This window comes from Pelobates fuscus, chromosome 1 (assembly GCF_036172605.1).
Source record: "Pelobates fuscus isolate aPelFus1 chromosome 1, aPelFus1.pri, whole genome shotgun sequence".
In the NCBI taxonomy this organism is placed as follows: Eukaryota; Metazoa; Chordata; class Amphibia; order Anura; family Pelobatidae; genus Pelobates; species Pelobates fuscus.
Window position 1 is genome coordinate 417,316,728 of NC_086317.1, and position 275,004 is coordinate 417,591,731.

Consider the following 275,004-nt stretch of genomic DNA (forward strand, 5'->3'; position numbering starts at 1 on the left):
TAAGCTGTCATATTAGGAATTATAGCAGAATTTGCAGACGCATAGTCTGGATAAGTCCGAAGAAATCCTCTTGATCTGACAGATAAAATAAGTTATTGACTACATAAAGATAACGTAAATGACGTCAAAAATAGCCACCAGGAAAAGTTAACTCTTTCCTGGATAGGTATGTTTAGTGGGACAATACTGCCCTCTAGAGCTCAAATACGAAAATGATTACCTAGAAGGCAACCACACCCCACATTTGTGATTGGCTATCACTTAGAGGAATTTCCCCTTTAAAAAGTTAAGACAAGGGAAGAGAGGGAAGTCGAAAATTCAAAGATTGAAGAGAGACATTACAACACTCTCGGGAGATTCAGGGAGATTCAGAGAGATCCAGGCAGAATCGGACACTCAGAAAATCAAGACACTCCATGCAGAGAAAGAGACCCATGACACTTAGCTACCTGAGGATATCTGATGAGAAAATATCTACTTAACTGGTAAATATACAGGCATTTAATTAATTAATTTAAATTAATTAAAATTAATAGCATGATATATGACTGGATAAATCATGTTTGATTTCATATTTAGAAATCTTAATTATTAAAGAATATATATATGGTTATAGCATCCCATCTGCAGCTGGGATTAATATAGCCATTAATGTATTTGTGTGATTAGTATCTCGTTAGCATATCATGACCATTTATCCAGCTGTATTGATTGGCTCTAAAATAAGATAAAATATCTGTTTAGACAAATTAATAAAATATCAGCTAATATAACATAGTAGATTTCTCTCATTGGATAAAATCAAGGAAATGGTTGATGACTGGTTAAATGTTATTTATTAAAATTACATAGGAGTAGATCTTAACTACTTAGGAGGTCTAGCCAGCATTGAAAGGGTTACTCCTGCCAGCTGAAAGTTTATTTTACGAATCTCATGCTGCACGCTGAAACATTCCCTCTGTGAAGCCCATCGTAAATCTTATCTTGACAGCTTGTAGATTCAATGCTGTAGAGGCGTTTGTATTAACCAGGAAGTAAACTGCCACTTTGTATTGCATATTGTTTTTATACTGCATATTAATTATTATTGCCATATTGTATTACATATTCATGTTATACTGAATATTCCATTGATTATTATCATGCATGTTACTCATCATTATTATTTAAATTGTTAAGAAATAAATATCTATTTTTATAACAATTTGTGATTTTTAATTACCGGTATATGGTTTTACATTTCATTTAACACGATAACGATTAGGGATCTGAGAATTGAAATGGTGGGCAATTTCTCATCTGTTTACATTATTATCCCATAAATATCCCCACAATACACACTGCACTCATATATACACACTGCACTCATACACACACACACTGCACTCATACACACACATTGCACTCATATACACACACTGCATTCACACTGCACTGCATTCATTATATACGCACTGCACTCACACACTGCATTCATTATATACACACTGCATACACACTGCACTCATACACACACTGCACTGCATTCATTATACACACACTGCATTCATATACACACACTGCACTCCATTCATACACACACTGCATACACACACAGCATTCATATACACACTGCATTCATACACACACACACACACTGCATTCATTATATACACACACTGTAAATAAATATTCAGTTAATATAACTTTTTTAGGATCTAATTTTATTTAGAAATTTACCAGTAGCTGCTGCATTTTCCACCCTAGTCTTATACTCGAGTCAATAAGTTTTCCCAGTTTTTTGGGGTAAAATTAGGGGCCTCGGCTTATATTCGGGTCGGCTTATACTCGAGTATATACGGTATATATATTCTGCAGTGTCCATTTATTGAAATCCCATCCTCGTCGCCAGTTTAGTGTATTAGCATGTTATATATTCACAAATGGCTCTCAGACATTGTAGTAAAATAGACATTAGGTTAGATTTTCACATCTCTCCCTTCTACACACAGCATAGACCCTATGCACCCTTCACACACAAACACTACACCCATCACACACACCTATCCCTCACACAGACTGCCCCCCTCACAAACACGCGCTGCCCCAACTCACACACGCACACTGACCACCCTTCACACACACATAGAGCACCCTTCACACACACACAGAGAGCACCCTTCACACAGCACTTCACAGACACACATAGAAAAAAAAGAGTAGAATAGAAAATAGAAAAAAAGAGGGAAAAATTTAAGTACATATTTTTGAAAAAAAACCTCCTTTCTAAAAAACACATTAAAAAATGCACTTTTGCTATAAAATTAGTTACTGCGGCACTGGAAATTTTACCATAAAAAAAATACAAAAGTGGGCGGTAGGTATTAAAAGGTTAACTACCCCTGGTCTACGGGGCCAGACTGAGATTGCTTTTAAATTAGGCGATTTAGGCGGTTGCCTAAGGTCTTGCACGGACTGGGGCATCACGGCCGCCTAAATCACCTTAGGGCAGCCCAGTACCACCCCCTGCCCTGTCACAGCTCCTCCACCACCCTTTGACCTGTCATATCCCCCCTACCATCCCCTGCCCTGTCACAGCCACTCTACCACCCCCTGCCCTGCCACAGCTCCCCTACAGACTACCCCTTCACAGCTCCCCCTGCCCTGTCACAGCTCCCCCACCATCTCCTGACCTGTCAAAGCCCCCCACCACCTCCTACCCTGTCACAGCCCCCCACCACTCCTGCCCTATCACAGCCTACCTACCACCCCTTGCCATGTCACAGCTCCCCCACCACCCCCTGCCCTGTCCAGCCCACAACCACCTCCTACCCTGACACAGCTCCCCCACCACCATGCCCTACACATACACTATCACCATTCCCAAACACTTTCAGTCCCCACACACTGTCACCCCCTTCACACAGCGAAACCCACATTAACCCCTCCTAATCCTGTACCTCTCCCCCACTCCAACCACACCAAACTCACCTGCCCATGCTTTGTCAGATTCACCTTCTCTTGCACTGTCACACTCAACCCCCAACCCTGTCACACCCATCCTCTATCAGTCTTTCCCACTCTCCTACCACAGTCCTCCAACTGTGCCACACTCACAGGTAGACAATGCCAGATAAACTCAGAAATACACACACTGGCATACACAAATGCAAGGCTATGAAACCACACCCCGCAGTTGTTTATAAACCATTTGCTAATTAAATGTGTTTATTGCAAATTAATTTAGTTTGCAAATTATGCCATAACTGATACCGGAGAAACTGACGGAAGCCAAGCACAGAGAGATGGACACAGGTTTCTTCAGGAAGGAAGAGATTCTTTATTGGATCACCGATCGGGACTCAGAGGGACTAACGTCACCAAAATACAGCAAGTTCTGAGCCCCGGACAATAGTGCAGGCTCCTTATATAGGCACATAACTCCTCCCATATTAAGCTCCACCCGCACATTCTCTTAACCAATCAACACAAATAAGAATTAACTTCCTGTTTGACCGCATGGCTTGTCCAGCACAATGGAGGAGGGGGAATACTATATCCTGTATTCTTGCACATGCTCCGTACACTACTGATCGTATCTTGGCTCGTGCAACCAACTGATCGATACGTCAGCATATGCACGTACACATGCCACGTGGTAATCTCGGCCTACTAAATTTATTTTTACCGAGATTCCACCACATTCCCCCCTTTGATGCCTCTTGATATTTTACAATTACTTGAGGCATCACTTAACCTTGGTTTGCATACACCGCAAGTTACCTTGAACCAGACCAGACTTATCTTATGACGTGACTCTTCAACACTCATCTTCCTGCATTGGTTCTCCCTGATCTAAAGCCTTATACTTATAAATCGCCATTATCTGTGCAGCAGCCTTCCTCTCTGCTATATTTCCTATCAGGCTTTGCACAGACCTAACTACTAAAGGTATAAGACACGGCAGGAGTAGACACAACATTAAAATCAGTAGGACTCCACCTACCACTGCCTTAAGCCCTCCAAACCACTCATACCAGCTACCAAACCAACTACTTGGATTGTACCCTTTCCATACCTGAGTAGGCACATGCGCTAGTTTAACCATATGGCTAGTAAGCTCAGCTATTGCTTGCCCTTCGTCATCTATTTGAAGACAGCAATTGCTCAGGTTAAACTTCCCACATACACCTCCCTCTACTGCCAAAAGGTAATCCAAGGCTAATCTATTTTGGTAGACTGCTGTCCTCATCCTGGTGTTATGCTTCGCTAGAAGATTGAGCGCTTGTGATGTTTCATTAGTGATAATCTCAACCACCGCCTGTAATCTTATAATACGGTTGAGCATATAAATAGGGGTTCTGTAACCAAAGGTACCATCCTCAGCCCACGTGGCTGGCCCATAATAATCTATGATACGCTGGGGAGGCCATTCATTATCTTCCCAGGTGCCTATCTCTATGGGTCCCCTTTTCTTCCTATGATTCACATCATACACTTTAACACCTAAAGTCTCACCTGTTTCAATCGGTAACAAGAAGAAGGATGGTTTAAGCATACCCAACACACATGCCCCTTCCCAGTCCTGTGGCAACTCCGAATAGGCTTTCTTACCACAGATCCAGTACAAATTTGCTGGGGCTCTCCAGGTAGATGTGATGGATAAATCAAACCACACATCCTTTAAATTGGCGTATCTAGCAAACGGGTTAGATGGTTCTGAGACATTTGAAGCCGACCACCAAGTTGTATTCTTTGTATCATCATCATAAGCTTTTTGCCCTAGACAAGTTAATTCTCCTACAGAAGTATTATACATTATTCCTTTCCTTGCTATGCAAACATAACCTATGATGGAGGTCTTTAATCTCCACTCAGATTTACCTCTAACACTCATATGATAATCGGCGTGTGTAGATATTAGTTGGTCAACTGCCTCAGAACCGGACATTACCTCTTTTGCTTCCCAAGGCCATTGGTCTCCCATGTTAGTACCTCCACACACACATAGCAGTTGGTAACATTAAGACTACCGGCAATACTTTCGGCTAAATCGATGAACAGGTTTTTAGCATTATGGGGGATCTTATTATCTATGCTCATCTCTTCATAAAAGGAATGGTATACTTGATGAGTTTGGGAGGATACCGTATCAGTCTCTATCCCTATAAACAATAATGTCCCAGGATCTAAACCCGTCCCGTATATCTGAAACCCAAATAAATTGCCATATTTGTCTAAGAACTTATCGGGGTTATTTATAAGTATATGGATGGGATTACATTCCATAGACTTACAATATGGGCTAGTCGGCAACTTAGTCACTATCATGTCTTTGTCTACTGTCTGTCCCCAAGTCGCCCACCCCACACAAGACCAATATGGGCAAAAGTTATAGTCTTTATTTGGGCATCTAGGACTTACATATTTATTTTTACTACTGGGACAAATATATTTATCATTAGACCCATACGTCCTCTCCCATCTAAGATCCCCACATACATTCCACGGCTTTCTACCACTCGATATCGCTTTACACGCATCAAATAGCAGAACACCCGAAGAATGTACGGATTCTAACACCGTCTTATTAATTAGGGTCCCCTGAGGATCTCCATTCCTGAGAGTCAACCAAATTGTACGAGGTTGATACTCCGGACTGAAGCACTTAGGTTCTCCTACTCCTAAATGGCACACACTATAGTCTATATTTAAGTATCTACATCTCGATACATCTCCTTTACACTCGTATTGTGAATGCCAAATTAGGGTTTGGGAAATATGGTTACCTGTTCTCGTAGTCTTAATGCATACCTCACAGCTAGGAGTGTCGGTACCTCTACCTTCCTGAATATAAAAACACATATAAATAAACACTATCAAAAGCACATCTTTCGCCGTCATCCTCAGTCTTCGTCCGTGCGAAGGCGCCTCAGCTTCCAGGATGTGAGGGCTGCAGGGAATGGAGTTCTGCTCGTCTTCACAGGTGTCCCTTCGAGACTTTCCTGGCTTATATACTATGTGTTGGTAAGCGGACAGGCTTTATTATGGCCTTCTCACTCACGCACCAAATCCCCAAAATAATAAAATTTGTAATCCACAATAGTTCCTCGTTACTCCGACTGAGTAGTGCGTTTTAACCGGATCTTGCAGGGATTCTCTGGATCTGCTGTAACTTGCCAAGAATCGACTGCTGCTGGCTTAACCCTGGAGTGATGTATCCACGGAGTCACTTCGGCTACTTTTATCGCTGTAGGGGTAGACAAAAGAACAACATAAGGACCTCTCCACTTGGGCCCTAACGGTACATTATTCCACTCTTTAATCCACACTTGATCTCCTGGATGATAACTATGAACAGGGGGATAAATATTCACAGGTAATCTATCTTGTACCCATTTCTGTACCTCCTCCATAGTCTTACCCAACTCTACAACCTGCTGCCGGGTAATTCCTTCTCCCAACTGACTCAAATCCCCCCTTAAGTTACCAAGTACGGGAGGTGGTCGCCCATACATAATTTCAAAAGGAGAGAGGCCCATCCTTCTGGTAGGGGTACTGCGGACTCGCAATAGAGCTATGGGTAAGAGAACGTTCCACTTAAGTTGGGTTTCCTGACACATTTTAGCCAACTGATTCTTTATAGTTCTATTCATTCTCTCTACCTTACCAGAACTCTGGGGTCTATATGCAGTATGAAGCCTCCACTTTATACCAAGCATATGAGTCAGTTGTTGTAGGCACTGATGAACAAAAGCTGGACCATTGTCCGATCCTATAGAACAGGGTAGTCCATATCGGGGTATTATTTCTCGTAGCAGGAATCTTACAACTTCTCCTGCTTTCTCTGTACGAGTAGGACATGCTTCTACCCAGCCTGAATAGGTGCACACAATTACCAGCAGGTAACGATGTCCACCCGATTTAGGCATCACTGTAAAGTCTATTTGTAGATCGGACATGGGGAGTCCCCCCATAAACTGGACTCCTGGTGGCTTTACTGGTCCTTGTCTTGCATTATTTTTAGCACACGTTACACATCTGCGTACAATGGCCTGAGTCAAGTTGGACAATCTTGGTATGTAGAAATGTTTCCTGAGAGATTCTTCAGTACTGTCTCTCCCAGAATGTGTCCCGTTATGATAATTTTGGACAATTTCTACCGCTAGTGATGCTGGTATGACTATTCTTCCATCTTCTAGCTGATACCACTTGTTCTCCAAATACTTTCCCGGTTCAGTCTTTAACCACTCCTCTTCTTGAGCTGTATAAACTGGAGTCCATTGGGACAGTGGAGTTGGTATAAGAGCAGCTATATGCCCCACATACTCCTGTCTTCCTGATTCAGCAGCACGCTTAGCTGCCCTATCTGCCATCCGATTTCCCTTGGTTACATCACCATCTCCTCTCAGATGCGCTCGACAATGTATGATACCGACTTCTTTCGGCTCCCACACTGCTTCCAATAGTTGTAGGATTTCAGCTGCGTATTTAATTTCTTTTCCTTCTGAATTCAGTAGTCCTCTTTCTTTATACAAAGCTCCGTGGGCATGAGTGGTTAAAAACGCATACTTAGAGTCCGTATAGATATTCACTCTTAAACCTTCAGCCAATTGTAACGCTCGTGTTAGTGCTATTAATTCTGCCTTTTGTGCTGATGTTCCTTTCGCCAGTGGCCGAGCTTCTATCACCTTGTCTATTGTTGTTACTGCATATCCTGCATAGCGGATCCCTTCTTTCACATAACTACTGCCGTCGGTATAATATTGAACATCGGGGTTCTGGATGGGAAAATCACGAAGATCTGGTCTACTTGAGAATACTTCATCCATTACTTCCAAACAATCATGTTGACTTTCAGTAGGTTGTGGCAAAAGGGTAGCTGGATTTAAGGTGTTTACAGTCTCTAAATGCACTCTTGGGTTTTCACACAACATTGCTTGATACTTGGTCATACGGCTGTTACTAAACCAATGATTTCCTTTGTAATCCAACAACGTCTGTACTGCATGTGGGACTCGTACATAAAGTTCTTGACCCAGAGTGAGTTTATCGGCTTCAGCTACTAGCAGGGCGGCTGCAGCTACGGTTCTTAGACAAGGTGGAAGTCCGCTGGCCACTGCATCCAATTGCTTAGACATGTAGGCAACAGGTCTTTGCCATGATCCCAAGTACTGTGTCAATACTCCCACAGCCATTCTTCTTTGCTCGTGTACATACAAGTAGAATGGTCGTGTGTGATCAGGTAGACCTAATGCTGGGGCACTCATCAAAGCCTTCTTCACATCTTCAAATGCCGTTTGCTGTTCTTGGGTCCATAAGAAGGGGTCGTGCTCTGTACCTTTGATAGCTGCGTACAGAGGTTTTGCCAGTATCGCATAGCTGGGAATCCATATTCTACAGAAGCCTGCTGCCCCCAAGAATTCTCGCACTTGTCTTCTATTCTTGGGTATTGGTATTTGGCAGACAGCTTCTTTTCTCTCTGGCCCCATAATTCTTTGACCTTCAGAGATATGGAATCCCAGATATTTGACAGTAGGCAAACACAACTGAGCCTTCCTTCTAGACACCTTGTATCCTGCCTTCCAGAGAATGTGCAGTAGATCGTGCGTTGCTTGCTGACAGATTTCTTTTGTAACTGCTGCTATCAACAAGTCATCTACATATTGTAACAATACACACTCTCCTGGGATGGACTCGAAATCCAGTAGATCTTGACTTAGGGCTGAACCAAATAGGGTAGGTGAATTTTTAAACCCTTGGGGCAGTCTTGTCCAAGTCATTTGGCGTTTTGAGCCCGTTACAGCGTTCTCCCATTGGAAAGCGAAAATACATTGACTTTCTGCGGCAATCCGGAGGCAAAAGAAGGCATCTTTGAGATCTAAGACTGTGAAGTAAGTAGCCCCGCCCGGAATTAAAGCAAGCAGGTTATATGGATTGGGTACAACTGGATGTATACTAACAACCGCATCATTGACTGCTCTCAAGTCCTGCACAGGTCGATACTCATCTGTACCGGGCTTTTGAACAGGCAGCAATGGGGTGTTCCAGGGGGAAGTACAGAATTTTAGGATACCATACCGTATGAACTTATCCAGATAGGATTGGATGTTCTTCTTAGCCTTCTGCTGGATGTGGTATTGTCTTAGGCTCACTGGATAAACCCCAAGTTTTAGTTCAATTTTTATAGGTGGAATATTGCGGGCCAGTCCTGGTGGGTTGTTCTCTGCCCAAACTCCTGGTATATTAAATAATGTCTCATCACTCCTAGGGTTTTGGCTAGTCAACGCTGTATAAAGTCGCCACTCTTCTTCCTTTGGTACGGATAATGTCATAATACCTGAAGGTCCATTAAACTTTAAAGATGTTGTTCCATTTGGTAGGAACGTAATCTGCGCTTGTAATTTTGATAGCATATCACGTCCCAGCAATTGGACTGGACATTCAGGCATATAAAGGAATTGATGTTTTACTACGTGGCCTCCCAATGTACAGAGTCGACTTTTAAGAACCGGTTTTTCAGCACTTCTTCCAGTTGCTCCTATCACAGTAATAGTCCTTCCAGATGGAGGAGCAACTAGATTAGTCACCACTGAATGTTCAGCACCAGTGTCGATCATGAACGCACTCCTTTTCCCCCCTATTGATACATCGACCATAGGCTCCGCTCGACCAAGGGGGATGGAGCCCGGTCGGTATCAATAGTCCTCCATGACCGTGTCAGCCAATCCTACGAAGTCCCTACCTTCTCTATCGCGGGACCTTTGCGCTGCTGGAATATACCTGTCTTCCCTAACACTTCCTCTGTTCCCATTACTCCCTCTATAACCATTACTCCCTCCGGGGCCTCCTCTACCTCTCGCTCTGCCTCTAAAGTTTCCGTAACCTGTCCTAGGTCTGTCTCTCTCACACTGTTCTCTTCGAGGACACTCATTTCTCCAATGCCCTTCTTCCCTACAGTATGCGCACTGATTTCTACTTAGAGGTTCCTCATTCCATCTACTATCGCCTCTATCTGGGCCCCGTCTATCTACGCCTGCGATCGCTACCGCTAGCATATCAGCCTTTTTACGCATCTTGCGCTCCTCCTCTTTCTTACTTTCTGTTTCCCTATTCATATAAACCTTATTCGCTACCTCCATTAGTTGGGTGATTGACATACCTGCAAACCCTTCTAACTTTTGTAGCTTGCGCTTAATATCTCCGTAAGCTTGGCTGACAAAGGCGGAGTTCACCATTCGGGAATTATCTGTGTCTTCCGGATTAAAGGGGGTATACAAGCGGTATGCCTCCAATAATCGGTCATAAAAGACACTGGGCGCTTCATCGCTTTTCTGAATCACCTCAACTGTCTTCGACATGTTAATGGCTTTCTTTCCTCCGGCTTTCATGCCAGCAATTATAGCGTCTCTATAGGCTCTGAGTTGAGCCATATCAGCACCATTTACGTTCCAATCGGGATCGGTGTTGGGATAATGTGTTGCGGCCCATGCTGATGGATTGGCTTGGTTTAAAGTACGGGCTTTATCCTCTAGTGCTTTAATGGCTGCTTGATTTATTCTTGTCCTTTCCTCATTGTTAAACAAAGTCATTAATAACTGCTGGCAATCAGCCCATGTCGGGTTATGTGTCTGTACTATTGAGGTGAACAGATCAGTCATAGCTTGTGGTTTCTCAGTATACGAGGAATTGTGGGTCTTCCAATTTAAAAGATCGGTTGTCGTGAATGGGACGTATACAAAGACTGGGTCAGCATGTGCCATTTGGCCTGCGGCATCGATATAGGCTGACCCAGGATTCAGACGAAGAGGCATCTGATAGTGTTTTAATTGTTGGGCACCGGTCAACTGTCGGGTCTGTATGGGGCTACGTGGAGGGGCGTCAGTCATAGGTTCCAGTCGGGGAGAAATAGGGTATGGGGATGTGGGAGCTTGGTTTTGGGAAAAGGTGGTAAATAAAACACTTCGAGTCGAGCTAGATGAAGCTTGACCGGAAGTCTGAAGTGGCGCCAAATCAGGATATTCGTTTTTAATGGGGGTTGGTTCTGATTCCGGAAGGGGAGATTTAGTACGAGGGGGGGTGGATCCTGTACTAGAGGAGGAAGCGGACGTGGATGGGGGTAATGAGGCAAGGGCTGCAGGACTTCCTGCGTTTGCGTCACTTCCTCTTAATGGAAAGTAAGGGGGCGGCAAAGGGATCTCGGACTCAGGGGGCGTGTCCAAAATGGGCCTAACACCAGTCCTAGTGGACGAACAAGTCCTAGCTACCATGAGGCGACATTGCTCCTCGTGGCATGTCCGGAGCCATTTTGGCGAGTCATTTACGGCCTGTCTCCAACAATCAATATAAGGAAACTGGCCGTAAAGTTCAGGCCTACCTGATACAGCCACGTGTAAGCGCTGTACCAGAGTTGGATCCAAACTGCCACGTGGCGGCCATGCCGCAACCAAAGTAGGCCACTCCCTAGTACACAAAGTGACCAAACGTACAGGAGACATTTTAACCCCAAAATCACAAGTTTTGAATCCCTTTTTAAAATTCTTCACCATACAACCTAAGGGATCCAGAATCGTTGACTGCGACGCACCCATACTTGACAATGGAACGTCGTCGACAACGAATACTATACACGCGTACTATTCAACAGTCACACCCGTTTCCTCTGGCAACAGCACCACGTGGTACGGTTACCAAGTGAAACGTACACAATAACAATAAACACTCAGGGAATTCCCGTACACACACAGCTGTTACACCAGTCACTATATAATCAATATTATGCCCTTTGGCGTAACTATACAGTCACCCACGCTATAATTCTCTATATACGAATTACCCGTCTATAACACACCCCAGTAACATCGTCTTTTACAAATAGCGGTTACAGTACGGTTAGCATAGGTCAAAGCACAAGTTAAGGTCACAATACAATTATTAGTGGTTATGGTGTTAAACATGCAATGGACGACAATGATTAGTACTTATATACAGTGTCAGTAAATATACAGGGTTATGGTACCGTGCACTATAATACAGCAACACACTATTAACACTCTCGCTAGACGGCTGAGCTCGCGCTATCTAACAAGATATACACTTTACTAAACAATCGTTAACACATTTACAATTCCCAACTAAACTATTGGCCAGTACCTTGAATGGACTACCTAAAAACAATCTACATAAGTTTTGGTTAGCCACACTGCCCAATCACCACATATATAGCGAGCTAGAGGACCGAATTTACACAGACGCCTCTTAGTCGCACTATCAAAAGTCTAGTGGGTTCCAAATTTACACGCCTTCCCACTTAGCCCAGATAGGATGAGAACTAGCGAACCGAATTTACACAGACGCCGCTTAGTCTCCCGGTCCCTCCGACCTAGCGAACAAAATATACACCCTAGAACGCTAGTCTAGACAAGACACCGGTGTCCGGCTAGGGCTATTTACACCAGAGCCCCGCCTGACTAACAAAATCAAACGGTCTGACTAAAGAGCGTTCGATCGAGCGGTGCGCCTTCGCTCCTTCCCTCCGACAGAGGGGGCAGATACACAGATTCAAAACCCCTTTGGGCCTACCGCACAATCGGTATACCCCTAGTGGGTCCTGCCGTCTAAAACAGCAGTTGTCTTACCTCCTCGTTCCTGAACCTGAGTTCACACTCATCGACGGGGACACCCCAGCACTTCTCACGTAGAGGCCGATGATCTCCTGGACAACAGACCAGTGGCGCCGAGACGAAGGGAGGTCCACGCAGAAGTTCAGGGGTGCAGCCGTAGAGAACGTGGGCAAAGATAGACCGTCTCACGCCTCTGCCTCTCAGCTACCGTTGAACGATGAGCTTCCCGGCCAATGCACCAAATGATACCGGAGAAACTGACGGAAGCCAAGCACAGAGAGATGGACACAGGTTTCTTCAGGAAGGAAGAGATTCTTTATTGGATCACCGATCGGGACTCAGAGGGACTAACGTCACCAAAATACAGCAAGTTCTGAGCCCCGGACAATAGTGCAGGCTCCTTATATAGGCACATAACTCCTCCCATATTAAGCTCCACCCGCACATTCTCTTAACCAATCAACACAAATAAGAATTAACTTCCTGTTTGACCGCATGGCTTGTCCAGCACAATGGAGGAGGGGGAATACTATATCCTGTATTCTTGCACATGCTCCGTACACTACTGATCGTATCTTGCCTCGTGCAACCAACTGATCGATACGTCAGCATATGCACGTACACATGCCACGTGGTAATCTCGGCCTACTAAATTTATTTTTACAGAGATTCCACCACATAACTACAGTCAGAGAGCTCACAACGCAGCGGCACAGGGAGCTGCGACACTGCAAGTGTCTTAACAATGAATACAGAGACTAGCTCTCTGTATCCAGTGCTGCAAACTTGTCCTTCAATACAACTACAGCACCTTATACACACAATGCAACTCCTATTTATTTATTTTTACTTTGGGTGTTAGTGGAGGCCTCATGTTTGAGTTTCGCCTAAGGCCTCTTAAAGACTAGAGCCGCCACTGATTTTGGCCCAGGCATTTTCTATGCAGAGTTCCAGTAACAATTACCAATTAAAACCACGTCCCCCCCCCAGAGTAAGTATGCTAATTCAGTGCTCTTCCAGAGCAGCCCATGTGCAGAGCCCTGCTAAACAGTTCTTACATGGGGAAAAGGCCCTTTGTAATGCACAGCACAGTGTTTGCTTGTGACTTGTCTCTGGTGTCTCCATAAATGAGATATTAGAGGACAAAAGGGCAGGAGAGAGTATTGTGTATGCGTTTGATGGCTGCTCGTGGTATTGCGTATGCTTATGAGTGAGCTACACACAGTGTTTTTTGTAAAGAGATTGGTTTTAGTTATATTTTGTTTGTGATGTGTAGCTAGGGGCTGTAGTGTGTAATGTGTGTGTGTGTGTATGGAGCATGTAGTAAGTGTATAGGGAGGGAATATAATTTTTGTGTCAGGAATGTTGTGTGTGTGTGTGTAGGTGATGGAGTGTGTATCTATAGGAGATCTACTGAGACCATAACGCTCTTAGAGCCTTAATGCTGGCAAAGCATCAAGTGATATGTATCCACGTAGAATATCAGTTGCCACAGCTCTGACCATTTTTCTACTTTACCTAAATCATTTACCATGTGGCTTATCCCTCCTGGAACATAAACCCTGTTGCAAATCTTTGTATCATCAGCAAAAAGACATACCTTACCATCAAGACCTTCTGCAAGCTCAGCCAATGAAATGCACACTGTGCAAAAAACTTTGCACAGAATTGACATTAACCAGCGTAGAACTCTAGTTTTGGGCAGACTGAGGTCACCCCATGATACTGCCAGAGGTGGAGTTACAGCTGTCTGCCAAGGAGCTAAATTCTGCATGTGCATTTCACAGTGGAATGCTGCATATACAGACTCCAGGCATCATGACCACTTCAAAATACTTTCCCCGTGATGGACAAACTTGCGCCAGCGCTCTCACCATACCATTGCCGTCCATAATCAGGGTAAGGGGGTTTGTGCCATAAAGACCCTTTGCACCATAACCTTTACAATGAGCAGCAGTGGTTATGGTGCTTGAGAGAGAATGCCCCTTTACATGTTGGAGTGCCTAATTACTATATGCTTTCTAATGGGAAGAAATTAGACTTTGGATACAATTAAATAGCACTTGCATAATTTTAATTAATGAAAATATTTTTTATACTTTAACGCTCAAGACTATTGCCAACATCATCATTTTCCGCAACATCATCAGAGAACAAGTCACACCAAGTATTATAATCTCTAGAGTCATAACACAGGCTTTCAGGCTTAGCTTCACTGCAGTTGCCATTTTGGTATAGCCACCTGCCTAAATCTCAATTAATGTACTGTCTCCGACAAAATGGTGTCGCACCTCTTAATATGCGATCCAAAGTGACTCCACATACTGCTTACGGTTGGACGCGCTCTCTAGTGTATAGAACCCTATGAGTAACTGTACCGTGAACCGCATCACGACCGCCTTCCCAACTTATGTTGTCCCTATGCTGTGCGGCGTCTACTTTCCTTTCAGAACAAATGGCTCTGATTGGCTGCTATGCACCAATCCTTCTGAAAGCCGGGCTGCGATTGGCTGTGTTGCGGAGAGGAAGGAGGAGGAAGTGGCTGATGTTGTCCATGGCGGAAGGTAAGAGGGTTGGAACTCGGGCATATGGTGTGAAGTCTTGTGATGAAACATGAACAGGTTGGGAAATATGGCCTGGAGCCTGACACCCTCTCGGTAAGAGGCATAGCCGGGCATCTCTATGGTCCAACCACCTGTTCAGTAATGATCAGAGAGCCCTATGTAGGGAGCCCAGATTCTCTATATAGAGGGCACTAGTGAAATACCAATACCCAGATTCTCTATATAAAGGGCACTAATTAAATACCCAGATTCCCTATATAGAGGGCACTAATTAAATACCCAGATTCCCTATATAGAGGGCACTAATTAAATACCCAGATTCCCTATATAGAGGGCACTAATTAAATACCCAGATTCCCTATATAGAGGGCACTAATTAAATACCCAGATTCTCTATATAGAGGGCACTAATTAAATACCCAGATTCCCTATATAGAGGGCACTAATTAAATACCCAGATTCCCTATATAGAGGGCACTAATTAAATACCCAGATTCCCTATATAGAGGGCACTAATTAAATACCCAGATTCCCTATATAGAGGGCACTAATTAAATACCCAGATTCTCTATATAGAGGGCACTAATTAAATACCCAGATTCCCTATATAGAGGGCACTAATTAAATACCCAGATTCCCTATATAGAGGGCACTAATTAAATACCCAGATTCTCTATATAGAGGGCACTAATTAAATCCCCAGATTCCCTATATAGAGGGCACTAGTAAATGTAAATACCCAGATTCCCTATATAGAGGGCACTAATTAAATACCCAGATTCTCTATATAGAGGGCACTAATTAAATACCCAGATTCTCTATATAGAGGGCACTAATTAAATACCCAGATTCTCTATATAGAGGGCACTAATTAAATCCCCAGATTCCCTATATAGAGGGCCCTAGTAAATGTAAATTCCCAGATTCCCTATTTGGAGGGCACTAATTAAATACCCAGATTCCCTATATAGAGGGCACTAACTAAATACCCAGATTCCCCATATAGAGGGCACTAGTAAATGTAAATACCCAGATTCCCTATTTGGAGGTAACTAGTTAAATACTCAGATTCTCTATATAGAGGGCACTAGTTAAATACGCAGATTCTCTATATAGAGGGCACTAGGTAAATACCCAGATTCTCTATATGGAGGGCACTAGTTAAATACCCAGATTCTCTATATAGAGGGCACTAGTTAAATACCCAGATTCTCTATATGGAGGGCACTAGTTAAATACCCAGATTCTCTATATAGAGGGCACTAGTTAAATACCCAGATTCTCTATATAGAGGGCACTAGTTAAATACCCAGATTCCCTATATAGAGGGCACTAGTTAAATACCCAGATTCCCTATATAGAGGGCACTAGTAAATGTAAATACCCAGATTCCCTATTTGGAGGTAACTACTTAAATACCCAGATTCTCTGTATGGAGGGCACTCGTTAAATACCCAGATTCTCTGTATGGAGGGCACTCGTTAAATACCCAGATTCTCTGTATGGAGGGCACTCGTTAAATACCCAGATTCTCTGTATGGAGGGCACTCGTTAAATACCCAGATTCTCTGTATGGAGGGCACTCGTTAAATACCCAGATTCTCTGTATGGAGGGCACTCGTTAAATACCCAGATTCTGTATATGGAGGGCACTAGTTAAATACCCAGATTCTGTATATAGAGGGCACTAGTTAAATACCCAGATTCTCTGTATGGAGGGCACTCGTTAAATACCCAGATTCTGTATATAGAGGGCACTAGTTAAATACCCAGATTCTGTATATAGAGGGCACTAGTTAAATACCCAGATTCTGTATATAGAGGGCACTAGTTAAATACCCAGATTCTGTATATTGTGGGGATATTTATGGGATAATAATGTAAACAGATGAGAAATTGCCCACGATTTTCAATTCTCAGATCCCTAAGAACGTTTATCGTTATATGTGAAATGTAAAACCATATACCGGTAATTAAAATCACCAATTGTTATAAAAATAGATAATTTTTATTTCTTAACAATTTAAATAATAATGATGAGTAACATGCATGATAATAATCAATGGAATTTCAGTATAACATTAATATGCAATACAATATGGTAATTAAAAACATCTCCTAATGACTAAGATGTAGTTTAGAATCTACACATTAGGTCGTCAGGACAGATTTATGACCCTTTCTTTACAGAGAAGGAAAGTTTCACGGGGAGAAGAGAAGAGAATTCCTTCCAGCGTAAAGCCATAAAAACTTCCAGCTGGCAGTTTAGAAATAACCCTTGCAATGCTGGCTAGACCTCCTCTAGGGATTTAAGATCTACTCTTGTATAATTTTAAATAAAAATAATATTTAAAAAGTCAGTAACCATTTCCTTGATTCCATCAAATTAAGAGAAAATCTTACTATGTTACATAAGCTGATATTTTAATTAATTTGTCTAAATAGATATTTTATCTTATTTTAGAGCCAATCAATACAGCTGGATAAATGGTCATGATATGCTAACGAGATACTAATCACACAAATACATTAATGGCTATATTAATCCCAGCTGCAGATGGGATGCTATAACCATATATATATTCTTTAATAATTAAGATTTCTAAATATGAAATCAAACATGATTTATCCAGTCATATATCATGCTATTAATTTTAATTAATTTAATTAATTAATTAAATGCCTGTATATTTACCAGTTTAAGTAGATATTTTCTCATCAGATGTTCTCAGGTAGCTAAGTGTCATGGGTCTCTTTCTCTGCATGGAGTGTAAGAGTTTCTTGGTTACTATGATCACCCGAGAGTGTTGTAATGTCTCTCTCTTCAATCTTTGAATCTCCGAATCTCCCCTTGTCTTAACTTTTTAAAGGGGAAATTCCTCTAAGTGATAGCCAATCACAAATGTGGGGTGTGGTTGCCTTCTAGGTAACCATTTTAGTATTTGAGCTCTAGAGGGCAGTATTGTCCCACTAAACATACCTATCCAGGAAAGAGTTAACTTTTCCTGGTGGCTATTTTTGACGTCATTTACGTTATCTATATGGTGGCTATAACTTTATATTTTCTGTCAGATCAAGAGGATTTCTTCAGACTATGCGTCTCCATTTTCTGTAGTAATTCCTAATATGACAGCTTATCACACTATAGATCAACTCAAAAATACAATGAGAATCTGTTGGTATAGAAAGTAAAATTTAATTATTTAATCTTCTCTGTCACCTATGTCTGGGTTTAGAATTTAGACAGTCTGTCCATCCCCCGTTCTCAATGTCTTATCTCTTTGGTTTGTTTATTACACATTCCATTCAGCTTGGGCAAAGCAGTCAGTTTTAGAGAAAGGATAGAAATTTTGTGTCTCTTTGTTAACTTGAGAATAACAAAATGGAGTCTGGTCTGTTCATTTTGACTTCAGAACAAACACTTTGTATTTCTATCATAGCACAAAATGTCTGCCGATATAAATACCCTGACAATATAGAGGGCACTAGTTAAATACAGAGATTCTTTCTGTAGAGGAAACTAGTTAAATAACCAGATTCTCTACGTAAAGGGCACTAAATACCCTGATTCTCTATATATTGAGGGCACTAGTTGAATACCCTGATTCTCTATATATTGAGGGCACTAGTTAAATACCCAGTCTCTCTATGTAGAGGGCACTAGTTAAATACCCAGTCTTTCTATGTAGAGGGCACTAGTTAAATACCCAGTCTCTCTATGTAGAGGGCACTAGTTAAATACCCAGTCTCTCTATGTAGAGGGCACTAGTTAAATACCCAGTCTCTCTATGTAGAGGGCACTAGTTAAATACCCAGTCTCTCTATGTAGAGGGCACTAGTTAAATACCCAGTCTCTCTATGTAGAGGGCACTAGTTAAATACCCAGTCTCTCTATGTAGAGGGCACTAGTTAAATACCCAGTCTCTCTATGTAGAGGGCACTAGTTAAATACCCAGTCTCTCTATGTAGAGGGCACTGGTTAAATACCCAGTCTCTCTATGTAGAGGGCACTGGTTAAATACCCAGTCTCTCTATGTAGAGGGCACTGGTTAATTAAGCAGATTCTTTATGTAGAGCGATCTAGTTAAATACCTAGATCCACAGGCTCATTCTGTATGAAAACTAGTTCACTGATCATTTTTATTTTAAAGGCAAGGCACTGTAACATATATAATCTAATACAATTTACCATATTTATATACTTTATATATGATTCATATTATAATATAATATATCTCTATCTGTCTCTCCCCTTTGTGCATTTATTTTGAATACAAGAGAAACAAGAATGTGTTTCATTTGCTTTTAGATTGCACTACCTTGTTACAGAGCATCTGCACTCCTCATATATGCCCTATTTTGGGTTCATTCGTTTGTGCAATTGTTTTTGGGAGTTTTTCCTTTTAAACTGGAAGGTTAAACTCTAAACGCCATTTTATCTTAATGTCGCTGCGATCTGGCAATTTAACACAGAAAAACTGTTGTGTTAATATTTTATAATCAACAGATTGACAGCAACTGGAGCAGCAGTAGGCAACATTTAGCACTCCTGATGTTGTGGACTATATCTCCCATAATATGCATAACCCACAACATTTAAGGTGCTGAAGGATACCTAGCCCTGCTCTAGAGGCTCTTCCTATTTCAGATTTTTACATTTGGCATCATCATTGTATTTAGTTACTCAAGGGGAAGCATTCAATTGGTTGAACACAGCAAATGACTTGCATGCTCTATTGGCACCCAATGTCTCTATATAAGAAACATTGTATTGGATCATCTGTCAGGATAATCTGAGAAGTCAAAATGGTTTGTCAGATTCTGTCCCGGCATGGGATTACAAATCTAAACAAAAAAAGAAAATATATGCTTTACGTTTGAGAAGCTTGTTGTTCCAAAACTCTGTTAGTCCAATAAAAAGTTGCAAGCTATTCATTTTATCGGTTAATAAATACTGTGTGTGTGTGTGTATATGTATGTGTGTATATGTATGTGTATATATATATATTAGAATAGACCGACTTTCAGAAGGTTTTGACGTTTATTAGGGTTGATATTCCGCATTTTATGATAATCCGTATCAGTCTTGTAATTTACCAATAATAAGATAACCCACCTCTTCCAATCACCACACACCACTTTGTGACCTCATGTCTTGTGCAGCTTATCTGAAAGCAGCGAGATATGGCAGTGAATTATCTACCGTTAAAAACTGGGCTGAAAGTGATAGTAGTCTGATCGCTGTGAGCACACTACTCTGGACATGCTAGGATCTCCGTGATCCCAGCAAGATGCGTGATAGTGATATAGGTGTGTTTGCTGCCAGCATGTTCAGTTAATGCCAGATTTATGTAGAAATTGTGTAGCTTTTTCAAAACTTTAAATGTAAAGCATATCAGCACTGGTTATTGAAGCACAAGGCTTATTACTGTGTTCTTGTTTGAATAGCTGACCATTCCCACAGTATTAAATAACCCTGTATGGTGTTAAATGGCGTGGAAGCATGTCCTAGATGGTTTTTCCTCTTATCTGGAAACGTGGAATACGAAACATAGTTAAGGTGGAGCACCCATGTTTAAAGAGTAAGATGTGACTTTTTTTTCCCCTATATGTAGATTAAGTCATGGAAGAGTTGAACATGGATGACTTGAATCTTCATTACCGATTTTTAAATTGGAGAAGGCGTATTCGTGAGATCCGTGAGGTGCGAGCAGTACGATATCAGGAGAGAGCCAAACACATTGTCGTAGACGGGGATACTCTAAGGTGGGGAGAAGCCATGTTCCGTTAATACTGCTGTCATCTAAATTGTATTACACTTTTGTTGGTTATCTGCTGCTAAAAACAGAGTTCAAGGGAGTAGGTAGTAAAGTACCACAGATTAATTGGCTATTCTTATGTGGAGATTGGATTGGCCTTCCAAATATCCTAATTTAGAAAGGCTTCACTTCATATCTTTCATTATTACTAAGCTCTTGGCAACAACACTTGGGAAGTGTATGACATATTTTGTTCTTGTCTGTGTTTGTGTTCCATATTCCCTTTTTCTTTACTGAATGTTTATTTAGTAATGAGTAACACTGTAACATATGTAGAACATGCATAGGTAAACCATGTGCTGTCCTTCACCAAGTACGTATGTGACTAATTTTTCAAACAATTATGTTTCGATGTAGTGATGACTGTATTTGTATTTTACACAGTCTCAAAGTAAACCAGGAGTTAGTCATCATGAGCAATAAAGTAGGTTAGGCAAATAAATCAAAATACAGCTTCTGAGAAAGCATTGTGGATAGCTCATGTGTTTTTTCTTTTTATTGCCACTGAATTATTAAAATACAAAAAACAACAAATTCCCCCAACATCTTATATTTTAATGCCTTTTTGTGTTGAAGCTGTTGCATATCTTGATTAGGAATCACAATTAATTTTCCTAGCACTTGGCCTAAAGTTCTGTAACAAACGAACAATATTGAACTTGGTAGAATTCCCAGAAATCTTTGTAGCAACTGCATTCTTTGTTAAATTCATTTCCCTACAGTCGAGGGGGTATAACACAGCGTGTGTGATTTCATATTACATTATAAAATGTATACTTTATGTGGCTATATGTTAGTACAATCTATTCTTCCATGATCATAATCTGAGCTTTGTGGGTTATATTTTCTTCTTATTTGGTTTTAACCCCTTAAGGACCGAGGACGGTTCAGGACCGTCCTAACGGTCGTATGTACTTACCCGATCGCCGTCGTTCCCCCGGCGGCGATCGGCGGTGCTCCCGTTGTGGGGAGACTGCCTGCAGCCCAGACAGTCTCCCCATGGCAGATTAGGACCCCTGTGGCCATGTGATCGCTCAACAGGGCGACCACATGGTCACAATAGGTGTCCATGTGTCTGCGGCAGTCTCCCTGCAACTGTAAAATCATAAAAAAAAAAATTAAAGTTAAAGTTAATAAAAAAAAAATAAAAAATGATATATGATATAGAGACGTATATAATATACGTCTATATATTATATATATATATATATAATGTCATACTAAGTGTATTTTTATATTAACCCCTTAAAGCGGCACTGTCATGCCGAATTCCGTTTTTTTTTTAACCCCCCTCCCGCCTCAACTACATCCAATCGACCCCCTAGTCACCCCCAAATGCCCCTATGCCCCCCACATTACCTATTTTTTATTCTTTATTTTCTGCCCCGATCTATATTCAGGGCGCCGCCATCTTTGTGTGGGTAGGTGAAGTCCCTGTGGGACACGTCATCTACCCACACTAGATAGCCTTGAGATTCCCGCACATGCCCAGTGAAACATCTGGACATGCGAACGGGAATTTCACCTATTCATTCATTCATCAGACAGACGAATGAATGAATAGAAAAAATCAGACGAACAAACTAACACTGTGTATCAGTGTTCGTTTGTTTGTTCGGTTTATTACAAGGAGGGAGCTACCGGCGTGCAGCTCCCTCCTTGCAATATGTAAAGACAGAAGCGGCAGGGAGCAGTGCTCCCCACCACTTCATAAGCCCCCCAGGTCCCCTCCTCACTCTATGGGGGTCAATATGACCCCCATAATAGCACAAGGGAGATTAAAATCTCCCCAATGCCCCTACTCGCTATACCGCGAGTAGGGGCATGTCCACTAAACAGTGAGCAGCCTGTGGCTGCTCACTGTAAAAAAAAAAAAAAGGGTAATAAGGGGGGGACGGGGGACCTACTGTCCTCCCCTCAGGCCCCCACCCCTTGGCGGCGGGTGGGGGCCATAATAGTAATAAGGGGGGGGGGACCTACTGTCCTCCACCCCCCAGCCCCCACCCCTGGGCGGCGGGTGGGGGCCATAATAGTAATAAGGGGGGGGGGGGACCTACTGTCCTCCAGCCCCCGGCCCCCACCCCTGGGCGGCGGGTGGGGGCCCTAATAGTAATAAGGAGGGGGGGGGACCTACTGTCCTCCAGCCCCCGGCCCCCACCCCTGGGCGGCGGTGGGGGCCCTAATAGTAATAAGGGGGGGGGGGACCTACTGTCCTCCAGCCCCCGGCCCCCACCCCTGGGCGGCGGGTGGGGGCCATAATAGTAATAGGGGGGGACCTACTGTCCTCCCCCCCCGGCCCCCACCCCTGGGCGGCGGGTGGGGGCCATAATCGTAATAAGGGGGGGGGGGGACCTACTGTCCTCCAGCCCCCGGCCCCCACGCCTGGGCGGCGGGTGGGGGCCCTAATGGTAAAAGGGGGGGGACCTACTGTCCTCCCCCCCGGCCCCCACCCCTGGGCGGTGGGTGGGGGCCATAACGATAATGGGGGGGGACCTACTGTCCTCCCCCCACCCCTGGGCGGCGGGTGGGGGCACTAAGTAAATCCCCCCCCCCCCCCCTACTACTATTATGGCCCCAACCCGCCGCCCAGGGGTGGGGGCCGGGGGGGGAGGACAGTAGGTCCCCCTCTTATTACCATTATGGCCCCCACCCGCCGGCTAGGGGTGGGGGCCGGGGGGGAGGACACTAGGTCCCCCCCCCTACTACTATTATGGCCCCCACCCGCCGCCCAGGGTTGGGGGCCGGGGGGGGGGAGGACAGTAGGTCCCCCCCTCTTATTAAGTGTTCTTGCATAGCAAGACCACTTAATGTTATCTCACATATATATTATTATTATTATTCTTATTATAGCCAAATAAGGGGGGGACGGGGGACCTACTGTCCTCCCCTCAGGCCCCCACCCCTTGGCGGCGGGTGGGGGCCATAATAGTAATAAGGGGGGGGGGACCTACTGTCCTCCACCCCCCGGCCCCCACCCCTGGGCGGCGGGTGGGGGCCATAATAGTAATAAGGGGGGGGGGACCTACTGTCCTCCAGCCCCCGGCCCCCACCCCTGGGCGGCGGTGGGGGCCCTAATAGTAATAAGGGGGGGGGGGACCTACTGTCCTCCAGCCCCCGGCCCCCACCCCTGGGCGGCGGGTGGGGGCCATAATAGTAATAGGGGGGGACCTACTGTCCTCCCCCCCCGGCCCCCACCCCTGGGCGGCGGGTGGGGGCCATAATCGTAATAAGGGGGGGGGGACCTACTGTCCTCCAGCCCCCGGCCCCCACGCCTGGGCGGCGGGTGGGGGCCCTAATGGTAAAAGGGGGGGGACCTACTGTCCTCCAGCCCCCGGCCCCCACGCCTGGGCGGCGGGTGGGGGCCCTAATGGTAAAAGGGGGGGGACCTACTGTCCTCCCCCCCGGCCCCCACCCCTGGGCGGCGGGTGGGGGCCATAACGATAATGGGGGGGGACCTACTGTCCTCCCCCCACCCCTGGGCGGCGGGTGGGGGCACTAAGTAAATTCCCCCCCCCCCCTACTACTATTATGGCCCCAACCCGCCGCCCAGGGGTGGGGGCCGGGGGGGAGGACAGTAGGTCCCCCCCCCCCCTCTTATTACCATTATGGCCCCCACCCGCCGGCTAGGGGTGGGGGCCGGGGGGGAGGACACTAGGTCCCCCCCCCCTACTACTATTATGGCCCCCACCCGCCGCCCAGGGGTGGGGGCCGGGGGGGGGGAGGACAGTAGGTCCCCCCCCCTACTACTATTATGGCCCCCACCCGCCGCCCAGGGTTGGGGGCCGGGGGGGGGAGGACAGTAGGTCCCCCCCTCTTATTAAGTGTTCTTGCATAGCAAGACCACTTAATGTTATCTCACATATATATTATTATTATTATTATTATTATTATTATTATTATTATTATAGCCAAATTTGCCACCCTAACTCCTCCCACAGTTTTTACACTACATAGCCGAAAATTTACCAAAACGTGCAGATTGTTCCCGATCGGATTGCTATTACTTTGTAAAACATTTCGCCGAATGGTTCTCGGAATATCGTCGTTCTTGTGGCAAAATTTGTCCCATAGGAATGAATGGCAAAGCTAGAGTGGGAGCTGGCAAAAGCTGAAAAATCAGGACATGATTTCTAAACTGCCACCACTCCCTCATTTTCAGGCCCACCTACACAAATCTTATATCAAAACGTTCAGCTATCCCTGCTGCCACTAAAAATGTCCACAGCTAAGTCGTATTCCTTATAGTTTTCACAATATGACCATTTGTTTGCAACTCACGCAGTCCATTGACATTCATTGAAACTCCACTCTGCAAAGCTCACATTTGAAGGGCAATTTCTAAACTGCGACTGTGCCTTCATTGTTAATATCTCAGAGACATACTATACATCAAAATCTCTTCACTGTAGGATTTATAGTTTTTAAAATACGACCGTTTGAAAATGGGAACCGCAAAAATACTCTGACCTGTGCAAGGCTGCAGCAGCAAGTGATGTCATAGACAGGGCCTTTTGCACCTGCTAATGGTTTCTATAACTGTATGTTTTAATGTAACTGTGAAGCACTTTGGGCAACAACGTTGCAATTAAATGTGCTATATAAATAAATAATAACAGTTACTCCGCCCACTCCAGTTGTAGACTACTGGTGGAGGCAAGAACACTTCACACAATTTCCCCAGAAATTGTAGCTTTTCTAGTTACCATTATGGCCCTCACCCGCCGGCCAGGGGTGGGGGCCGGGGGGGAGGACAGTAGGTCCCCCCCCTTTATTACCATTATGGCCTCCACCCGCCGCCCAGGGGTGGGGGCCGGGGGGGAGGACAGTAGGTCCCCCCCCCCCTTATTACCATTATGGCCCCCACCCGCCGCCCAGGGGTGGGGGCCGGGGGGGAGGACAGTAGGTCCCCCCCCCCTCATTATCTTTATGGCCCCCACCCACCGCTCAGGGGTGGGGGCCGGGGGGGGGGGACAATAGGTCTCCCTCCCTTATTTTACTTTACAGCCCCCACCCGTCGTTTAGGAGTGGGGGGTAATATTTTTTTTAATTTTTTTTTTTACAGTTAGCAGCCACAGGCTGCTCACTGCTTACTAGACATGCCCCTACTCGCGGTATAGCGAGTAGGGGCATATTATTTACTAATACCAAGTCATTTTTACTTAGTGTTAGTAAATTTGGCTGAAAGACCAATTTAGGTCTTTCAGCCTTTTAGTAGATAGCTCCCTGATACCGTGGGAATTAGGGAGTTATCTACTAAGCGGCTGCAAGATGCAGCCACAGCAATGAATAGAATCGGAGTTTCATTCATTTGAATGAAATTCCGATCCGAACAAAGTACCGAATTGCATCCTAACACCAATGGAGAAACTCTTCTCATTCTGTTAGGATGCAATTCGGCAGTTTTGCCGGCGTTCTGTCTAAGTGACAGGACGTTCGGCAATACTGACAGGAAGCATTGTGGGAACTGGGAGGAAAGCTAGGGATCACTTTGCTCCTCCGCTGGTCAGAGCTGGTCAAGCGGAGGAATCCTCCGTAAGACAGAGTCCCTACTTTGTCTTATGATTTTAAAGAAAACTAAAGAAGACAGGAAGAAAAGAATAACAGATCCCGAGAGAGGGGGAGAAGAGGAAGAGATTGAGGAAAGGTAAGGACCGGACTTTTTTTGCGATGTTGTACATTTGCGACCAGGCATCTTTTTGACACTTTTGCGGTGTTTGTGTTTAGCTGTAATTTTCCGCTCTCTCATTTACTGTTCCCATACAAATTATATATTGTTTTTTTCAGGACAAAATGGGCTTTCTTTACATACTATTATTTATATAATCTCATGTAATTTTAATTTTAAAAAATGAAAAAATATGATGAAAAATTGTAAAAAAATTCTCGTTCTCTCGCGCTCTCGTTCTCTCGCGCTCTCGTTCTCTCGCGCTCTCGTTCTCTCGCGCTCTCGTTCTCTCGCGCTCTCGTTCTCTCGCGCTCTCGTGCTCTCGCTCTCTCGCGCTCTCGCTCTCTCGCGCTCTCGCTCTCTCGCGCTCTCGTTCTCTCGCGCTCTCGTTCTCTCGCGCTCTCGTTCTCTCGCGCTCTCGTTCTCTCGCGTTCTCGTTCTCTCGCTCTCGTTCTCTCGCGCTCTCGTTCTCTCGCGCTCTCGTTCTCTCGCGCTCTCGTTCTCTCGCGCTCTCGTTCTCTCGCGCTCTCGTTCTCTCGCGCTCTCGTTCTCTCGCGCTCTCGTTCTCTCGCGCTCTCGTTCTCTCGCGCTCTCGTTCTCTCGCGCTCTCGTTCTCTCGCGCTCTCGTTCTCTCGCGCTCTCGTTCTCTCGCGCTCTCGTTCTCTCGCGCTCTCGTTCTCTCGCGCTCTCGTTCTCTCGCGCTCTCGTTCTCTCGCGCTCTCGCTCTCTCGCGCTCTCGTTCTCTCGCGCTCTCGTTCTCTCGCTCTCGTTCTCTCTCGCTCTCTCTCGTTCTCTCTCGCTCTCTCTCGTTCTCTCTCGTTCTCTCTCGTTCTCTCTCGTTCTCTCTCGCTCTCGTTCTCTCTCGCTCTCGTTCTCTCTCGCTCTCGTTCTCTCTCGCTCTCGTTCTCTCTCGCTCTCGTTCTCTCTCGCTCTCGCTCTCGTTCTCTCTCGCTCTCGTTCTCTCTCGTTCTCTCGTTCGCTCTCGTTCGCTCTCGTTCTCTCGTTCGCTCTCGTTCTCTCGCGCTCTCGTTCTCTCGCGCTCTCGTTCTCTCGCGCTCTCGTTCTCTCGCGCTCTCGTTCTCTCGCGCTCTCGTTCTCTCGCGCTCTCGTTCTCTCGCGCTCTCGTTCTCTCGCGCTCTCGTTCTCTCGCGCTCTCGTTCTCTCGCGCTCTCGTTCTCTCGCGCTCTCGTTCTCTCGCGCTCTCGTTCTCTCGCGCTCTCGTTCGCTCGCGCTCTCGTTCGCTCGCGCTCTCGTTCTCTCGCTCGTTCGCTCGCGCTCGCTCGCGCTCGCTCGTTCTCTCTCGCTCGTTCTCGCTCGCTCTCGCTCGCTCGTTCTCGCTCGCTCGTTCTCGCTCGCTCGTTCTCGCTCGCTCGTTCTCGCTCGCTCGTTTGCTCGTTCTCTCTCGCTCTCGCTCTCGTTCTCTCTCGTTCTCGCTCTCGTTCTCGCTCTCGTTCTCTCTCGTTCTCTCTCGCTCTCGTTCTCTCTCGCTCTCGTTCTCTCTCGCTCTCGTTCTCTCTCGCTCTCGTTCTCTCTCGTTCTCTCTCGCTCTCGTTCTCTCTCGTTCTCGTTCTCTCTCGTTCTCTCTCGCTCTCGTTCTCTCTCGTTCTCGTTCTCTCTCGTTCTCTCTCGCTCTCGTTCTCTCTCGTTCTCTCTCGCTCTCGTTCTCTCTCGTTCTCTCTCGCTCTCGTTCTCTCTCGCTCGTTCTCGCTCGCTCGTTCTCGCTCGTTCTCGCTCGCTCGTTCTCGCTCGTTCTCGCTCGTTCTCGCTCGCTCGTTCTCGCTCGTTCTCGCTCGCTCGTTCTCGCTCGCTCGTTCTCGCTCGCTCGTTCTCGCTCGTTCTCGCTCGCTCGTTCTCGCTCGCTCGTTCTCGCTCGCTCGTTCTCGCTCGCTCGTTCTCGCTCGCTCGTTCTCGCTCGCTCGTTCTCGCTCGCTCGTTCTCGCTCGTTCTCGCTCGCTCGTTCTCGCTCGCTCGTTCGTTCTCGCTCGTTCTCGCTCGTTCTCGCTCGTTCTCGCTCGTTCTCGCTCGCTCGTGCTCGTTCTCGCTCGCTCGTTCTCGCTCGCTCGCTCGTTCTCGCTCGTGCTCGCTCGCTCGCTCGTTCTCGCTCGTTCTCGCTCGTTCTCGCTCGTTCTCGCTCGTTCTCGCTCGTTCTCGCTCGTTCTCGCTCGTTCTCGCTCGCTCGTTCTCGCTCGTTCTCTCTTGCGCGTTTGCTCGTTCTCTCTCGCGCGTTTGCTCGTTCTCTCTCGCGCGTTTGCTCGTTCTCTCTCGCGCGTTTGCTCGTTCTCTCTCGCGCGTTTGCTCGTTCTCTCTCGCGCGTTTGCTCGTTCTCTCTCGCGCGTTTGCTCGTTCTCTCTCGCTCTCGTTCTCTCTCGCTCTCGTTCTCTCTCGCTCTCGTTCTCTCTCGCTCTCGTTCTCTCTCGCTCTCGTTCTCTCTCGCTCTCGTTCTCTCTCGCTCTCGTTCTCTCTCGCTCTCGTTCTCTCTCGCTCTCGTTCTCTCTCGCTCTCGTTCTCTCTCGCTCTCGTTCTCTCTCGCTCTCGTTCTCTCTCGCTCTCGTTCTCTCTCGCTCTCGTTCTCTCTCGCTCTCGTTCTCTCTCGCTCTCGTTCTCTCTCGCTCTCGTTCTCTCTCGCTCTCGTTCTCTCTCGCTCTCGTTCTCTCTCGCTCTCGTTCTCTCTCGCTCTCGTTCTCTCTCGCTCTCTCTCGCTCTCGTTCTCTCTCGTTCTCTCTCGCTCTCGTTCTCTCTCGCTCTCGCTCTCGTTCGCTCTCGTTCGCTCTCTCTCGCTCTCGTTCGCTCTCGTTCGCTCTCGCTCTCGTTCGCTCTCGTTCGCTCTCGTTCGCTCTCGTTCGCTCTCGCTCTCGTTCGCTCTCGTTCGCTCTCGCTCTCGTTCGCTCTCGCTCTCGTTCGCTCTCGCTCTCGTTCTCTCTCGTTCTCTCTCGCTCTCGTTCTCTCTCGTTCTCTCTCGCTCTCGTTCTCTCTCGCTCTCGCTCTCGTTCGCTCTCGTTCGCTCTCTCTCGCTCTCGTTCGCTCTCGTTCGCTCTCGCTCTCGTTCGCTCTCGTTCGCTCTCGTTCGCTCTCGTTCGCTCTCGCTCTCGTTCGCTCTCGTTCGCTCTCGCTCTCGTTCGCTCTCGCTCTCGTTCGCTCTCGCTCTCGTTCGCTCTCGTTCGCTCTCGCTCTCGTTCGCTCTCGTTCGCTCTCGCTCTCGTTCGCTCTCGCTCTCGTTCGCTCTCGTTCGCTCTCGATCTCGTTCGCTCTCGATCTCGTTCTCTCGCGCTCTCGTTCTCTCGCGCTCTCGTTCTCTCGTTCTCTCTCGTTCTCTCTCGTTCTCTCGTTCTCTCTCGTTCTCTCGTTCTCTCTCGCTCTCGTTCTCTCTCGCTCTCGTTCTCTCTCGCTCTCGTTCTCTCTCGCTCTCGTTCTCTCTCGTGCTCTCGTTCGCTCTCGCTCTCGTTCGCTCTCGTTCTCTCTCGCTCTCGTTCTCTCGCGCTCTCGTTCTCTCGCGCTCTCGTTCTCTCGCGCTCTCGTTCTCTCGCGCTCTCGTTCTCTCGTTCTCTCTCGTTCTCTCGTTCTCTCTCGCTCTCGTTCTCTCTCGCTCTCGTTCTCTCTCGCTCTCGTTCTCTCTCGCTCTCGTTCTCTCTCGCTCTCGTTCTCTCTCGTTCTCTCTTTCTCGCTCGCTCGTTCTCGCTCGCTCGTTCTCGCTCGCTCGTTCTCGCTCGCGCGTTTGCTCGTTCTCTCTCGCTCTCGTTCTCTCTCGCTCTCGTTCTCTCTCGCTCTCGTTCTCTCTCGCTCTCGTTCTCTCTCGCTCTCGTTCTCTCTCGCTCTCGTTCTCTCTCGCTCTCGTTCTCTCTCGCTCTCGTTCTCTCTCGCTCTCGTTCTCTCTCGCTCTCGTTCTCTCTCGCTCTCGTTCTCTCTCGCTCTCGTTCTCTCTCGCTCTCGTTCTCTCTCGCTCTCGTTCTCTCTCGCTCTCGTTCTCTTTCGCTCTCGCTCTCGTTCGCTCTCGCTCTCGTTCTCTCTCGCTCTCGTTCTCTCTCGTTCTCTCTCGCTCTCGTTCTCTCTCGTTCGCTCTCGCTCTCGTTCTCTCTCGCTCTCGTTCTCTCTCGCTCTCGTTCTCTCTCGTTCTCTCTCGTTCTCTCGTTCTCGCTCGCTCGTTCTGTCTCGCTCGTGCTCGCTCGCTCGTTCGCTCGTTCTCTCTCGCTCGTTCTCTCTCGCTCGTTCTCTCTCGCTCGTTCTCGCTCGCTCGTTCTCGCTCGCTCGTTCTCGCTCGCTCGTTCTCGCTCGCTCGTTCTCGCTCGCTCGTGCTCGCTCGTTCTCGCTCGCTCGTTCTCGCTCGCTCGTTCTCGCTCGCTCGTTCTCGCTCGCTCGTTCTCGCTCGCTCGTTCTCGCTCGCGCGTTTGCTCGTTCTCTCTCGCTCTCGTTCTCTCTCGCTCTCGTTCTCTCTCGCTCTCGTTCTCTCTCGCTCTCGTTCTCTCTCGCTCTCGTTCTCTCTCGCTCTCGTTCTCTCTCGCTCTCGTTCTCTCTCGCTCTCGTTCTCTCTCGCTCTCGTTCTCTCTCGCTCTCGTTCTCTCTCGCTCTCGTTCTCTCTCGCTCTCGTTCTCTCTCGCTCTCGTTCTCTCTCGCTCTCGTTCTCTCTCGCTCTCGTTCTCTCTCGCTCTCGTTCTCTCTCGCTCTCGTTCTCTCTCGCTCTCGTTCGCTCTCGCTCTCGTTCGCTCTCGCTCTCGTTCTCTCTCGCTCTCGTTCTCTCTCGCTCTCGTTCTCTCTCGCTCTCGTTCTCTCTCGTTCGCTCTCGCTCTCGTTCTCTCTCGCTCTCGTTCTCTCTCGCTCTCGTTCTCTCTCGTTCTCTCTCGTTCTCTCGTTCTCGCTCGCTCGTTCTCGCTCGCTCGTTCTGTCTCGCTCGTGCTCGCTCGCTCGTTCGCTCGTTCTCTCTCGCTCGTTCTCTCTCGCTCGTTCTCTCTCGCTCGTTCTCTCTCGCTCGTTCTCGCTCGCTCGTTCTCGCTCGCTCGTTCTCGCTCGCTCGTTCTCGCTCGCTCGTTCTCGCTCGTTCTCGCTCGTTCTCGCTCGTTCTCGCTCGCTCGTTCTCGCTCGTTCTCGCTCGCTCGTGCTCGCTCGTTCTCGCTCGCTCGTTCTCGCTCGTTCTCGCTCGCTCGTGCTCGCTCGTTCTCGCTCGCTCGTTCTCGCTCGCTCGTTCTCGCTCGCTCGTTCTCGCTCGCGCGTTCGCTGGTTCTCTCTCGCGCGTTCGCTGGTTCTCTCTCGCGCGTTCGCTGGTTCTCTCTCGCGCGTTCGCTGGTTCTCTCTCGCGCGTTCGCTGGTTCTCTCTCGCGCGTTCGCTGGTTCTCTCTCGCGCGTTCGCTGGTTCTCTCTCGCGCGTTCGCTGGTTCTCTCTCGCGCGTTCGCTCGTTCTCTCTCGCGCGTTCGCTCGTTCTCTCTCGCGCGTTCGCTCGTTCTCTCTCGCTCGTTCTCTCTCGCTCGTTCTCTCGCGCTCGTTCTCTCGCGCTCGTTCTCTCGCGCTCGTTCTCTCGCGCTCGTTCTCTCTCGCGCTCGTTCTCTCTCGCGCTCGTTCTCTCTCGCGCTCGTTCTCTCTCGCGCTCGTTCTCTCTCGCGCTCGTTCTCTCTCGCGCTCGTTCTCTCTCGCGCTCGTTCTCTCTCGCGCTCGTTCTCTCTCGCGCTCGTTCTCTCTCGCGCTCGTTCTCTCTCGCGCTCGTTCTCTCTCGCGCTCGTTCTCTCTCGCGCTCGTTCTCTCTCGCGCTCGTTCTCTCTCGCGCTCGTTCTCTCTCGCGCTCGTTCTCTCTCGCTCTCGTTCTCTCTCGCTCTCGTTCTCTCTCGCTCTCGTTCTCTCTCGCTCTCGTTCTCTCTCGCTCTCGTTCTCTCTCGCTCTCGTTCTCTCTCGCTCTCGTTCTCTCTCGCTCTCGTTCTCTCTCGCTCTCGTTCTCTCTCGCTCTCGTTCTCTCTCGCTCTCGTTCTCTCTCGCTCTCGTTCTCTCTCGCTCTCGTTCGCTCTCGCTCTCGTTCTCTCTCGCTCTCGTTCGCGCGCGCTCTCGTTCGCGCGCGCTCTCGTTCGCGCGCGCTCTCGTTCGCGCGCGCTCTCGTTCGCGCGCGCTCTCGTTCGCGCGCGCTCTCGTTCGCGCGCGCTCTCGTTCGCGCGCGCTCTCGTTCGCGCGCGCTCTCGTTCGCGCGCGCTCTCGTTCGCGCGCGCTCTCGTTCGCGCGCGCTCTCGTTCGCGCGCGCTCTCGTTCTCGCTCGTTCTCTCTCGCTCGTTCTCTCTCGCTCGTTCTCTCTCGCTCGTTCTCTCTCGCTCGTTCTCTCTCGCTCGTTCTCGCTCGTTCTCTCTCGCTCGTTCTCTCTCGCTCGTTCTCTCTCGCTCGTTCTCTCTCGCTCGTTCTCTCTCGCTCGTTCTCTCTCGCTCGTTCTCGCTCGCTCGTTCTCGCTCGCTCGTTCTCGCTCGCTCGTTCTCGCTCGTTCTCGCTCGCTCGTTCTCGCTCGCTCGTTCTCGCTCGCTCGTTCTCGCTCGCTCGTTCTCGCTCGCTCGTTCTCGCTCGCTCGTTCTCGCTCGCTCGTTCTCGCTCGCTCGCTCGTTTTCGCTCGCTCGTTTTCGCTCGCTCGTTTTCGCTCGCTCGTTTTCGCTCGCTCGTTTTCGCTCGCTCGTGCTTGCTCGTTCTCGCTCGCTCGTTTTCGCTCGCTCGTGCTTGCTCGTTCTCACTCGTGCTCGCTCGTTCTCGCTCGTGCTCGTTTGCTGGTTCTCTCTCGCTCGTTTGCTCGTTCTCTCTTGCTCGTTTTCTCGTTTTCTCGTTGTTATTCGCTCGTTGTTATTCGCTCGTTGTTATTCGCTCGTTGTTATTCGCACATTTTCTCTCTCGCTCGTGTTCTCGCTCGCTCTCTCGCAACAGTAGAAAATGCACTTCTTTCATAGCTATGTATAAACCTCTTTTTTTTGTATTTTTTTTTCTTGTACAGTAATGTTAAACATACCCCCTGTGTAAGTATGTGTGTTTTTGTTTTGGGGGATGAAATGCCTGTTAAAAACATGGACTTGCTTTTCACTGCATTGTACATTAACCCCTTAAGGACGCTGGACGGAAATTTTCCATCATTGCAGCACTCCCCTTAAGGACGCTGGAAGGAAAATTTCCGTCCAAAATGAAAATTAACCCCTGATTGCCACAATCGCAGCAATCGTGGGGTTAATCTTCCTGTAGTGTGTCTCCATATCGGAGGCACACTACCATGGGCAGTTTCACTGATTCAGCCCATGTGATCGCTCTGACCGGGAGTCAGAACGATCACACATGCTGCAGTGAAACCCGATCTGTTTCCCTACAGCTCCATGTGAGCTGTGAACTGCAGACAGATTGATTGGTGCTGATCAGTCTCTGGCTGTAAAAAAAAAAAAAAAAAAAAAAAGTTACAAAATCCCACTCCCCTTCACCTCTTTCAAATAAAATTTAACCCCTTCCCTGCCCTTTGATCACTGCCTGCAGTGATCAAAATACAGATCACAGTATTTCACTGTGATCTGATTTTTTTTTTTTATCCCCTGAGGGTTAACTTTTTTTTTTTTTTACTCCTCAGGGGTTAAATGTATTTAATTCATTTAAATATTTTAAAATATTTATTTATTTAGCTAGGGTGGGTAGAAGTTAGTGGGGAAATTGGGGGATTTACTTGTTTTGTAATTTACCTTAAATAATTGTATCTCAATCTCTAAATTTAACTTTAATCACATACAGGAGGCTCTTGCAAGGTCTAGAAAGCTATTAACATAGCAGGGGATAATATCTTAATTAAACAGAACTTGCAATAAAAGCCTAAATAGGGCTCTCTTTACAGGAAGTGCAAGTCACATGCAGGGAGGTGTGACTAGGGTTCATAAACAAAGGGATTTAACTCCTAAATGGCAGAGGATTGAGCAGTGAGGCTGCAGGGGCATGTTCTATACACAGAAACTGCTTCATTAAGCTAAAGTTGTTCAGGTGACTATAGTGTCCCTTTAAGGGTATGTCCAGCTTCTGAAGCTGTGTCCTTAAGGGGTTAAAGGGACACTATAGTCACCAAAACATCTTTAGCTTAATGAAGCGGTTTTTGTTTATAGAACCTGCCCCTGCAGTCTCACTGCTCAATTTAGTGAGACTGAAAATTGTTTCATTTTCAATCAGAAAACGTACTTTTACGTTTTTTTTGTTTGTTTTTTAAACATATTTTTTATATTCTGCTCTGTATATTGAACTTTTAAAGGGACTCTCCAGTGCCAGAAAAACAAACTTTTGTCCTGGTACTGCAGTTCCTCTCTCCCTCCCACCCCCATCCCATGTTGCTGAAGGGGTTACAACCCCTTCAGTGACTTACCTTACCTGTTCAGGTGACTATAGTGTCCCTTTAATAAAGTTGTTTGTATTTAACGAGCTAAAGTTTTAGCCTATGCAAGCAGGGCGGATAATAAAATAAAATGAGTCAATCATATATTGTATTTCGAAGAAGACATACGGTAAGTAAGAGCCTAATTTCTCCTTGTTATTTATCAGTGCTTAACTTTTGAAGTCCCTAAAATGTTGCTCTCACTCTATAGCAGACTCACTACGGGTGAATTTCTACTTGGCATAGCTACATTTTCACTCACCAATGGCTAGTGGCAAGCGGAAATTTTGAGCCCTGCTATTTACTATATTTTATGAAGAAGGCACATCTAGACATCTTATAGAGCAAGCTGTTTGTCATATGAGCGGTTTTAATTGTTTGAACTATGGTAACATCCAGATAAACCAATGGGCGCAGCTACAAAAGATAATGAAGTGGTGTGTACTAACGTTTCATAACACATAAAATATAAATGATAATGAATTACACACACACACATATATATAGTGACTGGTTAATTGGCAGCATGCAGTTTAAATGTCGTTCAGATTATAAAAAATAATAGTTTGCACAGCTTGTGGGGAAACAAACCTACAAACAGAACAGCTCGTTCTGTTTCTACCCACATTCGGTTGCATTTTGAACTGTATGTAAAAATTCCACAATGGGTGTTCATTTCCCTCCTATGAAAAGAAGGCTTATTATTACTGGTCTTTACCTAATATTCAGACTTTGCCCTTCATTACTCAACATAAAGAGTAAATTGTGGCAAGGCCTTTATCGATATATTTAATCTTAAATTAGGTCTACACCAATTAAAGTATTGCGTACAATCTTACTATTCTGCTTATTGTATGGCTTGGGTGCTATGTAAGGGCAGAAGCATTTGTATTTGGTATCCTGTGCTATTTAAAGGCAACTCAATACCTCTTCAAAAACTCAAACAAAAACAATTACTGGAACGGTGTGTGTTTTTTTGTTTTTGTTTTGTTTTTTTTTAAAAAATTTTTATGAGAATTTTTTTTTTTTATTTCCTTTTTGAATGAAATTTTGCATCTGAGAGAAAATCCATCCTTCTGCCTTTTTGAAGTGACATGCTATCTCAGCTTGTCGAACAGGCTTCTAAGTAGTAGGCATGGATTGAGTTGCTCTTGGGTTAAGTGCTGATCTCTTGTGAGTTTGTTACATGGAAGCGTTAACAGCTTGCTAACACTTTAGAGACGGTTTTCTCATTGTCACTTTGAATAATTCCCAGTTTTTCAAAATTCTTATGCCTCGTTTCCACTGAGCGGATCAGTTCGGGTTGGTACAGTTTGGAAGGTTTAGAATGGACCAGCCCATTCTGGTGAGTGTTTCCACTGCAAGTCAGACCTTCATGGCCATGCAGGGTTTTAGAAAAAATGCTCTTCCTGTCCACCAATCAATGGATTGTATAGTAGTTCCGCAGTAACCGAACCGTTCCATTTTCTATGGCCCTACATCTGAAGCAGGACCCTGAATGGATCGGTACGGTTCGCTTGTATGGACCACTTTCATAATGGAAACACCCAAAATAGCGAACCTTACCGAACTGAACCGAACCGATCCGCTCAGTGGAAACGAGGCATTAGATTATGCTTTAGCTCCCCAGCTAACCATTTCAGATGCTGCCAAATGGCACCTATACAAATATAATGTAAATGCAACGGGTCCTGGTAGCTTTGTTTTGTTTGTGAGTTATTCTCCCTTAACCCCTTAAGGACAGAGCTTCAGAAGCTTGTCTTTCACTTAATGACAACGGCATTTTTTGCATTTTTTGCTATTTGCGTTCAACTGCAATTTGCATTTTACTAATTTATTGCACCGACACATATTATATACCGTTTTTTAAAGGACAGAAAGGGCTTTAATTTGATGTAACACATGTATATATAAATGCTTATTTATTATAAAAAAAATACAGAAATATGCAAAAAAATGAATTTTTGTGTGTTTTTTTTACAGTTTTTGCAATAATAATGTGTACATAATTAGTGCAGGTTAAGGAAAGTAATTAAAAATAAATTCATTTAGTTGTTCTGAATTACAGAATATATAATGTGTCTGGGATTTTCAGTTTTTTTTGGTAGTTACAGGTCACAAAGCACAAGGAGTAAAATAAACTTTTTATGTGGAGCGATTTTAGAATTTGGTATGTTTGTCTTGTAAGCCTAATAGCCATAAAAGAAAACAAAATTGCCACACAAAAGTATATATTTATATAAAGTAGACACCACAGGCTATTTACCTAAGGTTGTTTTGACACTTTCTACGTAGCCATTTTACCGCCAACCTCTGCTAAATATTGGAGTAAAATTGTGTTTTTTGGGGGTTTTCGCACACAAACTTATAACAAAGAACTTCTCATGTGTATTTTGTAAATTTGGTGTGTGCTATTCCTGTACAAAGTTTTATTATGTGTTCAGTTACTTCTGCTGAGTACAACGGTACCCCCATTGTATGTCTTTGGCACTATTTCGTGAAGCTACAGTGCCATATAGGAGACCTGTCCTTTTCAGTATTCACAGTAGAATTTTGAGAGACGGATTTAATGAGCCTATGCTTCCATTTGGGGTATTATAACAGTTTTACTGTTCAAAACACCCCACAAAGGCCTACCATTTGTAAAAGAAGACACTCCAGGGTATCTCATAAGGTGCATATTGTGCCTTAACATGCCCCCATTTTTTTACCCATTACATGCCAAAGTATGTGGTAAAAAATAATTTTGTGCATTTTTTACATACGGATTGCATTTTTGCTGGGCATTTTGTATATTTCATGTGTGCCACTAAGTTCAAACCCCCCAAATTATGCTCAGCTAAGTCTTCTGAGTAAAAGGACACCCCCATTGTATGTCTATGGCACTATTTTGTGAAGCTACAGTGCCATATAGGAGACCAAGCCATATCAGTTTTGACCGAACTTTGAATTTTGACGCCGGGCCTATGTGCAATTTCCAAGCATCTTTGCAGGTTTTAAATTCAAACTACCCCACAAAGGCCTACCATTTCTTAAAGTAGACACCCCAGGGTATTTCAAAAGGCATATTTTGAACCTTAGCGTGGGATCATTTTTCCGCTAGCTTGTACCAGGTGTAGTGGTAATAAGCGTTTTTTCTGCCTTTTTGACACACAAAGTGAGTTTGCACAGTATATTTTGCAAACCTTATGTGTACTACCACTGTATAATACTTCATATGTTGCTCAGCTATGTCTGCTGAGTACAAAAATACCCCCGTATGTACCTTTGCCAGGTATATGTGGACATCGGAGGGGCACATTTGGGACACAGCCATTCCATTTTTTTTCAAACTTTAAATTTTTACGCTGTGCCCATGTCCCATTTTAGAGTATTTTACCAGGCTATATAAACCAAATACCCCATAAAGCCATACCATTTCTTAAAGAAGACATCCCAGGGTATTTCAAAAGGCATATTTTGAACCTTAGCGTGGGATCATTTTTCCGCTAGCTTGTACCAGGTGTAGTGGTAATGAGCGTTATTAAATGTATTTTTTTACTTTTTAAAACTTTTTTTACTTTTTAAAACTATTTTTTAAACTTTTGTTTTGATTATTCATTTTTTTAAAGTTTCCTAAACTTTCGTAAAACTTTTTTTACAGATTTAACATTTTTCTAAGCTTTTTTTTTTACGTTAACCCCTAACTAGCAGTAAGCAGCACTAACAGTAAATTCCCCATTTTCCCATAACTCCCACCCACCCCAGCTAGCAAAATATTTAATTATACAATATTTAAATTAGTTAATTAAATAAATTTAACCCCTGAGGGTTAAAAAATAAATAAAAGTTAATCGTCAGGGGTTAAAAAAAAAATTAGAACAGTATAATACTGTGATCTGTATTTTGATCACTGTAGGCAGTGATCGACTGGCAGGGAAGGGGTTAATTTTTATTTGGACTGGGTAAAGGGTTTATTTTTTTAAATTTTTTACTTAAATGTTATTAAAACTTTTTTTTTAACTTAATTTTTTAACTTTTTAAAGCGTATTTTTAAACTTTTTTTAACGTTAACCCCTAGTTAGCGTAATACTAAATCCCCCAATTCCCCACTAACTTCCACCCTCCCCAGCTAGCTAAATTTATAATTTTAAAATATTTAAATTAATTAATAAAATAAATTGAACCCCTGAGGGTTAAAAAAAAAAAAAGAATTAACCCTCAGGGGTTAAAAAAAAAAATCAGATCTTAGTAAAATGTAATCCCTGCCAATTGATCACTGTAGTCAGTGATCAATTGGCAGGGAAGGGGTTAATTTTTTATTAAAATGGGTAAAGGGGGGGTAAAGGGGGGGGGGATTTTAATTTTACTATATTTTCTTTCCACCAGGGGGCAGGATCACTGAAGATCCGGCTCCCTGCACTTCACACAGAACCAGGAAGTGCAGGGAGGCGGAGGTGAGTATAGAGAGCACATGTGCCCGCTCTGGCATGCTGTCAGAGCGGGCACATGTACTCTGACAGCCCGATCCGGTGCTCCCGGTCTGCCTCTAATGCAGAGGCAGACCGGAGCACCATTAACCCCGCGATCGCCGCGATTGCGGCGATCTGGGGTTAATTTTAACGGGTGACGGACGAGGTCCGTCACTCGTCATTAACGCATTCCCCTGAGTGACGGACCTCGTCCGTCACTCGTCGTTAAGGGGTTAATATAACAATGATGTGTTTTTAGTTTTTTTTTTTTTTTTTTTTTTTTTTTTTTTTTTTAAATATCAAGTTCATGAATTTAAGAGCTGCTCTTGTTAGGAGTGTGATTATTTTAAACCTATGTTTTTAACTGCAGCTGTGATGAGCATTAGTGTGATTACGTATGTGTAAAAATGACTTTGAAAGTCCTAGGGGGCAGGAAAAGGGAAACCCTTAGCATTTATTAATTATTCTGAACCACGCTTTGAAACTGGTAAATGAAGTGTAGATACCCCACCCCTTCTAGCATGTAAGCTCATTGAGCAGGGTCCTCAACCCCTCTGTTCCTGTGCGTCCATTTGTCTGGTAACAATTACGTGTCTGTTAGTCCACCCATTGTACAGCACTACAGAATGCTGGTTCTATATAAATAATCATAATAGATGCATGAGTTGGAAAAATAGTTGCAGTTCTCCTAACTTGACCCACCCAATATACAAAACTCAGTGTTAACCTGATGTTAAAGATGTAGGTACACATCACTTGCATAATGTGAAATACGCTCATTTCTAAATAATCCGTTTCTATTTTACTCTGTCTCCTCAGCTACCACGGGAATTCCGGAGAAGTTGGTTGCTACGTTGCTCCGCGACCACTAAGCAAAGACAATAACTACTTTGAGGTGAGCCTTTCTATGGCACAACTTCTACTAATCGTAGTAATTATTTTATCATGGACGTGAATTTTCTAATAAGGGAACTTTTCTCTTGAGTTTGTTTTGTTTTTTCCCACCTACTTCACCCTGATTTCTTGGCAATTTGATTAATATTACTTCTCTAATAAATGTATTGTAATGCATGTGTAAGTATGGGAAGACATAGACCTATGTGGAAAATCGGCTTCATGGTTAATACAATTTGGAGATTCTTGTGCATGTAAACTTAATTTACCGTATATACTCGAGTATAAGCAGAGTTTTTCAGCACATTTTTTGTGCTGAAAAAACGGAACTCGGCTTATACTCGAGTCAATAGTCTGTATTATGGCAATTTACATTGCCATAATACAGACTGGGGGGAGAGGGGGCTGTCAGAGCTGTAACTTACCTGTCCTGCAGCTCCTGTCAGCTTCCTCCTCCTCCGCGCTGTCCGTTCAGCACCTCGTTCAGCTCCCAGTGTAAATCTCGCGAGAGCCGCGGCTCTCGCGAGACTTACAGTGTGAGCTGACGGAGGGAGCTGCACGGACGGCGCGGAGGAGGAGAGAGCTGACAGGAGCTGCAGGAAAGGTAAGTTACAGCTCTGACAGCCCCCTCTCCCCCCCACTGAACTGCCAATGCCACTAGACCACCAGGGAAGGAGCCCCCCTCCCTGGCCAGCTAGCAAGCAGGGAGGGGGGACGAAAATAATAATACAGATATTAATAATAATAATACAAATTTAATAAAAGTGTTAATAATAATAATAATAATGAAAACATATTAAAAAAAAATTATATAACAAAAAAATAATTAGTATTAAAATAATAAAAAAAATAATAAAAATGCCCACCCCCACCAAGGCTCTGCATCACACACTCAAACACTGCATTCATACACACTGCACTAATACACACACACACCCATACTGCATTCATACACACACACTGCACTCACACACACACTGAACTCTCACACACACACACTGCACTCACACACACACACACTGCACTCACTCACACACACACACACTGCACTCACACACACACACTGCACTCACACACACACACTGCACTCACACACACACACACTGCACTCACACACACACACTGCACTCACACACACACACTGCACTCACACACTGCATTCATACACACACTGCACTGCACTCATACACACAAACACACAATGCACTCATACACACAAACACACAATGCACTCATACACACAAACACACACTGCACTCATACACACAAACACACACTGCACTCATACACACAAACACACACTGCACTCACACACACACACACTGCACTCACACTGCATTCATACACACACTGCACTCATACACACAAACACACACTGCACTCATACACACAAACACACACTGCACTCACACACACAAACACACACTGCACTCATACACACAAACACACACTGCACTCATACACACACACACTGCACTCATACACACACACACTGCACTCATACACACACACACTGCACTCATACACACACACACTGCACTCATACACACACACACTGCACTCATACACACACACACACTGCACTCATACACACACACACACTGCACTCATACACACACACACACTGCACTCATACACACACACTGCACTCATACACACACACACACACTGCACTCATACACACACACACACACTGCACTCATACACACACACACACACTGCACTCATACACACACACACACACTGCATTCATTATACACACACTGCATTCATTATACACACACTGCATTCATTATACACACACTGCATTCATTATACACACACTGCAAATAAATATTCAATTAATATAATTTTTTTAGGATCTAATTTTATTTAGAGATTTACCAGTAGCTGCTGCATTTCCCACCCTAGTCTTATACTCGAGTCAATACGTTTTCCCAGTTTTTGGGGGTAAAATTAGGGGCCTCGGCTTATATTCGGGTCGGCTTATACTCGAGTATATACGGTATCTATTTCCAATGTGCACCACTTGACACGAACCTGGTGATACGGATATTGGCAGGTTTACAATCTGGAAAAGATTGCTAAACGTCAATAGCCTTTGGAAAAGTCATACATATCACAAAAAACATCATAAGTATAAGTAAATAAAGTACTAATAGGAATAATACGCTTATCCAGAGAGTTTGTAGTTATTAAAATATTCAAAGATAATAGGTCAACTAGTAAATTCACCATGTTACGCTGCTAACTGATATTCTTTTTACTCAAAGTTTACAGATGAAAATACAGTATTGCTATTGGTTCAATAGAAAAAAAATACAGAATGGCTATTGGTTCAATTGCTTGAACCCGTTAATTTTTTTTCTTCCCTGAATAATGCCCTATTGAGCATTATTCTGTAAGCTCCCACTCCAAACACAGCTGAAATATATATGTATGTAAGGCCTTGGCCTGTAGTTGTGTGAGGGGCTTGAATTCCCTTAAAAGGGCGGACAATCCTCTCCCACCTTACCGTGGACAGTCTGGCAAATCACTTCTGACTGGACTTCTGGTTCCCCCAGGGGTTGCAGCAGTTTCAGAGTGGCTGCAGCTCAGCATCTCCTCCTGACAGCTGGCGTTCCTCCTTTGTCTCACTTATAATGATTATGTTCCATATATATATTGTCTGTCATGTATCAAGTTCCTGTGGAACTGGTGGTTCTGGTTCGAGTTGGTTGTTACACGTTTTGTTCTCTTTATTCCCGGGCTCTTGCTAAATCTATGTGTTATTGGTTACACTTTTACAAGGCCATTTGGTTAAAATTTATCGGCAAAGGCTGATTCAGGGGTTCACGTGGGTTTTGTACATCTTGACACTGGGACACTAGAATGCAATTATTTGCAACCGCTTTAACAGGATGAGGGTTAGTGTGTACAGTTGAGGACGGAATAGTACGAGGGTTGTGAGGTTTTTTGGTTCTCCTCCTTTTTACAGAGAACCAACCCCATAGGGGGGACACGGGTAACACTTCGCTTAAACCCAGACCAATCCTAGACTTATCCATTATCCCCAGTCGTCATTCCCTCATACCCTCCGACGCACTTTCCTTGCTATATGCCGCTATGATCTATGCCATTTGGGCCATCTTGGTGACTGGTATAGTCATTGTCTATGTTTTAACTTGCTTCCCATTCACCCTTCACTATGGCATTTTCACTGCATTTAAGTGGCTGGGACTTAAATTTTTCACGCCTCACTTTTAGCTCCAAGAGCGGCCCCTGAATCTGTACTACTTGGCTGATAGTTTGTGTTGGTTATGGCTTAATATGTACTGATGTCCGTCTGTTTCTACCCGTACAATTCCCCATGGTTGAGAGCAAGGCACTCCCCCCTAGCGGTCTTACACCCATGATGGCTTTTGAGTCCCTGGCTATCCCAGTCTCCCCTCACAAGACCTTAGGTCTTGATAACGCCACACAATTTGGGGATCCTACTTATCTCAATCCACATGCTAGCTGGCCTTTCCCAGGACATGGATTGAACGCAACCTATCATGCATTTGAACACTACTGGCAACTAGGTCTGGCAACCACGTGGAGCTTCAATTACTGCGGGGGTCGCTCAATGTTGCCATGGGAATCATCTCACAGGGTAGATCCCTCTTTTCCCGGTTACTATTCTTTATTCCCACGACTCACCACAGACACATCACGTATCATGTTAGACACTCATGCAACCTCTGATTTACTTATGTGGCGCTTTCTGCAAATACTGGAAAGGGCGAGCCATGTTATTTTCCCTCTCTGACATTTCACCCTCCGTTTGGACAGATGCAGCGGCAAACTCTAGTTTTGCGGCCATCGAAGGGGATAAATGGCGTTGAGCGTCTTGGCCCATAGATGTTAAGTCCCGACCCGTCTCCTCCTCTACTTCGGCTTTGTTTGAATGATGTCCGATCATGACAGCTGCCGTTGCCTGGGGACCTATATGGTCCGGTCACTCAGTCGGATGTTATTCACTTACACCTAGCATTGTGCATATGGGCCGATCTTCGTCTCTGATCATCAGGAGACGGTTGAGGGAACTCACATGGGTAGCCTCTTGCAAATCTTATCACATGTATTCACGTACCGGTTTCGGTTAAGGCTTTTGGCCAAACACTGCCCACCTCTTCCAGGCTAGCTAACCTGCCCCGCCATTTCAAGACGTGCTCATGGATTAAAGGTATGGTTTACCCTTGCACGTTCTGTGTCTCACCTTGCACTTTCAGTCAACACTAGGTAATTATACGATTGGGTGTTCACATATTTTTCACTATGGCTATAGTGGGGTTTTAAGTTCTTGTCATGTTTGCTATGGAATCTATTTTGGGGTTCACTTCTTTTTGCCTCCTTTACTTAAATTATCATTTAACACAATTAAACAGTACCTTACAGATATATCCAACACCACATGCTCCAACAACACCCCAACAATACAGGATTCCTTTTCATCTTATCTGATAAAGAAAGGAATTCAAATTCAAGACACACGTGCCATCTCAAAGGATACCCATCCACACGGCATATTCATTCACTATCCAACTTAGTAGATTTAGCTCATGTTGAGCACATGACCATACGACAATCAAATGGCCATATAACTAGCATGCTATGGGTTCTTACGTCCCATGCATTTACCACTCAGTATATAACTACCACTGAATACCTGGGAACGACTGATCTCCAGACACCTTAGACCATTAGGTCCTATCTCTGCATCAGTCTATACCTATCCCTATAGCCATACGGTCACCTTACCCCTATTACCTACACTAAACAATGGTGCCCGGTAAAGTTCGGGATACTTATTGCACTACTTTACAGATACAACCACTATGACCATTATTAGAACGTCATGGCTCCATTCTTACAGCATCTTAAGTCATGCTTCATGTTCATTTACTGTGAACTAGGCTCGGCCAAATACAAACCTTTCATCAGGACACTCCTTCCGCATAGGGGCAGCATTCTCAGTTTCCTCCAACCACATTCCAGCTCATGTCATCGGGGCTATGGGACGCTGGAGGTTCTCTGCCTATACTCTTTACATGCCGAACCCAGTTAAAGAGGTAATACAAGCTTTTCATGACTTGTCCAAAAAAAAAGATGGTTGTTATAGGATTATTTTGTATGGTATTCTTCTCTTTTGCCCACTTTTATTACAGGCCTACTGCTCTGTCGGTCCGGCACACCACAACCGACTGGTGTCATTTTGAATAGGTCTATTGGTTATAATATGCTATGTTCCACTATTATTACGCCTTGATTACCCCGACTACAAATGTAAGCCTTGGCCTGTAGTTGTGGGAGGGGCTTGAATTCCCTTAAAAGAGCAGCCAATCCTCTCCCATCTTACCGTGGACAGTCTGGCGAATCACCCCTCCCACCGCTCCCTCTATTCATATCACCCTCTAAGGGGGGCCCACTTTTATTACAGACCTACTGCTCTGTCGGTTCCAGCACACCACAACCGACTGGTGTCATTTGACTATGTCTATTGGTTATAATATGGTATGTTACACTATTATTACTGCTTGCTTGCCCTGACTACAAATACCGTGAGATTAATGAAGGCTTGCATTTACGGTCTTTTCTCCATAAAAGAATCCTTTATTTCACTCCTTTTAAAATATGATCAACGTTTCAGCCATCGTCCGTGGCTTTCATCAGGATCAATACAGCACCTGTATTGATCTTGATGAAAGCTACGGATGATGGCTGAAACGTTGATCATATTTTAAAAGGAATAAAATAAAGGATTCTTTTGTGGAGAAAAGACCGTAAGTGCAAGCCTTCATTAACTGTATTGTAATTGTTGGCAATGGCTGGAATGCACCCGGCATTTTGAAGAGGATAAAATCTTTTGAGTGTGAGTGCAAGGAGCAAAAGGGAATAATATATATCTTATTTTGGTAGAGACAAGCCGCCCTTTGCCTGCTCTGCACCAGCCTGCATAGATTTTACATTAGGCAACCTGGAACACAGTTCACATTGCAACTAGCTCCCGGCACACAAGTTAAATAACTGTGGATGTGCAGCCTTTCAAGCTGAAACACTGCACATCCAGACTCCTTCCACCACTACGTCTTCTAAAAGCAGAAGTGGTCATAGTGGTTGGAGTTACCCTTTAAATTTCACCATTGTTCTGACAAGAAGTGTTTAAAGCAATTATTATTAAACTTTAGTGATATTTCAGAATGGATCCATTGTGATATACATTGTTCTGTGTTTGCTGAAGTATTTTGAAGTTATATAAGCAGGTGATACCTGCAATTGTTAATAGATTTAATTCTGTAGGCTTTTGTTGGAGAGGTGTGTAAATAAAAAAAAATTAAAAACATTTTTTATCTTTCACTATTGTTACAGGTGTCAATTGTGGACCGTGGTGTTCGTGGAACAATTGCTGTGGGCTTAGTGCCTCAGTATTACAGTCTGGATCATCAACCTGGATGGCTGCCAGACTCCGTGGCTTACCATGCGGATGACGGCAAGTAAGTATCAGATTGTATTGTTGCATCTCAGTGGTTGTGGTCTATCTGTGTAACAATTCTCTGCTCACGATTAATATGTGAATGCAAACAGATGAGACAAAGCATAATCAAGGCGTGTAGTGTCCGTATAATTAGTGTGTTCACACTGCATGATTAGTCCGGTATTAAAATAATTTTCGGGGCTGGACCGCCATGCTAAACAGATGCACAATTGAGTAGCTCCTGAGACACTCTCCAGTTTTGGCGATTAAAAGCTGCCTTCATACTCACCCGACGACTGGCAGCTGTGATCCAGTGCATGAAGCCACCCTGGTCCCGAGGTGAGGCTTGTTCAGAGGTTTTAGTCCCTCGGAGGGGCGATCCCTGCCCTCCACATGGGGGTCGCTCGGGTGGTGAGTGGGGTGGACGTCCGCTGCCCAGCTATCTTGCCCGCCAGTGGCAAGGCAGAAGCATGAGGCTAGGCGGACCTGGCCCTGTTCACCCCCTCTGCACCGGCGGGGTGATCCCGGTCCACACCCCGTGGCCCATCGGAGTGCGGCAACACCGGCACTCAAAGCACCAGCAGGACGGACACAGTGCACAGAGGCCACTTCCAAAATGGCGGAGACTGCATGCCAAGCCACCCTCGAGGGCTGAATGGCGCACCCACCTCTCCTGACTTCACACAGGCAAATTGCCGATGGGGGCTGAAAGGGAACAAGCAAGCACAAGCCATAACCCCACAAGCCAAGCTAGGGGGGGAGCTGCGCTAAATCGAGCAAACCCAAAGCCACAAACTACGGAGTGGGACACTGCCACAGCGCCCTGGCCTTACCTGCCATACCACCCAGATCACCACATGGGGGCAGAAACATAAGGATCTGCAACAAACAGCCGACACACTGCATCCAACGAACGGCGCGGCTACTGGGACTGGTCTCCCACCTAAGACAGGCACTAGACTAGATCACAGGTCAACCAAAAAAGGACTACTACCATACAACATTGACACTTAATGGGACTAGAATTAACATGACAGTCTCCTGACCCTTTGCCAAAACTAAAACTCCTTCACGTCCGAAGAAGGGTCTCTAAATATGCAACCGCAGAACGTCAAATCGCTGGCATGGAGTCCACTTGGGGTGGAAAAGCTACAGGGCAATCTTAAATGCTGATGTTCCCTCTGTTTTATCATCTTTGCCTTCCAGCTACTAAATATCTAGGTTAAGTTTAGCACAACATGTACTCACATATTCTATGCCTAGTCAGACAAGAAGTATGTATATCCACATCGCTAATTAATTTAACATGTACTTAATTACACAGCCATGGTCAGATAATGATTACACCGGTCATGTTTAACCACTTTGTCATTCCTCCAAATAATCTTGCCTAACATGACCATACGCTCTGCCAGCATGATTATTCTGATGTTATTCTAATGTTATACTGTAACCAGTGGTGTATCCTGGTTTTGTGCTGCCCTAGGACTCTATAAAAACAAAAAAAGGGTGCTGTACACCTGACATGCAACATATGCTGCTGGATAATCTTTTCTGATGCCAATTGCAATGTCTGTTAATCTGTAAGTTCTGCAAAGCACTACACAAATAAAGAATTAAAAATAAATAAATAATTCACAACTTGAATCCCTGTTTTTGGAGCATTTTTTCATTTCCAGTCTAAGGTGGCTCTGTCATCAGAAGTTGGATTTTGATGAACTTTATTAGATCTATATTATTGACATATTTACCTATCCAATCTATAGTAAATGTAACTTTAATATTTTTATATTGGCGTCCTATTGTACACGAGAATTCAGCTTGATAAATTTAGTTTAGAATGTTCTACAAACTGAAATATATTGCCAACAGACAATTGCACACTTAACACTGACACAAATAAAATAAATACATGCAGTGACTCATGCAACCCTATTAACTAAAAGTAAGTTGGGGAGGACTCCTCTCTCTTTTTCCACTTCAAGAGGGATTTCTTAAATTAAAGGATACCGAGGATTTTCAAAATGTCTTTCCTGCTTCTTCAAATACCCACAGTCTATTACTATATTCCGTGGTTGAAGATCTTGGCTTTGATCATCCTCAACAACCAAATAAATGGCGGCCAAAACAAAATCCAATACAAAAATAGGTTGTACAACAATCCAACCCAACACCTACACAAAATATGCTGGCAATTGTTGGTGTGTTAGGAGTGCATGATGGTGTTTGGATGTTCTGCAGATATATTTATTTTATTTTTTCCACTTAACAATTTCTATTGGGGTCGCATATGTAGATAGCATATGGATTGTGGGAATATTTTAGGAGATGCTCGTGGCTTTTAAAATCCTTGGTTGGGGAAGGACAGGAATGCACACGCTCTGTTCTCTGTGTTATGGAAGGGAGTATTGTATTAGCAGAGACACTGGAATGGGGTGTGTCTGAGTAAAAGCTTCTGATTGGCTGTTGGCAGTGCAGTATATAGGCAGCATTTTCTTTAGATTTATGATCAGTTATCTTAAAAAGCCTCACATTTTTATGGGTTTGCTGACTGCAAGTAACTTCAAGAGAAAGTGGCCTTTTTTTTTTTTTTTTTTTTTTGCTTCACTCGTTTAATGGGAGTGTTTAATGTGTAATCTGATTTCCTATTTTATTAGTGTTATTTTTGTAGCTTACTTTTCTTTACTGCTGGGATAAAGTCGGCTGAATATATGCGCGTGTTAATTATTATTATTTTTTGGTCCCACTCTACCTTCTCTTGGGGAGTGAATTGATGTCGAAATCTACTCCATATCCTCTGCCATAACATAGTTTATTATTATTATTATTATTATTGGTATTTATACAGCGCTAAAGAGAATTGTTTATTTTAATCCCTTTTTAATTTTAAGGAGAAATTATCCTGCTCAGATATCTATTCGATTGGGAAGTAGAATAGTGCTAATAACGTAAACACTTTTAGAATAGAAAAAAATGTTTTAGAGACAATTTCTACATACCGTGTATATATAATATATATCTATATATTTGGGTGTTTTGTTTTTTTTTTTGTGTTTTTTTTCATTTTCTAGGTGAGCAAGGAAAAAAGTAAATGAGGAGAGCAGACACAAAATACAATGATTATATTAATGAAAAATGTTAACTGCTGTTTAAAGGGGGTAACATACCCCAAGCTTTCTGTTTCTCTTTCTTTGGAAGTGGTTTGACAAAGTTAGGCACTGCACAGCATCTATCCATTGTCTTCACTCTAGCTGCATTGAACATTCAGTATTTACACTGCTGCAATATCAATATCCATTCTGTCAATCATGAAAGGCAGGATGTATGACCGGAATTTTTTCTCTTTCAGGCTGTACAATGGACGAGCAAAGGGACGACAGTTTGGAACCAAGTGTAACTCAGGAGACCGTATTGGTTGTGGCATTGAACCCAGCTCATTTCATGTACAGACTGCTCAGATTTTTTTCACCAAAAATGGAAAGCGGGTACAAAACACTTTAAAACATACTGGCTATTCTTACCCTTTCCAATTTACCCCTTCCCTTAAGTAACCATCACTCAGTCACACACCATTTTTAATGTAGTGCTTCCACATTGCAATGTGTACCTCTGTCTCTTATTGCAGGTTGGTAGCACTGTGATGCCATTGTCTCCTGATGGTCTTTTCCCAGCAGTTGGCATGCACTCACTTGGGGAAGAAGTGCGTCTTCATTTAAATGCTGAACTTGGCAGTGAGGACGATGACAGTATAATGATGGTGGACAGCTATGAGGATGAATGGGGAAGGCTACATGATGTCAGAGTTTGTGGCACGGTAAGGTGATGGAGGCCATATATGAAGTGGTAGACAAGTTATATGCTTGAAAAATAAATAAAAAGCCAATGGTCCTTTACAGATATTTTAATGAGTATGTTATGCTAGCTAACGAGACACACTATGCACCAAAACAACTTTAGCGTAAAAAAAAGAACCACACTGGGCACCATACCAGTTTGATCTCAATGAACATGTGATATAGTGCCTGGAGGTCCTGTCTTATATTAAGGGATTAAATCATTTATAAACCGTTTTAATCCCAAAGTTGTGAAGACCACACTTGTTTGCTTATCCTCATTATTATTATTATTATTAGCGTCATTTATATAGAGCCAGCAGATTCCGTAGCGCTTTACAATATTATTATAGGGGGGATTTAACTATAAATAGGACAGTTACAAGAAAACTTACCGGAACAATAGGTTAAAGAGGGCATTCAATGAGGAAGCCTCTAACTAGGCATAGCTGAGAGCATCAGTCACAAACTTGTAGACTAGAACTGATTTCTGTGACTTATAGATGACCTGCTGGTGTAAACGGCATACTGCCTCATGTCACCAGCACAGGCTTGAGTGGGGAGTATATTATAGATCCCCATTTAGCCCTTCAATCCTTCAATAAGAATTTGATCAAAACTGAAATACCACAGCATTTTTGGTGACCATATGCATCCATGAATGGCCACAGTCTACTACCATTTGTTTTTTCTAATTGATCGTTCCAGAATGGTAATACCTTCTTCTATAAAGCACATGTTGTTATTCTTCAGTGTCCTGCATAGTCCCCAGCCCCAGATTCCAGTCTTTGGTGTTAATTTGTGTTGTGTTAATTTGTGTTGTCCTTATGGATTGCACATTAGACTCTCCCTTGCTGTAGGCTTGTTGGGTGTAACCAGGTGTCCAAAACCTGGGAGGGTTTAGAAGAAGTGGCTCCTAGGTATATGCATAACACCCCTTGTACTTGTAGCTTACCATGCATTTATCATATTTTTATCACTATTCATGTATCTGATCTTTCTGTTTAGCTCCTGGAGTATGTTGGGAAGGGTAAAAGTATAATAGATGTTGGCCTAGCCCAGGCTCGTCGCTCTCTCAGTACACGCAGTCACTACTTTGAAGTAGAAATTGTGGATCCCGGGGAGAAATGTTATATTGCGTTGGGCCTTGCACGAAAGGTAAGATTCCTAATGGACGAGGACCACATTGGTTCATGTTTGCAGTGCCCATGTGATCATTGTTCGATTAAATGTTTGTTCGTACCACTAGTAGACAAAACCCAAAATAAATTCAGTATTTCATTTTAAGGTATTGGAAGAAATGTCTCTCAGGGAAATTATAAGCTATCTTATGTGAATTCCATATAAATCAACATTTCTGTTTTTTTTCATGTAGAGATAAAAAAAAAAAGACTAGTTTCGATAAATGATAGAAAGAGATGCACCATTGCTTAGTGATGTCATACAATGACTGGCTAAACGCCTACCCATTTTCTAACTTCTTTTAACTAATAATAAATGTGTATTTATCCATTGATGAAGGTTTGTGTGTGTGTGTGTGTGTATATATATATATATATGGAGGTTTAGATAGAAGTCTGGAAATAATGCAATAAGTGTAGCATGGTTATCAGAGCAGGTAATCTACCCATTTAATATGTGGGGGGGAATATGATGGCAGGCATTAGAGAAGCTATTATTTATGTTTGTATATTTATTTATAAAGCTTTAACAAATTCCACAGTGCTGTACAATAGGTTAGCTAACGAGTAGTTGCAAGGAGACATTTTCAACATACAGGAACAGAATGTGCTGAGGGCCCTGCTCAGATGAGTTTACATTCTAAGCAATTTAGCGATTCTGCCAATTTTCTCACCTTCTACCATTTATTTATTTTTCCAGCATTATCTGTATGTATGTCTTAACCATTCATTGCCTCCATAGCTGTGTAGACCTTACTAGCTGCAGTGGCAGAGTATTCTAAACTAACGAACCTTTTTGGACCAAAGATTTGTAAGTCTAGATCCGCTTTATTAAATTTAATACACACATAAATAACATAAACGTTTATTTTTAGGTTTAACCCCTTAAGGACAGAGCTTCAGAAGCTTGTCTTTCACTTAATGACAACGGCATTTTTTGCATTTTTTGCTATTTGCGTTCAACTGCAATTTGCATTTTACTAATTTATTGCACCGACACATATTATATACCGTTTTTTAAAGGACAGAAAGGGCTTTAATTTGATGTAACACATATATATATAAATGCTTATTTATTATAAAAAAAATACAGAAATATGCAAAAAAATGAATTTTTGTGTGTTTTTTTTACAGTTTTTGCAATAATAATGTGTACATAATTAGTGCAGGTTAAGGAAAGTAATTAAAAATAAATTCATTTAGTTGTTCTGAATTACAGAATATATAATGTGTCTGGGATTTTCAGTTTTTTTTGGTAGTTACAGGTCACAAAGCACAAGGAGTAAAATAAACTTTTTATGTGGAGCGATTTTAGAATTTGGTATGTTTGTCTTGTAAGCCTAATAGCCATAAAAGAAAACAAAATTGCCACACAAAAGTATATATTTATATAAAGTAGACACCACAGGCTATTTACCTAAGGTTGTTTTGACACTTTCTACGTAGCCATTTTACCGCCAATCTCTGCTAAATATTGGAGTAAAATTGTGTTTTTGGGGGGTTTTCGCACACAAACTTATAACAAAGAACTTCTCATGTGTATTTTGTAAAGTTGGTGTGTGCTATTCCTGTACAAAGTTTTATTATGTGTTCATTTACTTCTGCTGAGTACAACGGTACCCCCATTGTATGTCTTTGGCACTATTTCGTGAAGCTACAGTGCCATATAGGAGACCTGTCCTTTTCAGTATTCACAGTAGAATTTTGAGAGACGGATTTAATGAGCCTATGCTTCCATTTGGGGTATTATAGTAGTTTGTTCAAAAAAACCCCACAAAGGCCTACCATTTGTAAAAGTAGACACTCCAGGGTATCTCATAAGGTGCATATTGTGCCTTAGCATGCCCCCATTTTTTTACCATTACATGCCAAAGTATGTGGTAAAAAATAATTTTGTGCATATTTTACATACGGATTGCATTTTTGCTGGGCATTTTGTATATTTCATGTGTGCCACTAAGTTCAAACCCCCCAAATTATGCTCAGCTAAGTCTTCTTCTGAGTAAAAGGACACCCCCATTGTATGTCTATGGCACTATTTCGTGAAGCTACAGTGCCATACAGGAGACCTGTCCTTTTCAGTATTCACAGTAGAATTTTGAGAGACGGATTTAATGAGCCTATGCTTCCATTTGGGGTATTATAACAGTTTGACTGTTCAAAACACCCCACAAAGGCCTACCATTTGTAAAAGAAGACACTCCAGGGTATCTCATAAGGTGCATATTGTGCCTTAACATGCCCCCATTTTTTTACCATTACATGCCAAAGTATGTGGTAAAAAATAATTTTGTGCATTTTTTACATACGGATTGCATTTTTGCTGGGCATTTTGTATATTTCATGTGTGCCACTAAGTTCAAACCCCCCAAATTATGCTCAGCTAAGTCTTCTGAGTAAAAGGACACCCCCATTGTATGTCTATGGCACTATTTTGTGAAGCTACAGTGCCATATAGGAGACCAAGCCATATCAGTTTTGACCGAACTTTGAATTTTGACGCCGGGCCTATGTGCAATTTCCAAGCATCTTTGCAGGTTTTAAATTCAAACTACCCCACAAAGGCCTACCATTTCTTAAAGTAGACACCCCAGGGTATTTCAAAAGGCATATTTTGAACCTTAGCGTGGGATCATTTTTCCGCTAGCTTGTACCAGGTGTAGTGGTAATAAGCGTTTTTTCTGCCTTTTTGACACACAGTGAGTTTGCACAGTATATTTTGCAAACCTTATGTGTACTATCACTGTATAATACTTCATATGTTGCTCAGCTATGTCTGCTGAGTACAAAAATACCCCCATATGTACCTTTGTCAGGTATATGTGGACATCGGAGGGGCACATTTGGGACACAGCCATTCCATTTTTTTTCAAACTTTACATTTTTACGCTGTGCCCATGTCCCATTTTAGAGTATTTTACCAGGCTATATAAACCAAATACCCCATAAAGCCATACCATTTCTTAAAGAAGACATCCCAGGGTATTTCAAAAGGCATATTTTGAACCTTAGCGTGGGATCATTTTTCCGCTAGCTTGTACCAGGTGTAGTGGTAATGAGCGTTATTAAATGTATTTTTTTACTTTTTAAAACTTTTTTTTTACTTTTTAAAACTATTTTTTAAACTTTTGTTTTGATTATTCATTTTTTTAAAGTTTCCTAAACTTTCGTAAAACTTTTTTTACAGATTTAACATTTTTCTAAGCTTTTTTTTTTACGTTAACCCCTAACTAGCAGTAAGCAGCACTAACAGTAAATTTCCCATAACTCCCACCCACCCCAGCTAGCAAAATATTTAATTATACAATATTTAAATTAGTTAATTAAATAAATTTAACCCCTGAGGGTTAAAAAATAAATAAAAGTTAATCGTCAGGGGTTAAAAAAAAAAATTAGAACAGTATAATACTGTGATCTGTATTTTGATCACTGTAGGCAGTGATCGACTGGCAGGGAAGGGGTTAATTTTTATTTGGACTGGGTAAAGGTTTTATTTTTTTAAATTTTTTACTTAAATGTTATTAAAACTTTTTTTAACTTAATTTTTTTACTTTTTAAAGCTTATTTTTAAACTTTTTTTAACGTTAACCCCTAGTTAGCGTAATACTAAATCCCCCAATTCCCCACTAACTTCCACCCTCCCCAGCTAGCTAAATTTATAATTTTAAAATATTTAAATTAATTAATAAAATAAATTGAACCCCTGAGGGTTAAAAAAAAAAAGAATTAACCCTCAGGGGTTAAAAAAAAAATCAGATCTTAGTAAAATGTAATCCCTGCCAATTGATCACTGTAGTCAGTGATCAATTGGCAGGGAAGGGGTTAATTTTTTATTAAAATGGGTAAAGGGGGGTGGGATTTTAATTTTACTAATTTTTTTTTCCACCAGGGGGCAGGATCACTGAAGATCCGTCTCCCTGCACTTCACACAGAACCAGGAAGTGCAGGGAGGCGGAGGTGAGTATAGAGAGCACATGTGCCCGCTCTGGCATGCTGTCAGAGCGGGCACATGTACTGGGGCAGCCCGATCCGGTGCTCCCGGTCTGCCTCTAATGCAGAGGCAGACCGGAGCACCATTAACCCCACGATCGCCGCGATTGCGGCGATCTGGGGTTAATTTTAACGGGTGACGGACGAGGTCCGTCACTCGTCATTAACGCATTCCCCTGAGTGAAGGACCTCGTCCGTCACTCGTCGTTAAGGGGTTAAGTAATCCTTCTCCTTACATCACCAATTGCATATGTTCCTCTAAAGAGCTCTTCTTAACCCTCATTCTTAAAGTTTAATCAAGTTTGTGTGACAAACGCCACTTTCCACAGACGTTTGCCACGGATTCCTGGAGGAGTGTGGAAGCTGGCCTCCTGTCCACCGACTATGGGCCAGGTCAGCGACTGTAAAGACCCATATTTTAGTTCCCCTGGTTCGGCACTTTCCATTCGTGCGCATAGAACCGAACGCTCAGTCCCTGGCAGCCGATCTAATGGACCAAAACCGTGAATAGACTTCAGGGGGACTTGGCTGCAAATGCCTTGGAACGATTTTCGTCATGAAGACTTTGCGGTTCCCTGTCAGTCCCCAGCGGCACTTAACCGCGATTCTATGGAACTATTTTCGGATAGGGAACCGTGCAGTTACCGGTCAATTTGGTCCTGCGTTTTGGACCACTTTGAAAACGGCCAGGAGAGCCCTTTTCGGAGGGATGGTGCCTGAGACTAAGGGGAACAAACGCTGCTTGCGATCCAGGCGGAACACTCTGGAGCCCCGGCAAAAGCACCAAATGCTCTGGAATCGTTTTGGGTATAGGACCACGTGTGCGGCCGGTCAGAACTTTGAAGCGGCACGGTCATGCCGAACTTACCTTTCCCCAATCGATTCCTCTTCTCTCCCTCTGTCAGGATCTGTTCTTCATTTCTTCCTGTCTGCTCTAGAAAGGCCTATTTGTCTAATGGAGGTTTCCTACACCTGACTGGCAATGAGCAGCGGAGGAGCAAAGTTTGCTTAATTTCCAGTGGTCAGAGCAATTTTCCCACAATTCTCACTGTCCCGGTGAAGCCTCCTTTCAATTTTCCCGAACGTACTGTCATTTTAGACAGAACGTCGGCGAAACTACCGAATTGCGTCCTAACAGAATCAAAACAGTTTCTCTATTTGTTTTAGGACGCAATTCGGGACTTTGTTCGTATCGGAGTTTTAATTCGAATTAATGAAACTCCGATCCTAGTCGTGCCATGGCTGCATCTTGCAGCCGCTTAGTAGATGGCTCCCTAATTCCCACGCTATTAGGGAGCTATCTACCAAAAGGCTGAAAGACCTAAATTGGTCTTTCAGCCAAATTTACTAATACTAAGTAAAGATTACTTGGTATTGGTAAATTCTACCCCTACTCACTTTGCCCTGAGTAGGGGCCTGTCTACTAAACATGTCTACTCCCCCGGCCCCCACCCTTGAGCGATGGGTAGGGGCCCTAAATTACAATAAGGGGGCGGGGGGGCTATTGTCTAACCACCTAAGTTGTAGATCGCGTGTCTGCAGCATATACAAGCTGTGTGTTGTTGGTATTTTAAACCTGAGGTAGGCAACCTTTGGCACTCCAGGTTATGTGGACTACATATCCCTTAATGCTCTTGCAACCATAAAGATGGCAAAATATCAGGAGTGCAGAAGGTTGCCTACCTCTGTACAAAACCATAACACTGAAGTATGCCTTTTACGTTCCCTTGATGGGTCATTTTACATTCTTCTGGCTTTAGGTAATTAAGTGTTCTTGCATAGCAAGACCACTTAATGTTATCTCACATATATGTTATTAATAATAATAATAATAATAATATTATTATAGCCAAATTTACCACCCTAACTCCTCCCACAGTTTTTACACTACATAGACAAAAATATACCAAAACGTGCAGATTGTTCTCGATCGGATTGCTATTACTTTGTGGAACGTTTTGCCGAATGGTTCACAGAATATCGTTGTTCTTGTGGTGAAATTTGTCCCATAGGAATGAATGGCAAAATGTTAAAAACTAGAGTGGGAGCTGGCAAAAGCTGAAAAATCAGGACATGATTTCTAAACTGCCAAATCTTATATCAAAACGCTATCCCTGCTGCCACTAGAAATGTCTACGGCTAAGCCATAGTCCTGATAGTTTTCACAATATGACCATTTGACCATTTGTTTGCAACTCACGCCGTCCATTGACATTCATTGAAACTTCACTCTAGCCAGCTCAAACTTGAAGGGCAATTTCTAAACTGCGACTGTGCCTTCATTTTTAATACTTCAGAGACATACTATGCATCAAAATGTAGGTCTGGGTCTTGTGATTCTCACAATATAAAGCTCTTCGCTTTATAGGATGTCATAGGATGTCTTTGTAGGATTTATAGTTTTTAAAATACGACATTTTGAAGATGGCAACCGCCAAAATACTCTGACCTGTGCCAGGCTGGAGCAGCAAGTGATGTCATAGACAGGTTCTTTTGTACACCTGCTAATGGTTTTTATAAATGTATGTTTTAATGTAACTGTGAAGCACTTTAGGCAACAACGTTGCAATTAAATGTGCTATATAAATAATAACAGTTACTCCGCCCACTCCAGTTGTAGACTACTGGTGGAGGCAAGAACACTTCTCACAATTTCCCCAGAAATTGTAGCTTTTCTAGTTCTAATTGTGACTACATTCAGAGACGTTCTCTAAAATAGTTACTAATTTGACTCCTTTTATTTATTGTACTGAGTGATTGTATTTATCATACAAAGTCCCTGAATATTATAATGGACTACTGACTAGAAAGGATAAATCTACTCTGGTCTTTCAGCATAGAATGACATTACCACAAATCTAGTATTCCAGTATGGAAGCAATGAATATTGGCTGCACACCCAAAGCAGCATTACAAAGACTGCTCTGTTATGTGCTAATCCAGTCTAGCATTCCTGGGAGTGTGACTTTTATTAGTCATGTCACACCTATGATGCAATTATGTTGATGTCACTAGTGGCAGTGTATATATGGGGTGCAGCTTTGGGGAAGTGGGGAGGTTAATTCAGCCATGATCAAAGTAGAGTAAGTGTGGGCTGCCCAGATTCTGTCCTCAAAAGATGAAAACAAACCAGATTTTTACCATATTGCTTGGCAACATCCGCTTTATTTAATTTAAAAAAAATATATGACATTTTTATTTACTTGGGCAAAGTACAATCTATGAATAATTATATATAAAATCTCCTTTTCTGTTTAACATAACAATAACAAAAACTTCAGTTTGGCCAAACCTTACCTTGGGAAATATAAATAAACATTAATATTTCTGAGAATTATGTTTCCATAATGTATACAGCTTGGCTATTTTTGCCTAAAATTTGTATTTGACTGGGTGGCAATCATCTTGGTTTATTTTGAATAAAGCACCAGCAAAAATCAGCAGGAACAATAATGAGGAGTTGGCCACTTCCAGGAATTTGTGACAATTCTATTATTCAGGGAAAATTTATCAGTGTTTGACCCTGCAACTGTAATGATGTCATTACCTGTTGTAATGTTGATTTTATTTAATTTTATTTTTTTTATTTGTTTTCTTCTGCTTTCTTTCAGGATTATCCCAAAAACAGACACCCAGGCTGGAGTCGTGGATCAGTCGCATACCATGCAGGTAAGGGGAATTTCCGTGGTGGAAATCCTGAGCATTCCATAGTAGATCTTCGATATTTGTGTGTTCAGTGGTGCCTGCTGTAGAAACACGGGGACAGAGTTCTATTTCAGTATTTTGTTTTGGTTTGTTTAAAACCTACTTTAAATTTATGCTAATAATTGACATAACCATTGCTAGCAGTGAGTAATTAAAGGAACACAATGTCTTAGGAATACGAACATGTCTTCCTAATGCCTTAGTGTTACCCTACCTGCCAAGGTGTCACCTTTTAAACTTTAACTTCTTCTATGCGGTCACCCCACCTCTGTATTAGGATTGATGATAGGGAAGCATTGGGAAGCTAGAGCTTATATTCGCAAAATGCTGCACTGCGCCAATCAAATGCTCTCTATCAGCAGCATAAGTCTAACTCCCTTATTGAGCAGAAGTGCCTGTGAGATGAAGTGGGCACAGTGAGCCTTTAGTGATCCTTTTTAATGGGGCTCCATGAGTTGTAAAAATAAAACGTTAATGTTGAAACATATACAGGGAGTGCAGAATTATTAGGCAAATTAGTATTTTGACCACATCATCCTCTTTATGCATGTTGTCTTACTCCAAGCTATATAGGCTCGAAAGCCTACTACCAATTAAGCATATTAGGTGATGTGCATCTCTGTAATGAGAAGGGGTGTGGTCTAATGACATCAACACCCTATATCAGGTGTGCATAATTATTAGGCAACTTCCTTTCCTTTGGCAAAATGGGTCAAAAGAAGGACTTGACAGGCTCAGAAAAGTCAAAAATAGTGAGATATCTTGCAGAGGGATGCAGCACTCTTAAAATTGCAAAGCTTCTGAAGCGTGATCATCGAACAATCAAGCGTTTCATTCAAAATAGTCAACAGGATCGCAAGAAGCGTGTGGAGAAACCAAGGCGCAAAATAACTGCCCATGAACTGAGAAAAGTCAAGCGTGCAGCTGCCAAGATGCCACTTGCCACCAGTTTGGCCATATTTCAGAGCTGCAACATCACTGGAGTGCCCAAAAGCACAAGGTGTGCAATACTCAGAGACATGGCCAAGGTAAGAAAGGCTGAAAGACGACCACCACTGAACGAGACACACAAGCTGAAACGTCAAGACTGGGCCAAGAAATATCTCAAGACTGATTTTTCTAAGGTTTTATAGACTGATGAAATGAGAGTGAGTCTTGATGGGCCAGATGGATGGGCCCGTGGCTGGATTGGTAAAGGGCAGAGAGCTCCAGTCCGACTGAGACCCTAGCAAGGTGGAGGTGGAGTACTGGTTTGGGCTGGTATCATCAAAGATGAGCTTGTGGGGCCTTTTCGGGTTGAGGATGGAGTCAAGCTCAACTCCCAGTCCTACTGCCAGTTTCGGGAAGACACCTTCTTCAAGCAGTGGTACAGGAAGAAGTCTGCATCCTTCAAGAAAAACATGATTTTCATGCAGGACAATGCTCCATCACACGCGTCCAAGTACTCCACAGCGTGGCTGGCAAGAAAGGGTATAAAAGAAGAAAATCTAATGACATGGCCTCCTTGTTCACCTGATCTGGACCCCATTGAGAACCTGTTGTCCATCATCAAATGTGAGATTTACAAGGAGGGAAAACAGTACACCTCTCTGAACAGTGTCTGGGAGGCTGTGGTTGCTGCTGCACGCAATGTTGATGGTGAACAGATCAAAACACTGACAGAATCCATGGATGGCAGGCTTTTGAGTGTCCTTGCAAAGAAAGGTGGCTATATTGGTCACTGATTTGTTTTTGTTATGTTTTTGAATGTCAGAAATGTATATTTGTGAATGTTGAGATGTTATATTGGTTTCACTGGTAAAAAATAAATAATTGAAATGGGTATATATTTGTTTTTTGTTAAGTTGCCTAATAATTATGCACAGTAATAGTCACCTGCACACACAGATATCCCCCTAAAATAGCTATAACTAAAAACAAACTAAAAACTACTTCCAAAAATATTCAGCTTTGATATTAATGAGTTTTTTGGGTTCATTGAGAACATGGTTGTTGTTCAATAATAAAATTAATCCTCAAAAATACAACTTGCCTAATAATTCTGCACTCCCTGTATGGTATACTGATATCTCTAGCACATTCCCAAGTGAAACAATAAAAGTGCATACAGCGCTGCATATGTCAAGTCCTTCCAGCCAGCCCTACATGTCATCTGCCACTGCACTAATATGGCCTCTGGGAACAGACCAGGTAGGAACACGCACCGCCACGTTGACATCAAAATGACTTGTGCAGTATCTATTTTTAGTGAGTGGGCGCACACTAGGGTTGAAGGATACATCTTGTGGGCTTCATATTTTATTCTTTACTGGTATAGCTGTGGCACAATAGCAAAGGCTAAGGAAGTCCGAATAAATAAAAGAGAATAACTTTTCTGCTATACATTTACAAGCAATTTTGCTAGCTAGAAAAAGTGGTAACGGTGTAATTCATAGATTTAAAAGTTATTCGGTCAAGTTGGGTTTCACGCCATTATTCAGTTTGCTGTGACCAGTGTGGAAAGGGATGATCTGTTAACTTGTATGAGAAGTGTGCATACTGTATGTTGTTCAAATTGTTTCCTGGCAGGTGCCTGATTTGATCAAGGATGGAAGCTGACGGGCAGATTTGAAATCTCTGTAGAGCTTTACACTTACCGGGTTACTTTCTAAAATGAGAATTCAAGGTGAATTTCAAAATCAAGGTCAAAATAGTCAAACTGTAAAAATTCTCCAAGTTAGCTGTATTTTTAGTTCTGGACTTTAATTTGACATTCACTTTGAATTCTCACTTTTGTAAAAATCCCAGGTTAAACTGCCAGTGCCCTGCTGTGATATTTAGTGCCAGTACTGATCACCAGGGAAATCAGCTGTGCAGTCAGTGTTATAATAAGTGTTCAGACTGCACTGAGACTCCATGCAAGCAGTGGTTGATCCATGGCACACTTACCATTTGCTGTTGTGTTAGTGGATATTTTTGAGCCCTAACTACAATACTTGATTATCTTGGCTTTAAAATATAGTATACTTATCAGATCAGCACATATTTGTTTTATATGAAAGGAGTCAATGTGTTTGCCAAATATTAATATCATACAATATAAAACCAAAATGATCTGTACACTCCAAATAAAGTTTAAAAGAGTGCTCACCAACAACACTATAAGACGAAGTGAATAGAAACATAGAATGTGACAGCAGATAAGAACCATTCGGCCCATCTAGTCTGCCCAATTTTCTAAATACTTTCGTTAGTAGCTGGCCTTATCTTATAGTTAGGATAGCCTTATGCGTACCCCAAGCATGCTTAAACTCATTCACTGTGTGAACTTCTACCACTTCTGCTGGAAGGCTATTCCATGCATCCACTACCCTCTCAGTAAAGTAATACTTCCTGATATGTATTTTTTTTTTTTTAAAACCTTTGCCCCTCTAATTTAAGATTATGTCCTCTTGTAGTGGTAGTTTTTCTTCTTTTAAATTTAGTCTCATCCTTTACTGTGTTGATTCCCTTTATGTATTTAAATGTTTCCATCATATCCTCCCTGTCTCATCTTTCCTCCAAAGGTTCCTTTAACCTTTCCTTGTAAGTTTTATCCTGCAATCCATGAACCAGTTTAGTAGCCCTTCTCTGAACTCTCTCCAAAATATCAATATCCTTCTGGAGATAAAGTCTCCAGTTCTGCGTACAATACTCCCAAGTGAGGTCTCACCCTGCCTAATGATCTAGTAAAACTTGCAAATAGATTTAGTAAATGATGTAGATCAATCCCAAGGTCCTAAAAAAAAAAACCTTGTGTAATGATGGATAACCGTATAAAACTCAACCATGAACCTCAAATGGTTTATTATCATACTAAACACCAAATGTGTTCAAGTTTAAATAACGCACTTACAAGACAGCCAAATTTTAGAGCTTAGATCTGGTCCAGAGCTTCTTGGTTATATTTCTTTCTATATAATAGTATCGGTAAAACAAAAAGAGAGCCAGAAAACAGCACAATATATTTTAAAACCAACAAATATATTAATAACGATTGCACTTACGAGACAGATATAAAAACAAGCTCATCGCCACTGGTATGGTATGCACCCTTCTGTAGTAGGGTGGTAAATTCATCCACCAAGAATGTAGAAGTGGTATAAACTGAACCGAAAATAATGAAATCTGTAACAGCACAGTCCTAATGCTTTTCGTCTTATGGTGGACTTCATGATGTTTCCTCTGCGATAGTCCAATCCAATGCTTCTTATGAGAGATGCACCCATTTATAAAAGCTAATGATGGGAAAAAATGAAATGCAATTATTTCCATTGAGCTGCGTTCAATAACGTTCAATGTCCTCATGGGTGTCAAACATCACATTAACGAGTTTCACTCGGTTGTTGCACGGGCAGCACCTCTAGTGGCTGTCAGGAAAACAGCCACCAGAGATGCTATCTAGAAGCTGCAATGTTTTCATTGCAGGGTTAAATATTGCACTGTTTTACATTGCAGGGTTAAACCTACAGGGCTACTGCACCCAGACCACTCCATTGAGATTAAGTCATCTGGATGCATTTAGTGGTCCTTTAAAACTGTCAAAGGCATGCAAATTTTAAGTAAATATAATAAAATTTGAAACAGTCTCCTACTTTGGGGATTCCCTTATCAACTTTCCATGAATTCTGAATGTACTCCATTCTCCATGAAACCCAACTGTATTCGTTGGAAAGTCAAAGGGAATTTCTTGCCAAAATGTAAACATTCTCTAAGTCAGCTATGTTTTCAAGTCAGATATTTTGGCCTAAACTGTGAAATTTACTTTGAATTCCTCCCAGTTCACACCTTTGTGATTTACCCTGTTAGAGTAAATCGGCCCGGTATATTGTCGTAAAACTGAGAAATTAGGAATTTGTGCTTGTAAAACGCGGGTCTGTTCTTAAAATATCATAGCTAATAATTTCTTTTCTAACAGATGATGGAAAGATTTTCCACGGCAGTGGGGTTGGAGATCCATTCGGACCACGCTGTTATAAGGGAGACATTATGGGCTGTGGAATCATGTTTCCTCGGGATTATATTCTTGACAGTGAAGGTATAAAGTTCAATTGATTTTACAAGGACTTGCTGTTGTTTAGGGAATTTATCTCCTCGTCCATCTTAACATTAACTTAGAAAGAAACCAAACTGAAATAAAATGGTAACGAACACATTGTATGGCTTTAGGATATGACTCTTTCCTGATTCTTCCTTCTCTAGGAGAGAGCGACGACAGCTGTGACTTGAAGGAGCTGAGGTTGCAACCTCGCGGGGTTAGGAATGTAATGTACCTTAGGCGAGAGCTACACCAGGAAGAGGATGGAGAGGACGAGGAGGAGGAGGAAGAGGAGGAGGAGGATCTGGAGAGACAGCATGAAGGCAGGAAAGTTGTGGTAAGGTCAACAGTTCAACTTCATTAAGCTCTGAATTGTGTTGAACTGAAAACCAAATTGCAAAAATAACCGATTTTCTAAAAGTTACAGCATGGCTGTTTTTAGTATGAATTTTACAATTTTAGTTTTAAGTTCTTTCAGGTTTTTTCTGTGCAAGTGTGGATTTACTCTGCTCGTTAAACTCCCAATAATATATAAATGTAATCTCCCAGTTTTTCTAATTGGTAATGTAGGAGTGTAGAACATTTTATAAAGAAAATTGTTTGTATGGTGAAGTATGTAGCAGATGCCTTTTTAAGGGACATTCCAAACACCAAAAACCATCTCTGTTCGTTGCAATTTTTACTTATTCACCCTATATTATGCTTCTTATATTTGCAGGGATTTGCAGAAAAGAGTGAGCTTGAAGTCCCATGTTTATGGTGACATCACTGGGGAAATATTTCCCCCTCGTCGACTATACAAATTACTTTAAAACACATATTTTCCCTCTGTGCTCACTATGTACATATCCACATTTAGTTCTATAGGTTCTTTGAATTAACTGAGGTATTTGGCAAACTAATCTAAGCTGTCCTGTGGGGAAACTGCAAGTGAGTGGCGAACTACAGATCCAGTATTCTAGTTTTGGTTTATTTCCTTGTGTCCGTTTAATCAGACATGTGAGATTGTGCGTTGGTTAATAGAATCTGAGTGCTTCAGGCTTTAACTGATAGAATCCGAGGAGGAGATCCTCTGTGCAGATGTTCTAAACACGAACACATCTGACCAAATGGTCAGACCACACAGGTCTTGCTTAGATTCTCATCAGACTATGAAGAAACATAACTGTAGTCCAACAAGCCATGGTAGTAATAGTCTTTGGAAAATGAGGTGATGAGCAGAATTGTGAAGGTTCAGATCGAGCACTGTGCAGATCAACTAGGGACAGACTAAGGTGAAACAGGAGGCTTGGTTTGGAACATTGTAGTTGATACTAGCAGTAAAGACTAACAGGAAATCACTGGCAGTACTTGGAACTTACATTGGTCTTAGACATAATGGCGCACCAGATTGCAAAGGAGTGTCCTGTCACATCACCTCTTCTGGTGCTACTGTGTTATAAATTTAGCATCCTGTTTGGCACTGAGAATGTGTATTCTGGTGATTTAATTGCAATATACCGAAATTTACTTGCTCAAGCAATGGCCCAGGACTTTCACTTCTGGGTCACCAAATGTGGATAAAAGAATGTTCTTTACCACCAATTCTGTGAATAGAGTTTGGTTCTGCGATATCTAAAACTGCCAAGCTACAACTTTTGAAACCTAATGTGCCCCATGCCTCCCCAAGCTTTAATATTAGCTATCCGTGTTATCGCGGAATAAACTTCTTTCATGACCCTGGTGTTATTGAACAATCTGGTTTTCGGTACTCTGGCAGTAAGTTTTTGTTTTGGGAGTGTTGAGCATCTGATAAGGTTATTTTAAGAAGGGGCTGTCTGTTATACTCACAACCCTTAATTCAATATATAAGTAGAGAAAGTGGAAAAAATAGATTTATTTCTACTGTTTTCATCCTAATGTAAAATAAAAAGCATTCATAGAAGTAGCTAAAACAACAATCTGTCATTAGAAATATACACTATCTTCACATGCCAGCACTCAAAATAATAGTAAATGTTATAAGTACAGTGGTGCCTCGGTTAACATAATTTTCGGTTTACAAATGAAAATCCATTGAAAATAATGGCTCGGTTTACAATTTTTTTTATTTATTTGTTTGCAATACGAAGCACGTTTCCCCAGGATGCATTGCACCTGGCAGGTTTATAGCGCCGCCCCCGTGCATTCTGGAGTCTGTGGGTAGCATGTGGCGTCAAGTGTGGAGGTGTTGGAGCGTTTTTTGCATCGAGTTTTGGAGCCATTCTGGAAAACATTTCCAGCAGTTTTGGGACTTTTTGGAACTTTTTTGGTGCATTTTTCAAGCGGTGGAAAGATAGGGAGCTGAGCTTCATCGTTTGCATGCCTTTTACTGTGTGTTCTGCATTGTGGGTTGGTTTACATGCAAGCTCATTTTGACTTTTTTTGACGGATTAATTGGTTTTCAATGCATTCTTATGGGAAACCACGTTTCGGTTTACAAATTTTTCGCAATACGAAACGTTTAGGAGAACACAGTATATTGTATCCAGTGTATCTCAAATAGAAGCAAACCTACAGATGGAATCTCCAATAGTGAAGTACCACAACTAATTGTTAATATACAACCACACAAAAGATTGAGAGACCCCCTACATCAACATATTGTGAACTCTCATAAAGAGCTGTATGCGCATAAACACTACCCACAATGCATTGGTTTGTCGACAGGGTGAACAAAGGAGAGAGACAGGATTTATTGGCATTGGTTTATCGGCCGAGTAACAATGGATGTGTGATTGCCGCAAGTACAGTAACCCTTTCATCGCCTGTTATAAATGTAAAGCAATGTATGTGAGCTCTTCTAGTTAAAACACACAATATGATGTTATAGTATCTATTTTACTATTTTGCATGCTTTTATTACCAATAGATACTGGTTCCTGATAGATGGTTTATTCTGTGTCTATTTGAGGTTCACTGAAAATAATTTGTATAAAGGAGCTTTGAGAAAACTACAATTATTATGTGTAACCAAAGCAGTTCATTAGATGGAATCCGATTTTTACCGTGTGCAATACAGATTAACATTTGATGACTTTTCATATAGTTTAAGTACTGACACGTGAAGAGTCAAGATCCCTTCTTCCAGTTTCAACAGATCTGCACTTTACGAAATGATCTACAATAACCCACCGGGTGCTGCAATAAACTCAATTAAACTAAATATGACATTCTTGATGACTAACCACAGCTGGCAGAATGTCGTGGGAAATAATGTCCACATCTTTTGCAACCTCCGATAGCAGTCAATGTGCACGCGAGTGTGTATGTCTCACAACCCCAATTTTATCTAATGATGGGTTTAGATAGATAACCTATAGCCGTCTCATAATGCATAGGGTCCTTTCATCAGCTACTGAAAATAACATCTGGAACATTAAATGCTCTTTCAAATCCCCAGGTGGTTTTGATTTTTGCAAAATGCTTTGTGGCTGCAGCAAACACTGGCCTTTGTAAGAGCATTGTGTGCTGTGGTCAACTGATGTTGTTTAACAGAGAGTTGAGGAATGTTATCGGGCAAAGGAAGAATCTCAGGTATGCGTCTTGAGTGCTCCAATGCCGCTAACAAGCAAGATTGTATGTGTATCGCCAGCCAGACCATGTTGGGTGTAAGCTAGTAATTAACTTGTTTGCAAAGAAAACCAAAATGTTTCAGGATTCTAAGGACAAAGTTGTGTTCTACAGTGATTTGGGATTGGAGACAAAAAGCAATTTGAAAGAACACAAAATTAAATTTTCTTTTCAAATAGGAGACATTTCATGATATTAACGCTGCTCTGTAGCCTGTTTCGGCAGTAATAGCCTAAGCAAGTAATATTTTTATCTTACCTTTGGATGTAGTGTTAGCAGGTTCTACCATGCACAGGATTCTTGCAGTTGTGTTGCAAGGCTTGGTAGATTCACTTCTGTTTAGAGAAACTACTCCCATTCTGGCTCTAAAGGCAGAAGTTCCCCCCAGTTAAGGTTAACCCCTTAACGCTGTTATGGCGTTCTATGCCGTCCCGCATTTAAAGGGCTTAAAAGCCGTTGCGGCGGCATAGAACGCCGTAACTGCAGCCCCTAGGCAGGTGTAGGCAACCTTCGGCACTCCAGATGTTGTGGACTACATCCCCCATAATACTCTAAGACCGACAGTGCTGATAAAGCATCATGGGATGTGTAGTCCAAAACATCTGGAGTGCCGAAGGTTGCCTATGCCTCCAGCTACTTACCTCCGCCGCGATCCTCTTATCGAGGGCTGCCTGACAGCCCAGGCCGCCCTCCCCAGGCAAATGAGGCCCCCGGGGGCCATGTGATCGCTCTCAAAGAGCGATCACATGGCCCCCCTATAGCTGGCTGTGGATCTGCCAGAAGAGGGACTGTCTGAAATATCAGACAGTCCCCCTGCTGGTGAGTAGTGCTTTATTTTTGTTTTGGAAAGTTAGAGAGTCACATATAAGGCTTGCATTTCATTTTTTTTACATTGAAATTTGCCAGATTGGTTATGTTGCCTTTGAGAGCGTATGGTAGCCCAGGAATGAGAATTACCCCCATAATGGCATACCATTTGAAAAAGTAGACAAGCCAAGGTATTGAAAGTGGGGTATGTCTAGTCTTTCTTAGTAGCCAATAGTCACAAACCCTACCTAAATATTAGTTTTTTGCTTTTTTTTTTTTTACACAAAATCAAATATGAACGCTAACTTTGGCCAGTGTTTGTGACTAAGTGGCTACTAAAAAAGACTAAAAATACCCCACTTTCAATACCTTGGCTTGTCTACTTTTTCAAATGGTATGCCATTATGGGGGTAATTCTCATTCCTGGGCTACCACACCGTCTCAAAGGTAACATTACTAATCTGGCAAATTTCAATTTGAAAATGGAACGTTCTATATTTGACCCTGTAACTTTCCAAAGCACCATAAAACCTGTTAATGGAGGGTACTGTTGTACTCGTGAGAATCGCTGATTACAAATAAGTGCATTTTTTGCTGTAAAACCAGTATTAAAACAGTATTATGACATTAACAGCTAACATGTCAGTCGGAAATACAAATTGAAAAAAAAATCTTATTTTATCACATTTTTTTTTAATTTTATTCATAATTAATTATGTTCCATATATGAATAGTTAATGATAAATTAACGCCCTGTTTCTCCTAAAAATGATATATAATAAGTGTGGGTGCACTCAATGTGACAGCGGTGAATTACGGTTGAACAGACATATAGCGCAAATTCTAGTTTTTGTTTACGTTTTGTTTTGATCAGAACGTGTACTATTGACTCCGTCCTGAAGGGGTTAAATAAATAATATCAGTTGCATAAATTATACTGATTTGTGACTTTGTGGAGAAAAATCTCACTCCAGTTATTGTGCAAAATTGAACTAGGAACACCACATTTAAGGCTAAATTTAGCTGAAATTCTAAAAATTCTCCAGCTCTTCGATTTTTCTATTATAGTTATTTTAGAATATAATTTAAAATTTCCTTGTAAATTCTCAGGTTTTCATCATATTTTTCTACAATATGAACAGAAGGTGTGATGCCTGCATTGCTTTCTCCTCAGGTTTTCTTCACGCGAAATGGGAAGATCATTGGGAAGAAAGAGTCGGTGTTACCTCAAGGGGGCTTCTACCCAACCATAGGAATGCTGAGCACTGGGGAAAAAGTAAAGGTGGACCTGCATCCCTTGAGTGGATGAAAACCAACATAAAAGCAGATAACATCCAAGCAAAAGAATACACTGCATCATTTTGCCATCATCCTCCCTTACATCGACATCCTGGTCATGCACGATTTGCACGTGGGCTTGTGATAGTGCTTCTTCGTGTCTGGAAACGTGTTTCTGTGCCCCTGCCTGTGAGTTTGGGGTCGGTATTGCTTCATGCCTGTAAATGTTGGTAAAGCAGGAGACACAGCAGAATAGGAAACGAGACATCAGCTATAAAGACCATCTTATAGCAGTTAATGTAGTTACTGTGACAGGTATCATCAGGTAGATAATTATCCAGTTTGATCTCACAGTACGTATCGTATACTTAGACCCATGGTTAAACGTAACACAATGCAATTAGTGCAGTGATGGCTAACCTTGACACCATAAATTGTTTCTGGACTGCATTTCCCATGATGCTCAGCTAGCTTTTAGACTCTAAAAGCTAGCTGAGCATCATGGGAAATGTAGTCCAGAAACAATTTATGGTGTCAAGGTTAGCCATCACTGAATTAGTGTGAACCAAAGTCATTGCACGTTTTAATGGGACTTTGAATGATTGGTACACAGACCTTATAGTAAATGTGTAAAAGAGTACACTTTTTTTCGCTCTATTCAGGAACATACTTGCAGCTTAGTATTCAGATCAAAGTAATTCTTTGACATTTATTATGGTTATTTTTATACTGTTTACAAAAAAGTGCAACCTATCCTCTTCTTAGGTTTAAAACCAATTCAGATATGGTTACACATATATTTACGAAATGACAAATAGACCTTTAGGGATAGTTTAGCTATTTGAAATAGCAAATTTTAGGTATGCATCACCTTGGCCGGGAGGTTACTGCTTATAATAGAACACTGAAACTATACGTTAGTGAAATAGTTTAGCCAGGTGTAAAATATACACTACATTGCTTTATATCTGCCATTAATCACATAAATATACAGGTCTATGATTGGCAGTTTGAGTAGCTCTTGTTGAGCGGAAGAAGAATTGACCTGTTCTCTAGTGCTGCAGTGGGCTGTGTAACGTTAAAATTTGTCTAGCTGTCCTTCGATTTGAATTTATCAGCAGTAGTAACTATGAGAATTGGAGGTCAATTCATCAAGGACAGAGATTTGGATGTTTTAAGGCAGCTTGGTTGGAGTCATACCATACAATATGTTTGAGATGTACTTGACTGAGACTCACTTTCCTAATGTTTTGGAACAAAAAGTCTATCAATACATTTTGTACTGGGCTCAGGTAGCCCAAACTTTAGTTTAGCTACCAACATGCACGTATACTGTAATGATCAAATAGATTTGTCACATCAGGACAACTCTAATAGAGATCCCCTTAAACAGGGCTGTTTAATTTGGAACAAAGCATGTTCCCATAGGAAGCCTGAAATGAAAGTATAGGGTTAATGCTGCCAACCCTTTTATATAGAGGCTGTGAGTTGCCATACGAACTGAGATAAACTTTGTTTTGCTGTGTTTTACTTTTTTCTTTCCATATTTTAACAACCCAAATCTTGACAATGTGTCTAATCTGTTACTAGACACCATTTCAATCCTTATCTTCAGACCTGAAAACTGCACTAAAGCTTAGGTCTTACCACAAATCAATGGAAAGTGGCATTACTACCTCATTATGTCTGCTGCTAATGCAATCTAAACCCATGCTGGCTTCCTCTCACGGTCAACCTGTGCTTTGAAGCAGATCTTGTGTGGCCAACAGGACTATAATGGATCTTGTTTGCCACAACATTCCTTGACTTTGATTCTAATTTTTCTTGTACAACGTTCACTTTACAACCAAAACTACAAGCCAAAGATACATGGTCAGTAGAATTGTACTGTCTGAGTCAGTCTTTTTATAGTAGTAAATATTAAGGTGATGTTCGGGACCTCTGGAAGATTACACGTTTTAAATCCTCATTATTTTCCTGAACCATTTTAATTTTTAATTTGTTAATCATATTGAAAGGATCTATTTCTAATTGGGAAACATTAAATACAGTAAGAGCTATCGTCACCTGGGATATGCCCCTGCTCGACAGATCCAAAGTTAAGATTATCAGACTATATGTTTTTTTTTTTTTTTCTTTCTCCAAATCAAGACTTGTGGGGTATTAACAAGAGAATTTCAAGTTTTGGACAAAACAAAGCTGTTAACAGAAATTTTACTCGCTCTTTGTCGGTTTTATTTTTGGCCTGATGTTTGCCAAGTGTCTGCCATTTGTTGGTGTTAATAAACCTATTCCATTATATGGTGCGGGGATATATACTATATATTTTTGGGCCTGCTGTTACAGATTTTTTTTTTTTTTGGCTAGTATACATTCCATATTGGTTTTACAGAAGATTACTTAGCCTATTACTGACCAAAGTATTAGTTCAGTTTTGGTATAACAGTTATGACAATTATAATTTTTTTTTTATGGGAGTATGTTGAGAGCAGCATATGTTTTGTAACATTGTCATATATATTTGCACTTTAACATTTAAGTGTTTATTATTTTGTTAGATGTGTCACTATTGTTGGCAATATCAGTTTCACTTAATGTGTGTTGTCACACAAATCTATTCTAGCTAATTGACAGCAAAATCAAAAGTTTTGAGTATCGTACTTACATGATTATGTGGGAGAGGAGTTGTACTCCTATTAATCTTAATGAGCTGGACCCTCCCACTCATTTAGTAATATTATTTTAGTTGAAGTTTTACTGGAGCACTACAGAATAAAGGGTGCAATTTAAAGAATGTGTTTAAAAGCACATCTGACGGTTTAGTTTATTAATCCTATGTCGTTTTATTTTTAAAGTTATACATAAAGATGTCTGGTAGTTACCTGGCCCTGCTTTCAAAGGAAATTTGTGAATTTAGCCACTTCTACAATCAGTGGAATATCTTTACCAGTTTCTCCAAAGGCATATTGTTTTTAGACAATGTTTTAGTTCACCAACAAAGTGGCAAGTTAAACTTAAGCGAAGTGACCAAATGTAAGATCACTTTACTTTCATCCACATGAAGATATGTCAGAGAGGTTCTCCAGGTTCTTATTGGTGTCAGTCACCTGTATAGTCAGTCTTTTCTTGAAACCAGAAATGTGTTTTTTTTTTTTAATTTTATTTCAGTTAATATTGCCAGCACTTAGAGCTTAACTGAAAGAAAGCAAAGTAGGCCAAACTGCAATATATGAAGAATCAAATAGATGCGAGTTTTTATGAATGTAAAATCTTCTTTCCATTCTCTGTGTCTTCTCGCTGCCCATTCACTTCCATACTTCTCTGGCCATTTTTATTATGTAACGGTTCCACGGAATTGCACTAGAACATACCCTAATGTCTGTACATATTCAATATACATGTTTATACATATATTAAAGACACAGATCTCTATTTATATGGCGATGTGTTTTTGTGAGTTTTCTTGTGTTGCGTCATTATTTCTTAGTCCAAGTCTCCATCCTCCCAGATTCTGTTTTAAGCAATAAGTAAAGCCACTGCTGTATGATTTACTTAATTTAACAAAGTTATTCAAATATCACACGGCTCACAGTATTGGATAAAAGTATTTTTATTACAAGTTTATATATATTTTACATGATAAATATTTCCATAAAACATTTTTACCAAGCTTACATTAAGAAATGTGTGTAGTTTACTAAAACTATGAATGCTCTTGTATAAAAGCACAAATGCTTCTGACAAAAAGGTATTTATATAATCACAATGTATACGTATGTGTGTGTATATATTACATATAATATATTACATATGCTATGTATAGGAAATATAAATTTCTCTACAGGAAGTATTCCAACAAAAAAAATAACTTAATTTGCTTCAAATCACATAAGTTCTAGTATTCATTATTAACTGTTCCTATTCGTGGTACAGGTTATAATGTTTTTGGGTTTTTGTCTTTTCGAGATCACTTTGGTTATGATATAAATATATCCTCATAAATGAAAAGTTCTCCTGAAGTTCCAGTTAGATGGACAAACTATGTAACACAGTTGCTGTGGAGTATGATCCTTGATGGTAAAACTCAAAGCGTGCAACTAATTTTGCTTTTCACTATATCACTGTCACATTGTAATCTGTTCATGGGAAAATAACAAAACTTTAAAATAAAAATGAAATGAAATTACTGGGATGTCCAGAAATCAACTTCCACAGACCATGAGGTTTAACACACCTCTGAGTTTATGGCCCTGCAAGAGATCATTAGACCATGCCTATACGTTTTGGATTTAGAAGACCACAATGTGTTTCTGATCCTTAATTTACTGATCATTGTCAACGTGAACCCCCTCATGGTTTAACTTGCAGGTAAGATCTCCTCTATACATTGTGCTAACTGAACTGCTGGTTGAGGTTTTTATTTTACTTCCTTTTGCAATTACCATGAAAGTCTACAAAGCTGGCAATGTCAGGTATCTCCCAGGCATTTTAAACAAAAGGAATTTTGTGAACCGTTGATTCCTCCATTACAACAGCCAATAATACTCCGGTAAGGATATTTTAAAGAAACCGTTCAAGTTAATTTTATTAATCTCCTAACATGACAAAACAGAACTCTTGAGAGCTGAAATTTAAAAAACACAAAACAAAACTTTAGCCTATTTTAAAAGTTTCCAATGTGTTCTTTTGATGAGGACACTATTACAGCAGATTATCTCCAGACAGTTCCTATTTAACCTGATGAATATTTACTGCTTCTGCCTGCCACGAGATATACGGCATGCCTTCTCCCTTTTTTTGACAAGCCAATATAGCAGACTGATGTTACTCATTACCATTTATATTATGCTGTAATGGGTATGAGCCTACATAGTAGGAATGTAGGTGCAGTACTTAAAGAGGCTGTAGGGACACCATAACTTCATTAAAGTGTTGTTAAAAATTGCTATGGTGCCCCAAGATCCCTGGCACTTTACCAGTAGGGGGTATGCTCAGACTGTTTAACCCCAGCGCTGGATCTACCTATCCCAAGAAAAATCTGGCTTCTTCAATTGAGTTACAGGAAGCACGGAGTGCTGCTGGGTAGGGCCCCTGCACTAGGTTGTATGCCATAAGAACAGGTCAGCTCGAAGGGAGCGTGCCACTGACAGCACTGGTCTCTAAAGGGGCAACACCATTTTGGAAAAAGTGGGGTGTCAAGGCGTTTGACTTTGTGCCACCCAGTGCAGACTTCTACATTGTTATTTTATTATTTTTGTAATTTATATAACGTCATTTTATTCTGCAGCGCTTCTAGTGCCCTCAGCTCATTGGGATCAAGTTTAATTATGCATTCACATTAAGCTTGCTGGGGACAGTTTCCTTATGTCCCTGGATACAGAACACCAATCAGGAAAGGCGTCTGGGAGGGTCCCACTGTAGATGGGAAATATCTAGATACAAAACAAATCCTTACTTTGTGTCCAACAAATGACCTTTAACCCCTTAAGGACACATGACATGTGTGACATGTCATGATTCCTTTATATTCCAGAAGTTTGGTCGTTAAGGGGTTTACTTTTTTTTTTTTAAATCTACAGCGCATGGATTGAATTATTCACATGCGATTATTTTAGCTAGACACGTGAGACTTTTTTTTCTTGCATATATTTTCAGTTTACAAATTGCTTGACAACTTATTACTGGAGAACAAATTGTCTTGAGCCTGCTTGGGGAACTATTTATATCCCTAACAAACCTAATCAGAACTGGTGGGTGGAGGAGAAGAATGACTAACATCAAATTTTTAAATCCAAAGTTCATGTGCAATTTATCTCCATTTGTTTTCCTAACTTCACGTAGAAAAAAACCCCACTAAGTCAGTATTGACAAATACAGTTTAGAACACAGAAAAGCAGAACCTGAGTGAAAGGTACATGAAGATTAATATGAGAGGAAGCTGTTTTAAAGGAAAGGAGAACATAGAGAAATATTTAGCCAGGAAATATGAACGGTTTGGCTAATGGAATGTTTCTCCATCCTCCTCAATTCATGAATACTTTGAGCAGCCAATAAGAATTCTATAATAAGAAGTTTCTCTTCTACAGGGAAAGCCTTCAACTAATGGAACTTAACATTAATGCAGGATAGCCTTTCATTCAACCAATGCACTTTCTATAATGCAATTATTTTATAGAAAAGGAGAATGGGCAGGCAGAAGGGAGTTTATTCAATGACCAAGAAATGAAAGCTGAATAGCTAAAGTTTGGTACTAAGCACTGATCTGGAAAATCTCCATCTCAACTAGTCAGCGCTTGGATATTTTATTTTCAGTTTGCAATAATTCAGTGTTTAGAGCTTAAGCCCCATATTATTCAGCGCCAACACTAACGAGGGAATTGTGCCTTTCTAGCCCGTTTAAAATGTCTACATTGTTTCTTAAAACGTGTGTCGATGCAGTGTAGCAGGTTACAGGATGTTCCTATTCCTACTATAGAATACTTGTCCGCCATGGGCAAAAGAATTGTTAGAACAATATGAGCAATGTTGAATGTCTCTTCTGCCACCCAGGAAAGCAAAGCAAAGCTTCCACGTCTCTTGATTTAGGACAGATAAGCGCCCTCTTTAAGAAGAAATATTACATACATTTCTATTTGTAAATAAAAGGTAATTCATTCTGAAATCTATTGGCAAGTGGTCCATCTTACTAATTAGAAAGTCACTACCCTGTAGAGGAGAATTTATTCAAGGACTGATCATATGGCAATTTTGGTTTATTTGGATAGCCTTATCAGGAATCACATGGTACATGTTGCGTTTAATGTCTTGTTATAAGTGCACATATACTGGTGTCCTGTAGACAACACGTGCTACGTGACAACGGATGGAGTTGATATCGACCATATCCACAATTACATACAATAACAGTCCCTTATATCCTATCGTAACAGGTAGTTCTCCTTAAATAATGTCCTACTAGATCTCAAGTAACAGAAAGGCACATAGCGGTTTTAATATACCATGTCTGATATCGCCTTGCTGGCCTAAATGTGTTAACTGTACTTATGAATGTCTGGAGAATGGTCTCATGTAGCAATAGCCATTTATTTCATTTTACAATACTAAGAAGAACAGACACTTAGAAGAAGCCTATTTTAGCTCCACATTTAAAAGACCCTCAATAATTATCCTATAAAATTTTGAGTCACATACTGCTCCACTACATCATAACATCCACAGGGCTCTTAATAAACACATTTTCTAAAACCATCATCCAACTTCCTTTGCCCGTGTTCTCTTTGTATCCCATTTCTCCACTGCTCTCCTTTCGTGTTAATTTTATCTCCTTTGTGTGCCCAGCATCACTTTGGTGACAAAGTTAACAATGGCTGATGCGGGTTGTTCTGGGTCCAGTTCTGCAAAAAGGTGGCAAACGTTCTCGGCTGTGGTTCCTGATTTCCGAGCCACAAAACCAAACACCCTGTGAAGACCAAGTGAATATGAACACTTAATGTAATGTATCTACACTTTGCTAATACATTTACTGACTCTCTAAAGCACGGTCCTTGACAGTACAAAATGTAAATGTGTCTTTTTGTTTTACCCCATACAAACTTGCACAATGACCTTGTTTACTAATGGGACTTTGAGCTTTCCTTTATAAACAAGATCTGCATAATATATAACAAAAATCATAAATGATTGAAGCCACAAGCCTGTTTGTTTCCGTTCGATTTCACTGACTTTTTTCCTCTATTTATTTTTCATCTTCCCCAAGCACGAGAAGCAGCCAGAGGGATTCTCACAACCTAATAAATCCTTGCTACCGATGCATACCATATAGATTCGCTGTGAAGCAGAGGTTTAATGTATATATACACAGTGTTTCCACCAAAATCTGTGGCACGATTAATATTGGCGGAGATGGCCAAACTGCAAGAATCATGGGTAGGAAGACTTACATTAAGGATGTCCATAATGCACACACGTACATTTGAGCAACACAACAGGGCCACACAGTGTGTAGCAGACACCTTCATATTCTGTGTGAAGAAATTGGTGCTTATTTCACTGCCATTTCTCTTTCTGTACATCCCCATGTTAGCCAAATGGTTTTATGAAGCAGGAAAGATTGTAAATTAAAATTCCCATTGTTTCAAAGTGGACACAGTTTGATTTTTTTGTGCCCTGAATGCATGTCACAAGCTTTACTTTAAAAGGGTCATTTAACAGATCTATAGACCCATACTTGCATCCAAACTTGCAGTGGTTACCATATGCCAACTAATAATGCAATGCCCAGCTAACGTATCTCCTTATTTCTTCTATTATACTCTACACGCTAATTAGGTCCATTGCATCATACTTACTTTGATGTTGTTCTGTCTGGATTGGTCCACCTGCAAAGATATGAGAGTACAATGGGTATGTGGAATGTATATGACAAGGCTTCTATACAGAGGGGTTTTATAAAAGGTGTAAGATAGAAGACTATATAAAGATCTGCTATGAAGTTGCGTAATACTGTACATTGCTATGGTATGTGTTGGCAGTACCTGCGATCTTGTGGGTCAGCACTACAGAATGTTACACTGGAAACAGGATAATGACGTCTAAAGAACAATCTGTAAAACAAAACATACAGTTATAAGAAATGGCAAGTATAAAAAAAAAAAATTATCTGAGGACAAATAGAAAACACTCACTTGCGCTGGCTGTCCGTCAGAGTGATGCCTTGCTCAGACACTTTAAAATGCACATTAGTTGCAGTTGACCTGGGGGGAGTCAGGATAGCAGAGGAGGCTTTTGAAATCGCCTGGGGACCAGTTAATGATTCTGTATCCACAGAGCCCAGATACAGCACACTGCAGGCTTCAAAGAGAAAACAGAAAATTACATTCTACTGCTCCCTAAACTACCTACTATTGAAAATATTTTTTTCTTTTAAATGTTTAATTGACCATCCCATTGTCCATCCATGGTTGATATTAACAGCCTTTATGTCAACCAGTCTGTTAGATAAAGGATGCCAATATACAACACTGTCCCATTCATTCCTTCGAATGGCACAGTGGGACTGTGAATTACATATCAATTCACTTTTTAGGAACACAAACGTAACATATTATATTCACATATATTTCAATACTGTGACGGTACAGGACATTGTTTGACTCTGCACAGCAGCAGGTACCAGAGATTGGAGATTTAATAGACCTTACATCTGAATAGATGTGGAAGGAACCATATTCTCCACACCTGAATCACAGGGATACTGGGTTGGCTACCCAGATCCCTAACCTCCTGGCATGAAAACCCCAGGAGCAGAGGTAGTCGGCCTCCCCCCTCAGCAGCAGATTGAGTTACTGGGAATAGAGGTAGTCTGTCTCTCTCCCCAGCATAGGTGTGAATTACAGGTAGAGGAGACGGTCTGTCTTCCTCCCCAGGAGCAAAGTTCAATCCCAGCAGAACGTGCATCGGGACAGAGGACCTCTGGCCTCTGCCCCCAACTTGCAGCAACACCAGGGCTTGAGAGCAGGGAGTACAACCTTCTACTGATGGTGGAGCTTAAGGAAAACACAACTCCCCCAGCCCAAGAGCTGGCATCCAGGCAGAGCACCGCTGGTGTCTGTCCACAAAAACCTAGGATGTTGGTCCGGGAAGTGTAGATGGGACCATGGTCTCCACCCCAAGATCACAGGGATGCGTGACAGTTGGCCCAGATCCCCAACTGCCTGTCAAAGGGGCCCCAGTTATCCAGTCTTCTTTTCAGCCACTGGACACTTTTCTCAGTTGGTGGATATATGCTTTGGGAGAGGCCGAGGTCGGCTGGGTGAGTGCTGCTCTTGCATGGGCAATTTGTTTGGGCTCCCGATTTGATGATGGCATTGGTGAACTGGATGTACTGACTAACTTGCAAGTCAACCCGTCTCGGGTCTCCTCCTGTATTGATCTCCTTCAGAAGGGACAGAAACGTGATGGGAACTATCCTGGGCTGGAATCACGGGATTCCAGATTTGCTTTTGGTGTGTGTGTGTCACAGTTGCCTCCTGCGAGTGCAGTCAGATGGGGATAGGTTTAAGTTTGGGAGGTGGGCGATGGCAGATTTACTAGGAACCCCCGTTTTCCACTTTCAAGTCCTCTCTTGTGTGGGTCTCCATATTCCTTTTGTGTTTTGGTCACCCCATGCCCATTATTGGTGCAGGGTATGTTGAATGTATGGCTTGTCTGTGCCTCTCCCCCTCACATTTTTTCCTGTCCTATTGTTTCCCCAGCGACATTGCCAGACCAGCTTAAACTAGCTGCCTTGTCCCTCCTCAATCTTCCATTAGCCCTGGCTGTTGTCTGACTCCACCCTTCCTTGTACTATAGTATTCTATGAACCCTATTGTATGTAAATGATGCTGCGGGGGGCTTAAAATGTGTGTGCTAGGTCTATGAAAGTTAATTGTTGTTTTAACCTTCACCAAGTGTCATATCATGTCCAGGGTGGAAAAGGCCCTCAGTGCTTCCAGTCAAGCCTCGGCCTCCCTGATAGCTATGAGGAAGCAGACTTGGTGGAGGTACTCGGTCAAAGTACTGGAGCTCCGTCACAAATACTTTTACTCTCATCTACAGCATAGCTGAAGCACCTTACAAGAGGTAACTTTTAGAATTTGGTGTTCTATTTTGAGTTATTTAATTGAACACAAATGCTCCTTTAATGAAATATTCCATTGCTCACCCAGTTGATGGCTCTTACTCCTTCAATTAATTATAAGTCAACACTTACCTGCCCCCTGTCGCAGTAAGTCAGCTGCTGTGCTCATGTTTGTAGGGGCCATAATCTCTGAATTCTGCTCAGCCAGATCTGATAGATATATATATTAAAATGTCAAAACAAACACATCTACTATAATGTACAACAAAACACAGTGCCGAGTCAAAAGATGAAAATGCAATAGGTTAAGTTCTCAAGAACATTCAATGTGATCCTTATTCCACTTTCTGCCGAAACTAAATAATTCACTAGAGCTTTCAAATTTCATTTAATTCTTCAAAACCTGCCAATGATATGGCATTTGGGCTTTATTAATGAAGACTCCAGTTGTGTCAATGGAAAATAAGCCTAAAATCTAAGATGGATTTAGAGCACTGTACTCACCCCGAGTGGGAACCCGTAGTCTGCATGGTAGTGATAGAGGAGTAACTGAGTGCTGGGACACAAGTGCAGACAAGCTTCCTGAAAAAAACAAACAGATAGAATACATACATTAATAAAAATCAATAGTATCTGTGGAAGAACCAATCAGAAAGGTTTAGATGTAAACATGGTATGGTGTAATGAGCAGTGTTTTCATTAGAAGTATATTAAAAAAACAAACAAAAAAAAACTTGCATTATATATTGCTCCTAAGTATCCACATAGTAAAAAGTGTCACTTTGATACATATTCGATAAAGGATGGCCATTTCCCAGTTAGCAGTAGAAACAGAATAAAATGACACAATAAAGCTCTCATAGAATTTCACATTTAAAGGGACACTCTAGTGACCAAAACAACTTTAGCTTAATAAAGCAGTTTTGGTGTATAGATCATGCCCATAAAGTCTCACTGCTCAGTTCTCTGCCATTTACGAGTTAAATAATTTTTATTTCTGTCCATTCAGTCCTAGCCACACCTCTCCTGGCTGAGACACTCACAGCCTGCATACAAAATGATGTATTTTTCAATCTGATGTTAACTTACTTTAGATCTTATTCCCTGCTCTCTAAATTGAACTTTAATAATATACAGCAGGCTCCTGCAAAGGCTAGCAAACTATTAGCAGTGTAGGAGGCAAGACATTCTAAATTAAACAGAATTTGCAAAAAGGGACATGTAAACATTAGATGACTCTTTACAGCAAGAGTTTAGGAAGGCTGTGCACATTACTTGCAGGTAGGTGTGACCAGGGTTGCATATACAAAGTGATTTTACTCCTAAATGGCAGAGGATTGAGCAGTGAGACAGCAGGAGCAGTATCTATACACCAAAACTGCTTCATTAACCTAAAGTGGTTTTGGTGACCGTAGTGTCCCTTTTAAAACACTCAAGCTCCGTTTATTAAGTCATTGGTAGAAGACATAATTAAAGTTGTCAATTTACAGAATTTTCCATTTGTGATTACAAATGTTGCCAGATTTGACCTCTTCCAGGGGATACAGCAAATCAAGAACTTCCTGGAGTATGATTTCCTTTGTCTGAAGAAATCAGTAAGTAAGGCATTTGTCTCACTAAAGTTTTGCAAGGATTCTACGCTGAAAAGTTTGCGGCCCAGATGTGGAAATCTGCCTAAATCAGACCCTGCGTTGGAGTGAATCTGGATGAATATTATTGTTACATTAGTTAATCGGTTACTTATCTCTTCTTTTCCTCTTTCTTCAGAAAATGTCTTCTTACAAACTAAAATAACCCTATAACACACAAGTTCTGAAAAGTCCCACAAGCTGCTGTACCCTGCAACTTGAGGCTTGCAAAGCATTATGGGAATATAGTCATAACATGTTGGTCTCTCCTGCTTGCTGCTATGTATATACCCTCATCAACAGACAGACCTCAATAAAAAAAAATTATAACAATGCACAACTAATAAAACTTCTGCTTGAGACTTGACGAATACATACTAGCATAAATAAACAAATACTCCTTATGTCTGACCCACAGAAGATTCATCTGCCCACAGAGCCACAGACGAAAGGCTAGACTGACCCAAACAAACATCACAGCTAGACAGAAGACATCAACAAGCCACTATAAAAACATGCCTGGGAACACTTGTCTGCTCTACCGACATACATGACTCATTTTTACTCTCAAGTGCACCAAAACAGCTGGGAATGGCCAGCGTACACAGTGCCAGATTTTGAGGTCCATCTATTAAATGTGTGAGTTAAAGTGCAGCCTGTCTTTTAATTTTGTTCTATATATGTGTCAGACATCACAAATTCTCCTGCACCAGAAAGACCCTAATAAAAAGCCCATATTGCTTTATTATATATTTTACTTTTTAGCTTTTATTTCCAAGTGGTGCATTCACCACTCAAAGGATGCACTTTACAGCAGTAAATGCCTTTGTATCCACCCAGGGAAGCACAACAACGTATTCTTAAACATGCACCATTTAAATTATTTTGTATGAAGGGATTGCTATAACCATGACGTTTATTAGAAAGTCAGAAAAAGACCACAAGTGACGTTTTAAAATTACAGTTAAATGATCCTTTCCATGTATTGCTCACCAAAGTGGGGTTCAATAGGAGAGCCTTTGATTTTCACTCCTTTTGGCCCCGTCTCAATGAGAAAGTGACGGACGAGTTGCTCTGCTGGATCTGTTGTGACAGAAAAGAACATTTGGTGTTACCAACAAAAATACCCACCACAAGCCCTGTTAAAATTCACAACTGCCTGTAACTAGAACGTCACCTTTGCATGGTTGTGTCACAACATTTGGAGGAGGGCTGAATACTTTCAGAGCCAAACCGTAAGCACCACGAAAAGAGTTGCTGTCCCGAATGAGGAAGGAGCCTGGTTCTGCACATCGTAAAAGGGCAATAGCTATGAATGCAGGAGGAAAAAAATGTTAATGAAATAAACCTGTGCCATATAAAAACTGGATTCAGTGTGTTTCAAAGAAATTCATTCGTCATTTATAGTTTATGTCAAAGAGGCTCTACACAGTAACAGTGGTGCTGTTAAACCACAACATCCATGACTATCAGCTAGCACATTGTTTAATATGGAAAAGAAGCATATGAACAGTAAAATGCAACTTTTTATGGTTTCAGGATCGTGATAAAGACACACGGAAGAAATATTCATTTTTTGGCAATTCAAAATTGCAATGTTTCGACTATCATAAGGAGTGCTTGACGTCTTCTGCTTATTAACTAATTAGGAATATTTTTTTTTCCATACTCAAACTACTCATCCATACTCATATTCAGTTTGGTCTCAAGGGACATTTCTCCAACTGCATGTATCTTGCTACTGAGAATTATGGAGACAAATGACCAGTTTGTTAGTCATGTATAGATAATAGAAGAAGGTGGTGGACTGGCCATTTGACAGGTCAGAAAAAATATCTAACACATTGAGTAGAACATGGCAGGTTATTTTGTAAATGGACTATTGTATTGTTTTAAGAGAGTGAAGATTTTCTTTGTTGGTCTTCATATTTGGATTTTGACGGCCCTATTGAGTTGTCCTATGCCAGTAATATTGACAGGCCTATTGAGTTGTCCCTTTACCAACAATATTGACAGGCCTATTGAGTTGTCCTATGCCAGTAATATTAACAGGCCTATTGACTTGTCCTATACCAGCAATATTGACAGGCCTATTGAGTTGTCCTATACCAGCAATATTGACAGGCCTATTGAGTTGTCCTATACCAGCAATATTGACAGGCCTATTGAGTTGTCCTATACCAGCAATATTGACAGGCCTATTGAGTTGTCCTATACCAGCAATATTGACAGGCCTATTGAGTTGTCCTATACCAGCAATATTGACAGGCCTATTGAGTTGTCCTATACCAGCAATATTGACAGGCCTATTGAGTTGTCCTATACCAGCAATATTGACAGGCCTATTGAGTTGTCCTATACCAGCAATATTGACAGGCCTATTGAGTTGTCCTATACCAGCAATATTGACAGGCCTATTGAGTTGTCCTATACCAGCAAGATAATTATTTCAGCTGTATTTTTGTCAAACCGATAGAAAGCCCATGCCATGCAAACTTTAAATGTGCCTACTATCTGGCAAATGGAAACTCACCCTGGTGAGTGTGCCATCGACCCTCCAGCCTTGCAGTGCCGAGTAGATTTTATTCCTGTCTAGTAGTGTAAGACCTGAGATTTTAAATCCTGACCCCTTTGTATTTCTTGCAAATTGTTTGTATGAAACTACATAGCACTGCAGAATATGTTGGTACATTGTAAATAAACAAACAATAATTATACCTTGAGAAAACCCCATCTCAGCTCAAACATAGCTGGTTTGGATTAAAGCAGTCCCATTCTGCTACGACATACAGTTATTTATACACACTGCCTGGTATGCAGTTTTGTAACTCAAAAACCAAAGGCAAAATTCAGCATGCCCCTGGGCGATTGATCCCATAATGAAAATGAACCTACTTAGGGTCAGCCAGAATAAACTGGAAAAGCAAATGGATAGTCATATGCCAATTTCATGTGAACACTACTTTTAATGTATTCTTTAATACATAAATTAACTGTACACTAGGTTTGTGAAATGCCAAAAACAAAGGGGGAAAAAAGCTGATAGATATTCAAAGTCACAGTTATTGCTCACACATTATGCATAGCAATATTCGATTTTATAATTATATTTATTTAGGATTGAGAACTGCACTAATAGACCTATCAAGTGTCTGACATCATGATTTGGCACCTGTGTTCCTCAACCCTGAGTTAGTTATCTGGGGTCACCAATTCTCAGAGAAAAATTAAATTATACATTTATATATTTTTATATATACAATAAAACCATGTGTCATGCACTCAAGGACAAGCAATATCATTCCCATTGCTCCAAGCATGTTCCAGAGCTTCTATGTCATTTAAAACAATAGAAGAACCATGTACAATCTAGTCTAGTACTACAAAAAGCGAAAACTGTTCAGCTCAAAAATACATTTATTGTCAAAAAATTTCAGGAATTGACACAACGTGAACGTACCCCATTTTTGTCTGGTCCTATCCTAGCACCCGCCTGCTCTTATGAGATTAACTCACTTACTTGGGAAATATTTCCTCCTGGGACGCTCTACATTCCAGAGAGACCCAAGAGGACAGATATCCCAAGTAAGTGGGTTAATCTCATAATAGCAGGTATTGGCCTTATGGCAGGCTTTTGCAATGTATGAATATATACTGCAACTAAATCCCAATTATTTTTGCCTAGGTCAGGTGTTTAAATAACTAAATACATAAATAAAACTAAGAATCGTGTATGTTGTATGAATTGGTCCCAGCCTCATCTTTATAATGTGTGCATGTTCAGGTCAGTGCAACCTTCTTGGTTTCACACCAACAGATTCCAAGCATCAAAACCCCTTCAAATCACTGAAGTGGTCATGGTGTTTGTATAACCCTTTTATTCCGACTCCTCACCCATGATTAAACCACATGTGGAAGCCCAGATGTTACCTTGTTCCCTGGAGATGTTTGGTTTATACCAAAACTTGGAGGAATCTTGTACAAAACCGGCCATCAGAGGAGTTTCTTGCTGTATGTCTAAATAAGAAAAAAAGAGACACAGGACAAAGGGGGGAGGCAATTCAAATTAGAAACAGCTGTACCAAGTGCATGAATCAAAAATGTATGATTATGAAAACATTCCATGTAAAACTTTAAAACAAACTCAAAAGTACATCAAGACTACATATACTTCCCCCCCCCCCCCATTTATTGTAACTTTACCTAACATATCATAGTTTCTGTTTCTATTTGTCAGTGTAACTCACACACATTGAATGAAAAATAGAATGTGACGGCAGATAAGAACCATTTGGCCATTCCAATTTTCAAAATACTTTCATCATTATCATTTTTTACTAACCTGCTGAAGATGCGGATGATCTGCTTTCCAGGTGACCATTAGGTTGCCTTACACTTTCTGATTTCGCCCCTCCACTTGCTGGATTATTTTTTTCTGGCAGGCATGGTGGCTGCTGCATTTTTTGGGGGCAAGGGCTTCCTGAATAATAAGCAGTGCTGATAGGGAAGGAAGGAGTAGGGGACGGAGGCAGCAGATCACACTGACTTCCCACTGGTGTGAGTGGAGGGCTGGTTGGGGTGCTCCCTCCGTGACAAGATCCATGAGTCATAGGCAGAGAAACAGTGTGGCTCCTCTTTGGTGGTGTAAGACCGTTATTAGGTGCAGGGGTGATCAGGGAGGGATAGGAACCCCCAAACTCTGTAGGAGGAACAATTCCTTCATTAGATGTAAATATAGGACCAAATGAAAATTGTCCCCTGGTAGCCTCCAACGACTTGGTCCGTGGAGTAGTGGGTAGTTGAGGCGCAACTTTACTGACATGTGGTGTAGATGATGCACATGATATGCCTGGCACGGTGGTCGATACATCCACACACGACAGTGATAACCCAGGCCTGTATGACAAAAAATGGAAAAATTTATAAAAATTCAACAAGCCCCAGACATTGTCCAGTAACCATCCAAATGATATTAAATGTGTCTTACTGCTTATAATAAGAGTATTAAGATATAGTGTCAGTACTTGTACATCTCAGTGTAAACCATTCCTGATAAATATACTATTCCTGTATACATATGGTTCTGTGAGCTGGCTGCACCCAGGACAGCATGAAATAATAAACAGACTTTTTTTCTACGTATGTCTAGAAATTACTAAAATCCTTACTAATCTTTGTTCTAAGAGATGTGCAAGGTTAACCGCTAGCTACGTCTCTAAATGAATTATGACTAATTGTGGAAATGTATTTGTTCATAAACTACTTTCATTTAAAAGCCAGCCTTGGAAACTGTAGTTCAAATATCTGCTGTACCAAAGTTAGCCAAACGTTCATGCACTACATTTCCCATGACATGCCAGTAACAAGGCTGGCTGACCATTATGACCAATTCAATTAGCCTCCGTGGTTCGAAATCATTGTAGTATTTATGCAAGTTCCTTACTGATTTAGTGTATAAACTCTTGAAGTGAACCTGTAAGGATAAGATCACTTCGAAGGAGCACTCCATGCACCGTTACCCTGCAGCCTGCTTTATGGGTTATAATGCTAGAAGTGTCCTGGCACGATCGCAGAATAATATGTCAAACATATTCTAGAGCGGTTTGGTAACTTATCTGGGTCCCACTGAGGGCCCTCATGTTCAGCCCTGCTTTCAGATTCTCCTGGCAGGAGAATCGCATTTGCTCCACTGAGCTCTCATTGGCAGAGACCATTAGCTAAGCACTCTCAGACAATGAGTCTTGAATCTCACCTCCTAAGTTTAGCAAAGACAATTTGGCTGGAGAAGCTGGATTTGGCGCAGGTGCCGGTGGACCTGGGTAACTTGTCAACTTGTTCTAAAATGTTTTGACGTATTACTCTGAGAGGTTGCCAGTATACGTGTCATGTTAAGTTTTAAAAAGTATTTTAAATTCCAATTATGCTTTGCCTACACATCTCAAGGAAGAAACTTAAAAGAAACGGCACTAGGCATCGTAGTCATTGGGCATTTTTTATTTTTTATTTTATCATGTTTTGCTCTGCCAACATTTTATTTCCCCAAACTTTTCTATATGATGTCAGATAGAACATCTACTGTACCAGAACCACACCATGCTGATGAGCCCCAATGGGCAAAACTGTGTCATTGGTTTATGGCCCTTGGGACTTCTGGAGCACAACCCTTGCTTTTGTTTAAAAATTTGTGTTATAAACAGTGTTTCATTGAAAATGGTGCCTATAAAAATATGGAATATTTTCTGAAACATGATACTAGTCTGTGGTTGCATTTTCAACAAAGTATGTCAAATAGTTTTCTTTATCCAAAGCAGAAATCATTTTAGAATAAAATCTCTAGCATGAGGATTTGAGTCTCAGTAAGTCTGTGTCTTGTTAATAGTATCATCTAAACATGAAGATGTTTTTCTACAGGACCCTTAATGAACGGGCATACTCCACAAACAAAACACTCACCTTTCTGTTCCAGTGGCACTAGGTGCTTGAGGATGATGTGTATTTCCAGGCTTTTGATTTTGTACAGGTGGCCCTTGGTTGCCAGCATTTCTGAAGGTTTGCATGGAAGCACTCTGAATGCACACAGTGTTTTGAATTTGCACTTGAGGGCTTACTTTTTGCACAGAAACATGTGGTTGTGTAGAAGGCATTTGAGTGTGCACAGTGATCATTGTTTGTGTAGTGTTGTCTTTCTGTGTATGTACAGTACTGTTAATTTTCTCATGTGGATTATCTTTGCACACGGGGCTTTGCAAAGGACTGGATGTCTGTGTCTCTTGTGGGCCGTTTGCTTGTGCTGAAGGACTCTGTGTGTGTGTAGCTATACTCTGCATTGACATCTGTTGAGAAGGTGCTTTCTGCAAGTGCACCGAAGATTGGATGTTTAAAGGTGGGGGTGGGCTCTGCATGTTCCCAGAACTATCTAGATATGTGGGTTGGCTCTGAACATGCCCAAGAGAATGAATATGGGCAGGTGGGCTCTGGGAGTGCCCAGGGGAAGGAGGATGTGAAGGTGGTCTCTGTGCGTGGCCAGGATTATGAGGGTTTAAAGGTGGGCTTGGTGTGTGCACTTGTGGAATTTGCGTTTGCCCAGGAGAATGAAGATGGGCAGGTGGATTCCTCATATCCTCCGTAGAATGAAGATGCCCAGGTGGACATTGTGTATATCCAGAAGAATGATGGGGTGCAGGTGGACCTTGTGTGTATCCAGGTGAATGAGAATGTGTGGAAGGACTTTGTGTGTGTCCAAGAGAATTATGCTGAACAGGTAGACATTGTATGTGTGGAGGTGAATGAGGGTGGCATGGTGAGCTCTGCACATACACTGAAGAATGAGGATGTACATGTGAGCCCTGTGTATAAACAGGAGAATGGGACTGTGCATTTGAGCTTTGTGCATGCATGGTATTTTCATTCTTTTCAGCCTGTTCACATCTGCGCACATTATTCTGGATTTGTACGGCTGTATTCTCTGTGTGTTCAGGGTTTTGAAATCTTACTGTGTGCAGCTTGATTGGTTGTGCTGTTGGGCACTTTGTGTGCAAAGGACTGTGTACACGGACATGTGTATCATGTGCCCGATCAGGGCTGTGTTGAGCAGACTGATTCTGGACCTCTGCAGTTTGCAAAGATGGCCTCTGTGTAGAACATATTTGCCCAAGACTATTGTCTGGGCCATATGGATTCTTTATGGGCACACTAGTCTGACTGTGTGTTTGTGAAGATTGAGAGTTAGTGTTTATTGGGGTACTTGTGTGCACAGGGCTTTGTGGATACATAAATCCATCTGTTTGCACTGGAATTTGGGCATGCATAGAACTGCTGGTCTGTCCTGGACCTGGTGGGTTTGTGTGCATGGAGCTTTGTACATTAAAAGCAGACTTGGTCTGTATAAATCCGGTGGTGCCAACTGCAGGCACTGCTTCCTGGTTTAACTGGGGCCGAGATGATGCCAGCTCTTTCTGTGAAGCAGAGCTCCCACGTTCTGCAAAACAAAAACAAGAAATGACAGACTGAGTTGGGGTGAGGCAACAGCCAACCTACAACAAAATAAGAGTTGGAAAAAAAAGATTTTAACTTTTTGCCAACTGTGCTATGTTGCCCAAACAATTGGTCTATTACCACACAGTGATTAAAGTCACAAAGTAAATGGCAGTTGCCTCTAGTAATTGTAGATATTCGTATTTTATTTCAATTAACCTTTTTAATCACACTTTTGCCACATCTTCCATTTACACTGTTCATATTTCTGTCACTTTCATACTAGCAACCCGTCAAAAGCCATTTATGGGCCACAGCAGGAAAATATAGGTATACATGCCTACCTTGGCTTAGAAAGATAGGACAAGGCTATTTAATTCTAGTTTGCTGGCCATGGGTGGAGGGAGGGATGCACAAAAGCGTAGGTCAGTGAGCTGTGATGTCAAGAAGACAAGGCATCCATTGCAGTCACATAAAAATACTGAACAGTGATTCAGTTTGGCCCATATAAAGCTGGGAAAAAAGCTATTTGGCCAATCAAGGCACAGAAGAAATGAAAGAAGGAAAATTGATTTTTGTCTAATTTAATATGGTGATGTTGGCTCAGGACATTATAAAATAAGCATGTGGAATGTATAGGAGATTCAGGAGATATGCTTAGTCATTGCTGTAAGGAGAAAGATAAACAAACTTGAGTGGTTTCCATGTTGGAGGTAAAGAAAAGTGATGAGTGTGGGAGGTGAAGCAGTCCCAAAACTTTTCAAAAATTGTTACCCATGGGCCTTGTAACAGCCTTGGGCTGAAGCACACAATGAGTAGGTTGAAGGGCTGACACCATGTGTGAGCAATGCAAGTAATGATTATGTTATGGGTGGGGGGCCAGAGTGGTTTGATAGCAGCTTTACAAATCTAGTAAAAGGCTAGTGTATAAGTAGATGTTTGCAGATTATCTTGCGTGATTCAAATAAAAAACATTATATGTACCCGCAATGGTAAAAAAAAAATAAAATAAAAAATAAAAAGTGGTCACATAGCTGGTATCAGTTATAACATTAAATTAGAATTTAAAGTGTCTAAAAGTCACTCCATCCCTCAGTGATGCTACTACGTTTGTGTCATCAATCTAAGCCAGGAGCAAGCTCTCATTTTTAATGTTAGTAAAGAGTCTCAATGAGAAAGAGCAAAGTTTGCATCTACAAAACCAGGCTTCAATTTGCAGTCAGAGGGGCAGCAACTAGATTCGCTTTCTACTCAAGGTCTCGATTTTAGAAGATCTTTACGTTCAGATTTATTGTGCACAGTATGACAACACAAAGTGTTGGATTCAGTGCTTCTCTAAGAGATGCATCATTCTGGTGCATGCACCCTATGTTCCCAATTCTTGAGAATCATTGAATTGGATGGATAACAGCAGTCAAACTCACAAATGGTGGAACGGCTTGTCAAGGGTGCATAATTAGTTGTTGCACTATAGAATATTGTATTTATTTAAATTTGTGTAGTGCATGCGTGAATTGGCTACCTGGTAGAGGTGGTATTGTCAATTTCAGCAGTAGAGTGGTTAAATTGTACATTTAGGAATGTGATAGATGTCAGATGGTTTATGACATGAATTGCTCATTTGAAGCTTTATATTCCACCCAAGCTTCTGCATGGTGTGAAATTACACATGCGTTGCCTCTAAGTCTAGTTAGCATTGTAAATTAACTTGTAATTTACCATATGCCTACATCCCCTCTTAGATAGTGGGTTCTTTAGATATGCTAATTACAATTCAAGAAAACCCATTGTATTCCAATGTCATGCCCAAAACAAACAATAATAACATCACGTAAGAATAATCATTCTTCCTTTTGTTCATATTTAGAATGGGAAAAGCACAACCTACAAAAAGGAGTATAAATAAGGTTAGCGCACAGTTTGGGAGGAATTGTGAAGTCCGCAATATAAGGTCATAGATGTAATTATTATTTCTGTGGCAAGCACAAAAGAGGAGATAGATTCAATTGTTTCTATTTGGATTGATATTGGTCTAAAAAACAAGGGGGAAGTCATGTTTTGTTCCTATAGGTACGCCTTCCCCTACACCTATGCCACCTCTGGGCCAGCTTGGATACCTGAGATGAATACAGGAGGTGTAGATCTAATTGATCAGAAAATGTTTAGTGTGTTTACTAAGGGACAAGATCTATTTTTTTTAGTAAGTTTCCTTGCAGAAAATACTGTTACTTTAACAGAAAAACCTAACTACTCGCTTAGATGGTAACTTCTCCTTTATATTTTTAATTGTTGTAGATGTAAATAATTTGTCATCTGTTTGTTTTAGTTTTTTTGTAAATATAGGTTTATTAAATATTTTTCAACACTACTCCTAAAGAAAACTTCAGTGTTGACTCGCAGGTCCTGTTCGAAAAATGCAACATCGATCATGCACAAGAAAGAGTGATCATATGAACATATTTCAGTGACAGACCGTTCATAAGTGAAAACGTTTCGCAAACACACGTAGGACTTGCAGGTCCCAGTCATCTGTATTTTTTTTTTTTTATGTGCACAGTTACTATGGTTTGTTTATAATAAATATTCCTTTATTAAGTTCTGCTTTTGTCTGGTGAAGACTCACGTTTCGATTAGACCGATTTATTAGCATTTTGAAATAGCATCGATATTGTGCTAAATTGTATTTGTTGGGTTTTGCTCTAATTTAGGGACCAAAGCACCCCATTCATACATTTTCTTGGTGGTGGCAGCTTTATGAGATTATTTATGCTGTTATAATTAAGTGTGGGTGGTGTTAATGGGGCCTTTTAAAAAAATCAATATTTCCGGTCTAAGGCAGAGAAATAGTGAATTTTAACCCTTTCACCACCAACCTAGTCACATGCACACTTGGAGTAGTGTGAATTCGTGACATGGAAAAAAATAATTTAAAAAAAACTCTACCTTGTATTCTAGCACTTGGCTCTTGACAGCCATTTAAATAAAAAAAAAAATAATAATAATATAAAGAAAGGTGTGCCCAGTAATCTAAAAGTAAATATGTTTAATTTTAGCATTACATTGTTTAGAGTGACATTCTAAGCACCATGAAGTGGTTTTGGTGTATATATCATGCCCCTGCAGTCTCACAGCTCAATTGTCTAACATTTAGGACTTAAAACATTTTGCTTATGCACCCATAGCCACACCTCTACTAGCTGCAACTTACACAGTCTCCCTACACATTTCCTGTAAAGAGATCCAATTTCTAAACTTCCTTTATTTTACATTGCGTTTAAATTTAGAATTTCTCATTTCCAGATCTGTTAATAGCCTGCCAGGGTCTTGTGTGTGGTTAAAGTTCAATTAACAGAGTTAAGCAAGATATTAGATTGAAAGAGATAAGAACTTCTAAAGTAAAGACACTGTGCTGTAGGATCTGATTTAAAATACTAAAAACATTTTCTTCCATGTGTGCCGAGTGAGTCAAACAGAAACAAAAGTGATTTAACTCTTAAATTACATATAATTGAGAATTGAGACTGTAGGGACTTGGTCGATACACCAAAACTGCATTATTAAGGTAACGTGTTTTGGTGTCTAAAGTACCCTTTAACATTAGAGTTTTCCTTTGGGCTTTTGGGGGAAATCTTCTGTCACATGCTGCAAGTTTTTTGAATGGATGTAGCCAAAAGGAAACCACCCAGCTTAGCTGCGATAGCATATTGGTTTTGAAGTTCTACAATAGCTGGCACAGGCTACATTTTGGATATCTCTGCATTTAATTCTCTGAGAACCAACTTTGTAACATTATCTTGATTATCATTCAGGAGGCCAGCCTTTGCCAAAAAGTATCACTGACTTATTGAGAGTCAAGCATGAAGAGCAATATATGAACACTGCTCTCTTGTTCATAATAAAACCTGAAGTTAATACATGAATCCCATCATATTTTATTTTTAGTTTTCAGCAGAGAAATTATTTGAAAAATAGAAGAAAAAAATACAAATAGTATATTAAAAAAAAAATATAAACATTAATTGGCAATCAAATGGCAACCTTCAAATGATATTCACTCTATTTTAGAAAAAAAATGCAAATACAAGCATTTTTTTTTCACCTTCAACTTCAAAACCACACAAAAACAAACAAACTGGTATATGTTATAAAAGCTTATCTTAATGAAAATATCAAATGAGGTTAAACAACTAATAAAAGCTTAGATGGGGGGCGGGGCCGGGCCGCCGAGCCGAGCGGTCGCAGGGAAGACCAGCTCCTGCTCAATATGCCCAAACTACACGATAAATCGAGAATTTAGCTAAATTCAGCGGCAAATAACCCCGACCTGCACAGTATACGGGCTACCGGGGCCGGGGAGAGGCTCGCTCCCGGAGTTCCAGTCCCCCGGAGGAAGGATCCCCTGCAGCATTCAGCGGGTACCTACCTGGCGGTGAGTGGGGCGGACGGCCGCCGCTCCACTATCCTGCCCAACGGAGCCCGGAACACACATGGCACATCGACGGGCCCGGTCCTGTCCCCCCCCCTCTGGACCGGGGGGGTGATCCCGGTCCGTGCCCCAAACTACACGCGGAGGCGTTCTCAGACCACCATGCAGGCCCAAGACCCGCGGCCAAGATGGCGGAGGCCACGTGTGCGGGGACCGAGCTACGGAAACTGAAGCGGACAACAACCACCACCAAGCAAGGTACATAAGGCTGCAAACACGCAACGACCCACACCAGCGGCCCTAAAGTCCGGAGACAAATCCCGAGGTGCAACATAAACCCGATGGAGTACGAAGGATGCGACACACTACTCACGTGGATGGAGCTGCCCGTGAGACCGCCGGCGCTTCTTCTGGGCTGGGCGCTCACCAAGAGGAACCCCTCTGAAGCCTGCCATACCTCCTGGGAGAACACCATGATCTGGCAGAACCCGGGACCCACGATCCTGCTGATGGGATCAATGGCTAAAGGGCACGGGCGCCTGCTAAGGCCCCGGGCTGAAGGCTGGTGGCCCACGGACACAGACCCACCACAACACCGGGACACCTTGCACCAATTATGGGCACACTAGCCAAAACCATAACAACATTATTACAGGACTTGGGCCGCATACCCTTTATCTATCAGCCGAACCATGTCTGTAAGAGGCTTCCACATATCCGGCCCACGGGCCGCACACACTCCAGGGCTTAGCGGGCAGGGCCAGCACACACAGAGGCACAGAGGGCTTACTTTTCTGGACTGCGGGTAGTGACAAGCGGGATATGATAGGTCTGTGTAAAACATGTATACTGTGTTCTCTGCTGGTATGAATCCATTTATGCCCTCTTACTGAAACCAGACGCCCATATATACTCTTTAGCCCATACTAACAAGCGGTATTTATTAACTCTCTCATGTACCAACGTCAAGTTATTCTCTAGTATACCCAAAGACTAGCTGAGCAGCACATATAACGCCTCCCAGGAGCTGAGAGCCAAGATTAGGGTTAGCAGGCCAGCCTCAGCCAGCCCAGTATCCGGCAGCTAACACCTATTTTGTCTTATATGCCTAGACATACCAGCGAGGATACACCAGCAGAGACCCACTAGTCAGGACAACACTGATCACACTGTCTCATATACTGCGTATCATGAATACTTTGACCAGCTGTAGGCCGCCCCACTTAAGGAACAAGCAATATTTGTCTTAGCAAACTAACTAAATAACGAGGTATATCTTTTTGTCAGCACGCAACCTTAACATAAAATTGTGCAAGTACAAACGTATACCCCAATGTAATTATTGTATGATTAACGCGAGGAATGCCTTTGGGGTACCCCGTGTTACGCTGTAACGTTTTCTGCACTGCAAAAATAAAAATTTACAAAAATAAAAGCTTAGATCAGCATAGAAAAAAAAACAACAACAATCTAATGACCATACTAATTGAATAAATGTGCTCATTTATTTATTTTCCAAACCAAAAACATTTCATCTATAATGGCGGGATACGGGATAATTGTAAATGTCTAACGTACATTAGACTAAGCAACGACTGTTTTGATGGCTTATTAAACAGAATGAGTCATGATATTTGTGTGGCAAAAGTAAAGAAACTAGCTGTGGTAACTTTATTTCCAATTTACCATTTATTGTTTTTCTTCATATAAAATCAAAGGGGGTACAGAAAAAAAAAGGGGAGGGGTGTATAAAAAGAAACCATGTTATCATAGTCCACATCAAGCAAGTCAATGTTGTCAAAAGAGAGGATATTATCATAGTGCGCAACGTGAGATATAATCTTGCATTATACTTCTAGTGAAATTGACATATTTATTTTTAACTTCTTAAGCTGTTAAGAAAAAAGTTCCTAATCTTCTATCTCTTCCTCAATTTCCTCTCTTTCTTATGCTTTTTTTAAGTATTTATTTCAACCTAATTTTGACAATTGTATTTCTATTATACACAAAAAAATAAAATACAAATAAAAAAAAATATATATATAAATAATAAATAAATAAATTTAAGTATTCATTCCTTTCCCTTTTTGATGTCTCAGTTTACCTCCAATTGCTATGTTGCTCGTTAATCTTTTATATATTTAATCCTAATCAAGTATAAATTTCCTTGCACTGTCTCTTTCCCTATTGAAATTTAAATGGGAGTGTCTGGATAGACATTAAATGTTCAAATAGTAACATTGCCCAAAAACCAGTAAATCACCTGTTTTCTACCCCGAAACTAATTCTTATTTTTAGATTCAAGATAAATTTGCCACATTCGGACTATTTGTGAGCTCAGTTTCCCTATTTTTCTTTAGTTCCACATTAATAACTCATATTCTACTATTGTCAACATAACTTCTTCAATTTCTTGTGCTGAAGGTGGATCTTTGTACAATTTACTGTGGTAACTTTAGGAATCCAAGATTTTAAAACACAGGCCAGATCTCAATGCAGCTATATCACCACCAAGCCAAACAGAACAAAGTATTTGGCAAGACATTGTCCCTCATGTGGAAAAAGCCTTGTGATGTGAAAATAATAATCCTCTTTCTGGATGCTAAAAAAATTTTTTTTTCAGAAACAATCTATAATAATAGAAGAACCTTAAATACTTTCAAAAAAAAAATGATATATGTTTTGCCTGTTATAGCTAAGGTTTGTCTCATTAAAAAAAATATATATTTAAATTAAAGGGACATTCCAAATCTCACAGTTCCTTGCAAAGCATATTGAACAACTTGGCCCCCTGTCTCCCATATTTATAGTTACGTTTAACTAAAGCAATTTGCCAAAATCACTTCTCCATGAAAGTGCTAGGTATTTTTGACAAGCAGTAAGTCAATTTTCTAGTTTTTCCAAACATTGGCTATGTTTGAGAACATTAAGTATATTTGGCTGCTACTTCTATTTATCCCAAAAAAAATTTGGGTGGTGTTGGAGGCAGTCAGTAGGCGCTCCGTGATATTTAATTCTTAACGACGCATAGCCTTAGGTAGTGGAAAAATATATGGTAATGTGCAACGTACCAATTTGGCTCCAAGGAGGGTTAATTGAGGAGTAACATTTCAGCTATGGATTCTCAAGTAAACTTACTGGCTGGAATATGACTCCAGTTCTGCTTGCTTAGAATCCTGAAGTGTAGAATTATGTACAGTAACAATAAAAAAAGCCAGCAAATAATTAAACTTTGAAATACTTTCAGTAGAAAATGTTTTTTATGAGTCACATATGATATTCTTAACTCTCCAGTACATATATGCAAGGACTGCTTAGTTTTCAATAGGGGGCTTTTAATAATAATACAAAAATAACACTTGTCATGGTTCAGTCTAAATCATGGGGTGCCCAAAAGGTATATCTCCAAATGTTTAAACTACAACTTCAATGGAGCCTTCTCATTGTAAAGGAATGCAGAGCATCATGGGAGTTGCAGGGCTAGATTAACATAGGGGCTGATGGAGCCGCAGCTCCAGCCTCATGGCCATGGAATAGGCCCACAGATATATATATATATATATATATTTTTTTTTTTTTTTTACATTTTTGAAAAAAACATTTTTGCATTCTACTCTTCGCATACTCTTGTTTAATAATGGAAACTTAAAAGGGATGCATGGGAACAAAACTTGTGTGGACTGGCTGACAATTAAATTTGTTAAGGTAATGCAGACTTTGCGCTCTCTAACACTGTGGCATGTCCCCTTTCTTCTACACTCAGTACATACAAGTTTTCTATGTCTCAGACTATATACCAGGAGCTTCTGCCTGCTAGTAAGACGGTAAGGAGATAAGTGGACATGTGAGTGCTAGGGGACAGTCCTTAGAAAGCATGGAGCGAGTGCATCATTAGACGCATTTATGACAAGCTCAGGGTGTGGTCTTCATAGTATTCCCTTAGTTAGCCAGCCTGCATGATTGGCAGGCAGCCTGACATGCATTCATGCCAGACTGGCCTGCCAATTCTTTGGGCAGACATGCCCCCTTTTTGGGTATGTGTATGTGTGTGTGTGTGTATATATATATTATATACATACACATGCATATACACACACCATGTAATATATTTTTATTCATATTATAAGAACATTTGTAGAGAATTGCCATTTTCCCTACCAAAGGTTCTCTTGGGACAGAAAGACGAGTACTTTGCGTATTAGACAAAATAAAAAGGGAGAAAACTAACAGAAAATCCTGTTTGTTAGTGTATGTAAAATCGGTTTATAACCTGTTTTTTTAATCTGTAACAATCTGTGTCACGCCAAGGGTGCATAATTCATTGTTGCACAATAGAATATTGTTATTTAATGTAATGTGTGTAGTGTATATATGAATTGGCCACATGGTAGAGGTCAGATGACAGAAAGGGTAATGTAAATTGTATAGGAATGTGAAAGGGGGCAAATGGTTTATAACATGGATTGATCCTTTGATTAATCAAAGGCTCTGCAAGGTGTGAAATTCTACACTTGAGATGCCTGGACGTCTAGTTCCAATGTAAACTAACTGACTTCAACCATATGGCCTGTACCTCTTAATCGACAAGTTAATTTATTTGATATGTGAATGATCATTAGCCTTGTGTTCAAGTATCATCCCTAAAAGAAAAATTAATACTTACCCACAGAATAATTATTAAGCCTAATTTTTATTATATTTAGAATGGGACAAGCACAATCTTCTAACCAAGCCTAAACATGATTTGCATAACTTAGCCATATGACATGATTTGCATAACTTAGCCATATGACAAGGGATATTGTGTCACAAGTAAGGAGTGTAACATATCTATGGAATGGAAAAAATGTAGCACATTCATAGATGCAATTATTATGTCTGTGGCAAGTACAAAAGAGGAGATAGAAGAAAAAGTTTCTATTTGGATTGATGTTGGTCTGGAACACAACGGGGTGGTCACTTATTGTCTTCATAGGTACGCCTTATCTCCACCTCTAGGCCAGACTTGGTAATCTACTGGGTATATATCTAATGATTCTGAAATGTGTGTACTTGCTTGGGGCCAGAATCTAATTTTGAGTGAGTCACCGTCTTCCTTGCCAGAGACCCCCAGGGCAGAAGTTTTACTTGGAAAACCTGAGTAAGTGATTAGGACTTCTTTTATTTTATCCCTTTTGTTTTTATTTGTTGGTGTAAATAATTTATCATCTATTTTGTGTATGCACGGTTACAATTCTTTTGCTCATAATAAATATTCCTTTATTCAGTTCTGCCTTGGTCTGGTACAAAACTCACCAAATGCAACTTAACACAATATCTATGTAATTGCAAAACACTAATTAGTCTCTTCAGGTAACGTGATTCTTTATTATTAAGTTACCTGGGGGACCAAGGCACCCTATTTATAATTTATCTTGCTGGTGGCAGCGTTAAAATAGTAATATTTTTATTTATATTTTATTTATAAAATATTTTACCAGGAAAGATACATTGAGATTTCTCTTGTTTTCAAGTATGTCCTGGGTCCACAAAACATTGCATTGATACAATAGTGTACAATAAAATACAAAAACAATATTAATACACAATATATACAAAATTTTACATAGAACAGGTAGGAAATATATAATCAATCATGACAGGTGCATTCTGTTTTGAGCTATGTACAGAGGGATTTCCTAAAGGACTTTAGGCTTGGGGAAGATTTGAAAGTGTGCAGGAGGTCGTTCCATAATTGTGGTGCTCTGTAGGAAAAGGAGGATTGGGCTGCTTTCTTTTTGTATGGAGGTAGACTAAAAGTGCTGGTACTGGACCTGAGGTTTTAGGAGGTGGGAACAGCCGGGGAGAGCATTCTGCTCAAGTAGGGTGGGAGCTTCCCAGATAAGCTCTTAAACACTCTTAATTACACTTGCAGGGTTGTGGGATTTGGCACCCAGACCACTCCAATGGGCAGAAGTGGTCTGGGTGCCTGGAGTGTCCCTTTACAGGCATTTGCTACATCTAAGGGAAGTTGCAGGGTTTGGTTATCCACTTTGACAGTGGAGGATTAGGAGTGGATTTGGGGAGATTGTAATTTATTTAAGACTTTCCAAAAGTTTCTAGGGTTTGATAGGTTATTGTTCAGATTTTCACAGAAATATTGGGCCTTGACCAATTTTGTTTGTTTTGTGCATATATTTCACCATTGTCTATATGCAGAGTGATCGTTCATAGAGCCAGTACGCTTGAACTTTGACCACAAAGAATCCCGAAACTGGTACATTTGGATGAGGTCAGCTGTGATCCAGTTCATATGTGCTCCTTTTACTCTCGCCTTACGCAGCGGGGCATGCAAATTCCAAACTTGTAGGAGTTCAGATTGAAAGAATTCAACTGCACAGTCTAGATCTTGGATAATGTTTAATCTGTGCCATGGGAGGTTCTTGATGTCATTAAGAAAGGATTCAAGATTAACTTTTTTGAAGGGCCTGGTGATATAAACATTGGGAGAGGATTTAGTAGACTAAACAGTGATCACAGAGAACACCTGCCTTCTGGATTTATATTATTATGGTTAAGTGTGGGTGGTGTTAAGTGGGGTTTTATCATTATTTCCGGTCTATTGCAGACAAATGGTGAACTTTAACCCTTTCACCACCACAACTATGTCATGCACACTCTTGAAGTAGGGTGCGTTCATGACAATATTTTTTTATTATTTATTTATTTTAAAATAATAAATGTAACTTTTTTCTGGAATTCAAGTTGTCTGATGTAAGAATCAGATTAATGAAGATATTTTTAGAATAGTACTGTGATTTCATAGGCTTTTTTTGCTAAACTGCATTTTGTGGGTTTAAAATCAGATTTTGAATGGGGACCTAAGGCTCCCCAAATTGCTTGGTAGTGGCAGCTTTGCACACAGAAAGGTGTGGACGGTAAAGAAGAGTTTACACAAGACAGGTCAAGGGTGTTTTTTTTTATTATTTTCAGTCAAATGCAGGCAGATCGTGATATTTAACCCTTTCACCCACAGAAGCAAGTCATGTGACTGCCAGAATGGTATGTTCATGACAGAGTACACGCACTTAAATAAAAGTGCAAGAATAAATCAAGTTTAGTCAAACACAAGTGCCACAGACCTGTATATACTAAGCAGCCAAATTACCCTCCTCCCCAAATGCTCGAATGCTTCCAAGTCTAATTATGTATTTCAAGAGTACAGATAAAAATCAGCCTGTCCTATTATTTGGCTTTCAATTTATAACTTTATATGTCTTCAATAACATCAAGCAAGACATTAAGGAAGGCCAAGAAAAACAGATTGCCACTGATTTCTGATGATTATCAAACATATGCATTTACATTGTAATGCCTGACTTCATTCTTCACAAAGAATTTCAAGCTATGGACAAAACAAAACCAAAAACAGGGGGAGGAGCATGACTGACTAAATAAGTGGACGCGTGCTGCCTGGGCTCCACGCACTAACCAAGTGATTATTTTCAGCCAGCAATTCTTACAACTAAAAAGAACACACTGCGTAGAGGGCACACTGGAGGTTCGATTGCTACCAAAACCGGATCGTATTAGTCCAGATTGTCATTCCTTACCATTTTATGATCTATCAGTGCATCAGACAGCCACTCTCAAGGCGCTGAGTCCTGCTACGCTGAACGGCTTTCTGCACTTTCCCCCACTCCCTCTAGACCGGAGGCGATCATCTTACTGTATACGTGTACCACGTTGTTCCCATGATGGCGACAACCGTAACTAGCTATACAGTGGAGGCCTTTATTGCAATGTCTCTGGCTTGGCTAGAATAACTCTTTGCACAATTTTGGCACAAGATAAAGCCAAAGCAGCAGTATCTACAGTCATTTGACCCTCTAAACCAGCCTACCTCTAAGCTCCAGACCGATCTGATCTCAACACCCAGCTGGCTCAGCAACACTCAATCTCCACACAGCAGTCATGGAGAGACCCTGGGATTGATACCCCTCAGAGGCATAATAAGCCACAAAAAGAAGCATTGGGGAACAAGACAATGGCCAACGGCTTTCGGACTTTACCATCTGCAGCCACGCAAAATGGCAAATCTCACCATGGGATTCTGTGGCACCTACAAGTAGACCTGTAACCGGCACTTCCACAGCAGGGGGGGTCTACCTCCTACCAACCTGCTGCTGAGAGTCCAACAGTTTCCTCACAAAATGGAAACTGGATTAACGGGCAAGTGAAGCATGGCTGCTATCTTGTGGCAACCTCACCAGCATGGCCGTACCATATTGCGCTGGACTCTGGTCTCACAATTTGCAAATGCTTTTTAGTTAATTGATTTTAATAAAATTTGCTTTTTCTTTTTCTTCCTCTGGTCTACTCCTGTTTAATTGTGCTAGCCTGATTAATTTAGCATTGTTTATTCATGCTCAAGCTCCACTCATGCATATCTGGCCTGACTACTTTAATATAAAATTGTGCTGTTTACTTGCATGCCATCTCTACTACGGTTCTAAATATGCTTGCTATTGCGGTTATGGCACTGCACGATTATAGGTTCTCTGTATTTTCATGCACAAGAAAAATAAAGAATTACATTTTTTTTAAAAAAAACCCTATGATTGGCCATCTTGTTCACTTACACGCGGGGACAGTTCTGGCACTGCAGCCCCTCTTTTTTTTTATTTTTTTATTCATCTTTTGTTGTAAAGACTGTTTCCTCACTCTCTTTTAGATGGACAGATAAAATAATAAGATGCTGAGCAACTAAACATTTTTGACACATTGATTTTTCATTTGGCCATAATATTCTGAAAGCCCTAAAAGACAAGCCTGTTCTGTCTTCTAGGGCTGTCAATGAGTAACATCACACAGTCAGACCTCTTGAAAATGATTCTGGTTTCCCAAATATATGTATCAATCTGATACACGATGTCTAATTTGGTCATGGGCTGAGTACATGGGGTTGAATGGATAGAGCCCAAAAGCATAAGGTTTAGGTTAGAGTCAAATTCTAGTGCCCTACCATTTTAAACTCAACAGCTGCCACGGTTTACACCCAAACTGACAATCTGGTCCAAGAAAGACAGATGGACAACATAAAAAGGAATAATGTATGTGTTTTCAATTGTAGATTTTCCTGGCTTTCTGGAAAGTTTAAATCAATACATTAAAATCCAAGTGCAAGTGAAAAATTATCATTGAGTTACTAACCTTCATGTGGTTGGTGCACAGATGTAGGTACACTAGTGCTGTCAACAGAAACAGCTTCATCATTCAATCTTCTGGGTGCGGGATTGGATGGAATTATAGGAGATACAGAGCTTGAAGGTGGAGCCTGATCTTCAGGAGGATTGTATGGAGACACACAGGATGGAAATGACGGAGAACCATAACCACTTGGACAGTGGGTAGGAAGGTAGGTAGGGTGCAGAAAATTAGGGTAATTATGTCCATAACCACCTTCTGTGAATTGATTATAACTTAATGTATCCTCTCCATGTGGTGTTGGGTACCCATAATGCATTTTAGACTGGGGCATTTGAAATGGGGGAATGTCATGATTGAGTTGCACACCTCGGTTGTAAGATGGATTTAAATGTAATTGATGTTCTCCACGATGAAATGGTTGCATTGGAGGAATCTTGGCCTCCTCCAGAGGCCATATGTTGGGTGCAGGATAGCAAGCTGAACTCTGACAATGAGAACATGGACATAGAGGGAACAAAACAGGTTCAGAAGGAGGCCCTTGGCACAGGTATGGTCGTGTATCTCTCAAACTTCCTCGCTTTGGTGGGCTCTGTGTCTGGGTTGGATAATGTTGAGGCCCCTCAGAGAGTGAACGGTAAAGTCTTCTCCTTTCTTGTTCGCTATAAATACCTGGATAGTGGGCAGCTTGAAGTACTGCTGCAGGGCCTGGAGCTCCTCTGGGTTCCAATATGCCCTCTGTCCTGAAGTAAGATCTACTTGGTGGCCCCTCAATATTGCCAGGGGCATATCCCAACCTGCAAGAACAGTGTCTAGACAGGACAGGCCTTCTTTCTTGAAAGACAGCAAGTCCTCCAAACTGCCCCATCTCTTCCTCCATAATAGCTATCTCACGGTCTCTCTGATTACCCCATTGATTTTCACAGGGTACCTCTCTCTGTCCTTCCCAGGATGAAGACATTAATGGCAAATTTTGAGATGTTCCATCATCTCCTGCTCCTGGCCACCCTGATGAATATAAAGGCCTTACATCTCCATTAATCTTTGTTTGAATGTTTTGGTTTGCCCCTTCACGTAAACCAATATGCTGTAAGTCTTGTGGTTTCGCATTCATTTTGTTTCTCTGATTTCCATTTTGCATTCCCACTTCATCATTTTTCCTTACCTGGGAGTACTGAGACTCCCCATCCTGTTTTACTGCAACTCCAAACCCACCCAAGAGTCTCTCTAGATCTTCTCGTTCAGCTGGCGTAGGCAGTGGTTTTTGGGGAGTTTCTTCCAGTCTCTCCGTTGGAGCAGAGGAGTGTCCAGAGTCACTGCTGACAGACAAGAGACGCCCATGATGTTCAGGGCTTCCATTATTCGATGCTAATGGAGTACTCTTCTTTTTCACCCGGGCATACAGACTGCCATCTAATGGACCTCGAGTGTGACTTAGATCTACAGACAGAGACATGTTTATCACAAACATAAGTTTCAACAAATATATTAATGCGATTGGCACATTTTATATTGAATATCACCTAATTCTCTAAGCTTCATATCATTTCAAATAAAGATATACTGATACGATCACATTTAGCTAAATCTTTTGTTCTCCAATCTCAGTTTTCTGAAAAAACAAAAACAAAAGAAAACAGAAAAAAATATACAGATATGTTCCATTTGACAACAGCGGCAGGTGGAGAGTTTGACTTGGATGGCTCATCTGTCAAAGCATAACGCAGATGTCCAGAGGTGAGCTCCGGTTTGTAAAATGGGACTCTAAGCAATGTATCCACTAGAGACTGTAGCATATCATTGTACTCAGTATGGCGCTTCATATCTGTGGCACTATCCTGCTTTTTTTTTTTTTCTGAAGCAGTTTGCCAAAAAACAAACAAACAAAAACATCTCTCTCTTTGGCACCAGACAACTTCTTTTCAGTCACACTAGTAATGTAGGAACTACACTTCTCCATAGTCAACTGCAATTCCACCCAAACACAACGACAACCGTAGGCTGAAAGCATAAGCATGTTTGTGATAAAGGATACAATTTATTTTAGATCTGGTGCATATTTACATAGGATTAACATCAGGGTCAAGATCTGTTACACTACTTTGTAAAGAGATCAAAAGATTACACAATACACTATTTAAATGGCTACTGCACAGCTACCTTGTGTTAGCAAGATTACATTAGGCACAATCTGGAGCAGACACACAAGTTGATGTACGTTTCCACTGATGAATTTGTATTATGTTCTCCGCACAAAAATCCCTGATCTGCAATACCCACCAAATTTTAAATGCAGAAGACAAAAATGCATGCATTAAAGTCAATTACAATATGTCCCCTTGTATCACTGACAATACCACCTTGCTTGTTGCATCCACAAACACGGGTGAAGAATGAGAGAATATTATAAGGCAGGTAGCTCGTACTTGGGGCAGATGAACGAAATAATCAGCATGGTATTAAAAACTACTACATCTACTGCCATTACTTCAAACAGAAATAAAATAAGTCTATTTAATTTGGGATGAAAATCAGCAAATATAATACAGAACTGATCATAAATTTTATACCGAACTCCTGCAGCGGTCATCATTACAGACTATTTCCTGATCTTGTCGCTGGTCCTCACACTATGCTGCACTTTGCCGCCATACTGCCATTTGCTCTCTAACCAGTGAGGAGGTTCACAAACAACACATCCGTATGCCCCATGAAAGTTTAGGAGACTATTTTAAGGTACTAGCGGCAGTGTCATGCACAGGCTCCTGCAGCAAACCAGCAAAGGCAATGTTAAATCTGAATACATATCCCAATTCAATATTGAAGGCCACAACTGTACCATTGCACAGAGTATTGGAGCTACCGTTTTAAATCCCATGCTAAATAAATGCAATGTTCAGCTTTGCTTTGGTCTACATTAGCAAATTCATATATTCATAAATTCTGTGAACATCTGTCCATCTTTTTCATTGAACCCCCACCCCCTCTCCCCACAAAAAAATAAAGATAAAATATTTATGAAATGCTCATATTGACTGTGTTGGAATTTCATTGAAATTCCAATGCAGTCAAAAGATATAGCACTAAGTGTGTGAGAAAGTATAGCACTTGCGTGGGCTATTGGCAGATGAAGCACCAGTAGCTCAAGAGGATACAGGTTCAGGTAAGTAAAACTCACATTTCCCCGCATCCCTGTGGCCTCCGCAGTTCAAGTGGCAAAGTTACCATACTGCAAAATATCTAAAGACTCCAGAAGGCAAGAGAGTAACTTTAAGGGTTAAATCAATAATTAAATAAACATTCTGGATCATTTTCTTTGATCCAAAGAACCTTCTCTAAGCATGTCCTTTATTTTAGAGCAACACCTACAAACGTTTATTAGCAGATTGTTTTACTACGCAGATTGTTTTTCTACAGTCTCCATGAATCATTTCCAGAAACAACAGTATACACTAACTTCAAAGTCTTCCATTTAGTCTACACTCACCATACTCTTAAGTCACGTTAATGCTATTCTGCATTTTTCCAAAAAAAAAAAAAAAAAAGTTTAAAAAAAAGTACACAAATACTGGTGTGGGAACCAAGTTCATCTGTTAATACTGTGAAAGGAAGTGAATAATAGACGGAGCATCTGCCTCAGGGTTAGTTAGGTTTATGAGTGAGTATAATATAAAGATACATCTGCATCCACATAGATTCTCAAGAAACTAGTAAGTAACTGACCCTCCAGGCTGTCTTCATGGTGAGCGTTGAGGTTCTCATAGGAGTCAAAACGCACGAGTGGGTCGGTGATGTCATAATCTACTGAAACTGCAGGATCATTATGGAATTCCTCGCGTCCTTTAAATGGAAAGAAGAAGAGAGACATGAGGAGGCGAAGAAACATGGAATGTGTCGATAGATAGAAATAAAAAACCAAAAACCGTATGAAAAAATTAAAGAAAAGAGCATATTACTTTGTATATGTACACACACACACGCCCATATAGATCTTTAAAAAACAGTTTTTATGCCAATCTCACCTTTTGTTTTTTCATTTCCAAATATAAACTCCACTGTGGCACTCTCTGGGAATCGGTCATCTTGGTGAATAAGAATAGCATATTGAAATTAGTACAGGAAAATTTTTGCATTATAACATTGCACTGGGCAGAGACGAAACTAGAAAACACGAAAATTGCCCCCTGCCACCCACCCATACGTATACGCTCCCCCTCCACTCCCTCCCAAAAAACACACAGACAAACAGACACAAATACAGGGACACACACACACACACACACACACACATTGATATATATATATATATATATATCAAAGAGATGTGGCTGCACTCACGGAAGTTTCTTAAAACGTAACTTTTATTTAATCCATAAAACCGATCGACGTTTCAGTCCAGCATGTGGACTTTCATCAGGATGAAAGTCCTGATGAAAGTCCACATGCTGGACTGAAACGTCGATCGGTTTTATGGATTAAATAAAAGTTAAGTTTTAAGAAACTTCCGTGAGTGCAGCCACATCTCTTTGATATATGGATACACAGCCCTGGTAATGCACCCGTTTTTTTCGATATTTGTGTACAACTTTGGAATCCACTGGCAGCCTGAGTGCAAGGTCCTGTACATATACATATATATATATACATATACATATACATATACATATACATACATATACACATATATATATATATATATATATATATATATATATATATATATATATATATATATATATATATATATATATATATATATATATATATATATATATATAAAGGAAAAGTAGATAGCACTCCACGGACTCACTTTGTTTAAATATAAAATTTAACTTTTAATGCTCCAAGTTAAAAAAATCGACGTTTCAGTCTGACCAATCAGACTTTCATCAGGACAAGGTTAGCAATAGACAAAGTTCCACATATATACCACACCAAAACCCCTAATCAAACAGTGTACTCACCACACCTGGCTGGGTGCAAGCCCCCACAAGCCGTCCGGTCAATTGCCCCGCCGAAAATGCCGGTCGCGTGTGGATGACATCATCACACATCGCGCACGCGTCCGTCCAGCGCACAGCACTGAGGGGAGCGTCTCCATGGCAACCAGACGCTGTCCTCTCTTAGCGGGCGCGGACCGGGGTTTACAGGGTCTGCCTCCCAGTAAAGCAAAGTGTGGTCAGATTCACCAAATACCAGGATAAAACAGTGTCGTTAAACACACTTAAAAAAGAAAACACTCAATAATATACATAATACATGTTACACGTAAAAACAAATGTTAAAGCTGGGGGACTGTCTGAAAGGCCCTGTCTCGGACATGCAGGGTATGGCTACTCTCTTAAAGGAACATCTAATCATGAGACAATTATGTGTGAACTATCTTTCTACATTTTAAGCACTAACACTGAAGGAAAATGGGGGCCACACCAACACACTTCTATCTGTTATAATCCTGCCAGTCACTTCAGCTGACTGGATAGTGAATAGTGTGTACCTATGCAAAACCATATGTCTGCATTTAATTGTATAAGCACTAACAACCCCAATTGATATCATGCTGTACATCCCCTAGCTACTGGTCAGACTGAAACATCGATTTTTTAACTTGGAGCATTAAAAGTTAAATTTTATATTTAAACAAAGTGAGTCCGTGGAGTGCTATCTACTTTTCCTTTATATTTTTGCCAGACAAGCACCCGGCAGTGAATATCTAACCACAGTGAGTGCAACACTACTTGTATTTTTTGTATCTATGTTTGGCGTTTGGCAAGGCTGACCGTGTATGCACCCTGGATTTTTGGTTTACATTTGAATTTCAGTTAAAATTGAAGATTTCTCTATATAACCGTACCTTGCACACCTTTTTGGATTATTATTAATACCGATTGGAGCATAGCACTGGCCGATAGCGAGTGACTTTTCTCATGGAGGATTTTTTTACCCTAGCTGGGGGACTGACCGAACAGGCCGAATTATGGCAATATAATGACATTGACGCAGAAAGGATTAGATGGTCAGAAACCACAACAGATTTACCCAGTACTACCACGTTACGGGAAATTTATTTTGAACTACTCAGACTGAAGAAACGTGAGACTGATCTGGATTTACACGGATTATTCTTATCAGAGTATCATAAGAAACTACAGATCCCGAGGGGCTTTAGAGTGAAAAACGTTCCTACTATTGGGAGACTCAAGCCTAAGGTATGCAGGAAATGGGTGGCCGTATTGAACAAGTGTTCTCTTGATTTGATGCTGGTGATCATAGAGGATGTGAGAGAGGATCTGGTCCAAATACGGAGAAGAATCACAGAACTTGAGACACAACAAACAATCCTCTTGTCATCTGTAGAAGCTGCACCAACCCTCTTGAAATTGGAGGAAAATGTGAAACAATATAAAACGGATTTGGTACGCTTCAAAAGAGAGAAACAGGAAAAAGTAGCGGCTGATTATAAAGAGCACACTGTGTACAGGTGGCTGAGTGGACACAGTGAACGTCCTAGGTTTGCAAGGAAACGTAAGTTCATACGTAAACCACGACAATTCACTATTGATAAAACGTCGGGGGAGTCAAATTCGGAGTCTGACACCTATCCTGAGAGAAGTACTACCTCTGAGCCTTTTTTAGAAGGGGCACAAAAAGAAGTTACAGGGATACGGACGAGGAACCAATATCGGAATCTGGCACCAGAAAGAGGCTCATTACGAGACGGGGCCAGAAGGGGAGAACCTTCTGGGGGAAGAGGGAGGCCCCCAAGATTCCAGATGTGATACCAGTTTTCAACATCTCATCCAGAAAACTCCTTCCTGATGAACTCAATTTACTTAGCAAAGGGTTATCCTTTGTCCCCACTAATGGACCTAATCAACTCCAGTGGGAGAGTGAATTATTCAAATTCGGACGCACTATGCGACTCAAAGATTTCTTCAAAAACCATCCAGCACAGGCAACAGATCAAAGATCAAAGTTTAAACCTAAGAGTACATTTGATCCAATATCCAACCAGGCCACGATCAAAACTTTTCTACGTTCAGTGGAGAAGGAAGCAAGAGATATTTTTGGCATACAGCACAAGTCACACTCTAATTGCACGGCCAGGGACAGAGAGATCATCACATCGTTGTCTAATGACAGCAAAATCGTTATAAGACCAGCTGACAAGGGGGGAGGCATAGTTGTTATGAACTATGTGGATTATCGTGAAGAGATTCTTAATCAATTGGGTGACCAGCAAACGTACCTTCAGATCCCTACGGACCCCACGGTGCAATTGCAGAACCATTTGGAGAGGATACTCAGAAGAGGTCTGGAGGCCGACTATCTAACTAAGGAACTATATGAGTTTCTGACACCATCAAATCCAAGGACACCCATTCTGTATACCTTACCGAAAGTACACAAAAACATCGAAAAACCTCCCGGTCGTCCCATTGTGTCAGCCAAAGAGGGAATCCTGGAACCGATAGCCCAATGGCTTGACTTTCTCATGAAGGAGACAGTGGTCAATCTCTCAACATGTTTGAAAGATACACCTTCGTTCTTACGACTAATCTCTGCAGTGGACTTACCTCCTGAACCAGTGATGCTCTTGACTTGCGACATCAAGAGCTTGTACACTGTCATTCCTCACCTTGACGGCATAGCTGCTACTAGACAAGTACTGGCACAATCCCCACATTACCAGGGTCCACCCATCGAATTTGTAATGGAACTATTAGAAGCAGTGCTAACATGTAATTATTTTCGCTTCGAGAATACTTGGTATCGCCAGATAGCGGGCACCTCAATGGGGGCAGCCATGGCACCCATGTATGCCAACTGTTATATGTATAAATTCGAGACGGAACATATCCTGGAACCATTCAAGACCAAAATATTATTGTATGCACGCTTCATTGATGACCTGTTCCTCATAGTGAGAGGCGATCCAGATACCGTCTCCGACATGGTAGCCATAATCAACATGGCGAGCCCCAATATCGAACTGACCATGACAGCCAGTAGAACCACCGTCGATTTCCTCGACGTGAGAGTGGGGATTGAAAATAGTAGAATTACTCATACCCTGTTCACCAAACCCACTGACCGTAATACACTCTTACATGCCGACAGCTTCCACCCAAGCCATCTGAAAGCTTCCTTACCATATTCCCAGTTCCTAAGGGTCTTCAGGAACAACTCAGATCCTTTCAAAGCACAGGAACAAATCAACATCATGAGGGACAAGTTCCTTGAACGGGGCTATAAGAAAGCAATCTTAGATAAAGCCTTACTGAAATGCCAGCAGCAGGAGGCAAGTTTTAACAACAAAACCCAACGTTTGGTGTTTCCGACAATTTACAACACGGCCTCCTCAGCATTGAGAAGAGTGGTCAATAAGAACTGGCGGATACTCAGCAATGACACCAGCCTTCCTAAGGAATTTGCTTCTCCGCCAATGATGAGCTATAAGAGAAACAAGAGTTTGAGAGACTTACTTGTGAAGACGGATCCTTCCCACTGCTATGACACCAAAACAACTAAGAGTAATTACGGGTGCTATCGGTGCCTGGGTTGTGTTACCTGTGGACATATGGTCCCAGGGCGTACGTTCTCGCATCCCCATACTGGCAAACAGTACACTATTAAACATCGTTTAACTTGTACCAGTGATTTCGTCATCTACAAGCTGTCATGCCCCTGCGGCCTAGTTTATATAGGCAAAACTGACTTACCGCTAAGGGAACGGATTCGAAACCACCGCTCAAATATACGGGTCGCATACCGTGACGGGGTATCAGAATTTCCAGTTTCTAGACATTTCTTGGAACTAGGACATACGCTCCCGTCACTCAAACTAATGGCGGTTGACCATATTCCATTACCAAGGCGAGGGGGAGATCGGAAGAAAATGCTCTTACAGAGAGAAATTCACTGGATCAGAACCTTGGACACGATTGCACCAAAGGGACTCAATGAGAAATATTCTCTAGCAGTATTCTTATAATTGTTTTGATTTGTTTGTGTCTAAGTTACATTACAATGAATCCAGAATACCTCTGAATCAACTCAGGAGCCCACCCTGGGGGATAGGCTATGAGCCTTCAGAGTATGGAGGAGTAAACATAGCCCTACGTGACTGAGGTATACAGTTGTGCAGGGATCCTAGCTTTAACTAGTGACCTTTTTCTCCTAAACAGATGTAGGTGAAGTGGCAGATTCCAATAGGTGATCCTTATCATTAAACAGAATAGACTTCTTTGTTGAATAACTAATCGCCTTGTGCGATGCTTAGTAGCTAGGGGATGTACAGCATGATATCAATTGGGGTTGTTAGTGCTTATACAATTAAATGCAGACATATGGTTTTGCATAGGTACACACTATTCACTATCCAGTCAGCTGAAGTGACTGGCAGGATTATAACAGATAGAAGTGTGTTGGTGTGGCCCCCATTTTCCTTCAGTGTTAGTGCTTAAAATGTAGAAAGATAGTTCACACATAATTGTCTCATGATTAGATGTTCCTTTAAGAGAGTAGCCATACCCTGCATGTCCGAGACAGGGCCTTTCAGACAGTCCCCCAGCTTTAACATTTGTTTTTACGTGTAACATGTATTATGTATATTATTGAGTGTTTTCTTTTTTTTTTTTTTCAATTTGACAATTTTTATTCTTTTTGGGGTACAGAAAGGAAAGTGGGGAAGGGGGAAATGTCAATAAATCATTACAGTATGAGCGTAAAAGTACATTTACATAGTTATAGCGTTGACAATCTCCTTTATAATCCCGCATAGTACCAACATATGTTTGCGGCTTATTTGTAATACACTTTCTTTTCCTTTTAGTTCACAATGTTACCGGTTTTATGTCCAGAGATAATTAAGGGTCCAGAACAGAAACAGGGGTGGGATGTAGATTACCCAACATCCGATCGTTTGTATATCTATATGGTGTGTCTAGTCTGCCACCTCTTCCCCATTGCATATCCCTCATCCCATCCACGTGCGGTGTTACCCCTGTTATCCTTTTGGTTTGGTAACACTGGCGTGGCTCGGCCAGTTTTTGCCCCGTCCATTGACTGTATCGGCCCCCCTAGAGGGGTCTCTCAGGTTGGGGATGTGCCAATAGGGCCTCAGGTGTTTAGTTGGCACTATTGTACTTTTGTAGGGGGAGGGGGGGGAAGAGGGTGAGGGGAGGGGGGGGGGGATTGGTGGGAAGGGGGGGGGGGGAATATCCGGCACCTTCTTTCCCCACCTAAGAGAGAATTCTTGACCTGTCCCTAGAGCTTGTGGGCTTCGCCCATCTTCAGTATGTTGCTCAATCTCGTTTTTAATGTTTGTCTCTCTAGCTTGGTGGTTAGTAGGTAGTGTTCCTATCTCTCCGTGTGGGCGCCGGGTGTCTCCCAACACAACTATTTACAATGTGGGTGTCTTTCGACACAACTATATACATCATGGGTGTCCATTCCTCTGACCTTTCTCTCAAAGTGAGCGTGGGCTGTCTCAAGTGTGCTCATATACCTCCATTTGCTATCTCGCCTTCCCCGCATTTCCCTGTCTCTCTCCGCCTACCGAGGCGGCTGTTGGCTAGTTCCTTTCCCTGGTCCTTTATTGAATCCCTCCAGGAACCTATCCCACTCATTCTTTGCGTTCATTCTGTACTCTTGCAGGTTTTGCCCTGTGTTTATTCTTGTTTCATAGTCTATGTTCATCGTAGTTTGTTTAACCACTTTGCCTACATCTGGGGCGTCTGTTTGCTTCCACGCCTTTGCTAAGTGTAAATTCGCGGCTATTAGTATGTGGAACATTGTAAATGCCTGGGCTTTGGGGAAGTCGTCTAGGGTCATAAAGAGTATGCCACACTCGGGCTCCAATGTGATAGGCTGGTGCAGAGCGGTGGAAAGTATGTTGCCTACCTCTGCCCAGTAGTTTGTGATGCGGGGGCACGTCCACCATATGTGGTACATCGTGCCTTTCTCTCTCCCGCATCTCCAGCATTGCACAGGTGTATGGGGGTAAATAGTCGCAAGCCTGACCGGCACCATGTACCATCTATAGTGTATTTTGCGCAACAGTTCCAGGTGGGAAGCGCATTTGGATCTGCCTTTGTGTGCTTTAAATGCTTGCTGCCAGTGTTCGTCTGTTAGTGGTTTGCCTATATCCATTTGCCATGCCTCCTGGAATTTCTCTCTATCTCCGTCAACCGTGTCAGTCAGTGCTTTATATATGGTCGAGATTATCTTTCTTGGAGTCATTCTGGCTATACACATCCGTTCAATACCCTGTGCTTTCTTTGGTGTGAGTACCCCTGTGTCATGTTCTAGGAGCGACTTAAGTTGGAGATACGAAAACAGTGATTGGGGCGGTAGGTTATACCTGCTCTGTAGGTCCGGGAAGTGCAGTAATGAGTCGTTTTGATATAGGTTTTTGACTATCGTGCATCCCCCTTTTTCCCATGGTTTATAATTGAATGTAGGGTTGGCTATGTGTATGCTCTGAATCGGGGTCGCTAGTGACCACTGTTTATCGTAGCCTACCAGGCGTTTGGTTGTGTCCCATGTTCTCAATAGTAGTGAAGTGGTTTCGGGAACCTCTTTTGGTAGTGGGCGTATGTGGTGGGGTATCCAGAATAAGTAGTGTAACCCTTTTGGGCATGCCCCCGTCGATTCTATGTCTACCCACTGCGGCCTGTCGACTGCCTTGTGTGCTTGCACCATTGTGGCTAGTAAGGTCGCCCTGTAGTATGCGTCTACATCTGGTAGCCCCAAACCCCCTTCTGTCACTGGTTTGCGCAATATTTTTCCTGCTACTCTGATTTTGCGGTTCGCCCAGACGAATCTATTTAGGGTTTGTTGTAGTTTTTGTAGGAAGATTTTGGGGAGTGGGATCTGCAACGTGCGCAATAAATACTGTATTTTAGGCATCACCATCATCTTGATGGCTGCTATCCTTCCCACCCAAGACAGGTATTTGCCTTCCCATGTTTGTAGGGTATCTATTATGTCCCTCCTGAGTTTCCCGTAGTTGTGTTCATGGAGTCCAGCTATCGTCTTTGTGATCTTGAGGCCTAGGAAAGTGAGATAATCGTCCCTCCAGTCTAGCGGGAACGTGGCTTTTAATTGTGTAGTGATGTGGCTCGGTATCCCCACCCCCATTGCCTGCGTCTTTGCGACATTCAGCTTATAGTACGACTGATCTCCATATAGGCGGATCTCATGTAGCAGATTTGGTAGTGACACCTGGGGTTGTGTGAGTGTGAGCAGGATATCGTCCGCGAATAGGTTGGCCTTATATTCGTTGTTCCCCACACTCACCCCATGTATGGAAGTGTTTGCTCTAATGTTTATTGCCAGGGGTTCTAGTGCAAGCACGTACAATATCGGGGACAAGGGGCAACCTTGCCTGGTCCCGTTTGTGAGCTTAAAGGGCTCCGATAGGAATCCGGAGTTCAGTACTTGCGCTGACGGCGCGCTGTACAAGGCTTTTATTACTGCCGCTACTTCCTCTGGTACTCCGAACCGTTCCAGAACCCTGTGGAGGAATCCCCAGTGCAGACGGTCGAAGGCCTTTTCTGCATCCAGGGAGACCAAGATCCCCCCTCTGTCCTGGGTGTGTATTTTATGCAGTAGAGTTATGACCTTTCTGGTGTTGTCCGATCCCTGCCTCCCTTTCACGAATCCCACCTGGTCGTTGTGTACGATGTGTGGTATTACCGATCCTAGTCTCGTGGCGTATATTTTCGCGAGTAGTTTAGCGTCTGTGTTTAAAAGTGATATGGGCCGAAAGTTTTGTGGTGTTGTCGGCTTTTTGTTTGGTTTCGGCAGTGTTACTATGTGTGCTAGTAATATTTCCCTGGGGAGGGACTGGGCAGCGATTGCCTCGTTGAAGGTTTTGACTAGGTGAGGTGCTAATGTGTCTTTAAATTCTTTATAATATGCGTTGTTGAGGCCGTCTGGGCCCGGGGACTTCCCGTTTGGTAGTGAGTTTATTGCGTCTATCATTTCCTGACTCGTGATCGGGTTACTGAGTGTGTCCTGTTGCGATTGTGTTAACGACGGGATTTGTGTCCTGTCTAGGTAGTCTGCTATGCCCTGTGCGGTCGGTTGTGTAGTGGAGGCGTTGTCTTTAAGGTTGTATAGGTCCGAGTAATATCGAGCGAATACATCACTGATGTCCTTCGGAGTCGAGGCTTTTTTCCCGTTCTGGTCTAGTAAGTGGTGTATTTTTTGTTTTGACTGTCTGGTTTTAAGGCGGAGTGCTAGCAGTTTGCTAGCCTTGTTGCCTTGGACATAGTGCGTTGCGTTTAGCTTGTTCATATGCCTGTTAACTTGGTCTATAGCTTGTTGATGTATGAGCCGTGATATGTGGGTTATGCGGTGTTTTGCTGTGTCTGTCGGTGAGATCTGATTTTGCGTGTTTAGATCGTATAATTCTTTCTGCCAAGCCCTAAGTTGTGTTTGTGTGGATTTCTTCACAAACGCCGCTCTCCTTATCAATAGGCCTCTCATGACTGCCTTATGGGCTTGCCATACTGTAGTGGCTGCTATGTCTCCCGTGTCGTTATTCGCGAAGTAATCCCTTAGCTCTGCTTTAAGTTCCCCTGTAAATCTCCTGTCCCGCAGTAGTGAGTCGTTTATTTTCCAGGGGCTACGGTGTCTGAAGTCATAACTATCCTTGAGCTCTAGTGTAACCGGTGCATGATCCGACCACGTTATTTGGCCTATGTCACATGACTGTATTTGGTTGAGATGTGAGCCGGATATCAGTAGGTGATCTATCCTGGAATATGAGTTATGTACTGGGGAGTAGTGGGTGTAGTGCCTTTCGGCAGGGTGAGCGAGTCTCCAGGTGTCGTAAAAGTGGTGTGTGTGTAAAAGTTTTTGTATGGCCTTGCTTTGTCTTTTCAAGGGACGGTGCCTGCGACTGTGTATGGATAGGGTAGTGTCTACTTTTGGGTCTAGGACGTGATTGAAGTCCCCGCACAGTATCGTGATGCCGTGTTGTATGTTTGCTAATTTGTGTAGGATTTTGTGCAGAAAATTCCTTTGGTTTGTGTTGGGCGAGTAGATGTTCACGATTGTATACTCTATGTCATTCAGCGTCCCAGACACTATGGCATATCTGCCATTGGAGTCAATGTCCTGGCTATGTAGGGAGAATTTAACCTCCCTGCTTATCAGGATGGAAACGCCTTTTGATTTCGTACTAGTAGTGGAGTGGAACTGGTGTGGGAATTCCAGTGTCAGTGTGTTGGTAAAGTCGCCTGTGCGATAGTGTGTCTCTTGTAGGCAAAGGATGTCAGTGCGGGCAGCGCGGAGGTCGCGGGTGAGGAGGTGTCTCTTTGCAGGGATATTCAGTCCCCTTACGTTAAATGTACATATCCTCACGGTGGTTGTCGTGTGCGAGGTTGTGTGTAACTCTTTGGAGTGTATATTTGTGCGAGGATCCCTGCTCGTCCCAGCCGAGTCAAGCTGAGCAGGGTAGTCCTCAGAGTTTTGCGTGAGCTTCCCCTTACTGAAGTGTGAAGGTGTCTGTCGTGTTTAGGATATTGCGTGCATTCGTTGCCCTTGAGGAGTGGTGTGGGGCCACCCATATGCCCCATGATGAGTGCAGTCACATTAACATAATAAACATAACATATAATAACCAAAAACATATAATACATACAATCCTGAGCTAATACTATGTATGCCATACTTATGGCTAGGCACTGCGTGGTCGTGCCTTGGGGGTAGAGGTATCAACCTCTCGTCCTGTGGGAGCTCCCTCCCTCAAGTGCTTCTAAATTGGTTTATATCATCACGCAACCCTGTTACTTTTTTTTTTTTTTTTTTTTTAATATATATTTTCTGATTTTCTTACCCCTACTTGTGCAGATCGTACTCTCTATATCTCTGTGTCTCTCTCGTAATGCGCCTTTCTTTAAAGCGGCTATTATATTTGGGAGAGCTCGCTTGAGGTCCCTATTCTCCCCGCATCCTACTATATTTTACATATTTCTCCCGTTGCCAAAACGGTACATTACCCAACTGGTTGCACATAGTCTGTCTGTCAAGCTGAGTGTTTAAGGCCGTAGCGGCCTATAGTCCATGGAGTTTCGTTCTTATATCCTTTTTGAGTTTCTCCACTCCGGGGTGACCTTGGACCTTTCTCCTGAGGGTGGAACTGTTGCCGGAACAATGTCCCATGTCTTTAATATTCGCTCCCCTTCTTCTGGAGTAGCAATTGCCGTTGTTTTCCCTCCTCTGGTGACAAGCAGTTTGGTGGGGTAACCCCATCTGTACGGCAGTTTGTGGTCTCTCAGCGACACTGTAATCGGTCTGAAATCTCTCCTTCTTTTCAGAGTGTAGGCTGAGATGTCTGCAAAAATTTTATGATTTTTGTATTCAGCAGGTAGTGGTTTTCCAGCTCTGTTTGCCGCCAAGATAACCTCCTTGGCGTGGAAATAGTGGAGTCTCACGAGTACATCTCTCGGGGTATCTGGTGGTAGGAATGTAGGTCTTGCTGTGCGGTGGATCCTGTCTAGGAGGAGCACATCTGCGGGCAGATCTGGAGCTAGGTGTCGTAGTAAACCCGTGGTGTGTGCGGTAAGGTCAGCAGTGCCCACCGTCTCAGGAATTCCTCTGATCCGCAGATTGTTCCTGCGGGCGCGGTCCTCCATGTCTGCTATTTTGGTATCTTGTGCCAGTACTTGTGCAGCTAGCCCCTCCACTTTGTCTACCAGAGCATTGTGAGCTGCTGAGATGTCCTCCATTTTGTTTTCTGTGTGGGACGTTCTGTGTCCTAGATCTTGCACCTCCTTCTTGAGGTCTGTCAGCGCAGTGTCTAGCTTTTGGAGGAGTTTGTCAGACATTTCCTCAAGCAAGACCTTCATCATGCTGTGGGTAAGTGGGGGTTCTCCTACCGGGGTGTGTGTAGCAACCTCCTGGTCGCTTTCGGCGCCATCTTGGGCCTGGTCCGGCGGCTGCCAATTTTTGCCGTGACCGGCTCGTGCCGTAAAGAAATTAGTTTTGTCAGCTTTTTCCGTCGTCCGTCTGCCTTTAGACTGTGACATGTCCTCAGTGGGCGCTGGGTTTTGCCGTTATCGCCGGGTTAATTGCTCGTTTGAAGCCAGCTTGAGCGGAGCTCCTAGCACATGCGGCCGGTGCGCTCGGCTTCCAGGACACGCCCCCGAGTGTTTTCTTTTTTAAGTGTGTTTAACGACACTGTTTTATCCTGGTATTTGGTGAATCTGACCACACTTTGCTTTACTGGGAGGCAGACCCTGTAAACCCCGGTCCGCGCCCGCTAAGAGAGGACAGCGTCTGGTTGCCATGGAGACGCTCCCCTCAGTGCTGTGCGCTGGACGGACGCGTGCGCGATGTGTGATGACGTCATCCACACGCGACCGGCATTTTCGGCGGGGCAATTGACCGGACGGCTTGTGGGGGCTTGCACCCAGCCAGGTGTGGTGAGTACACTGTTTGATTAGGGGTTTTGGTGTGGTATATATGTGGAACTTTGTCTATTGCTAACCTTGTCCTGATGAAAGTCTGATTGGTCAGACTGAAACGTCGATTTTTTAACTTGGAGCATTAAAAGTTAAATTTTATATTTAAACAAAGTGAGTCCGTGGAGTGCTATCTACTTTTCCTTTATATTTTTGCCAGACAAGCACCCGGCAGTGAATATCTAACCACAGTGAGTGCAACACTACTTGTATTTTTTATATATATATATATATATATATATATATATATATATATATATATATATATATATATATATATATATATATATATATATATACACACACACACACACACACACATATATACACACACACACACAGAAATATTCATACAGACACACATACACAAATACATACATACAAACACACACATATACAAAATGTTTTAGTCACCCTCCTGCGGCCCTAGCGTTTATACCGCGCGGGCCAGGGCCGCGTTACTTAGCGGGCGGGCACCGCAGTCACAGGGGTCCGCAGGGTGGCCGGGCCCCCTAGAGTGACAGGCCAGGTCGCAGCTGCAACCCCTGCGACTGCGGTAGTTCCGTCACTGGCACTGGGCAAGAAAACATGTGTCAAAGTTTGATTGTAAGAGAACAAAAATTAAATGCTCTTTAACCAAGAGGTCACTTTAATGTCCAGAACAAAAACATAAAAATATAAAAAAAAAACGATAAGAAAATGTGCAGTTGTTTTCATGCACACCAAACAGATTAGATGGTCTCTAAACTCCTAATTAAACTTTTTTTCTAACCTTTTTAGTGGCTGAGACATGGACTATGTATCATTCAACACGCTCATACAACAAAATTGTAAAAGCATTGGTTAACCAGAAGATGTTAAGTGGTGAGACTTTAAATGCTGGGAAATCCATATAATTGGTACGTTGATTCAGCTATGTAAGAGGGAAGACATGTTACTTAAATGTCAGTAATTAAATATGGCACTTGTTCGAGTATTGTAGAGAAAAAAAGAAAATAAAAAATAAAGTATTGTTGTCTGTGTATCTACAGTTGTAAAACACAAACACACTTAGTATACTGAGAACAGGCTGCAGCTGAAATAGTCTGCTCTTCGGTGGGTCCCCGGTCAGATCTCAAGCTGGTTTTAGCTCATCTTGTGCAATTACAGAGAGAACAATAACAGAAAACTACAATTTTGGCCCAATGGATCAGCGGTATGTCTGGAGGAAGAAAAGTGAAGCATACACTGAAAAGAACACTGTCTACAGTTAAGCATGGTGGGGCCTCGGTGATGCTAGGATGCTGCATTCATCCTCAGGCAGTGGAAGCCTGAAGTGTCTTGAAGGCTAGATGGATTCATTGAAGTATCAGGAAATCCTAGAAGAAAACGTCATGCCATCTGTTAGGAAGCTGAAGCTTGGGCATCATTGAACCTTCCAACAAGACAATGATCCCAAGAATGCTTCAAATTCCACCAAGGTTTGGTTGCAGAAGAGGTCCCTGGAAAATTCTACAGTGGCCATCACAGTCCTCCTACTTGAACCCCATATAACTCTGCCAGAAGCTGGTGTTATGCATCTCTTTTGCAGAAGGCCATAACAGCAAAAGGGTGCTTTATGAAGTACTAAAGATGCTTGTCATAAAAGGGGTTGAATAATTTTGAAGCTGGAGAAGTCATACAAGTAGCATTTTCAGTTGAATTTGGGGACACCACTTGAAGCATTCATTGTGTTGCGCTATTTCAATTGCTTTTGTTTGATTTGTTCATTGCAAACAGCTGAAAGTATGTACATTTTGACAATAAACCTGATTGTCAATGGGGGTTAAATAATTTTAATTACAACTGTAGTATTCAGTAAGTTAAGTGCCAGATATAATACTCATGCATGTACACAAGATTTTCTTATTATTTTTAGTAATATAAAGTGCTACATCCAAAATGTTTGTTCTAAAACAGTGAATTAAGTTACATATGATTGATATATTGATAATAAATATAACCTAGCTTCCAACTTTGTCACGTCCTGTACACAGATACATAAATAGCTCTTTCCAGGCCACATACTGGCTATCTCTTGTGCAATGAAGCAGCCATCTTTAATTCCTCTTTGGTCAGAAGTACCACTCATCCGAGCAATAGCTAGACAGATGGTCCACGACTAGTATGTGTTAGCAAACTCTGTCACATGCATTCACTGTGCATCTCAGAAATGTGCCCTGGGCAGTTTTCAGACATCCAAATTTTGCATGTTTATATAAATAAGCGGTCTCCAAACATAAAGAACTTAATGAAGTCCACCCACAAAGAGCAAAAAAACAAAAAAAAAACGGGAGAGGGAATGAAACATAATAATACACATAACAATAAAGAAGATAAATACAAACAGACCATCTATGGTCGTCAGATGAAGATTTCCCTTTGTACACAAACAGTTTCTTTCCACACTTTTGCTTATAATTTATTCTTTGTATCCAATACACTTCTACCAATCTTCCCTTGAGCATTTCCCAATCCAACTTCACACTATGGGTAACAAGCTAGAACTTACCTGTGCAGGCACAATCCAGCTGGTCTTTACTGAAGCACAGGTGTGAGTTGTGAATGGTGCAGGTGTGGAACTGGAGTCTGAAAACGACTTCCCTCTCGTTAGGCTGGCAGCGCTTGTGATAACATTTCACCTGTGATGAATACATTCAAATTCAGAATATGGATCAGAATCTTAGCCGTTCTTTTTAGAACCTCAACAACTGGCTCACTTTGTCTGGGAGGCTCACTTGTTAAGAATTAATAGAAAACACATTCTCTCACTCGTTACACACTCCATGCGCTGTGTGAGATCATTCCAATTTCCTGTGTGACTCAGGAATACATGTTCTGTGTTGTGGGACAGACCACATGTTATTGCTCATTACGAGGTTCAAAAATCACTTTAAGGGGGCTTGTCGTAAAAGAAAACTAGCTGAAATCTAGCTAGAATTGTATGTATTGTCATATGCAAAAGTTTATGTTTAAAACAGCAGTTTATTGTTAAATGAACCTACAGAAACATGGTAAGTATTTAAGAGTGACAATGTGGTCGGTGTTCACTTGCCATAACATTCATGGTGTTTCTGTGAAAACCCATTCATTTCGATCAATACTCTCTGGGATGGGCATATTTGGCATATATAGTCTATAAATGCTTTGCCATACCATCAGGAATGCAACATGTCGTTTGCAGGGCAGGATTTACAGGGAAAAAAAAAAAAAAGTATCACAGATCAGAAGAGTCAGTTCTGTAATCCTGAAAATATTCATATTTATATTAGTGGTTACTAAACCAGTCCTCACACTAAATCCAATCTAAGTTTTGTTGGGGTCAGGAAGATCGATTGAAGAAGTAAAGTGGCCATAACGCACCATAATGTCTCCTTTCAAAAGCAGCGCTGGTTCCAAGTTGATGCAGAGCGGACGTCTCTGATTTGTCGCATCACCAAGACTGAAGCTAGAAAAGAGAACGAGTTAACAGCATAAATACAATAAAATAGGTAGAAATCAAACAGAATACTTCTCCATATCAACTTACTAGATGCCAGATGTGTACACAAGCTGCATGGACTGGTAAATCTTTAAAAAGGGGCAAAATCCTACAGAAGACAAAGACAATTGAGAAATTTTTTTTTAAAATAAAACAAAACAAAGGGGGGGGGGGGAGGAATGAAAAATACAAAAATAATGTGGAACACTTGGCTCGAAGACAGAAAAGAAGGGTTGTAGAGATATCAATTTCCATTACACGTTTATGGTCTAAAGAATAAACGTTCAGATGAAAAATACCATAGTTTTATTGGTGCAGGTGTTATACATATGAGAAGGTAATGGATGATGGCTGTTTGTATGTCGATGTACAAGTAATTCAAGAACGCCATCTGTTTGGACCCAAGGAGCCCCAAGGGGATAACAGTTTTAGAAGGGCAGAGCGAAACAGTGGAATTTGTTTGCTAAACAGCGAACTGCAACATTTAGCCCAAAGTAGCACACTGAAAACAATATCTAATTCAGATTTTTTTTTAATTTCTTTTTATTTTAACTTGGTTAATTTGACCTAAGTTTTGGAGATCAAGTTACTATATTTCCTAAAAGCCAGGAAATTGATAGATCTGTTCTGACGTTAGAAGGGTTAAGTTAACCTTTCCCATGGACTTTAGAAATAGAAAGGTTAAACAATAAAACTACACAAAATTGCATTAAAGTAATCTAGTAAAAGGAGAAAAATAAATAAATAAAACCAAAACAGACCTCCAAAGCACATATGTTGTATATGTTCTGTGTCTTTTGGGACTCTTTATTAAGCCATTTTCTAATACTTAAAATAAATAAAATTCTAAAGAGTGCCATTTATGCCAGTTGGCTAGTAATTTCAATACTGGGGCAAACAGTTTTTTTTTTTTCTCTGAAAAACATTACTAGTATTTGCCATAATAAGAAAGTGTTAAATCAGAATATATATATATATATATCTTTTGGGTCTTCTGATCAAGACAGATCTAAGCATTGAAAGGATTATACATTCCAAAATAGCAAATATAAGGAAAGTCCCAAAAATTCTACAAAGGACATTAAAATCACAAATCACATCACTTTAAAAATGGAAAGAAAAAGGCCACTGCTGAGGAGAAACAAACTTATTCCAAACACATGTTTGCCATATGCGGAGAAGATTCCTGGTATGCAGAGATCGCAAAGGAAACCCGCGTTCCTCAGTTTCTACACTTTTACATTATGGTAACAATAACTTCTTGGTTTGGTTTTGATTACATCTGTCCTGGTGCTAATTATTTCAAATTCTTCATCTCTCATGTTGGATAATAAAAAGATTTAACCTATATATGTTATCTAGGATTGCGTCTGGAATACCATCCCCTGGGCTGGATATACCATTAGGCCTGTCCTGTAGGTGGCACCTATTTACAGCCATTATAATGTGCCTGTTTGGAGCTGGTGAGGGGAGATCAGTACAAGGAGCCTTGGCCAGTGTCCTCTGTAGCCCAGTCGGCCTCCTATGCTTAATAAGAGAGCTGCAGGAACAGTTATAGAGGGTGTAAAACTCAGTGCTGCCCCAGCTCCTCTAGTGTCTGTGTGTGAAGCAGGACAGGAAGTGGAAGGGATCACTTCCCATCTGCCCACTTACAGCCTCTCACACAGGAAATGCCTTGCTCAAGGGGCAGGGGAAGTTCTGGGTGATGAACAATGTATGACAGCTCCTGTATCTCTGTTATCAGTTATAGGACATAAAAGAGTCAATAATTTGCAAATAACCCTTCAAACCTCACATGCCTTAAACACCCCTTTTCCATTATGCCGAACTTAACTCCTCCCATAACCTAAACAAGCCATTTCCCTAGTCCTACATTTTAGCATTCAAGGCATGTAGCTCCATAGACTGTCCACAGGGGTTAATCCTCATTGTTGAGTCAACACACAGCTTTGGTCTCAAGTCTGGAGAGACTTGCCACATTATCATCAATAGAAAGAACAGAACGGCAACGGAATAGGTTGTAACCCACATGAGTGATATATCCCAAAAACGATAACAATAAGTAGCATCTGCAGCAAATGAATAAACGTAAAATCACTGGACATTAAGCAAACTTGCCTCCTTCTGTCTGCAATGCAGGAATAACAGGTAGCAGAACGCACTGCAGGGACAGCATGTCACTGCTAATCTTTATATTTCCAGACAGCAATCCTCCAAAATAATTGATATACCTGTGTGCAGGGACACATTGAAGGGGAGATTAATCAGCATCAGGCAAATTGTGATACAAATCAATAAATACCACAGAGAATTTATTAGTGTAAATCAAAATATATATGTGATATGGATGGGCAGAAGTTATACGCTAAAAAATTAAATAAAAAGTATTTATGAAGTTGCCACCTCATCTCTGTTTTCGTAGACAGTTTTGAGTTCCCCTAGAATTTGGGAGGTTCATGATTAGTGCTGCCAAGCAATATCCAGAGGACACCAACCACAATTTTTCCGAAGGAATCACTTCTACAGTTCATTAACTTTCTTTTGGCAGGATGCAAATTCTACATATGACGAGCAGCAAGAGTTGTGTAGCTCCCAACAGCATGTGGAATTTATAACTGTGTCGGACAACTGCAACTTCAGTATAACACACAGCAACAATGGAGCTGTACCATTAGTGTCAAGGAGATATATTGGACCTGCATGTTGTTTTCTATTACCAGTCCATCATGTTACAGGTACAAAAAAATGTAAAATAGACAGGAGACTTTAATAACGTTTGAGAGCACTTTGTGAAAGATAAACAAATTATTAACTCCATCTACGTAGCAATGTTTTTAAAAAAAAAATAAAAAATTGCAGCCAACAGGGAAAAAAACTCCACAGTTTTTGGTTCAAGGAGAAAAAAAAAACACAAATACAAAAAAATAAATAAAAACAAACTAAAAATGTGTAATTTGGTTTTAAAGCATTTTCCTAATTTTGTTTAATTGTGAAACATGCAAAAAATTGCCAAAATGCACATATACTTTCTCATGTTCACAAGAGTCAGAAATGGCTCTCATGATGTTTATTGTAGGAAAAGCAAAAATATGCAGTGCAGATGTGAGAATTTCTACAAACAGGAAATGGGATGTTTCAGCCATCACAACAATGTAGAAAGAAAAAGATCAAATATCAGCAAAGATCCCCTGTAGGACCAGACTACATTTTTTTTTTTGTCAGTATTTTTTTAGTTAAATTAATTTGTAATTAAAATAATTATCTGATAATTTCAAGAAAACCCATGGAGGGTGCCAGGAGCCAAGAGGGTATCAAAGCATCATGGGAGATTCAATGGTCGGCAGATGGAATATTGACAATGCCTGTTCCTGTGTCCTGGTCTGCCAACATCAGATTAATCCAAGAAATATTTTCGACTAACATTCTATTTGTAAATGTGGTGTTGTTTCCCCAAGTACATTTTAGAATATTGTTTCTGGCTTCCCAACATCTGGATTATTTTGTATTTAAATCCCAATTTAAGAGAATAATAATAAAAAAGTTTTTCTTTGATGTTTTCTTCAATATGTATAGCCCCTGCCTGTCTAGTTTATGTTTGGAGTCCTTTAAACCAACTAACCATTTTAAAGATAATGAATTAATGCATGCAGTGGGCCTGTCTACTAATATTCTTGTCACTTTAGCAGAAATTTCATTGAAACAGGAAATGGGTTCACTGACAAATCCTCAGCAGTCAGTGATAACAGGATGAAGACTGATGGAAAGTTACACTGTTCTCTAAGGAAGAGGCCGGGGTTTCTCATGCTTGCATGTTATCGAAAGCTAGAGACTTGCATAGAAAATAAAAGAGCAGTCTGCGGTTCCCAAGGAGACTGATTAACGTTTCCCCCGTCACTGACCTGCGTTGGGACGGATGCAAGGAGACTGAGACCTTATCTTCACAAAATTTTCTCATAGCAAGAGTGCTGAGAGCCTGGTCCACGCTGTATCAAGAGAATGACAAATGGTGGGTGGGGGGCAGAGAGGCAGTAGATTGCAACAGTTACCCACTGAGCAGTCTGAGAAACCACTTATAAAATTTGCAAAGAAGGAGAACAAGAATTGTTGGCACACTACACATGCTATTAAATGGTAACAAGGCACATGTTATTGCAATAACTATCAAATGAGGATTCTATCTGACACACTTTATGTGCACATAATTAGAAGCTTTAGATAACAGTGACAAAACAGGAAGCTATCTCTTAAGCAAAGATAACATACAGCTGCTTACCTTGCAGAGACTTTGCTATAATGCATGTAGGATGCAATGACGACACCAGTTTTCCCTTGATTCCCCTGCCGAAAGAAAAATGAATGACTCAAAACGACCAGGATTTAGTCTATATCACACAGTCCAGTCATTCCAATCAGTACCTGGCAGTGCAGAACTACTACATGCTGTGGGTCGGAGTTCAGCCAGGCCTCCATAGCCTTACAAATGGAACAGATAACGTCCAGTGGAGGGGCATGGCAATCCGGCCAGAAAAAGTCCTGCACCTGGAAGGGAAAAAGAGAGGGTGCAAAAGTCCCAAACAGAGGGTGAAAATGGTGTTGAGTCATAGTCTATGAATGATAAAGCACTACTTAACTCTTTTATTCCTCACATACCTTGGGATTGAGCCTTGTAATGTCATGTCTCTTCCTCGATAAGTTAAAAAGCTACGAAAGAGAAAGCATGTCAGAGCCCTGCCGAGTATATTAACCTAGAAGAACAAAAATTAAACTCACATAGACATTATTTCTAGTTTAGAATAATTGTTATGACATGGCTACCCAAAATAAGACAAGTTTAAAATTAAATTATACATGAGCTGCCCCACTTCTTCTCTGTACCCAAACAGAAAGTTAATTCTAAATACTAGTTTACACTATTAATTGTCATAAACGTGGGACAACTAGATGATTTTTAAAGGTTCAGGTAGATACAAAAATGGGCATTGAAGTTAAAAAGGTTGCCTGTCACCATACTAAATTTGTACATTTTCTTGATACAGAGCTATATTACCAGATATTTATCCTCATGCTTGGATCTCAGCATACTAGCCACCTCTCGTAGATTGTTGTGGTAGCGCTTCTCCTCTACGCTGGTGGGAAAGAAGACGCTGATGATACGTTCCGTGATGTATGTGAGGTCCAAGTCATAGCTACGTTGAATCACATGGTCCAGGCTGAAGCTCCTAATGAAAAAGAATTAGCCTTCACAAAAAATGTCCACTTCTGCTCTTTGTACAGCTATTTTTCAACTAATCTATGTTCTCCTCAAGCTTACAGTTCCATGATAGCGTTACAAAATATGTCATTGCCAATATATTTTGTTAGCTTTGAAAGCCTTTGTAGTGACATTCAAGCATATGGATCTACTTCACAACCTTTCAGCTACCTCATGTTTAAGTGTGGGCCAAAACACCACAAGAACATCAATGCTTCTACTGAGACTTCTGCCAGAGAGGTTAACACTGGAATGGAATTGCAGGATGTATTAAGTGGAGAACAGTGCAAAGAACACTGTAGACATTTATGCTTCAAGTCGCCAAATACGGTTTCCTTAGCTTGCATACTTTTTAGAGTGTGTTATAGAATACAATATTTTATAGAAATATATTTATTTTTGCTATGTTCTACATGGAGACCTTAGTAGTGAATGGTTAATGATGTTCTAAATAAAACTTATGTGAATAGCCAATCATTACTATAAAAAGCACTGCACAAATAGAATTGAAGAAATATATAGTTCTACTGAAGAGAAATATTTAAATACAAGTTTGTTAATTGAAATGGAATTAAAGCAAGCAAAACTAAGAAAAGACACAGGAAGTAAAGAAAGGGAATCCAGGTGTCTTCCCAATTTCCTTTCTACTTATTATAACTTTCCTTTTTTGAGGAACACTAAATATTTCTCTTACATTTTATTATTTGAGTAGAGGAATTATCTTTACTGCAGTCTTCATGAGTACTAAAACCCATTAGTAGGAGCTATTACTCTTGCTAACAGAGAGATAAACTGGTGTCATTGAACTGATGTGGATATAGACAGATTAAACAAGCATAGTCAAACTGCACTACTCCATCTGTTGAGGAATTACAAGTAAAACAGGAGAGATCACCAATGGAAAGGACATTCCATTGGTTTGCTTAGTCATACCATGCCGTATTAGACCTCTTTTTAAGAACAGATTGGATAAATACAGTGGGACCTCGGTTTACAAACACCTCGGTTAACATCATTTTCGGTTTACAAATGAAAATCCATTGAAAATAATGCCTCAGATTACAAAATTTGTTTCGCAATACAAAGCAAGTTTTCCCAGGATGCATTGCACCTGGGAGGTTTATAGCACTGCCCCCGGCATGCTGGGCCTGTGGGTATCACGTGGCGTAGAGTGTGGAGGTGTTGGAGCAGCTTTTGCATCGAGTTTTGGAGCCATTCTGAAATTGTTTGCAGTTGTTTTGGGACTTTTTGGTGCATTTCTCAAGCTGTGGAAAGGTAGGGAGCTGAGCTTTGTCGTTTGCATGCCTTTTATTGTGTGTTCTGCATTGTGGGTTGGTTTCCATGCCAGCTCATTTTGACTTTTTTCTGACCTCCAGAATGGTTTATTTTGTTTTCAATGCATTCCTATGAGAAACCGTGTTTCGGTTTACACATTTTTCACAATAATAAATGTCCCGGAGAAAGCATTAAATTCGTAAACCGAGGTCCCACTGTATTCCCCAATTTATTAAAATATGTATTTTCTTAATCTGCTGAAAAGTGCTTGTAGCCACATAAAGGCGGCTCCCACATCTTTCCTAAATGCTGGAGATTACTAACCAGAGACTGGTGTGAAAGTATCTCAAAAACTATGATGGTGGGGGGGCGGAGCCTGACTACTAAGCGGACCAGACGTACATGGTGAGGGCTCCCGAGTCTGAAGCTAAGATTCTGGGTTTATCGCCCGACCACCCGAGCGCACCGACTGCTGAACACAATATTCGGGACAAGGAGACTGCACTGCACCCGGGGATACCCGTCACTTGGGTCTCCGGTGCGAGACAGACCAAATCGAGACCAGCGGCCTCTGAGGGTGGGAGCCGAGGAGAGATGGCCGCTCTCCCGGTTCTCTGGCTGACAAAGGGGCACTCTGAAACGCCTCCCTCCCCCCCCGTGGACCGGTGGGGGTCATCCCGGTCCTTGAGTACCTAGGCTGCCTTAAGCGCGGACGCTCCTGTGAGCCCTGCAGAACTCCCAAGCCACATGGTGCCAGAGACACCCAAGATGGCGGAGGCACCAAGCTCTGCAACACGAGGTTGGACATAGCTGCAGCCTGATTCAGTAGGCCTTAAAGCCACAGCAACAAACACTCTGGGAGCCATATTTGACAACTTTTGGGTCATGCTGCTCGACAGGGCAAGGCAAGCGAAAGCCACACGGGAGCCTGACAAGGGAGACAAAGCACGCAACATGGAGCAGCCTGAGAGGTTGCCTATAAGCCGACAAATATTCCGCACTACTCCACTCACACTGAAGCGACGCAAGCTGCGGAAACAACGCTACCGGCTGAGACACCGAGATGCGGACAGACGTCCTGCCCGCTGCCGTAAAACACCAAGTCCCAAAGTGCCACGACCTGTCGTAAGCAACATACAGAAACCAACGTGGTCACCTCCGAGCCGCCCCCCATGCCGCCCGAGGCTGGGCAACCCCTTACCAAGCGAGAGAGCTGCCGCCTGGATGACCACCAACGTGCTGGACAGTCCGGAAACCCTGTGGGCATTGGCTGAAGGGGGCCAGCCCGAGGGACATGTGGGGCAGGTGCCATGTCTATACAATATACCATCACATGAGACATGGTAACAGCAAGCAGACTAAGGCTCCGATATCCACACTCAGAACGTACATAGTTCATACTATTTGTTTAACTTGATTTAATCTTATTTGTACAAGCGTAGCTTTGATATATGATTTCTTAAGCGTTCTCCTTTCACATGCACCATCTCAATCTGCCTAAGGGCCCATAACCCCTCTCGGCAGGTTTCACCTGTGATTAGCAGCCAACCATTAAATACCCCACTCAGTATACGCGGGGGTAATGTAACCTACAAAGAAAAAGCGCAGTAAATTTAACATGTGATACACTCTCTTAACTAATATTCTCAGTGATAAATTGCAATGCAGGGGATTCTGCTACATAGGCCTTGCAGGCTTAGCACTATATTTTTGAATGAGCCCAGCTCTCAGACGCGCTGGGAGTACTCTCCCAGACACCAACATGACACAAGCTTGCCCCGACTAGATTGCCTAACAGAGGGGGACCCACTCGAGTCCCCTGCCGTTCAGCCTGGCGTCAGTGTGAGGCTGGCTTGTTTTTGACGCCCCTAAACCTGAAGCGGAGTCAGTTAGCCTGGCCGCACAGATGTCTTAATATAATAATGTTGTAATGTTGATAATATGTTGTACAAGCAGCCATAACTGCGAGCAGCCATTAGGTCCTCAACCACACAAGCGCAGTCGAACCGAATAGTCTTGATATGCTTCACTCTACGCTTATATACGACTACAGACACTAAAGCCAAACATGACACATCAAACCATCAGCCTATCCTCTATTATATCTCTAGACATGTAGAACAAGCCTGTTACCTATATGTTCAGTATTATTATTTTGTTTTAGAATTTGTGCTGATTCAGCGAATTGTTCAGCTTATGATTTCAAGCAGCGCACAGACAAGATGTGCTTCAGCTAAGCATGCGACCCCATAATACTTCAATAATGCCAGCTTGTTTATGCTAAATGTATAACGTGCCTCCCTTATCTCTTAGCTGACATGTTGGTTCCACTCTTGACAAATCTACATTAATATATAAAATGTGCAATGTTCTATTATGCCAAACAATTGTCTCTAATATGTTGACCATTTCGCTTGCAATCGCTGTTGTGGCATTGCTTGTTGCTATGTAACTTTCCTGCACGATAAAATAAAGAATTAAAAAACAAAAACAAAAACTATGATGGTGTAAGATAGGGCTGAGCAAACAGTAGTTCCCCAGATGTTATAGAACTGCAACTTCAATGCTGCCTTACCCTTCTAAAGTCTGTCGAAGCATCATGGCTGTTGTGGTTCTAGAACAGGGATGCCCAAATGGGAGATCTACAGATGTTGTAGAACTACAGCTCCATGATGCTTTGCATGTCCTTTAGAATGACAAAGCATCATGTGAGCTGCAGATTTAAAACATCTGGGGGATCTACCTTTCATGCACCCTGTTCTAGAAAATATGGGGATCTACTGTTTGCCCAGCCCTAGTCTAAGAGAAAAAAAAAAAAATGATTCACTCGGAACTGGATTATATAAATACTATTGATGGGCTTTTTTTAAGGTGCATTAAATACTAGACATAATTAAGAAGATCATTTGTGTCTTTTTCTTGAAAGCTGTATTTCCTAAATGTTGGCAGTAAAATAGAACACAAACATGAATAACCTCACTTCAAGATGTATGTATTCAATAAAATATGACATCTGCTCTGCGTATTGATGGAAGGTATCTACGAATGCGAGTTCATGTAAGTGGAGAAATATGTCACAATAATGATCAGCCAACATTTAGTTGGTCGAAGAGCATGTGTTGCAGAAAAAATACGTGTTAAATAAGACATGTTCATCTATGAATTCAACAAGGAAATAACTGAAGAAAAAACAAGGATATAGCATTGCAGTCTTACTTTCCATGCCTCTTAAGAAATTGAGGTCTTACTATAGTCATTGCATCAAAGAATCAAAACAGTACTCCTAAAAGAAGATCTGCAGAAAAGTTCCTTACCTTGGAAGGGAACTCCGCTGTTTTATGTTGATTGATTTTGTGGAACCCTGAAACAAAGTGGCAAATAAAAATTGAATAAACACATTTTTTTGAAGAAAATTCTCAAAATTTATACTATTGACACTTCACGCAGTGACATTTTGAACCCCTTATTGAATGAGTATTGACATTTCTGTATGGTTAAAAAAATTCTTCTTCATCTCGGTCATCGTCATTTTGTCTGTCAGTTACTTGTTTAATAACCCCAATGTAGATTTGTAAAGCTCAGGGGAAAATTCTGGTGATATATCAAGTGTTAATGCATTTCATGGATGCAGGTTAGCTCTTGAAAAAGGCTGTTCTTTTTGCCAAAACGCGCGTCGGGCTGCTAAACCGATGCACCTACTTTGATTTTATCTTCACGTTATAGTTTGGACGAAGTTGGCTATTAGGGGTCATTTTTTTATGTTTAAATATGGGCAGTTAAGAGTTTAGAACTTAGGGGGGCTGCCTTGAAGCAGGAGTGGGGGGAGAAATAGTTAGCAAGACAGGCTGGATGTGGAATTTATCTCTTATACCTATTTATATCTAACTATACATTCCTTCTCCTCTCTACAACCTCCCCATCTCTAATCTATATTGGGTCTGTGATTATTTTTTTTCTAGAGATACATTGAATTCACTGTAATCATCTAATTATTACTATTAATCTACAGTTCTTTTTTCTGCCCACTAACGTCTAGTGGCTTTCTACTACTAGTATATGACTTTCATATTCGAATTTCCCTTTTCTATTTGATCCACATATTCAATATCAAATCAGATTACTTTAACTACATGATCTACTCTCCATATCTAAATAGGGATACTCTTGACAGATATCTGTTACATTGTATATATTTTAGGGAGGTAGTTCTACATTGTTATTCATGTTGCTCTTAGAGCCCAGTCTATAATATACTATATACCTTACATATATCTATTATCCCTCCAAATTACCACTAAGTGCCCATTCCTTTTTAACTTTCTAATAAGCACTTTTTTGATTATTTCACTACAGGTTGCACATCCACTTTTGTGTATTTGTTCTGTTTGTGTGTCGGCTTTTTTACCCTATAATGATTTTTGATTAGAGGTAATCCTAGTGGGGTTGGATCTCCCCTTGACTTAGGTAAAAAACTTACCTCATTAGTTCTCTTTTTCTCAATTTGTATGTAGTGGGTCATGCCCAAATTTCCTTTGTAACCCACCCTTTAACTACAGTGTAAGTATTTCTTACCACCTGTAGTTTCTTTCTAGTATATATTAAGTGTTAATTAGGTTTGTAATTAAACGGTTTATACACCCCTTTGTCCACAGCAACATTCTGACAACATTCTGTATTTCCATGGGGCCAGCACTGATGGAACTATAGTGGAGACATGGGCGTACTGTAATATTTAGACCGTTGGAGCTAACAAATGTTATGCTAATTAAACCTGTTCATACACCCCTTTGCTCCATCTGCTACTCAACCTTTATCATATGTTAAAGGCATGATTTATTAGCAGTCCTAACTAATACATTGGGGTTGTTTTTCATTTCTCATCTTTCACATATGGAGAGAAGCTTTAAACCTCATCTAAGAGCAATAAAAAAAACCTCAATCCCAGAATAATAATAATGCATTAAAGATCCAGCCTAAGGAAATATTATGCTTTAATTCAAAGATTAATGGCCCATACTGGGGGGTATAAAACTACTGGACCGTCATCCTTTCATGAACTAAAACTCCCAAGAAACTTTGCCAGTTGTTTGCATTGATGATATATCCTATATAAATTCTTGGGAGCTCACAAGTACCTATGTAGTTCAATACTTTCATCTGTGTTTTATGTGTCGAATTCTAGCCATTATCCAACCCACTTAATTACATCTAAACAAAATGTTGGAGAATAAAAAAAATAAATAAAATCTTGTGTAAATCTCAAGGCCTGTAGCTAAATCCAACAAAAAAGTAAAACTGACTCTTAAAGTAGCAATGTCACACCACATAAACACATGCTTTATTTTTCCTATTCTTCTGTAGGGTTGCCAAATGGACATTTCATTCCGTGGCTCCGAGATGCAAGACATTCACTTAACCCCTTAAGGACCGAACTTCTGGAATAAAAGGGAATCATGACATGTCACACATGTCATGTGTCCTTAAGGGGTTAATGTTTTCTTGGATCCCTGAACATACAGAGTGTATTCACTAAACTGGAAATTGTGGAGATTTTGTCAAAGGAACTGCAAATGTTGGGTTGATATAGCTATACAGGAAAACATTTTTACATTTTTTTATTTTTTTAAATAACTTAGCTATTTACCCAGTTTGGCTATTTACATATCCCGTTGGCCTGCCCTTATGATATTAAGAACAAGCTACAAGCATGCTTAGATATATTAGCACAGGAAGAACATTTTTTTTCGCTTTAAAACATGCAAGTCTCTTGAAGCATGTTCATTGCCAGGAATTCTGTGGAATTACAAATGTGATGAAAGCCTCTACAGCTAACGTTCAGGGCACAAAACATGGAGTTTAAAAAAGATTACAGACTGATTGTAACAGGGGTCATCTGACTAAGCTCTCCCGAGGTCCCCTATGATGTCCAGGTCTCTCTTTCACTTGAAGGTTTTTCCTTTTCACTCGTTTTTACCTCCCTCCTTCTTCTGTAGCCGACTGTGTCACTCTCTCCTCATATACAGCCAAGAAAAACTTCACACAGAAACTCAGCCACGTCCTGCTCATTTCCATCACCCCTTCCCTTCTAGTTCCTCCTTCCACTAATCCCCATTAACCTATTCTTTGCGGGCTCTGCAAACAAAAAAGTCACGTTTTACTCACCATATGCTGGATGCTAGGTCCTGGAGCGGTCCTTCGTCTCTGCAGAAAACAGGTTTATGACAATTAGAATTGTATGTATCATCAAAATTAAATAAAACCAATTTCAAATTATCAGATGCTGTGCAGTTAAAACCGCCCATAAATACTATGAAAAGTACAACTGCTGAACTAGCTGATGGAAATTCTTGGATTTTGGCCTCTGAAAACGTATTACTGTATATTGTTCCCATGTGCCTGAAATAATTGATCTCTTTTGTTGGTTCCAAGGAAGACATCGTTCCTGTCCAATAAATATGGTTTTCCTTTCTCAATCAATTAACACAAGCACATTCACAAAGATCAGTAAAAACAAAATCCTATATTTCACAGGCCATCTATTATTTAACAACGTGGCAACGGTTATTCTGAAAATTTATTTTCGTGTTTTCGGATGAGTGGATCCTGACAATCGTACCTCCAGTCATTGGGTGTTTAATGCCTTCTCATCTGCTGCAATCGTAATGGACTCAATGTATAGTTAAGAGAACTATCCTGGAGTCACTTAAATACACAGCAGAATTGATCATCAGACGCTTCATTCATGAACATACACAAAAGTACACAGAAACAAAACATTTTGACAAACCATATGCAACATAAACCTCTGTTTCTTTTGACATCAGTCTGGGTGTCTGGAGTACAGCAGGGGTGCTGGGAAATATTAGTGTTTTCCTTTAATTTTAATATTACATCAGGCAGATGCTTTTTTAAAGCAACCACCTATAATAAAAACAGAGATTAGCAGTGTATAGTGCCCCCAGGTGACTGTCGTTTGCTGGGGAACAGAACTTTAGCTAGGTAGCACGCTGGGATCACACTGAATAACTGGCTGTGGAGCATGTGCTTGGTTAAGGCTTTGTTTTCATTGAGATCCCAGAGGGCAACAGCAGAATGATATTTATGAGGAGAAAGCCCGGGACATAACATAGAATGATGAGGATGTCATGATATATCTACAACTCTGCGTTCGTGTTGGACAGGGCTAACCAGTCCATTGGCCCCAGTGGGGATGGCACCTTCTGGAATGAGGCCCGGGCCGCCTACTTGCACATATGTATAGCGAGTACTGAGATATATATATATATATATATATATATATATATATATACACACACATATATATATATATATACACACATATATATAGCTCTATATGTGTGTACAGTGAAGAGGGAGCCCATGGCAACACTTTTGCGGCTTGCAAGAGGAGAGTACCTGCTGCTGGTACCTCTTCACTCTCCTCAAACTCCACTAGAGGGAGAGGGGGGAAAAAAACATTGTTGATCAAAATAAAAATAAAAAATGCTCACCTGCTCATCTTATCACCACAAACACACACACCATCCACAATATATACACACACACTGCATCACAGACACTGCATAACATAATGGCTGTGGGTGTTTATGTTTGGGGCCCAGCAGCATTTCCTCCGTGGACCCATGCAGCACAATGTTTTGCGCCGGCCTGGTGTAGGAATCATCGAGTTGTCTTTTGGGCTCAAGATCCAGGTGTTTTTGGAACCTAGCAATGCCGCTGGCTGATATTATGTATGATAATGTGGCAGAGACGGACTAGATTTTTATTTTTTTTTCTTCACTTACCATGTCAGGTGGAGGTGGTGAAGAGCAACCGGATGTAACCTGAAAACAACATAAATTAAAATGTACCACAGATATAAATTCTTGTACTTTTTGTTATTTTCATCAATCTATAAAGGGTCATCGTATCACGGAGTGAGGTGCACTGGACGGAGTATTGGAAACCTTATGTCTAACAGGACATATATACACAAGATCCCAATGCATATCTTATGCAGAAACTGGTGACACACACACACACACACACACACACACACAAGCTCTATCCTGACAATGAGTAAACCATTTGTGACTAATCGCTTTAACAAAAAACAAAACAAAATTGAGCACCTAATGGGGAAGGGCTGGACCAATGTTTCTGTATTTAGATTGCTGGCCTTTTGTTCTGGATTGGGTTGCTGTGTCTTCATAATTTGGTGTGGGGAGTCCTGATCTTTTTCATTAGAAAGTTACTTAAAAGAGAATGAATATAGGATTTCAACTGGTGTGCCTTCTTTACTAAACTCAGCGGCAGAGCTTTTTCGCACAACAAACCTCCTAGCAAATCCTAACTGTTCGCTTCCCCAAGAAGAAACATCTCAAAAGTTTTGCGAATCCCTCTCTCACTTTTTTAAACAAAAAATTGATCTAATTAGGAGCAACATAGTGGTGGAACCTGATACAGAAACTTTTACACCCTATGATGGCCCGATGTTCTCGAATTTTAAACCCGTTAGTACACCCGAGATTTTGATCATCCTCAAGTCTCTCAGGGCATCGTCCTCATCGCTGGATCCCTGCACTGCTCAGCTGGTTAAGGATGCCGCTGATGTTTTGGCCCCCTATATTGCAGACATTGTTAGTATGTCATTTGCCACCGGAGTTGTTCCTGGCATTCTGAAGCAGGCTGTGGTTATCCCCCTGCTGAAGACTCCAACTGTGCCACGCTCCGAGTTGAGCAACAATCGACCTATTTCCACCTTGCCTTTTTTGGCCAAGATCATCGAGAGAGCGGCGGTATGGCAGATTCAGCCTCACCTGGAATCTAATTACATTCTGGATGACTTCCAATCGGGATTTCGACCTGGTAGAGGGACAGAGACTGCCCTGGTTAAAGTCCACGACGATCTCCTGTGGGCCTTGGACAGAGGGGAGGTAATTGCCCTGGTACTCCTGGATTTATCGGCGGCCTTCGATACCATCGATCATGATAGATTGACAGAGAGGCTACTTACTGTGGCTGGTGTGGATGACAGGGCGCTGGCTTGGGTGACCTCGTTTCTCCACGACAGGGTTCAAAGGGTAAAATTGGGAACATTTTACTCCTCTAACATCGCCCTGACGTGTGGAGTCCCCCAGGGTTCGGCTTTATCTCCAATCCTGTTTAACATCTATATGAGGCCACTGACCCATATCATCCGCCGCCACATGCTTCCCTATCATATCTATGCCGACGATACCCAGTTGTACTTTCGCCTGGCCAAGAAAAAGGAGGATCAAATCAATCTTTCTTCATGCCTACAGGATATCCAGTCGTGGATGGGAGCCAATTATTTAAAACTTAATGGCTCCAAAACTGAATGCATCATCTTCAGCAACCAGGAGGTGAATAGTATCTTTCCCTCATGGCCGGACTCGTTTTCTCCATCTCCGAGTCCTGCCACCAAGGTCAGAGATCTGGGAGTCATTTTCGACTCTAGGTTGACACTGAAGCCCCAGATCAATCAGGTGGTAAGCTCTTGCCACTACCACCTGAAGCTTCTGAGGTCTATTTTTAGATTTATTGCCCCCTCCGATCAAATCTCGGTGGTCAACGCCATCATCGGTAGCCGATTGGACTACTGCAATGTCCTGTACCTTGGACTGCCTCAGAACATCATACACAAGCTACAGTTGATACAGAACGCAGCTGCAAGGCTACTTACGGGTGTGGCCCGCAATGACCATATCACTCCATCTTTAAAAGCCCTGCACTGGCTGCCCGTTCGTGAACGGGTTCTGTTTAAAAATGGTTGTTTGGTATATAAGGCAATCCACGGTATGGGACCAGACTATCTGAAGGATAAATTCACACGCTATGCTCCCAGTCGATCCTTGAGATCGGCTGATTTAGCCTTATTGAAGATTCCAAATTTTAAAAAGAAAAAGTGCGGAGGGAGGACGAGTGATGTTCAGGGAGCGCAATTTTGGAACTCCCTGCCTCTGACATTAAGACTTGAGAATGATCTACTGAAGTTCCGCCGGAGCTTAAAAACTGTTTTATTTGCTCAGGCATACGGGATGACATGAAATTTTTAACCTGGTTCAAATGCATGTGATTATAATGCTGTTGTGTGCTGGATATTGTTTTGCTTGTTTTTGATTGCTGGTATGCGCATCGAGACCCTATGGGTAATAAGACTGCGTTTCTTAAGAATTTTTAATAAATAATAAATACTAGATAAAATTACCAATAAAATGTAAGAGAAGGATATGAAATACATAATCCAAAGTGCAGAAGAGAAGTATTAAATCGGGGATAAAACTAGGACAAGAGGTCACAGCCTAAAACCAGATGGTGAAATGCTAAAATAAAAATGACATCATTAATAGGTGGGTAAATTGAGAGGCTTTGCAGCAGGGATGGCAAACATTATACAATAGGTAAACTTATACAAGTTTTATAGACACTGAAGTTTTATAGGTCTAGATAATGATTTATTTATTTTTTTAAACCAACACTACTTAAAAGGGAATGGTTCAAGTATGTTAGAATGGATTTCAATGCTTCAAAATGAAAATTCCAAAACTTTTTCCCTCTCAGAACCCATCATGAACAAGCATGTGTCTTGCATTCTGGTTTAGTAAATGTCGCAATGAGAACTTGCTTATATGTGTTATCTGCAAATAAATTTGATAGTGGCCTATAAAAGGAGAAATACAAATTTGGCAAGCAAGGTATTTGTGTTTATAAAGAAATATCCTTGGGGAGAGATAAACAGGAGGCTTAATTCATCTGCGTATTCCCACTGCACAGGTCGCAGATCTATATATAAATAAAAAGAGTTCCCCCACCTACAGCTGGGACAGAGGGCTCATTCACACCCACGCTCCCCGCATGGAACATCATGTTACTCCACCCTATCCTGATTAACACTCTGCAAGGATGGAAACCTCTCTGAATTCAGTCTCTCAGTAGGAAACACTGATTCTGCTGTACTGAGATACACACAGTTTCAAAAACCATCATAGCAACGTAAAGGACACAGGACACAAGCCTTTATTACCTGCCACATGCTGCAAGGTTACATGGTACCTTTCTGGTCGTTATGGGAAGGGGGGGAAAGGAAAGGAAAGGAAAAGGAAAGGAAAGAAAAGGTTTGCATTTGGGCTACTCACCTTTCCCTCACATTTCTTGTGACTGATGATCTTGCAAACTGGAAAACAGTAGCAAGCATACAACATCATATTCAGTACATCCACAGTATGAATAACACACATATCCATACACCTTACAGTTCATAGCTGGTATATGGTATACAGTGGTGTATTTTGGATTTGTGCTGCCCTAGGCACAACTAAATTCGGGCACCCCCAAAATCTAAATCTGACCCCCCAATTCGTGTCAAGGAAACTTTTTTGACTGACAGACACATGCCCTCATTGATACATGCACTGATATACACTCACTGACAGATACACAGTCATTGGCACACACATACAGTCATAAGCACACACTGTTTATCCAACACACACTTTCACTGACAGACACACACTGACACACCCACTGACAGGCACACACTCTCAGATACACATAAAATGACATACACACACTGACACACTCACAGGAACACCCACTCTTACTGAAGGACACACACACTTTCACTCACTCACAGGACTGAAGGACACACACACTTTCACTCACTCACAGACATACACTGACAGCTACACTCACTCACAGTAAGGTGGACAGCCCCAGAACACAAGGCAAGCAAGGCATTTGTCTGGGAGCTTCAGGCAGCATTTTTAGGCACCCCCCTGAAAGTGCCGCCCTAGACAAAAACATCCCTGATGGTATATATAAAAACGCCCCTAAAATATACAGTTTAGATCACAAACATCTAAATTACAAATACTGGCTGACAGATGGGATGAATGTGGAGCAGATATTCAATGTAAAATACACAATATTGTTAGCAAAAATGGAATTATGGAATTGAAAGTTACAAAGTCATTTTTTAAAATTAAATCCATACTGCGCAAACGAGCTTACAAACTAAGACAAAGTAATAAAGAAACAAGAGAGGAGTAACATGTCAGAGGGGAGAAGGGATTAATGCAAAGTATGCCTAGGTTATGATGATAAGCTAATAGAAGTGATGTTTGCAAGAACCAACCAGTGGAAGAAAGAGTGTGAGCTGGGTTATGGAGGTGAGGGAACTGAGCAGGTAACTACAATGAAAGAAGCCTCTCCCACGAAGATGGCAGGATTTCTTAAAGAGATCCTGGATGATAGAGGAGAGCCTGATGGCATGGAGTAGAAATGGGGCAACGCTCGATAAATCCTGCAGGTGAGAGAGTTAGCAGTGTGGGAACTAGCAGATGACCGGAGAAGGTTGCTCACAGAGTGAGGATTTGTAGGCTAGTGTTAACAGTTTCAAATTGGATCCTGAAGGGTACAGGAAACCAATATAAATGATTGTCAAAGGGATGAGTTGTAGGAGTAGTGATCAGCCAGGTAGAAGAGTCTGGGGGCAGTATTCATTACAGACTGAAGTATGTCAACGCAGGTAGTTGGAAGGCTGACGGGAAACCAGATGCAGTAGTGAAGTCTGGAAATAATGAGTGCATGATTGAATGCAGGCAATATTTTTAAGGTGGATGTTACAGGACTTGGAGACAGACTGGAGGTGAGGAGAAAGGGTAAGAATTGAAAGTAACTAAAAGGCAGCGAGCTTAGGGTGTTGGGGTAATAGGTGTCACATTGATGTGCAATGAAATAGATGGAGGTGGACTATTTGAGGAGTGATAAATGAGGATTTCAGTTTTGGAAAGACTACATTTTAGGAAATGGGAAGACGTAACTTTAGAGATGCAGCACGTGATGCATTCCAGGAGGACAGGAGAGAAGTCAGGGGAGGAGAGGTTTATAAAGTTACCAAGAACAGCAAAAATGGAGAGTAAAAGAAAACCAAGAAGAGAACCTTGGGGAAAATAAACAGAGATGGACAGTGGGAAGGAGGTGGCATTAAATGAGATGGAAACACTAAATGAGTCTTCAGAAAGATGTGATGGAAACAAGGAAAGAACAGGGTCACAGAAGAAAAGGTTGTGGGTTTAATTAAGAAGAAAACGGTCAACAGTATAAAAAAAAATAAAAAAATAAAAATAAAAAAAATAATCACCATATGCTCTAAACACAAATAAACCCTTGATGGAAATAAGTGTTCCCTTTGGACACAGTATCAAAGCAGCAGAAGGGTAGAGGAGAATAACGAGAGAGTAATGACTTTTGGATTTAGAAGATATCTATTCGTTAGTTACTATGGTTAAGTGAAAGTTTCAGTAGAATGGAAGAAGTAGAATCCAAATTGAAGAAGATCAAGGAGGGAGTTAAGAAAAGTTAGACAGGTAAACACAAGCTGCTCAAGAAGCTTAGAAGAGAAGGGGAGTAATGATATTGGATGGTAGTTAGAAAAAGAAGGGGATCAATGGATCACTTTCTTAGGATGGGATTAACAATTGCATTTTTGATGGAAGAAAGGAAGATGCCAGTAGACAGAGAGAGTTTGAAAGAATGTGTTAGAGGTGGGACCAGGCTTGGGGAAACAGATCGGATAAGGCAAAAGAGGAGGGGATCAAGAGGACAGGTGGTGGGTCGAGAGGATAGGAGAATTTCTGAGACCTCTTGTTCAGAAACAGGGGGAAAGGGTTTATATGTGAAAGGATGAATAGAATAGAAGCAAGGTATTAGAGGGGAGATTACATTCCTAATTGGGTTTATCTTGTTAGTTAATGGCTGGGTTGCAGTGGGACGAAAAAGGGAGTTAAAAGTATGAAAAATGCATTTTGGGTGATGAGAGCAGGTGTAGATAAGAGAGATAAAACACTAATTTGGCAAAAGTATTCAGAAGTGTAGTAACATGGCATGAAGTTGTAATGTAAGAAGTCAGGTGTGGTGCAGGACTCTTTCCAATAACGTTTTGTAGTACGGGGACATCATTGGAGATAGTGTGTGAGATTGTGTTGCTTGATATCGTTCCATATTTTCCATTAAAATATAAAGATAAAAGTAATTTTTCATAAATATGCAATTAAACTGGGAAACGTGGCGATAAAATGCAAAACTTTCTTCCATTCTCATAAAAGGGTATTTGACAAAATGACTTCTGCCGACAATTATTATTTATAACATTTATTTTTGGAGCTACAGCAAGCTCTATAGCACTATTCAATAAAAAAATGTTACATACGTAGACCAACACTAAAATAAGCACAGAAATAAATTCTGGTACAGGAACATGCGACAAGAATGCTCTTGGTTTTTCAATTCCTGATTTTGTACTTCTTCCAGTTCCAACCATAAGCATGCACAAGCTGTTTGCCAGGATTTCCCAGGCACACCTTAAAATACGGTGCCAAATTGTCCTCTCTGTCCTCTGCTTACGGCTGTGTGTCCACTTTTGCATAAAAATTGGTCAGTTTTATGACTAAATACATCTAGTTCCCATAAGAGCTAAAGGTATGGATGTTGTATCGCTTTCTCAATTATAATGCATTAAGTCAAGTTTGTGACCTCTCACTAGACTGTCTGCAAAATAACTATTTTGGCTTTATTCTGAATTTCAGACTACTACATAGTAACCTGTAAATCCAAGCCAATAACAAATCAAGGATTTCAGAACTTCTATGTTAGTTTCTCATTGATGTCGTCAGCCTGGTAAAGGATACGCCAATTGACCATCTTCTCAAACACATCAATAAAAACGGTTTAATATTTTTACAAAACATTTAGCGGTGCACCAAATTCCCAGTTAAATCTATATGATGGCTCAATAACATGCCACCATCTGGTTAATGAGGATGAAATGCTTACTTGCTAATGGCTGTGAATATGTCTAGTTTAGCGACTATTATCCTTGTTTGCATACGATTCAGTTTTTCCTGGTTAATTTGGGAAGATTTCCGACCTTCTCTCGGCACAGTTCTCAATAAGCAGCTTCAAGCTGCCCTCAATGTGATTATTCATAGGTTTCTTTCAGTAGGATAGATTTTCCGATTTGCAAATAATTTTTATTTTTTTTAATCCCTGAGCGTAACAGCCATGGAGATGAAAGAAGCCACGCTAAGTTAGCAATCACAGACAATGTTTTGACTTTGTCCAGAATTAGCAGGACCACAGTCATACACTAAGTGCATTCACTATGTTTGTGTCCAAGTCTCGGTTTTAAATGGTGGCTTGCTTTATTAGGGAAAGCTGTGATACACATTTCTCACAGATTTGTTGCACTGAGCATATCAATCGTGTACATTTAAACACTTTCACATCTATGGCCACTATGACAACTTCAAACACCATTACTTTATCCCCAATATGTATTATGAACTGGAGAAGCGCTTTAAGGTGTTTTTGTTTAAAGCCTGAGGTCCAACTGAAGGTGTTTATTTATAAAATTGGGCAAGCTAGATGGGCCGAATGGTTCTTATCTGCCGTCACATTCTAGGTTTCTATGTTTCAGTGTCAGGACAACAACTTTGTCAGATAGAATGATCTACCTCTGATCCATTAATCTAACTATCACTATGTGATTAAATATGAAGATTAGTTCTCAAATTGTTCTCTTTGCTACTACTGAGAAAGTATAAGGACTAGTTTAGGAATTGAAATAAATACAGAGTACTTGTCTAATATATACCCACTCGGCATTTTTCAATACTGCTACAGACTCGCTAAACTCAAATATTTTACTGGGTAGGTGAAGATAATAGGATCAATGCTGTGTGCGGTACCAGGAAGGTGTGGATAATAGGATCCATGTTGTGTGCAGTACTAAGAAGGTGTTAATAGAATCCATGCTGTGTGTAGTACTGATGCAAATAATAGAATTGATGCTGTGCGCAGTACTGGGAAGGTGTAGATAATAGGATCCATGCTGTGCGCAGTATGAGGAAGGTGCGGATAATGGGATCTATGCTGTGCGCAGTATTGGGAAGGTGTAGATAATAGGATCCATGCTGTGTGCCGTACGAGGAAGATGCAGATAATAGGGTCCATACTGTGCACAGTACGAGGAAGGTGCAGAGAATAGGGTATTTGCTGTAATACTGAGAAGGTGTGGAAAATAGGGTCCTGTGCGGTGTGTAATACTGGGAAGGTGTGGATAATATGGTCTGTGCTTTATGTAATACTGGGAAGGTGTGGATACTATGGTCTGTGCTGTATGGAATACTGAGAAGGTGTAAATAGTCGGATACATGCTGTGAGTAGTAATAAAAAGGTGTGGATAATAGGATCCATGCTGTGTGTAATACTGTTAAAGAATGGCTAATAAGATCCATGTAGTGCATCTGGGAAGGTGCATCTAATAGGATCCATACTTTTAAATTTGTATTAGAGATTTAGCAAATTCCATCATAATTCAGTTCAGACAAGGCAAAGCCATGACATAGAAACATGGTGTCAGTTCTCCTCTGTAGGTTTTCTCTGTGCAGACTGTTTATAACCGTGATTGACAAGGACCTACAATGGAAGTGCCCAGGCCCAGCTGCAGAATGAAGAGGTGTACTTGTCTATATTCTATTTTATATTTAAAGCCTCACAAATATTGAATTGTTAAATAAAGGAAATAAGTAGACTCTATTAAAAATCCTGGCATAGAACAATTCCACTTTAACAATAGTAAAGGACGTCATTAGAAAATGTGCTGTAATGGGAAATTACCAGGGTCGAGCTAAAGGTCTTTCATTTATGGTTTACAGGAAGAGACAGCATAAGCAAGCGGATTCACGTTTCCATGTGACAGAACTCTGAAACCTAAGCTCCTCACACGCAATACGGATCTTACAATAGACACTCACTAGAATTTATAAAATTCTGATTTTATTATTATACCATTTTACTGGTAAGTGCTATGATGTACTCTGCTACCGCCAGCCTTTACCATTATGGAGTTTTACATCTTCTCATATAAAAGGCAAAGTATTAAGAAATGTTGGGATCTAACAGATTTTTGTTACATTTTATTATTTACAACATTTCCAGTGTTCCCCATGGAGTATTACAGCAACTATGATATAATCCAGAATCTCTTTCAATACGGGGTACTTCACCTCACAACCACTACCCCCAGAATGAGTATCAAGTAATTGTAATTAAAAATAACAAAACTTTAATGGAACAGAAATATACTAGACATCTCCCACACGTACATACACAGAACATACACTGTCACCCTAAAAATGTTTTCTTTGTAACCACTTTCTTAACATTTGCAACTATGATCAGATGTTTCATATAAACCATGTAATCGTTACATTTGTGTGATACATTGTTCTATATTCCTCTACACAAGGAGTATGCATACTGTTTTGCCAGTTTAATCTACAGTCTTTTTTTCTCTTTTAACCCTCACTATTTAGGGTGACAGTGTATGTTCTGTGTATGTACGTGTGGGAGATGTCTAGTATATTTTTGTTCCATTAAAGTTTTGTTATTTTTAGTTACAATTACTTGATACTCATTCTGGGGGTAGTGGTTGTGAGGTGAAGTACCCCGTTTCTACGAGGTGCTCCCCTCATCACCTTTCTTTTGTCTTTTCATATATTTAGGGTTATGCCCTGTACTACCCCTGTAGCCCTTCTTTTGCTATCGGCCAGAGTTTACTTTGGCTGATCGTTTGTTGGTTTACTCTTTCAATACTGTGACATATCCACACATTTTATCAAAGTTCCCCCCCCTGTCAAAATACAAATTCATTGTTTTTCTTCAGGCTTTCCTTTTTTTATTCTTTATTTTTGTGTGCGGCAAGTTTCACTCGGCTCACAGAGCCTCATTATGCATGTCAAACAGTACGTACATAATATGTGAAGTAACGTCCCGGCTCTTTGAATACAGGCACAATTTTGTTTTTAGTAAGTCTTAGGTTTCATACTCCGGTATCTCTCTAAGCGAAGTTCCATGGGTCTAATTGGAATGCTTTAGAAATGACTGTTAATGTGTTAAACTTGGGTACAAGTCTCGGGGGCAAGTCTGGGGGTATTTATGAGGGGGCCACGAGTTTGGACTTCGGTGGCAGGTATGCGCTGGGGCTAAGTTTACACCTCCTGCTCTCTGTTGTAGCAGGTCTTGTGGGTCGGCAGTATTGGAGGTGGGTGTTGTTGCCATGGCTTGGCTTATGGTCAAACCAGGGTCTGTACGTGTCTGTGCCGAGGTTCGGGCATGAGGGTCACTACTTGGGAGCACTTAGAAAATAAAACTGAAAACATAAGGTACAATGGGGGAAGGAAATAGAATGCGTTGGGTACGGACTAGCTAATTTCAGTCCTGTGGGTAGGTTTTCCTTTTAAGCTAGCCTAGGGATTGGTATTGCCAATTTATTTTCCTACAGTATCATCTATATGGCGAACTTTGGCATCTCAGATATTTCGGTACTACAATTCCCATCTGAATGAGTACATTGCTGGCAATAATAGAGTATACTCTAATACAATGTGCCTGGCTTCCTATAGTTACACAGGCTGAAAAGAGACATGTCTCCATCAAGTGCAACCTTCCTCACAGCTCTGTTTTTTTGCGGTTGATCCAAAAGATGGCAAAAAAAAGCCATTTATTTGTAAAGGTCTGTCTATTTGTAAAGGTCCATAGCAAGAAAGGGATATTTAAAAAAAAAACCAAAAAAAAAAAAAAACAATTATATCAACACAGACCAGCAAACTCAAATTCAGTTTACAGCTGCACACCAAGAATGTGGTTTTTTTTTTTTTTACGGTTTGCAACAACTGCATATTTTGGAGATAGCCAGTCAGTGTCCATTTTTAGTAACTCAAATCCCAGTAAATGACAAAACAGCTGCACCTGCTATGCACAAGAAAAATTAAGAATAGAAACACTGACAGTTGGCACATGATTCCCTATCTATTTACTAATTTAGGATGGTTGCTCAGAGGGAAACCTATCGTATAGGAACAATTTTGGAGCTAAACAAAAAGCTCGGACTCGTGGTGATGACATTCCTAATCGAGAGAGTGCTAGCAAGATGTCCACAGCTGTATGCATATTAAAGAACTCAATGGCAGCAGTCTAAACAGGAATTCTATTTACACTGGAAGCAGATGAAACAGACTGTATCACAAATAGAAACCGTTTCACCATGTGTGTTATGTGTGTGTGATGACCAGAACTTGTATGTTCAGCTTCTTAATATTTCTGGTCTCTAGCTGGCCTCAACATATTGGAAATATCCAGAGAAATAGTGGAGAGAATGCAGATTGCATTTTGTTTACTACACAGAATAAATTGTAAACCTTCCAACCAAAAAATAATAGAAAGAAACCAGAAAGAAGAGTGACTGTAAAATAAAAAGTAATTAGAAAAATATATATTTTTTAAAGTTATTCTATCCAGAAATGTAAAGGAATAATTGTTTAAAGCAAGGGTAGTCAACTTGGTCCCCATCGCCCATTAGTGGGCGGTTTGTGATTTCAGTTGAGGGGTGGAGGGTCCTGCAGAAAACGCCCAGTGGACCGCGATGGCCATGGACCAAGGCCAGCAGTGGAGATCCTTTCATCTCCCATGCTGGGCCATGCAGAGCCAGCCTTGCTGTAAGTCCTACTAGTTCCAGCAGTGGGAGGGAAGGACCTGGGAGGCTCTGTGTTCCTCCCGCGAGCAGGCTGGTTGGAGCGTTTCTGCACGTTACCATGGCAAGGCTCCGATACAGTGCTGTGCTCACAGGAGGACAGGAGAGTCAGCCTGCAGCCGGAGGAGCTACAAGCTAAAGTGAACATGGCACCACTGGACCACCAGGGCTTGCAGCATTATGTCCCCTCTCCCTGCCCTGATAAAAGACAAAAAGAAGGGAGAGGGAGACATTAAGATAGATTTGCACATCTCACCCACCTACACAAAGCATAGACCCTATATGCACCCTTCCCACACACACACACACCTCTAACACATATAATATAAATATTATATATATATATATATATATATATATATAAATAAAAAAGTAGAATAGAAAATAGAAAAAAAAATTAATACATATTTAAAAAAATAATAATTTTTGGCTTGTGCTATAAAATTAGTTACTGCGGCACTGGTGGGTGGTAAGGACATCAACAAAGATACAAAAGTGGGCAGTAGGTATTAAAAGGTACACCCCAGGCACCTACACTTGAGATGCAATGTGTAGGCCCATCTGTTCTTGCGGTTTGGACCTGGAATGGGAATTCTTTAAGAAAGTGTGTGAGCAACATATGGGAAAGGGTTAATTCCTCCTCTGCCCCCACATTTTCCCCTCTTGAATCATACATATTTGCTCTCAAATCGCCCTCTTGAAATCCTTATGTCCCTTTCTTGTGCACACATTCCAAGTTTATATTGCAAAACAATGTTACGTGACAAAGTCAAAGTGTGTGTTTTGCAATAAATATTTTAAAAATGTAACTAAAGGTTCGTATATTTGCTGTTTCCCAAACCAGTCCTCAAGACCCACCAAAAGTCCAGGTTTTGTCAGTATCTCAATTGGAATAAAACAGAAACATTCATAAATTCTGGATTGTTGTTGGATGGTGGGCCATAAGGACTGATTTGGGAGCCACTGGTCTCGGACAATGCACGTATCCTGTTATGGAGTTACAAGAGAGAATGGAAGGTTATTTTCTCACTAAAACAACCCATGTTTACAGAGTATAAGTCCTGAGAAATGGAATTATCATTATTTTTTATTCAATGCTTATAAGTTCCAAAAGAACATGGAAAAAAAAACAAACAAAAAAAACAGGTGGCACAATAAATCAGAGTACTAGGTCATCTTTACAACACTACACTGTCTGACCCGGAGTGACCACAAAGAGTTATTCTGGTTTCAGAGTAAAAGCGCATTCTTTTGGTTATACACAATATGATTGATTAGTTGATAAAGTTGGTGAAAACCTTATTATTATGATTATATATTATTTTCAACTTCTCACTTACATACGGTAATCAATTTCTGCTGTTAAATAATCCAAATAAATTTAAAGTGTACATACATGTCTCAGTTATATGTATATTTCCAGATTGACATCCATTTAACGGATTCCTTAAGGTGACCCCAGGTTCTTACCTCGACTTCAGAACGTTAAAAGCACATTAACTATAGTAGGTTATTACACGAAGAATGAAAATAAAGCAATCTCCCCATAGAAATACGGAATGTGATTATATTATCTAGCATGCCAAGCCTCCCTTCTGGTATTAATCTCCTCTTTCCCTATAATTCATCTGAAATCTCACTTTGCCTTTTAAAACTACACATTTTTGAGGATAGCCAAACATAAGAGATAACACTGCAAAGTGATGGGAGACGTGCAATTAAGTCTGTAAATGTCACTAAATGACAAACAATTACTCCATACTCTGTTATTGTGGCCAACTGTGTGTGCCTAGAGAAATGCATTAAAAATCTAAACTTACTGAAAAAGGCAAAGCTTTATGCTGGTTCCACTATTCTGGTTTCTGACCAAAATCATAGGTCAAAAAAAAAAAAAATGCTGAAAGAAAAAAAAAAAATCCAGTTAGGCAACTTTGTCCTAAAGAGCTAATCTAAGCACAATAACCACTGCAACCCATTTTAGTAGTTATGGTACTAGCAGAACTACTTGCACAAATCGCCCAAAGCGGAAGGTCCCCAGGCACTGCAGGTCTGGCTGCACCGCGATAGTTACACTTCCGCTTTACCAATATCAAATTTGTCCACATGTGGACATCAGTGCTATGATGATCAGGTAGGGCTCTCGGCCAAACAGTTCCCTTTAAATATGGATGAAACTGATATTGCTACTGTGGATGTACAGTTTCAGCATTATCAATATGGCAAGAGAGAGGCTTAGCTAAACAGCTCAAAAAAGTTTGACACAGAACGTGGATGTGGTGCCCACAGCCTGTTAGCGCCATAATCACAACATTATTATTATTATTATTATTATTATGTTATTTATATAGTGCCATCAAATTCCGCAGCGCTTTACAATGGGTGGACAAACAGACATGTAGTTGCAACCAGGCAAGTTGGACACACAGGAACAGAGGGATTAAGGGCCTGCTCAATGAGCTTACATGCTAGAGGGAGTGGGGTAAAATGACACAAAAAGGTTAGGATAGTATTAGACTAGTGACAGTTGCATAAGAGGAATCAGTCGGGAGCTATTAACAGTTTAATTTATACGCTTTTAACCACATGCCTTGAGTTATGGTGCTCACAGAAGGTTTACGGCCTTGTCTCCATTGTCACTGAAAAGTCACAAAAAAAAGAATCTGCAACTTTGGTGATTATTAAATATGAATAAAAGTAGCTTTTCAGTATAATCTAAAATGTCATAATGTTGGGCTCAGGGCCAGTGCAAGGATTTTTGCCGCCCATGGCAAACAAAAATTTGACGCACTCCCATATGTTCTGCCCACCATGTGACATCACAATGCCCCACCCATATGTTCTACCATTGCACAAAGTGTCTTATCTGAAAAGCCAGTGTGTTTACATGAAAAAGCCTGCAGGCACAGGCTATAGACACCAGAACCACTACATTAAGCTGTAGTGGTTCTGGTGACTATAGTGTCCCTTTAATGTGAAGTAAATTAGAAATTTTCAGGCCCCTTACACAGCTCAAGGTCTGGGCCCCCAGGGGCTGACTGTAAGTATGCCTACAAGGCTGCCCATAAGTCAACCTACATGGCCCACCCATGAGTTCGCTCACAGGGAGTGGAGTGTATGAGTGTAGGGGATGTGTTATTGTAGAGGAAGTAATATGTGTGTGTTCTTACGGAATATAGTGTATAGGAAAACCAATTTGTGTAAGGGATGTAGTGTGTGTATTGGGGGTGCAGTGTGTGTTTGTGTGTAAGGAATGCATTGTTTGTTTCTGGGTGTGTGTGTAAGGGATGCAAGGTGTGTTTCTGTGTATGTAATTTAATGCAGTGTGTGTCTGTAAGGGGTGCATGGAGTGTGTGTAAGAGATGCATTTTGTTTCTGTGTGTGTAAGGTAGGATAGGGGCTAAGAGGGGAGCATCTCTTTTTTTATAAAAAATTTTTTGTAAATCTTTCTTTTATTAAGGCACATGTGAGGGGTACAGAATAGAAAAAGGGAAATGCATGGGTAGTCCACAGAGTAGGGTTAGTACAGCGAAAACATTGTGAATTACATTTCCAGAATGGTATTGCCTCATTTTTATATTTTTGTGAGTCGGTTAACGGGAACACATTTTAAACAGGCTAACTTGAGATGCTATATGGCGGGTGCGACCATACCAACATAAGTTGTTATACAGGAACGTACAGGCTGAGCGACATGAGCTAAGGCTGATCTGTGAGAACTAAATAAAAGCCCATCAGTACTAAGCCTAGTGCTAGCAGTGATTGCCTGGCATGCAAAGTAAGTTACCTTGTTGGTGTACCTGGGCCCAACGAGCTATACAATTCAATAATGCTTAACATGTAACTGGTAGATCGGTGTGTTTTACAAGATACAATTTAGGGCCTCCTGTTGTTAATTTGTTGTATATCGATTAACGGTAGCATATGATAAAAAGCAAACAAATTAAACAAGACTGGCCTCAAAGCAAAGCCCTACCAGAGAGGGTATATACAAGAGATGAATTGAGTTATACGTGAGTTAGTAGAGTTCCGCAGTGTGTGTGTGTGTTATACATGAAAGGCCGAGCATTTTATAATTGACAAGCTTATCTTTCACCTTTGCAATGGTTTATGCTAGTACGGTTGTAGGTGCTACGGCAAGCGCTTACAGTACACAGCAGATCTCTGTCGTGTTTTTTAGACAGCACTTGGGACTGCCGGTGGGTATAGTAGGTAATAAACGTGTCATGGCATGTAGTTAGCAAGCTATGAAGTACCAGTATATTAACATTAATGGTGGACATACTAGGCTAGACATGCATACAGTCTCATGAGTCAAACAAGCTAAACACTATAGGGACCGTCACTCAGTAGGGGTTTGCAACTTAACGGCAGTCCGCTGAAACAATATTATCAATACAGGTATGCGCAAAAATTGTCCAGGAAGTCACTGGGTCACACATTTTTACATTGGAACCAACTCCAGCAAGGTATGGGTCGCAAAAAGTGCCAGGGGAGTGGAGAAGTGAGGGTATCGGCAAGGTGTAAGGCCCCCAAGGCGTAGACTTCACCGCTCTCCAGCTGTAACATGCTCTCAGTTCGTAACGCCGGGCATGTCTGCCGTGAGGCTCGGCGTCGGGTGCTTCAACCAATACCCAGTGCTGGAATGTCCCGGGGTTCAGCGTCAGGAGCCCCTTCACTGGGCAGCCCGGGAGCAGCGGTTGTGGGTGTTGCGGTGTGGGGGAGGATTGCGTGCGGTGGGGGGCTGCTCCCCAGCTCCAGGTCTCGTGCGGGGTAGACACCCTGTGGCCACAGACTCGGATCCTTCTCGAGGCCGGGTCTTTCCCATTGTGGGCGCTGTGGAGGGTCCTGGTGGTCTTCCGCCGCCAGCGGCGGGTAACCCTCCTGTGAGGTGGCTTGTGTCTTGGAGGTAGTCTCCTGGTGACCCCCTGCCTGGAAGGGCGCTCAGCCCGCTGGTGTGAGGCTGCCTTGCCCAGGATCTGCCCTTCCCGCCACATGCTCTCCGCCGGTTCCACCACCTTGTAGTATGTGGTAATTTGTTGTGCTTTCCTCTGCTCCAACTGTTCCCAGAAACGGCGGAACAGATTGTCTAAGCGCTCGTGTAGGGACTGGGTGTGTTTAGGCTTGGCAGTATGGTCTGCAGGCGCCATTTTGCTAGGCCCTGTGCTGCCTTCATGTGTGCCGCCTTCAGCCTCCGATAGCCCACATGCCATGCTTAAGCGGACCGGGATAACCCTCACCGGTCCAAGGGGGGGGAACTGGGGCTCCGTGTAGGGTCCACACAGGGTCGTGGCGGCGGGAGAGCGGCCGTCTCTCCCATGGCGCCCGTGCCTCGTGACCTCAAGAGGTTAGTGGGTCGCACGGTCCGGGACCCCATCATGCTTGGTATCTGCAGGTTCGTCTCGAGTTTCCCTGACAGTAGGTGGCCCCCAGGGACCTTAAATCTGCCTTGGTGCAGGTAGATATGGTCAAGATTGTCGTATTGCTCGGGAGCCTCTGCAACCTGCGACCGCTCCAGTCAGTAGTCAGGCCCCGCCCCCCTTTATTTTAATTTTTATAGTGCTCTCCCCTCCTGTCCCTTAGTGCTCTCTCCTCCCCTCCTGACCCCCTGTCCCAATAGGAGAATTACATATCAAGATCATCATGTAATGTTGGAACCATAGATGGAAGTCCCAATAGAAAGGCCTGTAACAGAGGTCAAAATAGCGGTCATCAAGGTCTTCTTTGGAGATAAATGGTTGAATAAACTATCTTTAACCCCTTGAGGACCAAAACTTCTGGAATAAAATGGGATCATGACATGTCACACATGTCGAGTGTCCTTAAGAGGTTAAGCCAAGTGCAGTGTCAGAATAGCGCTGCAGTTTACTTTTCTGTAGGCCCTATGTTTCCATATTTAATATGATGTTCTGCGCTGTCAATTCTGCTTAGATTGCGGACGCAAAAGATTGGAAAGGAGGTAGCTGCAGAACAATGCAGATAGGTTTCACATAGATTTGTTGTAAATTGCGCATTATATAGGATTACAAAAGTGATTCCCATCTCATTTAAACTCGTAACGACATTAGGACATGTCATTATGTCCCAACTATAATGGGCTTTACAGCCTTTAGGGCGTAATGACATGTCCTGCAGATTTGATGTGAGCAGGGTTAAATCTCTGCTCACATCAGGGAGTCCCATGTATCAATGAGGCTCCCCTCTGTCTACTGGGTCCATTTTTATTGTCTCCAGACTTTTAAATGAGCGGTTTGCAGTGTTGGGTGCCAGCACTGCAAACAGCTATTTAAATATGAATTTAAATGCCTGGAAAAGTGGCCGCAGAGTGAGTAGGATTAAATACCTGCTCGCACGACTAACCCTAGGTATCTATGGAAGCCAGAGCTGCACAGAGCCCTTTAACGCCATAAAATTGTGGTTTAGGGTGCAGGCAACATTGTAGAGATCCAACCTATCCCCAGCTGATATGGACCAGTGCTGGGCTTTGCCAGGTTCCCAAGCACTCACGTGCAAACTCTTCTCCTTCCCTTATTACTAGCAGAGGGAAGCTCCTGGTATGCAGTCTGGGACATAGGAAAGGTGGATGTATTGAGTATAGAAGAAAGGGAACATGCCACTGTGTTGGAGAGACCGAAGCAGCAAGAGCAGTTGAAGAGTGTGCAGAGTTAGCTTTACCTCAACTAATTTCATTGTCAGCCTGTCAACACAAGTGTTGTTCCCCTATATATATATATATATATATCTTAAGTTTCCATACTTAATTTCCTCTGCACAAGGCAAGAGCATGTGAAGCATAGTTAAATAAATAAAAATAATAAAATAATGTAATATATATATATATATACACACACACACACACACACACACACACACACACATACATACATACATACATACACACACACACACACACACACTTATATAAAAAAAAAAAATCAGTGGGCCTATTCCAAGGGCATGGGCCTGAATCTACAGCTCCATCAGCCCCTACGTCAATTCGGACCTGCCTAGAATGATTATTTTCTTAAGCCGAGTGATGAATGTAGACCAATTCCTGATCTAACTTGGCATCACCCAATGACAACCACCACGGCAGACACTAGTCCCATGAAAGAAGCATAAATAGGATGATGCTGAAACAATGCCCTTCCACCAGGCAGCATTTATTGCACAGGTCAGAGTGAACATAGGGACTGACCCAGGGACATGTCTTCTGCGAGGCAAACAAGGCATCTGCCTTGGGCGGCACTTTGCAGGGGGTGGCAAAAAAGCCACCTCCCAAACGCCCAAGCAGATCCCTTGCATGCCTCGCGTCCTGGGTGGCTCAAGAGCCGGCTGGCTGGCCACTTTTGAGCCCCAAGCGGCGGGCAAGCGGGGCAGCGAGGGAGAATACTTACCTGAGCACTTCCTGCTCAGCTTTCTCCGCGCTGCTTAATGAAGCTGGGAGCCGGAATATGACGTCAGACCGGCTCCCGGCATCACTAAGCGCCGCCTACTCAGCCGGTGCGCCCCCTGCCTGCCCGACCAGCAGCCACACTGGTCTGCAGGTAAGTAATCCACTCCAGCTCTCCCATGGAGGCTGGGTGGATGTAAAATAAAATAAAAATAATTATAAGTGAGTGTTGGGAGAAATGTGTATGTGTCTGTGTCTGTAAGTGAATGTGTGTGCGTGTGCGCGTGTCTGTGAGTGAATGTGTGTGGGTCAGTGAGTGCCTCTGTCAGTGTGTGTGTGTGCATCGCTCAGTGTGTGTCCAAGTAATAGTGTGTGTGTGTATATGTCATTGTTTGTCAGTGTATATGAGAGTGTGTGTCTGTCTGTGAGTGTGTGAGCATCTGTCAAAGTTTGGCCTTGACAGGAAGGGGCGGGGAAAATTTACATGGGGGGAGCACCATCTGCCTAGGGCAGCCCAAATCCTAAATACACCTCTTGACTGACCCCACATGATATCATAGCTGTGAATTCCCATGGTCTCTCTCTCTGTTGACTGATCATTTGCCACAATCGATATACATTCTAACCTCGTCTAATTACCGGTTGGTTTGTTTATTACATAACTTTCCTACACTTATAGTAAGACCAAGAAGTGTTGGTAACCAGATCGGATGATTGCTTACAATCCAACTGCATCTACTATAAACATAATATGTTGGCTGATGATCAATGTATGTGTCTCTCTTTCAGCAGTTGTTCACAAAACTCATTTTAGTTGTCCATAGCATCTTGCAAAACTTAGTTCTATGACACTTTTAGGTCAATGATATATGAATATTGCTTGAAGAAAAATAAAATATAGATAAAAAAAAAATAAGGATCAGATATCACAGTCTAGCTTTAGGAAATAATTTCAGATGACTCTGAAGAACAATGAATTTGATGAATATTATGTATAATTTAATTACACTATAAAGATGTTAGTTCTTACCTCTGCAGACACTCCCTTGGGTTAGGACGGGCTCGTTACAGCCTGCACAAAGCCTCTTTTTCCTCAGTGCCTTCTCTTGGAACACATGCCGCTCACCTGCAGAGGGCTACAGAGAAGAAGAAAAAAAACACCCATGCATTAAAACCGTGGCTCTAGTAAAAATAAACACATAACATTGTTAAACACAGTAGTTTAAGGCTACACTGATCATATAGAGATAAAAGATTCAACAGACAGAGGGAAGCAGAGAGGACCATGAATGGCAGCATATTGAACTTCAGAATTTATCCGGTGGTCCACATCGTCTATAAAAGCAAAAGATTTAAGCAAAATAAAAACGTGTTGCATACCATGTGTTCCAGAGTTGAACATTTTGTGATGTGATACAGAAGATCCACCTGTGCACAAAAGATGCCCTCAAGCAATTATTTACTGGAAAAAATAATAAAAGATATTCTTCACTCTAGTGGTTTTAAATTTAATTTTTGCCATTTTTTTGCATTAGTCAAATTGAAATGTCACTTCCTTTTACGTGTATTAAATGAAGCTTCTTTCAACTCCTGCAACATCTCAATGAAGAGTTATTTACAGATTAATGTGTAGATTATATATATATATATATTTATTAAGTGCTTACAGGTTTAAAAAAAAAATAAAATAAATAAAGCAATGTAAAGTTGATAATCAAGATAAGTTCAGTATGAGTAGCGATGTATCTTAGAGGTATGCTTTCAAAATAGACATTATGAGAGGAGGTCACTATTCTAGAGATTATAGCCAGAGGAGAAACGAGGGGCATATCTGACTTTTTCATATTGGTAAATTGGTAAATTGAATAATGTATTAAGTCATCCTGGCCAAGAACCAACTGCAGAGAATCCACAACTTATTGTTTAGAGGAAAAATGGAAAGGAAAGGTGACACACCTACAACTCCGATGGAAATATAGAAAAATACATTTGTACAATCTGCAGAATGGCCTTGGATATTGGATATTATCGCTCATCTAAAATCTCTTTCTAGTGTTATATACACAAACCGATTTGATGGGAGACAATTGGAAATCTTGCCCTAGAAGAACAGGATTTCTTCTCAATTTTGTTTACGATTCCCCTCCCTAGAAGTTACATAGCTGAAAAGAGACTTGCGTCCATCAAGTTCAACGTTCAAGTTCATCCTGTTCTAACCTACAGTAAGTGTTACCATTTTTTACCCCAATAAATAGAATCAGTACAACTTACTCTGAACATGGTGGTGAAGTTGTGTTTCTTCGCATACATCCATCTTATCTATACACTTTACATAACTTTCATGTCATGATGTACCAAAGCACTGTTGATGGTCATGTGAATCCCTTCATGGCCACAGCATGCCCAATATTCTAAACGAATATTTCCTATGGAATAATCAATCATTCCCCCTAATAGTTCAATAGTCGATGGTGAAGAAGACTTAATTTCATTTAAAGGGACACTATAGTCACCAAATCATTACCTTAAAATGGAAACTATAGGCACCCAGACCACTTCAGCTCATTGTAGGGTCTGGGTGCAGAATGCAGATTTTAATTAACTGTAATAATTACCTTTATGGGTTAAATCAACCTCTAGTGGCTGTCTATATGACAGCCACTAGAGGGACTTCCGGGTGGTTAGGCAACTTTTGTCCACCTAACTGACGCTGGACATGCTCACACTATGCATTAGAACATCCAGTGTCACTCAAAACCCCATTGGAAAGGCATTGTATAACGCTTTCCTATGGGGCTGTTTTAATGCGAGTGTAGCCATTGTAGCGCATGCGCATTAGGTCTCCCACGTCGGTTGACATAGTTGGGGGTGGAGGGAAGGCAGACCCCAAGCCAGCAAATATTGTTCGCTGGAAAGGAAGGGGGTACTATAGGGAGCGATAGTGCCAGGAAAATAACTTTTTCCTGGCACTATAGTGTTCCTTTAATGAAGTGGTTTTAGTGTATAAAAATCAGACCCTTACAGTCTCACTGCTCAATTATCTGCCATTTAGGATTTAAATTACTTTTGTTTCTGTTTATGCAGCCCTTGCCATACCTCCCCTGGCTGGGACTCACACAGCCTGCATGAAAACAATGGTTTCATTTTCAAATCATATGTTAACTTACTATAAAGTTTCATTTACAGAGCAGAAGATAAAAACATCTAATCAAACACAGGCGGCTCTTGCAGAGTCTAGCAGACTATTAACAACTCAGGAGATAAATTAAATAGACTGTGCAATAAAAGAAGTTTAAGAATGAGATATTTATTTACAGGAAGTTTTTAGGATGGCCGTGCAAGTCACATGCAGGAAGTTGGGACCAGGGCTGCATAAACAAAGTTATTTAACACCTATATGGCAGAAAATGGAGCAGTGAGATTGCAAGGGCATGATATATACACCAAAACTGCTTCAGTAAGCTAAAGTTGTTTTGGTGCCTATAGTTTCACATTATTATTTTAACTAACAATGCAACTACAAGGCAGATGGATATGCTCCAGAAACAGGATACTCCATTCACCATCTAAAAGACAAATATTGCGAAAATATGACAAATAATCAAAATACAAAGTTGGAATAAGTAATGCTGGTTAAAATTATCATCATCATCATCATCAGGTTGCAGAAGTGACATGACTTGTTATTGAAGTTATCAAGGAAACTCTAAATCAAGATATATCATTTTAGGATAATAGTGGGACATGGTTACTATAAACAAAAGAAAGAAAGGAACAGATGTTTAAATATGAGAATGACTACATATGAGAGACTATAAGTACTTTTACTTAAGAACAGCAAGTTAAACATTTCCTCAGATGATGATCAAGAAAGGAATGTGGTTTTCTTGGGGGAAGGACTGTTCTATGTCTTAAAATGATCTATAGCCTTTTGTTTCGGAGATTGATTCCCATATGGGACAAGTAGAAGAATGCATTTTTTTGTGTGTTTGCACTTTATATGGTCGTTTAGTTTCAGCTGCCTCTGCGACTTGTTGAATTCCTAGAGGATTCAGCTAAAAGATTATGTATTGCAAAAGTTATGCTTCTTGTTCTTGCCTGGCTATAACGATTCTCTCCACGGGAGGCAAAGCAACCAATAACCCAAAGATAGCAGAATTTTACAGTTCTCCGTGAGGCACTTGTTCCGGGGAAAAATATTAAATTATTGGTTTCTTATTTATCATCTACTATTGATCAGTTTAAATACTCTAGTTCTTGCTAAATTGTGCCCCCTATATTAAAGTAGTATTGATAATGATATGATGTAGATCCCCCTCGTGCTGCCAAAACATCTCTCCTCTGTTGAGGCATGGAATTTAGAAGACCTCTGAATGTGTTCTATGGTTACTGGCACCAAGACATTAGCAGCAGATGCTTTAAGTCTTGCATGTTAGAAAGTGGGATGTCCATGGATTGGGTTTGTTGTTCCATCACAACCCACAAATGCTCAATTGGACTGAGATTTGGGGAATTTGGAGGCCAATGCAACACCTTGAACTCTTTGTAATGTTCCTCATACCATTTCTGAACAATGTTTGTAGTGCATTATCCTGCTGAAAGAGGCCACTGCCATCAGGGAACACCATTGCCATGAAGAGTTTTACATGGTCTGCAACAATCTCTTAGTAGATGGTACAATTAAAAGTAACATCCACATGAAAGCCAAGACCCAAGGTTTCCCAACAGAACATTGCCCAGAGCATAACACTGCCTCTGCTGGCCTGCCTTCTTCCCATAGTACATCCTGCTGCTATTTCTTCACCCAGTAAACTATGAACACACCTCTATTATTTTATTATTTATATAGTGCCATCAGATTCCGTAGCACTGTACAATGGGTGGACTAACAGTAATTGTAGCCAGACAACTGGACGTACATCCCCCAATCTAAAAAGAAAATGGGATTCATCAGAACAGGTAACCTTCTTCATTTGCTCCATGGTCCAGTTCTGATGCTCATATTTCCATTTAAGGTGCTTTCTCAACAGTGGACAGAGGTCATCATGGGCGCTTTGACCAGTCTGTGGCTATGTAGCCCCCCCCCATACACAGAAAACTGCATTGCACTATGTATTCTGACATCTTTTATTATCATGGCCAGCATTCAGTTTTTCATCAATTTGAGCTACTGCAGCTCTTCTGTGTGATCTTTCCAGACAGGATAGCCTTTGCTCCCCAGGTGCATCAATGAGCCTTGGGCAACCGTGGCCCTGACGCCTGTTCACCAGTTGTCCTTCCTAGAACCAATTTTAGTAGGTACAAACCACGGCAAACTGGGAACACCCTACATGACTTGCTGTTTTGGAAATGCTCTGACCCAGTTGTAATGCCATCACTATTTGGCCCTTGTCAAGGCCCTTACTGCCTGACCATTTTTCATGCTTCCAACAGATAAAATTCAAGAACTGATTGTTCACTCCCACCCCTTGACAGGTGCCATTGTAATGATATAATCATGGTTATTCACTTCACCGGTCACTGGGTTTAATGTTGTGGCAGATCTGTGCATACCTTTTTGGTCAAAATAATGGACTGGATCACCAGCCTCAGAAACCTTAATCTCTGTATACCCATTCTTCAACAGTTATTTGTAGTGAGATGTTTGTTAGCTTTAACTACAATTCCCACAAACCTTAATCAGTCATTTTCTGTGTTTTTAACTGTAAAGATCAACTCTTACGTCTCTTAATTGAGGGAAAGAATACATTATACTGGACCTTGTATAGGCAAGCCACAGAGGTATAAATTGCCCGATTTACGTGGACATTTTACAACATGACTGGGCAATGAGAGAATTGTACAATAAGGAGCTGGTAAAATTATATGTTACACCATTTTCAGAATTCTATAATTTGAGGTTTAATCTCTAAACCACAAATAATGGTAAACTGATAAGAAATTTCACATTTTGAATCAAAATTGCAGAGTTTGAAAAATGGTCCAGACTAGTTTTTCAGCTTTTCCCAACAGTTCCTGGTCTAGAGAATATGTCCCTGAGAAAAGTAGTAACATGTGACTTAGAATTCAAGTTAAATTTTGCTGTCTGACAATATCAGCAACTCCTTTCCTGTTATTGTTCTTTAAGTAGTTTTATATCAGGCATCAGTTTAACAATATTGGAACAGTAGAAATTGCAAAAAAAAAAAAAAAACATTTGAAAAGGTTCATTCTGAGAATCATCACAACTATGTAGGATTCTCTGGTAATGGTTCACAGTCTCAGCTCAGAAGGTAAGGATTGCAACTGCAGCAATTTGTAAAAATTGCTGCAGCTCTAAGTAAGCCCCTCAAATCTCATCATGCACACTGCGCACACAACCTGGACTGATTCACATGCTGCAGCTTTTTTAAATCGCTGCACATAACCTGGTTCACTAAACCATCTCTACGTAATGCTGCTTCCACCTATCTATCCTCCCGAATACAAAAGCATGTCCCATCTAGGCCCCTATGCTCTGTCGAAGACCTAAGTCTAACTTCTGTTCATACTCCCACCTCTGATGCTCGCCTCTGTGCCACTATCTTTTTACACACCATTTTTATTTTTCCCTGGCATTTTACTCAATTTATCCTGAGGTGGGGATTATACCACCAACGCTACTTCCAGAGTGCAGTGTGGTCTGCACTCTACTTAGAGCACTATTTGCTGTTTTTATCTCCCTCTTCTCCTGAGAATTGGACATCATTACCCCCGGAGGACAAGCATCGACATATCCTATAAGCGGGGATTATTCCGCTGTATGCCTATTATACCGGAGCTGGCCATAGCTCATCCAAATGTGAGTGTAATACATATATTTTATTTTATATAATATTTACTTTATACACTCTGCACGATTGGTCCTCTCTTCTTGTGTCTTCCATATCACGAGACGATTTGAACTACTATAAACAGAGAAGATACTCTACCAGCGGAATCAGTGACTATACCTATTTACCTTCTGATATTTATTGGAACTTACCTATATATTTTTTATATTGATTCATTTTTATTTTTCACATAAAAACATTTTTTTTTTCCCTTTGGCGCAGCCTTTCCTTGTTGTACATTTCTCATATAGAGGGTTAGAGGGTTACCCGCTGTAAGGTCGCTGCCTATCCACTGTATTATTAGCGCTAACATACCCTTTTTACTTGGACTGTATTAAGTTACCCAATGCCAGTGACTGTCCTCACTATTTATTGGATGTGGAAGAATATACTAGAGCAAGTCTTTATAAAAAAAGAAATTACATTTTAAAAAAGGCTGTTATATAGCAAAGAAAAGGCAAAATTCCATATTGATGCCACGAGTCCACTTATTTTTGGAAAATGATGTATAATTTCTAAAAATGCAACCATAAACAGAGAAAATTAACAATAAATAAATAAAATACAAAGTTTGCTTTTCTTTTTCTACTTCTGCCGTTTGCCTCCAAGATCCTTGAGAGAGTTGTGTATGCGAGATTGACAGACTTCCTCGAACTCAACTCTCTGCTTGACCGGCTTCAGTCTGGATTCCGTGCTCGTCACTCTGTTGAAACAGCTGTGACCAAAGTATCCAACGATTTAATCACTGCAAAATCTTGTGGCCATTACTCTATCCTAATTCTCCTTGATCTTTCTGCTGCCTTTGACACTGTTGATCATCAACTGCTTCTTCTCAATCTCCGTAATCTCTGTCTACAGGAAACTGCCCTCTCCTGGTGCTCCTCCTACCTCTCTCCCAGCGCTTTTTCAGTGTATCTTTCTCTGGCTCGGCCTCTTCTCCCCAACCCCTCTCTGTTGGCGTCCCCAAGGTTCTGTCCTTGGTCCTCTACCAGGGCCAGATTAAGAGCCTAGTGTGCCTGGTGCTGACAATTATGATGGGGCCTAATAACAGAATCTAATCGACCAAAACCACTAAAACAGTTATACCGCTCAAGCGTCGTTTATCTGATGGAGATAGTATTGGAGGGAAACTCAAAGGATGCAGCTATAAGAAAACACATACCCTATGCTAATCTCTTTCTAATATGCTTTCATCTTTCAAGTGAATGCATACCCCCTAACAGCAGTGTCCAGTGAAGCAGGAAGTCAATGGGCAGGGTAAAAGGGTGGGCAACTGACGTGAATCACGTGACCAGAACTGCAAAAAGGGGCGAATATACCCAAAAAGGGGGCATGTCTGGCCAAAGAATTGGAAGGCCAGCCTGACATCAGTGTCCCTATGTATCAGTGTCAATGTCCCTATGTCGCCCAGTCCCCTAGTCTCCCAGTGTCTCAGTGTCCCCATGTTTCAGTGTGTCCTGTGTCACAGTGACACATGGGGACACAGGGAGACATGGGGACACTTGTGGATACAGATATGGGGACACAGACATTTGGGGACACTGGGAGAAATGGGGACACAGACGCTGGGAGATATTGTCATGATCTTGTGCAGGTCAGATAGGAGACTTATGCCAGGGTTGACTTCAGGTACTTTATTAGTGTTTTTAGACATATTATGAAACTTGAATGAAAACAGACTTTAGGCATTATGCCACCAAACAGGATACTTGCCACCAGGGCCGGTGCAAGGATTTTTGGGTACATAGGCGAAGATGTATTTTTCCGCCCCCCCCCCATTCAAAAATAACATCTTCACCTATGTGCCTCTTAACCAGCCCCTCTCCCCGTCCATTATTGGTCCCCTCCCTTCCCTGTCCCTTTGTGTTCTTCTGACAGTCACACACACTCAATGACAAACACAGAGACTCACTGATCTGACACACACACTGATAGTCACACACAGACTCAATGACAAAGATACTCTCACTGATTTGACAGACACTCACAAACACACTCATACAGACACTCACAGACACACTCATACACTCACTCACAGACACACTCATACACTCACTCACAGACACACTCATACACTCACTCACAGACACACTCATACACTCACTCACAGACACACTCATACACTCACTCACAGACACACTCATACACTCACTCACAGACACACTCATACACTCACTCACAGACACACTCAGTCACTCACAGACACACTCAGTCACTCACAGACACACTCAGTCACTCACAGACACACTCAGTCACTCACAGACCCACTCAGTCACTCACAGACACACTCAGTCACTCACAGACCCTCACACACAGACCCTCACACACAGAACCTCACACACAGACCCTCACACACAGACCCTCACACACAGACCCTCACACACAGACCCTCACACACAGACCCTCACACACAGACCCTCACACACAGACCCTCACACACAGACCCTCACACACAGACCCTCACACACAGACCCTCACACACAGACCCTCACACACAGACCCTCACACACAGACCCTCACACACAGACCCTCACACTCTCACACAGACACACACACTCTCACACAGACACACACACTCTCACACAGACACTCACACACTCTCACACAGACACTCACACACTCTCACACAGACACTCACACACTCTCACACAGACACTCACACACTCTCACACACTCACACAGACACTCACACACTCTCACACAGACACTCACACACACACACTCACACACTCTCACACACAGACACACACAGACACACACAGACACATCACATACATTCACAAATTATTTTAATAGATAAATAATATCCACCCAGCCTCCCTACCTGGAGAGCTGGTGTGGATCATTCCCTGGGGTCCAGTGGGGCTGGTGGGCGGCGCGCGGCAGTGCTGCGATCAGGCGCGGCGAGGGAGCTCTAACCTCTCTGCTCTGCTCTGCTCTCTCGCGGGCTGTCTGCTGATGCCGCGGGAGCCGGAATATGACGTCATATTCCAGCTCCCGCGGCATCACTAGACAGCGCGCGAGGGAGCAGAGCAGAGAGGTTAGAGCTCCCTCGCCGCGCCTGATCGCAGCACTGCCGCACTGGGGGCGGAGATGGTGGCCGGCAGGAGGGAGAGTTTTCCCTCCTGCCGGTCACTGAAATCTTGCGCCCCCGGAGCCGGTGCGCCCTAAGGCGGCTGGCCGCCTGTGCCGCCTTATGGACGCGCCGGCCCTGCTTGCCACAGAACAGGTTACTTGCAAATAATAATGAATTTCTGTAATTTCCAGGTAACAAAGGCAGGCTGGTAACAGTGGAAGGCTGGTTACAGAGGCAGGCTGGTTTGAAGTATAGGTAAGGGTGGAGCAGGTTTGAAGGTAAGTCTGAAGCAGGTTCACAGGAGCCAGGATGACTTTCAAAAAGAACATTAACTTCAATGTAAAGGCCTTAAACCGGAGACTACAGGGTTAACCAACGTTCTAACAATCATTGCTGAAAGTCTCTTGGAACTATGCAAAACTGTTTCTTTCTTACTGCAATCAAGCTCCTGCATATCACCTGAGAAAAAGACTGACTTATAAAACCCGCACCTGTGAGTAAATAGCTTCCTGGAAAAGCAGGGAACGAGAGCCGTTAACAAAGGAAGAAATACAAAAGAGACTTCAGTTCCTGGCTCCAGATTTACTTTCAAACCTGCTCCTAACAATAACATGCTCCATCCTTACCTATACTTCAAACCAGCCTGCCTTTTTTCCAACCCTACCTGGAAATTAGACATTCTTTATTATTTGCAAGTATCCTGTTTTGTGGCATATTACCTAAATTCTGTTTTGCCTCAAGTTTCATAATATGTCTAAAATCACTAATAAAGTAACTGAAATCAACCCTGGCATAAGTCCCCTATCTGACCTGCACAAGATCATGACAGATATAGGGACACAGACATTTGGGGACACTAAGACACTAGGGACACTGGGAGACATAGGAATACTGGGAGACATGGGGACACAGACACTGGCTGGGGGATATGTAGACACTGGGAGACATGGGGACACTGAGACACTAGGGACACAGACACACTGTGTCCCTAGTGTCTCCGCGTCCCAATGTGTATCCCAATGTCCCTATGTCTCACAGCATCCCCATGTGTCTCAGCGTCTCCATGTCTCACAGTGTCCCCTAGTGTCTCAGTGTCCCCATGTCTCCCTGCTGCCTTTCCCCTCATCCCTCACTTTCCTGAGCTGTAGGCTGTCTCAGCAGGCTGGGAGCTGCTGTCTAGACTCTCTGTGCTCTATAGCTGCTTTCCCGCGGATTAGTGAGTAGAGAGAGGCAGAGAGGGATATGCTGTAACTCCTGTGTGTGCTTCTCTCCACACACAGTGACCCCTACTGGCTGGTGCTGGTATTGCAGAGTAATCTCCTTTTATACTGAGAAAAATATCTGCATTTGTATTGCCAGTATTACTGCAATACTGGCACGGCCAGGCAGCCTTAAATACCGTCTGTGCTGGTAAAATAAATTTTTAAATGGGCCTATTCCATGGGCCTGGAGCTGCAGCTCCATCAGCCCCTATGTTAATCCGGCCCTGTCCCCTACTGTTCTCAGCCTGTACTGACTCCCTTGGTAAGCACATCAGCTCATTTGGCTTCCATTATCATTTATATGCAGTTGATACACCTGTCCTCTCCTGATCTCTCTCTGCCCATCTTGACTCGTGTCTGACTGCCTCTCCGCGATTTCCAACTGGAGGGCTGCTCACTTCCTTGAACTCAACCTGTCCAAAACAGAACTTCTGGTCTTTCCTCCCTCATGTGCTGCTACTCCAGTGTCTGTCTCCCTCACAGGCTCACTGCCTAGGTGTTTTTCTGACTCAGCCCTCTCCTTCACCCCTCATGTCCAGTCGACCGTCAAATCCTGCCGCTTCCATCTCAAAATTATAGCTCACATCTGCCCCGATTTAACACCAGATGTGGCTACGGTGCTAGTCCATGCCGTTGTGCTTTCTCGCCTTGACTACTGCAATCCCATTCTCAGTGGTCTTACGCATTCCCAGATTGCACCGCTGCAATCTATAATGAATGCGGTGGCAAGGCTCATTTTCGTTTCCGCCCGCACCTCCCATGCCTCCCCCTCTGTCAGTTCCTACACAGGCTTCCAGTTAGATATAGGGCTCAATTCAAAATTCTGGTGCTTGCTTACAGGTCCCTACATAATGCTGCTCCAACCTACCTATCTTCCCTAATTCACAAGTATGATCCATCGAGGCCCCGCACCCTGCCCCTCATAATATGCCCCCCCCCAATGATTCCTCTCCAGCAACTGTCAAAAATAACCTACTAAGTACTCAGTGAATACTTTTCTAACAACCCATTTTATTACCCCTACTTATACCCTTTGCGTCACTATACTCCACTCCCTCTAGCATGTAAGCTCATTGAGCAGGGCCCTCCACCCCTCTGTTCCTGTGCTTCCATTTGTCTGGTTACAATTATGTGTCTGTGAGTCCACCCATTGTACAGTGCTACAGAGTTTGCTGGCGCTATATAAATAAAATAATAATAATAATAATAATAATAATAATAATAATAAATACACTTCTATTCTTTCAAAAGTTCAAAGAATATTTTAAAGAACAGTTGCTTCTTTAAAAGAAACAAGAATGTAAATATGCAACCTGACCACTACCAAATCAACATGCATTCTGGCAAACACATGTTGCTGTTATAATGACTAGCACACTTGGCGAGGGTCAATGTCACTTTCACTGCAGTTTAATTAAATAAATACAGGGGATCGAGTGAGTCTTCTCTCTACTGGTTCCATAAATTTATAATAAGAACAATAACCAGCAGGAAAGAACTGAGCGACAATAGGTGATGTGGACAGCCTGTAGACTTCACAAAGCGTTGAAGCCGACAGTACAGGAATACATTTAAAAAAAAAAAAAAAAAAAGAAGGTCTAGCATCTTCAAAAATATACATTTTAATCTAAAATACATGTTACTTTAGCCTCCGGTTATATTTAGTCAAGTTGAAAAAAAATCTTAATAAAAAAAAAAAAAAAAAAAGAAAATATAACAAACAAAACACAAACACAAAACAACTGATGATGCCCCCTTAGAGCCTCCCTATCCCTCGCAATCTCACATATCCCAATCTTGGGAGGTATGCTACCCCTAAACTCTTTCAGTATCCAGGTTATATTTTTGAATGCAGCTACAAAAAGCAGTGCTACACTGAACAGAACCTTTCATTTGGCTTCTAACCTTCTATATATAAAAAAAAAAAAAAAACAATAATACGAATTATAATTAAAAAAAAAAAAAGAAAAAGTTAGCTACTTCATTCATCTTACCATTTGCATCCATGTAGAAGACAAAATGTTGCACAATACCATTATATTTCAGTACATCCCCTCCCTGAAAACATCTATTATGGAGGTCAAACAGATGTGTGCTTGTTTATTAAAGTGAAGAACGGGAATACATCTGTCCTGCGGAAAATTTCATTTGGGAAATGAAACAATCAGTAAATCTTTCTGATCCATCACATTTCAAGTCTAAAGTTCTGGAGGACTGAGTTGAATTTATAATATTTCCAATGTGACCATATACCTAAATGCCTTGCTTAATATAGAATAGAAAGTTATTTGGATAATTAACAGTTCATTATTCGAATACCAAACCTCTGACCTTTCTTAGGCCCACGGCCGCAGGGTCGTCACCTTGTTTAGATCTCAAGGGATCATAATTCCGCTGCTTGAAATTAATTAGACTTTGGAGTATTTTGAGGACGGTTTCATGAGAGAAGAAAAACAGGCAGTAAAATGTGATATGACAAAAATTTAGTAGCTCAGCATTTTTTTTAGAAGACAGTCAGCTGTTTAATTAGGTGGCTGACATCACTCAGCAAACAATCTAATATTGTGCACAATAGAGTTGTAAGAAAAATATTTTGGACTGAGTCTCTCAATCATAAGATGCGAACTGCATGATATAAAATGACACATTTGTAGAACTTCTCCGCCTTTTTAGAGCTTTTACATAGAACTGCAAATTTCCCTGGATTTCTTATATTATGTTATATTCCTATATTTAACAAATTCGAATTTTGAGGTGTGAAAAATGAAATTAAATGTACTAATCCACACATCTTTATCCTGCAGCTAGGCACCACCATCTTAGTTCCCCGTCAAGCATCGTTAGAAGCTCTGTCCATTGTACCAGTCAGTCAGCATAGAAAAAGCATAAAGAGAAGAGGAGGAATTAAATAATATTTCGGTTTCTCCTCATCTGCAATGTTTGCCCTGGCTTTGACTTGTCTGAACCGGATAATGATGTAATTTGCTAAATCTTGCCAATATAAAATTTTATATAAAACTGTGCATCTCATAAAAAAAGGTTAACAATTTCAATGTTTTATTCAATGATGTAAAGAAAATGTGACAGTTCCCCTTTAACCAACAGCTCTGCTGTACCAATGACTACCATTCAAATTAGACAAAATTGACATAGGTCAGGCATAAATATTAATTTGCATGACTAATACGGTTATAAATCAGGGAACTGTATCACACTTTCCCTGAATGGTTTGTGGGGCAGTTAAGGCAACATAAATCCCTACAGCAAGCTTAGTGTGTCCCTTTAATGAATTCAATGAAGTGGTCTGGGTGCAGTGGCCCTTTCTATAGAAATTACAATGTTTCCAGTCAGACCCGGCCTGGCCATCAGGCAAATGCCCGGTGGGCCGTGATGGCCATAGGCTGAGACTGACAGGGGAGATCAAGGGATATCCCCGACTGGCCCCTTTAGGGCTGGTGCTGCCTGACCTCTGGCCCATAGAGGGAGCTCTGTGCGGTGGGGAGATAAAAGATCTCTCTCACCAGCCTGCACACTGATGCACAGTGCAGGCCCTGTGCATATGGTCTACACCTGTCAAGGGGTGTAGACCAGATACTTCTTCCACTGGACCACCAGGGACAATAATTACTCCCCAGTATCCTCTCCTGCCAAGGATTAAGGTAAGGAAGAGTAAACCACACCCAGCAGCCACATGCCCCCCCACACTCACCCAGCAGCCACATGCCCCACTTGGGGCCTACGGTTGCCACCTGCCGGTATTTTACCAGCATAGACTGTATTTGGGGCCTCCTGGCTGGTGCTGGTATTACAGTTATACCTGCAATACAAATTCTGTATTTTTCTTAGTATAAACTGAGTTTAGATGCAATACCGGCGCTGTGTGTGTGGAGAGACAGGGAAAGGAAATTACAGCATGGGGGACACTGGGTGACACAGAGACATGGGGACACATGGGCCACACAGAGACATAGGGACACAGAGACATAGGGACACTGGGAGACATGGGGAAACTAAGGCACACAGACATAGGTACACTGGGGTATTCTAGGAGAGACAGACATGGGGACACTAGGAAATCCTGAAAAACACAGACATGGGGACACTGGGGGATCCTGGGAGACACAGACCTGGGGACACAAGGGGAGGCATAAGGACACTGGGGCACACATACATGGGGACACTGGGAGACATGGGGAAACTAAGGCACACGGACACTTGGGGAAACTAGGAGAGACAGACATGGGGACAGTGTGAGACATGTGGAAATTGGAAGACATGGGGACACAGACACTAGGGGACACTGGGAAACATGTGGACAGTGTGAGACATGTAGAAACTGGGAGACATGGAGACACTAGGGAATACTGGGGTACATAGTGTCCCCATGTATCCCAGTGTTCCCTAGTGTCCCCATGTCTTCTAGTGTCTGTGTCCTCATGTCTCCCAGTGTCCCTGAAACACTAGGGCACACTGAGACACTAAGGGAGACATGAGGACACAGACACTAGGGGATACTGTGATAGATGAGGACACTGGGAGACATGACTAACTAAGCAATGTTTTGTTTAGAAACGGGTAAGATAATGTTCACTTTGATAGCATATTAAAAAAATTAAATGGTTAATATTTTGTCTCTCTGTTTTTGAGTCTTTATGACCCAAATGGAAGAGTTTGTGTTCGATGCCTAGGATCACATCCCTGGTCTATTGTGTAGAATGCATTTTCAGCTTAACATAGCCAATTCAATACCCAGCCCCTACTCAGATATGTAATATATTCTTCTTCAACAGCCAATTCAATAAATCAGTCCTTATTCGGATAAACAGGGGTAGGCAACTCCAGATATTTTGAAATACATCTCCCATAATGTCCTTACAGTTATAATGCTGGCAAACCATCAAGGGAGATGTAGTCCAAAACATCTGGAGGTTGCCAGAGTGCTGAGTCGCTTACCTCTGTTATATGCTTAGCATCACAGTCCATTCAGTACTAAGCCTCTGCTCAGACATGTAATATATTCACAGCCTCACACAGCCCATTCAATAATTAGCCTTTATTCAGACATGCAATTTTACAGTGCATTCAATACTCTGAACTTATGGAAATGTAAAAACTTAAAAGTTTTGAATACCAAGCCACCCACGCTACAGCTTTCCTTATTACTGGATTATGGTACATCTTGTCCCCGGTGTAAAATAAATAATAAAACAGTTTGATATTGAAACAAGTTAGTGTATAAACATCTTGTGCGCATGACATGAGTGGAAATTTTTGAACATGAAATCTCTTGTTAGTGACCCAAGATAAATAGCGGAAATTCACAGTATAAATGTGCCTTTCATCATAATCTTCTACACTACCAGAGCTTGCAGGATTTTTGAGATATCCTTTTCTATAAAAAAAAAAAAAAAAATATCTGAAATGCTTCCAGCGCTTAGATTTTTAGGATCTGGTTACTTAGAACTCTGTGAACATACTTTATATAATTTGGGATTGAGGGGGGTGCAAGCTCGGGGAAACTATAAAACTGCCAAGCATATTTTAATTTTTGGACAGGCCTCCTGAGCCACAGAAATGCTGGTATTAACGCTTCCCCTGCAGCAGAGTCAACGTTCATGTTTCTATTATACTCGAGAATCGGAATTTGTAATCTTCTTGTTCAAATTGAAGTTTGGGTAATGGTCCCATTATTCACAACAGTCTAAAAAAGGGAAACCATCATGATAAAAAGCTGGTGTCTATTCTAGGTATTTTTGTGTGTGTTATGGGGTTAATTAGTTCAGGGGAGAAAGCTAATTTAAGTGCCACCTCTATTTCTTTGAAAGAAACGTAACTCCAAAGATCTGTCTTATTGATCCCGCTTGCATGCACAGCACCAATGAACCAAATCATCACAGAAACAAAATTACTAATTGGACTTGTAAGTATGTAATCTCAAACAACAGTACCTGCAAGTCCCTCCATGTCACCGACATGGGTGTTATTAGGGAGAGGCTTTGGGAGGAAGACCTGGATCTTTACTGGCAGTGGACGGGGCAAAAGCATAATGGTATTTTGAAAAATGTTTATTATAACATTTTTTTCAAAATCTGATATTAAAAAGGACAATAATATAATGCTCTGCTTGGGATCAGAACTTTGCTGCATATCCCTCTACTCGTTAGACACTCTGAATCAGAAGGAACACCTGGCTGTGCAGCATGTGCTTGTTTTTGGCTATGCTTTCATTGGTATCCTTGAAAGCGTAAGCAGCACACTGTTCATGTCTAGAAATAGACAGCGGGAATACATCACAATGAATCTCCACCTGTTAATGTAGAGGTTATCAAATTTTCCTCTGGATTCAAAGCCCCAGGTGTTTCTAGAAGCTTGCAACGTCCACTCAGCGCACAATCTGTGTGAGCATAGAAAAACATCATTTACGGCTACCTCGGATTGACACGGCTTGTAAGGGGAACTAGGAAACCCACATTAAAACTCTACACAATGGGAACTAAATAAATCTTAACTCTGCAGGGAAAATGTCCTAGCACCATAACCACTACCATTAGCCAAAGACGTTATGGTTTTGGTGTTGGTGTCTAGAGTGTCTCTTTAAGAGTCACATTGCTATGTTAACATGGCCACAAACACTGAACAAACCAACAATAGCTCACAACTAACTAGAAAAGCACGGAGAAATAATAAATCCTCTGTCAGCTTCTTAACGCAACCGTTGGCTGCGTTATTGTCCTGAGGGCGCTACACCATGTTTCACACATTGGAACACATGTAGCAACTAAAATAATCACGTTTGTGGATGTGCCTATTCAATGTGCTTCGCTTCTCTAAATAGCCAACATTCAAATCCACAGATTGCAAACAGCTTTGTTTAAATTCAGACCGAGTTATAGTATTATTATAGAGAGGTTATTGTATTTTCTAGGACACACTGCACTTTCATGTGTGCTCTGATCTTCAATACGGTCTGATCTGTAACTAGAAACTGATTGGCCTCAGGGCAGAAAAAAAAAAAGGTTTAATTGGGACAACCAATAAATCAGACATAATAGAAACCATTTGTTAAAGAACCACTGACATTTAATAACCACCCATGCTTCTTATACAGAAGCAAAGCATTATTCTGAAGACCTCTATAGGTTATTTCCCCACAGGTCCAAGATCCCATTGGTGGAATTCCACTTAGAACTTCTAAAAGTATATAGACTAGTACAGGCTAGATTCATAGTGAATGAGGATTCCAATGCTCAAATGCCAAATACATCGTTGTAGAGACTTTGTCAACAGGGTAATATGGAACTAACGAAGTATGAATGACCCATAGTATAAAATTATATTATTTAGCAACCACAATAATGATTGCATGACATGTTTCATTCAGATGACCATGTTACATAAAGTCATATAATATTGCTATTATCTATCAATGTCAAACAAGAAAGGTGGAAATAGTCCGTGGAATTACAGGGATTCGACCCCTGACCTTAAGGATATAGAGCCATCTACACAGCAGCTCCATTAACCACCTGACCTGTCTTCTTGACCCATTCAAGCAAGAGCAATGGTGCAGGAGTTAAGGGTTATATATGGGATTCAAACATGGTCCTCTGTGAAAATACAAATCCATCACATGTAGAATAAAAAATGTAAACTTTTAAAGGACCACTATAGTGCCAGGAAAACATACATACTCTATAGGGTCCTTGGGTCCCCCTCACCCTCTGGGCCCCCCTCCCGCCAGGCTCTAGGGGGAGGAAGAAGTTAAATTCCTACATTTTTCCAGTGCAGGGTTCCCTCGACGCTGGGGACTCTCCTCCCTCTTCTGACGTCATCGGCTGAATGCACATGCGCGGCAAGAGCCACACGCACATTCAGCCAGCCAGTCTCATAGGAAAGCATTCTCAAAGCTTTCCAATGGACGCTGGAGTCTTCTCACTGTGAAAAATCACAGTGAGAAGCGCCTCTAGCGGCTGTCAATGAGACAGCCACTAGAGGCTGGATTAACCCATTTGTAAAACATAGTTTCTCTGAAACTGCTATGTTTACAGCAGGCAGAGTTAATCCTAGATGGACCTGGCACCCAGACCACTTCATTAAACTGAAGTGGTCTGGGTGCCTATAGTGGTCCTTTAATATTAAAAAGCTTTTCACAGTATAAAAAAAAATATATACAAAGATCATGCATTAGATTTAACATTTGCAGAATATATAATGAACGAGACAAAGATTGACTATTAAATGTGTAGGTACTCTGTGTACATATTAACCCCTTCAGGAACGGACTGTTTTGCCAATGTTGTACGTTAAGGACCAGGGCTGTTTTAACACTTTTGCGGAGTTCGTGTTTAGCTGTAATTTGGTTCTCTCTCATTTACTGTTCCATACAAATCATAGATTGGGGTTTTTTTCAGGACAAGAAGGGCTTTCTTTACAAACCATTATATGTATCAGGTGATATAATTTATGATGACAAATTGAAAAAAAATAAAAAATCTTTTTTTTTTTTACTTTTACTTATCTACAAAGGCTAATGAAAAAAAAACCTAAATAAATTAAAAATTGTGTCCTGATTTTTTGCAAGTAATATGGCTATAAGTACAAGAATTTAAATGTATCAATAGTGACATTGTAACACTGCTATCTGTCACAAATCTCTGAATCACACCTCACGTGTACACATTTATTTTTTAAAGTAGACAACCCAGGGTCCAGTATTTCTTAGTAGCCACTTGGTCACGAACACTGGCCAAAGTTAGCATTTATATTTGTGTGTTAAAAATGCAAAAAACTACTTTGGCCAGTGTTTGTGACTATGTGGCTACTAATAAAGACTGGACATACCCCATTTGCAACACCTTGGGTTATCTTCTTTTGCAAATGGTATGCCATCTTGGGGTTATTCTCATTCCCGGGCTACCATACACTCTCAAAGGCAACATAACCAACCTGGCAAATTTCAATGTAAAACAATTTGACCTTTATATTTGACCCTGTAACTTTAAAAAACACCATAAAACCTGTAAATGGGGGTTACTGTTATACTCTGGAGACTTCGCTGAATACAAATATTAGTGTTTTAAAACAGTAAAAACTTAACCGTATGGTTTTTGCAAAGCTACCCTCTTAACTAATCCATTATACATGCTATTCCAACCTGTCGACTTAATCGCCTACAGCATGCCTACGGTGTTGTATAGCTTACAGACTCTTTATTTTAATAACTTACCTAGATAGGCACTGTTTTTGGTTAAATTTGTTATGCCGTTATATACTTCTTCACATATAAAAAAAATGAGGCTGACGAATCTCTAAGATAATATGTATTGCGATGTGACATTTCCGACATGTACAACTTATTATTGTCTTCCCTTCTTTATTCTGTACCCGAAACCTAATATGCCTCAATAAAACAAAGATTGACTAAAACAGTAAAAACTATCACAACAATATAATCAGTGAAAGTGCCGCTTGTGTGTGGAAAAACGCAAAAAAATTCACTTTAACTGACAAGATCATCGTTGTCAGGCATGTCCCTCAAATTACAAATCAATAAAATTACTTAATTATGTAAAAAATATTACATAAATATGCACGTAGAATTATAAAGTCTATGTGTATTTATGAAATTATTTATATAATTTTGTATATGGAGATATATATATTATATATATATATATATATATATATACACACACACACACACTCATTCAAAGTGTATTTTGATATAAATATATATTAATATCAAAATACAGTATGTATATGTAATTTTATTCTAGTTTTTAAAATTATTTTTACATGGTTTTATTTTTATTTACATTTTATAATATATACACACACACACTATATATATATATATATATTTGTCATACTAAATGTATTTTTATATTAATACACACATTAATATAAAAATACACTTATAATGAAATTACGTGTGTATATATATATATATATATATATATATACACACACACACACACACACACACGTGTAATTTCATTATGAATTAATTATGTGTATATTAATATAAAAATACATTTAGTATTAGTATTTAGTATGACAAATATTATAATATATATATATATATATATATATATATATATATATATATATATATATTACACATACACACACTTATATTTTTATTTAATTAACACATTTATTTTTATTTTACAGATGCAGGGAGACTGCCTCTCAGTTCAGGCAGTCCCCCTGCAGGCAGATACACAGGCACCTATTGCGGCCATGTGACCGCTCTGTTAGAGCGATCAAATGGCCGCGGTGGCCTAATTCGCAGAGGGGGGACTGCCTGGGCTGTCAGGCAGTCTCCCCCAGACCGGGAGCAACGCTGATTGCCGGGGGTGGAGGGGGGGACGGCGATCGGGTGAGTAACTATTACCCTTATGACGGTTCAGGACCGTCATCGGTCCTCAAGGGGTTAAAATGATCCAGTAAGTGTCCTAGTAAATTACAGTTCAAATTAATAATAAGGCAATCACTGGCAAAGCTGGATATTTTTAAGGTTTTGACCCTTCCATCTTTTTCAAAAACATATATATAAAATTACATAATAATAAAGCATTTAACCAGGAAAATTCAGATTACTCTGGTTTTCAAGTACGTCCTGGGGATATTACCTTAGCCTTACATCCAGGGGTTGTTACGATTACCCAATTTAATGGTACTCCTTTTATCTACCTCGGAAGGATGAAGGGCTGAGTCAACCCTGCCGGGATTCCACTGATGATTCATTAGCCCACTGAGGTATCTCACGGGCCTAATAATCATGTGCATATGCATGATTATTGTGGATGCTAACTCCCACAATGCTAATCTACAGTGAATGTATAGACTATTAACTGGTATACTCGAGATTATTATCTGCAATATTCATGATTTCGCCTGAGAAGAAAACCGCAGCAAGAATGGCAGAATTGTTTCTGTAGATAAAGTCTAGCGAGTGGCGTGAATTCACAATGGACACATTGTTTATTTTACCGCCTGTTCACAATCCTTCAAAATATAAAAGCTATGAGAAAGCCTATAAAAGTAGGTGGCAAGTTGTATGGCATGTACGCTTAATGCATGTACATGCACAGCCTAGAGCAGGGGTAGGTGACCTCTGGCACTCCAGATGTTTTGGACTACACCTTCAATGATACTCTGTCAGTATTATAACTGTAAGTAAATTATGGGAGATGTAGTCCACAACATCTCAAGTGCCAAAGGTTGCCTATCCCTGGCCTACGGAAAGTGTAGAGGGATGTGCTTTATGCAAATCAGTTCAGGTATAGGGGAGACATGAATTGTGGAGTTTTTGTTACAGTAACGTGTAAGGAGTGTAGGTAAGGACGATGTTTGAGCTGATTTTTAGGAAGAGAATTACACTGCAGAATTCCTAGATGGTTTAAGAAACATGTGACAGGACTGTTCGAAAAAGATACAACACAACTAACAAGAATATAAGGAAATATATGTAAGCATTGTTTGTAGATGAGAAACTCTGGGATATATGCCAGCGATGTAATACAATATACAAAATATATATCTGGGGTGGGCACATGAGGCATCTCCAGCCCCCATAATGCTTTGACATTTTTAACAGCAAGGCTACCCCTGACTTACACAAAAATATATTTTGGGTGAGCAGGTGTAAAACCATACCAGAAGCACATAGATAAGAAAAAGTTACATTGTATACCGTTTCCTGACTGTGAGGCTGTCTGAAAACTAGTATAACATTGGTATTTCCATTACTGTACTCAAGCCTGTCTCCAAGCCCCAATCTTTCTTAGCAGTGTATAAATAGCTCTGGGACAGGTTTTAGTCATTGACCATTTTCAGTAAATTACAGGAAGTTACTCCCATAAGGTTTGTCATATTTCTAGCCACCATTATGTCTATTAAAGAAATGCAAGTTTCCGACTAAAAGATATATATCTTTCTTGGATGTAGTTTTGAGAATAAATGATCTCCCGAAAGCTTCACGTTCCAAAATTCTTTTATTCCAATAAAAAAAAATAAAAAATTAAAAAAATTAAAAAAAAATGTACTACCAGATTCTATTTTCTTTTCTACATCTACATCACTGGAATATCACAGTTAAAATTCCTACATTTAAAATATTACATAAACACACAAAACCACAATCTTTGTGTCAGAATTTACAAACATTGTAATACTCGATAGTTAAGAAACACAGACACTATTCCTATAATCTTAAAATGAGCCTCAGAAGCAGAGTGAGGACCATGGGAGTTGTACGTTAAGGACAGCTGAAGGAAAGTGGTTGTACATTCTAGCAAACATATGCACACCATCAGGCAAATAATCACACAGTGTCCTATGAGCACAGCCAATTCACATATAGAAGGCCCTCTAGGCAGGTGCAGTATTTTTTTGGCATAAAGCACAAACAGATTTAATGGCACTTGCTTAAAAAGCTTGCACATGCCATAACCCTACTAACTTTCACAGAGTCAGAGTAATTTACTGGCACATGGGTCCCCTGGCACATACACAGGGTATTACTGTAAGTGTGGTCATCATACCCTCCATCCACAATTTCATCATGTGTTGACTAAACAACTGCAGCAATCCATAGCATGCAAAGGACCAATCTCATACACGCCTCCATCCTGTTACGGACACAATGCCTACGGTATACACACATGCCGCAGTCTACATACATGCAGGGTGGTCTGTGGCTCACACACCCTGTTGCACATGTAAATCATGCCATACCGTGGCACAGTTGAAGCTCCGGCTTAGTCCTTTCAACATATCCTGTAAAGTTCTTCTGGGCTTCATGTTTGAATAGACAGAGCTCTAGCAGCTCCCGGAGCTGCACTCTGTAGGAGCTGTGTGTGTAACCAGCAAGGGGGGTGTACAGGGCGGACAGAGGATGTTGGGGGGGGGGGAGTGGAGGACATGATGGGGGGAACTGGCTTTTCCTGAAAGACAAAGCTCACATTTCCTCCCCACCTAAACATTAATAGAAGTTAACCTCGGCACTGCCAAACCCAAACAGTAGGATAACAGCACTGGGAACATAATATGCTGTGGAAATACACTTTATTGGGTGTTAAGAGGTGCAAAATTACTCGTTTTCGCTCCAGGATCATATAATAGCTGAGCTCACACCTCATATGTGTCTGCACTCTTAAACCTTTTCTCTCCAATATTCTGAGCTGGGTAGTGTTACAAATCTGCATTTCCTCTATAAATGGAACATGGATGGTTAGAATATTCCTGTGGGACACGGAACACCAAAGGCCTACTTGAGTAAACATATGTTCTACCTAATGCATAACTGCTTTAACCCCTTAAGGACACATGACATGTGTGACATGTCATGATTCCCTTTTATTCCAGAAGTTTGGTCCTTAAGGGGTTAATAAGGAATGCACATAACTTATAGATAGGGAAGTCCTTGTGTCTTCCTCTTATATAAAAAAATAATAATTGGGACTATTTATTTCACTGAAAAATAAATTCACAAGGGAATTGCAAAAATTGTAGGCCAGAAAAGCAAAGTTTAAATAAATAGCAAAGTTGTAGATTATGTTTCCCCATTTCAATGACTCTAACCTAAAATTTGCCATTTCTAAATAATTAAAAAAAAAAAAATGCAATTTCCCTTGTCGGTTTTCCACAACGAAGCAGCTTCCAAAATCAGCATGCTGTGTGTAATGATGCTGCATTAAAAGTTCAATAAAAAAAAAATGTCAAAATGAAAAGTCTAAAGGGCCTAAAGAAGAAAGTGGCTCTATTTGCAGCCTCTAGTGGAGTGCTATTTTTGCCAGATGCAATTATTGCAGTTTCTCAGAAATTGCACTGTCAGATAAAAGGGGCAGCATTTATGCACCAAAACACTACATTTAGATATAGCATAGTGGTTTTGGTGCTTAGCGTGTCCCTTTAATAAGACTATTCTCAAAGTTGGAGAGATCATTCGTTGCACTGAAAAGGCAATGCCACTAGAGTATTCCATTTATGATGAATGTGATGTGCCTTCTTCAACCACTGGGAATCAGTGAACTATTACGAGGACCCAAAATCAGATCTTGGCCCAAGAGTTAGGAAATACTGGGTTGGGAATAACTTTACATATCTTGTTTTTTAAAAACAGGATGTCTTCATACAATGCACACGTCTCTATACTAGCCATAAGAAGCTGTTATTTATAATTCCAGAAATGTACAAGCAGATTTAACATGACAGTCCATTAAATCAGAAACCTTATTTGGAAGTGTATCCAGAATTATCAGATGATTACAAGTTTAAATGGACTTCACAAATAACAAACACCAACATAAAACAGTGGTATACATGTGGCACTTCAGAAAGAATATACAACTTGATGATTTAAAAGGTAACCATTATATTCAATGCCTTGTTATTTTGTGCTGAATCCTGGGTTAAAATAAGTGCTACTTTGATGCCCCATATATTTAAACAATGTGATGGGTTTTATGCCTTAAGAATGTTTAACAGTCCTATTCAGCGCATGGTACATGTATCTTCTGTGGTTCTGTTCTGCTTAGTGTTAGAATCTTCAGCAGGTTGGACTGACTTGATCTGCCAGCAGCAGAGAAGACACAGGAGGTAGAGAAAACTAGCTTCTTGAAAGCTCTAGTAGTAAAACGTTGAGAAGAAAAATCTTCGCTCTAGGCTTTTTGGACAGCAGATGTCTCCACAGTGGAAATGGCATATAAAAAAAAAAACCCACAAAAGAAATACATAGTGTTCTATGTCTGAATGGATCAATAAAAGTAAAGAAAGATTCTACTAATAATCTGTAGAGCAATTTCTGCTCTAGTTATTAAAGGGGCACTCCAGGCACCCAGACCACTTCTGCCCATTGGAGTGGTCTGGGTGCCAACTCCCACTACTCTTAACCCTGCAAGTGTAATTATTGCAGTTTTCATAAACTGCAATAATTACACTCTAGTGGCTGTCTAACAGTCCTATTCAGCGCATGGTACATGTATCTTCTGTGGTTCTGTTCTGCTTAGTGTTAGAATCTTCAGCAGGTTGGACTGACTTGATCTGCCAGGACTACTAGACAGCCACTAGAGGGCACTTCCTAGTCCATAGCACAGGTTTTCTGTGCTATAGCGTCGCTGGACGTCCTCACGCTGTGTGAGGACCTCCAGCGTCGCTAAAATCCCCATAGGAAAGCATTGAAAGCTTTTTCAATGCTTTCCTATGGAGAGGTCTAATGCGCATTAGGTCTCCCCACCGGCTGACGTGAGGAAGGGGAGGAGCAGCGGCGGACCAAGAAGCAGCGACGAGGGACATCATCGCTGCCTTTGGTAAGTGACTGAAGGGGTTTTCACCCCTTCAGCAACCAGGGATGGGAGGTGGGACCTGCAGTGCCAGGAAAACAGATTGTTTTCCTGGCACTGGAGAGTCCCTTTAAGCGTACATGGTATTATTCCCACCAAGGATATGTAAGCCATCCAGATGACCTTCAATAAAATCCATACACCATGAGATTCACTTTTTCAAGTGGTGAAAAAATATGGCAAAATGCATTGTGTTTTTAAAGTTCCTGGCATTCTTTTGGATTTTTCTGATCACCTGGAATGCTACCACCTACGCCTAATAACCAGAGCAGGAATTGCTCTACAAATTCTAAGTAGAATCTCTCTTTACTTGTTATTGATTATTACATACAGAGAGCATTACAGGATTATTGTGTGTTTTATAAGCCTTTTCCACAGAGGAGGCATTTGCCAATTTTTGATCCTCCACTAGGATTTCTTTAAATGATTGTTCTGGAAAATCATGCAGTATTCAGTAAATCAGATATGGGGAAATAGGAACATACAGCCAATATAAACAAAAATATTGGTGGGTGTTTTTGGTAAAAAAATAAATAAATAAAAAAATAAAAATCAGTAAAGGACATTTGCATGGTGGTTTTAAAAGTAATTAAATAACAATTGGATAGCTAATCTGTAAATTCAGTTGGGTAGATAGAAGTTTATATATGTATATATCGATCTATGGAAGGTAAGTACTTTAATTCACAATATTTAAAGTTCTAATATACACATGGACGTATCTTGTGATGTCTCTTTTTGAAAGCAAGGTAATTTAAACGTGTGGTATAATACAATACACAAGGAATGAGGTCATGAAAATTCTGATTTTTTTTGCTGCATATCCCAGGTATCGACATCTTTCTGTGAGAAAATAGTAAAACTATATCCACATGGAATTTTTGGGTACTTGGGACATGTAAGCAAATTACTTCTATTTCTAATGTAGAGTTTGTGCCAGACAACATCTTAAATCCAGATCTTCATTCGCACCAACAAGCGGAGCCTGTCCAGAGATACAGTAAGTGACGGTAGTAACCATCACATGAGATTTAATAAAGACATTTTATGGAGAGAGGGAGATCCTGTCTTGCTATTACTTGCAATCAACTAGGTGGATTTGGCTGTGGAGCATGTACAGCACCACCTGTTGGTTGCAAGGATCTAGTAACTGCTGTGTGCACTACCTGAATAGCAAGGATTGCTAATTTGCATATTATGGTAGATTTGCATATTGCTAGTTTTGCAAGCAGTAGTGATATGTTCTGTTAATTAAGGTCTTCCCCATCCCTTTGTAAATATCTTATTAAGCTATTATAATTTCCTGTACATTTTGTGACATGTTTTGGTTATTTGAATTTTATTATGTTTGTTACAGCAATGTATATGTAATGAACATATGGGCTAGTTCCAAGTGAAATAAAGTATTGTATGTCAGTAACATTTGGAATGTCGTAAGTGTGGATTTATGGGGATCTCAGCCATAGAGCTGTCGAAACTGTTAGCTGGCTGCATGATCCCTCTGGCCCTGGGATAAATCAAGAGAGCTGCAAGTGCCCTTGGAAGGACAATATAAATCACACTGCAGGCAGAGGTGGATACTTGCCTGGAAGAAGCGCTGCAGAGGGAACGATACCTGCTTGGAAGAAGGACTACGGTGACATTGTCAGAGGGGAATATACCTGCCTGGAAGGAAAGCTGCCAGCAAAATTGGCCCCGGGGGATATACCTGCCTGGAAGGAGAACTGCAGCCTGGTTGGGTGTAAAAGCTCCATAAGGACCCCAATCAAGCCACGGCCACTGGGGCAGAAGAGCGGCAGTTTTCACTAGTTCCAGCTAGGAACAATCCTGGGCGGAGGTACCCAGCATGGGTACAGGTAGCTCTGCTACCTTCTCCTAGTCAAAGTTATAGTCAAATTAGAAGTGAGAAGTATTCTTGCTAACCAGATATCTTTTAATGGGCCAGATCTTTATGTAAGCAGCTTTTCCCAAGCAACACGCAGGTAGAACCAGCCCACACATGGGTTCTTGGGTCTTTGTTATGGAATGTTTGTATGGAAACACTCAAAAAGACCATTAAGCTTAATACACCCAGGTTCCAGTTTCTCAGAAGAAGAATAACTGGAGGTTCTTCTCTAGATTCTAGCGGCATCATACCCTTCATCAATTTAATCTATACTTCTCAACAGTTGTTCTTTTGGTAAATCCAGTTAGGTATCCAAGCTGAACAAACAATCTCTTCGTGTCCAATACTATTAATTTGATAAGCAAACCCAATAGAGCAGCTTTGATATGGTGTGCACACAACACAATAGATTTCTGAACCCTGTAGGACGAATGATTACAACAAACTACAGCAGAGGATTTGTTGGAGGAATAGTGCATGAAAAAGTGTAACAATGTCTCATATGCTCTCAACTTTGAAATATACATTTATTTAATATTTAAATGCATTTGTTACCTGATCATAGAAAACGTGTTAAAAAATTGACAGACTTGTCGTCAATTTGCCATACTAACTTTAGATCACTGAGCGAGCCATTTTATTTCCAGTGTACATTTATGGTGATTGCATGACTGTGTGCTTGATATAGGAACACATCAGCTATAGGTGTGACTGGACTAGCTAAATCTTTTAAGAATGGGTAGTGTCAACATACCCATTATGTATATTATTTTTATAAGAGGGGGAAGGTAATATTGGGTATTTTGGTAATATGACCACAAGCTCTGTCTAGGGATATTGTCAATAATGGGGATTGTAAAATGTGTGAATATATTAGAAGTCAAAGATATACTTTGAAACCAGCAAGAATTATTATTTTCAGAAATAAAGTACGAGGTACATTGAATGTATCCCTTTTTACAGTTATCCCATAAAACACAGGCTCATGCTAAATTTACTGATGTAATTGCTACATTGGTTATCACTCATTTTAAAATGCTTATGAATTGCAAATATCTAGAATTATCTTACAGTCTTATTTTCTGTATTTGTCTAGATTCCATTCGATCATATATATCTTGCAATTGCAACAAATTCCATTTGGACAGTTTCAACTCATGACCAAGAGTCCACTTTCCTGTTTGGCTTGATTTGGTGTTCTTTTCTGTGGTAATTAATACAATTGTGAAATAAGTCTGCAAAAGTTGAGTTTGTATGGTATGCATTTGTTGCCTTCACTAAGGCAACGTCTGGCACTGGACATCCTGCATATCAGGAGTTATAACATTCTGAATTGTGCCACACGGCACAGAATGCCCAAACACATTACTGTTAGAGGGTAATAATCATTTAGGGTGACTTGTCTATTACACGTGGTATAAACAGACAAGTTTAGTACTGCTATGGCTCAGAGGCCATCACGTGGAGACATAACATTGAAATTTTACAAGTAACAACTTTAACAGAAATACAGGAAAATACACCAAAACACATTTTTTTCAAAACCTAACAGTTTAGAAACAAAATACAAGAGGACAAAATAAATAAATTAAACAATGGCCCCCTTCCCCCCACCTCCACCCCAAAAAAGGAAAACAGAAATGATACATTAGAGCTACAGCCTCCAGACAACCTTCACAAACAGCCAGAACGATATCAATGTGCTACGGTGGACTCTATGAACTTTTTCCGGTTAATCAGATTTTATGAGGTTTGCTGTACATTATATCCCATGGAGTGTTACAGGGAATTTGCTGCAAACGTAACAGGGATGCTCAGCAGGATCTAGCAGGAAGAGATAGATTGAACGACCCTCTGCAGTATTCAAAACAGGAAACTATTCATTGACACTGCATTGGTTTCTGATAGGAAGTAGTTAAAGGGCTGCAACAGGAAGAAGTTAAGTGATACTCAGTGGGATGTGAAGCGGTTATTCAGTGCAGTATCTGCTTTTACATATGGATCCCATTTTAGTTCTGCACGTGACCTTTTTAAATTGGTTTCGATAGAAATATTAATGTTCAGCATCAGAAATCATAACAATAGCACAAATGATTAATTAGCTGATGTATTCCAAAGTATAATACATGATTATTATCAAAATGTATTCTATAGGTCCATTCATTAACTAGTGCAAACTGTGCAATACACGACTCTTGGAACAGATTAGCAATTCCATGCCATGGATTAAACATCCAAGTGCTAGACAGCACCGTGCGCTCTAGAGAGAAAAACAGACAAAACCCAAGGCATGTGGAGGAAAGGTGATTCCATCAGGGAAGGCTAGCTTTGTCAACTATACAGGTGGTGTCAATGGATAATTAATGTGTCTGAATTAGGTGCAATATTCCTTGAACAGGTGAGTTTTCATGTGTTTGTTGAAGACCCTGAGGTTGAGAGTCGATGACTATTTGAAGCAAGTTCCAGTGGTAGTGGCAGCTCCAGAGATTGTGATGGTGAATACGATATACTGCAATAGATCATAAAGAAAGAACACACAGGATGTGCAGGAGTAGTTAGTGACAAGAGAATATATGAGGGTTTGGCATAATGGAGGGCAAGGAATGCCAACATCAGGATGTAAATATAGAGCATTGAAGGCAGAGAGGCCGTGCCAAAGAGGAGCAATAGATTAGTTGAGACACAGGGACAGTGCAGAAGCATTTTGGGTTGGACTTATTGGCATAGAACAAAGGACTTCAGAAAAGGATTGTGGTAGCCGAGACAGACGGGACAAGTGACCTAGGGAAGATTCAGAGAGCTGGAAGACCTACTGAAAGGTAAAAGGCATCTCTCTCTCTCTCTCTGTGCATTGGGTATTTATTAGACGTGTATTACAGACACCTGTTCATTGCAGGGACATCTTGTAATGTCTAGGTAATGCAGAGTATTCATGACATCATTACGCGACACCGGGCCAACTTGCAGTACATGGAGCCTGTCAAAGCCATCTTGCTAGCATTCAAGCCTTTATGGTGTTGAAACCAGGAGGCCATATGTAACCAACCCAAAGCCTGCCCCTGATTACATTTTAGGTAACATTGAGACTTATACAAGATGATTATGAATAATTACTGATCTGTGACATGCAACAGAGAAAGATCAAATGGATAGGGAATGGCTAGCAGTTCTCAAGGACTACAAAACAAGCAAAAAGTTCTTCTAGGGATTACATACCAACAGTTAGAGTATGAGGTGGGGGTGCTGTGTATAATGTGCTTAGCATGTGGGCGCTTTTTATGTGTTGAAATGTGAAAACTGTTAGAAAGCTGGAGATAGGCCGGGGCAAATTAACATAAATGAAGAATGTGATCTGAATGCACAAGAGCATGTAGTGACTATTTCAGTTACACATAGGAATGAAGGAGGAAAATAAAAATTAGCACAACGGAAGAGAGATTAATTGAATATATGAAAATCCAGAAATATAACAAAAATGATTTTAAGACATAGAATAGCAGAAGAAACGGAAGGTGCCTAAAGGGTTGTTTTTTTTGTTGTTTTTTTATATTTTTGAGAATATAACACAAGAAAAGAAAAAAAAAACAAGTTAATCATAATCGAAAAATGGCTTTGACAATAACAAATGTTATGTGAGAAAATTGTTACATTAAAGTATTTTTTTTTTTGTTAACATTATAAAATTCTTCTGATAACATCTAATTGTGGTTTGGATTCAAAAACCTTTTTAAAGTCCTCATTCTTTTCTAAAACGCTCTACAAGTAACCTGACTGTCAGTTCACTTCAGCCATCAATCAAGTTAAACAGAAAGACGTTTGTTTCCCATTACCCATAATGCTTAACCAGTTTACTGTCTAGGAGTAAGCAGGAGTTCCCAATTGCATAACGCTCCTCGTAACTGTTAACCGTACTCACTCAGCGTTCTTTATTTTTTTGTTACAAAGGAATAATGTAAAGCAAATTTATACATTGGACAGTTCCTTAAGATTTATTTAATGCGTGTTTATATGGTTTTTAAAAACGCGCAGCAGTTTGTACGTCAGGAGCAAATATTTTAACAGTTACAGTCGTGAGAGCCTTCAAGTACTAAGCTTTTCTGGCTGTGTGTAACCAGCTTAGGGTCTTAAGGTTAATATTTGTTCTAGCCGGTTTGATTTACTTCTAACTTGTACAGTGTGTATCGGATGAATAAATATTTAGGACATTTAAAGCAATCTCTGCTACTGAGAGGGACAAATTAGATGATGTTCTGAACAAAACAGAATCCGAACAGGGTGTAAAATGAAGGAAGCAAATGGTAAGGTGCGTTAACCTTTAATGGGGCAAAGATATAATGCAAGTCCATCAAGTTTAACCTAGTGCACTTAACACAACATATAAAAAATGCAAACTAAAAAAAAAAAAAAAAAAAAAAAATAACACATTGAAGACCTTTAACCCCTTAAGGACCAAACTTCTGGAATAAAATGGAATCATGACGTGTCACACACGTCATGTGTCCTTAAGGGGTTAAACTCTGATGACATTCTTGAATACCCTCTAAATCTAAAATAATACTGAAAACAAGTTGCATCTGCTATGTTCTACAGATTTAGACTCTTTGTATGCAACTTCAGAAGAGAAAAAAAAAAGTAGAATAAAAATAAGCCACTGCCCCCCACCCCAAAACAAAATAAAAAATCCAAGAAAAGGCTGCATTAGACTTTAGAACCAACTTTCTGATGTAATTAATTATTAGAAATTGGAATCCATTACTAACAAATATTGACTCTACGGCATATGAGTGTCTGAATACGCTATTTAAAGAAACTTTAGGGTCTTAAGGTTAATATTTGTTTTAGCCGGTTTTGGGTCACGTTATATAAAACGGCCCTGTACCGTCTCCTATAAACTAGAACCCATCTCTCGGTGTGCTTGAAGGACCAGTTATAAGTTCATTAGGTCTCTCAGCAAGTTTGTGAATGGTACTACACGAACACAGGGTGTAGCGGATGGCATTGGGCTGTCCTCAGAATTATGTGTATTCATATGTGTTCGGTTAAATTGTGCCATGTGTATATAAAGTGTATGCAGCATTTGTCTGATTTTTCTGTAAAATCACTCCAGTTATTATGCGAGTGAAACTACCAAACAATCAGACCACCCCAGGAGTAAGTGTGCCTTCAATTAGTAATTGGCAATTCGTGCAGTATGTACTTTGTCCTCTAGGTGGCCGCCATTCGGGAGATAAACACATGGCGGCGGCCATCTTAAACTCCCGAACAGCGGTGTTTTGTCGTCGAGTGTCTGGAACCCAAATCGGACACTCGGTTAGGCAAAGACCGCTGAGACCTCCACACTGCCGCCAATTTGTGTAAAAACTAACCCCACGAACAAGGGGATTTACCCGAATCCTCCCCAGCTCTCATAACCCAAGCCATTCGTGGGTTTCATTCCCTTTTCTGTGACCGACCGCCGGGCCAAAATACATGGAACTCTTTTCGACTGTTAACCCCAGTGCGGTCGGTCTTTTTAATACCTCCAGGAATTTCCCGAACCCCTGGTCCGACCTGGGTGATTTTTTGGATATGTGTCTCATCCAGATCAGGGCTACCAGGGGATGTAAGATTTAAAGGTGTACTCCTACGTTTAGGGGTACATCCAGAAAACAAGGGGAACTGTGTACTTCATAATGGGATTATGGGTCATACTAAGGGGAGGGGATGTGTGGGTGGCAACTCGTGTATGATTGGTGTATTGTGTAATTACTGTAAATCCCTCCCTTGCATGGGAGAATGCTTTAAAAGGAGGTTGTGTGATTAAAAGTTCAGTTCTGCTCCTGATGCTGTGTGTCGTCTAGTTATTGGGATTGATGTTGGGATATTATTGGATAGTCTTGCCTGCTGGAATTATTGCCTTATGGATTTGTAATACTTGTTCCTGAGCCTCACTGGGATCTTAAGTGGAGATAACCTGTGGAATATCCGCTCTCCGCTACACAGGGTTTTTCAGTAAAGTGAGAATTCAACGTTAATTTCAAATTGAAGGTTAAAATAGAGACTGGACTTTGAGAAAATGATTAGTGCATGTATTATCACTAGAGAGAGGAGGGGATAATTGACTTGGATGTTTGATTCTCAGCCTATAATGTCAGGTCTCGGATCTATCACCTAGGGTGTTCTTGTTTAGATTAAGATTCCGTCACCACAGATAGTGTGATGCCGCTACCAGATTTTTGGAGAAGAAACACTGAAGCTCCAGGGCGAGCTGTACCTCCTGGATTGGACAGGGTGTGGAGGCTGTCCCCCTTTCCTGGAACTTGAAGGAATGATATAGAACTGAACAGGAACACAACATTATCGGTCTGTTATTTTATATCACTCTATTTAGGCAGTTTGCCTTTAATCATTGTTCTTTTAAAATATACTGCCGTGCAAAATGTACTCATATCACCCGTGCAGCGCTTAAATAATTAATTCCAGGCTGAAGAAAATGCTCTATGACAGCTATGCTTCTAATTGGGCTATTATGGCCTTAAATCTGAAATTCACTTTATGAAATAACACGGACAGAGTTTTATTTTTGTAAAAATGTTCTAAAAAAAAAAACCAGAACAAAAAAACCAGAACAAAAAAAAAAAAATTAGGTAGTATAATCTTACAGAGTTGATGTGGCTGTTTGAGTCTTAAAATATCTACTTGTAAAATTGTTGATTAACTAGAGATATTTATGGCAACTGCCTGCCCAAACAAGGATGGGATTTTCCATTTTATAATGAGTGCAAGGCTTCTCTCGATGTGAGGCTAAGAAACACAAGTAGGCACAGTGGAGATGGTACTGAGAACTGCCCCATAAATCCATGACAGAGACACTCCCTCCCCTTTCCCGGATGTCCCTCTTGTGATAAGAGAAGTACTGAATAGAAGTCTCCCCTGATATTACAAGAATGTGCTGTCAGATCCCAGCAGCTGGGCAGAGGGAGGGAGGGAAATAGACAGAAAGAAACCAAGAAGCAGGAGGAAAGCAAGAGAGGAGAGGATAAGCACAGGATACACAGAATATGTAGAATGCATGAGACTTGGCTGATAAAAGAAAAAAAGTGTAGTTTTAAGGAAAAAGAAAAATCTAGAGGCATTGTTTGGTGTGGTTTTAAGAGTGAATTATATGTTCTTTAACTCAAGTGTATGAATAGAAGTGACCGAACATTCTAAGAGGTTTGACATTTCATAAGAGAGCAGGAAACCCACTGACGGAACTTGGTAGAGAAAGACACAAAAAAAATTGTTACAGCTCAGCAAAAGAAAACTACTTATAAAACAAAAAGTAATATAAATATCAATTACATGAAAAAAATATATATATATCACTGCCTAGGTCTGGCGACATGGGTAGCAACACAAGTCTATAGCATACGGAATGACAGGTGTCTAGAATGGATTCCAGTACAAATCCATACCATACTACAATTCAAACTGCACTGTAGTTCAGTTGTGTAACAACGATAGGATTGACAAACAAGAGATAATACAATAGTAGAATAGGCATTGCATGTTAGAGTTCAGAGGTAGGTATGCCAACAAAGAGGAGCTGCATAGGAAACATGGTATTATTGAAAGGTCTAAGGCACTTTTGCATTAGTGCCAGTTAGCAAAGATATACATATTTCCGAGCCCCTTCCCCCCTCCAAAAAAACAAGAACCTTTTTGCATTTATAGCATACAGTATATTCAGATGTATATCTGGGTTTCATTATAGGGATACTCTAAGAACCATAACCACTACAGTGTGCACAAGTAGTTACGGTGTCACTAGCTCCGTGGTGCCCTAATAGGGTAAGCTATTGTTACCAAAGAAACAGGAACCACACTCCTCAACGTTAAACAGCCATACAACAATTGGCTCTACCTCTTTAATCATGTAGCAAAAGCAAGAAATGGTCCTTGCACTCAAGGGTTAATGAAAGGCATGTGTATTAGTGTATCACAAAAATGTCCATTACAACTGCCTTTCATTAATCCTTGAGGGCCTGGAGCATTTCTTGGGGTTATCATATGGTAAGTTGTGTCCCACTATTTAGGAAAGGTGGCTAATCAGCTGCCACTGGTCCTTCTGGTCTGCACTGACACACTACTTCTGCATTAGCAATATCAGTTTTGTGCAACTTTGCATTGCATTATTCACGGAGCGGAGACTGTCAGCTGACAATTAATGTGGAGTGAAAGGACAACAGGAACCCAACAGAGCCAGAAAAGTGTAAAATCATTTTTAAATGGTTTGAGAGCGTACTGTGAGATGGTTACCGCACATTGTAATGATCAGTGGCGGAACTACCGCCGGTGCAGCCAGTGAGGCTGTACCGGGGCCGCACACCTTGGCAGTGTGACCGGGCTCCTTTAATGTTTGAATAGAATGCTGGGAGGAAGTGACATCACTTCCTTCCAGCTTAGATACTGTGTGGGCTGGCAGGACTGTGGAGGAAGCACAGGGATCGAAGAGGGAGAGCAATCCCATCAGCCAGCCCCAGGAAGTCAACTCCCTGCAACCAAAAAGTATGGAAGCAGGGGGGTGATTAACAATACGTAAATAGTGTGTGCCAGTGTGTGTGTCCGTGTGTGTGTGTGTGTGTATGAGTCTGCGTAGGTATATGGATGTGTGTGTGTGTGTGTAGATATATGTATCTGTATGTTAGTGTGTTTCTGTGTCACGGTGTGTGGCCACATGTTTATATGTGCATACATTCAATCAAAACTACATACAAACACTAAGTCAACACTTTTCATTACACACACACACACACACACACTCCATAAATAAACAGCCTAAGGCACACCTGTGCAATAATCATGCTGTCTAGTCAGCATCTTGATATGCCATATCTGTGAGGTGGATGGAATATCTCAGCAAAGAAGTGCTCACTAACACAGATTTGTGAACAATATTTGAGAGAAATAGGACTTATGTGTACATAGAAAAAGGATTAGATCTTTGAGTTCAGCTTATGAATAATGGGGGCAAACATCAATAAAAAGTGTTGCATTTATAATTTTGTTCAAAATATATATATATATATATATATATATATATATATATATATATATATATATATATATATATATATATATACACACATACAATTATGAATATATTTATGTAGTGCCAACAAATTCTGTACTGCTTTACAATCGGTGGACTATCAAACATGTAATTGTAACCAGACAAGTTTGATGCACAGAAACAGAGGATACATACATACACACGTGTGTGTGTGTGTGTGTGTGTGTGTGTGTGTGTGTGTGTGTATGTATCCTCTGTTTCTGTGCATCAAACTTGTCTGGTTACAATTACATGTTTGATAGTCCACCGATTGTAAAGCACTACAGAATTTGTTGGCACTACATAAATATATTCATAAGTGTGTGTGTGTCAGGGCCGTCTATAATATGAATAGGACCCTGGGCAAAGAATTTTGTTGGGCCCCCTCGGCCCTGCGACCCTCTCAATCCACCAACCCCCCAATTACGCCCAACCCCCAATCACACTGACATATTGACACCAGGGCCGGTGCTTGGATTTTTAGGTACATAGGCGAAGATGCATTTTTCCGCCCCCCCCCCCCCCCCAAAAAAAAACATCTTCACCTATGTGCCTCTTAACCAGCCCCTCCCTGGTCCCTTCCCTGTCCCTTAGTGTTCTTCTCCCCTCCCCCCTCTTTTCCCTGTCTCTTGGTGTTTCTCTCCCACTCCCTCCCTGTCCCTTGGTGCACCCCACACCCCTTTAGTGGTCACACTCTTCTTCCTGGTGTGTCAGTGTGTACAGAGTGTAGCGGAGCGGAGCGCGGTACAGGAGCTTCAGTTTTCTGTACCCGGCCGAACTGACAGGGAGTGCTCTCTCTGTGAGCACCTCCTGTCAGTCTGGCCAGGTACAGGAAACAGAAGCTCCTGTACCGCGCTCCGCTCCGCTACACTCTGTACACACTGACAGACACAGACTCATTGACAGACACACTGATAGTCACACACAGACTCAATGACAAACATACTCTCACTGATTTGACAGACACACGCCGTCACTCGCACACACACACACGCCGTCACTCGCACACACACACACACACGCCGTCACTCGCACACACACACACACACACACGCCGTCACTCGCACACACACACACACACACACGCCGTCACTCGCACACACACGCACACACACACACGCCGTCACTCGCACACACACACACGCCGTCACTCGCACACACACACACACACGCCGTCACTCGCACACACACACACACGCCGTCACTCGCACACACACACACACACACACGCCGTCACTCGCACACACACACACACACTCACACACAGACACATACACTCACACACAGACACAGACACTCACACACAGACACAGACACTCACACACAGACACAGACACTCACAGACACATACACACAGACACATACACTCACACACAGACACACACACTCACACAGACACACAGACACTCACACACAGACACACACACACACACACACACAGACACTGACTAATTATTTTACAAATACATATTTTCCACCCAGCCTCCCTACCTGGAGAGCTGGTGTGGATGAGGAATCCTTCCCTGGGGTCCAGTGGGGCTGCTGGGCGGCGTGCGGCTGTGCCGAGATCAGATGCGGCGAGGGAGCTCTAACCTCTCTGCTCTGCTCCCTCGCGCGCTGCCTGTCTGCTGATACCGCGGGAGCCGGAATATGACGTCATATTCCGGCTCTCGCGGTATCAGCAGACAGGCAGCGCGCGAGGGAGCAGAGCAGAGAGGTTAGAGCTCCCTCGCCGCATCTGATCTCGGCACAGCCGCACGCCGCACCGGGGGCCGAGATGGTGGCCCGGCAGGAGGGAGAGCTTCCCTCCTGCCGGTCACTGAAATCTTGCGCCCCCAGAGCCCGTGCGCCCTAAGGCGGCCGCCTGTGCCGCCTTATGGACGCGCCGGCCCTGATTGACACATACACACACGGACAGACATATTAAAACATTCACAGATACATACTGACACAAATATATACTGGCCGACATATTGACACACATTCAGACATACTGAAACACACAGACACACATACATACACACACAGACACATACACTGACAGATATACTGACACACATACAGACACACACACACACACAGACATGCTGACACACACAGGCATACTGACATACACACAGGCATACTGACATACACACAGACACACTGACACACACACAGGCATACTGACATACACACAGACATACTGACACACAGACATACACACACACAGCCACATACACTGACAGATGTACTGACACACACACACAGACACATACACTGACACATACACAGACACATACACTGACAGAAATACTGACACACACACAGACACACTGAAACACAGACAGACGTACTGACACACACACACAGACAGACATACTGACACACACATAAATAGTGACACACACAGACATGCTGACACACACACACACACTGACAGAAGTATTGACACACACACAGACACACTGAAACACAGACAGACATACTGACACACACAGACATACTGACACACACACACAGACATACACACACACACACAAACATACTAACATACATTTAGCCACCCTCCAACCACCCTTACCTTTTCTGGAGGGTGGTTTCCCTGGAGTCCAGTGGCAGGCTGAGGCAGTTGGGAGTTCCACTCTGAAACTCCCCCCCTCCCTGCCTTTCTCCTCCTGTGCGGCTCTAATCTCCGGTGGGAGGAAGTGACGCGCGGCACTCACTTCCTCCCATCCGGCTGCCGAACAGGAAGGGGCCCGGTCGCGCTGTTTAAGCGTATCAGCGCCCGACTGGGCCCCTGCTGGCACATGCCCACCGGGTGGCCCTTTGTGCATGGGCCACCCAGGGGCCCTCTTTAGCATGCGGGATGGTCCATGCACAAAGCCTGGCCCAAGGGTGGCTGCGCAAATCACGGGGCCCACGGAGCAGCTGCTCTGGGGCCCCCCAGGAGCAACTGGGCCCGGGGCAGCTGCCCCGTTTGCCCCGCGCTAAAGACGGCCCTGGTGTGTGTATATATTAAGTGTGTGTGTGCAGGGCCGGCGCTACCTGTAAGGCGGACTAGGCAGCCGCCTAGGGCGCCCCTTGGGAAGGGGCGCCGCCAGGAGCGCCGGCCCCCCTAATGCTGCAGCCGCCCGAGCGCTCTGTAGAGAGCCTCAGGCGGCTGCAGCTTTGCCCGGGCTGGTGCGTCCATGAGGGCGCACCGCCCGGGCACAGCATGAGGAGAGGGAGGGGGCTGACAGGAGGGAAGCGCTCAGCGCTCCCTCCTGTCACTCCCTCTCTGTAGCGTGACCGAGCGCAGTATAGTCCGCCGGTACAGGGAGCATCTGTCTCCTGTACTCGGACGGACTAACAGGAAGTGAACACTGGTGTTCACTTCCTGTCAGTCCGCCGGGTACAGGAAACAAAAGCTCCCTGTACCCGCGGACCATGATACAGAGCTCGGCCACGCTACTATAGAGGTAGGGGAGGGTGGGGGGAATAAATAGAGAGGGGGGGGGGAGATAAATAAATGGAGAGGGAGGGGAGGAGGAGAAATCAATGAAGAGGGAGGGGGGGAGAAATAAATGGAGAGGGGGGGGAGGAGAAATAAATGGAGGGGGGGGGGAGGAGAAATAAATGGAGAGGGAGGGGAGGAGGAGAAATCAATGAAGAGGGGGGGGGAGAAATAAATGGACAGGGAAGGGGGAGAAATAAATTGACAGGGAGGGGGAGAAATAAATGGACAGGGAGGAGAGGAGGAGAAATCAATGAAGAGGGGGGGGGGGGGGAGAAATAAATGGACAGGGAGGGGGGGGAAATAAATGGACAGGGAGGGGGGAGAAATAAATGGACAGGGAGGGGGGGAAATAAATGGACAGGGAGGGGGGGAAATAAATGGACAGGGAGGGGGGGAAATAAATGGACGGGGGGGGATAAATGGACAGGGAGGGGGGAATAAATGGACAGGCAGGGTGGGGGGAATAAATGGACAGACAGGGAGGGGGTAATAAATGGACAGACAGGGAAGGGGGAATAAATGGACAGGGGGGGGGGATAAATGGACAGGGAGGGAAATAAATGGACAGGGAGGTGGGGAAATAAATGGACAGGGAGGGGGTAAATAAATGGACAGGGAGGGGGAGGGAATAAATGGACAGGGAGGGGGGGGATAAATGGACGGGGGGATAAATGGACAGGGAGGGGGGGGAAATGGACAGGCAGGGTGGGGGAATAAATGGACAGGCAGGGTGGGGGGAATAAATTGAAAGGGGGGGGGATAAATTGACAGGGAGGGGAATTGACGGGATTAGGAGGGGGAATGAGAGTGGGGAGGGGAGAAGAGAGTGACAACGGGGGAGACGAGAGTGACAAGGGAGGGGGAGAAGAGAGGGACACGCAGGGGAGAAGAGAGTGACAAGGGAGGAGGGGGGAGAAGAGAGGGACAAGAGGGGGGAGAAGAGAGGGACATGGGGGGGAGAAGAGAGGGACAAGGGGGGTTGAGAAGAGAGTGACGAGGGAGGGAGAGGGGGAGAAGAGAGTGACGAGGGAGGGAGAGGGGGAGAAGAGAGTGACAAGGGAGGGGGGAGAGATTGACATCCATCACACACACACAATGCACCCCTTGCACACAGAAAAACACACAATGCATTACACACAGACACACACACACAAGCAATTCAACCCTTACACACAATGCATCCCTTACACACACAGAAACACACAATGCATTCCTTACACACACTCAATGCACCCCTTACAGACGCACACACTGCATCCCGTACATACACAGAAACACTCATTGCAGCCCTTACACATACAAACACAGATTCACACAATGCATTCCTTACACACATATCAGGACATCCCCTACTCCTGTGAACAAACTAATTGGTGGAACATGAAGGTGGACCCTGGGGCCCAGACCTTGAGCTGTGCAAAGGGCCTTAAAAAAAATGGAGCCTTCTTCCTGTTCTCCCAGAACACAAACAGCCTCCAGAGAGCCTGTTCTACACCAGACCAGTGGAGCCAGACTGCAGGTAGAGCCCATCACCATCCTCATCTGATTGTAAGTAGGCAATCTAGTATATTATTCGTGGCACTAATCTCTAATTTACCTCACATTAAAGGGACACTTTAGTCCCCAGAACCACTGCAGCTTAATGTAGTGGTTCTGGTGTCTATAGCCTGTCCCTGCAGGCCTTTTAATGTAAACACGGTGGCACTGCAGCACTTGCGTTAGTTAACATGGGGCATTGTGATGTCATATCGGGGGGGGGGATGGGGGGCGGCAAACTTTACTTTTGCCTAGGGCGGCAAAAATCCTTGCACCGGCCCTGTGTGTGTGTATATATTATATAATATATATACACACACAAATTATTCTGCAGATATGGGTCCTAACCCCTCACTCAAATATACAATATTTCCCTGCCTTGTATTATATCAAGTGTCTGTACAGGCAGCAGTGGTTTCTGGAAGCTGCAATTCACCTGTCAGCTTCTTACCATAGCAGTTAACTAAAATACAATTCACAGACATCCGTGCCAATAAAGCCTTGTTAAACAGAGAATGTGAAAAACTAAATAAAGTTATGACAGTGCCATGATTGGCTGTCACTTCCGTCTCTCGACAGAGCTCACTCCAAAAGCTGCAGTAAATGTATGAGCCTACATTGAATGTGTTGTGTTGTATACATTTTAGTGTAATAGCTGTGTAATGCAAGAATAAATGTGTTAATTCCAGTCTGTAGGGACAGCCCACTGCCCAAATACAAAATAATCTAAAAATCACTGTTTAGTATATATACACTCCAATAAAAACTTGCATGCATTTAATGTTTTTTTTTCCCCCATTGGAGTTATATCTAAAATCAGCAGAACTCTGGTTTGCTGCTTTTGCAAGCCCTCCCCTTCTAACCCCGCCCATATAGTCTGTCTGTCCAATCACAGACTTCCAAATGCAGCTCAATGAGAAGTCTATGCAAGGCAGGTGCTCTGGGCAATTGCTGCCTCTTGAATTTAGTCCACTGAGCTCAACAAACCAGGTAGTATCATTACCTGCTGTCGATTGAAAGCCAAGTGGGGTGTAACCAGGCGAATTTATAAAGTGTAAATTTCTATTGAAATCTGCACTATTTCCAAAATGAAAAAAAAAAAAAAAAAAAAAAGGAGGATACACTCTATTCACAAAGTTTTTCAGTAAGCTAAAGTGCTTTAGGAGCCTGGAGTGTCCCTTTAAAGATTCCATGTCTTGAACAAGTCAGATCTCCTTGATCAAGTCAGATGATGAATTTATTGGAATAACAACTCGGCAGCATTAGCATTCCTGATGTATCCAGAGTTTTGTTTTCCAACAACTTTTAATTATACGAGTTTCTGCCATTTTTGTTTCTTCCCATTTTCTAAATTTCTTTTCTCCTCTTTTTTTTTTTTTGCAGTCTTGTTTCCCAGAATCATGAGTTTCAACACAGAGCTCTCTCAGTCAGCTATATTAACATCAGATAATAGTTTGTCTGTGCTGTGTCCCCACGCCTGGATCACAGTGCGGGGCTAAATTAAAGTTTTGGAGAAGGTCACTGCCCTGGCGTACTGAAGCTCCCACTATGTATTTTCATATTAACCTTTCGCACAGAAATATACTCTTGTTGTGCACTGTTCCCGTAATGATATACTGGTTGCTGTATGACTCTATAGTGGGCTATCAGCCATGGTAGAGTTTATATTAGTACAGAGCAAACTGGTAGCCCAACCCAAGCAAGTCTGAGTGATAAAGAGGAGGAACCCCAAAAGGATAAAATATATTTAAATTTTGTATATTAAAATACAATATTGTTGTATGAATAAGGGATGAAGATTGGGAAAATTAGGGCAAAAGAGGTGCAGTATAGAGGGACACAAGTGCAAGGCACATGATCCTCAGAAAGCAGTATGTCATTGAAGGGGGTAATTCAACAAGAACAAAAAAAAGACTAAGGCATAAAGTAGACAGCACGAACAAGTCAGCAACTGAATTTGGAAATATAAAGAGAGAAATAAGATCCAAAAAGAAAAAAGGTATTGCTAGAAAAATGGAGGAAGGCAAAGCAAAGACGTACAAAACAGAAAATATGATACAATGTAGGGTCGTGAATTAGAACATCAATTAAGTACTCAATGTAATGATTTAGTAAAACATGGAATGAAGAATTAGCATAAACCCGCATAAAGTCAATTATGAGCAAAGTTCATTCAACCTGGATAGTCGCCATAACATCTGGAACTATCACCCATCATAAGAAAATAAAACAATTGCAGTATCACCATAATCACCAGAACCACTAGAGCTTAACGTTGTTTTTCTGGTGCATGTAGCCTGTTCCTGCATGCTTGGCAATGTAAACACTGTCTTTTCAGAGAAAAGGAGATGAGGAGATGTCGCTTGGTGCTGCATGTAGTTTTACTGCAGATGCGCAATAACCTACAAGTGATCTCGGAACACATTGATCATCACAATGTTACACAATTGTTTATTTTATTTTAGGATTACAAAAGTGTATTCCTAATTCTTTATTGTTCCACTCTCTAGGTCTGGCCTTTATCAAGATTGGCTCAGATCTACCTTCATCAGATTCAATCCAAAACTTGGTATATTTGATTAAAAGAGTATATAAAAAGGAACACAGTAAGCACCATAAAAAGTGTCATCTTAATGCAATGAGCAGTGATCAGCCTATCATAGCTGACATTTCCTGTATACATTGGTAAAGAGGAGCAGGGCCTTCTTTAAATTGATTGGACCCTGGGCAAACATTTGCTTGAGCCCCCTACCACCTCTTCGCGCTCCCTCGTGGCTCCTGTCTCTCTGGGAGGAAGTTACAGGCTGTCACTTTCACCCAGGCTGACGATTAGGAGCAGGCCTGCACACTAAGGGTGCCCATCAAGAAGCCGATGCACTTAGGACCACCCAGTGAGAATTTGTCAGCAAGGGCCTGGTCCGGTACTGTGGCCGTTTAACAGCGCGGCCAGGCCCCTGCTGACAAATTCTCACTGAGTGGCCATAAGTCCATTGGCTACTCGATGGGCACCCTTAGTGTGCGGGCCTACTGCCCGCAACAATTTCTTTTAGGATCGGCTATCCTAAAAAGCAATTGTTGCAGGCAGAGGGCAAATTGGGTAGCTTCTTTGGGGACAGAGCTAAAGTCGGCTCTGCAGAGGTGGCTGGGCTGTGGGTAGCTCTCATTCATTGTTAAACTGCTTGAAGATAGTTTAACCCTGAATAAAGGGACAGCGCCAGGGAAATCCAGCTCATTGAGATGAAATGGTTATAGTACTTACAGTATCCCTTTAACAGGATGCCAAAACATCTCTCCTTACAAATTGTCCACCCAGTAGTAACTTAAAGTATGTACCTGATCGCAGGTACAGAAAGACATATCGTAAAGCTGGTTGAATTATTATTAGAATATGAAAAGGGTACAAGAGGAGCTGGAGAATAAGAAGAAGAAAAACAAACTGGAGAGAGAGTTAAAGAAAATGTCGAAGAGAACTGAACAGATGTTGGGAAAACGTACAGATGTTGGGATAAGGAAGAAAATACATTGAGGAGGATGGCTCGAGAGCATTAGGGGAAATATTATGGGAATGGTGTACAGAAAAGTAAAGGAAATTGGTTTTGAGGTTAGAATATAAATACACAAATACAGATGTGGCAACAATCACTCTTATTAAAAGAATGTCTGTCGATTACACTCACTTTTAGGATCCAAATCCAATAGGAACTTCGAAAAACTTTGTACACATGATTTTCTGGGAGGGCTTGGAAATAGGACTGTCATTAGCCAGAAATTATTAAACAAAAGTGGATTCCCTCCTCTTTATTCCCCCCAAGGGGCACTTTAGGTTAACAGCTTTCTAGTCCAGCTGTGCATTGTGGTTGCAGAATAGTTAAACTACAGGGAGCACTTGCAGATGTTGTGTAGTCACACAGCTGGAGAACAAGATAGCACGGTTTTCAAATAATGCATGCATTTCATTATTATGGGACTGATCCCAGCGGGCCAATTTTGGCAAATTGGAAGAAAGAGGATGAGTCTGGCTTTTGGCATACTGGTCTTGTTAAAAATGCATGGAAAAGAAATATATGTATCGAGTGGCGATTAGGACGATGATATGAAGAACAAAATGTAGTTCTTGGATTATATTATATGGACCAATAAGGTTTAGGTTAGGTTAGTAAAACAAGTCTATAGAAGAACTTAGAAAAGGAACACCCAAACACTCCAGACTCCTAGCACCTTCTCAGATAACTACCTCGAGCTTATACAGGGTGGGTTGATTACAATTTTGGAGGAGTTACAATGTCACAGCATAAGTAAACGAACAAAGAATATTGGAGCAAATTGTGACAGTGCCGAAAATACTAGAGGGGAATGCCAGAGAATAGAATCGTGATGGATATTGGCAATACCAAGCACCTGCCTCGTTCTATTATATATACACACACACACTAAACTTAAGTCTGGTTTAGAACTACATGGATGATCCTCACTTTTCTAAAATGTAATTATATGCAAAACAACAAAAATTACCTGTAAATTAATTATTCTGGCTTATAATGTAAACATTTTTTAATTTTAACTGCTAACTTATGAGATGATTAGGGAAGGAAATTAAGTGTCCTGACAAATTTGTCAATTATGAACACATGCAAAAGCATCCACATAGTGAGGTGTAACCATTCCGTATATCAGCTCATGAAATGCCAAAAAACAAAAACAAAAAACACACACACACACACACACACCAGTGATTTAATTAGCTAGGAGAGGAATGAAATGTGTCAAGATCTACGTGGTGAAATATAGAAAAATGGGATGGAATTGCAAATATGGAATAAAATGGCATAAATTGGATGAGGTGTCAGTAGTGCAATATAAGAACATCGTTAGAGTTTAAGAATTGTATGGAGCGTACTCTCAACTAAACACAAGAGATCATTTAAAGAGGACGAAACTAGAAGGAAGTCCTGGTTTGTTTTAATTTACGATTTACAATACTATGGGTATTGAGGCCAGCACCGTAAACATTAATGTGAGCCAGAGTTAAGAGATAAGATGTAGATTATGAAATACAAATCCAAGTTCAGTTCCAGAATGTAGAGCATACATTATCTCCGTGATGGATTACAGGACAAGTTGCGGTCAATACTAGGTAACAATATACAGATAACTGGAATAGTAGAATCGATGATGGTAAACAGAGCACTTGTCTTGGAGATGGTTGCTTTGTGACAATCTACAGTATACAGCAGTGTCGGTGACAGCATGCAGAGCAGTGAAAGAAGAGGCTCCATGATAGTACGCAGAGCTCTCCGAGGAGTAAGGGCAATGGCGGGATACACTAAGGGAGGTTTATATAAAGTGTCTTGGATAGAAAAATGAGCAAAGTTCTAAAGAATAAATTTTTTTCACAAATTTCCACGGAAACCAACAGAACATTTTTTTGGCGATTGTTCTACTTTTAAAAAGCTTGTGTTCAACAGAATAGAAATAGAACAGTCTGTGCTAAATGCTACAGAAGGCTCAGAGTTTAAGTTTTAATCAGAAATAAAGTTGGGGGTAGGAGTAAAATTGACAGCTGCAATATACTCTTTGCCGTGGCATTTCCAAATTATATTCTCAGTCAAGCATGCCACACACCAGTTCGCTTCACTAAGTTCCTGTAGAACCGTATTGCATCAAATCAACCATAAACAGAATTTTTCTTTAAAATTTTTTTTATTTTTTAAATTCTACCGGAGAAAAACAAAACAAAAAATTATTTACCACGTAGAGACATATTCATGAACAATGCGACTATAACTGCACAACAGGTGGCAGTGATGCTTATTATACCAAAATACTTACAGACATGATTCACCACTGTAAAACTGACAACCACATACAAATAATTTATTGAGAAATATTTAAACTATCCATTTGAGTGAATTGATTACCAGATTGGCAGAGACTGCCACACCTTGTCTTCCAAAAGAATACAAAATTCTTGCAGCGTTTACAGTGGTACCACAATACATAAATGTGCAAGGTTCCGTGCCAGAGTAAGAGATTCCCCCCCAAAAAATAATCTTCTGCATTCATCGCTGTTCTTTCTCCAGCTAAACTTAATGCATGTGGAATTAGAACCTATATACACTAAAGACTCAAAAAATGTGTCCCAGTTCAATCTGCCAGCACATGTGTCAGCAGTTAAAGGACTCGCTGTCATGGATATCATGGCAGAAGTCCATTTTAACTTACAAGTAATTTCATTTATACATTGCGCTAGCTTAATGAATAGCAAATGAATAGGTCTGCAACTATAACTACTTACCCAACATCTGGTTTCATGCAATCTTCTTGTGCCTCATCCAGCATCCTCACTGATCTGTCCTCAAATGATTTAGTTTATTTTATGAATCACAATCCCATTAAAAAGGATTTGCTATGTTTTTGTCATGCATAAAGAAGTCCTTTATCAAAATTTGTCTAAATCTAGTTTTGCTTCTCACAAGATGTCCAATTTTCAAGTTTATGTTATGCAAAAGGAAGGACTATTTAAAATCATGGTCTTCCCTTTTGCATTATCAGAATGTTAAATAGACAATCCTGCTGTGCAGTCTGACTGTTCAAATAGTCAAATTACATCAATTGACTCGGGGATAGGGAAAAGGATGGCTTACACACTGTAAACAGCTTAACATTCTAATAATTGAGAAAGAAAGGCCATAACATTTAATATTTACTAAATGCACCCAATAAAAATTTAATGAATTAAAAAAAAATGTTCTTGACAAACATATCTGTGCTGAATCACAGTGGTATAAGGATGTTATCAGCATTATTTTACCACATATATAGGGCACTAGTATTTACCAACAAGTACACAAGATTTCTTAAACTAATTTAGTGGCTGTTGAGACAAATTCTCTGATTACAGATTTATTTTCTCAAAGGAAATGTTTTAAGTATTTTCAGAAGTTGGACTGTTCATGACCTATGTCTCATTATACCAAAAATGTTAAATAAGACATACCCCAAGACTGTGGGAAAGCAATATACAGGATATATATAGTGCTATAAATAGTATGTGTCGAAATGTCTGAAATACTATATACTGACAGAATGGACATCCGTGGTGGGTGGGTGGGGGGGGAATACACTGCTCAACAATATGAAATACAAATAGTGTGATTTCAAATGCACTAAACACTAGGAGTCGATGTTAAAGTAAAACACAATTGTATACACTAAACAAAGTTAGAAGGAACACTCCAAGCACCATCACTACTACATCTTGCACTTGTGGTAGTGTGACAATACTACAATCTTTCGTTAGCTTTCCTGAGCCATTTCAAATTGATGTTTTTTAGCCACACAAACTCAGCTACCAACACTGGTCACTTAGTTCTCACTGTCAGAACAGGCTGAATATTCATGGCATGGATTTAATGTACTGGAAACATTCCACGAGAATATGGTCCAAGCTGATTCAACAGCAGCCTCATGGAATTTCTTGTAATTTTTTTGTTGTTGGAGTACACACTCAGAGTGCAAGCCTCCTGTTCCACCACATCCCAGATGTGCTCCATCAGCCTAAGTTCTGGAATGGCACAGGTCAATGAAGTCATTGAAGTCTCTTTCATGGAAACAGCTTGAAGTGATGCATGCTTTGTGACATGGTACATTATCCCGCAGGCTGAATCCAGATGAAAGTCGTTAGACATTGGCCATAAAAGAGCACACACAGACAACAATACCAAGATACACTGTGGTATTCTGATGCTCACTTAGTATTAATGGATCCAAGTTGTGCCAAGAAGGTATTTTACACACTTATGCCATCAAAAGTTGATGGGAAACAGATAAAATAAAAAATCTGGATAGTTTTAGATAGGTCATGTGCCTACTATGTTTTCACCCCTCTCTTCTGACCAGATTGTTTTTTGTCCACAAAGCTGCCACACACTGGGTGTTTCTGGTTTCTTATATAAACGCTACACCAGGGGTGCCAAAAAGGTAGATCTTCAGATGTTGTAAAACTACAACTCCCATGCCGCTTTGCATGCCTTTAGAATGACAAAGCATCATGGAAGCTGTAGTTCTACAACATCTGGGGATCTACCTCTTAGGCACCCCTGCTCTACACAGACTGTAGTGCATGAAATTCCTATGCGGTTAACTGTTTTTTTAGGTGTCGGAAAGAACATGTTAGGCACCAGCCATAATTTTGATTGCATATCTCCCCAATTTGAGCGTTTAATCAAACAGGAATTAACTTCCTGTCCATTTCTGCATGCTTTATATACAAAGAGAGCGCACTTTCTCCATCAATGGTCGCCAAAACCAAAGCTTCGGCATGAGCCAAACAAATGATGAAAGGAGATAGGAGGTGATGAATACCTGTGGAGAAAACCTGCATATTAAACCATCCAGAAATGGTTTGACACTGTAATTTAAGATGGCATAAGGGAACTCAAGGCCCCACAACTTTATTAGAGATGAAGTTGTAAGATTTCTGAATTTATCTTTTTGTGCTAGAAAATGTAACCATAACGAAGTTCACATTGCATATTCAGTATGAACGGATCAGATTTGTCTTTAGGATTCATCAAATTGACCAGAATGTTATCATACTGATGTTGATGCAACAGTGAAGATCAGTTGCTCAATCATTTTGTTTACAGATGGTGCAGTGGAAGAGATATTCTCAAACTCTGGTCTTTTAGGGAGTTCTAGAATAGAAGAATATTGGTCCATGTCTCTGGCATAAAAAGGTGTAAACCTCCCCAATATTGGGAGGAATGCAATCGTGACAGGTGGACCGGAGTGTTGTGATGGGACTTATGTCATTGAGGACACCCAAAATGGTCACATTCACCCAGAGGGGTTCATTAATACCATGCAGAAAGCCTCCTGGCTGGTGCCACTCTGGGCAGACCATACAGTACATGCTGCTGACATGCTCCCTGCGTTGTACATGTGTCCTCAGCTCAGTGCAAGTGATACACTGGCACTTTGTCCCTGGATGCACCTCACTGGGACGTTTGGAGGCCTGCATACAAACGTACATAAACACACACACACACACACACACACCAGTGCATCCACCATAGTTGTAGCTTAACCTCAAGAAAAAGTATATCTTCAGTATTATAACGTATTGACTGTACAAAAAAAACAAAAACAATTATGGAAATCAAGTCTTCAATATGGATCACAACCCACATAGAAGCGAGCACACAAAAACACATATAGTACAGTGTGAATAGGGACAATGCATGACATGGATAAAAAAAAAAAAAAAAAAAAAATGCTACAACAGGAATATGCAAATAGCTAATGTGCTGTACAAAACAAGACAGCCCACAGTCCCCCGGTCAAAATTTACCAACATCTAAGTAACAAAGCTCTGCTTTATACTGTCCCTCTAGGACAGGCTTCCCCAAACTTCGGCCCCCCAGATGTTCCTGAACTACAACTCCCATGATTCTATGAATGAAATAGATAGGCTGAGAATCATGGGAGTTGTAGTTATTATTATTATTATTTATATAGCGCCAACAAATTCTGGAGGGCCGAAGTTTGGGGAAGCCTGTTCTAGGGCATTATACACAGCATCTCTCAAAATGAACCTTATGTTTGTACATTCATTTTACCATATATGATGATATTATCTTTACTATCTCCACATCACATTTTATACGCTTCTCTCATTAAATCTGTTTGCTCAATTCAAAAGAATGATTAGAGCAAATATATGCTTTTTCAAATTTGTTTCTTTTCCAAACATCAGAGTTTAAATGGCAAGGAGCATTATATTGTGCAAAAATTGAAAATGCAAAAAACACTTTTTTAATGACATTTTTACCGAAAAAAACTACAACAGGGTTATTTACGAACGTTAGAATTCAGAGTGAATTGCAAATTTAAGGCCAAAATGAATTGGAGATTTTATTTAATTCGGCTATTCTGGCCTAAATGTGGAAATTTTTGTTGAATTTCCAGTCATTCTTACAGCTATGTAGTAAATAGCCCTGTATGTAAATGTCATGTTTACAGTTCTGACACAGATTACACACATCGAACATACATATAACCTCACATCAGCTCTTACCATACAAATTACTGCTCCCAATGCCTTTGGGATCACGAAACAAGGATACTTTGAAGAAAGTTGGGTCTAATCCTGAAAGACGTATCAAATCAGGGAATTAAAAGTGAGGGCTCTCCAATATTTCCATGACTTTTGCAGGTCGGAACAAGCTTCCTTCTATTCCTGTTTTTGGGACAGAATTTAAAAAGAATCTTGTGTAATCCTAGGTTTTTCACACCGCCCTGCTCTCGCAATGGGATTATGCTATGTACAAAGTCATGCAGGATCCTCTCTGTCTTAAAGAACGCTCAGATAATGTTCAACCCCCTGCTAATTTTGGATCTCAGTAGCACTGTTATAGCTGCAGGGATGGGCAACACATTAAAACGCCTTCTTTAGGACCACTCAGCACCCAGTTAAATCAAAGTTATAGCCTGGCTGTCAGGAACACAGGATATCATCTGTGTCTGCAAAACATGCAACAAGACAAAGCATTTTCACATTTTCTGCAATTACGTTCTCTTTGTCAGAATGCCTTCAGCACAGAAACACACAACGAAAAACATTTAAATAACTTTTTGTACTTCTATTCTACCTCAATATCGAGGAACTAAAATTCAACTTATTCCTAAAACTGTTTAATTGCTCTTTTTTGGGTTTTTTTTAACAGAACTTATCAGATTGCTGAATATAGATTCCTATGCAAAGAAATGAACATTTTGTCTCCAAAATAGGACACATGAATATAGAAACTTGCTTATCTGTACTTCATCACATCTAGAGAAAGCAGCTGACAGTAGACAACTTTTACGGATGTTCTACAGATGAACGGATTATGACAGTCAGTTGGAAGGAGTTTGCCTCCTTTTGAGCAGCTACATGTCCAATAACTCTCAGGCAGCCAGCGCCTGCCTGAGGATAAGGCTGTTGGCAGCTGGCCCTCCAGATGCTGTTCTTTATGGCAAACCAACACTAATCTATCAAAATGACAATGAACCGGCTGATTCACAGCGGTTATCAAACTACAACTTCAAATGCTGGCTGAGGATAGTAGGAGCTGACAAGTGACTGCATTTTAAAAATGGTTTGTTAGCTGCACCTAATTTTCATATAGAAACAGACTTAAATGAAACTCGAAAGCTAGGACAATAATTCCTGTATTACACTAAAGAGCAATAAAGGAATAATAGAACATTGCAGAATTTGGTGATTTTTTTCCCCCTTTTAAATTGAACCAAAAGAATTTTGGAATGACATGCTTTCAGGAGTTGCTGCCTTTATCAAGTCTTAAGTATTTAAGAAATGCTTTAGACTTGATAAAGGGAGAATCTCCCGCAAGCTTGTCCTACCAACACAGTAAAATCATATAAATAAATACAGTTACATTTTTTTTCATTAAAATACAGCTAGATACTGCAATACTTCAATAATTTGCATTAGTAGTCTAATTCAGGTATTCAAAAATTGGAAGATGAAAATAACTTTCAGTGGAATAATGAGTCTATTAACTGCGGAATTAATTTCCACTACGGTCTTCAAAGTCTAGTGATGGAAACCGTATGGCACCCACTGATTTCCTGAGAAAGCACCTTCAACTCTTGGGAATAGAGCCTCCCAGTCTTACTTCGAAAAAAAATAAAAAAGTGCTTTTTCCTTGGAATGTTTAGAGACAAGAGACAGGAAGCTTACACAATGTTATGTTTTATGTAGGATGATGGAAGGCTGTGTATATACAGGGTCTGTGACTGACCCCCCACTCCTTCCTGCAGCCCCCTACGATATCACGTCACTAACCTCAATCGCTCTGTAAATATGCATTAACAAAATAGCAGTGGCCACTGAACACAAACCCCCCTTCAGTTCTCCATACCAACAGAAGTCTAAATATCATTTTTTTTTCGCTATATACAAACCTCAAGGTTATTTCTTCACAATCCTGCATTCTATCAAGATCTCACTTGCTATTCCTTCTGCAAATAACCGCTGCAAGGTCATTATTGGGACCAGCTTTAAGTGTGTACATAGTTATTTGGGATGTGGAATTCAGATAAACTGAAACTCCTGTCAAGACAGTATCAAGACCTAAAACAGCACCATTTGTGCCTTCCATGACCATTTAAGACTTGTGGCATTTAATATTTGCAGAACAAAAAGCGATGGAGCACAGTCCTTTTTTATTTTTCATTAGATTGCCTTTAAAAGGTCAGGATTGTCTCATTGTGATCTGTGTGAACTAGTCTTATCCCATAAACTTCTGCGGTTTGTGGGATAAGTAGTTTATTCATCAAGAGCATTTAAAGTGGATATTTGTCACTTTGCATATTTTGGCAACATCTCCATTTAAGGTCCGGGGGCCGAGGGGTGCGGTCAGTTTTACAAACCTGAAGGATTCCCTCAAGGCAGACACCATCTTCATCTGTGGGACATGTTACAGAGCCTCGCAATTTGTCTGCAATGAGATGCATCAGTGCTGTACTTTTGCATACAACATTGGATTCTATGAAGGAACTCGCAAGACCAGGGGAGCCTCCATAGATCACCGCAAGATAATGCCTGAATCCCACAGCCATCAGTTAAGGCAGATGGGATTGGACAAAAGTTGTCAGTGGATATCTGCCTTTTATCAACCTCAGGCTACTCCATAAAACAAACTTTGTCTTATAGAATATCAATTAAATTCCAACGCAGTCAGCATTAGTATTTCATGATTGAGTTTTATGAAATACTAGAAAGTGGCAAAGCCTCTTCAAACCTATCACACAGGATGAGTGAAACTGCACTATAAACTGACAGCAGTTTATACGGCCTGCATGCGCAGGCCACAGATTAGCTCTCTCTTCTGGCAGAATTCAAACCAAGTTGTGTAAACATTCTGGATGCAATGGCCGGACAACTTGTACAAAACTGACAGAACAGATAATTTCATCTACTTTATTGACAACTCTGAGAGGCTGTCTTAAACCTACAGTGATTTCTACAAATCAGATTAGTTCTAAGTTGCTTTCAGATTTGAGAGTGAGGGCTCTGAAATAAAAATGCATAGCCAAATTGTTAGCCACTTTTGTGCACAGATAGACACATTTCTGGCATTTAATGGTTAAACTAATATTATTATTATTTTTAACCATGCACAGAAGACATGGTGGCCCTATGTATATGGCAGTACAGGTCATATCCCAATGGCTTACTTGAAAAAAATAAAAGAGAGCTGTTTTCTAGTCAGTATATTTTCCACTCTATGAATTCACGGTCATCATTTTTCTTCAGTTCATGGATAAATATTCTTGGGATAATGTCAGTTCTGTTCCTGCACTTGTGTTTAAATGTACCTTTTCAAACCTTAGTGCAGCAATGTCAACCCTACATTCAGAGATCAATAAAATGACTATCACCGGTTTGGGAAATACCATTTCATGTTATTATTCTTTGACAACCAATACAATTGCATATTTTTTATTTTATTTTTTTTAAACGCATTTGAAACAGTAACACTTTTTTATGGTTGCAAATTAGACGTGAGAAAGACATTTTAACTTATAAATGGGGTCTTGGCTATTTTAGTACAAAGGCAGCATTCTATATTAAGGTCAATCCTATGTGTGACACATGGCTTTACTTTGGCCTCTGGCACTGAAAGGGGGGCAAGGAAATTGCATGAGTGGGGGCAGGAATAGGCAACTTCTCCTTGGACTACAAATCCCACCAATCAACTTGTCAGTCTTCATGGACATGTCTGTGTGAAGATTACGGATTTTTCAGCAGACTAGAGGGACCGAATGGTTCTTATCTGCCGTCACATTCTATGTTTCAAAGATGGCTAAGCATGATGAGGGTTTGTAGTGTGTATGATGACCGGACATATTGTCCAGCGGTTTTCTGGAGTTTTAATCCACAGCAACTGCAAGCACCCTGCTATCCCTTAAGGCAGACTTCTCCAAACGCTGGCCCTTCAGATGTTGCCACACTACAACTCCAATGATTCTTTAAATGAAATAGATAGCCAGAGAACTATGGGAGTTGTAGTTCAGCAACATTTGGAGGGCCAGAGTTTAGAGAACCTGCCTTAAGATATTGGTGGCTAACCTCTGACATACAGCTGTGTGGCTTAGAATCATGAGAGATGGAGTCCACAACAGCTGGATGCCAAACGTTAGGCAGCACTGCTCTAGGGTGCAGAGGAATTTATTGGAGAGATTATATGACAGTCCCTTTAAAGTCCATTAATACTACTTTTAGATCAAAAGATGTTCCAGGAATTCAGTCTTAGAAGTAGCTAGGATGGATCTGATCAAGGACATGTTCTTATGGGGCAATATAGAGAGAGGAATCTACCCCTTGTGGATATAGTAGGATTTGGCAAGCAATTTAAACTCCCTCCTTCCCATGATGAATTCATTCAGTGTTCTTTACTTTCCATTCCTCAGCCTTTCCATCTGGGCATTCCCGCCCTATGATACACATATCCCCTGTCTATGCACCCCTGGGAGTATTAGTAACTCTCTCTGATACATGTGCATTAACCTACACTGTGCCAGAGGGGTGAGCAACATATTGCCCTGCAGCACTATGACCTAAAGCTGCTTGGCACCCTGTTTAACTAGAGGTTAATCATATCTGTTAGCACTCTTTAAAGCCACTGTAACCCCTTTAAAACAAGATTTGTCAAAAGATCTGGAGAGATGTTTTGCCAGCCTTAGGGTTGACAAACATCAACATTCTGGAGATCTGTAACAACTGGGGGGTGGTGGGGGCTATTTGAATCACAACTTGAGCAAACTAATGCTACTCTTGAAACATACGATATAGGTACAATAATAAATGGTTAGAACCATTAAAATATTTAAAACAACAGAAACATATTTACCAAATAAATCCCAGCCTGTTGACAAGAATGAAAACAGCTACTTTTGCTCCAGAGCAGTAAATGTCCTGTATGTGAGTTCTCAGCCTTTGCTCTGAGCCCATATAATGTGGTAACTGTGTGAGGGATTGCACAGACTTCATTATGAATGTCAGCAACCCCACAGCTGTTCTAATTAACCGCAACTAATAGCAGGCAGACAGAGAAGCTCAGAGCTGGATAGGTCTGCAGGACATGCACTGACTGACTGACTGACCCACTCACACTTCCAGCCACTTCCTAGTGCTGGTAGCAAGATCTCACCATGTACAACCTGGAGCTCTGTCAATCAGCACAGAGCTCCTTAGAGGTTCCTGCATTGGCTCAGGCGCAGTATCTACTGATCTGAAAGGGTCTGCGTCTGTCAGAAAACGATATCATTAAAGTGTCAGAAGCATCAATTAGGATACCTTAAACTCCTGCAGTGCTGCAACCAATTGTCTTATTTGATCTTTCAGCAATCTATTTTATTGCATTACAGTTCTCTGTGTGTTTTATTTTAACTCGCTTAAGTTATCTTTTATAAGCTGGAATAATGAGAATGAATTAACTACTTAGATGGTTTTTGGTTTTTTTTAAGTTTTCATTGAGCCAGAAATTAAATGGTTATTGTAGAATGATATCCGGTACCTCAGTCAGATGCATTGTCCTTTTAGTATGTCCAGTTGCTGGTCCTCCCAACGCACAACTCCCCGCACAGCCCATACAGGACAAATACCATAACACGACACAGCACAACACCACAGCAAGCTTCACACCAGAGTTACAGTGTAACAGTGCAGAGCAGAGCAGCCACCAGCAGACTCCTCCTGCTGGGCGGGGAGAGAAGGGCACACATCCTGATACACACACTCCAATAGTGATACATCATGGAACACACACTCTAATACTGATACATCCTGATACACACAGTCCAATAGTGATACATCCTGATACACACACTCTAATAGTGATACATCCTGATACACACACTCCAATAGTGATACATCATGGAACACACACTCTAATACTGATACATCATGGAACACACACTCTAATAATGATACATCCTGATGCACACACTCCAATACTGATGCATCCTGATACACACAGTCCAATAGTGATACATCATGGAACACACACTCTAATACTGATACATCCTGATACACACAGTCCAATAGTGATACATCCTGATACACACACTCCAATAGTGATACATCCTGATACACACACTCTAATAGTGATACATCCTGATACACACAGTCCAATATTGATACATCCTGATACACACACTCCAATAGTGATACATCATGGAACACACACTCTAATACTGATACATCCTCATACACACACTCCAATACTGATACATCCTGATACACACAGTCCAATAGTGATACATCCTGATACACACACTCCAATAGTGATACATCATGGAACACACACTCTAATACTGATACATCCTGATACACACACTCCAATACTGATACATCCTGATACACACACTCCAATAGTGATACATCATGGAACACACACTCCAATAGTGATACATCATGGAACACACACTCTAATACTGATACATCCTGATACACACACTCCAATAGTGATACATCATGGAACACACACTCCAATAGTGTTACATCCTGATACACACACTCCAATAGTGATACATCATGGAACACACACTCCAATAGTGATACATAATGGAACACACACTCTTATAGTGATACATCCTGATACAAACACTCTAATATGGATACACCGTGATACACACACTCCAATAGTTATACATCATGGAACACACACTCTGATACATCCTGATACACACACTCATCATGGAACACACACTCCAATAGTGATACATTCTTATACACACACTCCAATAGTGATACATCATGGAACACTCTAATACTGATACGTTATACCAGGGAACACACTCTAATACTGATACATTACACCAGGGAACACACTCTAATACTGATACATTATACCAGGGAACACACTCTAATACTGATACATTACACCAGGGAACACACTCTAATACTGATACATTATACCAGGGAACACACACTGTAATACTGATACATTATACCAGGAAACAAACACTCTAATTCTGATACATTATACCAGGGAACAAACACTCTAATTCTGATACATTATACCAGGGAACACACACTCTAATACTGACACATTATACTAAGGAACACACACTCTAATACTGATACATTATACCAGGGAACACACTGTAAAACTGATACATTATACCAGGGAACACACACTCTAATACTGACACATTATACTAAGGAACACACACTCTAATACTGATACATTATACCAGGGAACACACTGTAAAACTGATACATTATACCAGGGAACACACACTCTAATACTGATGCATTATACCAGGGAACACACACTCTAATTCTGATACATTATACCAGGGAACAAACACTCTAATTCTGATACATTATACCAGGGAACAAACACTCTAATTCTGATACATTATACCAGGGAACACACACTCTAATACTGATACATTATACTAAGGAACACACACTCTAATACTGATGCATTATACCAGGGAACACACACTCTAATACTGATACATTATACTAAGGAACACACACTCTAATACTGATACATTATACCAGGGAACACACTCTAATACAGATACATTATACTAAGGAACACACACTCTAATACTGATACATTATACCAGGGAACACACTCTAATACTGATACATTATACCAGGGAACACACTCTAATACAGATACATTATAACAGGGAACACACACAGCCCTAATCACACCTCCCTGCATGTGACTTGCACAGCCTTCCTAAACACTTCCTGAAAAGGAACCAAGCTATTGTGGGGTTTTATTGCACAGTATGTTTGATTTAGAATTTCTTATCTTTTGCTCTGTTAAGGAGCCTCCTGTGTGTGATTAAAGTTCAATTTACAGAGCAAGATATAAAAAAAACACTTCTACAGCAAGTTAACATCTGATTGAAAGTAAAACAATTTTTTTTCATGCAGGCTGTGTTCGTCACAACCAGGAGAGGTGTGGTTAGGGCTGCAAGGACAGAAACAAACATGGTTTAACTCCTAAATGGCAGAAAATTGAGCAGTGAGAATGCAGAAGCATGATCTACAAACTAAAACTGCAGGATTAAGCTAAAGTAGTTTTAATGCCTATAGTTTCTTTTTGAGATGGGGAACCAGCAAAGCTCAATGTGTACAATGCTGTCAATAAGTGTCAGTAATGAGTCATCAAAACCCTCTATGGGAATTATGAGCATCATACCAACAGGTATCCCTTACAACGTAAATACTGTATAAGAGTAAATGAGGAGTAAAGAAAAGACATATGAAATTGAGAGAAAAAAGTAAAGACGGGAAAACTAAGATGAAAAAAAAAACAGGAGAAATAGGAAGAGTATAAAAGATTTTTTTTAGCATAGTTACATAGACTGAAAAGAGACATGTGTCCATCAAGTTCAGCCTTCCTCACATATGTTTTTTTGCATTTGATCCAAAAGAAAGCACTTCCAATTGTGTAACAAACTAGGAATAGTGATGTCGCGAACTAGAAATTTTCCATTCGCAAATGGCGAACGCGAACTTCCGCAAATGTTCGCGAAGGGGCGAACCCGGCGAACCGCCATAGACTTCAATAGGCAGGCGAATTTTAAAACCCACAGGGACTCTTTCTGGCCACAATAATGATGGAAAAGTTGTTTCAAGGGGATTAACACCTGGACTGTGGCATGCCGGAGGGGGATCCATGGCAAAACTCCCATGGAAAATTACATAGTTGATGCAGAGTCTGTTTTTAATCCATAAAGGGCATAAATCACCTAACATTCGTAAATTGTTTGGAATAACGTGCTTTAAAACATCAGGTATGATGTTGTATTGATCAGGTAGTGTAAGGGTTACGCCCGCTTCACAGTGACAGACCATGCTCCCCGTTTAACGCACCGCAAACAACCGCAAACACTCCATTTGCACAACCGCAAACTCCCCATTTGCACAAGGTTGGATACCAAGCTAGCCATGTCCCTTTCCTTGTCCTCACTGATGTAATTGGAGGTCTCTTCCTCCACCCAGCCACGTACAACACCAAGGGTCCCCGAAAGGTGACAACAAGTCCCCTGTATTTTTTTTTAAATGTACACTACTGTTACACCAGATATGAGTTGCACTGGTGTGACACTGTGCCCTGGCAGGCCCTGAAACGCACACGTGTGAGGGAAACTGACTGCTATTATTTCACAGTCAAATTTCTAGTTTTTTTTTTTTAATGTACACTACTGTTACACCAGATATGAGTTGCACTGGTGTAACACTGTGCCCTGGCAGGCCCTGAAACGCACACGTGTGAAGGAAACTGACTGCTATTATATTACAGTCAAAAAAGTTTTGTTTTTTTTAAATGCAAGCTATTGTGACACCAGATATGAGTGGTGGCACTGGGACCACCTTAAAAATATTGGATATCGCTAAAAATCATGATCACTATATACTTTCTCTACAAACCTCTAAAACGAACCAAACTACTCATCCATCCGCTATACCACTTTATCCCACCTAGAACTAGTGCCCAGTTAAAATACTTGACTCTTACTTACCCACACTCAGTTATGCCACACACATTTCACCACTACTCTCACTGAATCCCTCTGACTACGGCTAAATTCATCTTCTACATCAGAACAATACTCCTAAGATTGGGTTGTATCCATGTCTCGGGTCTTTCATTTAGAGTAGGGGCAGCTTCGGTCCCTTCAACAGGTACACTCCAGTGCATATTATTAAAAGATTGGGGAGATGGAAATCCTCAGCAAACAAAATATAAGTGGAGCTTCAATTTACCTTTTCAGACAATAATATTGTACAACTGGACAAGATGCTATTATAATAATCTGCAAATAATAAACAATAAACAAACAAATCTTAGTGCAGATGGTTTTCACAGAAATATGTGTGAGAAAATAATAGATGGGTAACTCACAAACATAGAGCCAATAAAACACTTGGCTCTGGTGGAAAGCGCCTCTGGATCTTTTAAGGGAGATCCCACACCTTCTTTCAATCTCCTCCTGGTCTCCTCCACTTTGAACCAAAATAATAGGAATAGAGAAGGGCAGCTCCAAGGAAGGTTTTAACAAAATTTATTTGTATATGTAAAAAATAATAATAAATAAAATGATGCAAAGATCAATAAAATTGATATCTATATAGAATGGGTCCAAAACGCGTTTCGCCAGTAACTGGCTTCCTCAGTTGGTCTGGTGTACCTTGTGTCCTCGTGTTCTTTTATATGTGGTTTGATTCCCAAATTGCCGACATCTGTTAAACCGGAAGTTCGTTGTGTGGAACGCATATGGGGTCTGTTGGAACGCACGTTCAGTCCTAATGCGTGCGTCCATCACGTGATATGGATGTCTTCTTTCGTGGAACGCTATACTTGCGTTTCACAATCAGAGATTGTTGGGATTGGCTGTTTTACTTCCCTTTTTCTTCGTGGAACGCATGGCATGCGTTCCACCATTGGATATAATAAATACTCGACAAAAGTTCTTTGAATGCATAGTCCATTGGGTCTCAACGGACCCATATATAAATAAAGGATGGGAAAAAGGGACATCATGAGATTGTTAAAAAATATTACATTATATATAGCCTACAACCGATATATTCCTCATCCCGAGAAAGAAATGAGGAAAGCTTTTAAAAGTTTGGCTTTGTAAATTTGATGCAATAAGTGTGTTTTTCTTTAATACCTTTTCACCCTCTTTGCATGAACCCGATTTACATATATTACTACTATGTTTCTGAACATATATATTATATTGAAAGAAATAGGGCTACTGGTTGGCAACTCGAAACCGGATTGCCCTCCAAATAGACCTTATATCCTTATGGTACAGAAAGGCTTGTACTGCAGATACCCACTGTGGGGAGTCTTTTCATGCAGTGAGCCAAAACAAAAACTCTTTAATAATCCCTCTTAAGGAAAAGAAAACATAAACTGTGTTATATGTACAAGTGTAAGTTTAAAAGTGAGGACCTAGTGGGGTAAGGATCATAGCTACGCCTGGCTTTACTGTAATGAACACATAAACTAAGGAGATATCAGTGTGGCTTGAAACATATGCCGAATACTCCACTAGAATATTTGTGTCAAAAAGACCAAGGGTACAGAGTATGCAGTAACAGTTGCTAAAACATCCGGTTATAATATGTATCAACTAGTAGAAGCTACAATATGTGCACCCAGAATTCCAAAATGCAAGTACAATAGTACCTAATACATGTTTAAGTGTATTCCAGATTAGATATCCCTTATTGTGTGAAAGAAATGGGTACAATTGTAGGGAGTATAAACCTGGAAATAGCTTGAAGGCTGTAGACTGCAATGCAGTATAGAAATATACCTTTGAGCGCTATAGACTTATATCCAGTGCATAAAACAAATTTTCCAGTAGTATCCAGTGCATTTTAAGTATATTCTGAGTACATATCACTTTTTATGTGAGGATACCTGGAGATAGCTAAAGAGCTGTTAGGTTACAATGCAATTCAAAAATGGAGATATACCTTTAAATGCCATAAGTATATATCCAGTGCAAGAGACAAATCTTGATTTTTAAGGCAAAAGGTATATAGAGACCCATATTAAATCATAAAGAAAGGCATAGTAATGAAATATGTAACCATATGTACAAAGATGCCTAAACAGCTAAATGAGATTTGGGGGTAGGAATCCCTAGCATCTTGTGCATATCATATACATATATACTTAAGTGGTCTTTAAACAGTGCTCAGGATCATAGAGATGTCACAGCCCCAGAATTGTCCAAACAAAAAGATAAATTAAAATAGGATGAACCCGCTCATAGAGAGCTGCTCAACGCGCGTTTCGGCGATACACGTCGCCTTTGTCAAGAGCCGTTTGTAGAGTGGACGGCGCCTACTTCCCACAATATGACGTAAAACTCCCTGTCCAATCGGAGATTCCGTACGGACGGGAGGGGGCGGAGTAATCCCTTTACTAGGTACAAGGTCCAGCTTGCAGTTAACCCTAGTCGGGAAACAAAGTGCCGGTATAGATCACACCAATGACTCGGACACTACAGAAAACTGCAAGGGATTGATTGTTCTCCTGGAAAATCCCAAACGATAGCAATACTAAGACACTATTATGAGTCAATAGAAATAAAGGACGTCCTGAATAAACGGAACTAGTACTTAAGGGAGGCTGGAATAATCCAGTATATAAACCAGAGTACAACGAATCCAGTTATTATATAGGACAATATTTTTTGCTATGCCATGATAAGGGACCGAACTGGAAGTTCTAAATATGTATAAAAAGAGGCGAAAATGGACATTTATAAAAAGATAGATAAATGTTCATTATAAGTTGAAAGAAGTAATAAGCTTCTAACATACAGAGAAAAACAGAGAATTTGTTGGGATGGACGTGTTGTGTTGACATGTATTATTAAAGGGTTAATAACTTAACCTTGGGTAGGTGAAAAGGGGGGGGGGGTTGGGGTTTTTTGTCGACCAAACATCTTTTAGATATACATACGAAATATTTACATAGTATTTACAAAGTAAATTTTGCAAATTTAGCAAAATGACCTGGCAGGATATTTGAATTGGTATTGTTTAGATAAATGGGGCGAAGGAAAAACCTTCATTGAGACCTTTTGGGTGTAATGTTTTAAGTTGGAAAATCCAAAAACTTTCCCGTTGTCTCAGAAAACGGTCGTAATTGCCCCTGCGTCTATCTTTACGGACCAATTCTAGTCCACAGAACCGAAGTCCCTGTGGATTACCAGCATGGGCCTCTTTTAAATGACGACCTATGGGGGTATCAACGAGCAGTTTAGGTGATCTGACATGCTCTTTGATACGCTCCTTAAAGGGTCTAAAGGTTTTTCCCACGTATTGCAGGTGGCAGGTGCATGTGAGGAGGTATACTATGCCTGCGGTATTGCAGTTGAAAAAAGATTTGATCTTAAACGATCTTTTTCCAGTGCTATCGAAGATGATCTTGGAGTCACGTTTGATAAATTTACAAGCCACACAGTGGCCACATTGATATGATCCCACCGTGGTATTATGTAGCCAGGTACGTAAAGGGGGGGAGTGGAAATGACTCGGAACGAGGATGTTTCTGAGGTTTTTCCCTCTACGAGCGGTCATTTCGACCCTAGGTCCCAAGACCCTTTTGAGGTGAGTATCATCCAAAAGGCACGGCCAGAACTTTTGAAATACAGTTCTGACGGCCTCCCAGCCTGAATCAAATGTGGCTATCAAGCGTGGGGGTTGTGGTTTAGTGGTGAACTCCACTTTCTTAGGTAATAGAAGGCTATCCCTGTCTGCCTCTAAAGCTCTTTTATAAGCCTTTTTAAGGCATTTGTTCGGATAGCCCTTATCCCTAAACTGCTGTCGTAGTGCATTGGCTTGTGCTTTAAAATCTTCGATATTACTGCAATTCCTGCGGGCCCTGATATACTGCCCAGTGGGAATCCCCCGTTTGAGTGGTTGGGGGTGAAAACTTTCCCATCGTAGAAGGCTATTGGAGGATGTTGGTTTTTTGTATAATGTGGTACTGATGGAATCTCCCCTTAGTGTAATCGTGAGGTCTAAAAAGTTCAGTGTATCTCCCCCAAATTCCGATGTAAAGAATAAATTCAAGTTATTAGTGTTAAGAAGTGATACAAAGCTTTTAAATAGATCCTCACTGCCTGTCCACAGGATCAAAATATCGTCAATGTAACGAGCCCAATGATGGATAAAGGGTCTATATGGTGCAAAGGCTGTGTCTGTCGCCACAACTACTTCCTCCCACCAGCCCAGATGGAGGTTGGCATACGATGGGGCACAAGCCGTCCCCATCGCAGTTCCCTGTACCTGATGGTAAAATCTCTCGTTGAAGAGGAAGTAGTTGTGGCTAAGAATAAATTCGAGCAGCTCCAGAGTGAAAAGGGAATGGTCACTAAAAGTAGGGCCCCTTTTATCCAAGAAATGTTTCACGTGTTGAATACCCCCCTTGTGTGGAATCGAGGAGTATAGGGCCTCCACATCGAGGCTACAGAGTGACACAGACTCAGGGATTTTTAAACTTGAAAGGCGGACCAATGTCTGCTTGGTATCTTGTATGTAAGACGGTAGTTTTTCCACGAATGGGCGGAGAACCCTATCAAGGTAGATACTGCCATTTTGGGTGAGGTTGTCAACACCGGATACAATGGGGCGTCCGGGGGGATTAGTTTGATTTTTATGGACTTTGGGCAGGCAGTAGAAGGTAGCTATCCTAGGGAGTTTATTGAGAATAAAGTCGTACTCCTCCCTGGATAGCACCCCTCTACTGCGGCCCATATCCAAAATCAATCGATAGTCCTGAAGAAATGTATTCGTGGGATCTTTTTCAAGAGGTTGGTATGTGTCTCTGTTTTCAAGTATCTTGAGAGACATCTTGATATAATCAGTAGTGTTTAAAATGACAATATTCCCTCCCTTGTCGGCTGGTTTGATAGTGATTGTAGTATCACCTTTGAGTGCTTGCAGAGCTTTGTTCTCAGATCTCGTGAGGTTCATATTTGGCTGTATGTCCAAATCCTTCTGGTGAATGTTATCAATTGCAAACTTAACTGATTCAAGAAAAAATTCGATATTTTTGAAATTACCCAAATTTGGTGTAAATCGACTCGGGGGTTTCAAATTTGTCTGATAGGTAGTGGTGTCAATATCATTCTCGTCAAGGAGAGATATCAGAGTCATTAAGCAATCATAATCCTTGTCGAGAATGCCTAAATCTTTCAGCTTTTTATCTAATTTGATTTGATGATACTTGCATAAAGCAAGTTTTCTAACAAATAGATGTAAATCTTTCACCCATGTAAACTTGTTAAAGGGTGGAATAGGCACAAAAGAGAGGCCCTTAGATAAAACACTTGTTTCCTGAGAGGTTAGAGGGTGCATGGAGAGGTTGATAATTTGGAGTTTATTGGTTAATACCGTCGTCTCCTTGTTGTGCTTCTCCCTCCCCGGCCCCTGTTTCGCGTGTAGTATGGGGGTTGGCGTGGTATTGGGTCGTCCAAATGGCCCATCTCTAAAAAATTCACCCCTTTTTTCAAAATGCCTCTAGAACTGCCCTGGTTGGAAGTGTTGGAATCAGAATCTGATGGACAAACTTGTGTCCGTGATCTATTCTCCGAATCATTATCGGATGAGTCATAATCCGAGGTAAGCGCGTTTTCGGAGTTGGTTCTTAGGCGGCGTTTAAACGTACTGTAGATGTTGCCGGTTTCGTAATCTTTCAAATCCCTCAGAAATTTTTGATGTTTTCTAACTTTGATCACTTGTTGATATTTGTCTAGATTCTGTTTCAGTTTAAGTTCTAATTGGTTGAAAATGGGGTCAGATTGAAATTGATGGATATTACTCAATTCAGATTCAAGTTGTTTATCCGTAGCCTCCAATTTAAGTTTTTCAAATTTACAGATAATTTGCATAAATGTATTAGAGCAGAGTCCTGCTGCTAGTTCCCATTCCTTAACCATTTCTGGGTTTTCAGCATGGGAGGAGGGGACCGTATGAACTCTAAGCCCTCTTGGAATCATGCTTTTTTTCAAATAGAAATCAAGGGAGGAAATCTCCCAGCTGGCCCTTATTTGTTGTTTGTAAGTTTTGTTAAGTTTGTTAAAACTCTGGTGAATATCGGAGGGAACCTCCATATTTTCCAATAGTTCGTTGGAGAAAACTTTATCAGCATCTTTGCACCACATAGTGCTGTCTAGTTTGTTAGCAAGGAAACCTGCCATAGTCACTATAAATGATGGTCGAACACCCAAATTAAATAGTCAAACACACACAGTATTTACACAACCTAGGTATTGAAACCTAAAAAAAGATAAAGAACAAACACTGGAAGGAGATGGATAAAATCCCTCCGCCAGTGTTGTGGTGGTTATAGGATATAGTGGGGCTTGACCCCTGGAAATATATAGAAAGAAATAGGGCTACTGGTTGGCAACTCGAAACCGGATTGCCCTCCAAATAGACCTTATATCCTTATGGTACAGAAAGGCTTGTACTGCAGATACCCACTGTGGGGAGTCTTTTCATGCAGTGAGCCAAAACAAAAACTCTTTAATAATCCCTCTTAAGGAAAAGAAAACATAAACTGTGTTATATGTACAAGTGTAAGTTTAAAAGTGAGGACCTAGTGGGGTAAGGATCATAGCTACGCCTGGCTTTACTGTAATGAACACATAAACTAAGGAGATATCAGTGTGGCTTGAAACATATGCCGAATACTCCACTAGAATATTTGTGTCAAAAAGACCAAGGGTACAGAGTATGCAGTAACAGTTGCTAAAACATCCGGTTATAATATGTATCAACTAGTAGAAGCTACAATATGTGCACCCAGAATTCCAAAATGCAAGTACAATAGTACCTAATACATGTTTAAGTGTATTCCAGATTAGATATCCCTTATTGTGTGAAAGAAATGGGTACAATTGTAGGGAGTATAAACCTGGAAATAGCTTGAAGGCTGTAGACTGCAATGCAGTATAGAAATATACCTTTGAGCGCTATAGACTTATATCCAGTGCATAAAACAAATTTTCCAGTAGTATCCAGTGCATTTTAAGTATATTCTGAGTACATATCACTTTTTATGTGAGGATACCTGGAGATAGCTAAAGAGCTGTTAGGTTACAATGCAATTCAAAAATGGAGATATACCTTTAAATGCCATAAGTATATATCCAGTGCAAGAGACAAATCTTGATTTTTAAGGCAAAAGGTATATAGAGACCCATATTAAATCATAAAGAAAGGCATAGTAATGAAATATGTAACCATATGTACAAAGATGCCTAAACAGCTAAATGAGATTTGGGGGTAGGAATCCCTAGCATCTTGTGCATATCATATACATATATACTTAAGTGGTCTTTAAACAGTGCTCAGGATCATAGAGATGTCACAGCCCCAGAATTGTCCAAACAAAAAGATAAATTAAAATAGGATGAACCCGCTCATAGAGAGCTGCTCAACGCGCGTTTCGGCGATACACGTCGCCTTTGTCAAGAGCCGTTTGTAGAGTGGACGGCGCCTACTTCCCACAATATGACGTAAAACTCCCTGTCCAATCGGAGATTCCGTACGGACGGGAGGGGGCGGAGTAATCCCTTTACTAGGTACAAGGTCCAGCTTGCAGTTAACCCTAGTCGGGAAACAAAGTGCCGGTATAGATCACACCAATGACTCGGACACTACAGAAAACTGCAAGGGATTGATTGTTCTCCTGGAAAATCCCAAACGATAGCAATACTAAGACACTATTATGAGTCAATAGAAATAAAGGACGTCCTGAATAAACGGAACTAGTACTTAAGGGAGGCTGGAATAATCCAGTATATAAACCAGAGTACAACGAATCCAGTTATTATATAGGACAATATTTTTGCTATGCCATGATAAGGGACCGAACTGGAAGTTCTAAATATGTATAAAAAGAGGCGAAAATGGACATTTATAAAAAGATAGATAAATGTTCATTATAAGTTGAAAGAAGTAATAAGCTTCTAACATACAGAGAAAAACAGAGAATTTGTTGGGATGGACGTGTTGTGTTGACATGTATTATTAAAGGGTTAATAACTTAACCTTGGGTAGGTGAAAAGGGGGGGGGGGTTGGGGTTTTTTGTCGACCAAACATCTTTTAGATATACATACGAAATATTTACATAGTATTTACAAAGTAAATTTTGCAAATTTAGCAAAATGACCTGGCAGGATATTTGAATTGGTATTGTTTAGATAAATGGGGCGAAGGAAAAACCTTCATTGAGACCTTTTGGGTGTAATGTTTTAAGTTGGAAAATCCAAAAACTTTCCCGTTGTCTCAGAAAACGGTCGTAATTGCCCCTGCGTCTATCTTTACGGACCAATTCTAGTCCACAGAACCGAAGTCCCTGTGGATTACCAGCATGGGCCTCTTTTAAATGACGACCTATGGGGGTATCAACGAGCAGTTTAGGTGATCTGACATGCTCTTTGATACGCTCCTTAAAGGGTCTAAAGGTTTTTCCCACGTATTGCAGGTGGCAGGTGCATGTGAGGAGGTATACTATGCCTGCGGTATTGCAGTTGAAAAAAGATTTGATCTTAAACGATCTTTTTCCAGTGCTATCGAAGATGATCTTGGAGTCACGTTTGATAAATTTACAAGCCACACAGTGGCCACATTGATATGATCCCACCGTGGTATTATGTAGCCAGGTACGTAAAGGGGGGGAGTGGAAATGACTCGGAACGAGGATGTTTCTGAGGTTTTTCCCTCTACGAGCGGTCATTTCGACCCTAGGTCCCAAGACCCTTTTGAGGTGAGTATCATCCAAAAGGCACGGCCAGAACTTTTGAAATACAGTTCTGACGGCCTCCCAGCCTGAATCAAATGTGGCTATCAAGCGTGGGGGTTGTGGTTTAGTGGTGAACTCCACTTTCTTAGGTAATAGAAGGCTATCCCTGTCTGCCTCTAAAGCTCTTTTATAAGCCTTTTTAAGGCATTTGTTCGGATAGCCCTTATCCCTAAACTGCTGTCGTAGTGCATTGGCTTGTGCTTTAAAATCTTCGATATTACTGCAATTCCTGCGGGCCCTGATATACTGCCCAGTGGGAATCCCCCGTTTGAGTGGTTGGGGGTGAAAACTTTCCCATCGTAGAAGGCTATTGGAGGATGTTGGTTTTTTGTATAATGTGGTACTGATGGAATCTCCCCTTAGTGTAATCGTGAGGTCTAAAAAGTTCAGTGTATCTCCCCCAAATTCCGATGTAAAGAATAAATTCAAGTTATTAGTGTTAAGAAGTGATACAAAGCTTTTAAATAGATCCTCACTGCCTGTCCACAGGATCAAAATATCGTCAATGTAACGAGCCCAATGATGGATAAAGGGTCTATATGGTGCAAAGGCTGTGTCTGTCGCCACAACTACTTCCTCCCACCAGCCCAGATGGAGGTTGGCATACGATGGGGCACAAGCCGTCCCCATCGCAGTGCCCTGTACCTGATGGTAAAATCTCTCGTTGAAGAGGAAGTAGTTGTGGCTAAGAATAAATTCGAGCAGCTCCAGAGTGAAAAGGGAATGGTCACTAAAAGTAGGGCCCCTTTTATCCAAGAAATGTTTCACGTGTTGAATACCCCCCTTGTGTGGAATCGAGGAGTATAGGGCCTCCACATCGAGGCTACAGAGTGACACAGACTCAGGGATTTTTAAACTTGAAAGGCGGACCAATGTCTGCTTGGTATCTTGTATGTAAGACGGTAGTTTTTCCACGAATGGGCGGAGAACCCTATCAAGGTAGATACTGCCATTTTGGGTGAGGTTGTCAACACCGGATACAATGGGGCGTCCGGGGGGATTAGTTTGATTTTTATGGACTTTGGGCAGGCAGTAGAAGATAGCTATCCTAGGGAGTTTATTGAGAATAAAGTCGTACTCCTCCCTGGATAGCACCCCTCTACTGCGGCCCATATCCAAAATCAATCGATAGTCCTGAAGAAATGTATTCGTGGGATCTTTTTCAAGAGGTTGGTATGTGTCTCTGTTTTCAAGTATCTTGAGAGACATCTTGATATAATCAGTAGTGTTTAAAATGACAATATTCCCTCCCTTGTCGGCTGGTTTGATAGTGATTGTAGTATCACCTTTGAGTGCTTGCAGAGCTTTGTTCTCAGATCTCGTGAGGTTCATATTTGGCTGTATGTCCAAATCCTTCTGGTGAATGTTATCAATTGCAAACTTAACTGATTCAAGAAAAAATTCGATATTTTTGAAATTACCCAAATTTGGTGTAAATCGACTCGGGGGTTTCAAATTTGTCTGATAGGTAGTGGTGTCAATATCATTCTCGTCAAGGAGAGATATCAGAGTCATTAAGCAATCATAATCCTTGTCGAGAATGCCTAAATCTTTCAGCTTTTTATCTAATTTGATTTGATGATACTTGCATAAAGCAAGTTTTCTAACAAATAGATGTAAATCTTTCACCCATGTAAACTTGTTAAAGGGTGGAATAGGCACAAAAGAGAGGCCCTTAGATAAAACACTTGTTTCCTGAGAGGTTAGAGGGTGCATGGAGAGGTTGATAATTTGGAGTTTATTGGTTAATACCGTCGTCTCCTTGTTGTGCTTCTCCCTCCCCGGCCCCTGTTTCGCGTGTAGTATGGGGGTTGGCGTGGTATTGGGTCGTCCAAATGGCCCATCTCTAAAAAATTCACCCCTTTTTTCAAAATGCCTCTAGAACTGCCCTGGTTGGAAGTGTTGGAATCAGAATCTGATGGACAAACTTGTGTCCGTGATCTATTCTCCGAATCATTATCGGATGAGTCATAATCCGAGGTAAGCGCGTTTTCGGAGTTGGTTCTTAGGCGGCGTTTAAACGTACTGTAGATGTTGCCGGTTTCGTAATCTTTCAAATCCCTCAGAAATTTTTGATGTTTTCTAACTTTGATCACTTGTTGATATTTGTCTAGATTCTGTTTCAGTTTAAGTTCTAATTGGTTGAAAATGGGGTCAGATTGAAATTGATGGATATTACTCAATTCAGATTCAAGTTGTTTATCCGTAGCCTCCAATTTAAGTTTTTCAAATTTACAGATAATTTGCATAAATGTATTAGAGCAGAGTCCTGCTGCTAGTTCCCATTCCTTAACCATTTCTGGGTTTTCAGCATGGGAGGAGGGGACCGTATGAACTCTAAGCCCTCTTGGAATCATGCTTTTTTTTCAAATAGAAATCAAGGGAGGAAATCTCCCAGCTGGCCCTTATTTGTTGTTTGTAAGTTTTGTTAAGTTTGTTAAAACTCTGGTGAATATCGGAGGGAACCTCCATATTTTCCAATAGTTCGTTGGAGAAAACTTTATCAGCATCTTTGCACCACATAGTGCTGTCTAGTTTGTTAGCAAGGAAACCTGCCATAGTCACTATAAATGATGGTCGAACACCCAAATTAAATAGTCAAACACACACAGTATTTACACAACCTAGGTATTGAAACCTAAAAAAAGATAAAGAACAAACACTGGAAGGAGATGGATAAAATCCCTCCGCCAGTGTTGTGGTGGTTATAGGATATAGTGGGGCTTGACCCCTGGAAATATATAGAAAGAAATAGGGCTACTGGTTGGCAACTCGAAACCGGATTGCCCTCCAAATAGACCTTATATCCTTATGGTACAGAAAGGCTTGTACTGCAGATACCCACTGTGGGGAGTCTTTTCATGCAGTGAGCCAAAACAAAAACTCTTTAATAATCCCTCTTAAGGAAAAGAAAACATAAACTGTGTTATATGTACAAGTGTAAGTTTAAAAGTGAGGACCTAGTGGGGTAAGGATCATAGCTACGCCTGGCTTTACTGTAATGAACACATAAACTAAGGAGATATCAGTGTGGCTTGAAACATATGCCGAATACTCCACTAGAATATTTGTGTCAAAAAGACCAAGGGTACAGAGTATGCAGTAACAGTTGCTAAAACATCCGGTTATAATATGTATCAACTAGTAGAAGCTACAATATGTGCACCCAGAATTCCAAAATGCAAGTACAATAGTACCTAATACATGTTTAAGTGTATTCCAGATTAGATATCCCTTATTGTGTGAAAGAAATGGGTACAATTGTAGGGAGTATAAACCTGGAAATAGCTTGAAGGCTGTAGACTGCAATGCAGTATAGAAATATACCTTTGAGCGCTATAGACTTATATCCAGTGCATAAAACAAATTTTCCAGTAGTATCCAGTGCATTTTAAGTATATTCTGAGTACATATCACTTTTTATGTGAGGATACCTGGAGATAGCTAAAGAGCTGTTAGGTTACAATGCAATTCAAAAATGGAGATATACCTTTAAATGCCATAAGTATATATCCAGTGCAAGAGACAAATCTTGATTTTTAAGGCAAAAGGTATATAGAGACCCATATTAAATCATAAAGAAAGGCATAGTAATGAAATATGTAACCATATGTACAAAGATGCCTAAACAGCTAAATGAGATTTGGGGGTAGGAATCCCTAGCATCTTGTGCATATCATATACATATATACTTAAGTGGTCTTTAAACAGTGCTCAGGATCATAGAGATGTCACAGCCCCAGAATTGTCCAAACAAAAAGATAAATTAAAATAGGATGAACCCGCTCATAGAGAGCTGCTCAACGCGCGTTTCGGCGATACACGTCGCCTTTGTCAAGAGCCGTTTGTAGAGTGGACGGCGCCTCTTTTTAAATGAGTCTTAGGACTTCCCACAATATGACGTAAAACTCCCTGTCCAATCGGAGATTCCGTACGGACGGGAGGGGGCGGAGTAATCCCTTTACTAGGTACAAGGTCCAGCTTGCAGTTAACCCTAGTCGGGAAACAAAGTGCCGGTATAGATCACACCAATGACTCGGACACTACAGAAAACTGCAAGGGATTGATTGTTCTCCTGGAAAATCCCAAACGATAGCAATACTAAGACACTATTATGAGTCAATAGAAATAAAGGACGTCCTGAATAAACGGAACTAGTACTTAAGGGAGGCTGGAATAATCCAGTATATAAACCAGAGTACAACGAATCCAGTTATTATATAGGACAATATTTTTGCTATGCCATGATAAGGGACCGAACTGGAAGTTCTAAATATGTATAAAAAGAGGCGAAAATGGACATTTATAAAAAGATAGATAAATGTTCATTATAAGTTGAAAGAAGTAATAAGCTTCTAACATACAGAGAAAAACAGAGAATTTGTTGGGATGGACGTGTTGTGTTGACATGTATTATTAAAGGGTTAATAACTTAACCTTGGGTAGGTGAAAAGGGGGGGGGGGTTGGGGTTTTTTGTCGACCAAACATCTTTTAGATATACATACGAAATATTTACATAGTATTTACAAAGTAAATTTTGCAAATTTAGCAAAATGACCTGGCAGGATATTTGAATTGGTATTGTTTAGATAAATGGGGCGAAGGAAAAACCTTCATTGAGACCTTTTGGGTGTAATGTTTTAAGTTGGAAAATCCAAAAACTTTCCCGTTGTCTCAGAAAACGGTCGTAATTGCCCCTGCGTCTATCTTTACGGACCAATTCTAGTCCACAGAACCGAAGTCCCTGTGGATTACCAGCATGGGCCTCTTTTAAATGACGACCTATGGGGGTATCAACGAGCAGTTTAGGTGATCTGACATGCTCTTTGATACGCTCCTTAAAGGGTCTAAAGGTTTTTCCCACGTATTGCAGGTGGCAGGTGCATGTGAGGAGGTATACTATGCCTGCGGTATTGCAGTTGAAAAAAGATTTGATCTTAAACGATCTTTTTCCAGTGCTATCGAAGATGATCTTGGAGTCACGTTTGATAAATTTACAAGCCACACAGTGGCCACATTGATATGATCCCACCGTGGTATTATGTAGCCAGGTACGTAAAGGGGGGGAGTGGAAATGACTCGGAACGAGGATGTTTCTGAGGTTTTTCCCTCTACGAGCGGTCATTTCGACCCTAGGTCCCAAGACCCTTTTGAGGTGAGTATCATCCAAAAGGCACGGCCAGAACTTTTGAAATACAGTTCTGACGGCCTCCCAGCCTGAATCAAATGTGGCTATCAAGCGTGGGGGTTGTGGTTTAGTGGTGAACTCCACTTTCTTAGGTAATAGAAGGCTATCCCTGTCTGCCTCTAAAGCTCTTTTATAAGCCTTTTTAAGGCATTTGTTCGGATAGCCCTTATCCCTAAACTGCTGTCGTAGTGCATTGGCTTGTGCTTTAAAATCTTCGATATTACTGCAATTCCTGCGGGCCCTGATATACTGCCCAGTGGGAATCCCCCGTTTGAGTGGTTGGGGGTGAAAACTTTCCCATCGTAGAAGGCTATTGGAGGATGTTGGTTTTTTGTATAATGTGGTACTGATGGAATCTCCCCTTAGTGTAATCGTGAGGTCTAAAAAGTTCAGTGTATCTCCCCCAAATTCCGATGTAAAGAATAAATTCAAGTTATTAGTGTTAAGAAGTGATACAAAGCTTTTAAATAGATCCTCACTGCCTGTCCACAGGATCAAAATATCGTCAATGTAACGAGCCCAATGATGGATAAAGGGTCTATATGGTGCAAAGGCTGTGTCTGTCGCCACAACTACTTCCTCCCACCAGCCCAGATGGAGGTTGGCATACGATGGGGCACAAGCCGTCCCCATCGCAGTGCCCTGTACCTGATGGTAAAATCTCTCGTTGAAGAGGAAGTAGTTGTGGCTAAGAATAAATTCGAGCAGCTCCAGAGTGAAAAGGGAATGGTCACTAAAAGTAGGGCCCCTTTTATCCAAGAAATGTTTCACGTGTTGAATACCCCCCTTGTGTGGAATCGAGGAGTATAGGGCCTCCACATCGAGGCTACAGAGTGACACAGACTCAGGGATTTTTAAACTTGAAAGGCGGACCAATGTCTGCTTGGTATCTTGTATGTAAGACGGTAGTTTTTCCACGAATGGGCGGAGAACCCTATCAAGGTAGATACTGCCATTTTGGGTGAGGTTGTCAACACCGGATACAATGGGGCGTCCGGGGGGATTAGTTTGATTTTTATGGACTTTGGGCAGGCAGTAGAAGATAGCTATCCTAGGGAGTTTATTGAGAATAAAGTCGTACTCCTCCCTGGATAGCACCCCTCTACTGCGGCCCATATCCAAAATCAATCGATAGTCCTGAAGAAATGTATTCGTGGGATCTTTTTCAAGAGGTTGGTATGTGTCTCTGTTTTCAAGTATCTTGAGAGACATCTTGATATAATCAGTAGTGTTTAAAATGACAATATTCCCTCCCTTGTCGGCTGGTTTGATAGTGATTGTAGTATCACCTTTGAGTGCTTGCAGAGCTTTGTTCTCAGATCTCGTGAGGTTCATATTTGGCTGTATGTCCAAATCCTTCTGGTGAATGTTATCAATTGCAAACTTAACTGATTCAAGAAAAAATTCGATATTTTTGAAATTACCCAAATTTGGTGTAAATCGACTCGGGGGTTTCAAATTTGTCTGATAGGTAGTGGTGTCAATATCATTCTCGTCAAGGAGAGATATCAGAGTCATTAAGCAATCATAATCCTTGTCGAGAATGCCTAAATCTTTCAGCTTTTTATCTAATTTGATTTGATGATACTTGCATAAAGCAAGTTTTCTAACAAATAGATGTAAATCTTTCACCCATGTAAACTTGTTAAAGGGTGGAATAGGCACAAAAGAGAGGCCCTTAGATAAAACACTTGTTTCCTGAGAGGTTAGAGGGTGCATGGAGAGGTTGATAATTTGGAGTTTATTGGTTAATACCGTCGTCTCCTTGTTGTGCTTCTCCCTCCCCGGCCCCTGTTTCGCGTGTAGTATGGGGGTTGGCGTGGTATTGGGTCGTCCAAATGGCCCATCTCTAAAAAATTCACCCCTTTTTTCAAAATGCCTCTAGAACTGCCCTGGTTGGAAGTGTTGGAATCAGAATCTGATGGACAAACTTGTGTCCGTGATCTATTCTCCGAATCATTATCGGATGAGTCATAATCCGAGGTAAGCGCGTTTTCGGAGTTGGTTCTTAGGCGGCGTTTAAACGTACTGTAGATGTTGCCGGTTTCGTAATCTTTCAAATCCCTCAGAAATTTTTGATGTTTTCTAACTTTGATCACTTGTTGATATTTGTCTAGATTCTGTTTCAGTTTAAGTTCTAATTGGTTGAAAATGGGGTCAGATTGAAATTGATGGATATTACTCAATTCAGATTCAAGTTGTTTATCCGTAGCCTCCAATTTAAGTTTTTCAAATTTACAGATAATTTGCATAAATGTATTAGAGCAGAGTCCTGCTGCTAGTTCCCATTCCTTAACCATTTCTGGGTTTTCAGCATGGGAGGAGGGGACCGTATGAACTCTAAGCCCTCTTGGAATCATGCTTTTTTTTCAAATAGAAATCAAGGGAGGAAATCTCCCAGCTGGCCCTTATTTGTTGTTTGTAAGTTTTGTTAAGTTTGTTAAAACTCTGGTGAATATCGGAGGGAACCTCCATATTTTCCAATAGTTCGTTGGAGAAAACTTTATCAGCATCTTTGCACCACATAGTGCTGTCTAGTTTGTTAGCAAGGAAACCTGCCATAGTCACTATAAATGATGGTCGAACACCCAAATTAAATAGTCAAACACACACAGTATTTACACAACCTAGGTATTGAAACCTAAAAAAAGATAAAGAACAAACACTGGAAGGAGATGGATAAAATCCCTCCGCCAGTGTTGTGGTGGTTATAGGATATAGTGGGGCTTGACCCCTGGAAATATATAGAAAGAAATAGGGCTACTGGTTGGCAACTCGAAACCGGATTGCCCTCCAAATAGACCTTATATCCTTATGGTACAGAAAGGCTTGTACTGCAGATACCCACTGTGGGGAGTCTTTTCATGCAGTGAGCCAAAACAAAAACTCTTTAATAATCCCTCTTAAGGAAAAGAAAACATAAACTGTGTTATATGTACAAGTGTAAGTTTAAAAGTGAGGACCTAGTGGGGTAAGGATCATAGCTACGCCTGGCTTTACTGTAATGAACACATAAACTAAGGAGATATCAGTGTGGCTTGAAACATATGCCGAATACTCCACTAGAATATTTGTGTCAAAAAGACCAAGGGTACAGAGTATGCAGTAACAGTTGCTAAAACATCCGGTTATAATATGTATCAACTAGTAGAAGCTACAATATGTGCACCCAGAATTCCAAAATGCAAGTACAATAGTACCTAATACATGTTTAAGTGTATTCCAGATTAGATATCCCTTATTGTGTGAAAGAAATGGGTACAATTGTAGGGAGTATAAACCTGGAAATAGCTTGAAGGCTGTAGACTGCAATGCAGTATAGAAATATACCTTTGAGCGCTATAGACTTATATCCAGTGCATAAAACAAATTTTCCAGTAGTATCCAGTGCATTTTAAGTATATTCTGAGTACATATCACTTTTTATGTGAGGATACCTGGAGATAGCTAAAGAGCTGTTAGGTTACAATGCAATTCAAAAATGGAGATATACCTTTAAATGCCATAAGTATATATCCAGTGCAAGAGACAAATCTTGATTTTTAAGGCAAAAGGTATATAGAGACCCATATTAAATCATAAAGAAAGGCATAGTAATGAAATATGTAACCATATGTACAAAGATGCCTAAACAGCTAAATGAGATTTGGGGGTAGGAATCCCTAGCATCTTGTGCATATCATATACATATATACTTAAGTGGTCTTTAAACAGTGCTCAGGATCATAGAGATGTCACAGCCCCAGAATTGTCCAAACAAAAAGATAAATTAAAATAGGATGAACCCGCTCATAGAGAGCTGCTCAACGCGCGTTTCGGCGATACACGTCGCCTTTGTCAAGAGCCGTTTGTAGAGTGGACGGCGCCTCTTTTTAAATGAGTCTTAGGACTTCCCACAATATGACGTAAAACTCCCTGTCCAATCGGAGATTCCGTACGGACGGGAGGGGGCGGAGTAATCCCTTTACTAGGTACAAGGTCCAGCTTGCAGTTAACCCTAGTCGGGAAACAAAGTGCCGGTATAGATCACACCAATGACTCGGACACTACAGAAAACTGCAAGGGATTGATTGTTCTCCTGTAAAATCCCAAACGATAGCAATACTAAGACACTATTATGAGTCAATAGAAATAAAGGACGTCCTGAATAAACGGAACTAGTACTTAAGGGAGGCTGGAATAATCCAGTATATAAACCAGAGTATAACGAATCCAGTTATTATATAGGACAATATTTTTGCTATGCCATGATAAGGGACCGAACTGGAAGTTCTAAATATGTATAAAAAGAGGCGAAAATGGACATTTATAAAAAGATAGATAAATGTTCATTATAAGTTGAAAGAAGTAATAAGCTTCTAACATACAGAGAAAAACAGAGAATTTGTTGGGATGGACGTGTTGTGTTGACATGTATTATTAAAGGGTTAATAACTTAACCTTGGGTAGGTGAAAAGGGGGGGGGGGGGGGTTGGGGTTTTTTGTCGACCAAACATCTTTTAGATATACATACGAAATATTTACATAGTATTTACAAAGTAAATTTTGCAAATTTAGCAAAATGACTTGGCAGGATATTTGAATTGGTATTGTTTGGATAAATGGGGCGAAGGAAAAACCTTCATTGAGACCTTTTGGGTGTAATGTTTTAAGTTGGAAAATCCAAAAACTTTCCCGTTGTCTCAGAAAACGGTCGTAATTGCCCCTGCGTCTATCTTTACGGACCAATTCTAGTCCACAGAACCGAAGTCCCTGTGGATTACCAGCATGGGCCTCTTTTAAATGACGACCTATGGGGGTATCAACGAGCAGTTTAGGTGATCTGACATGCTCTTTGATACGCTCCTTAAAGGGTCTAAAGGTTTTTCCCACGTATTGCAGGTGGCAGGTGCATGTGAGGAGGTATACTATGCCTGCGGTATTGCAGTTGAAAAAAGATTTGATCTTAAACGATCTTTTTCCAGTGCTATCGAAGATGATCTTGGAGTCACGTTTGATAAATTTACAAGCCACACAGTGGCCACATTGATATGATCCCACCGTGGTATTATGTAGCCAGGTACGTAAAGGGGGGGAGTGGAAATGACTCGGAACGAGGATGTTTCTGAGGTTTTTCCCTCTACGAGCGGTCATTTCGACCCTAGGTCCCAAGACCCTTTTGAGGTGAGTATCATCCAAAAGGCACGGCCAGAACTTTTGAAATACAGTTCTGACGGCCTCCCAGCCTGAATCAAATGTGGCTATCAAGCGTGGGGGTTGTGGTTTAGTGGTGAACTCCACTTTCTTAGGTAATAGAAGGCTATCCCTGTCTGCCTCTAAAGCTCTTTTATAAGCCTTTTTAAGGCATTTGTTCGGATAGCCCTTATCCCTAAACTGCTGTCGTAGTGCATTGGCTTGTGCTTTAAAATCTTCGATATTACTGCAATTCCTGCGGGCCCTGATATACTGCCCAGTGGGAATCCCCCGTTTGAGTGGTTGGGGGTGAAAACTTTCCCATCGTAGAAGGCTATTGGAGGATGTTGGTTTTTTGTATAATGTGGTACTGATGGAATCTCCCCTTAGTGTAATCGTGAGGTCTAAAAAGTTCAGTGTATCTCCCCCAAATTCCGATGTAAAGAATAAATTCAAGTTATTAGTGTTAAGAAGTGATACAAAGCTTTTAAATAGATCCTCACTGCCTGTCCACAGGATCAAAATATCGTCAATGTAACGAGCCCAATGATGGATAAAGGGTCTATATGGTGCAAAGGCTGTGTCTGTCGCCACAACTACTTCCTCCCACCAGCCCAGATGGAGGTTGGCATACGATGGGGCACAAGCCGTCCCCATCGCAGTGCCCTGTACCTGATGGTAAAATCTCTCGTTGAAGAGGAAGTAGTTGTGGCTAAGAATAAATTCGAGCAGCTCCAGAGTGAAAAGGGAATGGTCACTAAAAGTAGGGCCCCTTTTATCCAAGAAATGTTTCACGTGTTGAATACCCCCCTTGTGTGGAATCGAGGAGTATAGGGCCTCCACATCGAGGCTACAGAGTGACACAGACTCAGGGATTTTTAAACTTGAAAGGCGGACCAATGTCTGCTTGGTATCTTGTATGTAAGACGGTAGTTTTTCCACGAATGGGCGGAGAACCCTATCAAGGTAGATACTGCCATTTTGGGTGAGGTTGTCAACACCGGATACAATGGGGCGTCCGGGGGGATTAGTTTGATTTTTATGGACTTTGGGCAGGCAGTAGAAGGTAGCTATCCTAGGGAGTTTATTGAGAATAAAGTCGTACTCCTCCCTGGATAGCACCCCTCTACTGCGGCCCATATCCAAAATCAATCGATAGTCCTGAAGAAATGTATTCGTGGGATCTTTTTCAAGAGGTTGGTATGTGTCTCTGTTTTCAAGTATCTTGAGAGACATCTTGATATAATCAGTAGTGTTTAAAATGACAATATTCCCTCCCTTGTCGGCTGGTTTGATAGTGATTGTAGTATCACCTTTGAGTGCTTGCAGAGCTTTGTTCTCAGATCTCGTGAGGTTCATATTTGGCTGTATGTCCAAATCCTTCTGGTGAATGTTATCAATTGCAAACTTAACTGATTCAAGAAAAAATTCGATATTTTTGAAATTACCCAAATTTGGTGTAAATCGACTCGGGGGTTTCAAATTTGTCTGATAGGTAGTGGTGTCAATATCATTCTCGTCAAGGAGAGATATCAGAGTCATTAAGCAATCATAATCCTTGTCGAGAATGCCTAAATCTTTCAGCTTTTTATCTAATTTGATTTGATGATACTTGCATAAAGCAAGTTTTCTAACAAATAGATGTAAATCTTTCACCCATGTAAACTTGTTAAAGGGTGGAATAGGCACAAAAGAGAGGCCCTTAGATAAAACACTTGTTTCCTGAGAGGTTAGAGGGTGCATGGAGAGGTTGATAATTTGGAGTTTATTGGTTAATACCGTCGTCTCCTTGTTGTGCTTCTCCCTCCCCGGCCCCTGTTTCGCGTGTAGTATGGGGGTTGGCGTGGTATTGGGTCGTCCAAATGGCCCATCTCTAAAAAATTCACCCCTTTTTTCAAAATGCCTCTAGAACTGCCCTGGTTGGAAGTGTTGGAATCAGAATCTGATGGACAAACTTGTGTCCGTGATCTATTCTCCGAATCATTATCGGATGAGTCATAATCCGAGGTAAGCGCGTTTTCGGAGTTGGTTCTTAGGCGGCGTTTAAACGTACTGTAGATGTTGCCGGTTTCGTAATCTTTCAAATCCCTCAGAAATTTTTGATGTTTTCTAACTTTGATCACTTGTTGATATTTGTCTAGATTCTGTTTCAGTTTAAGTTCTAATTGGTTGAAAATGGGGTCAGATTGAAATTGATGGATATTACTCAATTCAGATTCAAGTTGTTTATCCGTAGCCTCCAATTTAAGTTTTTCAAATTTACAGATAATTTGCATAAATGTATTAGAGCAGAGTCCTGCTGCTAGTTCCCATTCCTTAACCATTTCTGGGTTTTCAGCATGGGAGGAGGGGACCGTATGAACTCTAAGCCCTCTTGGAATCATGCTTTTTTTCAAATAGAAATCAAGGGAGGAAATCTCCCAGCTGGCCCTTATTTGTTGTTTGTAAGTTTTGTTAAGTTTGTTAAAACTCTGGTGAATATCGGAGGGAACCTCCATATTTTCCAATAGTTCGTTGGAGAAAACTTTATCAGCATCTTTGCACCACATAGTGCTGTCTAGTTTGTTAGCAAGGAAACCTGCCATAGTCACTATAAATGATGGTCGAACACCCAAATTAAATAGTCAAACACACACAGTATTTACACAACCTAGGTATTGAAACCTAAAAAAAGATAAAGAACAAACACTGGAAGGAGATGGATAAAATCCCTCCGCCAGTGTTGTGGTGGTTATAGGATATAGTGGGGCTTGACCCCTGGAAATATATAGAAAGAAATAGGGCTACTGGTTGGCAACTCGAAACCGGATTGCCCTCCAAATAGACCTTATATCCTTATGGTACAGAAAGGCTTGTACTGCAGATACCCACTGTGGGGAGTCTTTTCATGCAGTGAGCCAAAACAAAAACTCTTTAATAATCCCTCTTAAGGAAAAGAAAACATAAACTGTGTTATATGTACAAGTGTAAGTTTAAAAGTGAGGACCTAGTGGGGTAAGGATCATAGCTACGCCTGGCTTTACTGTAATGAACACATAAACTAAGGAGATATCAGTGTGGCTTGAAACATATGCCGAATACTCCACTAGAATATTTGTGTCAAAAAGACCAAGGGTACAGAGTATGCAGTAACAGTTGCTAAAACATCCGGTTATAATATGTATCAACTAGTAGAAGCTACAATATGTGCACCCAGAATTCCAAAATGCAAGTACAATAGTACCTAATACATGTTTAAGTGTATTCCAGATTAGATATCCCTTATTGTGTGAAAGAAATGGGTACAATTGTAGGGAGTATAAACCTGGAAATAGCTTGAAGGCTGTAGACTGCAATGCAGTATAGAAATATACCTTTGAGCGCTATAGACTTATATCCAGTGCATAAAACAAATTTTCCAGTAGTATCCAGTGCATTTTAAGTATATTCTGAGTACATATCACTTTTTATGTGAGGATACCTGGAGATAGCTAAAGAGCTGTTAGGTTACAATGCAATTCAAAAATGGAGATATACCTTTAAATGCCATAAGTATATATCCAGTGCAAGAGACAAATCTTGATTTTTAAGGCAAAAGGTATATAGAGACCCATATTAAATCATAAAGAAAGGCATAGTAATGAAATATGTAACCATATGTACAAAGATGCCTAAACAGCTAAATGAGATTTGGGGGTAGGAATCCCTAGCATCTTGTGCATATCATATACATATATACTTAAGTGGTCTTTAAACAGTGCTCAGGATCATAGAGATGTCACAGCCCCAGAATTGTCCAAACAAAAAGATAAATTAAAATAGGATGAACCCGCTCATAGAGAGCTGCTCAACGCGCGTTTCGGCGATACACGTCGCCTTTGTCAAGAGCCGTTTGTAGAGTGGACGGCGCCTCTTTTTAAATGAGTCTTAGGACTTCCCACAATATGATGTAAAACTCCCTGTCCAATCGGAGATTCCGTACGGACGGGAGGGGGCGGAGTAATCCCTTTACTAGGTACAAGGTCCAGCTTGCAGTTAACCCTAGTCGGGAAACAAAGTGCCGGTATAGATCACACCAATGACTCGGACACTACAGAAAACTGCAAGGGATTGATTGTTCTCCTGTAAAATCCCAAACGATAGCAATACTAAGACACTATTATGAGTCAATAGAAATAAAGGACGTCCTGAATAAACGGAACTAGTACTTAAGGGAGGCTGGAATAATCCAGTATATAAACCAGAGTACAACGAATCCAGTTATTATATAGGACAATATTTTTGCTATGCCATGATAAGGGACCGAACTGGAAGTTCTAAATATGTATAAAAAGAGGCGAAAATGGACATTTATAAAAAGATAGATAAATGTTCATTATAAGTTGAAAGAAGTAATAAGCTTCTAACATACAGAGAAAAACAGAGAATTTGTTGGGATGGACGTGTTGTGTTGACATGTATTATTAAAGGGTTAATAACTTAACCTTGGGTAGGTGAAAAGGGGGGGGGGGGTTGGGGTTTTTTGTCGACCAAACATCTTTTAGATATACATACGAAATATTTACATAGTATTTACAAAGTAAATTTTGCAAATTTAGCAAAATGACCTGGCAGGATATTTGAATTGGTATTGTTTAGATAAATGGGGCGAAGGAAAAACCTTCATTGAGACCTTTTGGGTGTAATGTTTTAAGTTGGAAAATCCAAAAACTTTCCCGTTGTCTCAGAAAACGGTCGTAATTGCCCCTGCGTCTATCTTTACGGACCAATTCTAGTCCACAGAACCGAAGTCCCTGTGGATTACCAGCATGGGCCTCTTTTAAATGACGACCTATGGGGGTATCAACGAGCAGTTTAGGTGATCTGACATGCTCTTTGATACGCTCCTTAAAGGGTCTAAAGGTTTTTCCCACGTATTGCAGGTGGCAGGTGCATGTGAGGAGGTATACTATGCCTGCGGTATTGCAGTTGAAAAAAGATTTGATCTTAAACGATCTTTTTCCAGTGCTATCGAAGATGATCTTGGAGTCACGTTTGATAAATTTACAAGCCACACAGTGGCCACATTGATATGATCCCACCGTGGTATTATGTAGCCAGGTACGTAAAGGGGGGGAGTGGAAATGACTCGGAACGAGGATGTTTCTGAGGTTTTTCCCTCTACGAGCGGTCATTTCGACCCTAGGTCCCAAGACCCTTTTGAGGTGAGTATCATCCAAAAGGCACGGCCAGAACTTTTGAAATACAGTTCTGACGGCCTCCCAGCCTGAATCAAATGTGGATCAAATATTGTCCTATATAATAACTGGATTCGTTGTACTCTGGTTTATATACTGGATTATTCCAGCCTCCCTTAAGTACTAGTTCCGTTTATTCAGGACGTCCTTTATTTCTATTGACTCATAATAGTGTCTTAGTATTGCTATCGTTTGGGATTTTCCAGGAGAACAATCAATCCCTTGCAGTTTTCTGTAGTGTCCGAGTCATTGGTGTGATCTATACCGGCACTTTGTTTCCCGACTAGGGTTAACTGCAAGCTGGACCTTGTACCTAGTAAAGGGATTACTCCGCCCCCTCCCGTCCGTACGGAATCTCCGATTGGACAGGGAGTTTTACGTCATATTGTGGGAAGTCCTAAGACTCATTTAAAAAGAGGCGCCGTCCACTCTACAAACGGCTCTTGACAAAGGCGACGTGTATTGCCGAAACGCGCGTTGAGCAGCTCTCTATGAGCGGGTTCATCCTATTTTAATTTATCTTTTTGTTTGGACAATTCTGGGGCTGTGACATCTCTATGATCCTGAGCACTGTTTAAAGACCACTTAAGTATATATGTATATGATATGCACAAGATGCTAGGGATTCCTACCCCCAAATCTCATTTAGCTGTTTAGGCATCTTTGTACATATGGTTACATATTTCATTACTATGCCTTTCTTTATGATTTAATATGGGTCTCTATATACCTTTTGCCTTAAAAATCAAGATTTGTCTCTTGCACTGGATATATACTTATGGCATTTAAAGGTATATCTCCATTTTTGAATTGCATTGTAACCTAACAGCTCTTTAGCTATCTCCAGGTATCCTCACATAAAAAGTGATATGTACTCAGAATATACTTAAAATGCACTGGATACTACTGGAAAATTTGTTTTATGCACTGGATATAAGTCTATAGCGCTCAAAGGTATATTTCTATACTGCATTGCAGTCTACAGCCTTCAAGCTATTTCCAGGTTTATACTCCCTACAATTGTACCCATTTCTTTCACACAATAAGGGATATCTAATCTGGAATACACTTAAACATGTATTAGGTACTATTGTACTTGCATTTTGGAATTCTGGGTGCACATATTGTAGCTTCTACTAGTTGATACATATTATAACCGGATGTTTTAGCAACTGTTACTGCATACTCTGTACCCTTGGTCTTTTTGACACAAATATTCTAGTGGAGTATTCGGCATATGTTTCAAGCCACACTGATATCTCCTTAGTTTATGTGTTCATTACAGTAAAGCCAGGCGTAGCTATGATCCTTACCCCACTAGGTCCTCACTTTTAAACTTACACTTGTACATATAACACAGTTTATGTTTTCTTTTCCTTAAGAGGGATTATTAAAGAGTTTTTGTTTTGGCTCACTGCATGAAAAGACTCCCCACAGTGGGTATCTGCAGTACAAGCCTTTCTGTACCATAAGGATATAAGGTCTATTTGGAGGGCAATCCGGTTTCGAGTTGCCAACCAGTAGCCCTATTTCTTTCTATATATTTCCAGGGGTCAAGCCCCACTATATCCTATAACCACCACAACACTGGCGGAGGGATTTTATCCATCTCCTTCCAGTGTTTGTTCTTTATATATATTATATTATTCACTCACTCACTCACTCTCTGGGCCGGCCTAAGACATCATGCTGCCTAGGTCCATAAATGTCGATAAATGACTATGGGGGATAATGTATAATAAACACAGGTTACTGGCTATGGGGGGATAATGTATAATAAACACAGGTTACTGGCTATGGGGAGGATAATGTATAATAAACACAGGTTACTGTCTATGGGGGGATAATGTATAATAAACACAGGTTACTGGCTATGGGGGGATAATGTATAATAAACACAGGTTACTGGCTATGGGGGGATAATGTATAATAAACACAGGTTACTGGCTATGGGGAGGATAATGTATAATAAACACAGGTTACTGGCTATGGGGGGATAATGTATAATAAACACAGGTTACTGGCTATGGGAGGATAATGTATAATAAACACAGGTTACTGGCTGTGGGGGGATAATGTATAATAAACACAGGTTACTGGCTATGGGAGGATAATGTATAATAAACACAGGTTACTGGCTATGGGGGGATAATGTATAATAAACACAGGTTACTGGCTATGGGAGGATAATGTATAATAAACACAGGTTACTGGCTATGGGGAGGATAATGTATAATAAACACAGGTTACTGGCTATGGGGGGATAATGTATAATAAACACAGGTTACTGGTTGTAAGGGGATAATGTATAATAAACACAGGTTACTGGCTATGGGAGGATAATGTATAATAAACACAGGTTACTGGCTATGGGAGGATAATGTATAATAAACACAGGTTACTGGCTATGGGGGGGATAATGTATAATAAACACAGGTTACTGGCTATGGGAGGGATAATGTATAATAAACACAGGTTACTGGCTATGGGGAGGATAATGTATAATAAACACAGGTTACTGGCTATGGGGGGATAATGTATAATAAACACAGGTTACTGGTTGTAAGGGGATAATGTATAATAAACACAGGTTACTGGCTATGGGGTAGATAATGTATAATAAGCACAGGTTACTGGCTATGGGGGGGATAATGTATAAGAAACACAAAAAAAATGAATGCAGCTTCAGAATTAATCTAAATTGTATGCTGTCTAGGAGGTGGGAGGGTCTGGGAGGGAGGGTCTGCTGCTGATTGGCTGTAATGTGTCTGCTGACTGTGAGGTACAGGGTCAAAGTTTACTCAATGATGACAAAAAGGGGGCGGACCGAACATCGCATATGTTCGCCATCCGTGGCGAACGCAAACATGCTATGTTCGCCAGGAACTATTCGCCAGCGAACCGTTCGGGACATCACTAATTAGGAAAAAAATTACCTCTTGATCCCAGAATGGCAGTCAGATTTATCCTTGGATCAAGAAGTTATTACCCTACAGTTAAAACGTTATCTCATTGAATATTCTGTTTTTGCAAGTATGCATTTAGTTGCTGTTTAAACATCTGTACAGAATCTGATAAAACCACTTCTTCAGACAGAGAATTCCACATCATTATTGTTCTTACAGTAAAATAAACTTTCCTTTGAAAAGAGAGAAAGAAAAACACAGGCAAAAGAAGAGAAGAGGAAAGGAGAGAACAATGAAGAAAGAGGGTGAGTACAATGACAGGCAAAATAGAGGCATTCATATTGTGTGTTTAAGGTATTCTATTGTCTCAAGAGGACCAATAGCACACTGATTGCTGTTTGTGCATAGAATCTGGAAAAGAATAGTTAGAATTACAGAAGACATATGACCATGCCATACTTAGCCAGATAGAGTATTAGAGAGGAAAGGATTAATAAAGAAATAGAAAGAAAAACAAACTAGAAAGGAAAGGTGTAGAGTAAGAAAAGAGGCAATGGAGAGGAATCAAGGGTTGACACTAAAGGGAGAGAAATATACGTGGATATATGAAGCATGGGTACCAAAAAAAAAAACACATTTGGCATAAGATACAGAAGGACCTTAACTAAGATCACGCCAACTGGATAAAATATAACCCCACCTGCAAAAACTAAAAGGTACTGGGCAACAAATAAATATATTGTGAAAAATTAAGGAAAATCGGCAAGATAAGGTACAGAGTCCAGAGTCCAGCAGAGTAGTTCATGAGCCTCCCTCCATCCGTAGGAACCCCTAGGTCTCCAGCCTCCATGATCCAACCATCCGACTGGCTAGTATAGCGCGACCTATTTTTCTGTTTTTGCCACATTCTTCCTTGAGGACATTAGAGGGAACCTCATACCCATAGGTTGCAGCTTTCTTTTTTTTTTTTTTTTTTTCTTTTTTTTTTACGCGCAAAACTAAAGTTTATTGACAATAAGTCAAACCAAATAAACATTCACAATGGCTATAAAACTGAACATAAATATCGTCAAAATGAAATATCATATCTGCAAAATGCAGCATTCTTTTTTTTTTTTTTTTTAATTCTTTATTTTTGGAGTGTGTAAACAGATAACACGTGCATATGAGGTACCCCAAAGGCAATCCTCTTGCAATACAATAGCATACAGTACATTAGGGTATAGAAGAAGACATGCACAGTACATTTTTTTTTTTTTTTTTTTTTAGTAGAGTACGTGGAGGTGCTATGTTTTCGACAGGTTGGTAAAGTCGTGGAAAGGTGGTTACCTCTATTGAACGCGTTGGTTCATGCTTACACCTGTCCTGTTACATAGGTCTACATAACTTTCCCTCGTGTCTATGGTTTGTAGTACATATTCGAATAATTTATGATTGCTTTGCCCAGGGCAGTTTATGCTACCTGGTGAAATGTGTCGATAAGCCTGTTGTTTTGGTAAGGGGTAGTGCTCTGTCGGTGCAGAAGTAGGGCAAAAGCAGGATGGTACATCATGTGCTACATGCGTATCTGAGATGTTGAAGGTGGTCACGGGGGTTATATTGGTACGTGTATATATTCAGGCATATAGATATATCTGTACATAGGTTTACACACATAATTGAATAAAGATGATATCTCAGTAGCTTCTTACATTTTGTTTGACAGAAGGTATGCAGATCATTACAAGCACGTATCGCACATTCTCTAGTAGCATGAACATTTCTAAAACGTGGCCTGTAAGGAGGCCAGGATAGTGGGGGAGAGTAAGAGGGGGAGGGGTGGGATTTGGGGTAGGTATAGGTTACACCCGGCTCAGGGCGAGCTGCCCAGGCGGGCCCCGCCCGTCGAGTCATAGAGTGTGTGAGTCTGGTTAGCAATGGTACTTTCAACGATTTGTGTAGTCTTCCCATGGTTCCCAAATTTTGATGAAAAGTGGGTAGGTGTCCCTAACTTGTGCAGTCAATCTATCCATGAGGTGGGCCTCCTTGATATTTCGGGTAACATCGGTCAGTTGTGGCAAGTCATTTTGTAACCAGTGTTGAGCCATGGCTCTTCTGGCGGCTAGCGTAATTTTGTTGAGCAATTTCTGTTCTTTATTAATCAGATTGTCAATGGGTCGGGCTATCAAGAAAGACCAAGGGTCTGGTCTAATTGGTCTGTTTAGTACCGTCGTCAGCAGTTGAGCTATGTCTTCCCAATAGATCATTACTTTGGGGCAGGTCCACCACATGTGCATGTATGTGCCTTTCTCCCCGCAGCCCCTCCAGCAAGTGTCAGTGGTTGTTTTGCCCATGCAGAATAGTTTGACTGGTGTGGTGTACCACCTCATGAGTGTCTTGTAGCACTGTTCTTGGTGAAGTACACAGATGGATGTTTTTGTCGCAGCCTCCCATATGTCCTGCCATTCGCCCCCCTCCAATGTTTGCTGCAGGTCATTTTCCTATTGCGTGACATATGTGGGAGTGTATGTTTTGTCTGATGGAGCACTAAGCTGAGTGTAGAGGCGGGTGATGAGGCCGGTACGTGGTCCGTCTGCCACGCATAGTGCTTCATAGAAGGTAGGTTTAGTGTGTGCTGCAGCCCTAACTTGCGCGCTTCCGGCAAAGTCCCGAAGCTGTATGTAACGAAAATAATCTTTGGTGGTCAGCGGGGCCAATGCTTTGAGGTCCTCGAAAGTCCTGATTGAGCCGTTATTATATAGTTGGTGGTATCTCTGGATGCCCGTGTTTTCTATGTTTTTGAAGTCTCTGGCTGTTAGGCCTGGTGGGAACGCTTTATTGCGTAGGTATGGTGTGAGCGGTGATGTGGGGTGTGTGAGTGCATGTTTATGGGCCGCGTAGTCCCAGATCCTGATGGAGTTTAGGATTGCTGGGCATGTTGTGGTTATTGGTGGTCTATTTTGTCTTGGGACCCATATCCAGTACTGTGGGAGATCGGTACCCATGAGTAGTGTTTCTAAATCAACCCATCTGTGGATGTCGGGTGGTGAGTGCCATTCTACTATTTGTGCCAGTTGTGCCGACAAATAATAGGCATGAAGGTTGGGGAGGCCCAGGCCCCCTCTACTTTTGGGTGCGTACATTGTTTGTCTCGCTATCCTGTGCCTCTTACCGTCCCAGACGAAGTCGTCTATTGCAGTTTGTAGTGGCTTGAGGTCACTTTTTGTGACCTTCGTGGGTAGTGCCTGGAAGAGGAACAGGAGGCGTGGTAGTAAGTTCATTTTTACACTGTGTAGCCTCCCTATCCACGAGATAGGTTTGTTGTTCCACTGGGTTAGATCTTTGAGTAGTGTGGCCATTAGGCGTTGGTAGTTGGTCGCATATATGTCGTTGGAGTTGGGCGGGAGTGCTACTCCTAGGTATTTGATTGGTCGTTGTGTGATGTTTAATCCGTGGGTTTGGGCCAGCTCGGAGGCGTCCGAGTCGGGGATTCCAATGGGCATGCCTACTGACTTATCTACGTTTATTTTATATCCCGAGACGCGTTTGTATTCGTCTAGAAGTGTTAGAAGGTGTGGTACAGATTCTTTAGGTTCAGTAAGGGTCAATAATATGTCGTCGGCATACGCCGACACTTTAAACTCTTCCGTCGCCACTCGGATGCCATGTATTCTTGGGTGTTCCCTGATGAGTGTCAATAAGGGCTCTAAGGCCAGGATAAATAGCAGGGGGGATAACGGGCATCCCTGACGTGTTCCGTTTTTAAGTGTAAAGGGGCGTGGTGCCGTTCCTTGCACTAGCGTCTGTGCTCTGGGGTTTATATATAAGGCGTGCACTGCTGTGAGGAATGTGTCTGGTAAGTGCATTTGTCGGAGTAGTGTGAATAGATATGGCCACAGGACCCTGTCAAACGCCTTCTCTGCATCCAGGGAGAGGAGCAGAGTAGGCGTTTGCTTCCGTCCTGCCCTCCATATGAGGTCCACTGCCCTTCGCGTATTTTCATACAGCTGCCTAGTGGGGACGAAGCCCACTTGGTCCGCATGTATGTATCTAGTGAGCAGTGGGATTTATATAAAATCAACCTGTGTCTCCTGGGACTGTAGGGGAGGGTGACCTATGATTTATCATGTTTGTTTGGTTGCTTGTTCGTTTCGACCTATTGCTATTTTAGTCTATCGTATGTTAGTTTTCTGTGTGCCTTTTCTGGTGAAGCAGTTTGCATCGCGGGCGAAGGGCGGCATAATTGGTCACTAGGGGCTATGGGGTTAGTGTCAGTATCCCTCATGTTTTGTCCCCATCGGGTCGAGGGCATATCAGTTTGTCGGCCACCTATCTCTTTTTTACGCAGGTCGGAGGTGTATATGCTGTAACGGATCACCTGGCACCCCGACTTGGTACCTCCGTTAATGGATGCTCCTAGTGCTTCCTGAGGACTCCAAGCACTCTGGCAGACACCACAATCACCGAATCCAAGAAACCTTTTAAATTCTCCCAAGCATATGAATGCTGTATACAGCCGAATAGGACAAACCATGCAAATAGGTTTCCACTCCTAGCAGTCAAACTGGAACAGCATACAATAAATCCTTCCCCCCAATAATGAGACGACACATCACTTCGAGGGTAAAACAGGAACTCTCGACTGGCTCATCCAGCCTGGCTTTTATTACACTAATCCACATACAGGCCACACCCAGGGGGAGGCATAAAATAACCAATCACATACATGGTTCAGCCCACACATCCCCTCCCCTCAGATAACATTAAACTCAATTATCCGGTACACTTTTTCAGCCAAGTTCTGGATGTACCCCAAAACCCGGGGGTACACCTTTAAATCCAGCATCGCTGGATAGCCCTTATTCAGGGGGACAACATATCCAAAATTCAAGTAATTCGGATGAATGGTTCGTGAGATATGGGGTTCTAAAGATTTGACCGACCGCATGGGTAAAGTATCCGAAAACAGTTCCATGCATTTTGGCCCTGCGGTCGGTCACAAACAAGGGAATGAAAACAGGCGAATTGCCTGTGTTATAGAGCCTGGAGAGGGTTTGAATGAATTCCCTTGTTTATGGGGTTCTTTCTACCGAACGGCGGGTCATTCGGTAGTTTCCATACGAATTTCTGGAAGTATGGAGGTCTCAGCGGTGTTTGCCTAGTCAAGTGTCCGATTTTAGTTCCAGACACTCGACGGCAAAACACCGCTGTTCGGTAGTTTAAGATGGCCACCGCCACGTGTTTGTTTCCCGAATGGCGGCCACCCAGAGGACAAAGAATACATTACACTGATTGCCAATTACCCGTTTGCAACATTGTTGCAAACTGTAATTGGAGGCACACTTATTCCTGGGTGGTCTGGTTGTTCGGTAGTTTCACTCAATATAATAAATGGAGTGATTCTACCGAACAATCAGTGGAATGCTGCATACATATCCCAGGTTAAACTAGGAGGCTAGCAAACAGGCTTCTCCAGGGCCCAGTGGCGAGGTTGGTTTCGCCACATATGCCCTCTGGGGATGTATGAGTAAGTGCTGGCCCTGTCCTCTGCTTAAGTTTTTGTCTATATGGGTTATGTCCCATCAGGATGCCTTTGCGGGTCCCTCCCTGTAGCGTGGATACATTCTCTCGGTCCCTACTGCCTAGTGCGCCCAAGGCGAGAGACTCCATGAGGGGAGATCGCCCTGTTTGGGCGGGCATCCCAGGTCCCGTGACCCGAAAGTCCCGCTACTTTTTGTGGTACGTTATTAACTTTATGGATCATTTTGGTTATACATTTCAACCCCTGCCCCCTTCCCCCATAACTTAAACCATTGTTAAACATTAGATATATCACAATCAATTAATCAGCACTGTGGTCAAAAGGTCTGCAAAGTCCCCTTTCTCCCTGTCCCCAGGATCTGTTAACAAAATTACACCAGAATGAACAGTTAGTAACACAACGTTATGGGGTTCCCATCTAGGTATGTTGACGTTTAGGAGCGCCGTTAAAAAAACTATATAGCGCCTAAACAGGTCTAAAAGCAACTTTATATGTATACTTGACGGTATACATTACGGTATGTCCTTGGTTTCACTGTGGTCGATGGCGTTGTTCTTCCCAGCTTTCCGGCAGCGGTGACAGTTCTGGGTTGCCGTTCACTGGAAGCTGAAGGTCATCTGGTACCGATATACCTAAGTCCGTCAGGAAAGCTCGGGCATCTGTTGTGGGAGGTAAAATCGCCGGTGTTGGGCCTTGGAAAATCAGTATCTTGAAAGGGTATCCCCATGCAAATCTGATCCCTTTCTGTCTCAGTAGTTCTGTGACCGGCTTCCACGCTCTACGAAGAAGAGTGGCCGGAGCAACGTCCTGGTATAGTTGGATCTCCCTTCCCTCAAATTTAAACGGCTGTGTTCTGCTGCTTTTCAAGATGGCGTCTTTCGTCTTGAAGTAGTGCCATTTTATAATGACATCCCTTGGCGGGCTTGTGTCTGGGCCTTTTGCTCTGAGAGCTCTGTGTGTTCTGTCGATTTGCCACATGTGGTCAGGCATATTTGGTAAGTGGAGTTGGAAGAGTTGGACCAGCACATTTTCTATATCGTCCTCTTTCACCTTTTCAGGCAGACCTCGGACGCGTAGATTATTGCGTCTTGATCTATTGGAGATGTCCTCCATTTCGACCTCCAGGTCGGTGATTTTTTGTTGAAGTACGTTAGTGAGTGTAGTGGTATTATTTTGCGCTAGTCGTGCCACTCTGTGTTCCGTTTCAGTCGTGCGGGCACCAATTGCGGCAATTTCGGCCTTAACTTCCTCTGCTGTTCGTGTAATTTCTGATGCCAGGTATCCTTTCACTTCTGCGAGTGATTGAAGGATGGCACTGGATGATGCCTCTTGGGTTTTGCCTGTCACTGTGGAGGCCTCTCGAGGGCTAGTTTCTCCGGTTCTATTGCCGGTGCTCGTGTCCTCCATGATGCCACGTGGCGACAGTCGCGGGGTTGTGAGCATGTCGGCCACTGAAATGGCTTCTCTGGGGCCTTTTTTCGTATTTTTGCGGGATGACATCCGTAGGTGGTCGTTTAGGGGACTGTTAGGGCTCGGTTCTGGTGCTTCTGATGTGGGTTGGTGCCGTTTGCAGTGCTTATTTGGAGCCTCGGGTGCGGAGCTCTGACTCTAAGCGTCCATCTCTGTCGGCAGTCAGGCCACGCCAGGTTGCAGCTTTCTTTCTGTTTCTTTTCCTTTAGACCACCCAGCGCTGATCCTTGAAACCCCTTTTATTGCCTAGGAAACCACCAGATCCTCCACTGTGCCTTATGCCATGCCGGCCTCTTTGCCGTTTCAAGCGGCATCAGGCCCCAAGGTTCACAACTTCCCCCAAACGAGAGAGCTCACAGGTTAGCAGGCAGTAATTTTCAGGCCTCCACACCAGGCCCATATGCAAAGGTGACTCAGGTATATGTGTAAGTAGAGGCATCACTTCGCAGCACACCCATCATCTTGGGGCAGCAGCCCAATGCCAAGGCCCAGCATGTTTGAAGCTATGCCCATATTCTGTTATGGTGAGAGTGATGTGGTCAAGTTTTCTGCCTGATTCCAGGTTCCTTGGGCCAGATTAACTGTGGCTTCTAAATATGGAGCCTGCTATATGAGGTTCTAGTTCATGTGAGTGGTTCTTTGAAAAGCTTTATTTATGAGACTGCTTGGTGTTATATCTCCTGTACAGATTCAAAATTTCCAAATATGATGTCTATCCAAGCTTTATTCTATACAAATCTAAAATAAATATTATTTTTGGTTTTATAAGTTGTTTTTTTTGCAGTCAAAATTTGTATTTCTATTTTAGGAAATTTGCTTTTTGTTCTTTGAGCACAAGTTTTATGCGTATTACATTGTCTAGTCTTATTAAAGGGACACTATAGTCACATATTAATTATTTAATGATAAATTAAATAAATAATACATTTTTAATGTAAACAATACATCTCTATGAGGAGACGCTGATTGGTGCAGTGCTGTGTTTTACTGCACATGAGCAATAGCTTCCCAATGCTTTCCTATGGAAAAGTTTTGGATTGGCTGACATCATCAGATTTGATGATCTCAGCCAAGGAGGTGGAACAGGGCATGACCAGTCTCCATGAGAATAGTAGTAAAACTGAAATAAGGTCAGTCTCGGTGAGACCTGCGTGGCACTTAAATAAGGTAATCCTCAACTAATCATGACAGCTGACCTTTGTCCATGTGATTCCTGAAGCACTGACCTTAACAGCTAACCATCCACCCAATTAACCCTGGGTCCTATGAGGAACTGCCCCAATTTATCTAGGAGTGCACTTTGCAAATTCTAACCCTGTGTCACGGAAAGCCTAGCCCTTGGAAGCTACATAAACATGGATTGAAGGTGAGTTTTTCAGAACTACTTCTTAGCAACATACACACTACAGCAAGCTGTAATGGGTATTGTGCTTAGACAGTCCCTTTAAAATCATATTTTAACATTTTATGATTCATAATTGTTGCACTACACTGTTTCCAATCATTTATCAAATTTATCAAATTTAACAATAACATTTGAGAAGAATTGACCAGAACTGACAAGCAAACTGCAAACTCTAGGCCAACATAGCCAACTGTGGCTACTTTGATCTGAAATTTGCTAACGAGTTCTCAGGTGACCAAATTTACTGTTTAGTGAATAAACTCCAAATTTAAAACTATCATATGTATTGTAACTTATGTGTAAATAAATATGCTGTGGCCCAGTAGCTGAGTTTTTGTGGCATGCAGAGAGGGTCTAATGCATATAACTTTATATTGTGTTGTTCTTGTACTGTTGAAATTGATGTAATGGTGCCAGGATTATTTTATAAAATGTTTTTACTGTCTAGCAACAAAAACAGATTGCAACATAATTTGTTGTGTCAGCCTGTTCTGTACCCAAGGGTTTGCAAGAATGAGAAAATAAATATCTTAATCATCAGCACAAAATTACAGTTCACTATAACTGGTTTAAGATGTGTACACACAGTATGTATCACTGTAAGTCATCTTGGTGCCAAATCTTTAACTATTCAGGAGTCAGTATGTGTAGGTGAGATATAAATTAAAGGGACATTGCAGGCTGGCATTCACACTTTCTCTCTTTTTTTTTTTAATGTTTCAGAATGCTAAAGCATTAAATACATGCAAAAACAATACTGTACATTTATAAAATAGAAAAAAGTCATCACTATAGTATTAGGAGCTCTGTTGATTTATATTGTGTTCATACAACACAGCCGTTGCCAAACACCAAACAATCATACTTTTCCTCTCTCATTAGTTCATGGTCCCGCAATCCCAGGAGTCTCATGGACATCCTTAACTCTCTTCTTTGTCCTGCTGTGGCCTCCTCCACTCTCGGTTGGAGTCTCCCAAGGCTCTGTCCTTGGTCCCCTTCTATTTTCTCTTTATACTGCCTCTCTTGGCAAACGTATTGCCTCATTTGGATTCCACTGCCACCTGTATGCTGATGACACCCAGATATATCTCTCCTCCCCGGACCACCCCCTGCTGTCCTGCAACGTGTCACTCCTTTCCTTTCTTCCATCTCTGACTGAAACTCAATCTCTCTAAAACTGAGCTCCTTGTCTTTCCTCCTCCTAATACTGATCCTCCTCTTTCGCTCTCCCTTCAAGTTAGTGGTGTCTACATAAGTCCATCTTTGCAAGCATGCTGTCTTGGTGTCATACTTGATTCTGGCCTCACCTTTGAGCCTCACATTCAGTATGTTGCCAAATCCTGTAGGTTCCAACTTAAAAACATAGCCCACATCCGCCCCTTTCTTATGCAAGATGCTACCCAGGAGCTTGTCCATGCTGTAGTACAGGCATAGGCAACCTTCGGCACTTCAGATGTTTTGGACTACACCTCCCATGATGCTTTGCCAGCTATATGGGTGTAAGAGCATTATGGGGGATGTAGTCCACAACATCTGTAGTGCCGAAGGTTGCCTATCCCTGCTCTAGTAATTTTCCACATGGATTTTTGTAACCCTCTCCTGATTGGTCTTCCCTAAAGCCCTATTGCCCCATTACAGTTTGTAATGAATGCTGCCGCCAGACTGATTTTCCTCTCTAGTCGGTCCTCTCACACCTCACCCCTCTGTCAGTCCTTACATTGGGTTCCTGTATCCTATAAGAGTCAATACAAAGTGCTAACCCATACCTATAAAGCACTGAACAATTCTAGCTCCTCTTATATCTCTTCACAGATCAATAGGTATGCCCCATCTCGGTCTCTCCGATCTACCGTGACCTTCTCCTGTCCATTGCTCGCACTCGTACGGCCAACTCGCGCTGGCAGAACTTCTTGTGGCGGCTCCCTTCCTATGGAATAGCTTGCCTACCACCATCAGACTCTCCCCTAGTCTTCAATCATTTAAAAAGTGCCTTAAAACCCATTTTTTAGGAAAGCTTATGGCCTTCCAGAGTAACCTCTACCTTACATAACTGTCTCTTGCTCTTTCCTAAAGGGCAGCACTCTACTCTCTCCTCCAGCTCTGCTTCACTCCCACCTTATTTGACTGCTATCTCCTGTCCTAATGTGTTTTATACCCCACCTCCTATAGACTGTAAGCTCGTTTGAGCAGGGTTCTCTTCTGTGGCGGAACCAACCTTGCCACTGTACACTGGAGGAGCCTGGTTACCTGCCTGCTGCCTTTTGACTATGAACCGGCATTTAAATACTTTATTTTCCTATGCAGAAAGGTCTATTCATGTATTTCTGCCCTGGCGTTCGGTAGATTCTCGGATTTACTGAATGAACTCATTTAACCCAGATAGCTATGCCATGGAGCCTATTTGTGTAATAAAAGACTTTGGCTCCATGGCAATTGAACTGTATGTGTGTTGTCTGAGCGCACATTCAGTAATAATGTTGTCATGGAGTAACACTTCCGGGTTCGGCACTCAGCGGTGAGGAGCCGGACCCCGCCCCCCTCTGATACAGCTCTGACGGTATTTAGGGAGACTGGGCCAGAGAGAGGGTGCTTGGTGATTGATTGTGTGAGCTAACGTGTGAGACCGCGGGCTCCACAGGCTCAGCTAATGGGAGCTACTTCCACCAGACGTACCTCTCCACATGCTCAGACAAGCCGTTCCAGCCTTTGGGCAAATGCAAGGATTGCTGCATGCCATAAAGGATTACTGGAGAACGGATACTTTGCTACTTTACAAGTGGACCATATCTCTGAACTATTGGAGGACTACCCATATTAACCTTAAGTACATCTTTCAGCTATTTGTCTGCAATATCATTTATTAATGAACTAATGCTTGCTTACTCAAATCTTCAGTGCTACAAGTTACTAATCTCATGAAGGACAACTCCCATCATGCGTATTCACTATGAACTGTTTCTTGCTTTGCAATTACATTCAGTGCTTCAAGTTACTAATCTCATGAAGGACAACTCCCATCATGCTTATTCACTATGAACTGTTTCTTGCTTTGCAATTACATTCAGTGCTTCAAGTTACTAATCTCATGAAGAACAACTCCCATCATGCTTATTCACTATGAACTGTTTCTTGCTTTGCAATTACATTCAGTGCTTCAAGTTACTAATCTCATGAAGGACAACTCCCATCATGCTTATTCACTATGAACTGTTCTTGCTTTGCAAATATCCTTAGCTACTTGATTATTGTTCCTATTGAAGATTATTCTCATGAACGAATGTTACGTAATGCATCTCTGAAGAAATACTTAATAATGAACTTTGTGTTGTTAAATACCTGCACTTCTTCTTATTGGATTATTGCCTAAATGCAATTCATTTACGTTTAACACTTATTAAAACTTCGGTTGAATCAAGTTACCAGTGATTCTCTCTTTTCTTAAAGCTACAGTATTGATACGTAAGGATTCTCCATTTCTTCACTATTGTAATTAGGGAGATTACAAGCTGCAGTTGAGTTCCAATCCAAATCACCCCTAGTAGCGTAACAAATGTGCGCTCAGACCTAAGCTATCCGGGGATATGTTGCATGTCTGTATTTTATGTAATAAATGTAACCTTGTGTATTTTATTGTATTTTACTGTCTTTTTACTACCATGTGCTTAATGGAGTTTTCCTCTGTCCTTGGAGATAATTGGATTACTTCTCAATTATCTCCAGAATAGAAGACTCTGTGGAACTGGTTTTGGGCAGAAAAGCCATGCTTCATTTGGTCACAAAGGACTTCGATCTATCTTTTAAACCAATGGACCAATTGGATGATTTTGACATATGTTTGTATTTGGAGTATGCTGATTCTGAAAATGTAAGCGAATGTGATGCATACTTTTAAAGTTATGAATAATGTGGAAAAACTGTATTTCTCTGCCTGGGATAATTACATTACCCATTGTGTAAGGTAATTGTATCACAGGCAGAGGGGATAATTTTGTGTGGGAGTGTCTGAGTGTATTGTACGTGTTTATTGGTTGTTTTCCAAAACCCTGTGGGTGGTACTAATGTGTAAGAATGTGTGTATATAAGGACAATAAACCCGCAGCTCTGTCAGTCCTACTTGACCCTCAAAACGAAGTGTTGTCTCGTCATTGGGGGAATTGGATTGTATGCTGATTGGCAGGAGTGTAAGCTGATTGTATGCTTTTCCTGTTCAGCTGTTTACAGCATTCAAATGCTTGAGAGCATTCGTATGCTTCTCCGGTTTGGTGGTTGTGGTGTCTGCTACAGTGCTTGGAGTCCTCAGGAAGCGCTAGGAGCATCCTTCAACGGAGGTACCCAGTCGGGGTGCCCGTCAATCCGTTCCATCTTCAACCGATCGTTCCTGTAAGTTTTCTTGTAATTGTCCTATTATGGTTAAATCCCCCCTCTCATAATATTGTAAAGCGCTATGGAATCTGTTGGCGCTATATAAATGGCAATAATAAATATATATACTTGTACATCCTCCACTACCTACCCCACCTCCTTTCTCCCTCCTCCTCTTTTTATCCCTCCCCTCATTTTGAAACCATGTTTCAATGGTCCCTTGGTTGTAATTGGATGTTTTTCAGTTTTTCACTTAATATTTTGCATTTACAAAAGAATTGCATAACGACTGAGCATATATAACTACTGACATTTGAAGTTCCTACATTTGCTGCAAATCTTAGGATTCTGCCTAGACCAAGAAGTGAATGAGCCAATCATAATGATCCTTCAAAGGGTGACTGAGCATCCTCGCATCTTTGGATAAATGAGAGCATGCAACCTATATGTACTCTCAGCTTTGAGGATGGCTTAGAACTGCAGAGACAGGGCCGCCATCAGGGCATGACAACCATAACGGTTGTCATGGGCCCGGCGGTCCTGGGGGGCCCGGACTGCTCAGGGAGTCCCGGGCCCCACATTTCATTTGTGCACATATAGATAGTGATTATCGCTATCTATATGTTCACCTGCGGCCCCGGCTACCTGTAGAATGCAGACAGGGACCAGCCAGCACATCTTAACTCTCCAACTGCTCCTTCCCATAAGTCTTGCGAGCTCCCCGGCCGGCAGAGCATTGTCACGGGTTACCATGGCAACGCTCCGCGCGGCAAACAGGCACAGCTCGCGAGACTTACAGGCCACAACAAAAACAAACACTGCATTCTCCATACACACACTAAAACCACAACACAAACACACACTGCATTCACCATACACACACTTAAACCACAACATAAACACACACAGCATTCACCATACACACACTAAAACCACAACACAAACACTCTGCATTCACTTAAACACACACTTTATCTAAAACACACAAAACTACATTCATTATACAAATGTGCAATATGTATCCGTTTTACACACCACACAGGCCATCCTTGTGGGTGGACTCAGAATGGGCCCTCGGGGGAAGGGCCCAGGGTACCAACACTTTGAACTGTGTCAGGGGCCCCGAAATTTCTGATGGCAGCCCTGTGCAGAGAGTTATAAAATCAGACAGCCCATAATGCAGGGAGTGTGAGTGCAGACATGTGAGTGAGATGTCATGCGTGACAGGTAGTGTGGGTGAGATATCATGACTGACAGGCAGTAGATGTGTGTGTACCATGGTCCCACTAGTTACTGCCAAATCAGAGCATGTGGCACTACTGGATATCTTTTGATTGTGAATGGAAGTAACCATGATGTGTCTTTCATTTGCTGCATTCGTTTCATCGAATCCACTATGTTTACGATCCTCAGCCTTGCCTGTTTCTATGTGCTTCTTCGGAAGAGCTTGGACAGCACATCTGGAAAACCCTGTCTGCCTTGATTTTTTTTCCTGGGAGTCACCTTGAAGTGAAACTACCTTGTGTCTTGTTGCTGTGTTAGTAAAGCCATGTTGTCTTTTGACTTTTGACATTAAATGTCTTCAACAACTTCACCTTGTTAGCAGAGTTGACTGTTCCTCAACCACTTTGATTTCCCCCTACATATCTGTGTCTATTACATTTAATGACTGTTTTTCATCCTACATATTACAATGATAATCATTAGCATCTGTTTAGTAGAATTGTTTATTCATGCACCTTATTGTTCTCTTGTTGTAACCGCTTGTTAGTCAACCTATCGTAGCGGAATATGTAGGTACTTTATAAATAGTTATAGTATTAATATTATTCTAGATTTTCACTTTCGTTTTCTGTAATTTGTGCCAATTTTATCTCGAGCTCCAGTCCATAATGTTTTGTTGGATTGTGCCCAAAATAAGTATTTGGTTTCTTAGAATAAAAACACACAGTTATTTTCTGTCTCCTGATTCCCAGGCAGCAGGCAGCTCTCAAATGATGCGGGTTAGTTAAAATATTCCTTTAATGGGTAAATGTTATCAGAAGGAGCAGGCTATGGTTGTGAGAAGATGTTGACATAGAGAGAATTAGAAATACCAGTATGGTAATGAGAGTGTTTATCTGTTAAGGACACAAAACAAACAAACAAAAAATAAACAAAAAATCAAAACAGTGGGTCATGTAATTACCAGCATAGGTTCTGTCCCTTTCAAGGATTTATTTCTTGTTTACTTTTTTTCTTTTTACTTTTCTGTTTCTGAGTATATATTTGCAAAGTGTTATAAATAAAAAGTGTAGAAATCTATTACTCTTTATCCTGCAACTGGGCGTCTCCATCTTAGCTCCCTGTCAATCATTGTTATAAGGGCTGTCCTGTGCACCTTGCATTCAGCATAGAGAAAGAATGCAGAGAAAAGGAGGAATGAGACAATGTTTCAATTAACCTCCTCATTTGCAATGTGTGCCATGGCTGTGCCTGAACCGAACTGGACTGAGATGTAATTTTCTAAATCATCTGTCGCAGAGGGGCATCGAGGGCTTCGGCGGGAGAGCAGCACAGCACTTATAAGCATGGTGTGCGAACAACGAACTGAAGCCATTCGAGGATATGCTAACCCAAAACAGGGCGACTGGCATCCTAGGGTACATGTTCTACCAGGTACAGTGCTACTATACTATGCTACCGGGGAGAGAACACGTCCACAGAAACCCCACTCAGTTCGAGACGCTCTGCTCTAGAGGAGAACATCTGCCCCACGGCGTCTCGACCCTCTACGCTATGCTCCTAGCGGCAGACGAGGGGCCCCTGGCACACTTCCACTCCAAGGCCGGAACAACAGTGGGAGCAAATACACGTCCTCTCCCACCAGGGGATACTCAGCTCCAAAATGCAAGAACTTAGTTACAAAATCCTGACGTGCTGGTATAGAACCCTGGCAAGGCTACACGCCATGGGGATCGCACCCAACGACACGTGCTGGTGGTGCGAAACCTCTGAGGGGACAGACCTACACATATGGTAGTCATGCCCTCGGATCATACCCTACTGGCAGCAGATTCATGACAAACTCACTGAAATACTAGACGCGGACATCCCCATGGAGCCTCTTCCCACACCCAGATGCCAATAGGGCGCTACAAGAAATCCCTCACTAGGCATTTCCTTAATGCCGCCAAAAGCTTAATCCCCGCCAGATGGAAATCGACGGACACCCCCACCATTTCCTAATGGATGGACAAAGTAGACGAGATCTACGCAATGGAGTCCCTCACGGCGGAGCTCCGCGGAACACAGGAACGCTGCACCTGCCTGTGGGCGCCATGGATCACCCATGTAGCCGGCCGGGGGAGGGGACGAGTGGGGGGGGCGTCTGGGGCCTGGAGGGGAGGCCGAATAGAGCAGGAAAAAGCCGGATCACGGCAACACAGAACCCGCTCTCCCGCATCCCATCCCACTTCCCCATTCCATTCCTCTCCCGCACCATAACCCACAGAGATAAACCCCAGACCGATACACGATGACTGATCTGATTATTTCCTAAGACATAGGCATGGAAACCGCGGATACCCCCTTACTGAGACGGCCAGGACCAGAAACACTATACAGCAACCCTTCCTACGACCGGCCTAGGGACCACGCAGTCGAATAGGGGTCAGGGCACAGGGGAGAGAGAGCTGAGAGGAGATGTGGCCATACACAGACACACCTACACACAAGCAACCAGGTGGAGACCCCGAAACGTTACCGAGGGGGGCTGCAGCCCGATGCAGGCACGGGTGACGGAGGTGGGGACTGAAGTAGGCACGGCTAGGCGTGACCCCAGACCCCGCACCTAGGACACCAAGACCGGTAGACACAATACCCACACAAGCTAACCAAATGGAGAATGGCCACCGAGTACCCGGGGACCCCAACAGTCTTGACCCTCTCACGAACTATAGGTGCAATAATGCTCGGACTGCCAAAGACCACGCACCCGGGGTGATCCCCCCCGGGGAAAGGGTGCACCAAAGCCCAGCTCGGGTGCCCCAAACTACAACAGGTGACACCAAGGAATAGAAATTGACCAGGGCTGGCTCCCAGGGGGATCACTCGCGTGATGCGGGGAGACACACCCGACCGGAGAAGTGTGGCTATACCACATAGCCTAATATCACGATGACCCCCATCTCAACCCCGTGTAGACAGGGATGACACACAGCTGAAAGCACTAAACGGCGGGTACCCAGCAACACACAGGTCTACACGGACTCTGGGTCAACCACACGCTAACTCAGTATGCACAAGTACTACCCCCACCAGCAGGCCCATACCAAGAACTCACCCTGACTTGCCCGGGGATTCTGATTGAACCCCACTGAAAAGACCAGCCCTACCCTACTGACTGGTTATTGAAAACCCTGAACTGTATATGAGCTTATTGAAGTTTGTTAAAATGTGTCAATTACCATTGTTAAAGTTGTAATACCACCAAGATGCAACAAAAATAAAGAATGTAAAAAAAAACATTTTCTAAATCATTAATTTAATAAAACAAATCACTACATGAAAAAGGTGAATACAAGTTAACTTATAGGTGATTCTCAATGTTGTCCTTGATTATGTACTTTCCAAAAAAGTTGTGGTTTCCCTTTAAGTAACAGATTGTTATATTGTCATGCGTTGTCTGTGGTAACATGGTTTAATGGATCATATTGTGGTATGTTCAACAACTTATACATTCAAAAATAAATGAAAATATAAAGTGTTTTTGCTTGAGAAGGTGTTCCTATTTTTCTAGCTGTAGATATCCATCCTCCCATATTTGGTACATGAAAATTATTTTAAAAATATCATAGATTTTTGCTTCCTGCAAGCAGGGGATTCTGGATATATATCAGTATGTTGGAGGGAAGGGCTATCTTAACCCCTTAAGCACCAAACTTCTGGAATAAAAGGGAATTATGACATGTCACAAACGTCATGTGTCCTTAAGGGGTTAAAGAAACGTGTGAATGTGTAGAGCGCAGCCGAATATATTAAAGATATATAAATGATAACAATAAGGTGCAGACCATATGACATATAGGGACAGGAACAAGTCATGTAACACAGAAATATTAATAAACTATAACAAATGGAAATATAATAAATGAAAACTTAGTTGGCATGCAGACTCCCACCACGCAGGTAAGACATATATATAATAGACTTATGACCTATAGACTGTAAGCTCGTTTTAGCAGGGTCCTCTTCAACCTATCGTTCCTGTAAGCTTTCTTGTAATTGTCCTATTTATAGTTAAATCCCCCCCTCTCAATGTTGTAAAGCGCTATGAAATCTGTTGGCACTATATAAATGGCAATAATAATAATAATAATGAACAGCTGCTTTACCCACCAAACAGTGTTGAATGCCATACTCTCTTCACAATTTTTCTGAAGTCACCTATTCCTGAAGAGGATAAACATTGGGAATTAACAGAGTTTTGGTGTTAGTGGAAGATGATTGTTGAGAATTTTAACTTGAGCCATAGGCTATTCATTTATTGTGTTAATGCTAGGAACAGAGTGACAACACATCTTGCTGGCACCACTACAGGGTCTGCAAAGGATCTGTGCAAGAAGAACAGAGTAAAAACACAGCTCCCGTGCCACCCCTCCACCATCCCCACTGCCCTAAGCTCACCCTGGCCCTGCTCAGTTGGCTGGATGCCCATGATTTTATAATAGGAATTAGCAGGCCCTTATAATTGCAAGGAGACATTATAAGTAGACATGTGCATTGAAAACGAAAATGTTTTGTTTATTCTGACATTAATGTAATTATCCATTTCGAACAAACCAAAATTTACCTGAAATCTGATGTCCATCATTCACTATAGAGCGCCATTTAGTAGATTGATCCCTTAATTTGGTGCCCTTATGTGGGCCTGCCCTATTTTGGATACAAAATTAGGTAGCTAAACTGCACACAGCAAATGACTGTGCATGTGTGGGTTAATGAGTGTTTGTGACAGTGTGCATGTATGGGTAAATTAACGTATATATATCTGTATGGATGTATGTGACAGCATGCACTACTGGACAGCGCCCTGATTTGATATTCTAAATATGGCTATTCCACAAAATTGTACCAAACTAGGGGAGCTATATTAAAAAAAGGGCTCTTATTTGTTATCCTAAGTAGGACAGTCACACATAAGGATACCCCATTAGGGAGCCATCTACTATCATCTTCTTCATTTTTTATTTTTTTTTAAGTTAAATAATTGAAGGTGGCTATCCATCCATTTCCCAAAATGGTATCTGATCCTCATGTTGGAAAAGGTTGCTGATCCCTGATTTAAGTGGCTCCGGTGATGGCAGTCTCAGTAAAGTGATTTTAAGTAAGTCTAATTGTGGTGTGCTAACAAATGGGTGGTAGGTAGGTAGTAAGCCATATTATCTTCTTATGTGCAATCACAGGCATGGAACAGATTAGGCAGCTCATTCCTTTATTACAGTACTGTACTATCTTCTGATGCTGTGCCCATTTCTTGTATACTTTACATCATAGTCACTGGTAAAGCTATGAATTTTAGTATCAAAGAAAGTCAGAGATCCAATTTTGCATATAGCGCACTATACGTGTTCGATAAAGTTGTTACGTCACTGATATTCAACTAGATCCGGTGTTTTATTTTTTAATTTTCTTTACAAATACTGCTTGTGATAGTGTTTATGGAGCAGGAGTCCCAAATTCATGGATTCTGGATGTATCAATAGTGTTTGTTTATCTAAAAAAATCTACATGGCATTAGCTTGCGACCCAATTATGCAAGGCACTGTACTACAAACATAAAACTCCAAAGGGTTTTGAACTGAATTTGACATGATGTATTAGATAACCTGCATTCCATTACATCCTGAAACCGGGGAGTGTATATGTCTTATCTTGGTATTCATTGTTAAGGTATTAATGATAAATCTTTGGACTACGGAACTAGAAACATAGAATGTGATGGCAGATAACCATTCTGCCCATCTAGACTGCCCAATTTTCTAAATACTCTCATTAGTCCCTGGCCTTATCTTATAGTTAGAATAGCCTTATGCATATCCCACGCATGCTTAAACTCTTTTACTGTGTTAACCTCTACCACTTCAGCTGGAAGGCTATTCCATGCATCCACTACCCTCTCAGTAAAGTAATACTTCCTGATATTATTTTAAACCTTTGCCCTTCTAATTTAAGACTATGTCCTCTAGTTGTGGTAGTTTTTCTTCTTTTAAATATAGTCTCCTCCTTTACTGTGTTGATTCCCTTTATGTATTTAAAGGTTTCTATTATATCCCCCCCTGTCTTTCCTCCAAGTTACAAATACAAATTGTCTACTTGGCACAAAAATAGTCTTACATGCATAAGCCACAGGAACTAAATCCCAGAAATAGAATTTCTATCCAAATGGAGTTCATGATATACAAAAAAATATTGACACGAACGAGTGAAAAAGTGAAAAAAGAGTGGAAGAGAAAATTTTTAACACGTTATAAAAGCAGGAAGAAACAAAATAAAACAATTATTATATATGAACTCCATTCTATAAATCCTGGGGATCCATAGGAACAGCATGAATTTGAGCTACTGCAACAAGCTTTCCCTACACTAGAAAGTGGCTGAAACAAAAGTTCTTGCACAGCAGGGTTTGTAGAATATGTAGTTCAACTCACAGAGGTTTTGTGTTTTTTTTATTCAATCATTAAAATGCCTGAATAAAACCACTGGACAAGATAATAGAACACACATAAACAGATTTTATTTCCTTACTGAAAAACTATTCATGCATTTGTCCTGCATTTTCAAGAATGGATGGAGCAGAGTTTTAATCAAAGTTATGGGGGACTCATATAGTCTTCGTAGACCATGCAAGCCTTGTATTGGCCCAGGTAAGCATTTTCCTTGTGATGTGAACATAAAGAATGCTAGCACAACCTCTCTGCAGTCTTAAAGCATCAAAATACAGGTCTGTGACGTGCGAGCTCTATAAATCATAGCAACATGGTCACTTTAGAGCGCTTTTTAAAGAAAAAGTGTGATAATATGTATACATAGCTAGGATATATAATATATATATATATATATATATATATATTGTAAAAAATAAAAGGAAAAACAGAAATCCAAACATCTGTGCTGCAACTAGACTCCGTGTCAATCATTGTTAAAAGTTCTGTCTTTGCACTTAGAGGGAAACTATAATGCCAGGAAAACAAAGTTGTTTTTCTGGCACTATAGCTCCCTATAGTGAACAACTCTGTCAACCCTTTTTTGACACTTACACGAGTCCTGTGCCCAGGGGCGTATTTGCCGCGAGGCAAACAAGGCATTTGCCTTGGGCGGCATTTTCCAGGGGGCGGCAAAAAAAGCCGCCCCCAAACGCCCAGGGCAAATGCCTTGTTAGCCTTGCGGCTAACAGACATCCTGGGCTGGTGGCTGCTGGGCTGGTTGCTGGGCGGGCGGGCGGGCGGGCGGCTGGCGAGGGAGCACTTCCTCTGAGCTGTCTGCTCAGCTCCCTCGCGCGCCGCAGAGTGAGGCTGGGAGCCGGAATATGACGTCATATTCCGGCTCCGCCTCCCAGCCTCACTCTGCGGCGCGCGAGGGAGCTGAGCAGACAGCTCAGAGGAAGTGCTCCCTCGCCAGCCGCCCGCCCAGCAACCAGCCCAGCAGCCCGACCGGCAGCCCCACTAGACCCCAGGGAGAGGGAGAACCCCCCCAGCATTCCCAAAGGTAAGGAGGCTGGGGGGGTAAATTAAAAAAAAAATGAGTTAATGTGAGTGAGTGTGTCTGTTAGTGTGTGTCTGTTAGTGAGTGTGTGTGTGTGTGTGTCTGTTAGTGTGTGTGAGTGTGTCTGACTGTGTGTGTCTGTTAGTGTGTGTGAGTGTGTCTGTTAGTGTGTGTGAGTGTGTCTGTTAGTGTGTGTGTGTGTGTGTGTCTGTTAGTGAGTGTGAGAGTGTGTGTGAGTGTGTCTGACTGTGTGTGTCTGTTAGTGTGTGTGAGTGTGTCTGTTAGTGTGTGTGAGTGTGTCTGTTAGTGTGTGTCTGTTAGTGAGTGTGAGTGTGTCTGTTTGTCTGTTAGAGTGTGTGAGTGAGAGTGTGTCTGTTAGAGTGTGTGTGTGTGTCTGACTGTGTGTGTCTGTTAGTGTGTGTATGTCAGTGTGTGTGAGTGTGTCTGTTAGTGAGTGTGTGAGTGTGTCTGTTAGCAGCTAACAGACACACTCACACACTCACTAACAGACACTCACACACACTGACATACACACACTAACAGACACACACACTAACAGACACACTCACTAACAGACACACTCACACTCACTAACAGACACACTCACACACAGACACACTCATACACTCACACACACACACTGACAGATACGCATCCATTAGCTAACAGTTAGCTAATGGATGCGTATCTGTCAGTGTGTGTGTATTTAGAAGGCGAGGGAAGGGTTGGGTGGGGGTGGCGGGGGGGGGGGGGTGGGGGTGAGGGGGGCGCCTGAGTTTTGTCCTGCCTAGGGCAGCACAAAACCAGGATACACCCCTGCCTGTGCCGTGCCTCGGCGCTGGTTAGGGCTCAGTCTCCGCTTCTCCCATTCTGACGTCAGCTTGTATGGGAGACCTAATACGCATGCGCGGCAATGGCCATGCTCGCATTAGTATATTCCCCATAGGAACTATGGAACCATTTTTGGCTATGTGACCTTGCGGTTCCCGGTCAGCTTGTTCTGGTGTTTGCAACCACTTGCCGACGTGCCAGGAGAGCACATTTTGGAGGGAAGGAACAAACGCTCCTTGAGAGCCAGGTGGAGCACCCCGTATTTCGGCTGCAGGAAGTTGACCGGCCAAAGCACATATTGCTCTGGAACTATTTGGGGCATAGGACTACGTGTGCGGCTGGTCAAAACTTTACCCCGGTGGCGTTTCCCCTATACTGCATGGATCTGAGCGCTATTTGGAGAATTTGGGCGCTCATAGCAGGGCTGTATTGTATAGGACATGTGGGGTTACTGTAGGTTTTTATTATGCTTTAGGGTACTTTCAAGCTTGGCTCTCTGTTCCTGGGAGATAATTAACTTACCGATCTTTAACTCAATTGACTCCCAGACACAGACACCTGGGCAGGGCTTGTATTGTATTGTATGGAGACCCCCTGCTGGGGTTTGTGCATAAAAGGCAGAGTTTGGCTTATTAAAATCAGTTGTACTCCGAGAACTATTTGTCGTCTAGTTTCTGGAAGAGGAAAGGGCTATTCACTGCTCAGCATCTTGTTCCAGCTAGAGGAGGATTCAGTGGGGAAAGTCCTTGTAAGGACTATAGCTCCCAGGACTGTGTGTCACCCAGTCCCTGGGAGGAAATAGAGCTATTTCCCTATTCTGTTCCAGGATGGAGAGGCTAGTTCCCTGTACCCTGTCCATTCATTTATGTTCGGTTGTCCATACCCCCTTGTTGGTCTCCCAAATTACTGGTGTGTGATCCCTTGTTATGTCCCAGTGAAACCACAAATGTTAACCACAAATTAACAACTTGACGCCTTCGCTTGAGTGCTTCACTGGGTGGCCGCCATTCGTATAACCGAATGCACATGGTCCATTTTGTCTCCCGAACGCAGGCAGCGGTACCTGGTTGTCAAACACCTGGAACTGTTTTCGGCCTTGCGTCTCCGCGAACCCAGGCAAAGATGGTACCACTGCCCTGTCTCACTTCCCGACCCACTAGACGAACGGCGTTCGGGAGATAGGATCTGTAACGGAGCTCCCTGTACCCCGACTGGGTACCTTCACCAAAGAACCGCTTCCTAGCTGGAACAGGGGAAAGACTGCATCACTTCTGCCCTCAGTCGCTGTGGCTTGACTGGGGCCCTGGAACCGAATGGGGAATTCGCTCTAGACACCCCATGGCACTGGAGGACACTCAGTCCTGGGAGCTCTAGTCCTTACAAGGACTTTCCCTGTTGACTCCTCCACACTGGAACAATGATTAAAGAATAGTCCTTTCCCCTCCTAGTAACCAGACGACACATAGTTCTGGGAGTAGAAGCTGGAACACCTTGAATGGTGCCACAACTGGCCGTATATGCATGTCCCCATGCAAGGGGCACTCCCCACTGGACCTGAGAGTAAGCCACAGTAGAAACAAATACACAATTACATTGGCTCTCAGATCCAGGACACTCCCATACATAATCAGATAATCCCTCCTCTGTGCCTGGGAGATAATTGGATCAGGAACTGTACTAATCTAATCCAGTTATCTCCAAGCACAGAAAAAAACACCACACTTTCCCAAACACCCCAAAAGTACCCTAAAAATACACCATAACCCCACAAAAGTTACATCCCCCGATACCCCTGATCTGGGTGACCAACATATCCAAAAATCACCCAGATCAGTTCAGGGGTTTAGGAATTTCCTGAAAGTCATTTGTTTGACGGAACACACGCATGGTCCCGTGCCCAAAACAGTTCCAGAGAATCAAGGTTTGCGGTCCGTCTAGTTTGGTAGTCTAAAAATGAACAAACTACCGAACATAGTCAATAGTCTTACCCTGGAGCTTGTTCCCCTTGTTTGTGGGAACGTTTCCACTGAACAGTGTCTTTCTAAGTGTTGTCGAACCGAACGCAGGCGATCATGGAAGTCCAGTGGTGTTCGGGAGTTTCAGTGTCTGAAAATAGTTCCATGAACTCAACGACCAAACACTGCTGCCTGGTTTCATACGAACAAGATGGCCGCCACCTCGTGGTCATCCATAGGAATTGCGGCAACCCAGACGAACACTTAGAACACTGCGGTGGAAATTGCTAAAAGTATCAATTAGGCTTAACAAGCTCCAGGGTGGTCTCGTGCAGATGTTCCGTTCCCGAACCATATAGTCCAGATACATTAACTGAGACTTTTACAGGGTCCATAGTCTGTGGGCAGGAGTCTGGCAAGCAGGGTCCTCCAGGAACTTGTGGCAAACTCACTTGGAAAGGGGAGTTTGTCGCAGGATCTACCGAACAGGGGGAGCATTCGCTCCATAGCAGCCAGGGGGGGGTGTTCGCACAGAAACCCTCAAAAGCTTTGTTTGAACATAACTTTCGTTCTACCAAACCGATCTGAGTGCTTTTTGGATATGTTGTGTGCTCAGTTGGGGGCTATTCGGGAATATGATTTTTGTGGGGTTCCTGTATTCTTTGATGTATTGTTGGAATATGTTAAAAATATTTCTAAGTTTCTGTATTTGAGAGATAGTTGTGTTATCCTAATTTGAGCTTAATTATCTCTCAAACAAAGAGGCTCTTTGGAAATAAACCCTTGTGTTCTTGATTTTGAAACCCCATGCTAGGGGCAAAAGCCACATGTGGCAGAATAAACTTCAGTTGTACTCCCAGAACTGTGTGTTACTACTCTTGGTGATCCAGTGGAGGAAAGTCCCTGTCAGGACTAGGGCTCTGCTACACTTAGGTTCCCCAGTAATTACATAAGCCAAAAAGTATACTACAAAAATTTTTTATTGGAAGGCAGAAATTTGTAGTGCCTAGGGGGATTTTTAACAGTAAGTAAAATTTCGATTTTGTGTGATATTGTTTTGTCTTTTAAAATTAATATTAAAGATTCAGCCATATACAACACAATCCAGCTCAGTACAGTAGACAGTATAGAACACATTGCAAATGTGATGGAGAAATAGAGACACTATTTCCGTTCTTCACTTCAGTATGCGTTCCCTATTCTAGATAAAAAGAGGCAAAACCTACCACAGTGTTGGGTCAGTTTTCATTTAGCCACAGGCTGATGCACCTTTTGCCTAAAAGCAGGCAAGCATGTGCAGCTTATGTTTTGTGAAGGTATGGATGGAGGACAAGACAGCTTTGCAAATGTGATCAGGTGTTGCTGAAGTCCTTGCTGCCCAAGAGGTAAACAATGATCTATGTTTTACACAGAGAACCGTGAAAGTGCGCTTAAATTCTATGAGAAAATATATATATGTAAAGACTGTTTCACATTCCAGGGGAAGACTCCCTCACCCCCTGTGATAGATATATAGAATAAAAGATTGTATTCACCAAGGTTAAACAGATGTCCAGCCCCGGTATATACCGTAGTGGAGCACTTAAAGGACCACTCTAGTGCCAGGAAAGCATACTCGTTTTCCTGGCACTAGAGTGCCCTCAGGGTGCCCCCACCCTCAGGGACCCCCTCCCGCCCGGCTCTGGAAAGGGGAAAGGGGTAAAAACTTACCTTTTTCCAGCGCTGGGCGGGGAGCTCTCCTCCTCCTCTCCACCTCCGTTCCTCCCCGTCGGCTGAATGCGCACGCGCGGCAAGAGCTGCGCGCGCATTCAGCCGGTCACATAGGAAAGCATTCATAATGCTTTCCTATGGACGCTTGCGTGCTCTCACTGTGATTTTCACAGTGAGAATCACGCAAGCGCCTCTAGCGGCTGTCAGTGAGACAGCCACTAGAGGAAATAGGGGAAGGCTTAACTAATTGATAAACATGGCAGTTTCTCTGAAACTGCTATGTTTATAAAACAATTAGTTAACCCTAGCTGGACCTGGCACCCAGACCACTTCATTAAGCTGAAGTGGTCTGGGTGCCTAGAGTGGTCCTTTAAGGAAAGTCAGTGAGATGGACAACAATACTCACATCCAATATTTGTAGGTGATTAATAACATAAGAAAAAAGGGAGAGAGATAAAATATAGTGTAAATCTGTGGAGGGATTAATTTCAGATATAGGTTGTGGATAATTCCAACTCACATTTACTAGAGCCTCTAATAGGACAGGTTCAGATCACAAACACTTCTGTGCCGTCTGGTGGCACTTAACCCTTTTTCAGCTTGCTGGTTTCCCTCAGAAAAGACAGAAACAGAAATACTTCTTTGGTGCAGTATATAGTGACCCAATGGTTATATCACTTTAAAAATCAAATCAGTGCTCACGTTTACCAGAGCCCCTGGTACCTGGCTCTGGGTATATACACTTGAGTGCCTGTAAAGGAAGCACCACCCTTAATGGCAGGAAGCAGAAACTGAGGTAGTCGAGTAGGAACTTTAAAAATGTATATTTATTACAAACAAAATAAAATGTATAAAATACAAGTAAAATAGTAATAGTAATTGTCCCTGAGTGGACTCCTCTCACCGAGACATGTTTCTCCCAGTGTCTTGGGCTTTCTCAATCGGTATAGTGTACCAGCTGCTTCCTCCTGATGGTAAGTATCTTCATCAATGTCCCCATTGTTCCGTTTGAATTGACTTCCTCCAATAGTCTGTCGCGTCACTTCCGGTCCTGGCGCGGCCATTACCCATAAGGGCATTACAGTCGCGACGGCTATCCCGGAAGTGACGCGTTCGTCTCCGACGCTGCTTCAATCCTCCTCCCACGCCCACATGCTTGCATGCCGGGAGGTGTAGTTCTGATCGCCCTTATATCTATACCGTGCCATTTACTCGCACAAAATAAAAGAAAAGGGAAAAAAAGGGGAGAAAATGGAATACAAATGAAAACATATTCTTCAGATGTAAATATCAATTATCTACTCAAGCAAAACATGCAATAAAAAGAGCTCCTCCATATGTATCATAACATGTGGAAATGTTCTTAAAGAGACACATAGTTAAAGGAACAGTAATATTTAAAATCAAATTACATAATTTCAGTTGATTACAATAGTGACTCTTGGTTTTCTCTTATACTGACAAAATCCCAGCATCTTATTTGATGATTAGACTTATTAAATAGCTCAAATTGTGAATGTAACAACTTCAATTTTGACAATCTTTTTAGTACATGAAAAACTTAGATAAAATAAAAAAGACTACCATATATACTCGAGTATAAGACGAGTTTTTCAGCACATTTTTTGATAAAATAATAAAGACTACTCATGACAGTTCGAAATCGTTGTTTAGTCCTTTTGGGAGTAGAGTCTCTAGACTGAAAATCCAGCGCATCTCACACTGGCCCATTGTCTTAGTATAATCTTCCCCCCTCCAATTGGCCCTTACTAATTGAATTTCCATAAATTTCAAATGTAACGGGTCCTGATTGTGAATCTCTTTAAAATGAGCTGACACACTTTTTAGGTTTTAAAAATTATTTTTTTATGTTCCTTAAATGTTCTTGTACGCAGGTTTTTAATGGTCCTGATGTCCTTCCCCACATAAACCGCAAGAACACGTAATCAAGACAAAATGTCCCAAAGTCCCAATTACTCAGGGTTAAGAGGAATTGCACAGAAGACGATATGTT

At 41.6% G+C, this 275,004-nt stretch overlaps 3 protein-coding genes across 4 annotated transcripts; 1 reads left to right on the plus strand and 2 right to left on the minus strand.

Moving 5' to 3' along the window:
- The first annotated feature begins 15,092 nt into the window (after window positions 1-15,092).
- On the plus strand, window positions 15,093-71,590 carry SPRYD3 (SPRY domain containing 3). Of its 2 annotated transcripts, none has more exons than XM_063428481.1 (11): window positions 15,093-15,166; window positions 20,782-20,932; window positions 40,257-40,332; window positions 46,722-46,846; window positions 50,177-50,312; window positions 50,453-50,641; window positions 51,669-51,818; window positions 59,443-59,500; window positions 64,473-64,592; window positions 64,757-64,929; window positions 70,165-71,590. In XM_063428481.1, the coding sequence occupies exons 2-11, from the start codon at window positions 20,790-20,792 to the stop codon at window positions 70,297-70,299; spliced, it is 1,305 nt and encodes a 434-aa protein (XP_063284551.1). In that variant the 5' UTR covers window positions 15,093-15,166; window positions 20,782-20,789; the 3' UTR covers window positions 70,300-71,590. The 2 variants fall into 2 exon arrangements, with proteins under 2 accessions (XP_063284551.1, XP_063284552.1); XM_063428482.1 differs by lacking the exon at window positions 15,093-15,166 and adding an exon at window positions 15,177-15,259.
- Window positions 27,541-29,571, minus strand: LOC134600916 (RNA-binding protein 25-like; the record flags this gene model as incomplete). The annotated part of the gene is made up of 5 exons (XM_063445302.1): window positions 27,541-27,597; window positions 28,241-28,263; window positions 28,725-28,845; window positions 29,052-29,108; window positions 29,455-29,571. Coding segments are annotated over 5 exons (375 nt in total), but the record flags the coding sequence as incomplete, so codon positions are not given.
- A 3,326-nt stretch (window positions 71,591-74,916) lies between the features above and the next one.
- Window positions 74,917-215,818, minus strand: TNS2 (tensin 2). Its single transcript, XM_063437851.1, has 32 exons — window positions 215,704-215,818; window positions 158,639-158,744; window positions 141,763-141,800; window positions 138,409-138,447; window positions 136,766-136,804; window positions 133,918-133,964; window positions 129,125-129,296; window positions 128,728-128,778; window positions 128,494-128,616; window positions 128,351-128,415; window positions 127,977-128,060; window positions 126,196-126,308; window positions 124,126-124,186; window positions 123,960-124,044; window positions 123,109-123,238; window positions 108,123-108,182; window positions 107,824-107,940; window positions 104,107-105,540; window positions 88,968-90,492; window positions 88,607-88,664; window positions 88,267-88,351; window positions 86,857-87,546; window positions 86,445-86,531; window positions 83,692-83,823; window positions 83,508-83,597; window positions 81,391-81,468; window positions 81,019-81,096; window positions 78,953-79,118; window positions 78,803-78,871; window positions 78,617-78,646; window positions 75,826-77,727; window positions 74,917-75,742 (listed from the first exon to the last, which is right to left on the minus strand). The coding sequence occupies exons 1-31, from the start codon at window positions 215,776-215,778 to the stop codon at window positions 77,586-77,588; spliced, it is 6,069 nt and encodes a 2,022-aa protein (XP_063293921.1). The 5' UTR covers window positions 215,779-215,818; the 3' UTR covers window positions 74,917-75,742; window positions 75,826-77,585.
- Window positions 215,819-275,004: the final 59,186 nt, after the last annotated feature.

Bases quoted from the DNA above. Each gene is read 5' to 3' on its own strand.
- SPRYD3 (XM_063428481.1), top strand. From the start codon at position 20,790: ATGGAAGAGTTGAACATGGATGACTTGAATCTTCATTACCGATTTTTA. The intron at 50,313-50,452 runs GTACAAAACACT...CTCTTATTGCAG, and splicing joins TCACCAAAAATGGAAAGCGG to GTTGGTAGCACTGTGATGCC. The intron at 51,819-59,442 runs GTAAGATTCCTA...GCTTTCTTTCAG, and splicing joins CGTTGGGCCTTGCACGAAAG to GATTATCCCAAAAACAGACA.
- TNS2 (XM_063437851.1), bottom strand. From the start codon at position 215,778: ATGGGCTGTGCGGGGAGTTGTGCGTTGGGAGGACCAGCAACTGGACAT. The intron at 86,532-86,856 runs GTTAGTAAAAAA...TTTCTTATTTAG, and splicing joins ATCATCCGCATCTTCAGCAG to ACATACAGCAAGAAACTCCT. The intron at 77,728-78,616 runs GTAAGTATGATG...TGGTCTTCACAG, and splicing joins CCAGACAGAACAACATCAAA to GGTGTTTGGTTTTGTGGCTC.